General features: G+C 42.1%; 5 protein-coding genes across 13 annotated transcripts; 2 read left to right on the forward strand and 3 right to left on the reverse strand.

The window, feature by feature from the left end:
- The first annotated feature begins 8,331 nt into the window (after positions 1 to 8,331).
- atp8a1 (ATPase phospholipid transporting 8A1) lies at positions 8,332 to 177,260 on the forward strand. 3 transcript variants are annotated; one of them, XM_080415274.1, is made up of 37 exons: positions 8,332 to 8,653; positions 31,753 to 31,867; positions 46,115 to 46,214; positions 52,403 to 52,501; positions 56,872 to 56,917; positions 57,199 to 57,239; positions 59,699 to 59,772; positions 69,468 to 69,537; positions 72,321 to 72,448; positions 73,808 to 73,919; positions 74,056 to 74,221; positions 77,437 to 77,564; positions 80,534 to 80,611; positions 81,100 to 81,188; positions 86,269 to 86,313; positions 89,855 to 89,927; positions 96,563 to 96,668; positions 99,840 to 99,922; positions 100,772 to 100,821; positions 101,973 to 102,042; positions 102,554 to 102,638; positions 104,061 to 104,200; positions 107,944 to 108,082; positions 114,231 to 114,295; positions 126,652 to 126,824; positions 131,517 to 131,700; positions 135,886 to 135,996; positions 147,020 to 147,094; positions 151,077 to 151,199; positions 156,906 to 156,984; positions 159,096 to 159,157; positions 159,546 to 159,602; positions 160,853 to 160,960; positions 170,307 to 170,395; positions 171,177 to 171,269; positions 172,423 to 172,514; positions 174,411 to 177,260. In XM_080415274.1, exons 1-37 carry the CDS (start codon positions 8,605 to 8,607, stop codon positions 174,506 to 174,508), a joined length of 3,495 nt encoding a protein of 1,164 aa, XP_080271400.1. In that variant the 5' UTR covers positions 8,332 to 8,604; the 3' UTR covers positions 174,509 to 177,260. The 3 variants fall into 3 exon arrangements, with proteins under 3 accessions (XP_080271400.1, XP_080271399.1, XP_080271401.1); XM_080415273.1 differs by lacking the exon at positions 59,699 to 59,772 and adding an exon at positions 60,443 to 60,516; XM_080415275.1 differs by lacking the exons at positions 59,699 to 59,772; positions 86,269 to 86,313 and adding an exon at positions 60,443 to 60,516.
- Positions 90,913 to 92,090, forward strand: LOC308076329 (tRNA-splicing endonuclease subunit Sen2-like; the record flags this gene model as incomplete). Its single annotated transcript, XM_080416566.1, has 2 exons — positions 90,913 to 91,395; positions 91,500 to 92,090. 2 exons carry the CDS (start codon positions 90,913 to 90,915, stop codon positions 92,088 to 92,090), a joined length of 1,074 nt encoding a protein of 357 aa, XP_080272692.1.
- A 1,167-nt stretch (positions 177,261 to 178,427) lies between the features above and the next one.
- On the reverse strand, positions 178,428 to 184,561 carry shisa3 (shisa family member 3). Its single transcript, XM_080415740.1, has 2 exons — positions 183,654 to 184,561; positions 178,428 to 181,655 (listed from the first exon to the last, which is right to left on the reverse strand). Exons 1-2 carry the CDS (start codon positions 183,922 to 183,924, stop codon positions 181,051 to 181,053), a joined length of 876 nt encoding a protein of 291 aa, XP_080271866.1. The 5' UTR covers positions 183,925 to 184,561; the 3' UTR covers positions 178,428 to 181,050.
- Positions 184,562 to 193,839: 9,278 nt separating this feature from the next.
- Positions 193,840 to 224,197, reverse strand: tbc1d9b (TBC1 domain family member 9b). 3 transcript variants are annotated; one of them, XM_080415270.1, is made up of 23 exons: positions 223,907 to 224,197; positions 221,142 to 221,252; positions 218,510 to 218,628; positions 217,136 to 217,364; positions 216,293 to 216,551; positions 215,977 to 216,184; positions 215,683 to 215,880; positions 214,787 to 214,960; positions 213,874 to 214,024; positions 209,980 to 210,194; positions 209,005 to 209,122; positions 208,186 to 208,388; positions 206,577 to 206,659; positions 205,896 to 206,025; positions 205,658 to 205,756; positions 205,127 to 205,195; positions 204,422 to 204,662; positions 203,591 to 203,656; positions 202,292 to 202,360; positions 201,576 to 201,629; positions 200,657 to 200,704; positions 198,520 to 198,617; positions 193,840 to 197,097 (listed from the first exon to the last, which is right to left on the reverse strand). In XM_080415270.1, the coding sequence occupies exons 1-23, from the start codon at positions 224,022 to 224,024 to the stop codon at positions 196,459 to 196,461; spliced, it is 3,699 nt and encodes a 1,232-aa protein (XP_080271396.1). In that variant the 5' UTR covers positions 224,025 to 224,197; the 3' UTR covers positions 193,840 to 196,458. The 3 variants fall into 3 exon arrangements, with proteins under 3 accessions (XP_080271396.1, XP_080271398.1, XP_080271397.1); XM_080415272.1 differs by lacking the exon at positions 201,576 to 201,629 and having other exon boundaries at positions 200,672 to 200,704; XM_080415271.1 differs by lacking the exon at positions 201,576 to 201,629.
- Positions 224,198 to 228,624: 4,427 nt separating this feature from the next.
- Positions 228,625 to 283,730, reverse strand: rnf130 (ring finger protein 130). Of its 5 annotated transcripts, none has more exons than XM_080416906.1 (10): positions 283,590 to 283,730; positions 281,748 to 282,219; positions 265,142 to 265,342; positions 254,673 to 254,923; positions 252,327 to 252,398; positions 245,304 to 245,386; positions 235,379 to 235,475; positions 234,509 to 234,716; positions 233,072 to 233,165; positions 228,625 to 230,268 (listed from the first exon to the last, which is right to left on the reverse strand). In XM_080416906.1, exons 2-10 carry the CDS (start codon positions 282,001 to 282,003, stop codon positions 230,250 to 230,252), a joined length of 1,281 nt encoding a protein of 426 aa, XP_080273032.1. In that variant the 5' UTR covers positions 282,004 to 282,219; positions 283,590 to 283,730; the 3' UTR covers positions 228,625 to 230,249. The 5 variants fall into 5 exon arrangements, with proteins under 5 accessions (XP_080273032.1, XP_080273033.1, XP_080273031.1 ...); XM_080416905.1 differs by lacking the exon at positions 228,625 to 230,268 and adding an exon at positions 232,262 to 232,472; XM_080416907.1 differs by lacking the exon at positions 233,072 to 233,165.
- Positions 283,731 to 285,236: the final 1,506 nt, after the last annotated feature.

Genomic DNA, 285,236 nt, shown 5'->3' on the forward strand with positions numbered 1-285,236 from the left:
ATGGTAGTACATTTTATTATTTCAGGGATTTTTACGGCAGATACTATAAAATAAATACCATAGGTTTGTTTTTTGTTGTTTATGCGTGTGAGGTTACTGACACTTTGCAGCTGCTCCACATTCATGTCAACTTGACTGAATATCTGTCTTCTTGTATTCATCGCCCTGTTGAATTAACACTGTTTGTGTGTAGGCTACATAGTAGGCTATATACAAAAAAAGATCTGCAGTTGTACAGACAGAGATAAGTGGTAATGAAGACTTCTCTGTGTGCCTTCACAAGCCACACACATGAATGAATGAATGACATAAGCTACATCCGCCCCTTTTGTCTCCTCTGCTCTACACACTCCTCCCTCCACCCTTTGCACTTGGGGGAAGTGTCTCTGTCGTTGCACCCAACATGGAGGAGGGAGATAGGGCAGGTGTTCACTGGGCGTCAAAACGCAGTACAAGTGGATGATGGGACCATATAATGTGTCACTGCTAATGCAGTACAACAGCGTGTCCACAGAGCCAGTTTTTCGTGTCACAGGTGATGAAGTGGCTCCCCAGGAAATGTGACACGTCAGCCTATTGTGGTGACAACACCACTCTGTTTGAATGGCTTAGTCTGGCTTCCAGAGGTAAACACTGGCCCTTCCCTCCTCCACGCCCCATCCTTTCACCTGTCCCCAGTTGCTGATGGAGTGGGAAGAAGGCAGTGGAGCGGTGGGGGGTGTAGGCCAATGTCTCAACCGATTTACCAGCATCTCCCAAATACCAGATGACTTAAGCCTGATTTATTCTTTGTTGTACGATGGATTATTAATTAAACGTTACGTTACGTTTACATCTGACTTTCAAAGCATTTATCTGAAGCTGTCATTCAGTGACTCTGAAAGGCTGCAAAGGTCAAGGCCTCACAGGGCTCTTGCAATTATGTGTGAACCTAGTGGGATCCTAAAGAGACACTGTAATGATTTTCAACAGATCTCTATATATTTGAAGGGCCAATGTTCCAAGCAGCCGCAAAACTGAGAAGTCTTCTGTGTGTCTCTGAATTTGCAGAGTTCCAAAGTTGTGCTTGAAAATTGTCACTCGAGTAAAATCTGTGAACATGAAAATCATAACTCAATGTCCTGGTTTTTATTCACTACCCTCAGTGGCGGCTACATTAACCTTAGTTTGCTGTGTTTATGCCACTGTGGATGGTTGATGAATACAAAGTTTGTATTCATAAAACTCAGAAACAGTATTATTTTTATTTTTTTATTTTTTGTTTCACATGCCTGAAATAAGGTCTGTGGTTAACAATGGAGATCTCAAATTTTCTGCAATATAGGGCTAGATTTGAAGGCTGTGTAGTAGCCTGAAATGTGATTAATTCACAATGTAATTTTGTATGTTTGGGTCCCAGGGAGACACCAAATTTCTCTTTTGGGTCTCGAGCTGAAAAAGTTTGGGAACACCTGCCACAGGCGACATGGGTCCAGGCCAGTGCTTGTCAGTGAAAGGCATCATTGGAATTGTAGGAACACATAATGGCTGAAACAGAAAGCAAGGAGAATTTTTGTACATTTTGTGGTTTCTATAGATTATGATAATCATTTAACAGAAATAAACCCCAAAAGGATGATAGTGCCCCTTCTGCAAATGTAGAGTGACAAATACCCCAACAACAACAATTCTAGATCCTCTTTTCTTTGGAATTACATGGACCCTAAGCTGACCTATTTGACTCCCACTACGCAGTTAAATCCTGAGTGTTAATTTAACTCTAAGTGTAAAAATGAATATGGTTCCATTTGCACACTTAGTTAAATTAACACTTGGGATTTTAGGTAGGTAAGGTCATTTAAAGGCACACGCTATTGCTGAGTCATTGAAAAATTGTATCTCATTTAAGCACACCCAGACAAGAGGCTGCTCTGTTGGTGATAGTCTGTGACCTAAAGGCCCTGCCCCTCAACCTTGCTCATCAATAGTGCTAATGTGGCTTCACCAATCGCCTGCACTGCCATTAAAAAAGCCATTTCAAATAGATAATGGCTTGGTTAGTGCTCTTTCATTCCGCCGCCATTTCTCACGTTTGTCGCACTATTACTGACTACAAGAGCTCCAAGAAACAAGATTAGGAATGGTTTTAATTTTGGGTGATTCAAATGGACGGATCGGGTGGCCATCCACAATGACTCCCTGCATTGTGAGTAGTTGACTAATCAGACACTACCTCCTTCTCCCACCAATGTCCACCAGGGGGCAGACTGCAATTCCACAACAGCACTGTCCTGTCACTCCCTACAGTATAGAGCTTTAGACAAGGACTGATGGCTGCCTCTATACATGCCTGTCTGGTTCAGTCCTCAGAGCTGAAGCAGGGATCAATATCTCTCAATGACAAAATCACTCAAACCTAGTGAACTGGAACCAGAGAAGTAGAACTCAACAGCTGTTCAATAAAGAGCCCTGTCATGAAATATGTGTATAGTAGGCCTAGTAACTGGTTATGAGGCATCGATGAATGATGACTTGTAGAAATAAATAGCACATTTTATGACAGAATCCTTATTTTCCTCCTTTTACAGTGTAATTTGAACGCTTCGGTTTGTTTGTTAGGACTGGAAGTAATGCAATTCGAACACATATTCATTGTTGGTTGTCACTCTCTCATCATGGTACACTGGACCCAAATGAAGGAAAGGCCAACCAGGAACTGAGTAAAACCAAGTTTACTTTCTCAAACAGGCTGAATACAAGAACAGGAACAAAGACAGTGATAGACAGTGAAACAGAGAGAGAGGGAGAGAGATAGAAAGTGAGATAGAGAGACAGAGTGACAGGGAGATGGCTTGTGATGCTCCTGTACATCACACGACTGGTCTCAGTTCAGACTTGCAAACCTAAAGAGACATCTCCCTATTGGTTGGTTGGTATCTTTAATTTAGGTCATCTTGGCTTTAAGACCTGTCAGATCATTTTGTCTTTATGTCCGATTAGATTACTCTCTGGCAGTTACTGTGATTTCTGATGATGTCGAGGAAATGTTGAAATTAATGGCAGCTGAAAAGAGAACAAATGAAAATATTCAAATTAGTGTGTTTTTGTGGCACAAACGCACAATTATATGTATCGCCCATCTGTATTCAACAACGTTCTCCAGAGTCATTGAAAATACATGGTTAACCACTGAGGCACTTAATGATTTTGTAATGATTTCCTTTTGCTAGTGTGGTTAGATGAATGCTGCTATGTAGTTCTGGCCTGCAGGACTGTTGATTTGTCAGAGCACTCAACCTTTGACCATAGCTTGAGGCAGACAGAATTGACAGTGCTGGACATTTCAAACAGAGTGGATAGAGATACTAAAGTGATCAAGCCAAAGCCACAATGGTCTCTGCAGTAATCTGTAATTTTTTCTTGGCATAAAAAAAGAAAAACAGACAATCACATACCGTAATCACATTCCGGTATTCACACACACACATGCACGCACGGACACACGCATGGACGCACGCACTCACGCACGCACGCATGCACACACACACACACACCTGTGACCTGTGTAAAATCTCATCTACATCTCCCATTGGCTCTGATTTCTCTACATTTACATGATCATTCTAAGATCACAGGAACACTGTCACATTCCAATCGCTCTGGTCCTTTTACTCACTTACACTGGATTGCTTGGATTGTTGCACAATAAAATCCTCAGTTTACAAATGTAACCAAATGGACCCTTGTGTTCAAATTAACACTGACAATTTGTGTGGTGATCTTTCTGGTGATCCATTTTAACTGCTGCTGTGATAAGTTTAAAGATCTGGATAAAAGCAGTTGATCAATTATCATCTGCAGCATCAATATACATCTCTAATGAATTATCTGGTGGTGGCAGTGTCTTCAAGGCACATCAAGGTGTAAACAGTACAAACAGACATCTGCCTCTAGTAAAACTGCGAGGAGCTAAACTCTACCCCCCTCTCAGCAGCTTTTCATGGCTAATGAGCCAAAGAATAATCAATGGGGTAAATCCTCTCACCTCTTACCTTCTAAATACTGTCAAACAAAAATATATATGTGTGTGTGTGTGTGTGTGTGTGTGTGTGTGTGTGTGTGTGTGTGTGTGTGTGTGTGTGTGTGTGTGTGTGTGTGTGTGTGTGTGTGTGTGTGTGTGTGTGTGTGTGTGTGTGTGTGTGTGTGTGTGTGTGTGTGTGTGTGTGTGTGTGTGTGTGTGTGTGTGTGTGTGTGTGAAAACAAGTGAATCCAAAGCATTATCAACCCAGTGCTTTGAGTCATATTGCCATAAGGGTCATTCTTTTCTTTTCTTTTCTTTTCTTTTCTTTTCTTTTCTTTTCTTTTCTTTTCTTTTCTTTTCTTTTCTTTTCTTTTCTTTTCTTTTCTTTTTTTTTCTTTTATGAAACCCAGCTTGAATGTTTGTTTAGAATGAAAAAGCCTTTTAAAACCCTCTGTACTTAACAAACTTGACCTGATTTGGCCCTGTATACTTGGTCTGCTCTTTTTTCCCCTCTACACCAAATCTCAATCCTGAAAATAGCCGATTTACAAGCTCACAATGCGCCAAGTTATGACCCGTTGTGGGCTTGTAGATCTGCCTTCTTTTTTTTTTGGTCCCTAATAGGGATACTGCTAGGGTTTAAAAAAAACAACAACTAAGGAAAAGAGTATCAGTGCAAACATTGTTTGGCCACCCTGATAAATCCATAGACTATATGACAGGTTGTGACAGGGTATAGAGAGACAGGGGGATGTTGATGGGTGAGTGAATAAGTCATCATTTAGACTGCTGAAACACAAAACCAGTGCACACATAATCGAAGAGGCAGGCTTCTTGTCTCTGTTGCTTAGCAACCTCATGAGCTACAGAACCAAATCCCTGTGGTGGTGTGCTGATGCTGTTGAATAAGGCGGAGAGGAGGGAAAAAAAGGAAATGTTTGGAAATTATCCTTCTCTTATAGGCTTTAGAGTGGAGGTGTTCTCAAGTATAAACACTCAAGTGTTCATTTCTTATTTGTCGGTGACATTCCTGACTTCATGTACCTTGCCTCCTGCATTCATGAGGTCACGGCACAGAATTGTTTGTCTCAGCAGAATCTACCAGGTTTAGACTATTGGGAATATTACTATCATTTTCACTCACTGTTATTTATTTATCTATTTTTGGTTTCACAACAGGGATTCACAAAAAGACTCAAACACAGATTTTGTGTGGCCATGCTAAGTTTTGCTGCATTGCTTTCAAAGCCAAATGCATTCTTACATTGTAGGTTTTCACAGACCAGCATCCTGTGAAACATTCCCTACTAACATTTAGGTCTGTAAGACATCTAAATACTAACTCAATTAATCATAATGGATAGTTTTATGCTGAAAGAAGCAGAGAGGTGGCAATGTGTCTGCAAGCGATAACTACAGTGTCTCAGCAGATATGTGCAAAAAACACAGGATGCCACACACATAGCTTGATGAAAATGACAGTAAACAATACATTGTGGGCTACATTGGCATATCTGCTGTAACACTGCAGTTCTCTCAAGTAACTGCAGTGGTGCTGCTGCTGTACAAATGCTGCCTCCAGTGTGATTAATATTTCAACTGCAGTGAAAGTATTGTACAGGTTGACTTACCATAGCCAGTCAATTCACAGAAGAGATAGCATAATTTCTCCCCCTCCCCCCCCCTTTTTAGGGTGTCGTACACTAGCACATTTGTTGTGCATGGGTCTGTGTGCATGTGTCTGTTGTTCTAAGTAGGATTTTAATAAAAGCAATACCAAATGAACATCTCTCTCTCTCTCTCTCTCTCTCTCTCTCTCTCTCTCTCTCTCTCTCTCTCTCTCTCTCTCACCTTACAACACAGACGGATATGTTACAGATATTGACAAAGGATTTAAAGGAAGTTGTAAGCTCGGGTAAGTCACCCTGGATTAGACCTTCTGCTCTGAGCAGGTCTCTCTAGAGACAATAATCACATAATAACATGGTGACTGCTACAAGTGTTTTAATTCCCATACTGGCTGCAGGCTGCTCAATATGGGTGGTCTGTGTAGAGCTGAATAACATAATGCCTCATGAAATAATTGTTTATTTAGCATTTTTTAAAGAATATAAAATAATGTATAACCCAAATAGCCTAATGATTGTGCTAGAGGCCTAATATTTCTAGTTAACGTGTGCAGTCTTGATTAAAAAACAATGACTCATCATATAACATGAAAGCATAATGAGGTCATCAGAGACTATATGTATTGTTCAGTAGCTAATGTGCTGCAGTGCATATGTATATAAAGAAAACATTTTAACTTAATAGGAGATTGTGAAGCAATTGTATCACAGTTATCCTTTTTTTGGTATGGATTTGTGGAAGATATTATATTATATATATTATTATTATCAGGAATTCAGGATGCTCTCTGACCCAAAATGATCTGAAAATTATCACCAGAGAACATGGCCTCTGACTATGGATCTTCTCTGAAAGCACTTTTTCAATATAATGATCTCTATAACATAACAATAGATACATAGATTAGGCTACATTCAAAAGATGGCTCGTTTGATGATCACTTGCCGAAGTCATAGAATCATTCATTCATGTTTGTATATTTCATAACTAGCTGCACGCATTTGACCTGTCAATCATTTTACCTAGTCTATCATTATCCCTTCTCATCACTAAATGGGAGGTCCTGGATGCCATTATAGCCTTTTGAGATAGTGTGTGTACGTGTGCGTAAAATATATGCTAAAAATAAATTATGCCATAATAATCGTGTATTAGCAAATGTCAAATTGATAACATGAATCATGATGACAGATTGAGTAACAATCAACCTATATCTTGAGGGCAAATGCTTACTAATATTTAGCTTTCAACGCTTTATGATAATAATCCCAATTAACTGTACAACAAACGATGAGTAAGTTGTGATGACGTTTGGTCACAACATAAATAGCAAGTGAACTGTATTTCTCAACCCCACTACAACCAGTGTTGCCAAATTATGTGAGAGAAACAAGCACCAGGCCTAGGAAAACAAGCCCAGATGAAGCGACTATGGGCCACATGAGCACTTTAAACACATACGTTAAATAGCAGATCTACAAGCTCACAATGCGTTGCATTGCAACGCGTTGTGAGCTTGTAGATCTGCTATTTTCAAATCTGAAATTCTGAATATTTTGGCATATTTTAAAAACGCAAATCTTATATGGGGGACCCTGGCACAAAATATTTATAGATGGACAAATATATTAATTTGGGGGTCCTTGACATGAAAATATTTGAGAAACACTGTTTAAACGACATTAGGAAACACGCTGAAATAAGCAACTACACTTTAGAAACAATTAAGCCCAAAAAACCGCAACCACCAATATTTGCAAGCAACTTTACAGGAAAAACAAGCCCAAAGTCGCTTATAATAAGCGGACATGGCAACGCTGACTACGACTACTGCAGTGGGAATCTCCACAGGACTCACCAATGCAGCATATTTGGGGTAACTGCAGTATTTATTCTTATCATCATCTTTACAAAACAACGACGTCTTGTAAAAAAAAAACACCCTGGCATCTTCATTTTTCCCAGCCCAGAGTAACTGTATATATATATAATATTCTAATGTCGTCGCATAATGGTATATATATTAATTTCCATGAAATGCCCACCCAACCCTTGCCGTTTGTACAGATAGTACGGTCCATATTATGAAGCGGCAGCGTCCCCCTCATTTCAGTTTATGTGAAACCGTGTTGGCCAGTGTTGCCATGTCGGCTTATTATAAGCGACTTTGGGCTTGTTTTTCTGTAAAGTTGCTTGTAAATATTGGTAGTTGGCGGGTTGCGGTTTTTTGGCTTTGTTTCTAAAGTGTAGTTGCTTATTTGGGCTGGTTTCCTAATGTTGTTTAAACCAGTGGTTCTTGAATATTTTCATGTCAAGGACCCTCAAATTGTATTTGTCCACAGTCCACCACCCCTCCATCTGAAAATATTTTGTGCCAAGGACCCCCCCCCCCCCCCGCCCCCATACAAGATTTGTGGATTTAAATTGTTAAAAGACATTCCAATTGTTTTCATATTTCTTCTCAAGATTTGTTTTGAAAATAGCAGATCTACAAGCTCACAACGGAGACTCGCGAGTAAATATAGCTGATGTATGAAAAGTTTAAAGTGCTCATGTCGCCTAGGGCTAGGCAGCCTAGCCCTACAGTCGGCTCGTTCTCATGCCGACTTTCATGTCTCAAAATCGACTTAAACCTGGTTGCTTGTTTCTCTCACACAATCTGGCAACACTGGCTTCAGCTATTCCGGCCGCGTCTTTCTCTCTCTTTAACAACCCACTTGATACACACTAGGATGCAGGGAGACGCAGCCGTGGAGTCGTGAGGACGGAGGACATGGTCGCTCGACAAATAACGAATGTTCACAGTTAAAAGGAGCCTTTTACTGTCCGCATGAAAGAGGTTGTTATTACTTCGTTGAACGTCGGCTGAAATTCCTAGACGGGTGAGAAGAGGCAGCAGCTACTGGGGGAGCATAACGCATAAGAACCGTTAAGCGGCGTTTGACAGGTGCCGTCGCCCGGCTTTGCGTGGAGAGATGCCGCCAGTCCAGAGAACCGTGTCCGATCTTCGCTCCCGTGCTGAGGGTGAGTAGAACAGAGTGTGAGAAGGAGAACATGTCAAAAATAATTGTACATAGTCTCAGCTATTGCTGCAAGAAGGCCAGTTCTCTGTGACTACATTAACTTGCTTGCTATAGCTAGCTCCGAGTACCCAGCTATAAATGCAATTTGGTATTGATTGATTGAATACTTTATTAGCAGTTTGCAAAAAGGGTACAGATTAATACCAAAGGATGCTAAAAGGATAACCCAAGAAAGCCTATGGCTTGTTTCCATTGGGGTCCGGTCCTGTGTATTCAATTCATAGCCTGTGTTTTCAATTCATAGCACCCTTAAAGACAAAGGGCAACTTCATATCCCAATCCTATCCACCAATTAAACCAATGATATTTTTAGACAATATGCTCAGGTAGGCAGGTGGACAGGCCACTGCCCTCACGTTGAAGCTCTTGTCAGCAGTGACATTTATTGCCACAGGTCTCACACAGTATTGTTGGCCTTGGGATTTGGGAGCAGTCACTTCTTCACAGAGGCTCAGAGCACTAGTTTTCTATCTCACTATTTGTTTCTGACAGGGACTGGGACCACCATAAGAGAATACTTCTGTTGCTAGATTAGATCTGGTACAGGATTCTGCAACTGACAGTATAAAATATACTGTAGGAGGAGAGATAGTGAAAGCTATGATCTGAATAGTGAAATGATAGTGAAAATAAACTGGACACCCTGGAACCGCCTCAAGGACCCCTGGGGACCACATTTTGAGAACCACTGTGCTAGAGCAATAGGATGCGTCTACATAACATAGCCTAGGTATAGTGGATTGAATACACATAAACCTTGGTTTCCTAATGACTGTATTACTTGGTGAATTCAGTTGCTTGCATAAATAAACCGTGCATAAATAAAAGTGTATGGCTTATGGAAAGGTGAATTTGCACAGTGCTGAAACTTTAGACATTTATTCAGGTGGATGTATACTAATGATTTCAATGTCCATTTGCCTGCACACCAAATGACATCCAAAAAGAGTTAGTTAATTATTGTTTTTATTTATAATATGGGCGTAGCCAAACAAAGTATATTGATCAGAGCTGTGGCAGCTGTTTCACTGTACTGAATCAAGTTGCTAAATAATCTGCCAAGTGACTTGTTTGTAGGTAATGTAGGCCTGCTTCCATTTATTATTTCCTTATAATTATGCTAATCAGGAGGAAACTCGTACAGTAACTTGTGAGTATGGGAAAAGTAAATTTCATATTCACAACCCAGGAAATGTAATTTCAATCAAACTGTAAAATATGACAGTCATTGAAATATATTCTACTGTCATGCCAAAAAGTGGCAGTCTTTGTAAAAGAAGTAAGTTTAAGCAAGTTTCATTTCATGAAACATGAAGCATTGTGTAAGCAGTATTTGTCATCTGCAATAGGTTTTGTCTTTATCTTTTTTTTAGATTACTGTACTGCAGTAATTTTAAATTACTTAATCATCTTTGGACCACTGCTAAATGTGTATCGCATTATCGCTGTAATTATGACACTTTATTACCCTCAAGGGTCCATGTATTATGTCGAGCGTATTGTAAATAATTCAGTGCCAGCATAGATTCCATAGAGGACTCTAGGACTGTTGACCGTTGATGTTTCTGCAGTCATAAGACCGAATGCATGAATAATGCAGCAGCTAGTGCTGTCACCCATAGCCCCCTGAGGAACATACCACCTCTTTTCAGTTACAAAGGGCAAACATTTTACTTCTCTACTCTTCCTCAGAGCCAAGGCCATTCATTTCCATGTCTCGCCATCTGCCCCCGCCCTCACCAACACCCCCACCCTCCCATCTCTGATTAAAGAAAAAAGTGTGTTTTTCTGTGCGAGCAGAGCTTTCAATGTTAGAATCAACATTGATTTGATTCCAATGGTTTGCCACCAGACTATGGGCCTGTCTTGCTCCTGTACATCAAGCGTGCCAGCCTCAAAGCTTCTTTTCTCAATGTGTCTATAACCCTCCCCTTTCCCCCTGGCTGACTGTCTGGTACAGGTCGCTGCCCTTTTTATCAGCTTGCAGAGCTGATCAGTAAAGAGACGCTGCAACTTGTGGTCACTTTCTCATCACTTTTTCCTCATTCGCTGGCCTTGGTAAAAGGCCAGCCAATGAGGACTCGCCAATGGCTTCCTATGTTCCTCTCAAAATATGGCATCTAAACAACTACGTAGCATATGGGATCTAAGCATGCAATGTTTAGAGTAGTCACTACAGATGCGATACTGTGTCCGGCCACTGTATATATCTCTATGGTAGTATATCTCACTCGGCCAGCCAATCAAAGGGCGCTCAGTTTTGCAGAAGCAGCCATCTTGTTTAGCGTTTATGCAGACAGGATCACAGACTGGAAAATATGCTTTTATTAAAGGATAGAAGAACACAAAAGTACATTACTAAACACATGTATGACATAGTGTGTTTGGTCAGAATACTATGCTGGCCATGTTCGATGAAGAAAATGGGTATGGGACGTTTTTGCCGCTGAGCGCCATGACGGTGGAGTGTCCCTCGTTTGTGTTCCATGTATGTGTGAGTGGAAATGATCGGATCTAAACTCGGACTGAACGGTAAACGGAACCCAGACCAGCTTTTAATATTTTTTTGGTAATGTTTAGTAAGAGTCATGAGTTGACTTTTCAAGGGCTTTAGCTTGCTGCAAGCTGATCTATATGACTGTGTCATTTCTTGTTTTGCTGAGAATCCCTGCCATCTAGTTTTATTTTTTAATCACCACTGTGTGTCAGGCAGCCTTCCATCTAGAAAGGGCAGGCCTCTGCCAGGCTTACTACCTCTAATCCACTGGTGGCCTGTCCCTCAGCTCTGCGTGAATACACTCCTCATCCTGGCATCTATGTGCCACCCTACTCCTCTGCTCCACTCTGCTTTGGGAATAACCAGCCTACCCACCAGCCCACATGCCCAGTGTTGCCAAAATATCCCATCCAGGGCTCAATGGGACATACAGTAGGTGAAGTCACCTACACGTTGATTTTGAATAATGACCAAGTCTTACAGAATTTACTACCAGAGCTCTTCTTTATTATTATAATCTGAAAAAGAGAAAAGCCTTAAGTATTACACAAATTAAAACACTTACATTTAAGGCTCACATAGATCTTTAAAGTAAGTGCCTATAATCCCAGAGTTCCTATTAATAAATGCAATAAAAAAATTCTCTTAAAAAAACAAGAATGGCATTTTCGGTTGTCTCTTGTTTTCCATCAATGGTTTGTTACAAACAATAATGTTGCAACAAGTTCATGTCTGACTCTCAGCTTGTGTTATGTGGCACCACAGGTAATGCATTTCCTGCCGTATCGATACAGTAACATCGACAAGCTTGACAATGCGCCATATTGATATTGTACTGATCACCATGTTTTTTTCCCCCCAACACTTAAATGCAGTAATAAATAACCTGTAATACATTTATAATGCATTGGGATGCACTATAATGCATTATATTGCATTGAGATGCATTATAATAATATAATAACATGTTGAATACAGGGAAGTTCAGCTTGTAACTTGGAGTTAGCAACATTGTTGTTAGCTATACTGTACAGTGTGATTACCTATACTGTAGTACCTACTGTTTAAAAAAAAGCCATGCACCGGTCTTTATCGCCCACCCTCCCATTTTCAATATTCCTGTTATTCTAGTCAAACTGAACCTCTCCCCCTCCCCTGTGCAGATTTTCAGCAACACCAGCTAAGCCTCCGTCTGTCTGAATAGTGGTTACAGCTGGGAGGGAGACCACAGGGGGAATAGGCCGCTCCCTTTTGACGGATTCGAGAGCGGCTCGTGTGCCTGGCGGATCACTGGTTCATAATAATGTGGCACAAAAGCATGCCTCTAAATCCCCTGTCTGGGTGCTGGCGGCGTGTCATATCAAGTCCCCTCCACCCTTACAATGCTGGTCCCTCCCCTTGCCTCAGCATGGGACATCATCTCCTCTCTATTTTACACTTCACGTCCTGCCTTCCATCACTAAAGCTGCAGCTGGCCTAATATCAATTTCTTCACCTACTCTATTTTCCTCACCTCACTGATTCTCCCTCCGTCTACGAGGCAAAAGAAGATCTGGCAGTTCGACAATGTACATGCACATGAACTCGTGCATGCACAAATGTGCTCCTATTCACATTCGTAGGCATACACGTGTACATGCGCACGTATCCATGCATGCATGCTTGCACACACACACACACACACACACACACACACACACACACACACACACACACACACACACACACACACACACACACACACACACACACACACACACACACACACACACACACACACACACACACACACACACACACAGCAAAGTGTCAAATAGTTTTTCATGGATTATTTTAACGTTTGGTGATCTACATGGTTATTGATCAGACCTATTATTGATTGAGAGGACCTGTCAGCCCATCGCAAGATTATGTATATATTTTTAATCTCTTGCACTATTTGTGATGGTGTATAGTGTATACCTGATATCTTCTTCACCCTTTCATACTATAATTCAAACGGCGCTCCAGAATATGCCTTCTTTATTTTTTCAGGGACATGGAGATGACATTACATTCTCTCCAGATGTTTATTCCAGATAAGGCTGGCCAAGTCAATGAATCACATTTTATTTTCAATTATGATTTCGGCTTCCAATGATTATGAAAACTACATTGCTCAAACGATTTATTGTGCCACATTCCATTTCGCAATGATGCTCTCATTTTGCCTTGTTATAAATCCAGCTCTCCCCTTTCCTTTATGCTTACGCACCTCCCTAAAAGCCCAAACTCACTCTAAGTTAGACTGTGGCATGTTGAGTTCAGCTTGAGCCAAAATGATGGAAACAGTGCCTTTGGTCAACAAGAAGGATAATTTAGCTTTTTGGAAACACTTTGGTTTCAAGGAGTCTGATGAGGAAGAAGAAATATTGTTCAAGATGTATTAGATTTATTTGAATAAAGTGGTCTGTGAACAATAAAGGAGCAAAAAAGTCAAAAGTTCCAAGAAAAAAGTTCAATAAATGTATGACGTTTCCAAAGTCAAGGCGTGTTAAATAATCATCTCAATATGATTCTTGCCATAATTGAGCCGCCCTAGGTCCTGTTACAGAGTGGCATGCCCATTGTAACTATTAACCACTCTGTGACAGGCCTTTATGGTGGAGCCATGTCATCACTAGCAGACCACAGCGGTGGCATCTCAGGTATTGCCTTAAACTAAAGCCTATTATCCAGGATAATGGATTTGATCCTATGATCTGCGGGTCAGTTGGAGCTCCTCAGTAATGACCCCCTTTTGTTCAGATGGAATCTTATTTACGATCCTGTGGAAAGCAGCATCACAAACATAAGCTCATACAGTGATGAATCACCACATAACAGCTTTGCCACCAGCTCAAAAAAACACAACTCAGTTCTGATCTCCCGCTGCCGAACACCAAATCATTTGTGAAAGGAGTATTAAAGATTGAAGGAAGAGGCATAAAGAATAGGGGTGTATTTTTCTGGTTGGTGCTGCTCGCCCAGTTATGTATACATCTGAGACATTTAACTGACAGCCTTATTGCTTTCAGTGAGTGTAACCGTAAAATAAAAATAAATTCAACAATATAATCAGCCACTTGTCCAAGGGGTTCAGTGGTCAGTGTCACAGCACTCAGACAATTGCTGGATTGTATTGGTGTTGTCTATGAAGATGCAACACGCGTGTGCCAGACGGCGGGACGACACAGCCAGTGGCCACTTGCACGTGCCGGGAGACGGTCAGTGCGACCCTGACACGGCACGACTGCAAGGTCAGGCAGTGAGGCGTCGGTCGGCACTCAGTGGGAAGGCAACACCATCAATGGTTAGGAAGATGACACCAGCGTTGCCCTTGGCCAATGCAGTCTCGTGCATTTTTATGACCCTCTTCCTGTTCAGACTTGATGTACAACTATGTCACTGTGGCACGGCTGCTCTTTAGCAGGTGGTTATGTCTTAATACTATAGCATGCTTGCAACAGCCATACACCCTATATCCCTTGCTATTTGCCCTGCCTGTCTGTCTGATTGCTCTCTCTTTCTCTATGTAGCTACCATCAACTCAATAGTTCCCGCAGTAAAAGCAGATTAGCTACCTGGTTGTTTGTTAAAATAGTGCATACACCCTTTTAATCAAGGTGGGCGCACCCTTAATCAACACAGTGGCAGAGGTGTTAAAAGAAAGAGACTGTGTGTGTGTATATGGCATTGTGTATGTGTAATGTGATCTGATCTGTGTTTAAGCTAACCACTGACACATCACATCAGGTCATTCGGCAGCTATTTTCCACTAGCGTGCATACGGGTTGTTATACGGGTTCTGCTATCACTCAAGCTTTCAATGTTTTTTCATTCATTTTTAGATCAGGGATCATTAGATGTGAATTGAGTTGATGAATTCTTGATTGCTTGATTTTTCTGGTCTACAGCCAAGTGTGAGATATCGACATAGAGCTTTGGAAACTTACCTAGCAGCATAGATCACGCATGACTTAACAAAACAAAACATATAAGTCTAGTCTATGAATGAGGTTTGAATATTTGCACAAGCGTATCTGTATGTGCCTTGAGGGTTTAATTTGAACAATTGGAGTGCTTTGGAAGTGAAGTGCTGCCTGACTAATGTTAAGTGCTGATATGATGGTTATCAACACAAGCAGTACTGAGATACAGATTTAGGTTATGTGTATATAGGTCAAGATCCAGTACACATCTTGCTTAAGTTTTGAAAATGACGTAAAAGAAAGGCGTTTTTTTTTTTTTACAGTGCACCACTTTACAGAAGCCAGTAGCTGGTGCTGGGTAAAATGGACAACCTTTCTAAATACATTACATTGCCCGTACATGCCTTAATTGTTTTGTCTGTGTGGTACATGTGATGACATTGTTTTGGGGTTAGTGTATGAAAAGGCACAGGGCAATGGGCGAAAGGCTATGATAAAGGAGAGACGGTCCACTCCTGCAAACTTTAGATGTCAATCTTAGCCAATCAGGATGGAATATGAAAAATCAAACGGATCCGTCTTGATCACATGACTATAGAGATCATGTACCGATATGCGTGAAATTTGGATAAAATCGGAAGGGGTAATATAATTCTTTTTTTTACATAAGTCTGCCTCCTGGTGGCGCTATAAAAGGCAGATGTGAAAAATGCAGGGCAAAGGTTTTTCCTTGGCCTCTAGGGAGTGTGCATACAAAGTTTTACACAGATTGGTGCAGTTATAGGTAAAAACACAAATCTGCCTGTTATAGCGCCACCATGTGGCTGATTTGAAAAATTTTAAGTGGCATTTCTTCCTTGACCTAGTGAAGATGTGTGTGCAAAATTACATGGAAATTGCACGGTGTGTTCATGATTTGAGGCATTTTGTTCAAAACGAAGCACTCCTATCAGGATGGAATATGAAAAATCTGAAAGACCAGTTTCGTTTAACACATCCACCGCCAGAGGTTAATCTCATAATGTACTCACCAGTGCCAAGGTGTTTTTGTTGTTTTTTTGTTTTTTTCATGTCGCCATAGATCTTGTTAAAATCCTTAAGATTGAGCTCTACACGGTCTGTTTACATCCGCGAGATCTCCCTGTATCTCCCAGTGAAGATCGCGTGTCAAACGGGGCATCCATGTTTGAGTTAGAGCGGATTACGTTAAACAGTGAAATGCGAGGAGAAAAAACTACAGGAAGAGAATTGAGTTTCAGTTTCGTCTGTAGAATGGGAGCGGGCGTGATCGTCAAAACCGGATCCCAAATAATTCTATTTCCTGTCATCAAACCGGAAACGGAAGTGGATCAAAAAAATTCCGAAAGTGCACCCGGACCGCGCATGCGCGAAAAGACCGCAGCCCGTAGGGCTACGGTCTCGGCGCTTAACAGTTGGATTTAACGGACCGTAGGACTACGTTCTTGGCGGTTAATGTGTTGTTAATGACTAAAGAGATACTGTGTACTGATTTGTGTGGTGTTTGGACAAAAAAATCAGACAAAATCTGTTGGAGTACTGTAAAAAAAATGGTGCAAAAATCGGCCTCCTGGTGGCGCTATAACAGGCCCATGTAAAACATTGGGGCAGAAGTTCTGCTCTGGCATCCAGAGAGAGTGTGCACAGTTTTGCTGCGATGGGGCCAACGGCGCCGGAGATTAGCTGTTCACAGGCGGAAGGACGGACACTCGGACGAACGGACTGACGGACAGGGTGCAAAACATAGTCTTTGCCATGCTTTTCGGCCTGGCGGAGACAACTACAGCTGCCCCATCGTTGCTGTGACAAGAGCTAGTTACACCACTGCGATACGATAAGTAACTTATGGATGGTGCCGTGACTTAGCCTGAGCTTGTATCTAGTATGTTTCTCTCATGTCTCATCCCATTTTAGGGTTGTGTGATACTCATGGATAGATATTACCTGATGTGCTTGCTAAAATATCTATCTGGCTTGAATGAATCAATGCAGGGATATGTCATTGTTTACATCTTAGCTATTATACTAAATGACACAATGGGATTGGGTGTAGTGGAATAGGAATTTGTTGTATTGATTTGAAACTAAGGGTAGAAAGTCCTAGGACTTGACATTGATCTGTCTGTGGAACAAAAATGTTGCCCGGCCCCTAATGAGGGTCACAGCATCTCGTGCTCACAAATGACCAAGATCATGCATGGTGCTGCAGAACAAATTGCAATTGATGGAAAGATAGCATACTTCTTTAGCCTTGGGTGGTTCATGCGGTTAGCAGTCAGGACAATCTCTTCGTGGGGTGGGCTTGGGGTGTTGGTATAAACTGGAACAGCTTAACATTTCCTGTTGTAGAACCAAACCTTTAGACATGTTAGTCCATTTTCTCATGCGTCGGTCAATCTTTCAGGTAAAAGTATTTTCACAGTGACTCCGCTGCTCCTCCCATTCATTTGTTCATGTCAGATAATTGGCGTGGGCCCTTGCGGAGCTGTTTGCCCGTGCCCTGCGCCTATTGAATCAACAGCGTGGGAGCCTGGCTGTGGCCATGCCACGTGTAGCTTCCTCTACAGTTTTATTGACCGACCCATGAGTCTCTCGGCTTCATTAGAGCTCGCTCAATACCGCCACAGTTAGATTAGGGCGCTGCCTGCCTGGGCCTTTCACTGGGAGGCCAGAGAGCTCCTCTATCATTTTGATTAGCCTCAGGCTGACCATGAGCGTTTATAAGAAAGTAGCATACATTGGTATGCCTTAGTCATGCAGGCACCTGGAGTGAATGGTTGCAGTGTAATCATATTCATAGTAACAACTATTTACTTGAAACAATGGGACTGTAAAAATCTGTCGTGCTGTAGACATCCTCTATGATGGCTTAATTTGAACTCCAGCATCAATAACCAGAACGACCCCCGTATTAGAAACAGCCTAACTATGATATTGTTTGGTGCTGTCGCCCTGAGCTTTGAAACAATCACTATGCTGTTATAGTTATAATTGTGTGCTAATAGTCCTGCCCCATTTTACTGTGACCATTTGTTAAGGATCAAGAAACGTAGATGTAGTAATTCTGAGTCGGGTCAGTAGGCCTAGATAGCTGCCGTTTCTCCATAATGTTGTATGTTTGTTTCGTGAAATTTATATTACCAGTCCAATCACCATTACATAGCCATCCAATGGGCTTCATAATATGTAAGTGAAAAATAAAATCGAATCATTTTGATCTCAGGATCCACATGGGAACCGCGTTGCTCCAATGTGGATCTCAGACTTCATGTGGCTTCCTGTGACATCAGTCATCTACAAGTTGCCTGATTAGTGCCCCATTGACTTCCATTAAACAATTAAAACATAATGTGAAAGAACTAGGCCTGTCCCCGACTAAGGATTTGTTTAGTCGACTCTAATTGGCGACTAATTGCCAATAGTCGACTGGCAGTCGACTAATAAAATACATTTTATTTCAAAGGGCCAAGTCTACACAGTTTGTTTTGTCTCCAGCAGAGTTTCTAGTGTCTATCTCTCTCTGGAAGAGGTTGCACATGAACTCTGCAGCCGCACTGAGGCGCTCCAACACAAACAATACCAATACAAAGACGAGGAATAAGAAGAATAAAGTGGAAGTTACGTGAAAAAAAAGAAGAAAAAAAAAGAAACTTTTTTTTTTTTTTTTTTTTTTTTTCGACTAGAGTCGACTAAGAGACACGCAGTCGACTCGGACCCCCCGCGACTAACCAGTCGACTAGTCGACTTAGTCGAGGTCAGGCCTAGAAAGAACATTAGTGGAGGTACTTTGAGAGATGCCTACAGACACACAGACGCATACAGACCTCACCTCTGAGGAGCCACACGGTAAAAAAGTATAATATTGTGTCTGTAGTTCGGAATTAACCCAATTTACAATTTAGGCTTAGAGTTGCAAGATCAAGTAAACGATATGAACCCTAGTCAACAAACAGGGTAAATGGTCACGTACGTAAGTAGAGTGCAAAGTAAAACTAATTACTAAGTGCTACAAAGTAATTAGGATACTCCTGACTATCCAGGTCAAGAGACAGGCTGTTTAGGGAAACATGCCATGGGATTGGGTTACTATTGTTCCTGTCATGATGCCACCATGACCATTTAATCTGCCCTATGTTAACGGTTATGCAGGAACTGTTCTAGGCCACTGTCCACCACCCCTGCTTTATTTGAAAAAAATACAGTAGCACACTGCATTATCAAACTTTTTTTAAATCTCAGCACAGGAATGTAGCATGATGTATCAAAACTGTGTGGAAACCATAGCTCATCAGAAATTCACATGCTGATTCTGAACTGGCTATATGATTATGGCTTTCCTTGAATTTTGTCTGGGAATGCATTTAGATTTTTAGCTATAACCATCATTTTATACTTTGGCTATTCAAAAATAGCAGATATACAAGCTCATAGCCAAAGAAATCCCGGATTGAAAACTTCAATAGGACTTATTTATTTTTGCTATATTAAGGCTATAAAAGTAGTTATTAAAGCAAAATTATTTATATAAAAAGTTTTCCATTGTGATAAATATCGCAGCTTAGGAAATCATTTCTGTGATGCCTCTGAGGGTAACATTTTCTATGTCTTCTTGGTTCTAGAGTAAGACCATTTCCATTCCAAAAAGAAAGGAAGGGAGAGAGAGAGAGAGAGAGAGAGAGAGAGAGAGCGAGAGAGAGATACTGGGAAAGTGAGAGGAGTGCCAAGCCACGCTGGGCCCAGTTTTTCCCCCAGTGGGCAACCCCTTCCGAAATACGTGCCCCCTTGTGACCATTGTTCTTTCCGTCTGTCTGTTGGCTGACACAGGCAATAATCCTGGCATCTGGCCTGCGTCCAAACTCATTACGACACTTGGTGGCATTGATCCCTCCTCCGGAGGCTTCCCCTCCAGAGCTGTGTAGTGCTTCTGCTCTCTATGTCCGCTGAGCTGAAACAACCACCGCTTTATTCTAAGTTTAACCCATTCAATCCGGGAACTTACCTCTGTCATTTCATTGAAAATCTTTGCAAATCTTTGAATACATTTTTTTAAAGCTAACATTTGTAACTTTCAAATGTCTCAACAAATGTCTATCAACTATTGTTACTATATCAGTGGTGCTCAAATCTTTTCTTGTCAAGGACCCCCAAAATTATGTTTTTGGCTGCCGATCCTCACCAAAATATGTTGTTCCAGGGACCCCCAGAAGCAGAGATTTTAGTTGAAAATGTTTCAAAAAAATATATGTATTCAAAGATTTGCACAAATGTTCAAAAAGTAGCAGATCTACAAGCTTGTAGCACAGCACTCGTGCCGCCCTATGAGCTTGTAGATCTGCTATTTTTGAATAGCCAAAGTATAAAAATAAATGGTGATAGCTAAAATCTAAAATGAATGACACAGATGCCTTCCTGGATTGAATGGGTTAAGGACCTCTGTGTTAATAATGAACAAAGTCTTTATTATTATTGTATACCTTTCCCCCCCATCTTTTACATGCTTTGATTTTGTTTACATGCCACGAGGTTGGCATGGATGACCTGGTTAGTAAAAACCAAGAAGAAAAAGGTTTTGTAGAACCGATTGATGTCTGGGTAGTCGAGCCGTGACTTGCTTGCAGCTAATGAAATTAAGTGTGGAGCTGTGCAGTCACTGTCCACGTCCACCCGGGAATACTAAGAGAGCAGCGCCCACTGAGAAATGTATGCCAGTGGCTCTGTGTCCTTTATCCACGATGTATGTGTGTGGCAGAAGCTGAGCAAGTGAAATGTGTTCCAGGAGGTATGTGTGTCATCAGACAATTTCACAGAATTCCAATTAAAATTGTGTGTGTGTGTGTGTGTGTGTGTGTGTGTGTGTGTGTGTGTGTGTGTGTGTGTGTGTGTGTGTGTGTGTGTGTGTGTGTGTGTGTGTGTGTGTGTGTGTGTGTGTGTGTGTGTGTGTGTGTGTGTGTGTGTGTGTGTGGCTTGCTCATTGAATGCAAAAATATATTTATTAAGGCCTATAATATAGGCATATATATATATTTTGAATCGTTGCAGAGGTAAAAAATATTTAGAAAACAAGTGGTTTGATTTGAAGCTGGAATGCAGGCCACTGGAACGCTTCTGTCCGATATGGATCAGAGCTTTATTGATCACTGAGGGGAAATGTGTCCTTTAGATTTAACCAAATTAACTATTCTAGCTGCTGGCCTAGATTGGGAATGGACACAGATGTTATCCAGGCTGTCATCTTGGTTAAAATAATTATTTTTATTTTTATGGCATTCATATGATCAACAAGTTGGATTAGATTTGATAATATAACTGTGAGTCACAACCACAGGTTTAGGAGGTGTCTGTGGTCTGCCACTATGCTAAATTAAGATACGATATTGCAAACACAACACAATACTGATTGTCAAATTTGCCAAATTGTGGCCACCCTGGCAGAATGGCAAACATGCTGAGTGTGTAATTATGTTATGTTATGAATGCTTCAACAAAAAAATATGTAGTACAAATTAACCCCAGTCATTGGCTATGTTGAACAGGCCGCTATTTTACAAATGTTGGGCACTGAAACATTTTGTTAGGAGGCCTTATTCTTTATGAAAAATCAATTACACTGAACCTCACTTTCACTCACTTTTCAAATGCATTGGCATGTCCCAGAGCACACTTGAGTTTTGTGTGCAGTGCACTAATGAATACATTCAGCTAAGAACAAAAATGATGATACAGATGACACTCGTACAAGTGTTTTAGTATCAAATCTGATCGTTTCGTGAATGAGCACCTGAACACTTTTTTTTTTACTATTTTTTTTTACTCTATCCTGTATGTGTCATTGTAGTAACTAGCGTAGGTGGAATGTACCTCACCTGAACCTTTGAGAGCAAAAACCTTGGTTTCTCCTCACCACATGTCAACGCACTGCTAAAAAGAGGGAGCAAAAGGGCTAAGTTTAGCAGTAGCAGCACCAACCGTTAGTGGTGCAATGCACCACCTGGCCTCCTCCAGCATACCGGCTCCTCACTGTGGGGGCTCTTTCACAACATAGAGACACAACATCGATCACCGCTGCTAAGCCCACTCCTTTGGCCTGCAATTTCCACATGCCTTATGCTGCAGTCATCAGTTTTGCCCACACTGCTGATTTTAATTTGTCACTGTGGCTTGTTAGTCTTTAATTACTTATTTTGTTGACACTCATTGTTGCCCATGGCGCGAATGTCAAGACACCTGTCTTTGATGGCTGTCATGGACGGGTCGGTGATGAGCAGTGCTGGCTTGTTCCCGACTAACATCATCCATGTCTCTATAAGTGGCGAAGATTCTTCCCAGCAGGCAGGGATACTGTATTTGCATGTTTGATGGTAATTTTATCTTCACTGTATGTATTATGTATGTAAAATGAATTGATGAATTTAAAACATTTTCCATGTATAATCCGTTATTCTACTTTTCAAACTGTTATTTCCACACAGGCTACTATAGTCTATCTATAGCATATCTGCTAGTACTGAATCAATTGTAAGAGTGCTTCTTTTTGCGATTTCGTTATAAAATGTGGAAACGGTCCTTGTTCCACCAAAATTAAAATGGTTGGCTTTTGGCAAAAAAACACTGTAGGCTTTGCCAACATTCAGAGTCGTTCATCCAGCCCAAGGTCGGTGAAGAAGCAGATTCTAACTTGGCTTTGAGTCTGTGTCCTTCCCTTCACCTCTATCTATGCAACTCTGTCACTCCCTCCTAGCCAGCTGTCTCTTCAGGTGAGCTCTTGGCTGCCTGCACCACATTGAGACATTTTCCAGATGATTCAAGGGCAGAGGAGATATTTTTCTTCCTGGTTTTGTCTGAATCTAGGCCTCTTATAAGAAGTTCTAATCAGTGGTTGCCACAGTTTTTGTTTTGTTCCAGTCATGACGATCATATTCTAAGAGGTCATGTGTGCATGTGTGTGCATACTTGGAATTGTGATGCCTGTTCTGTGATATAGTTTGTTTAAGAATGTGTATTACTTTTTCTTCCCTTTCCTTGCCATTACTTGCGAATCATGTATCTCTGATATTAATGCATCCACACCTGCCACTGAGTCTGATCTATTTTGATTGGGTCAATTTGGGTGATTCAAATCAGATTGTGAAACTACAGCCTATTTCTAGGTTTGTTTTTCCTTGATTACGTCGAAGTCTGAGCAAACGATACCATCACTTACATATGGAAAAAACATCTGCTCTTGTCTTCCCAGATTAGTATCACATTGTATAGAGAGAGAGAGAGAGACACACACACACACACGCACTCACACTCACACACACTTAACCACTACAGACATGCTATGCACACACATCTCTTATTTAAGATATATTATGTAACTTCACCCGTTGTCTATCAAGCTGTGTGGACCTTCTATGACTGTACTGTCAAAGAAATCACTCACCTCCCACAATACATAGCTTAATTACAGGCGATTTAAAAAAGACGCTGCCACACTAGTGTCAGAGTTTGTCTAACTAACCACTCAAGCCATATATAGCTAAAATAGCGAATCTAAAATCAGTCACGATCAGACGTATTGTAAGCTTGTAGTTCTGTTATTTATGCTGTTTTTGAAAATTCTCTGACATTTTTAACCTATAATGATATGGCCAAAATAGGGACACTAGGGTGAAAGTTGTTAAGGGGTAGGCAGGCACCAAGATTCAGTTGTTGCCTGGAGCGGCACTCTTGACTTGATGCTAATCCAATAATCCACCTATGTTCTGTCATCTGGGTGGGTGGTTGCATAACAGGACTGGGATAGCCCATCCTACTGTATGTTGCCCTGAATGACCAGAAGGACTGTGGTGGGGTGGTTATTTTTATCCCCAGAGCACATGCTGGGAAGTGAGAGAATCACAGGCCAGTGGTGTGAATGAGAGATGTTTGGCAGCAGGCACATCCTTCTAATCCCCCATAAAAGACCCAGTGAAACACTAAGGGACAACATGTGGCGTTATACTATACGTACATTAAGAGGTTGCGTTAATGCTTCAGGATACTGAAGGGGGCAATCATATTGAAATGTTTTGCTCAATGTTGTGATTGCAATTTTAATTGAATTATACTATACAGTTTGGTATGTTTTGCAATCTGATTTTATTTTCAGCTTGTATAAAGTGTACAAATGTTGTAAAGATGTGTGTATGGGGGAAATTATATGTTAAAGCATACTTGGTAAGTCCAAAAGCAACGATTTTTAGCAACCTCTGCTGGTCACTACCGTCATTGCAGGTCTTTAGTGGATGCCTGCATTACCCAGAATTCCAGTTGTTTTCACCGGAAGGCGGAAGCGTTTCAAAAAGCGTTCTTTTAGTTGTTTTATACTATCTGCGGATCGTTTCTCTTAGCCAGTGGAGCTTTAGTTACCGTGAGCTGTGTCTTCTTTTGCTGTTTTTCCATCTTCAAATCCTATAATCCCATAAAAACTGCGCAAAATTCCTTTTTGTTACTAGCGCGGTAGTTCCGGGCCAAACGGGAAACCGGTGCATTTCCGTTCACGTTTTCTGGCCGGATGACGTCATTTTCGCAAAATATGCGTCGTATAACAGAAAATATGTTTCGAAAAGGCTTTCGGGGGTGAAATTCATGGAATGGGTGTTGTGAAACATTTGCCACTCACAAAAGACCTAAAATCTTTTTTTTTTTTTTTATTACTTTAAATTGTATTAAATGTATTATTTCATAATGGAGCCTCTTGCAATCTAGGAATTGCATTGACCCATATTGTGGTTTAAATTATTTGGATAGCCCCAGTTTGTAGGCGTGAGAACAGCGAAAGTCAGGTGAGACTGAAACGGTGACAGCATAAGGCTTATCCTGTCAAAGTGACCCTGAGAAAGAGACTGGACTGGACCTATCTGGTTGCATGTTGTAAGTTGCACTGGATCAGAGCATTAGGTGTAGTGTACTTGCAAAATCAGGAAGACTCTCTGGCATTGGAAAAAACGTTTGAGCCTTCCACTTGGTTTCCTCTGGCATTGAAACAGACGAGGCAGGGGTAGGGGGGGCACAAGGTTGGGGGGCACATTGCAACTGGGGCATATCCGGCATATCCGGGCTCCGGTTACAAGGCCTCATGACACTGCGGTTTGTTGTTGTTGATGATAGGCAGGCAACTGCCCTCCTGACGTCTCTTCTTCTACAGAATGGTACTTAATTCCTTTTAGTCCTTAATGAACCTGACTCTCAGCTGCAGCCTGTTCTTAGGTTCTGTTGCTCACCTCACACTAAAGCATTATTTCCAACTGCATAGTGGTAAACCTACTGCAACAATAATCATCAAGAGACATTTGACTCCATGTCTATAAATGTAATCAGATTTGGGTTAATGTTTGATTGAATTTGTAGTAAGCCAATATAATGCCATAAACTAAGAGGGCAAAGTTCAAACTCATGTTTTATGATCATTGCATTTATTCCTGGCATGGGATGCATGCCTTGGCCCTTGTATGGAATTGCCCACCCATGATGGACCTGACTATCCAGTACTTCGATGCCCCCCATTCTGCTGCCCACCCTCAGCATGTTTGGAAAGATGATCTGGGAACCGTTGGAAAATGCACACAGCAACTTGAGAGGCTCTGAATAACCGTTGACTACACACACACACACACACACACACACACACACACACACACACACACACACACACACACACACCCCCACACACACACACACACACCCCCCCACACACACACACACACACACACACACACACACAGAGCTTCACAAGAGAGGCCAGTTCTGCGTGGGATAATGTAGATATTAATTAAACTATCAGGATTACATCATGTAAATCTCGGGCTTAAATCGTTGCAATTTCCTTTCCTCCTCCTACAAGATTCAGCGTACAGGGTAGTCCCTTGCCATTAATATGCATTGTGGTTGTGGCCATGTGTCCTCCTTAGAGCGATGTTTTCTTTAGTCTTTTCCTAAGCGAGTGACTCGGCTAGATATAAACCCCTCTTCTTTAGCCAACAACTTTGGGTGTCAGAGCTTGTGCCTTCGTGGTGCCATCCCTGACTGTTCCTACTGTACCATGAGGGCAGTGCCACTATTATTCCTGCCTCTCTATTGTATGTTCTGCATTGTCATTGGGGAGCCGAGTTGTCTCCACCACTCTCTGTCCTTTCCAAACCATTGACTGCTGTCAGAATGGAGCAGTGGGAAGAGGTTGGAGGTGTTTGAGGGGAATACCCCCCTCTCTATTCAGTATCCTGGCCCTTGTCTCTAATCCTCAAAAGTATAAAGTCATTGACACTTCCCTTGGAGAGCCGCCTGAGCCCCAGACCCTCAACATATGTCATTATGAACCTTGTGAAATTGTACACCGACCACCATGGTTCAAATGGGGTGAACTTCTGATGAGGCCAAGCAGCTAAATGGATAACTTCCTGTTGGATGAAAGACGTAGATATAGATGTTTTGTTTCCAGGTGTTGTCTATCCTCTAAATATTGGGCTCTGCCCATATCCTGATCTATATATATACATCTATGTATACAGTACGTATGCCCAATGTAACAAAATTCTCATTTCTGTACCCGACAAAGACCACACGGGTTGAAATGTAAACTTCCAATTAAATCACATTTTGGGAGAATCAAAAACGGTGTGTGGATAATCCATTCTTCTTAATTTTTTTTCCACACAATTTTTTTTCCATACATCAATTGTATTATTTGGTTTAATTGCTTCATGGTACATGGGAACACAAGTTAAAGGGATATTTCACTTTCAAAAAAACTTTTGGTCATTTTATCGTCTATTCAGGCTTTTGTGAGCCCCCCAGACAGTTTATAAGTTGCTAGATTTAGTATTTAGATATTTGATATTCATTTTATCAGACACGCCCCCTTCCTATACAAACCCATTATAACTTCAAACTCCATTTTAACCCGTTAGATTCATCAAAAACACCCGTCCTTGGTTCTGATGACTCACCCTGCCCTCCTAATGCGTGAGGGGGCCGTGTTTTTTTGATTACTTTTTTCATTTATTTTATTAATTTTTTTTTATGTATTTAATTTTTTTCATTTTCCAAAAAAATAAATAAAAATAAATGAAAAAAGTTATCGAAAAAACACGGCCCCCTCGCATATTAGGAGGGCAGTGTGAGTCACCAGAGCCAAGGACGGGTGTTTTTGATGAATCGAATGGGTTAAAAATGGAGTTTGAAGTTACAATGGGTTTGTATAGGAAGGGGGCGTGTCTGATAAAATGAATATCAAATATCTAAATAATGAATCAAGCAACTTAAAAACTGTCTGGGGGGCTCACTAAAGCCTGAGTAGACGATAAAATGAGCAAAAGTTCTTTTGAAAGTGAAATATCCCTTTAATAGACAACTGTACTTACTGCAGCATCAGACATCCTGGTATGCCACACGGCTCAATGCGCATACTGTGGCTTGCATGTTGAATGTGTGCAAGTAGAATGTAAAGGCTCTCTGCTTAACGCTGTCCTTTTGTACTCTAGTATGTAAGTTTGAACTAAACGGAGGGCAATTCTGCCACCAATTGTTAGTTACACCTTGTTTGATTTTGGGGCGATGTAGTCAACAAAGCTGCATCCTATTTTGAACTTGGTTGGTTCGCTCTCTCTTGTTTAGATAGAGCATGTCGCCAAGCCACAGAGTTCCTTCATTACTGGATCCGGGTCAGTACCTCAGCCACTTTCGGTCACACGACTCCTGTTTGGGAAAAAATATAATTCCATTAACGTTTCTTCAAAGAATTTCCAGAAATGTTCACAAAACTAAATAGCAGATTTTCAAGCTCTCAAAATAAGGCTAAAGTTATTAAATCATACTTTTCTTTTAATACGTTTGGGTGCCAGGGGACACACCAAATGTCTCTTTTGGGTCTCAAGGTGAAAACGTTTGGGTACCCCTGGTCTAGAGGTTAGCACCATTAATTTATTTTAATTTTTTTCTGGCCCCACAGTGGTGGAATGAACTTCCCACTGATGTCAGGACAGCAGAGTCACTGCCCATTTTTCGCCGCAGGCTGAAAACCCACCTCTTCAGGAAACACTACCCTTCCTCTTTGCCTGGCCTACTTGTTGTTAACTAGTTGTACGAACGCTTGTTTTATTGTTGTATTGTTTTATTGGATCTTGTTTAGTCGATACACTTATTTGTTTTAGCTCTTGCTCATTTGATTTTGCTATTTTGTCTCATCTGTTTAAGAAAGTAGGTAGCTGATATATTGCACTTTTACCTTAGCGGTATACTCTTGGTTGCTTGTTTTTGCAGAAAATGCGCTTAAGACTTCTGGTGATTAGTAGTTTTCGTTCCCTACCTATGTTGAATGCACTTATTGTAAGTCGCTTTGGATAAAAGCGTCTGCTAAAAGATGTAATGTAATGTTATTGAGAAGCCATTCTCATTCTGTGAAGTGTGAACAGGTTGTACTTGTTTGCACTGAGGCATCATCGTCATCGTCAGCCACTACTTAAAACATAGACGAGTGTGGCATTTTGTCATAATTGTTTGCTCAAACACAGCAAACATCCAATCTGAACATCTACTTTTTTTTGTGTTCAAACACACAAGCTCCTCATGTTTATTCCTGGTTTCATCCCAGGAGCTGTGAATTGGATCTCGGTAGCTGAGATCAGAGCTTTTGCAAGACCATTTTGAGGTCCTGTTTAGTAGCTTGTCCTGTCTACTTTTCCCTTGTAGAGATAAAGACTGAGAGGCATTTCTATGAGATAAGATCAGCCAAGAACTGGGGGAAGATGCATGCTGTTTATGGAGATAGTCTTCTTGTTGAACATGTCAATACAGCTTTCCTGGGCTGGGCATTATAGGAAAAAGGCTAGCCTGTTTGGCAGACCAGCCAGCAAGCCTACATTCAGTTTAACATTCCTTTCTTTTATGCTTGATATTGTAATTAATAATATATGAACAGCAATACTTTAGGGACATGGCATTTTCAGCACAATTCAGTAATTTTAGCACTAGAATAAAACGAGTTGGATCAAAAATAAAACACTACTGTTTGGTTAAGGTTTAATGCAGTTTGAATAAATTAAACCTCTTATGCAATCTGTTACATGATTTGTAGGTCAGGGTTTATTTTAACCTTGTAACACCAAATGGGTGATGTTTATCACTTCAGATTGTCGGATACTGTAAGTGGTAAATTATGTCTACTTTCACATATTTTAGCTTTTACTGTGTTGTCCTATAAAGCAAACTCTACATTTCCCTAAGAAGTTGAAAGAACGCAAATAATAATTTACAAACACTATTTAGACCCAGGAGGACTGGCCCGTGGCAGCCATCTGACACCACAGTACGGGATCCGATCCGTACAGATAAGCCTGTCTCCTCCTGTCACCAGGAGGTCGGACCGTCTTCCGTCTTCACAGGAAATCCCCAGCTCCAATCACAGCTTGGGTTTCCTGCTGCAAAACGGCCACGCAAAGTTCTTACAGGAAACGGTTATCGAAATGTTCACATGTTTACATTTTCGAAACTTTTTTTCCTTTCATAACATTTTAAATGGTGAAACTGGACGATCTACAAGCTCACAATACAACGCGATGTGATTCGTTGTGACTGAGTTTGTAGAGCTGCTATTTTTGTGAAACACTGTTGTACAATAAGTATAGGAAGCAAAGTCTTATGCACACCTGATCGGCTCAGACGGTTGCGTAGGCAGGGATCAAACGTAGAGAAAAAAATGCAATGACCCGCACACCGTCTACACTTGCACAATAGGAACACTTTTATTTAAGCAACGTTCTGGTCACATAGACCTTCTTCAGGCATCTGTGCCTGAAGGTCTATGTGACCGAAACGCTATATGCATATAAAGCTATATGCATATAAAGCTATATGCATTTGTCTTTATGTAATGATGTTTTGGCCCCCTGGCATTCTTCAAGATCAGATATTGTTCTCTTTGTGTTGTTATTGTACTGTTTCTGTTTTAAATCAATTGCAATGTACAGTAAATATACAGTTAACCTAACACAATGTAGGCAATGATAGAATAAAAGGTGTGCTTCTGTGCAAACAAAACAGAATAAAAACCCCTCTTCTGTAGAAACTTCATGAGAAGAGGATTAAGGAACTAGTGGTGTTGGTGTAGTGCGGAGGGTATATACGTACATTTACATTGTTACATGATTGGCCATTGCGCTTACTCACTTCTAATGTTTGCACCAATCAGATATTTCCCCAATTTTTAAATAGGCTACATATTGATTCGGAATATTTGAAACGGTTTCAATAAGGATTTGTCGCAGCTACTGTATGCATTTTTCCTATGACTCTTCTCTCGTCTCCGTCTAGAGGAAAATTGTTTGCACTCGCTCAAATGCTCCCAGTTAAATTTAGAGGTCACACAGATTACATTTGAGGAGACATGCGACCAAAACTGTTGCAATTTCAAGCCCTGCACTCTAATGCACGAATACTCGCTGATACACACACACACACACATGCACACAGTGGTGTGTTCTAGTTTTTTTTGGAGGGAATACTATAATTATTCCCTCCCTCTAGTAGTTAATGTGTGAATTACTTCAAAACTCCATCGGCCAGCGGTCATTATCACCTCAATACAATATTCACACATAAGCCTTCACCTCAGACACTACATTATTACATAAAAAAGGGTACTTGAACTGAAGTTTATATTCTTGCTGCCCCCAGCCCCTCCTCCTGCGTATCCTCCTGCGGTTTTTGGATGGCTACGCTTGGCTACGAAAATGTTCTGCAGGTCACACTACGTATATAGCGTAACACGGTAGAACACACCACTGCATGCACATGCACGCATGCGCACACGCACACGCACATGCACATGCACATGCACATGCACATACCCACACTCGGTCCCACACACTGACCACCATGCCACCTGAGCCATTGCTGGGATGGACGACCCTATGGCAATGAGTGCTCTGCCCCTTGGTTTACCTTTCTAATGAGAGCATTGTTTGAGTTGAATTGAGTCCCGTCTAGAAGAAGCTGTCAAGCAGCAAAATGACTTCCTCATTGCAAGTGTTTGACTTTGAGAAATCTGAAAAATGTTATGGTTCTTTTTTCTGTGGCCTTTTCTTCTTCGTAAACACAGGAGAAGGAGAGGGGATGACATGCAGAAAATGTCATGAGCTGAAATGAACTTGATGACATATGCTTGATGGTGCACAAAAACGCCTTTAGACTGCTGCAAGAAAAAGCCACTCCATGGCATCCAGATGTGTTATTTAAAAGCAAATAGTAGTACAGCTACTGGGAATTTTAAAAGGTTACATACAGCTACTGAGGAAGTAAAAAGCTGAAACATTTGTCTGCTTTGTGGTATATCATGATGTAAAAAATGAATGAATAAATAAAAAGATGGGAGTATTACTTCCTGGCTGAAAATAACAAGTATTTAATAGCTTTTGGGGGGAATCTCATCATAGAGACTTACTCCCTACTAATTCGCATGGGACTAATGTGCATACAGTAAATTATACTAATTGCTGAGATTATCTGTAATGTTTGACATTGTCAAATTTGTAATCATATTTTGCACCTTTTCTACAGGGTATGAGAAGACAGAGGACACAACAGAAAATACTTCCTTATCTGACAGAGAAGATGCCAGACTCATATTCCTCAATCAGCAGCAGTACATCAAGTTCTGCTGCAACCGTGTCAGGTAAGATAAAGTCTCTATGGACTGGTTATTCATTTGAATCTTCCAAACTGATTTGGGGAGGTCAATACCATAATATTGTTTGTAGTGTCAAAGTTAGTTTAACACCTCAAACATGCATAGACGTTTTTTGTGTGTTTTTTACCCCTTTTTCTACCCAATTTAGTCGTTATGCCAATTGAGTCCTCCCCACACACATGTGTGTGTCACTACACAATGTTACTGCTGTTGTATATTGCTGACTCACCTGCTAGTGAGGAGCCCCCACCGAGGAGCCCCCACCGGGGGACGTAGAGCCTTCGTCTACTCCTCCCGTCCAACACTCCCCGCTGACAGGTAGCGCCCCCAGCCTGTAGGATTACATGCAGTGACAATTATCACCCTCCCCGCCTGGCTTCCCTCCCCCGAACACGGGCCAATTTTGTTCGTATAGACGCTCCACAAAGCCGGATGCACCACGGTGGATTCTAACCCACAACCTGGGTAGATTTGTTTTATTTATTGATTATCTGATTTTAACATGGACAATTTAGCATTATTGGGGTAAAATATTGTGTGACCCATGGACACATCGATAGTAAGTTTAATGTATCGTTTTGGAATAGATTATGCGCCAGAGACATGGGACACACTGCTAACAACATCACTGTTGCACAATAACGTATCGTAGAAGAAAATGTCTCATGGGAAATACAAAATAATTAAAATCCCAGCACTTCAAAGAGGAAATACGAGAGAAAAAAAGTTGAGCACCATATATCATTAAAAATAACAAAAACAAAACCAGAAAAAGTGCTCCTCGGAGCACAGGTCTCCGCCGGGGCAGGTAGGCTATTGTGGTCTCCTGGTTGCGCTACAATAGGCCAATGTGAAAACGGTGCCGTGCGTGCGTGCGTGCGTGCGTGCGTACGTGTCTGTGTGTGTGTGTGTGTGTGTGTGTGTTTGTCACAAGTGTGTGTGTGAGTGCGGGCGCAGGCATGCATGCAGAGTAACTTTTAGATGCATGTTATTATGTCAAGAACCACCGGCCTAATGCACTGTAAACTGGTTGGTCCTTGAAATGAAAAAAGCCCAAACCCCTCAAACGTCCTTCCACCCTTTTTAATTCCTCTCCTTGTCATACAGGAATATTTAGGTATTTATATTTAATTAATGTATCTGTATCTGTTTGACTCTTGTGTTTTCTTTGCTATTGTTCCATTAACATTCCGTACACACCTACGCATGGAATCATACCAATGTTTAGAGACCTTATAATCAACATAATTATTGATAGTAGAGCAGATAGTAGGAACAATCGTTCACTTTGTGATACAAGCGTGAAAATTGGCATGTACATTCCTTTAGGTCAACTCTTTGACTTTTTTAATCGAGCCACTCAAAAATCCAAGATGGCGGCCATTTTTCAAGATGGCCGATACCTTAGTGGGCAGTTAAGTGATATGATGGTTTATTTGGTGATACAAGCATGAAAATTGGCATGAGCAGTCTCTGTGGGTCACTTGACAATAGGCCACCCACAGCTACTTGAAATTTCAAGATGGCGGCCATTTTTCAAGATGGCCAACACTTTAGTGGAGCATTTAAGTTATATAATGGTTCATTTGGTGATACAAGCATGAAAATTGGCATGAGCAGTCTCTGTGGGTCACTTGACAATAAGCCACCCACAGCTACTTGAAATGTCAAGATGGCGGCCATTTTTCAAGATGGCCACCACCTTAGTGGACTAGTTAAGCTTAAGAAATCATTTAGTTGGTGATACAAGCATGAAAATTGCCATGAGCCGTCTCAAAAGGTCATTTGACAAGAAACCGCCCACAGCCACTTGAAATTTCAAGATGTCAATCTTTAAATGATACCTTTTCTCATAGAAATGTATTGGGTTCCTCAAAAAGCTCTGTCAAGAGAGGTTGTTTGACTGTGTTTTGTCTGACTCCTCGCCCACGACCTGTCCAGTTTGGTAAGACCTGTCAGGAGTTGCCTCCCACCGGCATAGCTCTCAGGGTTCACTGAGGTAGGCCTAAACAAGCTCCCTTACCACGACAAGGTAACAGTCACAAGGGAGGATATATATATATATATATATATATATATATAGTTTTTTTTAAACTAACAGCCATTACATGTGTCAAATAAATACTAAGGGGTGGGGATACAAAAAATAAGATGAATAAATTAGCACAGTTGTGGTGCTGATAAGCACAGTTGTGGTGCTGAACGGACAGTGCTCCAAAATTATGAGTAATGGCTAATACTGAATGGCAATAGCCACGGAACCATGACAAACGATACTAAGGAACTAAACTGAAAATGTGCTTCACTGTTAGATATGGCAGTGGAAGGCAGTGGAAGCAATGTTACAAAGTAACAACTGAAAATTACACAGTAATAGACTAGATAAAAAGTAAAACATGATGCGTCGATGTGACGAGGGGAAGCCGAGCCATAGGCCTCCACTTGAAAACACAGAGGACAACAGGGAATAACTCTGGCAAAATAAACATGCAAATAGGTTCTAGCAGGGGCAACTACATAGGCATGTGAAACTGAGTCCATATCTGAAGCAGTTACACCTTCCAGTACATGCCTTGGAGCACTCACATTTGGTCAACTCCCAACAACTCTCCGCAATAGGTGGAAGTGGAGTCCAGAAGACTTTCCACTTCTCGTCCTGTTCCACCCATCCCCAGTCAGATGGGCTCGGCATTTGTGGATGTCGCTTCAATGCCTGTCCCCACACGTATCCAGCCTCATAAGAAGCATGTTTGGCATGCTCTTTGAGTGCTGCTTGAGTTGATGGGATCAAGTCATATTGTCTTTGCTTTCTGGCAAAGAGATCAAGCCTGGCCTCGTTCACAGTTGTGACATCGCTGGACCGGTCATACATTAGATCTTCTTGGCCTCTTGACATGGATATCTTTGGTATCTTCAGTGTCTTCAGCAGATGTAGATGCTCTCTTTTGGGCCCTTTCCAGCTCTGTGTTGTTGAACCTAAGTTTACAGCTTGAATTATATTTTGCTCTGTTTCTTGTCGATGTGCTTTCTATGCCATCACCTTCATCTAGTCGGGTTGGACTAAGTAAGATAGGCAGAGCATTGATCTTATGAAATAATGGAACATTTCTTGCAATGGTATCATAACCAGTACGATCGTGCTCTCTGTTGAATAAACTCGGCTGAATGAGTTTTTCCTTGGTGACCTGCTGACAAATTAAACATCTGTCCCAGTTAGTTTTCACAACTGTTATGATGGCTTCTGCCATGTCTGCAGCATAGGCAGAGGCCGAGGGTTTATCCTTTTACCACCTTTTACCAAGCACTTTGATGTATGGGATACAACTAAGTTCGTGCCTTAACTCTACACTTAGTTCGATCGTTCATCCAATGCCATTTAAATCCTGAGCGATCTGTACACCATCCGGTTAACTAAAACCCCATTAACCTTGGCTCGGCTCTCCCGTGCTGGCACAACCTGTCAATTCAGGTGCGGCTATCTAACTGTTTTGGGGTAAATTAGACAGCATTTGGGATACCAACTTTCAATTAGCTGACATTGAACCCCACTCTGAGTTTAACAGCAGTGATATATCACCAGTGTGCCCTGGTAGTGCAGATATTCACTCTTATCTAATCTATCTATGATCAACAAATCAACACAACTATATTGTGATGTGTTAAAAGTTGTTCTTTAGAATAATAATAATAATCGTATAATCGTCCTTAATGAAAAAAAAACATACATTTCTATGAGAAAATGTATCTTTTGAGGATCCAGGGGGCGGCCATCTTGAAAATAGAAATGTAAAGTGGCTGGGAGTGTTTTCTTGTCAAGCAACCCTTAGAGACTGCTCATGCCAATGTTCATGCTTGTATCACCAAATAAACCATTATATAACTTAATTGCTCCACTAAAGTGTTGGCCATCTGGAAAAATGGCCGCCATCTTGAAATTTCAAGTAGCTGTGGGTGGCCTATTGTCAAGTGACCCACAGAGACTGCTCATGCCAATGTTCATGCTTGTATCACCAAATAAACCATTATATAACTTAATTGCTCCACTAAAGTGTTGGCCATCTTGAAAAATGGCCGCCATCTTTGATTTTCAAGTGGCTCGATTAAAAAAATCGATAAATGACCTCTAAAGATGATCTGTACCAAGTTTCACGCTTGTATCACCAAGTGAACGATTCTCCCAAAATATTGCTTTTAGCCGCTGCACTATGAAGCTTATTGCCAAACAGAAACCTACACAACTTGATCTCAGTCTTGTCCTCATGTAACCCTGTGTCCTCTGCAAAGCCAACAGTCTGTATACTAATAACCATAAAACATTATAATAACAACTCACCCACCATTGTAACTGTTATGCTAGGATGGACAATCCAACTACAGCAAGTACACAATCAAGAGAGCACGCACGCACGCACGCACGCACGCACGCACGCACGCACGCACGCACGCAAGCACGCACTGAAACAAGTCATTATGATTTCATAAAGCTGTGTTGAGCAGGCCCTCAGACATCATGCAGACATCATGAGGGACGGGACAACCCCCCCCACCCACGGGATGGAATATGAAAAATCAAATACATCCGTCTTGATCACATGACTATAGAGATCCTGTGTACCGATTTGCGTGAAATTTGGATAAAATGGTAAGGAGTAGTATAAAATAATGTGTTTTACATAAGTCGGCCTCCTGGTGGCGCTATAAAAGGCAGATGTGAAAAATGCAGGGCAAAGGTTTTTTCTTGACCTCTCGGTCTGTTATAGCGCCACCATGAGGCTGATTTGAAAATTTTCAAATGAAATTTCGTCCTCGGTCTAATGGGAATGTGCGTGCAAAATTTCACGGAAATTGCATGCTGTGTTCATGCTTTGAGGCATTTTGTTCAAAACGGAGCACTCCTGCAAACTTTGGAAGCCATTTTTAGCCAATCAGAATGGAATATGAAAAATATGAAAAACCCGTTTCGTTTAATGACTATAGAGATACTGTATACCGATTCGCGTGACGTTTGGACAAAATCTATAGGAGTACTGTCAAAATTTCTTTTTGCAAAAAGCGGCCTCCTGGTGGCGCTATAACAGGCCCATGTGAAAATTTGGGGCAGAGGTTCTGAATTGGCATCCAGGGAGTGTGTGTGCACAGTTTCACTGCGATCAAGCCAACGGAACCAGAGATTAGCTGGTCACGGACGGACAGACAGACAGACGGACGGATGGACAGGGTGCAAAACATACTCTCTTGCCATGCCTTACGGCCTGGCGGAGACAATAAAACCGCTGTAAGAATCCCGAGCAGCTTCTCAAAATCTTACTTTCACATGTACATAGACAGTTGGAACAGACAAGTTTTTTGTGTTCCTTCTGCTTTTTTGCACATTTTGACTGCTGCTAAAAGACATTTTACCTAAGAAGTTTATCATACTGCCTTTCTACCTGTACTTTATTTTCATATCATCCAGTATAATTACTTATTATTTGTATTATTATTATGTTATATATTGTTGTACACATTCTCCACCAACATTTCGTTTCTTTTACCTACTATATGAGTAAGTGACCAATAAATCCCTATTGATTCTTGGTGAATGAAGATGGAGAACATGGCGGTTTGAGAACTGTATGCACTGTATGGCTTGATAGACATGTAACATGCAGCTGGTGACTGCAAAGGCACCTGATCTCGAAAGCCACAAAAATAGGTTGCATACCAGACAGTCACACAAGGGGGACCCTAAAAATCGGCCTCCCAACAAGCTTAACTTCACTGTACAATATTGCCTGTTTAAGTGGCACTACTTACATGCTACAATCACTAAAAAGCGGCATTACAGATTTCAATGTTACATTATTCTCTGGAGGAGGTTGGCATTTGTAAAGTTTGCTGCTATTTTTGAACCTGGCAACGCTGTAGCCCATGGGCGAGGGGTGTTTTCCACATTGACCCGCTGCATTACTGGCCTTTTCCCCTTCAACCCTGCATAAGCCCCCGGAGACACAAACAAACCAGCTGAATTGAGTCATACTTAAGCTGTGGAGCCGCCACACAAATGTCAACCTATTTTGGCAGTGGCCTCCCCCACAACGAGGCAGGTTGGCCTGGAGGTACTGTAGAGAAGGGCTGACTAATAAATGGGTTCCTGCCTTAAACCTCTGAGCCCACAGGACGGTGCCATCAGTTGGTGACTGAAGCATGGCAGTCTGCCATGGCAATGGGTCCTAGTCCATCCAATTGTACCGGGCTGCCCTTGAGCAACAAACTGGAACCCCAAACTACTCCCGGAGGCAGTGCACTATATAGGCAACCCATTGCCTATATAGTGGGGGTTGCCTATATTTACTATACTTCAACTCCTCTATAGGAAGTTATATTACTACTAGTATGTTGACATACTTTCCCACAGCTGAGACGATGGCACCCTTGGCCATTTGAGGTTTTTGCAGTAGAGCAGGGGTTCCCAATCCCAAACATTCATATCAACGACCTTTAAATAGATAGGCTTTTGGCCAACACCATTCAATATGCTGTAACTGTGTTGCTTTGCCATCATCTAATTCTAAGGAATGACATATTAGTGAAAATGTTGTTGAAAACCTGTGGTCTCCACATGGTGCCCACTTTGGGCCCCACTGCAGTAGAGGACCCCAGCGTTGGCTGAGTACAGATATACCATGCCAGGCCAATATAGTTGTAGCATACAGTTTACTGTAGTTGTAGCACTAAAAAAAGGTCACGGCAAGGGTGGTGTGTCGAGGGATATATTTGCGTCGTTAGGTAAATGAAGCACGTGAACTCGGCCTTGTCATGGTTCTAAAGCTTAGAAAAGGGATTTTCATGTCCCATGCATGGGGCCTGCAGGCTGAGACGACCAGGATTGACGTCACTAGAATCAGATTCAGCTTTATTTGTCACATCACAGGTTTACAGTTGTAAAAATGGGTGAAATAAAATAAGAATTGCACGCGTTGTAGTATTCCGTGAAAAGAGAGGATAGAGGTAGGGTTCCGAGTGGTTCCAAGATTTTTTTCAAATTATGGTAGACCCGGTGAAATTGGTTCCGAGATCCGAGTGAACCCAACGTTGTTTTTTAAAAAGACTCCCTTACAGGTCCATGTGGCTCAATGTGTACGATCTCAGAGTTTAAATAAGGATTTGAGGATTTTACTGTGTAGATTGAGGACCCAGATATACTGTATATAAAAATAAACTCAATCAAATGGAGGGGGGGCCTAATGCATACCGAACTGGGGTCCTTGAAATTAAAAGGATTGTGAATCACTGCTCTAATACCTTTTATTAGACTTTGTTTTGGTCGTGTAGCAGCTGGATTTGTAGCTGCAGCTGATGTACTCACTGGGAAGCCCTCACTGTTTGACTGTGCTTTTTCTTTTGAGGTAGTTAAAAAGGTTCATTGAGTTGCCATCTGATGTGTGATGGCAACTCAATGAACCTTAACCTTACAATTAATAGTGATTATACACATGCAAGATGCACACCTCATCTAAATAGTTTCCTGTTTTCACATTTTTTGTGGTGGTTATTGTGGGGACCCCCCTCCCCCACCCACCCAATCTAACACCTACTGTGTAAGTAGGTCAAAGCAAATGAAGTAATTCTAAATATTGTTCACAAGGCATCTAGGCTACAGTAGTAACTTAAGATATCACACTTTCACTTCCTCTATCAAGCTAAGTAAACTAGGAACCCACAAGTGTTACTGCGGCTCTAGATCAGCATCGGTGTAGTGTTTCAAGTGTTTGTACAGTACTGTGGTCCATTGGTCCGACGGCCCATTATTCCGAAGTCCCAATAGCTTGAAAAATGTTTGGTTAGGGACGGGTTGGACCAATTGTGCTTCGGAAAAATGGCATGGCACCCCTTTTGGGTCAACCACTGCACTTGGAACAGTACTTTACTGTATATGGAATGGCTGCTTGAAAGAATGGGCTCACATTTTATTTGACGATTTCATGATGAGAGAACGGAGGAGGGCTGAAAACACATTGTCTGTCATGATGAAATATATTACTGTAAATGTATTGTGTAATAAAATAGCATAAAATCCCATTCTTTAAAACTGAAAAGTGCTACGTGTTTCAATTCTTCATCGCGTGCACTGAAGATGATTGCCTGAGTGGAATGTTAGTTTAAAAAAAATTAAAACCCTTATAATAAAACCCCTCATCCTTCATTTTTAATAGTGCGTGCATGGGCGTCCAACTACTTACTATGCCAGTATCAATTGCAACCCACTGTGCACACCCAAAAAGACTGAGCTTGGACATCGAATAAGGCGTGCTGAGTTTCACTCTTCTCAAATGCTCCACTCTCATTGTCACACTAGTCAACAGCCATTACGGGCAGCATTATAGTAAAGGCACTCGCAAAATACTATGGGCTGCAGTGACCTTGTTTCTCTCTTGTGTCTGAGGGATGCTGTTGATTCAGCTGTGCTGGTAGTCAGAGCACATCTGATCATAATGTAAATGTGGATGACAGCGAGATGCGCACAACTTGTCCCATGGCAAACAAGAGTCGCGGAGCAAGCCACAGTATTGTCTTTTGCGTGTCCTTCAAATGCTGATGTTGCATTTACCTATGTGGTAGACAAAGGATACACTGACACTGGCACTGGCAAGCACACACGCACGCACACACACACAGCAAAACCCTGGGTGTTAATTTAACTAACAGAGTTTACTAATTAAACCCTATATACATCATTGACCAATATGACCTAGGGATCTATACTTATTTTTCCCCCCTCTATGCTAAATCTCTTCCCTGAAAATAGCCGATCTACCAGACTAGGGACCCTACGGTTACAGTTGGTTCAATTAGGCTAACACTGGATATTACTGTGCACAAACGGAGACGCACCAGCCATGTTAATGACTGGTTTAGCGGGTTTCTCATCTTTAGGGAAGTTCCTTTTGTCATTGTGTGTGCATACAATAGGAGTTTGCTAATGGTGAAGTAAATATTTTATGATGTAATCATTCATGCCAGGTCAGCTAATGTTGGCCCTCTCATTGCAGTCCATAAAATCTCCAAATCAAATTTTGTAATTTTATCTCAAGACGATCGATCTATGGAGGAACATAAAACATTTCATGACACCAGGATACCAGGAACCAGCCTTGACCTTTCCAAACAAATTACTTAATCAAAGAAGGCCATGTTGGATTACTGAATAGTGGAGCACTATCTAGCGTTGCCTCTCTTAACCTATGATTCTGTGTTTTGAAGGTTATTCCTTTGTGTCTTTCACAAACTCTCAATACTTGGTGAATGGCTGCTCAATGCTTTTAAAAAAAAAAATAATATGCCTCATATCTATCAGGGGCCAGGGCTGCACATCCACTTGGTATATTTGTCAGCCAATCATGATGTTGGCAACCTTTCACTGTTGTTGTAATTTTTCTACTTGTTTGTGCTTCTGATCACATCCCGGTCCGTGCCTCGCCAGCTGAGTGAGCACTATAGGACTGAGCAGGCCCTGGTGATCAGAAACATTAGTGTTTGTGTTTGTAACTGGTGTGTTTGTAACTGGCCTCCTTCTAAACAAGGTATGCTGTTTTTTTGTGGAATTCCTGGCTTCAATATTAAACTTGCCCTGGGAGAAAACTTTTCATCTTATTAAATTCTCCACAGTATCACCTATGTTCCCCTAACATTAATTTAAAAAAGCATTTTAAGCACAGAAAAAATAATAATAATAATAATGATTCAACTCAAGTGATATTGCAGCCTCAATACCAAATGGTGGTTCTGTGAATGCTGTGCAGCTCTTGCGTGCATGGACACGAAGGGCAAAACAAAGAGAACATTCACTATGACGTGAGGTCATGTACTTATTCTGCCGCGGCGTTGCGGATAGGAGGAATTAAAAGCTTCCATTCCAACCGCTCCATGGCTGTAACCTGAGCGGGGCTGAAAGCCGAACAGAGGGAGGAAGTGCTCTCTTCGTGTCGTCTCAGTCCTCAGGCGACCGAGCAGGAACTGAAAGGCGATGAGGACTCATAATCAACCATTAAAAGGAGCATGAAAGCTTCTCTGTGTCTGCCTGGCCCCCGCGTAGATTGAGAAAGTACTACGGTTGAAGGATAACGGAAGATTAAGACATGACATGCTTTTCCAAGCTACCCCATGAGGTACAGAGGGGAGGATGGAGCGAGGGAGGAAGATAAAGCGATAAGGAGAGAGGCAAGGGATGATCTGGAAGATGAGTTGAGATGTTATTGGAGGGGGAAAAGGCATCAGGATAGAGATACATAGATTTAGGCTAGACCTCTTATCAGTGTTACATCCTTAGTGACAGTACTAGTCCTGTACAGTGCAAAAGGTAGCATATGACACTAAAGCCTGAGTTATGGTTTGCGATAAAAAACTATCGTATAAGAAAATGTTATTTCTATTGAGCGACACATTGTACGACACCTACAAATTATTATTACACAGCATTAAAATGCTTTCATTAATCATATTGCTATCTTATAGTGTCTCGCCACATGAAGATCAATGTGTAAACACATTATAGACACACTGAAATGTGGATTGAAATCATTTTGAAACCACCCCTGGATGTGGTTTCAGTAATCTGAATCAAATCTGTGTATTATGAGTCTTCGGTTTATTTAACACTTTTATCCCATTTAGACCTGAGTCCGATTCTAAAAACACCTATGTTTTCTGAAAAACTTCAAATTTGTATATAGCAACAACTACACACAGACGTGTTCCCCTTGAAAGGTATAACAACGTATGTATAAGTGTTCCAGGTCTAAATGGGTTTTAGAATCGGCTTCAGGTCTAAATGAACAAAGCACACATAACCAAAATGCGGGGCAGTTGCAGGACAGAAAATGTATCAGAAAATGATAAAGTCTGCTCTTCCTAAAACAACTGGTCTTGATTAGGTTTTGGCGTACATGCCTGTTCTAGTTCATTTGTCTTTATCTTGCATACAATATGTACAGCATCAATAATCGTCCAAACAGGCAACGGTTGCACTAAAGTAGTGGAGAGGAGAGACTGGCTTGCAGTCACTGAGGAGATGGTGCTGATGAGAGGATCACTGTGTATGGAAGGGTGGGCTAAAATACACTGGGAAAGGAGTTCTTAGAGACGCACTCCACACAAAACCATGTTTTTTGAGTTTTTAACATGTTTTGGAAGCTTATCCATGAAAACCATTAGCTGAGAGAGAGATGAAGCAGGGACTCCCACTGCCTATTGTATACTATTGTGTTGCAGATTAAACTTTTTCATAGATTTCATAGATTTGTGTAGCGTTGTGTTCATTCATGTCCATGTGTATTTTCAAACAGTTAACCTCTTGAACCCTCAATTATAAGAAAACTTGTACTTGGTCTGCTTTTTCCCCCCCTACACCAAACCTCTTTGCCGATCTACAAAACAGGCGGTGTGAGCTTGTACATCTGCTATTTTCAGCTAATGTGCCCCTCATAAGGGATGCTAGGGTTCAAGTGGTTAATGTAAAAAGAAAAAATTGTTCCTATCACACAAAGATGTGATGCCCCCCCTGTAGTAACTCTGAGGATCCTTTAGGGGTCACGGACCCCCTGTTGAAGACCCCTGCTCTAAAGCATTAATATGGATTTTTACCTCCAAACTGGCCTTAAGACTCTGTGAAAGCTGATGTGACAGTCACATACATTATGCAGAAAAATCAGGTGATGCGCAATGTCATCCATCGCAGATGACGTTGGAGTGTGACACGTCAATCAAATCCTCTTCGAATGCATGCATAAACACATGCTCTGCATAATGCATGGCTGTACTCAGCCTCTGATTGGACAACAGACCCACATGACAGGAAGTCAATAGAACAGACTGGTGCTGGAACAGACCTAAAATGTTAAATCTACAAAACGGCAACGCATCGCTGATGCGACACGTTGTGTTTGTAGATCGGCTTTTTATAAAGCGAGCTGAGTTTTCCTTGCATGTTGATTCCAGGGGTGTGGCCTATTAGCATATTCATGAGGGTTTATGGCATTATTGATTGATCTTGGAATTGTTAATGAGGGCAAAGACAGAGCCAAGTTCAAGGTACTATAAACCCCCAGAGCAAAGAGATTCTACTGTTGCGCTTCAGCCTTAAACGGCCAGTCCGGTGCGTCACAGGGGTAGGGACAATAGATGCAGAAGAGATGAACGCTGGAGCAACACGGACAATTTAAGCCTTTTATTGTTTCAGTGCAAGTAAAAGTTGACTAATGTTTCGGTCTTTCGACCTTCCTCAGAGTCATGATTTTATGCTTAGACGAGGCCCTTAATTCACACTTAACATTAACATGTGTCTTCAGCTATCAGATTGCAGATCTAATTGTGTTTAACCATATTGTAAATAATGCCTCCAGTTTAATTTCACTCAATGAAAAATGCACATCAAAACTACATTTTACATAATTATCAAGTCCTCAGTCCGTTGTAGTAGTAAGTAGTGACCTCCCTTTTCAATCATATCGATTTCATAGGAGAACCTATTCATGGCAAAAGAACAGTACCAGTTCCAGTCTTTGTATTTGAAAGAAAACCCACTCCTTAAATGGATTTGAATGAAAAACTCTGTTGACTCTGGCCCTCCAAGTGAAGATGGATAGATGACAGATGTATGTGACCACACACATAAGATGACAGATATGCGCAAAGCTACACAGACACACACACACACACACACACACACACACACACACACACACACACACACACACACACACACACACACACACACACACACACACACACACACACGGACGGACTACTGTGGTTGTGATTGTGCAATGATAATAATAATAATACAAATAATAACAATAAATAATAATTTCGGACCCTCTCCTTAGAGTATTTTTTGTGAATGTACATTTGCACATACATCCCATTTGTCCTCTGCATTTACCCATCCAAATATTAGGAGCTGCACATGTGCATTGTACAGCATGCCTGCTGTGTGCATGGGCAAGCCTAGCAATGTCAGTGGCATGGCATAGATCATGCCATATATCTGCTCCCAAAGTGGCTGTTTGGCTGGCCCTTCAACACTGCTGTAAATCAGATTGCTGGAGGTCCACACACACACACACACACACACACACACACACACACACACACACACACAGGTTCCTGGCACCCATAGCTCATTTCTGCCAGGGGCAATCTCCATCCGCCTTGCCAGCTCTGATGTGGCTCCTAATTATTCTTTATGGTCATTTAGTCTGCTGGCCCCACTGTTCGTCAATGGCAGAATACACACACGCGCGCACACACATACACACACACACACACACGTTGGTAATAATACGTTTCCAATGCATTCATTATATTAGTTCCCTAACCAGCTTATCTAATCTCATACTTACGTCATCTTCTCTTTGGAAGACTTTACTCTGCTTTCTCTTCCTCTATTGAAGTATACAGAAACTATACAAGTACAAGAACAAACACACAGCCTTCTCATCTCAAATTCCTTCCTCAGGGAAGGAAACAGCCTCTCAGAAGGGGAGGGCTGCTGACATTGATCAAAGTGTATTTGGACGGCTTTGGTAAACATACTACATACAGAGGATTACCATGGCCTAAATAAGGAGCTACTGTACGTAGTAGATGGATACACATGGGTCTTCTGCGTATTTGCAGGATGCTCTGGTAACTGAATTAGCCTCAATAGTACTCTCTTTAATTTAAGTAATCTCTCTTTTCTTTCTTTTGCAAGTTAAACATTGTTTTAAGAGATTAATTCAAATGATTCCGTTGTCTGGGGAAACGGTTCATCTTGTAGAAGAAGGCTTGCTAACATTATGATTGGCTGGGAAAACAGTTCATCTTGTAGAGGGCTTGCTAACATCATGATTGGCTGACAAAAATACAAAGTGGATGTGCAGATCAGTTTCACTGGCTGTTGAATATTTCATTTGTATGGGAAAGGACAAGAGGGAGAGTGTGCACCTTGTTTGAAATATTAATGATGTTGGAGAGGTTTTAGGCACTCCTAAAACATGGAAAGGCAGCCTTATTTGTATCGCAAATGTAATACACGGCCAAAGTGCTTCGCAGAATAATACAAATATGGTCAAATATTTACAATTAAATAGTCCAGACCAAAAAAAGAATTGTAAACATATTATTATCTCTCTATATCTTATGTCTCTCATTTAACACATTTGTTGTTTTCTCTTTCTCATCCCCCCATCACTGCCCTGCTGTGACCTCCAGCACTGCAAAGTACAACTTCCTCACCTTCCTTCCCCGGTTCCTCTACTCACAGTTCAGAAGGGCAGCTAACTCCTTCTTTCTTTTCATTGCACTCCTGCAGGTAAGAATCTCTGTGTGTGTGTGTGTGTGTGGCATTGTTTTGGGGTTGTGTGTGAATATGAAATGGCCCACGGCAATCGGGAATGGATCAAGGATGCTAATTGTTACTTCCTTGTGTGATTTATACTCTGTCGTATCACCATACGTATCACCATGTTCGGATTTCACTGGCCCTTACTCGCTTTGTAAGTCCTTTGTGAAGATGTAAGGACCTGGCACCACATCCTAAATTGATATGATTATATTTGTAATTAAATTGTATTTTGCTGTTGTTAGTCTGGCCTCGTCATCAAATTGTCGTCAACAAACATGTCGCGGAGCTCGAGCTGCGCTGCTCACGCAGTCTCTGTGGCTGCTCTAACCTGTTAACATGCGCCAATTAAATTGTATGAGTTGCAGCCTTAGACTATGAAGTCAAACATTTTATTATATAGAGAGGTTGTATAATTATGCATTATATGAGAATATAATACACTTTTAAGTAAATCAAACCTCTGATACACTTTGATTAAATACATTGGCACAGCATAATGTTATAATTATACACTGATGCAATTGTTGCTGTTGTTCATGCTAGTGGAAACAGCAGCTCTTGATTATAATGATTACATGTTACAACGATTCATTTACTTTATCTGTAGACCAGGCTTTTATTTGAGTAGGATCATGGAAGTTGCCTGCTTCCACACAGCGTAGTATGGGTATGTGGTGTGTTTTTCTCAAGTAGGCATGTCAAACAAGGTTTTTTCTGTGTTTTTGTGAAATTACAGATAATTATACACTGTTGCAATTGTTTCTTTTTTTTTGCCTGTGTACCATAGTTTTCTTTAAAATACAATAAGTTAAGCCTCTATCATTTAATATTTCCCATCTGGCAACACTGGGAGGGGTTAATGAGGAGAAAAACATATATGGTATCGTTGCGTTGGAGGCGCAGGTCTCGTCACAGTGAGTGACGTCACAAAAAGTGAAGAAAACAAAATTAAATATGGATTTTGCCACTCAAATCAAACGGTATTTAATATGAAAACCCTGTTGGACACTCATTGTCACATGACTCACAAGATAATTTGTGCCTAATTTGGCGAAGAAGAAATGTTTCTGCAAAAGTCGCTTTTGGCCCTGATTGTGTAGAGGACCTTCAATATGTGATTCAAAATAAATATACAATCGATCGGACGGACAGACGCTGCATTCATGTTTTTTTTTTGCATTATTTGTAAAATTGGCCTTTGTTTTGGAAACTACATGGAGTCATGACTCATGATACGTCTTTACACATGACTCCAGAGATGAGATGTGTATTAATTAGTACGGCACGCAAAAACATAATCTCCACCTTCCGGCCTGTCTCAGATAACACATCTAGCCTGGCATGTATTAGTTATAGAGATCCAGAGCAGGGACATACATATATATATTTTATTAAAGGGATACTTCACTTTCACATAAAATAAACATTAAAAATATATATTAAAAAAAAATGAAAGAAGTTATGGCAAAATAAAGGCCCCCTCACACATTAGTAGGACACTCTAATGCGTGAGGGGGCCATGAATTTTCCATTACTTTTTTCATTTATTTTTAATATATTTTTTAAATGTTTCCCCCCGCCGAAAGTGAAGTATCCCTTTAAGTGAATCTTCAGTATTGTGCTAAAGCCCAGTCTCTTCATCTGTGCTAAAAGTACCATCTCACTGAGCCATCTGTTCATGTTTGTGAGTGGGTGAAATGGCCTTTTATATTGTTTGTCATGGCTTTCCAAAGACAAACACAATTTCCAAAGGTCACATGTCTGGAATCTAATAACACCCTCACACCCAAACAGAGCTACATACATATGTGCTTGGGATGCATAATGCATGTCCCTTTCCAGAGGAAACTTGAAATGACTACAGCCTCATCACACATTATACCACACATAATAATAGGCCTTGAAAATGTATGAGCTGCTATTGAGAACTATATTCATGGACCATATTTCAACGTGCAAATCGGAAACACAACGAGCCGGGCAGCAAATTAGGAGGAACCATATATTTACAGTTAGAAACCATCATGTACAAATGTACATATATTGTAGAAGATCCACATTTTTGCTGATCCACACAGGCTGGCTATATCCCCATGAGGAATTGCTGTATTTGGATAAATCGAGTTTGCTTCCTTTTAGCCGTTGCATTTTATATTGGCTGTTGGGCTGTTTGTTAATTAGCTTAGCTTATTTTGATTGCAATTGCATAAAAGTTAAAACCCACAAATCACACATGTCTGTTAAAAACAATCGTAGATAAAACACACATCAAATCCATGACTTATTTCCATTGTGGCCCTCTCACAAACAAACTGTTTGTGTTTTCAATGTGTAGCAGTCATAGCTACTGTATAATAAATAAAACCAATTTACATGATAGAAAAAGAACACAATGACATTGTATAAAATGAAAACGGGACCATATCCAACAGCCATTTTTTTATTTAATTGCTGTATCCAAGATCTTACATTGACAAGCACCTACACAGTATATGGTACCCAGGGAGGCGACCAGCGTTTTACTAACCGTTCTCAGTAGCGGGGGGCGGGGCAGGAGGACAGTACTCCATGGTGGAAAATAATGCTCGCCGCTGGCATTGCCTGGGGGGCCGATAATTTACGATTCTGTGCCTATCGGTACATAACTCGGACGGGGCTGAGTAGGCTCAAGCGAACTTCGCAACGTTCTGCACGGCAACTCGCACGCTTTAACGCGCTCTGTGGTGCTTCTCGTGGCTCAAGTTCGCTTGAGACTGCGCCCCTCTGTCGCGGCCCAAAACTTTACTTTATCGGCGAAAAAAAGTAGTCCGCGGTTGTTGGAAAAAGTAATGTCTTAATGTCGGGAGTTGAACCCGGGAGGTGTGGGTTGGGAGTCTAGTGATTAACGGGGCAAGCCACTGAGGCTGGTGCTGAAATTGGGTATTCGGGCTATATTAAAATCTGACAACGCCGTTCCCAACTCTTCTAATGTAGAGCGAAAGAAGCCCTGCTCGCTCCAGGGAGTGTGTGTGCACAGTTTGACGTTGATCGGAGATGAGCTGTTCACAGACAGACGGACACACGGACGGACGGACAGGACAGGGTGCAAAACATAGTCTCGGCCACGCCTTCGGCCTGTCACTGATGATTTTACAGAGATTACTTAATTCATTAGAACCCTATAAATCTGAGCCAGGCAGTTCTGCACTTGGATTACTGTGTATGGCATTCAAAATATTCAAGGAAGTTGTAAGATACTGTAATAAACATTAGTCTTGCATTTGTTGAAGCTCTTCTTCATGGGTGAGTTGTGTGTGTAGTAAATCAGCTCATGTCCCCTAAAATCCAGTATTGCCTACTTTAAAGACGTGGTGAAATGTGTCTTAAGGAGACACAATTGGGCTGCTATGTTATTTATCCAACTCAAGATGACGGCCAGACGGTGCATTACTCGTTTTATACTCAAACGTAGTAACATAATGACACGCTTTACACTGCCCCTCTCTTAATCCCTCGGGCTGCATGAAATGCAGGGCATTGCAGGCTACAAACATAGCCTTCTCTGGCTAATGTCTTCCCATAGCCCAAGTGGATGGGACCTTCTAATTTGTTCATAAGCATACAGGCTACCGTTTCAGACTGAAACTTCAAAATCAAATCACAGAAACGGCCATTTCACCAGGACTTAAAACACTTACTTAAATGTACTTGCTGTACTATTGTGCTAAATTGCTGACAGAGTGACATGCATATATATACTGTACATAACACAGACAGATAGTTTTGTACTTACTAGTACCCACCTAGCAAGCACGATGCTGAACTCTCAGAGAATCATTTGATATGTTTAGGAGGATATTTTCTTCATAAATCAATAGAGAGTTGCTAAAATTATTCAACAAGGAGAGACGTACAGTATCACAAATATCAAAAACTTTAGCATCTGAGGGTATATTACACCTCAGATGCTAAGCCATTTCAAAAGACCCCTTAAAAATCACGTAGTGACTCTGGGGAGACACCAACCCCCAGATTGAGAACCAATGTGAGAGAACAATCAGTAAAATCTTGGACTGAGCTACTAAAAAAGTAAACATGCTTTTTGGCCTTGAGGGAACATTTCTCTGCGTTTTACATATATTGGCTACCTTTTTTAATCTGTTTAAGAACACCCACGAATCACGACTTCATGACCTACAGTAGAGGAGCCCAAAATGAGCTTGTACCCCAGGTGTTCACAGCTCCAGGGAGTGCAGGCTGCTCAGACTCTGTCTTCACCTAGATTTTGTGCTGACTGAATAATGAGAGCTGTGAGGACGGGCGGGGCCGGATTCAACGACCTTGGAGCTGTGTGTCTCTGAAGAGCAGCTGGTGTGAATCTTCATTACCTGCCCTGTCGATGTTGCAACCTTGAATAAAACGTCTTCCCTAATGAGGAAGAAGAGAGCTGTTTACGATAGTTTTCTTCGAGCAATGCTAAAGACATGGTTGTCTTGTCATTCCCTCGCTTGACTGTCCTTCTGGCCTACCTTTAGTCACATTCATATTCACAGTTAATTTCTACAATTATTTCCAATATACAAAGTATGATTGGCATGTGGATATGTTAATATACTGTAGTCTATATCCATATATTATAATATAGTATTATAATCATATTATAAATATTGAACCAATGAAAAGTACTGACAAGAGTTTGGTTAAATAATAAGTACATTGCATCCGTTGGAATGTTATTTTTTTCCCATTTCCTGAAAAGTAATGGCTTTGGACATACAAGGTTTCCACCCGACGCCGACGATAGGCAATTCTTCCTGTGGCTTTTCTATTCCTGTGGCTTTTCCCTGCGTGTCATCACGCTTTAACATCTATAACCTCCATCTCGCCATCATGAGTGGATGACATTCTGTGTACTTAGAGGATGACACCCTGCCCCACCCCGCCTGCTGCTGAAGACAGACTGTGATGGAGCGATGGACGTGCTTTATTTCACCTCCTCAGTCTGTAGCCATGTCAGCCTAATGGTTAATGGCCCCACTCATACTATAGCCAGCACCTGTGATCCCGCCCTGACAAATGTCCTCCTGACAAACTCAAGGAGAGCCCTGTGTCATCAAGGGTGACACCTGACGTGTGTGTGCGCGTGTGTGCGCCTGTGGCGTACTGTGTACAGTATAGTACACTGGTTTATGTACAGTAAGTGTCCTTGTATGTCCGAATGTGTCATTCCATGTTAGTGTGTGAAAGAGAGCGTGAGTACAGATACAATGTGTGTTCATACATTATGTTTGTTGTATAATGGATTAAGTGTGTTTGCCTGTTTCCCTGTGTGTGTGTGCATGGGACAGCAGGCATACATACTATACATGTTTGTACATTACTATGTTGCCGTTTAGACTCTACCTAAAATAATGGAGCAGTTGATTCAGAATGCTGCTGCTCGAGTCCTCACTGAGACCAAGAAAGTTGATAATATCACAAAAAATGTTGGATCACTGGCTTCCTTCAAAACAATCCTTAAAATCCACCTTTCAGGAGGCCAAAAGGGGAGGTAAACTCACTTCTTCCATAGAAAGGTGATGGCATTCACTGCCTACAGTTTTATTTGTATTTTTCCCCTTTTCTACTTTGTACATAATAGTGTTTTATATTTGTTGATGATATTGTATTTTTGTGTTATGTTGATGAATTGAATACATAGGACTACAATGGAAACGAGTCTCCAGGACATTTTTGTGTTATCCTTTTAGCTCAAATGTCTGACTGTACCTCGTGCTGTTACATTTCTGTCTAATAAAGTATTCAATCAATCAATCTACCTTCTATCCTCATCACTTTGTATCACTTGTTTTCATAGTGCTCGATTTACTTTACCACTGTATTTTACTCCGATCGTGCACTTTGTAGGTTGATCTGGATATGACAATTTCTCAATTGTAATTGCCTAAATTGTAAAACCCTATAACCTCCATGATTGTGTTATTCTGTCATCTGTTGTAACCCGTCTGTATTTACTGCACTTGACCAACAGACTTTTCCTGAACTGACAGTCAACCTTGAACTTCAGTTCATAACTTTTGTTGCTCTCTAAAGCACTTTGTGACAAACTTACAGTAAATGGCAATGCTATCAGTGACTTCTACTTGACCTGATGCTGTTCACTGTTTCCCCACCAGCAAATCCCTGACGTGTCACCCACCGGTCGATGGACCACCCTGGTACCTCTGCTCTTCATCCTGGTGGTGGCTGCAGTCAAGGAGTTCATCGAAGATCTGGTGAGAAACGTTGTTACTACTTAAATTCTACATGGGGCCAGACCATTATAAATACACCCAGGGACTGTTTCTTTTGAGCTTTTATAATGGGATTTTAGACCAGAACAAAAATGTCACGTTCTCTTTTCTGTCTATGATATACGCTACGATGTTCTCAGTGCAGCAGAAAATCCACAACGAAACAAAACAAAAAAATATAAAAAAAATGCCTTCTCTCCCACGAATGTTTCTATTACGCTTCGTAGGCCCACTGGCCTCAATTTAATTGACCTTCCTCAAACAAGTTCAATTGAGTTTCCCCTGTAGGGAGTGTACTGCAAAATCCTGAGTGTTGATTTCACCCTTGGGAGTGTGAAAATGGACCTTAAGGGTTTTACGGGACCTGTAAGAGTTAAATTAGCACTCAGGATTGGAGTATGAGGGTCTTTTGTTTTTTTTATTGCATCCAGGTTTCACAGTCTGTCCTCTGAGTGTTTCCAACTGTGTCCCTGTGGAGCAGAGAGAAGACAGTGATGCTTACCCAACCACAACAGGATATCCCCTGACACACACAGACACACAAACGCACACCACACGCACAAAAACTAGCATAGTGGACCTCAGACATACACAGGGAAACGCATGCACAGTGTGCACACACACCAAAGATAGACACGTACATGCACAAGCACACCTACAGAGACATGCACAGATGCACATAGAAATATAGACACAGACGGGCACATTTCAGACAGACGTAGAACATGTACTGCAGATACAGACACACACACACACACACACACACAGACACACACAGACACACACACACACACACACTCCAGAGGCCACAGCTGTATGCTCTGAACTCGGACTACTCATTGAGTCAGTTAACATTACATGATAAAACTGAATAATTTAGTTACGGCAATGCATCTCTCCTTTGCCTGCTAAAGTTTGTCAGTACCAAGTCAGAGAATGTTGCATTATGCTGTATTGCAGTGACCCTGCAATGCGATCCTTCTACCCTGGTCTCAGTGGACAGTTACTCTATACCATTTGCTCGTATCTAGTGCTGAGGTGGCCAGCGCAGCACTTTTCTTCCTGGCCTCTCGTGACAAACATGGGCATGGAGCAAATGATGACTCTGTCCTTATTGAAGGTCACCTGCACAACATGTATTTTCTACCGCTGCTCTGTCCCTCCCAGGTTGACATGCCAGGGCAGCATCGACCTCTTGAGCTTCATGAATGATGCATCGTAGGTTCAAACTGTAGATCGCACCTGCTGATAGCTTACCTTACACAGTGTGCTCTCTAGAAAGAGATGCCAGGAAATCTATTCCGAGCGGTCTTAATTTTTTTATTGTTGTTATTCAGTGTTATTCTTTAGAATTTCGTCTTAATGCAGGACAAATCTGATATGCCATGGAATCTGTTTTTGCAAGTTACAGCGCACTGATGTAATAGATATTGTCTAAAACTAAATGAAGGCAAAGCTTAACTGTGAAGATTCAAACTTAAACAGCGATCCCCTTTCTGTGGATTTAGACATTAAAAAAAAGCAATTCAGTTCAAATCAATTCAGTTCAAATTGTACGTCATCATCAGTTAAGGAGACCAGCGGCAGCCCCTGATTTGAAACATTGCAGACGGGTCACTCATCACTTCAATACATTTGCTTCTGCAGACATAAGACACTGCACTGTTTCATGTTGAAGCAATCTAATTACAGCGAGGATGAATCAGTCATGTGATGTTGCTGCTTTTACCACCGTCACTCTACGGCTTTCTATACCAGGTCTTTCAGTGGGTTAATCCAGGGAACACTGCAGATGAAGACCTTCTCGTCTTGCACTTTCTTTCTCTGGTTGAAGTCTACAGAGACCTGATACTGCAGTATCTACACATAACCTCAGCCCTGCCTCTCTGCCTCCACCGTACTGTGATTACCTACATAATTTACATAATACTCCCCTCCTTCATGAATTCACAGATAGAGAATATAGTGTGTGAGAGGGGCAGAGAGCTTGGAAGTAAATGTGTGTTGGGCAGGGGGCAGAGGAGAAAAAAAACGAGTTAGAGAGCGAGAGACGGCACACAAAGAACAATGTGAAATCTAAAAATAGAGAGGTAGAAAACGTGAGGGGTGGGTGGGGCGAGTGTAAGAAAGAATACAGCCAGGGAGAAAGATGGGGACAGCGTGAAATAGCCTGGAGAGGTGGAGTACACGAGTCGGCTAGCACGGATGAAGGAAATAAGCCGTCAGCCCATGCTTTTCAGTGGTGGGTGGGTTGGGGTGATGAGTGGGTTTTAGTAAAGGTCTCCGGCTACCTTTTACAGATGGTGAGGAGCTAGCACTGTGTGACGGGCCTATTCATTCATTAGCCACAATGCAGGGATGTTTGACCCATTCAATCCGTCCATTCAATCCATTCAAGCGCGGCACTCGGTGAGCTATGAGCTTGTAGATCTGCTATTGTTTTATAGCCAAAGAAATCTTAAAATGACAGGGATGCGTTCCCGGGTTGAATGGGTTATTCATGTTTAATTCTACTGGATTTGCACAAGCAAGGGGGGGGCAGTGTTAGGATAGGAGGATACAAAAAAAGATTATGACGAGAAAGGGAACAGGGAGACATTTGGAAGACATTATAAAGAAAAGTGATGAAGAACAGGGAATTTATATTGAGAAAACAAAAAGAAATGGGGGAAGGAGGGAGGCAGGGTCTGTTGAAAACAGAAGTAAGAAAGAAATGTTGCAGAGCCTCTCTTTGCCACCTGTTATGATTTCTACTCCTCAAAGGAGAATTCCTCAGATAGATTGCTGAGCAGCTGCCTTAGTTGAGCTTAGTTGAACCGATACTCTGCCTTATGTTTGCACTTTAGATATTGGTTGTTCAGTAAGTACCATATCCAGTATTGGACAGTCATTAGGGGCCATGTTCACAGAAAGCGTTTTCTGAGCGAAGGAGCGCACGGAGCGTCTATTGATTCCTGCATCGTTCAAACCTATCAACTGTAGCTGTGCTTGGACGTCCTGCCATCTACGTTATTAGCACAAATAGCCTAGCTTGAACAAGGGTAAACATGGACTTCTCGTGGTTTTAACCATTCGACGTCAGGTCGTAAATTACTGGATCGTCAGAGACAACCAGGAGGATCAAATGTGACACTGATGAGCACCGCTCCCCTCCAAAAGTTAAACTACTTTCTGCTTGAAGCTTTGCAGGGCGCTCTGCCAAGAAATGCTGGATGCAGAGAGCGCTGAAGCGTGATGCTTGCCGCTGGGGAGAGGAGCGCTGCAGCTTGCCTTTACCATAGAAATGCATGGCATAAAGGCACGGGCAGCTCAAAAGACCCTTTTGTGTGAACACGGCCCCTTACGCGAGTACTGTACTTAAGTACATTTTTGAGTATCTGTACTTTTCTTGAGTATTTGTTATTTGGGAATCTTATGACTTTCACTTCACTACATTTCAAAGACAAATGTTGTCCTTTTGACTCACTACATTTCTAAGAAGGTACCCAATCCAGATCCATGTGCGATGTTTATGGTTATGGCTATGTCTGTAAAGGTTAGACTAGGCTCATGTTTGGAAAGTTGCAGGTTTGAATCCGTATACCGGTATGGGAAAAGTCTGAGCGAAGTAACTGTCTCTACCGCTGGACAAGTCTTGAGTATGGTACAAACATGGTTTCACAATAATGTTTTATTGAACAACCGTAGATGTGGGTGTATGCTACTGTATGCACACATCCCAGGTGTGAGTGCAGAAGGCGTTGCTAAAAAAGAGCATGATTGCTCAGCATAGCTATTCCCTGGGTAAAAGCAGGTTTAAAATATGCAGGGTGTTGAGATGCCGCTATTCGCTGCTCACTGTTTCAAACTTCACTATCAGATATAATGGAGTTAAGGATGGTGCTGTATCAATCAACCTGTCAAAATATACCACGAAGTGTAAATTCAAGACATGCAGGGCAGCCATTTTATTTTCCCCTTATTGGAAACACAGATCTCTAAGCTAGTTATTGAAAGCTACCGATTATTTCCATGCTGTGCCTAGTTTGCTCTGGAGCCACGTATTGTTTACAAGCCAGTACAAATCATACATTTGGATCACGGCAGTTGACCAGCTGTCCCTCAGACCCCACAGTTAAGATCGATCAAAGGTGGCTGTTGAAATCCAGGACAGAGTTTGTTCTTGTCTAGTGAGCTTTTGTTCCTCCTCGTTCGTCCATCGATTCTTTAATCAGGCATGGTGTGTCTCCAGGGTTATGGATGAGGATGTTACTCTGCCTCATATTGGCTGGCCGCTTACTTAATTAGTATTAATGTGTTTCAGGATGGAATGTGTCTCTAATGAATATTGTCCCCTTTTTGTTTCATTACAGAAACGTCACAACGCCGACAATGTCGTCAACAAAAAGGAATGTCAAGGTAGAGGAAATTACCTGCAAAACACTGTATACTGTATAAATAATACACTGCTCAAAATAATTAAGGGAACACTTGGATCCCTTCATTCTTTTGAGCAGTTTTTGTTAGCGGTATGTACACAGTTCATGAAAACTCAAAATAATTAAGGGATCAAAGTGTTCCCTACATTTCTTTGAGCAGTATAGTTGGGATAGCATGTGTAGGCTAAACAAGGAAAGTGATCTACAATCTCTTTTTAACTCTCTCCCCTCTCATCACCTCTCTCTCTCTGTTCATCACAGTATTAAGAAATGGTGCCTGGGAGATTGTTCACTGGGAAAAGGTATGTTCCCACACTGTCATCATATGGAGCTGAAATGTAAACTGTGACATTACAGGGTCATTAACAGCTAGCGTTCTGTTAATCTAGAGTGCAGGACAGATTCAACCACTTTCACCATCCAATGTGTTCTCACATGCACACAAGCGCACGCACGGGCGGGCGGGCGGGCGGGCGGGCGGGCGCAAGCACTTCCCCATCAGCATCCAGCCACTAATTAGGGTAATCCAGTGTTTCCATGTGGACAGCCATGTCTGGCTGTGCCTGAAGACACGGGGCAATGTACATAGTAAAATCCTCAGCGTTCATTTAACACTGAGAGAGTATAATATTAATTTACACACGTGTGAGTTAAATGAACACTGAGGATTTTTCTGTGCACCTACAACAAGAAACACCCAGACAAGTGCATGCAGCCTTAGCCTATTTAAATCATTTAGGCATTTAGCTGATGGACTAATTTAGAACGACTGTAACAATAGTCTCGCGTAGCCAGACAACTATTCCACAATCTCTGAATGCTATATAGAGTCTCGAACTACACCTCCTGAAATCCGAGAGAGGAAACTGGCACTTCCGTTCACGAAAATATATTTTAAAATATCTTTACATTTTATTTCTTAATTTCCATTTCTGCTAAGCAGCAAGCTAAATATACTTAGATGATTTTGATTTATATTAGGATAAATTTGCGCGACTGTAAAGACGAAACGGAAGTGGGGAGGAGGCTTCACATCCGGTTTATATTCTAATCATGATCAGAGCTTCCGAGTCCCATACTGTATGACCGGAAACATTTGAAAATTGTGGGAGGCAAATTTTAAGAGCCAGTGTGAGGTATCAGACTACTACTAGATATTACTAGACGCACACAACCTTTTCTCTAAATAACCATTTTAAAGTTTCATGGTTGACATTACCTTCCCTTCAGGGAATTTGTGTTGGTCAGGTGCAGTAGAAAAGGGACATGAAGATACAGTAACGCAATATAATGTAATGGAGTAGATAATAAAAGACTAATGCGATCACTGATGCAGTACGTTTAAAAGTTATAAAGGGAGACACAAGACATAAAAAGGGATTTATTACATTAAAGAATGGTTTTGGTGGCTGCAGATGATGTTGCATTAGTGAAGTGTCTGTGTAAAAATACTATCGACATTTTAAATTGTGATACTGGTGATGGCATATAATTTTTTGCCATTATAGTGATGAGCAGTCTTCTTTGGCATAGCAAGGTCTGAATAATGAATATGTTTTACATCTGGAGTTCATACATATTGTAAAAGCTACTTCTCGCTCTGATTTGGGCTAGGTCTCCACTGACTACCTTTTTACTTAACTTTGTTTATGTTGATGTCAAAGGTTTCTTAACACTTAATACAAGGAAGAAAGTCTTTAATAATGATCCGCTGCAGCAGGCTGCGGATCCTTATTAAAGACTACTAAACTAATCACTAATCAGACTCCTAAACTAAGGCAAATTTAAACCAGTTCAACCTCAACTATACCTCAAGACTGTTCTTTTGAGGTATAGGACAGAAATACTATGGTAAGGTTTTGGGCAGGAAACATTTATTTTGAAGAAATAATGATATCATCATAGAAATAATCATAGTTTTTTCGTTATATATATATATTGTTGATGAAGATACTGTTTACTGGAAAAATATAGAGACATTACACATCCTGTACACAATAATTACAGCCATTAGGGGTTTGCTGTGGTATGAAATGTAAAATCACACCTCATTGCTTTGCTAGCATTTATGATTGAAAAGGGTGAGAAAAAGACAACCTGTACTTGTGCTGAGGTTTTTGACAGATCAAAGACACTCAAGCCTCTAGATTAAGGTAAATGTCTATCGGCAGAGCAATTGATGGGTTCACAAGTTAGACACAGCAGCAGAACCGGTACAGCCAGTGCTATGAGAACAAAAAAGGTGGTCCTAATAAAAATGGACACTGGCTTTTATTTAATTTCATTATCGGTCTAGACTTCTGTGGATCTCCAAATAAAGCAGAAGAGGACATAATATTTCCATGCTGGTTAGTTATGGCTATCATTATTCAAACTTGCATGTCGTCATCGGAACATTGCTGATATACCTCTTCAAGGAAGAAACCCCACATCAACAGTTTCAGTTCACAATACTTGGGAATTTGGGTGCTGATGGGAGACTTTCTGACTGTGTGGAACTCAGAGAAAACACAGTGTAGTGTATGTAGTGTAGTGCGTCAGTTCACCACCCTCAAACTAGACCCTTCTCGAAAGAAGGAATGGAGCAGCTTTTATTTATACTCGCTGTGGTCATGGCCTTGATGCATGTACGATTGTACGTAGATATACAAAAATGCCTCGATATGTTTTCTCATATCTCACATTTCTAGTCTCAGGTTTCTCCTCATGTTCTGTCTACAAGCAACGTGCAGTGCACCAATAATGCATCTATTTTTCACAGGTTGTGGTGGGCGATATTATTAGAGTAAATGGGAGTGATTTCGTCCCTGCGGATACTATCATTTTGTCGTCCAGGTATAAGGGGTCCCAAAAACCCCCCACCCCCCACCAGACCCTGGGAACCCCCCCCCCCCTCTCCTATTTCTCCTCCCAGTCCAGTCCCTCTTGCTCTTATGACACACAGCGCACCCTTTTTCAAAATTAACCTTTTCAAAAGCCATTCTGAACACTTCTTCCTGCTCTGCGTACGTATTCTCTCTGCCATGAGAGGGTTTTTTTCCTTAATTCTTCCCAGAAGCACTAACTATGCACTTTGAGACGTACTCCACAATCACGTTAATAAAAAAAAATATATATTTATTGCTGCTGAATTAATTTAATTATCGACATTACTTTCTAGTCCCATAAATTTTGTTTTCATATTGCCTACTTCTGGAGTCAGCATTTCTCATGATTACTCAGCCCGAATGGAGCTTTTGAAAAGCAGAACGACAAGGAGACGTCCGGCCTTGCCCTCATCATGCAGCGCTGCCCATTTGTGCTCCTCGCATACCTTACAATCGAAACAATTGTCTCTCTTCCCTGTCTGTCCGTCCATGTTGTCGTCCCCACCCCCCTCTTTCTCTTTCTTTTTTTCTTTCTCCTCTACACCCCTATTTTGCTTTCCCCACACACCCCTACATGCGACCGACTGTCTCCTACTCTCTCTCCCTCGCCCCCTGCTGGTGTGTGGTGGTAATATCAGCTGGGCGTTGGTGAGGTAGTCAGAGCGGCCAATGGGGATCACCTCCCGGCTGACCTCGTCATTCTGTCATCCAGGTCAGAAAACCAATCACACTGCAGAGAAATGATATATACGTGTGGGAGAGATTGGAGATGTGTGTGTATACACTAATACTTAGGCTTTATACTTTATAAACTTTTACTCACACACTTGGATACATTCACTCCTGGCCTGGGAGCTGCCTAGTAGAGCTCCACAGGAACAATTAAGCGTTTAACTTGCTTTGTCCTTAAAGGTCATTATGACTTTTAACTGTAGAGAGAACAAAGTGTGTTTGTCAATCGCATGCATTTTCCCCAGACGGTCCTGTTGGCTACCATTTGTCCTCCGTATACTTTTACACTGAGCAGGACTAGACGTTTAGCTCAGACAAGGCCAGGACCCTTTCTCTTTCTGCTGACACCAGTGATAAATATTTAATTTTCCACTCTTGGACGGAGGATGGGGCCTCTCATTACGCCTGCCAACTCCAGATATTGAGGTGCTGGGGTCAACACAGTGCCAGATTCCTCTCCCTTGTCTTTTCCTCGCCATTGTGGTGCTGTTGACCACTCTGGCACAGTTACTTTCACATTGTCTTATATTTTTTAATATAGATTTTAAAGCTCAACCTGGGTGAATAGAAACGGGGCATATTTAAGACAACATGCTCATATTTTTGAGACAGACTCTTTTAAGTTTGGGTGTGAGTGCATTTTCATCGTTCTTGCCTTTGCATGGCTGTTATTGTTCCCTGCATGTAGAATGTTCCTTTTTATGTGACAACCTGCTTGCAGCCAAATGCCAAGATCAGAGATACTATGTATCTGCCATGTGAATGGTCTTAACTGAAGTTCAGTAATACTCGGGCAGTAATGAAGTGCAATGCCATTCTATAAATGGGCACAGTGTTCTAACACTACACCTGTTTCTAGAATGTTTAATCCTAGCCTTCACAACAGAGCTCAGCTCCTGTCCATGAAAAAAAACAAGCTCTCATTGGGTTGCTACCAATACCAATATATTGAAAAGGCTCTTTGATTTTGGTTGGGCTCTAGTGCTCGGGGCCTTGTTTGAATAATTTTTTTTCTCTTCTGTGTATTTGCATAAATCACTCTATTAAAAGAGCAGCTAACCAGCTGACCCGGCTCACCTCTAACTCTCTGTCCCCTTGCCCGGTGTCTGTCCCCATACCCGTTGTCTGTCACAAGCCCATTTGTCTGCTCTAATCATTGTGCTCGGCATGCCTGCTGCCCCCGCAGCCCCCCCCCCCTTCTTTCTTCTCTCCTCTATCCTCCTCTTTGTCTTTCTATCTCTCTTTTTCCACTCCCTCCCTCTCTTTGTGGTATCTTGTAGCTCTCTCTGAAAGACAGCAGAACCAAGGGCAGCAGCAAACAAAGATGTTAACCTTGTCTGTTCCCTCAGTCTACACCATACTGTAAGAGTGTTAAAGGAAAACTATGGGTTACTTGCGTAACCCCGGTTTTGTAAATTGCGAACGAGTTGTTCACTATGGGAAACAGCGCCCTCCGGCGATGATACAGAAGCTTCACATTCACTCCCTCAGGGCCGAAACCCTTTTTGGCCCGATGGGCCTTTCGTCGCTTCCCAGCAGCCTCCTCGCCCGAGGGCATAAGAGGAGCAGGAACGCGGAAGTCATCCTCTTAACACACCAGCTTCCTTCTGCCAAGCAAAAAAGAAGGGTGTTTTAGTGAACAACTCGTTCGCAATTTACAAAACCGGGGTTACGCAAGTAACCCATAGTTTTGTTGCATTGCTTCTCTCGTTGTTCACTATGGGAGATATAAACCCCCGGAATGTACCTAAGAATCGAGGTACCACCACCTGCTGTCCCAGCCCTCCCCTGGGCGCCAGGGCCACGCCCCGAGGGGCGTGACCCTTGCCACCCAGGCGCCAACAGACCCACCGGGTCTAAGGCACGGAACAGGAGAAAAGTGGGGCCCTGACAGACCAAGGTCTGCCTTATAAACTAAAAAGCAGGCACAGCCTGTCTATTCTAGTGGGGGGAGGGCCCTGACAGACCGAAGTCCGCCTTATAAATCTAAGGCCCAGACATCGGCCTATCCTACACTAAGGCACAGAGGCATGAACAGAAACTACCGCGGTTCCATGCACCCACCCACCCTCAGGTGGAAGCCACACCCAGGACTGCGTGCGCCAATGAAGACGCCGCCACGTCCAGGCTGTAGAAAGCAGCGAAAGTCGACGGCGACGCCCAACTCGCTGCAGTACAAACGTCCTGAATAGACACCCCTCTGCAGAGGGCCCAGGACGCTGACACACCCCTAGTAGAGTGCGCCCTCAGGCCCTCAGGCACTGGGGCTCCCCTACTGGTGTATGCCAGGCGAATAGCCTCCACAATCCAACGGGAAAGCGTAGACTTAGTCACCGCCTTTCCCCCAGGCCCGGGGCCCAAGGAGACAAACAACTGGCTAGGCCGGCCCTGGGCCGCAGTCCTCTGGACATACAGCCGCAAGGCTCTCACTGGACAAAGACAGTGCAGCCTCCGATCCTCCTCTGAGGCAAACGGAGGCGGGTGAAAAGCCACCAACTCGGTTGGCGCAACCACCGTCAGGTGGTTCTTGGGGATGAACGCCGGGTTAGGTTTTAGAACAACCCTACTACCATCACCCGCAAACCTCATGCACTCCGGAACCACCGAGAGGGCATGTATATCGCTCACCCGTTTCGCTGTTGTCAGCGCAACCAAGAGTACTGTCTTGAGCGCGAGGAACTTCAGTTCCACCGTCTCAAAAGGAGGACGAGAGAGTGAGTCTAGCACCAGGACCAAGTCCCACGTGGGAAACAAAGACCTTGAGACAGGGCGTTCACGCAACGCGCCCTTCATGAACTGACCCACAAGTGGTTGTTTCCCCGCGGTTTTTCCATCGGGGAAACCAACATGGTTGGCCGAAATGGCCGCCAAGTACACTTTAACCGTGGAGAAAGCGTTCCCAAGATCCAACCTATCCTGTAGGAAGGTCATGATATCTGCGGCCGACGCCTGGAACGGGACCACAACCGGGGACTGTTCCATACACCACTCCTCGAACACGCCCCACTTAGCTCCATAGAGAGACCTAGTGGAGTGTGCCCTAGCGGCCTGAATAGTAGCTACCACCCTAGGTGGAAGTCCAGTCGCAGTCAAGTTCGCCCTCTCACGGGCCAGACCCACAGAGCTAGGTCTGCGGGTCTGGGATGATGAAGTTCGCCCCCCGCCTGCTGCAGCAGGTCCTCTCGCAACGGGAGGGGCCAAGGCCGCTCGTATAGGAGGGGAGCTATCTCCGACCTCCACGTGCCCCATGCTGGGGCCACCAGCAGCACCGTCAGGTCCCGGAGCCTGATCCGTTCCAGAGTGGGGTGGATCAGCTCCAGCGGAGGGAACGCATAAAGTAGCCCCCCCGGCCACTCGTGAGCCAGGGCGTCCAAACCCAGCGGAGCCTGTCCTTTCATTGAGAAAAACAGCGAGCACTTCGCGTTCTCCTCCGAGGCAAAGAGGTCCACCTGGGGCCGACCGAACCTGGTCCAAATCTGGACCGCGACCCCGGGGTGCAGAGACCAGTCCGAATAATGAGTCCTGCCTCTGGACAGAAGATCGGCTCCCCTGTTCAGAAGTCCAGGCACATGAGAGGCGCTGATTGATTTCAGGTGCAAGTTGCACCACAGTATCAGCCTCCGAGCCAGACCATCTAAGGTAGGAGACTTCAGACCTCCCTGCTTGTTGATGTAGGCCATGGTCGTGGTATTGTCTGTCCTGACCAGAACGTGACAACCACCGATGTGGGACCTGAAATGTTTTACTGCCAGAAAGACTGCCATCAGCTCCAAGTAGTTGATGTGTGCTTTCCTCATACTGCGGTCCCATAGACCCCTGGCCATCCGGCCCTCGAATGTTGCGCCCCAGCCTGTCAGGCTGGCATCTGTGGTGATCATCTTCCTCGAGATGATCCTCCCCATCGGGACGCCCTCCGACAGGAAAGAAGCTACTTTCCACTGTTGAAGGGATTGCATGCACGCCGCGGACACTGTCACGTGACGAAAACCCTGAGTGGCCGGGATCCTGAGGGAGCCCACCCATCTCTGAAACGGCCGCATGTGTAGTCTGCCCAGACGCACTAAGGAAATGGCCGAGGCCATGAGTCCCGCTGCCCTCATGCAGATTTTGTACTGGACCCTGCGTCCCAGTTGAAACAATGCCAGACACTTCAGGAAGGAATCTATCCTCTCCTGAGACAAACGCGCCCTGAGAGCGACCGAGTCCAGTGCTATACCTATAAAAGTAGCGCAACGGGACGGTGTGAGCACGCACTTCTCGAAGTTTAGCGTGAACCCCAGGGAGGTCAGGTGCGACACCACCAGACTGGTGTGATGACATGCTTCCTGACGCGAATCCGCCGTCAGAAGCCAATCGTCTATGTAACTCGCTATGCGAACGCCACTCTGCCTCAGAGGGGCTATCGCTGCCTGAGTGCATTTCACGAACACCCTGGGACTCAGGGACATCCCGAACGGGAGGACCAGGTACTCGTACACCCGACCCTCGAATTCGAACCGCAGGAATTTCCTGTGCGGTGGGTAAATAGGGATGTGGAAATATGCGTCCTTGAGATCTATTGAGCTCCACCAGTCGCCCTGGCGGACTGAGCGTAGTAACGCTGCTGCCGTCAACATTTTGAATTGAAAAGTTTTCAAATACCTGTTGAGAGCTCTGAGATCCATTATGGGACGTAATCCACCCCCTTTCTTCTTGACCAGGAAGTATCTCGAGTAGAAACCGAGACGGCTTTCTCCTGGTAGCACTTCCCTTACGGCATTCTTGCGTAGTAGAGAGGAGATCTCCTCTCGTAACGTCACCGCCGCTTGACCACTCGCTTGTGACAACAGTACTTTGTTGGACATGGGTGGTTTTGTGGAAAATTGCAGTCTGTAACCCTTTGCTATCGTACGAAGCACCCAGGGGTTGGGGTTGCATTTTTTCCATTGCTCGATGTGCAATGACAACGGATTTGGGGGGGTTGTTATTGTATTCGAGCGTACATGAGCCGCCATCTTGGCGCCACTCGTTGTCCTGACAACCGTGCTTGGTGTTACTTCCGGGCCCATGTACGCGGCCATTTTGGAAATACTGGCCACGCACGTGGGCGCCGCCATTGTTGCCGGCAACACGTGTCTGCGAGCAGCAGCGGCCATCTTTATTGGCAACACGTGTTGTGCAGTGGGGGCGGCCATTTTGGCTACACCCACCTTCCTTACAGCAATTTGGCTTATATTTACCTTGTGACTTTCTTTTATGGACCAAGGAAAATTTTGGCGTGACCCTTGTAGGAAATGACGGTTTTGGCCCGCCATAACGCCTTTTCTCTGTCCAACGACCACCATGGACCCCCGCGGGGGGGTCCGTAGTGGTCGTTGGCTCATTTTGGGTACCTTTGTTTGCAGAAGTTTTTGGTTGTTTATTACAGCATTTTTCGTCAAGTAAGAAACATTTGCAACAAAAGCACGGGACACATTCACATTTAACGGATACACATTTAAGTAATTCTCTAGGACAACATGTGTATTCAATTGTGCATGCACATTCACGTAATTTGCTACTGTGACATGTGTGTGTGTGTGTCTGAACTCGGGGCTCGTAGCGCAGTTCACTGTCGCCACTGACTCCGATGAAGGTCTCCTCCTCTTCCTCGTCGTCCTGGTACTGAGGCCCGCGGCCACTAGAACCCGATGCAGATCCCCCTTCTGAGGGGAGAGGGAACCGGGGGAGAGAGCCTCCCTGCACGTCTGGCAGGGAGTGATGGTGTCACCTAGTTGACCCCCCACGCTTGGACGTGCGACCTCTGTAACCGCCTCTCTGGTTAGGCTTGCTGGGTGGAGGGCGAGGACGGTCGTCCTCTCTCCGGTCCCGCTGTTCGCTTCTGGCGGCGGGCGGGGCGGAGAAGGAATGGGTCTGGCGAGACGGAGCGTCCTGTCGGGTCGGTGGTCTGCCTCTCTCCGGCCGCGGAGGACGGTTCTGGGGTTTGGGGGGAAAAGACCTGGTCGGAACCTGGATGCAGGACAAGGCAGCCTCGTCTTGAGCTTTACGCACTGCGGCGCTGTCCTGCAGGTAGCTCATGCCCCCCTTGAAAAGATTATCTGGAGTTACTTTTAGGTTCTGGAGATTCTTTTTGTCCTCAGGACCCTTGAAGTTGACGTGGTCGAGCCACCGCGCTCTCTCATGAGTAACACACAGTCCGATTCCCCTGCCAGTCCACTCTGTGGAGTATTTGTTAAGCAGGATAAGCTCCTGTGTGATGCGCCTCATCTCTGCTAGCTGCTGAGGTGTGGCGGTGTCTCCTGCCTCGCTCAGGAGTACTTTCAGGGACCCCTGCAGCAGCGCTGTGGCGTTGAGGGCTCTAGCTCCGGAGGTAAAAGCTTTGTGGAGAACTCTGGTGGCTGCAGAGCCAGACACGTCCTTCTCGTTGGTCAGAAGCGGAGGATCCTTAACCGTGGAGAAGGGGAGCTTCTGGTTCTTTGGTATGCTAAGGGCGAGTGAGAGGGCTAGGGTGCGATCCATGGGGGGAAGGGCCAGGAGACCGAGCTCGCTCGCACCCGCACAATCGATGTTAAAACGTAGCCTTTTAGGATCAGAGTCGGGGGTTAAAGGGGAATCCCACGACGATGAGAGAGCTGTGTTGAAACCCATAGCCAGGGGAAGCTTAGATTTCTTGGCAACCTTTTCTGCCACCGAGTCGAGACCCTGAAACTCCGACGGGTTGGCGGGGGGCTCCTCGGTGTCGTCAGCCGGCCATTTAAGACCGCATCTAATGGTAGCCGTTTTGTAGAGCTCCAGTAAAGTGGTCTCGCCTTTTTCGGCTGGTGGGAGAATGCTGCCAGGCTGAGCCGCAGCCGCCACCGCAGGCATCGTAACAGGGAGAAGGGTCCTCGCTTCAGGTGGACCGAGAACTGGGGGGCCACGGTCATCCGTGGCGTCAGCGTCGTGGAGGACGACCTCCCCGTCCCCCTGGACTTCATCGACGACTTCGAATTCTTCGATATCGTCATGGTAAGAGGTGATGGCCCCGTTATCGGCATCACCATCACCACTCACCGGCGGGGAATAGTAGCGGAGAGCCGCTCGATGCTCTGCGCTGCTGCAGCGGCCATCATGTGGGGAGAGAGGGGGATCCACGTGGGGCTCGCTGTCCTCGTAGGGTGCCCTGGATGTAGGAGAGCGTGAGCGGGGGTGCAGAGTAGACCTCGGAGCTTCCAGAGCTCGTGCAGAGCCGGCTGCTGCTGACGCTCGGGGCCGCCGACGTTCTTCCCATACGGAGGCTAGGCTAGCTGGCCCGCGGTCCGCCGATCGTCGAGAGGAATAGTAGCGGCGGTCTCCGTCGTACTCGTCCTCGCAGCTCTCGAACATGGCTCGTGGTGGTAGGAAGAGCCTCTGGGCCCTGTTGAACCTTTCCCTAAGCTCGGAGGTGTGCAAGCCTGCACACTCGTAGCATCTCGGGTCGCCGTAGACGGCGTCCTCAGCGTGTGCGAGCCCCAGGCAGCTAACGCAGTGGTCATGCTGGTCCCATTCCTCGAGAGGCTGGGAGCAAGAACGGGAGCCGCAGCGCCGCGGGGGAAGGTCCATGCTGGTCTCCAGCTGTCGGCGATCGGCGACGGCTGGACGGTCCCGTCGATCCATGAAGAGCTAACAAAGTTAGCGGAGTTTTCCACGCCGGGAAAATAGTAGTTAGAGGGAGAAAGGTTGGGGAACTCAGTGGACTGGGATCCAACCCGTCGCTATTGAGCTTGTAGAAACCCGCAACCTCGATACTTACAGTGTGGAGCTCCTTCACACGCTTGGCAGAAGGAACAAAGAGGATGACTTCCGCGTTCCTGCTCCTCTTATGCCCTCGGGCGAGGAGGCTGCTGGGAAGCGACGAAAGGCCCATCGGGCCAAAAAGGGTTTCGGCCCTGAGGGAGTGAATGTGAAGCTTCTGTATCATCGCCGGAGGGCGCTGTTTCCCATAGTGAACAACGAGAGAAGCAATGCAACAAAACTTCACAGATAGATTTTCAACCTTAAAGGACGATCTCACCCATTTTCAACTTATCTTCATATAATTGGTCCTCACTCTAATGCTCATTAAAAATTGTACCATTTTATCATGAGCATTAGTGAGGACCAATTATATGAAGATAGGTTGAAAATGGGCGAAGTCGTCCTTTAATTCCATTGTTCTTATGTCAGGAGATCAATAATAATAGTGTAGCAAAAATACCCTATGTCTTCTGTCTATTTCTCCACGAAATGTTGACGACTGCAGGGAAATGCACAGAAGACATGGGGTATTATTTTGCCACACTGTTATTGATCTCTTCACATCAGAACAATGGGATTTAGGTTGAAATTGGTGAAGTTTTCCTTTAATTTAACCCTGAGAGTGTACAAACAGAATCATATTGACATTTGGTTACCTTTGTTCACTCTCTGAGTTAAATCACCACTGAGGACTTTCCTGTGCACACTTTCTCTGTCACGGTGATTCAAAGCATAACTGTAAATGGTGATGTTCATCCAACACAACTAGTCTGTCATTTAGTTGTACTGCATCTTTGTTTTGCGCGGCTCTTGTTTGACGATGTTTTTCTGCCATACATCCCCCACCAATCAGCACCTTCCGCCTCAGTGGATGATTGAGAATGAATTTGACGCTTAACCACTTAAACCCTACTGTATATATTTTGTTTACCAGAGTCCCACAGGGGTCTATACTTGGTCCCCTCCTTTTTCCTTCAACACCAAATCTCTTTGTCGAAAACAGCCAAGCTTGTAGATCGGCTATTTTCGACAAATGTTCGCCTGTTATGACATACTAGGGTGGATTGCTAGGGTTTAAGTGGTTAATGCAATCTTGTCAGTTACTCAAATGTTACTTGCAGTAAACTGAATATTTTGTCTAGATAAAGCTATAGACTACGGTGCTCCAAGCCTCTATCTCCTTTCTCTCGTCACTAGTGAACCGCAGGGGATGTGCTACATTGAAACGTCAAACCTGGATGGAGAAACAAACCTCAAAATCAGACAGGTGACCAAGCCGCTTAACCTTTCTTACATCTACTGGCAATTTCTGTAAGTTGAGTAGGTAAGCTGCTGTGATGATGTTGAATAAGCCATTATGATGATGTAAGTTGATGCCAGGTGAATGTCTTGATACTTTCATAAAGGGGGTGTAAGTGATTTTTTCAGTTAAAATAAGAGTTAAATGGCTCTATATTCCCACAGTAATCTAATCGTTGCTATAGGGCAGGCTGTTTGTTCAGTAACAGGGATCTCCCTGTCTCTCCAGATCGTTAGTAAACAACACAAAATAAATGTTCAGGCTGGGATACCAATGTTATCCAATCAGGAGAGAAAACTCAAACAGGATACAGGATAACTAGTGAATTGGAAATTGAAAGAAAAAAAAAGGAATTGGAACAAATTGAAGCTTCTCTATTTGACCGACTACATCAAACGTGATGTGGACTTGGGCAAATACTGTGGCATGGTCATGCTGGACCTCCAAAAGGCATTGACACTGTAAATCACTCTATATGATTGATAAGTTGAAGGCAATCGGTTTTGACAGTGCATCTATGAACTGGATTAAATCTGGAGGGGAGAGAACAGGTGGTGGAAGTGAGCGGAACCCTGTCCTCCCCCCTCCCAGTGAGCTGCGGCGTTCCTCAAGGAAGCATATGTGGGCCTTTACTGTTCCTAATTTATGTTAACGACATGACATCAGCATGTGACTGCAATTTGTTCTTGTTCGCGGATGACTCGGCACTCCTGGTCTCGGACAAGGACAAATTGCAGGTTGAAAAAGCCCTTAGCTCTGAACTCTGAAAAATCTGCACATGGCTCGCTGACAACAAACTATGTCATTATATTACACCTGGGCAAAACTGAATCCATTCTTTTTGGGTCCATAATGAACCTCGGTAAGACCAAAGACTTTACGGTCAATGTGGGTGACCAATGTTATCACAAGGAAAGATGACATTTCCAGTGGAAAAAATAACAAAAATAATCAAGAAAGTCAACCAAAGAACAACATTTTTGGGCAGGATTTCCTCGTTGGTTAGTAGGAATGCACTGAGGACACTAACTGGAGCACCCATCCAATGTCATTTTGACTGCATGCACCTCATAGTACTCTAGCACCTCAAAGGCATTAAAAGCAAAACTTCAGACGTCTTAAAACAAACTGATCAGGTTACTACTAAACCCCACACCTAGGACTCCTCTAACCCCTGCTCATTGTGCTAGGGTGGCTCAGGGTAGAGGACAGAGTACAGCAACTTGCAATGGGCCTGGTCTTCAAGATACTCACTGTCAAACTACTGCAATAACGTGAGAGACAGGCACAACACCAGAGAGAGCTCCACTGATCTCGTTCAACCCAGATTCGGCACAAACAAGGGAATTACATTTGTTCTACTGTTATGCTACCAAAATGTGGAATGCCCTACCACCAGCCATCACAAATGTTTTCTGTACATACACTTTTATTGCTACTAGTGTTGATGATTTCTTGTATGTGTGTATGTCTTTAAATGACGTGATGAATTGAATACACAGGACCACAATGAAAACAAGCCCTCGGGGCTTTTTGTTTTCCTTGTGGCATCATTGTATAATCGTACCACTGTAATATTTGCAAACTGTTAATAAAGAATTCAATCAATCAATCAATAAATGGGTTCTCTCTACTGATTGGAGGAAAATGGTGACCCATCTGGAAAGATGGGGAGACCCCTGTAGTCCATGAGCCAGAGCCCCAAAATTGAGCAATGATTATCGAAAGAGTGGGCAAAACCAAACCTATATTAAATTGTTCATAGGGTCAATACGAGTAAATAAATATATGATAACCTCTCCACAGGAGCAGCTTTTTCGTGGTTATCACACATTTTGTTATTTTCCCCATACGTACATGACAGGTGAAAAAATGACAATTTAAAAAAGAGTTATCATAATGAAACTTCCTGAGTTGATTACTTACATGAAGACAATGATTTATCGTATTACAAGTTTTCTGAAATTGTATATTTAAATATGCAAATTAGGCATTAGGAAAATATGCCCACATTTGCATAACTTTCCAGAATCAACATTGGAACATTGGACAAAGCCAGAGTCAACATACTTATTTCATTTTGTTAAGATGTTGGAGTCAAAGGTTTTTAACGGGGGAATATTCAATATCTGGCTCAATTTTGGGGCTCTGGCTCATGGACTAAATGCGTAATTTGCATATTTAAATATACAATTTCAGAAAACTTGTAATACGATAAATCATTGTCTTCATGTAAGTAATCAACTCAGGAAGTTTCATTATGATAACTCTTTTTTTAAATTGTCATTTTTTCACCTGTCATGTACGTATGGGGAAAATAACAAAATGTGTGATAACCATGAAAAAGCTGCTCCTGTGGAGAGGTTATCGTATATTTATTTACTCTTATTGACCCTATGAACAATTTATTATAGGTATGGTTTTGCTGCCCACTCTTTCGATAATGAAATCTTGTCTGGCTCATGGACTACTGTTACTGACCACACACACTACAATTACTATCAGAATATAGAGCTTTAAACTTTTAGCAAAAAACTTTTTGTTTGAACCAAAATGCATTACTTAAAGCACCTTCAAATGTAGGTTGGGTCAGAAATCGAGGAATGCCTTAGAAAATAGAGTGAGTGTCAGAAGAGTGGTTGCCTATTCCGATGGACATAGTGTTAGAAAGGCTCGAGCTGCAGTGGCCGACCTGTGCAGCTCAATATTACGCTAACACTTTTGTGTGCATCCACTCTGTTTGACGGCAGGGCCTCGGGATCACTGCAGAGATCAAGGACATTGACAGCCTAACGCGTCTCTCTGGAAAAATGGAGTGTGAGAGCCCCAACCGCCATCTGTACGAGTTCGTAGGGAACATCCGACTGGATGGACACAGGTGGGTTTTAACAGAGTGCTGCATGTCTGGCACCCAGCCCTCCTTCCTACCCGGCAGACAGCTGCTGCCTGATTTATACTTAGTTGTGTGCTGCGCGATGCGACACGTAGTGAGCTTGTAGATCGGCTATTTTCGGCACACAACACTGATATGCCACAAAATTAAGCATTAGCCAGGACTCATGCCAGTGTCCCAACATTACATAATTTTAGGGATTATTTAGTCTCCCTAACAAACGACAAAAGCACCTGCTGCTTAGGTATTATTTCATTATGTATTTGTTAGGAGCTTTTGACCTCTATTCTAGGCTGCAAAGTGCATTACCGGTATATAAATGGGAGAGGAAGCTTAGTTTTACGATATTATGGCCTTATGATTGGAGTTGGAGAGAATAAACCCCTCCTGAGTAAGCACTGGCGCCAGAGCATACATCTGGATTTGAACTGTTGAGGTCCTACATGTGTTCGCATAGGATTGAATGGCTACATTTTTACACCATGGCTTTGAAAAAGGTAGCTGTCTATAAGAGTGTCTGTCTGTCCAGAGCTAGTCTCACAAACCGCTTGACAGATCTGAGCACACTATCACTAGGTTAAAGTAGAAACCCACAATGTTCACACTATTTGTTCACACTATGTTCTATACTTTTTGTAATATTTAACAAAGGGCTTTGTTTGCCCACATTTGGGCATACAGTATATGACATCATCGGCTAGACTCTTTCTGAGCCAAGCTGTCACCTCGCACCTTATATCCAACCTCATGTATATACTATACTTGCTGGTTTATGCTATGTGAATATTTGTTTTCTTGTCCTTGACATGTTTTCCTTATGGTTCGATTTTTACTCTTACTCACTTACTTTCCCTGCCCCTCGCTCTTCTTTCCTTTCTTCTTTTGAAAACAACAAATACAATGGAGCTTGCACCCCTGTAAACCTGTGATGTGACAATAAAGTTAATTCAGATTCTGTAAGGAAGTGAAAGGCGGTTGAATCTGGCTGAAAAATGTACCAAACATGGAGACATACGCCATAGATGCATAGATTAATTTGTAATTATATGGGGGATTTTCCTCCACAGGGAAACACTGCTTTGCAGTGTCTTTTTGTCTTTTATTTATTAAGTTAATGTTCAGATACAAAGATAAAAAAGTTGTTATTCAATATCCAGTCAAAAATGTTTGATACGATCTTCGATCTATAATAATGATATTTATTCATAGGCGAATGACTGAAGTTAGGTGCTAAACATCTTTTAGCACCTAACTCAGTCCATTATTTTTAGTTTCAGATGGTTGATATTTTGTGTTAGAATGAATCTGTCTACTGCACTGAGATAGTGGTGTGTGTCACTGCAGTACTGCGTCACTTGGACCGGATCAGATCCTACTGAGAGGAGCCCAGCTGAGGAACACCCAGTGGGTCCATGGTGTTGTGGTCTACACAGGGCACGACACCAAGCTCATGCAGGTAAGCAATGTTTGCTCGGTATTTACATATTTTTTACAATGTATTGATATACCCATAAAAAAAGAGGAATAATGGGGAAGAGAATAATGGGTCCTAACATCCTGCTACCCATATGGTTTTGTCATTCATTATCCAGAATTCTACCCGGCCTCCTCTGAAGCTGTCCAACGTTGAGCGCATCACCAACTTCCAGATCTTGGTACTATTTGGCTGCCTGCTGGGTATCTCTCTGGTTTGCTCCATTGGCCAAACCATCTGGAAGTACCAGTATGGCAACGCAGCCTGGTACATGGATCTCAACTGTAAGAGCCCCGATGCCACAAATGCTACACCTTAATTCCACATATTTGGTCTCACTTGTCTGTGTCTGCTTAATTCTTTGTCATTTTGAGTTACCTTTGTTAGTGTTGGTGTGTTGCTGTTTTTTTTTATGTTGCCTTGGTTAAAGTACGTGTATTGCAACACAAGTGAATGAAATATGTGGCAATGTGGGAATAACTGAATTCCCTGTAATCGTAAAACAGAAATCTGTGACATGCATAGCCATGTGATGTGATTGAGTGAAAAAGAAATGGTTGAATATCACTGCGCTGCTGTACTTTTTTAGTTCCTTTCTAACGTTCTGTTTGATTTTTGTTTTGTTTTTCTTTGTTGTCGTTTTTTAACAGCTCCAGGTAACAACCATTTTAAAGCCTTGGCCATCCGTGAATGACCCTCCCTTACTAACCCCTAACTGAAGCTCTGCCTTTGCTAAGCAAATGAAGTCCCCTCCCTCGCCCCCTATACGGTTGCCCTACTTTGTAGGGGCCCGTGCCATGGACAAGCACAAACCAGGGACCCAACCATAGGTGTTTCCCCTCCAGCTCTCTTATATTTTCATTGACTTTTGTTTTTTGGTGCCTGATCCAAACAGTGTCTCTCCTCTCCTCCATGTTTTTGTGGCATGTTAAACGCTTTGCAAATCCAAGCCTCAGACCTCTCCACCCCACCCCTCCCATCCAATTTTTCCTTTTCCTCATTCTTTCATTGGAAATTAATTAGAACATTTATTGTCTGCTCTGAGCCTGGGAGATGATGGTGTTCTCAGGAAGCTTTCTTATATCAGGAGGGTTTAGACTTGTTTATTGCTTGAACGTAACACACGGCACAGCCCAAGGGACAACCACTGACATTTTCTAAATGTCTCCACTGTCTCATTTTGTTGTGTTGGTGTTTATTTATTTATAAAAGAGAAGACCTGTACGGAAGAGATGGCTAAGAGATGCAGAAAAGCTAACTAATTTCTAACGTACGTTACAAAATGAAAATTGTATTTCACATGAATGTACATGTTTTACACAAACATAAAGGAAAGAAGGCAATAAGAACTGTACAGCTGCTGGTATGGCATTGCAAATTCGACTTCCTTGACCAGCGTGTCTGTTGTGGCGAAGCTCTGAAATCAGGTTTGCAAAGCGGTTATCGTACCACCTCTGCCATTCCTCTGTATCCTGGCAGGCCTGTGAAGGAGAGGTTGTGCCCTGGTCAGTTTTAAGTCTGTTTTACGACTCACACTGTTCCTCTTTAGAAGATGTTGTATTGGCTCAGATTGGAATCACGTGGGTTTCAGTGTTGCCTTCTGTAACACTAAAACCCACAGCTATAAAGATGCTGCACTGTACTAACGAGGGGAATGTGAGTCATAAAGCAGGCGTCCATCTTGGGACTGATTGTCTTTCCTTGAGGAGGGGTGGAGACTAAGTCCAGTGCACATTATCCAACCTGTGACAAAAGAGAGAGGTGGCAAGTTGTCATAGCTCTACCATCTCTCACACACACACACGCGAGCGCATCCACCCGAAATTGTGACTGTAATTGCACACAGTTTATCAAAGCACACACATTGGAGGCCTTGCGGACAATAAGTGCAGACAGCATCAGAAGAGTCAACAGCGGAGAGCAGTTAGCCCACCGCACATGAAACACCATGGCCCATATGTCACCAAGGGCTGTCATTATGCATGGTTCATAAATAATTCATTTGACTTACTCAGCATAGAACGCTGACACCAGCCTTAGCTGGCTGGCAATTCTCCGATGCCTACACGTCTTAACATCTTTACTTTATGCAGATCAAGTACAAAATAAACAGCGGCCATTTCACAGTAAAATCCTCAGTGTTATTTTAACTCTGAGCGTGTAAAAATGGAATGAAGCCTTACAGGTCAATTCATACAAGTTAAATTAACACAGAGGATTTTACTTGTTGTATTATGGATTCATGCCACCCGCTAACCATCGCTCTCAGTTAAATCCATGTCCGCTAAATAGTAGGTAGCCGTGTTTTTTTACTCCCTCTTCGTCATTAGTTTCAGCTGATGTTTCCCTTAGTACATTCTTTACATTCTGAAATGGTAGGAAAAAAAATTTAAACCGTCTTTATGCTATAACTTGCAACTTGTTTTCTTTGTCAGCTTGCCAGCTTAATTTAGTATTAATATTTTAAGTGCACTATAACAAGGACACATTTTGGCTAGCACATGGAGTGAAATTATGACCTGTGCATGTAGTGTGCAGTGGTGTGATTGGCTTTGAAAAAAATCTTAATTGCTCTCAATTTAAACCCTCCACCGCCCGTCTTCTGCTAGCAAAACTAAATTAAAAATAAATCTTATTAGTGCAATTCACAAGCTGGCTGCTTAATGAAAGTGAGCAAACTACAGTAGTTACTGTATAATTGACGCCATCAATGGTATCGTAATCCGCCCGCTCTTTTCCACATGTTGTTGGTTGGGAATGTGCTATGGACTGAATCCCCCTCCTTTGTCTTGAGAGCATCCAACATGTTTGTCTTCCCCTCAACCTCTTACACACCCTCCCTCTTATATGTGCTGTTGTACCAGTAGCAGTAGCCGCCACCCCCCTCCCCCACCCCCCACCCCCACCCTTTTGTGCCATTTTGGTGTTTTTATTTTTGCGATCATTCATGTCTTGCTGAAGGGCTGTCCCTCTCAACCCTCATTGGTAAGATGAAGCCTTGGGTTGAGGAAGGTAACTCTTGCAACCTCCTACACGCTGAGGAAAGGTAAATCACATCGCTCATGATTTCGTGTTTGGTGTCAGTGGGGGGTTACATGTGAATCACCATCGATTTGGGTGGGAGGGTGGAACAAGCATCATTTGCATAGTGCTTTGTGGAAACCATTGCCTGGATCATGCTGGATGCCAAGGCTGCTGCTATAATGACACATCTAAGATGTCTCAGTCCCTGTTGGCTACTTTAGAGTCTTTGGGACATCAAATTGGACTGCTAATCAGTTGAGTGGTGAGGGGACGAGGTTGGGTGGAAGAGATGGTTTAAACTCCAGCTAATGCACAAAGTTGGCACAAACGCATCCTTGAGCGCTGGGATAACGTTGGCCATTAGCTGGGAGTAGCTTTGGGCATTTTCATTTTCCCAACGAATCTTGGTGGAACCACTACTCATGAGATTCCTCTCTATTGCTCCCTTTGTCCAAACACTTGTTTTCTCTGACAGATGGTGGTGCGGCTAACTTTGGCCTCAACTTCCTCACGTTCATCATCCTTTTCAACAACCTCATTCCAATCAGTCTCCTCGTCACCCTGGAGGTTATCAAGTTCATCCAGGCCTTTTTCATCAATTGGGTGAGTTAAATTTAAAATCCCCAACAATTATTAAAGGGCCTATATAATGAAATTTTACGTTTTGGGTCATTTGGGGGTTCTGCGATGTCCCACTCCCTTCTAAGAAATAAATATTATTTGAACACAGAGTGGGTTTTTTGTGGTCTGGCTATTTCAAAAACTCTGTACAGTCACTGAGTGCCAGAATTATTTCTGGCTATTTCTGTCCAGTGCGATTTATTTTATTTTATTTTATTTTTTCAAAGTAAAAAAAAAGTGCTTAGGAAGCCAGATACAGCCTTTTTCAGTTATAAGTTAAACAAGGAGTGGATGGAGCTGCATATCTTCAGATAATGATATCTTGGGTTTTTTTCAAAAACGTGAAACACGTGATTGGCACGTTGCACCATAGCGGTAAATGGCACTCAATGAGTTAAGTGGGCTGTTTGATTTGATCTCTATTATGATGACATTATGGAGCTCCACCCACCAGGGAGAGTTTTCGCATACCACACAAAAAACTGGAAGTACTTTCTGCTATGAAGTTTACTTTTTATTTATCTGTGTATTTAAAAATATAGATATCTAAATAAATGTCTTGGTTACACCAGTGAAAGGTTTTAGAATACGTAAGGATGTTAACAGCTACTGCTTTTCACCAGGAGAGTGTAATGCTACCCTGGTTGAAACTCCTGGAGCGTAGCGGGCACTTATCCGCTACCTGCTGAACAGGTGCCCTGACCAACCAGTCACTGTCACTCACTAGCGCAGTGACAAGGACACAATCCCAAGCCAGTTTGCCACCCGTGAACACCGGCAATTGCGTTTGTTGGAATGCCCGGCCAAGCCGGAGGCACTGCTGCCCGGAATCGAACCCAAGAGGCGAGTGTTTCACCTGTACGCCACCCGGACACCCCAATTATTGCTTTTGTTTTAATGGAAATTTAATCCATTAGTATTCCCTTCACTGAGACAAACAGTGGTAAACGTGAGAGGAAGACGGCACATGGGGAGGCACAGTAGAATAAGGTGCCATTGATGGCAATCGGGCTACACACCAACCTTTGCTGTCCATACTACTACAGACTGTAAGTAGTTGTGAGATCTGTCGGGTGGAAGGTGTGAAAACGTAGGTAGCTGAATGCAGCTCCATCTACACACTGCGCAGACTGTCGGCTGGTATGGTGCTAATTAGAGCTCAACGTTTGCTTAACAGCAAACACATCATGAACATAACCGCATGATTAACCGCTTATAAACAACGCTGCGTGCCAGCGGCAGCGCAGTGCACGCACACAACCAGCACCATGATATTACCTCAACTAATCACTGTGTATATCAATAGCTAGAATGACTAGAAAATGGACAAAGCGGATTGTCAGTTCCGTTCAAGTTGGCTACTCACCAATTAGTCATGATGAGCCTTCCGCTCCTCGGTGTCATCCAGTGATCCAATTTTATCATCATCATCATCATCATAATCTTCATCTTCAATTGATATCCTGGTCAATCTATCCTGTATACCCATTATTACCCATGAGTTTGTTGGAGAATGGGCACTCTGGCTTAATTGCAACGGTGAAAACAAGTGAAACTCTATACAATCTAGATTAATGTCACCTGTTGCATCAGTTGGATTTTACTGGCTTTATACAAGGATATGCCTTAGACTCTTAGGCTTAGAGAAAAGCAGGAAAAAGCATATATGAATTGGTAAGTCAAATATACAGAATATAAAGCTTAATGTTCATTTATATTTGCTTTCAGAGAAAATCTGACAGCTGATAAAGTGTATCTACTGTATGTAGGGACTGTCTAATAAACAATGTTGTCTATCTGTTAGGCACATTACGCACCATGCATACTTTACAGTGAATGTCTCCTGGTGTTTGAGACCAATGCGCGCGCACACACACACACACACACACACACACACACACACACACACACACACACACACACACACACACTTTCCTATGTGTCTGCATTTTGAGCAAACATGTAGCACATGGCAGCGATACACCACGGTCTATGCGCTGTATGCAGACAAAATACATTTACCATGAGTATAGCCCCATTACGAATCTCTCCCTCCGCTATACAGCTCCAAGATGAGGTCCCACTGTATTGGCTACCGGCAGCGGTAGAACACTGGCAAAGGGTCCGTGGATTACCTTTTTTGCCACATCATATCCAAAAACTAAAGGTAGTCCCCGAAACCTACAGATGTTTGAGGATTTTCAGGCAAGTAAACTTTTTAGGACGGGATTGAAAAAAAACGTTTAAATCGCTTATTTAGTCTGAAGTCAGCCTGTGGCCGTTTAGTTTACTTGCCGGAAAATCCTCAAACATCTGTAGGTTTCGGGGACTGCCTTTAGTTTTTGGATACGATGTGGCAATGTGTGCTACCCCTCCTTGCAAGGCTAAACGGCTAACCAGAGAGCTTTACCCCCCTCTCTGTGCCCCTCTCCGCCACCCCGCTGCTACGCTGCTATTGACCTGCGACAATCGACTGAGGTGGCATGGTCGGCGAGTGACGCCTCACTACTACTAATTTTTGTCCACAGACGCTTTCCAACTGGTGTGTTATGCGGGTCGAGACTTTACTTCTCTAATTCATTAGTTCTCAAAATGGGGTCTGGGGACCCCCAGGGGTCCTTGGGGGTGTTCCAGGGGGTCCCCAGCAAAATGTGTTAATATAGCATCACACAAATTTTAACCACTTTTTATACTTTGGCTATTCAAAAATAGCAGATATACAAGCTCGATAAAATTGTGAAAATGTGTGCAAATCTTTGAATATAATAATTTAAAAAAAACATTTGTAACTCAAATCTTTGTTTCTTGCGGTCCATAGAACAAAATATTTTGACATGGGGGTCCACAGCCAAATACAAATAAGTCATTTTTTTACTTACCATTTAACCACTGCTCTAATTGCTGCCATAATGTTTCCTTTATTTCATGAAGTTCTTTTTGATTGGTTTCAGGACACAGATATGCTGTATGAGCCCACCAACACTCCTGCCGTGGCCCGAACCTCCAACTTGAACGAAGAGTTAGGCCAGGTGAAATGATGTGACACAAATTACACTCTCACTGGCATTCACTACATTTCGACACATCACATGCATCCCTGAGTTTAGGTTAGAGTTTATACCCAATTATAAAATACAAAACATAAAATAATATTTTATTTATTTATTTATATATATTAGACATTTGTGCATACAGTATTTACTATTAGATGGAAAAAAATAAAAGAAACAAGAGCTCACAACGCGTTGCATCGCGTAGCTTGTAGATTGGCTATTTTGGCTGTTTTTGCAAATGTTTGAAATCTTGTGTGCCTTGTGTCTATAATGACATGTCCAAATTAGGGACACCAGGATTAATGTGGCTAAATCTAAAGGGCGCTCTTCGTACACCGTAACACACACACAGTCACACACACACACACACACATACAGTATATACTGTTACTCTCTGTTACAGTGTGATATACTGTTACTCTCTGTTACATCACCCCCCTCCTCCTCCGTCCTCCCCCTTGCAGGTGAAATACATTTTCTCTGACAAGACGGGAACGCTGACTTGCAACGTGATGCAGTTCAAGAAGTGCACCATCGCTGGTGTGACCTACGGGTGAGTCGCCTCCTCACACAGTCCAGCTGCCTCCCCATCGTGCCCTCACTCCCCATGTCTGCCTCTTCCACTCTCTGCCTCTTTTATACACCCACCCATCAAACCCCCCCATCCGAACCCCCCCCCCCCCCCCCCCCCGTCGGCCTCATTAGACAACGAGTGTGAATCTGAGTACATCTGGTGTTCCTGTCTCTCACCCAGCCTCCTCATTAGCAGCTGCATCACTGCTTCACCCAACGAAGGCTATAAATAAAAAGCAGACAGACATTTGCAAGCAAAGGCACTGCCAACCCGTCCCCCTCCCACCCACCCCCAACACACGCACACGCACACACACACACACACTCGCGCACGCGCACGCACACACACGCACACACACACACACACACACACACACACACACACACACACACACACACACACACACACACACACACACACACACACACACACACACACACACACACACACACACACACACACACACACAGTTTGTCTCCACTGGATGTTTGTGTGAAATCTGGCTACACATTCAATTTTCTTTGTCTTTGTCAGACGTAGATTTCACCTAAGTCGTAATCTTGGCGCCCTGAAACATTAACAAATATAATTCGATGCTCAGCATTGCAGGAGCTGTTTGTTTATAACTAAACAAAAACAGGCATAGCATCCAACTTGGCGATGGTTCTGCTCTTGTGTCACATTAGTTTTTTCTGTTACAGGCTGACATTAGTTAAGTCAACCCTTAATGAATTTGCTCTATGAATAAACCATTAATTCACTTAAGCGCATAAATAATTAGCAGATTGAGAGGAAGGAAGTTTGGTGGGGAACAGGGTATCTCTGCAAAGCCGAGGGAAGTGCTGGTGTGACACTATATGATTAATCCCATTAGAATTCAATTAAAACACATGATCGGTGAAGAGCATGCTTAAGGACATGGGTGTTTTTATCTGGAGTTTCCTGCACCATAGTTTATTGTATGCCATGCCAGCACAGAACATTGATGATTCTGTAATGTCTTTCATTTCAGCAGAAAAAGTCCTTTGAGCTAGTTTTACTTAGAATGATCTTTTATCTACGGTAGTATATGGTTTTGGTAGAACACCGGCAAAGGGTCCGTGGATTACCTTTTTTGCCACATCATATCCAAAAACTATAGGTAGTCCCCGAAACCTACAGATGTTTGAGGATTTTCAGGCAAGTAAACTTTTTAGGACGGGATTGAAAAAAACGTTTAAATCGCTTATTTAGTCAGCGATTTAAGCCTTTTGAGATTGTTATGTTTTATACTCCAGAGATTCTGCCCTTGCTTGAAATCAGTAATGGCTTGGACAGGCAACAGGGACAGAAACTCTTTCCTCTAAACATGAAGCCTCACAGGAAGCTTAACTTCTTTCCAAAAAAGACTATCTACCTTTGGAAGTCTCAAATATATAAATATATGGATGAGTGTTCCATTTCAGGGGAGAAAGAGGAAGCCATTAATGATCCAAGCCACTTTTGATGGTCATATTCTTTAATCCTCTCCTCTCACGGAAAAACTACGACTGTAATGTTATTTTCATAACTACTCGTTACTCATTAGCTGCTTATTATCTTTCAGATACATTTGCTAGGGCATATTTAGGGTGATAAGACTATTGCAACTACTCAGTTAAAATTGTTGAGTTAGTTTGACCCAAGCTTTTTGGCAGTTGTTCCCTGTACAATATAGTGTATGCCCGGTTACTAAACACAGTTGCTGCCAGCCTCACCTCTTTGACGTCATATGCATAAATTAAGTGCTGCTGTGATTAACAAAACCATCCCCAAGGGTGTAGACACTAATTAATTCCTTTGGATAAGAGTCCATCTCAATACATTAGGTTAGACTGGCTCTTAGGCCCATCTCCTTGATTTAGCTGGACTGGAATGAAGACATATTAATGAAATTCCTATGAAATTATGTGTAACATGGCTAATAGATTATCAAGAATGCAGTTAGTTTTTTTGTGAAAGTAGTATCCACAGCAAAATCGTTAAGTCTGAGGGGGGGATTTCTTTCATTTTTTATCATTGGAGGAGTGAAAACAAAATTGTGTGTGTGTGTGTGTGTGTGTGTGTGTGTGTGTGTGTGTGTGTGTGTGTGTGTGTGTGTGTGTGTGTGTGTGTGTGTGTGTGTGTGTGTGTGTGTGTGTGTGTGTGTGTGTGTGTGTGTGTGTGTGTGTGTGTGTGTGTGTGTGTGTGTGTGTGTGTGTGTGTGTGTGTGTGTGTGTGTGTGTGTGTGTGTGTGTACACAAGTGTACTCAGCCATTTAATATTTCGTGTCACTCTTTTTATTTAAGTTATACTTAATTGTTTTATGTGAACACCACAGTGATGCAGTCATTACGACTACAAAGACAACACGAAACACAACATCAGAACAAAGCAGACAAAAGAAAATAAACATTATCACAAAATATGCATAAATAATAATTACCTAACATAGTACAACTATAGAAAAGAAAGAGAAAAATACAGAAGCATAAAAACGAACCCATGTTCAAGTTCATATTCATTGCAGCTCTTCTTCTCACTTTCTCATCTATCCCAGCACAAAACCAGTTCATCGCTAAAAAAGCATTACATTGTTACATGTGTAATGTGATGTAACTAATAGTGAGTTCATAAGCATAGTCCAACTAAAATAAGAGTATTCTTTGTCTAAAATGTGCAGCAGTCTGCAAGGACCTTAACAGATCATTAAAGAAAATCGATGAACGGTCAAGTACCTGATAATAAAATTATATAGTTTAAAAAAAAAGTGTTACCCCTATTTGGTTGTAGACTCTTCCTAGTATATATTTATCCAATCGTGGCCTATACTGTACTTTTAGTTGAGCTGAGGTGCTATATCATCATAACTTATATTATGCCCCCCCCCACACACACACACTTTCCATACTGTAGCTCTCCCATTTACACCACAGAGTACTACTCATGCTAATATTTCCTCTGTTTTTATATGTTAACTGCTCCATTGCTTTTAGTTGTCCCATTAGTTTTAGGGCCGTTAATCTTAATATTTTAATTTCAGTGCCATTGACGAGACATGCTATTTTCAATAGCTTATAACAAGCGAACGGGAGGTCGCAATGACTTTCTTTTCTCTTTCACGGAAGCACAGTGAAACCCTCAGTGATTAGCAACCATCAGGGGATCGATCATACTGGAGATAAATATTCTGTGACTACTTGAAAAAGTAAGAAAATCAAAAGATCGCTGGCACTATGGGCAATTATTTTTTTATTTACTTGGCACTGAATGAGTTAACAAGGTACTTGTTTTCGGTTTTCTTGTCACACTAACAAAATATCAGACCTACTACAACCCTATCATCTATAACTACTGGAAGCGGTTGTCCGACCTTTGTTAGGTCCGCAGGGGAAATTCTGTTTCAGCTTCACCCTGCTGATGGCTGCTCTGATGGATAATGGTGATCGCTGGTGGCGGGCAGCAGTTAGGCGTTAAGTATCTTGCTCAGGGACACTTTGACACATAGCCGAGGCCAGAATGCCTGTTCGGCTATGACAGCCATACAATTGGCTTATTGTTATTGCAGATATCTAATAAATACAACATTCCTTAGGTTTGTTGAATTCACTAAGCCCTTAAGGCAGATTTATTTATTTTTGCACAGAAAATAGCCTGCCCACAAGCTCACCTTGCGTTGCACCGCAGCGTCTTGCGAGCTTGTAGATCGGAGCGTTTTCGGTGTGTGACACTGGCGCGCAAGGAAGTGTAAATCACGCCTTCGGCTTGCGATGAAATTGAAGCAGCCGTAATGAAGTTGTGAGCCAGTGTGTTCAGTGAAGCATAGTGCCCGGTCACTTCCACTCCCTCTCATATTACAATTAACAAAAGCCCGGACTGCACTGAATCTGCCACAGCAGAGATTTGAAAATCATTTGGTGCCTTGGAACAGCAGTGCATTCTGACCATTTCAGGGGGTATTGGACATGACAGCCAAGAAAACGCACGCACGCACGCACGCACGCACGCACGCACGCACGCACGCACGCACGCACGCACGCACACACACACACACACACACACACGTGCACACACGTGCACACACGTGCACACACACGCACACACGTGCACACACACACACGTGCACACACACACACACACACACACACACACACACACACACACACACACACACACACACACACACACACACACACACACACACACACACAGACACAGACACAGACGTGGCTAATTGCCAAGACTGATTCCTCCTCCTTCCTGATGAGGAAGTAGAGTGGAAGACCTCCCTTGAATTATCTTCATTGCTTCCCAGATATTCACATTTCCGCCCAAGTTTGGCCCTGCCTCTCTTTATCATTTTAACATTTCAAAGCACATTTTTTCTTTGTAGCTGGAAGCCTCCGAAACAGAATATTGCCAATATTCTTAGTGCAAAATATATTCAAATTAGCAGTCACTATAAGAAACATGTATAGTGTTTTTATAAGTGGTGATCATCTAACATCATATTATGTTGTATATACAGTACATTGTACATGTATTTACAGCTCCCTTCTTGACCTGTTATGTCTGTGCCAGTTTTTTAGCTATAGGAGCTTACCCCACTTCCAACATTTAAACTGTACAGTATATACTTCATTGACTTGCGTTCCCCAGGGGTCTATACATGCCATGGTCCCCTTGTTTTTAGCTTCTACTACAAATCTATTTGCCGAAAACAGCCAATATACAACTACTTGTAGATCTGCTATTTTCTGTGAATGTTTGCCTGTTTTCGTGGAATGTTCGCCTATTATGACATTATGGACGTTAGGGTTCATGTGGTTAATGACGTCCAATTACAACAGATCCTATGTATTGGTAAATTACTCTCATAGAGAGTTCTCCCGCTATTTGTACCTATAGTTCTGCGTTGCTCTAGTAGTCCTTCCCTGTGCCTATAACCCCCCAAAATCTTAACTCATCCTAACCTCGCAAAGTCTTTAATTAGACCCTGCGTGTTAACACAGCATGCAGCCAACCAACGTGCTTTTTACTTTCTCCACCTTCGCTTCAACAGTCACGTTCCTGAGGCTGAGGAGGGTAGTTTTGCTGAGGATGACGGGTAAGCGGTCCAACTGGGTGGTGTGCTCCTTCTCTTTGCTTCTGTGCTGTATTGCATTGTGGGATTTGTGATTTGAACACAATATTTTGGTGTATTATTCCCTGTGTGTGTGTGTGTGTGTGTGTGTGTGTGTGTGTGTGTGTGTGTGTGTGTGTATGTATGTTTTTTTGTTTGTGTGCACTATGTGTATTCAGTGGTCTTGGGACTTGTTGTACATGACTGCAGTCCGTGTCCGATATGATTCATATCTGCTGATGTCATAGAAAAGCCCGAAATACGGAGTGTGCAAGGAAATGCGTAATTACTGTATAGGCAGGTACTGTAAATTGATCTGTAGTGTTGTGGCAGGGTTGGCTTGCAAATACATCAGAGTCAAAAATGTTTTCCTCTCCAAAACTGTGTGTGTTGATGTTGAGGCTGTCAAAAAGATGTCATCACACACTCATTTCCACTTATTAGCATGAACTTATTTATCTCTTGTGATCTATTTGCTGCTGTGTTGTGATGTATACAGAGCATGGACGTGTCTTATCCTGTCTGCATGGGGGGGGGGCTGTTTGTCAATGCCTATTATGTCAAAGTGTGGCGAAATGATGCTGATCTTAGGATCTGTCGTGAAACGGCCTGTCTCCAATGCGGATCTCTGACTTGACTCCAATGTGGATCTCGGACTTCATGTGACCAGCCTGACCATCTATTAAATCAGTCATCCATGCTGTATCTATGACGTCTGACTCCATATCCGGGCAAGGTGCCAGCGCGATCACAGCCCCCTTGTCTTCCATTATGAAATTAAGTTAAATATTTCACAAAGTTTAAAACATGTGAAAACGTCTGCGGCCTACTGGCAGCATGCATGCAAAAGTTTGGAGCTGATGCCCACACCGGGAGGAAGTAGAGCCTTCATCTGTTGGAGTCGCTAGCACAGCGACAAAGATCACCTTCCCAACCCGGCTTCCTTCCCCCAAACATGGCCATTGTTGTTTGTAGAAAGGCTCTGGTAAGCATTTGAACCCTCAGACTCAGTTATGAACTTGACCTGAGGCAGCAGAGCAACCTAATCTGTTACTGTATTCAAATCTTGTATTCCACCGGCCTTCCACCTGTACTAGGAGGAAATAATGACGAGGACCTTCTTAAAACCACAATTGGAACTGTACGAACTCGTATAGTGTAGACTTCATGGCGAGCCCACTATTCCTCCTTTTAGTGTGTTTTTGTTTACCATAGAAATTAAGTTGGTTGTACCGAAGACATTAGGTTGATACAGGCCTGTAACATGTTCCTTGTAATCATTGGTAATCAATCTCCAAACTGTCTGTGACAGGCCTCTGTTTAGAACAAAGCTTAACGCAGTTCCAACATTGAAACTGTGAGGAAGTGTTTTTTAACAGGTGGCTTTCCATAAATCACTGGAACAGGACATCATGGTCTCTTACAAAATGTGGTGTGGTCAGTCCGTGGCGACTGTGAACAACCAGCACCCTTGTTTCCATAGTGACGGGACCTCTGCTTGCTGGCAGATAATCAATAACTGACCGTCGCCCAGGCGAGCCTCGAGTTCCAGAAATCTCATCAAGACGATGGGTGTGGAGAGCTGCACCATTGCTGAAGAAGACAACAGCTTAGCATTTATAAAACCTTATTTTCTGTACTCGGGCAAAAGAATGGTAATTAATCCAAATTAAGTCCAAGTCATTTGTCCAACTGTGTGCCCCACACGTATGCAGTTAACCTTTTCAGCTCAAGAGCTAGTTACAGAGAGGAAAACTAGATAAATGTGTAACCAAATGATGAACGACCCAAAAACAGTCACATGAACCTAACCTAATCAGAGCAAGATATCAGTAATAACATATTCAATATCGTACAATCACCGAAAGCCATTTAGTGGAAGCGGCCCCACTCACTGAGTGAGTGTTGGTGTCCCTGTGCAGGGGGGCGTGGAGGAATGGAGAAATTGCCATGACATATTTTAATATAGACCTGAGAGTATGATGGATTTCCTTCATGCCTAGTGCATCTAGATGTAACACTGTCAACTCCAGTTCTACCATTGTAATTGCATTGCCGTCTCTCCCCTGCTGTTCCTTCAGCCACAAAGCTGCATCTATTTGCTGCGGACTAGACGGCGTGCAGTGCTGGGTGGCTCTTACAGTCTTAGCAGCACATCCTCTGGGGATTAGGAAGACTTACGGTTGCTAATGGCAGCGGTGGTAATGTTTCTATTAAGACTTGGTTCCACGGAGAGGTCCGCTTATCTTCCTGATCTATCGGCCTCTATTTATCACCGAATCAGCAATCGATCTCGGCCAGGGATTAGTGGCTGCTGGCCATAGGAAGTTATTCTGCTTTGGCTGAGATTCAGAGTTGCCTGACTTATGCGTCTCAAGAGAAATCATGAGATTTGTAATCAGACGTGGGCTATGTACTGTTGACGCTTACCTTTTATTTGTAGTCTATCAAAGAACATTCAACACCACAATTCGACACCAGTTTTTATTAATTGATAAAGGCATGTTTCCTTATCTAATTTACAAGATCCTTTTATGTTTCAATGGATAATTCTGATTGGGGTAATGGTTGCTGACATCATTCCTTTTTAGGTTGACATGATTTTTTCCCCCCTAACTTGGCATGATTTTCTGCTCACACCTTAATGAATGAGTGCACATGATTTCCTTGTTTGTTTTGCCTAAACTGTTGAACAACATTCCTGCTCTTGATTGTCTGGAAAGAAATTACAAAAAACAATCTTCCAACATTGTTTGTCAAATTTAGGAACTGGGTTTTAGGTTTCAATTATTGTGTTGGCTGCAAAATATTCATTTTATAAGCTGTATTAGCAAATTAGTCTCTGGTATACCCATTCCTTTTGTGAAAAACACAACAGCCACCAAGGAATAACACAAATGACAACCTCACTTAGGGTAATGAGCTGTTGTGAATGAACCTTGCATCTGTTTAAATAACATGCTATCTAAATGACATTCTTAACATTGTGGTCAAGAAAATACGCCTAAGTAACAAACATGAGAACGAATGACCAAGATGTCTGCATGGTAGTCATATCTTGGTCAGTTGCTAGCATCAATCGAGCAGAAGGTGTCAGGAAGGGGTAAGGGTCATTTGAAGAGCTAAGGGCTGAGGTGGAGTCTGAAGAGGTGAGTCTTCAGATTGAAAATTGGGAGTGAGTGCAGTTCTGCTGACTGCAATGGGGAGTTTGTCCCACAGTCTGGGAGCCAGGAGGGAGACGTGTCTGGGACGTGTAACGGACGTGAAAACTGCTGGATAATGTCAAAAGGTTGCAATATGTACTGTATCTCCATTTTGCTATTGCAGTCTTCAATCAATCATAAATATGTCTGTAGGACCTTTATATAGCACATTTCATACACAAAGGCAAATCAAAGTGGTGCCTGGTTACTGGCCCAGACTACACCTACTACACTGACTTGTGTTCTAGTCTTGTACACTGTGTCATTGCATTATAAAGCATTTCAGTGGACTTTTGTGGTTTTCTCTCTTCTCTCATCCCCAGGCACAGCACACAGTCATCAGAGGAGGCAGGATTTACTGACCCAAGCTTAGTGGAAAACCTCCAAAACAATCACGTAAGTAAAAGCCAGGCCTCCCCTTGCATGACACCAACTAGCATAGATTGCTGCTATTCAGTATCACTCTACGTGTGTGTTAAGAAACTTGCCATTGAGTTGAGAAACCGGCATGCAATAATAAATAATAATAGCTGGAGAGATGGGGAGACCCCTGTTACTGAACAAACGCACTATAGCAATGCATACTATCATAATATACAGCTATTTAACACTTAACACATACTGTACTGGAGGTTCGGCCCGGTACGTGGCCCTCACACCTACGTCGCACCGCCGATCAGACCAATATGTCTGAGTCATATTGTCGGGGGCTTTGTCAGAGTACCCGTTGTACCCGTCTGTATGTGTCCCTTTTCTGCCCATATATGGAGATGTCTATTTCTATCTGTCTGGAGAAGCAAGGACTATTTCGTCTATCGCTCCCGAGTTATGCCCCGAGACATTTCTCGCGGGACAGAGAATTGGCGGCTCATAGTATAATGATGATGATGACGGATGATGATAAGTTACACACCCGAGTCAACATGCGTCTATGGTGTCAAACGATTTGACTAAATGTAACATTTAATTTATTTAACGCTCTTCTACAGTCTGACCGACAACAACGACAACAAATGAACGTTATTGTATACGTCATATGGTTTGTTTGGTAGATCGCCATGGTTACTTAATAAGTTTGGGTTGCCATGGTTGCCATCACTGCTGTCTAAACGTCATGAGCAACTCCATATTTGGGCATGGTTGGTTGCTGCTGCATATATGGAGCTGATGGAGACATCTAGTCTGACATCATGCTGACGTGAAACTCCATATATGGATATGGCAGACTAACGATATGGCAGAGTAACATCAGTGAGATGACACGAGCATCCAGCCACTAGTTGCCTTGAACCACCTTCTGAACCACACAGGTTAGATATCCAGGTTAGGTTCTCATCGGACACCATATATTTCATAATTATTATTAAATGTTCATGACAACATGATGTTTATAGCTCAGAGGAGGAACAGAGTCTCTGAGGAGTATGAAGCTCCGTTCCCACTGCCGGGGAATCAGGGGATCAGCCTGCACAGGGGCACTGTTTACCAGGGTGAACTGATCAACAGCACTGTACTGATCCGACACCCAGCACACATAATGGACATATATGGGAAGGGTTATTTTGGTAAAGGCATTCTATCCAGAGCCAGACCAGATCACAGCATCTCCAATCAATGGGAAGTCTCTCGTGGCCGTAGTATACCTGTCGTCTCACAATCCAAGTACGAGCAGCAGGTGGGTCTGGCTCAAGGATTGGACGAGGAGGCTGTCAATGAAACTCTCCTCAAGCTGTCTCAACCAGTGGAAATGGAGGATGAACAGGAAGAGGCGGGACCAGGAGAAAAGCGTTGCGAGGAGGGGAGTGACGTTAAGAGCTGTGTTTGGAGTTCTGAGGAGGGGGGGAGCTGGACAGCGTGTGGTCAGGTTCAGAGACAGATTCACACCCTGTGGAGATCCAGGTTAAAATACCTAGCAGGTTAGGGTGCACTGAAGAGACCCTTTCAGCTCTGAACTCTGACCCTGAACAGTGGGGAGACTGCCAGTTCCTGTTGGCTGTTGATGACAGAGTGCAGGTAGAACAGGAGGGAAACAGACCGGTGAAGATCACAGAGTATCTACAACTCACTCTAGAGGAGGCGTTCTTCTTGGTGTATGCCCTGGGCTGCCTCTCCGTGTACTTTGACCAGGAACCTCAGTCTGTTGTCCAGCTCTGGAGACGCTTCTGGTCCATTCAGAGCAACTTCCTGTGGTCATACACCGCCTATCATTTCTACAGATCTAAAGGCTGGGTTCCAAAACCTGGACTCAAATATGGATGTGACCTAATGCTGTACAGGAAAGGCCCTCCATTCCATCATGCCAGTTATTCTGTGGTGCTGCAGAGTGTCGGCTGCGGTGCGTTCACAACGCTGCGCTCGTTCAGCTGGCGTTCTCTAGCGGCTCTCAACCGCATCACTGCCAACGTCTCCAAGGAATTGTTGTTGTGTTACATCATCCACCCGGATGACCTGTCAGAATCTGGCCTGGATTCTCCTCTCTGTCTGAACAGACTGACTGTCCAGGAAGTTATTATGAGCAGGTGGATTTCTTCTCGAGAGCGAGAACAAGACAACGTTTAATTGGCAGACCAATGACGAGAAGACTGCTCTGATTGGATGCTGAGAGAGTGAGACAATACTTGGTGTTTGAATGTCCTGTCAGCTGACAGGTCCTGGGACCTTGGTCAGTGCGAAGTGCACTGACGAAGGTCCCAGGACCGAAACGTTTGCTTTTTAATTCACTTTGAGCACAGAGCACTTAATGAGCATGTAAAATAAAGAAAATATTTTTAGTCTTTTAGTCTCACTAAGGAGTTTTCCTTAAATGTTTGTTGCAGTGAGCGAGTCTCGTTTTGCCAGTTTTCCTCTCTATTGATTTTAATAAACATACAAAATATAAACATAAAAACAAACAAACTAAGACCAGTTACCAAGGGTACCAAGATATTGGTATGACAAAAGGCTGGCATACAGACAGGCTAAGGTTGGTGTGGAAATCCCCTAAGCACAGTAGCGGACAATGTAGGTCCAATATAGTCCAAATATGGATCCCAGATCTTGTAGAAAGTGTCCAACTTGGAATGCAACATGCATATAATGTATTCAGTATGGAAATATATTTAAAACAAATATGTAATTCCATGAGTGTTCCTGCAGTGCTACTCTAGCTGACGCCTTACACTAGCATAAAGGCCTACCTGAATATTTGGTCATCTTGCTATGTGTGTCATGTAGTGAAAGCTAATATAATTTGGCACTGCTTGATAATCAGTTCTGTATCATTCACCTCAATTTGGGAACCCATCGCCAAATAAAAAGGAAAAACAGCGCCCCCGTTTTTTACTCTTTCTCTTGGCTCTGGGACAAGCTCGACGTAGCACCCGTGCGCAAGGAAACCGGGGTTTTTGGTCTGCCCTCAGCGCTCCACTTCCGCTTATGTTTTAATTCCCACTAACAATATTTCTACACGGAACACTAACACCACTTCTCCCAGAGAACATGGATCGTTTTGGTTATAAGCCCACTTGTTTCTATGATGAAAGAGCAAGTTAAAATGTGAATATATTTCCGTGGTTTTGTCTGCTCCAAGTTTTGTGGGAAGTTTGTTTTCAGTGGGAAGGGAGCACACAGACAGTAAATCCCGCCCACTACATTTGATTGGGTAAAGCGCGGCCTGCTTCCTGATCTGATCTGAAGGCACGCCCACTTGTAAGCTAACACGCACACGTTCTGAACGGGGCTCTCGACAGATTCAGCAGCGTAGCTCTGAATCTGTTCTTGAGAGATTACATTCACCTTAAGAGGTTGACCCATAAACCAATCTGTATCAGAATGTGTAGTCTGTCACACGCATTTGGGACCTGTAACAGAGTTTGTAGAGCAGGGTCCCAAGAGCCACCTGTAACATTCGAGATGGGTGTAAGGCAGCTGTGATTGATTGGCTGGTTGAGTCACTGGGTTGCCAGACATTGTGGGGGAGGCAAGATGTCATGTCTAATTACGTACAGCGGTGTTGCCTAGGGAAGGGAACTAATCCCACTGTGATGTTTGCCATGTTGTGACAGCAGAAACTCTCCACACATTAATGAGTTTGTCTAGGATCTGCTTTAGTTAGCCTACATACTGAGAAACCAGCAGTGCACACATTGCTAATTGGGGGGAAAAAACAAGCAAATGGTCCTTGTAGCTGTGTAAGCGTTTTGCCTAATTGGTGGTGCATGTCTCTGTTTCTTGCACTCTTATCTCTTGCATTTAGTCACTTTTTTCCTTTGTTTTCAGTAGGAATATGTCACCGTTTGTGATATGAGTAGATAAAATCTGTGGAATGGAACTTTGGAAATAGCTTGCAACAAATCCAAATCCTTGGATCAACACATTCATGTTAAAACATTTTCTACGTTCAGCTATCTACGTTTACATCCTCGGAGGTCATACTGTACCTCCTTAACCACTTTCAACCTGGCGTCCCTATTTTAGGCAGGAAGTATATAGGGGCTTATGTGGTTAATCATCCCACTCATTAACAGTTTAACATCACTCCGACCTGTATGGATGAGCTGAGTGGAGAGCCATATCTTGGGCAGTGATGAAAATAAACATCCCCAGGGTGCCCCGGTAGTCCATCCCACATAAATAAGGCAATAGTCCGTCCCACAGCCGGCCCGGGATCGAATCTGACCCGAAGATTTGCATGTTTCCTGCCTTCCCTGTCTCTCTGTTCACTGTCTTTATCATGAATAAAGCAGAAATGCTGTAAAACATAATCTTAAACAATAAATGAATACACACATACCCTTGAGTGCTTCGTATCGACTCTATTCCTGTCTGTCTGCTTGCTTCACTCTTGTTTCCTACTGTGTCGCCTCTTCACCTTCTTTCCACGCTGGACGTGTCTGAAGCGATGAGTGTCCGTCACTGTTGCCGTGACAGAGATTACCCAGGAGTCTGCGGGGGCGAGAGCTGGTGGCACCATTTTAGCTGTCACATCTTATCGTACTGTCAGTCAGAGCCCTCTGTGGGCGTAGTGACGCGCTCTAAGCTCTCCGCTTAGGTGACCATCACCCTGGCCTGTCTGGCGCCCATAGTACACATGCAGATGCACACACACACACACACGCACACACACACGTGCATATTTATACTCTTCACTCTTGCCATCTGTGTCACACGCATACGTGCATGTAGGCATGCACGGTCATACTCATACCTGTCAACCTGGAGCAGATTGGCATTCTGCGGGAGGCAGGGAGGGCCCTAACAGCCACCTGGGCTGTAATAGGCCCTGTGGACTTTCATTTGGAAAAAGCAGCCTCTGATTCATCCTGCCTTCTTCTTTCATGGCTCCTTTGTTCTCTGACACAGTTCTCTCTTCAAAGAGCTCTCATTACAAACCAGGGTACAGTGCAGCGTGCAAGGATAAAAGCGGATTTAATTATATGCATGCACAGCGCTTCATTGAGTTATTGCTGTATGTTGGTTCAGAAACGCGGAGGAACGAGTCTCATGCAGGGCTGCAGTTAGCTTTCTTAGCGATTATTCTATCAATAACTTTTGAAGAATACAATGAATAATTTCATTTTTTTGTGGGGGCATAGATTGTTTATTAATAATTTTCGTATACGAATTGACATGAAATCGATTTTTAAAACTAAATTGATACAAAAAAGAACAAAATTGAGATGTGTTGTGTATTTTTGAATATTGTCCAAAACAGGGGTGCCAGGTTGAAAGTGTTTAACTGTTGCAACCTTATTGGACTTCACGGTCCATTTATACTACTCAAATAATGTTTTATTTTATTATAATAGATGATCTTTTATAATTGATTAATTCAATTAACTGTTCCTACCCTAGTCTCATGAAAGAATTCCATTTACAGAGGCTGTTGTTTTCCATAGATTACCTCTGCCCTCATGGTGGTTTTTCTTTGAATACTGTAGCTGAAAGAAACATACAGTACATGTATTTGGTATGATGCATGCAAGTGACTCAAAATCATTCTAATGAGTTGGCCGAGGAATTCTCTACCATACTGACCAATTTAGGTCACAGGTTGGCAATAGATGAATTGAAACTTATTCTGCAGTTCAACTCTTCTATTTTATTGACTATATTAATATCCATCCATTCGTCTCAGCTCCAGCTCGTTATTTCTCAACCAAGGGCCAAGGAACCAAAAGTAGGCCACACGATATAGACATAATTATAAATAAAAAACGAATTGAGGCATACTGTGTTATTTTTATATTTTATGGGGTTTTGACTTCACAGTCGGTGTACAGTGTGAATCCAACCATCAAAATGAACTGGTTTTAGTGGGAGATAGTCAGTTGTTTGCCCTAATGAGAGTGCTGATTGGGGCCTGCTGTTTCTACAGCCCCAGCCTCTGATGAGGGTGGCGGTAGTCTAGACTTGAGGCTAGACAAAGTGAGCTAGTTAACTGGAAGTTTGCTGGTTTGAAACCCCTACACTGGCTGATAAAATTAAGTTGGCGAGTTTGAATGATAATCTCTCTCCCTCAACAGCCAATGTGCCCTTGAGCATGGTACTTATTTACCAATTAGTCATGTGGAGCTGCTCAGTTGACCAAGAATGACTCAGAGTGGTTGTACAGGGCTATTCCTGGGTATGAATGTTTGTGACTCGTGTGTTTGGGGGAGAATGAAGTTATGAGTCCATCTCGGAAAGAAGCTGTTGTTTTCCAGTCTCTTTGTCCATGTTGTGTATTTCTCATATAATCATCTCTAGTCATTAACCTCAGATGCTCTCACTATGTACTGTGGAGTAGACTGGGCCTGTTACTTTACATCATTAATAGATACATGTTTGTATTATGCAGGTACATAATTATTCAACACATGCTATCATTCAGTTAATGTGTAATGTGTTTGAGGAATTGAAGCCTGTCACTGAGTATTTTCCATGTGTATACATACAGTATATATTGCTCTGTCTCTTGTTCTTTCCCTCCCTCCCACTCTCACTTAATGACTCTCCCTCCCTCTTTCTCAATCCTTCCACCCTCATCCCCCCTTCCCATTACTCTCTTGCAGCCTACAGCGCCTGTCATTCTAGACTTCATGACCATGATGGCCATATGTCACACCTGTGTCCCTGAGCACACTGGGGACAGACTCACCTACCAAGCTGCATCTCCAGGTAGGCCACAACACCTCATGACCTTCCTGACCAGGCCTGGGAATTGGTGCTTGTTGGTACCAATTCTCAGTCACTTGTGGAGGTGCCATTCAGCTTCAACAAGTGGGTTTGTGAAATACCAGTGGGTGAGATTCACCACCTAATGTGACCTGAACTGTAGGCAAAACAGTTAATTGGAATGGCCTTGTGCTCCACAAATTTGTGATTGATTAATTTATGAATTAATTAATTAGCCACTTAAACCCTATACTTTATTGATCTGGGCCCCCCAAGGGTTTGTACTCGGCCACCTCCTTTTCCCCCCTCTACTCCAAATCAAGTCACAACATCGTTGTGTTATGATGCTTTGTGGGCTTATAGATACGTTTTTTTTTTCTGAATGTTCACCTGTTATGACATGCCTAGAATTAGGATGCTAGGGTTCATTTTAATTAAGTTTTGGGGGGGTAACACAGCATGCAACACAGATCTCTGGTTGGAATCAAACCAGGGATGTTGCATGTACGTTGATAGTGCACTATCAAGTCACCTACCAGCACAATATGTCAGACTACTGTAGTTATTTCTAATGAGGAAGTGGGCAGTTCATCTTTGGTAAAAAAGGTGAGTCAGAGTTGGAGAGCGTATACAGTAGTGGAGTCACAGTTGAGGAGGCTCTGGTGGAATTTGATCCTGTGCTAACATTATTGCATGTCGGTCCAAGGACGGGAGCAAATTCACCATCCATTTTTATAAGAAGCCTAAAAGGAGACCCTTTTATATCATCCTCAATTTGTCAAAGAGACAATTGTAACTGTGAACCTTCTAGTTGTTTTTTGTCTTTGAAGAGATATTTTAATTTACAGCTTAATGTCCTGTGTTCATGTGTGAATCGGACACGTTGCCACTGCACTTTGACCTCAATCTGTAGCATGTATTCTACATCCGTTATGAGAACAGAAGAGGAAGAGATGCCACTACCCAATGTTCCCAAAATCAATATCCCTTAACAAAAATATTGCCTGTTTTCCCCCACTTTGATCCTCTTGTTAACTCTTTGACTGCCAGAGTATTTTCATAAAGTACTCCCCCAGTGCCAGCGATATTCGTGTTTTTTTTGTTTTTGTTATTTTGTTATTTAATTTTCGTATAGTAAGTCTAGCTGCGGTTTTGAACACATACGATCGTTCCACCAGCAGAGAGCAGCAAATAGACACTTTCATCAGCTCGCTGACTCGCTGCCCCCCCCCCCCCCCCCAACAGAGCCAAACAGTGAAATACGTCAAACCGGATGTGACGTGTCCTCAGATTCTCCGATCGCAAAAATGTACGATGTGATACACGACGGCGATGACTGTTCGTCACCCAGACTAGAGATTATAGAAGTGGACCTCTCCGTTCGTTTTTTATACCGTGTGAAAAACCGTGTGTTTCCCTACTCTGGCCGAAAATGACCGTGGAAAAAAAAGAAAACCGGAAACGGAATCTGCGTCATAAAACCGGATGCAGATGTGGGTGAAGTAAGTGGAACCCGAAACCTAGAATGAAAAATGATCAGAATAGCGCGACCAGAGATTAAACAATGAACGCGCGTCCAACGCGTCGACGGCCAACTGGACAAACTAGCAATTGACACGTTATCGAGTCAACCGCAGTCAAAGAGTTAAAAAGAAGCTTAATTGGACCTGTAGTACTTTGATCAAGGAAGATAAGGTTGAGTCTGTCTTAATACAGTATGTTTCAGGCATTTTGTGTGTGTGTGTGTGTGTGTGTGTGTGTGTGTGTGTGTGTGTGTGTGTGTGTGTGTGTGTGTGTGTGTGTGTGTGTGTGTGTGTGTGTGTGTGTGTGTGTGTGTGTGTGTGTGTGTGTGTGTGTGTGTGTGTGTGTGTGTGTGTGTGTGTGTGTGTAAAACATCACATGGATGCACCTGGGACGTATCATCAGGGTTGTAGTCTGGGGTCATAGGGTGTTTCGGGTCTCGCAACAACATTCCCCCAGGTGACCCAGCCGGGGTTGATCAAGCCCTGACTTACGTCCTAGTAGCTACCCACGGTCAGTCCTCTTAGGGAAAGACAGGGCCACTCAGTCCGCTTCTCCGGAACTACTCTGCCGGGACTGGGGGAGGCTCTGGCATGTGGAGGGACTAGGCTCTGTGGGTGGCCTCCTGGCCGGGCTCCTCCTTCGTCTTACCAGGACCTGTGCGTTGCACCAGACTCCCCCCGATCCAAACATTTCCTTCTGGCGTGATGGTTTCTTGGGCCGTGGTGGTACTGCAGGCTCCACTTGCGGCTTGCTTGAATGGCCCTCCTAAAGGCCTCACCGTGTTTTTTTTGGGCTTCTTCCTCACGGAAGACACAGGCTGGGGCGCCAACCCATACTGCTCCCTGATGCCGTTTACATTCCGGCTGTCAACCGTCTCTTCAGTGGTCACCAAACTATTCCTGGTTGACAGGAATATATATATATATATATATATATATAATCAAATGAATAAACTGTAGTTGTAAGGTATCGATAGACACATTGCTGTCCCAAGGGATTGAATCGTGGCCTTCCAGTTACAGGAGGACAGTCAGATCACAACATCAGATGGCTATCTACCATTGGTTCTTGAGACCATTATTCCCATTGAAGGTTACTGCAGTGACTATGGGATATTACAGGATATTTCTTGCTGTGATTATTCTCAGCTGCAGCAGCCTCGATGAGCTCATAGAATATCATTATGCTGTTCTCTATTTTTACTTTGCATTAATTATCAAGCACCTTCCTGACTGGATCAAAAATACTTTATTCCATCATGCTGATGCTTCTTCATTTCACATTTTGTTGCTTTGGTATAAAGATGAGCTGAGTGCTAGAGAAGAGATACTTTGCTATGTGAAGTGGAAAAAAGTTTCTTCTCACCCTTCAGCCTTCTGACACAAAATGTGATATATATTACAAGTCCAAGACTTTTAGTGCCCTAATGGCGAACTTTGGTTTGCAATAAGACGAGACAAAGCACATATTTACGATCATCAGCCTATACATATATGTATATATATTTTGATTTGCTTTCCTTGTGGTAAAAACATGCCCTGGCTGATAATGAGCTTTTCTGTACAAAATATAAATGTAGGTCTGATCATAGATATATGTATGGCCCATGTTGTTACTTGAGAAAGCTGTGTGTGTATGTTTGTTTGATAGATGAAGGAGCACTAGTGAGAGCAGCGCAGAGCCTGGGCTTCGTGTTCTCTGGCAGAACCCCAGACACCGTCATCATGGAATCGGTAAGATCGACCAGAGCAACATCATCATGAGCACCATGCAGGCTCTTTCTATTATTAAGAGTATATACTATATTAAATACAAATGGGTTGTATGGTGAACCTAGGGCGACATGTGTTTGCACTTTTTCATAAATAATATAAAAAGTATATAGAAAGAAAAGAATATAGAAGTCTCCTTGTGTGCAATGAACCCTTTTATGTACTTCATTAGCAGCACCCTGGAAGGAATACTGCTGTGCACAGAGCAATCCTTCATGATGACAACAATTTGTATATAATATTATAGATAGTATTACATACTGGTTCTTTACTATAATTTAGATTTTCAACAGTAAGTACAACTAACAGATGATGAACTATATTTCGTTTTTCCCATTTGAATTGAATAACTATTCATGTTCAAATTAGGCAATGCGTTGTGTGTGTGTTCTCCAGATGTAAGGTCACCTCAGTATGTCGTTCCTTTAATGAGCTAACCTGATGACTACAGGCAGAGACGCTGAGGCCAAAATTGTTCTCTGATTTTACTCCCTTGAGAGCATCATGTCTTGTCCAAGTTCTTTAACCTTTATTAGCCTTCTAAGGCCCTCAACATCTACTCAATCTGCCCAACTTGTACCTGGCGCTTTCCACAATTAGGAGAGTTAAATTGAATCTCTTACCTTATCATTTTGCCACCGTTGGGTCAGCGCTTGTTACTGATAAATACTGTTAAAGTGCAATTAGGCCTGATTGGATGGGGAGTGTGGTTTGTGCCGTTAGAGGCAAGATGATATCATGGAGAAAGAGTGAATCTGACTTCAGTTTCCTGTTGCAGTAACACTGAGTCTCATGTTCTTCTGTTCTTAGCTTGGCTCAGAGCAGAAGTACGAGCTGCTTCATGTCCTGGAGTTCACAAGGTATTATCTCTCTCTCATTCAGTTTCTCTAGCTCAGAATACACTGTCAATTCCTTAAACAATAACGTTGCTTTTCAACCTAAATCCCAGGAAATCAATAATATAGTGGTGAGGCATCATTTCATGTCATCAGGTGTACATCTCATACGCTCGACATGACATGAAACAACGCGTTTGACATCATAGTTTCAGTGATGTCAACATTTTGGAGAGAAATGCACAGAAGACAATAGTAATTTTTTTGTCACTATTATTGACATCAGAGGGATTCAGGTTGAAAATCTCCAGAGTTTTCCTTCAACTCTCTGAGTTACAAAAGGATAAATTAACACTTCTACGACATTTTTCTGTGTACACAATTTTTAAATAGTGCTTTTTGGTATAACATGAGTAACTTTGCTACAAAATAACTTGGATCACCAACTTGACAGTTTAGTCATTTTGTTCACGTAGTTCTGTTGTGCAGATATTTAGGTATCTTGTACAAATAACGTGATCATTGTTTTTCCTGCGGACTTGTAAAACCTGTGGTTTCGAATCCACCGTGGTGCATCCGGCTTTATCAGGCCTCTATGCGAACACAATTGGCCCGTGTTCGTTCGGGGGAGGGAAGCCGGGCAGGGAGGGTGATATTTGTCACTGCATGTATTCCTACGGGCTGGGGCGGCACCTGTCAGCAGGGAGTGTTGGGCGGGAGGAGTAGGACGAAGGCCCTACGTCCTCCCGGTGAGGGCTCCTCACTGGCAGGTGAGTCGGTAGAATACAACAGCAGTGACAACACAGAAATGTCTGTGGGGAGGAATTAACTAGAGGAACGACTAAATTGGGAGACAAGGCGGGTAAAAAAAATACTTGTAAAACCTACCTATTTGACAGTGAGAGCATGCTGTCTTTTGCTCTCACAAAGTCTGTGCAAATTAATTGTGAGACCTATGATGTCATGTATTTTCATACACGTCTGTTCAAATAGTACAGTGTGTGATCATTTGTTCAGGTGGCTGTAACAGCTTGGGATGTTCTCTTGCTCTCTCTCTTCCTCCCTCTGTCTCTCTTCCCCCCTCTGTTTGTTTCTATCGATTTCTCTTTGTCCCCCTCTCTTTCGCTCTCTCCCTCACTCTTTGATCTGCTTCTCTCTCTCTCTCTCTCTCTCAGTTCTAGGAAGAGGATGTCGGTCATCATGCGCACTCCATCTGGGAAGATCCGCCTCTACTGCAAAGGAGCCGTGAGTGTCTGTCTCTCGCCATGGCAACGCACAACGAGCCATCACCATCATTACCACAGGAGTGTCGAAAGCTTCTCTCTTCTCCTCCTCCGCTCCCCTCACTGCCTCCCCTCTTTTAGACACAATATTGTTTCTGTTTAATAGTAGAAATGATTGCAAGATTAGCATTATTTGTACACACTGGCTTGGTAAAATATTTCCATGTGTGGGGTGAAATACTGTAAGCCACTCACTGTGGGTACAGTAGAAGGGCAGTGTAGGTGTAACACAGGGGCGTAGAGACGTTTGTTTAGCATTCTCAATAGTATAAATAACTTGTTGAAAGGAGCTAATTTGGTAATGCTAACTATGCCAATCTAGTGCCTCCATCCCCTTTTCCTTTAACATCCAAGCCATGTCTCTGCTTAGGTGCTGACATAATGAATATGTTTCTGTCCAAGACGTTTTTTCTTTGCTCTGGATATGAGTAGCAAATCACTAAGACTCTTTATTTGTTTTGTTGTTGTTGCAGGACACAGTTGTTTATGACCGCCTAGCTGATAGCTCCAGGTACAAAGAGATCACACTGAAGCACCTGGAAACGTTTGCCACCGAGGGTGAGTGGACAAACAGTGCCCCCTGTTGGCCAGAAGTAAAAACATCCTCAGGGTTGTTTTCCAATTACTATGCTCCATTTTCTTTTTTTCACATTTTCTCTACTGGTAAATGTAATCACTCACTGATCGAGCAACAGTTGGGTTGGAAGCTTCTTTTGTTTCCCTCACTTAGAGATACACATACACTTGAATCATTTTCACATGTTAGAATGAGAGTAATCAAGGTAGTAGTAGTAGTATGCAGTGGTGTTTTGGTCGCTTCACGGGACACCACGGCGTGTGGCCAGTAATTTTTCACATGCACGTGCATTTACGGCACGGTACATGCGCGCGTGCACGCTAGAACTTGTCCCCCTAGATTCACGAGCCAAGTACCCAAATGCCTACTTTGCATAACAGGTTTACCAGTGAGCATCCTCATACATTATAGCTTACACCTTTTCAGCTCCTATATTTCAAGGCATTCCTTGAGAAGATTTACCAAGACTAAAACTAAGCTAAAAACTAGTAATTTCCTATACAAACACCTTTCCTACTATTTATACACCTGTAACCCTAAGTAAAAATGTATATTAATCACACATTAAGAAGATATTTTCTTAGCTGGTCTCGTCACTCTGGTCTCGTCACTCTCATACAATATCAGCTGTTCTGTGCGCATGCATGCACGCGTGGCCGTGTGCACTTGACGTCATTAAAGTACTGTTCCGCAGAAAAAAAATCACCATTACATCACTGGTAGTATGTGAGACAATGAGCAGAGAATAACTGCATTGTAGGTTGTGTGTACCTTTCATCTGCTCTGTGTCCTCTGCTTTGTGTCTACACTGCCCCCTAGTGAAACAACAGTAGAAGTAGAATGATCAAGTATTTTATTTCTGTAGATGAGTTAGCGGCACTGTGACTGTACAGTATGCTATGTCAGATCACACTGTTTTCCAAAGATCCAATAAAATTACAACTTCTTTTAAGTTTGGATCAAGGAAAACACGATTGAATTGCTGCTTATTTTTGGAATTTGGCATTCGCTGTAAGCATATTATTGCGTGGAATTTGTACCGAACCAGCCAATGTTTTAATCAAGCTTGGTTCTCTAAGACAGATGCACTTTGATTTTAACTACAAACAGAATCAGCAGCATCTAACACGGACCTGTTGTTCATTTGCATGTTTTTGACATGCCAGATGGGTGGGGCTTACTAGATCACAGCAGGTTAGACAGATTGCGTCAGTACTATTGTCCATTGCAAGATGGCACACCACAATTATTCTCATCCAGGTATTCAGAGCTCAGAACTCACTTGGATGTCAAATATTATGGCAGGGACATAGTATGGTTACAATTGACATACTGTAGGACAATTAAACAACACAATCAACATGGATGTAATCATACAGGAATCTACTGTTTTGTCCATCCAGGGCTGCGTACTCTGTGCTTTGCCGTGGCAGACATCAGTGAGTCATCCTACCAGCAGTGGTTGGAGCTCCATCACAGGGCCGGCACCTCCCTGCAGAACAGAGCCCTCAAACTGGAGGAGAGCTACGAACTCATAGAGAAGGTTTGTTATTTGACCTATGAATTGGTGGACTGTGAATGGATGGATAGATGGATACTCATGGATTAAAGTTCTCAGTCGCCACGACTGATTTAGATTCCATAGAATCCAGCATGTCTTCTATGGAAGCATGTTGCGCAGCAAAACTAGCCGATCTACAAGCTCTCAGTGAGAGCTTGTAGATAGGCTATGTTCGGTTATTATTTTAAGGATTAGAGCATTTGAAGTCAAACTAGTAACATGTTCAGAAGCATCTTCCATAAAATCTTAATAGTCTTGGATATTTCACATAAAAACTAAGATTAAAGCCTCAATCTGTGATTTCTTCAACTGGTTGGGAGGTGTCATAATTTTACATATTGTGTTGCGCTAGTGTGGGGGGTTCCTTTCATAATGTTTCACAAATTGACACATCAGGACTTGGCCATACATCATTTTCAGTCGTGAGATTTAATTCTGCTTTAATCCATGGATACTGAAAATGGATGGATACTGTTGATAGATAGATGGATAAAAAGATTACTTGATTGATTGATTACCGCTACCACCATCACTTATGGCCCATCCTGGATCTAATCCAGCCTTGTATTGCCAAGAGACGTTCCAACTTGGAATGCTGTCAGCTTGGCAAGCAACATCACAATCTGTGTATTTACCTGCCTTCCCTGCTGCTTTCACCTAATGTAGGCCCCGATTATATAAGGCGTCCATTTGAAAGCCTTCAGTCCATCTGCAGCAGGATCCGAACGGCTTCCCTGATTCAAGCTGAAGCCAAATAACCTCCTGTGTGATTAATGTGGGCCTGCCCCATACACACACGTGTTAATCTAAATAACTTTGCTGTGTGCATGTGTGCCTGCATGTGTGTCTGTGGCTCAAAGTTAGTACCGGGAAGTGTAATCAGTTTCCTGTGAGGAACATCTATGTGGAAGCACTAGTCAAACACTAGCGGCCGCACTCGTAAATCAACCGACTGGCCTGTTCATCCCAGCCCTTCAACGCTGACTGGACCCAAATGGATCCAATCAATCATGAAGTAAACATGAAAGCTTTCACACAGAGGAGAATGTAGTGTTCGCCCTGCCAAGCTCAATGAGTGGAGCATGCAATAACACTGCCAGGGTTAAGGGTTCCATTCCCTGGGTTGCTCAACGAGTGGAGTAATGGTACTAATGCCATCAGGATTGTGGGGTCTATTCTCACTGAGGCCACTCAAAGGTAAACAAAATTAAAATGATGCATGCGCTTATAGCGTGGCTATGTGCTTGGGTGAAGAGTGATTAATATGGTCTCAAGCTTATCGGTGTTCTTTAAGTTGGTGGTAGTACCACAGGGTGACACAATGGAATGAGTCAAAGAGATTTTCTAAGACTTAAATCAACAGTAAGACATGTACAAAGTGCCCCATCGCATTTTATCGAAATTGTGTTGTCACCCTAATATACAGTATATTATTATTAATCATTCATTAATACTGTATGTCCTTAAGATTGAAGTGATAACATATTATTTTGTAGTGATATTTGCCTCAGCATAATACAAGGATAATACACTAGAAAAAGGCCATTGTAAAATCCGACCTTGTGTAGAGTAGCTATAGTACTCTTTGTGAACTGTAGGTGGGGTGAAAGATCCTCTGTGTTACAGCAGGTCTGTGACAACTGCAACAATCCAGTCTAATCTAGTGCACCCAAGAACAAAATAATCTAAGCTCCATGACACCACCCTGGTGAGGATATCAAAAACTCTCACTCATGTTATGATGGGTGAAAAGATTGGCAAACTCAGGAGATATTGTCCTTTCTAACAGAGAGACATGAAGTGGGAAGTTTCCTACAAATGTCTGTATCATTATACAAATTACACACAGATCCCCAATAGGTTTTCCTTGTGTTCCTTATTTGCTTTTTTGATTTGTTCATTGCTCTGAAATGGCAAGTTTACTTCAAAGCTGAGTATGTCATGAAATGTAAAGTCATAGATTCAATAATATCTACAATATATGTACAGTATGTAGGGAAAACAATGTTCTGCCAACCGGTACTAAGCTAAGTTTAAGTTCCTGGGATGTGTACATACATTTCAGCTCAGAACAAGTATCCATAACTAAAGGGCCGTCCACACCAAGAATGATAACTATAAAGATAACTATGGCGATAATGATTTGAGCATCCACATCAGGCAGCCAGCAATAAAGAATGGCCCAACAGAGATTGATCGTCCTGCGACCTGCAAGATCTCCCTGACACGCCATTCCAAACCCCGATTAGCCAAGCACTAGTCTAGATAATCTGCATTAATATTATATTCCTAGAGTTGTACAATTACTTCTATGGTTGCACGTGAGGGGCAGAGCTGGAAACTGGAGCTTTATTTACTATCATATAGAATGTGTACAGATATACCGTTTTACAAATTTACTGTAAAATGTGTACAGATGCAATTTATTACCTTTTTTTTAATTTATTGGTATTTAGCCTTTTTCTTTTTAACCCCACTGTTGAACACTGGTCAAGAGATTCAGAATGTTTACTAGTCGCTATTAGACCTACTGTATCTCTTAATGCCAATTCCTTTTTATGCATAGAATGGAACCCACAAAATATGTTTATTTACCTAGCCACATACGAAATCTAGCAGCATTTGGCTGGTGGCCGGCGTTAATGTCTACTTATTGTACAGCCATGATGTCATTAGAATGTTATGATAGGATTAAGCAGTGCATAGATTTACCCTTTGTCTGGTTCTCTCTCAGTACACAGCAAAACTCCTGAGTATTACTGTAATTTAACTCTGAGAAAAAATTACCCTTATCCGATCTACAAGCCCATTCTACAAGCTCATAAAGACTCATGTTGTAGATCAGCTATTTTCAGCGTAGAGATGAGGGGAAAAAGGAGGGGGGACATTGTAGAGCCCTGGGGAACCCCGGTCAACAAAGTATATAGGGTTTAAGTGGCTAATACTCAGGATTTAGCTGTGTAGGGCTGCAGACATACATGCACCAGAGCTCAGGTCAATGCTCCTCAGGGAGGTCTTACCATGGCTTCTCTGGTCTCTGCTCGCCAGCTGCCTCTTTTCTCTCTCTCTCTCTGGGCCTCCGCAGGGCCCTACGATCCTACGAGCCATTCCAAAGACCCACTGGGCTTCCTGAGAAAACAGTGTGTGTGTGTGTGTGTGTGTGTGAGACTGTCCGTCTGTCTGTTCCTGTACCACACCCCTAACAACCACACACACAATCACACTGGCAGCTTCCGGAGAAAAATGCAGTATACATGTCTGTTTGTCTTTTCACATACCCTAATCCCACTCCCCAACCAACACGCACGCACGTACGCACGCAGGCAGACAGACAGACAGACATACAGTCCCCCCCCCAAAAAAAACCCCTCTGTGGCTTTGCAGGGTGAAAAACAAGAACAGCTGACAAGGCTAAAACACGACTGCAAATGAGTGACACAGTCCTGGTCTCCATATTTCTCTGACACATGACATTGTAAAGCCACTCTCTCATTAAGATCTCCACTTACTTGCTTTTTTCTCGACTCCCTCCTCCTGTGATATTTTGGAAAACATTTAGCATGTTCAGGAGGTATATATTTGTTCACATAGTGTTTGTTTATGCAGTTGGCGGCAACATCAGTTTGGCACGGCTGCTTATTTAAAGTTTGAATTGAGACCACAGGTGAGTGTGTGAGGTAGATCTCTCCACTTACCTTGCCTGTTTTTATTTCTTGTTTCTGTAGAACCTGCAGCTTCTGGGCGCCACAGCGATAGAGGACAAGCTCCAAGATAAAGTACCGGAGACCATCGAGACCCTGATGAAGGCTGACATCAAAATCTGGATCCTGACAGGAGACAAGCAGGAGACGGCCATCAACATTGGTAAGAGATACTGGTCGATGGGACTTGTTTACTTGCTGACCCTTTGGTCCATTTTGTGTAAATATGAATGTAATTTATTCAGGGCAGTTCTGTTCAATTCAAAATTAACTGAAAAAGGTTTAGGCTACTACTAAAACATTCAGACAAAGATCAATTGATAACACCACAGGAGTCGGTAAGTATGTTCACGGTACACACAAAAAATCCTCATAACTTGGAGCAGGTCAAACCAGTAATTTGGTTAGAGGTGTTGTGTTATTGAAGGTGTTGTTTTATTGTGTTAGAAGTTTTGAGTTATTGAATTTACATTAATAGTTTACATTATATGGTCACTAGTTTGTTTCTTCACTGTACATTCTTAAAATGACAACAAAAGGGCAGTGGTGACAGCAGCCAAGTATACTAATCAGATAATATAAATAATATAAAAATAATCAAAAAACCTAACGTACAAGGGCAAATGATCATATTTATACACATAGCACATTTTGTAAATGCAAATGCCCCCCCCCCCCCCCCCATGTGTATAAAACACACCTAGATTGTAGACAGAGGGTGAATACGGATGGTCTAATTTGTGTAAAAGTTTGTAAATGTCCTACACTGAGGAACACTAATAATTGGGCACTGACACTGCTTTTGGGGCCATAGTGCCAGGGCGATATGGACGAAATTAAATATCTAAAATATGAAATGGAGAAAATTGCAGAAGCTCACAACGCATTGCAATGCAACACGAAGAAAATATAAAAGTATAAATATATGATATCGATATACTGAATTGACCAGCCCTAGAGGACATAAATACAGTTACTATAAATGAAAAGAATCCCCTTACATAAAATGGCTATGGAAATCAACATTATAAACATTCATGCCAAGTGATGAGATAAGTTTTAAGGCCCACATATTCTCATCCTTGGTGTGGATTGAATCCTTCCTGACACTTCCCTCGACTATCATCATTACTTTCTCTTGCTACCCTAATATCCATCTCAAAGAAAAATGCTTACAATAGTTGAGTGACTGCTCTCCACTTGGATACCAAAAGGAAAACATTCGGATCAACAGCCAGTTGTTGGCAGAGTGGGCTGTGCAAAATTCCTGCACCATGACCTGGGTCTGCCAGAGCGGTTGGTGTTAAGACCAAATGGTGAGCTGCAGGTGAAGTTGGTCTGCGGTGTGGACGAGTCCATGCCAGCCCCCTGACAACCACTCCAGTCTGCACCACAGTCATTCCTCACCCTGTGAGACAAACTACTGACAGACCGCTTCTGTCGCACTTATCGGGCAGAAACATCTGGCTCAGAATGCAACATGATGTACGAGCACACTGCACCGACATGAAATAAAATAACATACCCAACGTACACAAACAGGCCCCTCTTACATATTTGGTGCCCTCTGGGGACTTATGCCCTGCAGGGGTTATCTTGGAGCAGGAGGCCTGGCATTAGGTGATCACCCCCCCCCCCCCACACACACACACACACACACACACTCACACACAAACACACACCTTGCCCTTCGTTGAAGGACCTAGCCATTAGTAGCCTCTTATGTGGCTAGATTAGCTCAAATCTCCCAAAAAACTAATCCGACCTCGAAAACAGGCAGGCTATTAAATGAGCATCTAGAAAAATAGGTATTAAGAAGGACCTCCATTTGTGGCTGCCTACCACTGCGGGCTGGCTGAATCAGCCCTTTGTGCCCGCCATACCCAGATGTGAGAGGGGCTGCTAAGAAGCACACGCTCACAGGAAGTATTTTTACAGGTCTGACGCTTGACTGAGTCGCTCTGTAAAAAGCCCCCGCTCAATATTGACTTAGTTTTTTACCATTTTCCTCGCTGAAAGACGATCCCAATTGCCAGAGTTCGTGGCGCACTTTTCGGCACTGGCTGGCGAATGGTGCCCATCACGTTGTTCTGCAGCTTGTGATGACCCGAACTAACTGAAAACGGTCCGTTCTGGCATGTGATCTTGAGAAGTAAAAGTTGTAAGAATGCAAACGATCGTCAACGTTTTAACTCCTAATATATTGTTAAAGGAAAGAAATGAGCACAATTGAATAAACTGAACTAAACTAAAACCAATTATGCTAAACTGAGCTTAACTTTAGATGGTCTTGATCCACTGTCCTCGTGATCACATAATCACACAACGCCTCATGTCTCGCTGTCTGCCGACACACTCTAACCTGGTAGTGCCATGCAGTCTGTGGTTTGAAGGGTGCTGCGGATGATCATGGCAGCTCCATGACACCACCCTGGTGAGCATATCAAAAACATTCACTCATGTTATGATGGGTGAAAAGATTGGCAAACTCAGGAGGTATTGTCCCTTCTAACAGAGAGACATGAAGTGGGAAATAAAAGTTGGATCCTTCAGGGCCTTCCAGGGGGCCCCAGCAGTATTATTCTTCAGCTACAGTATGTGAAAATAGCTGATCTATAATCGGGATGCAATGTGTTGCCAAGAAGAAGCCCAAGTAGATCTCTTGGCTCGTTGACAACATGCTATCAGTGCACCTAGGCAAAACAGAAGCTATTCTTTTTTGTACCAAAATCAAACTTAGTAGAATCATTGAATTTAAGATCATGTTAAATGTTAAATAGGGAATTGGTCGCTGTGAAGAGTACAATACAATACTTGGGTTGTGTCTTGGTTGGTCTGGATGGCAGAATGATGGCCAACAAAGTACTGGAAAGGGTATTGGGACTGACAATGTCTTTATTTAAAAACTTGGATGTTCTGGCTAAAAACCATAAGTTGATTTTAGTAAATTCTCTAATGCTATGCACTTTGTCTTTGCCTGCACCTCTTGGTTTGAGAGCTTGATCAAGCCTCTCAAGGTCAAATTGCAATCAACTTAGAATAGACTAATTAGGGTAATTTTAGGATTGGGTCAAAGAGCTAATGTTGAGAACAACCAGTTTGGTGAGCTAAACTGGCTTCCAGTGGAATCCCAGGTCACCTTGGCCAGACTGACCATGATCCATGAAATCTTACACAGCTTACACTAGCTAAAAAAAAAGAAAATAAATTTCACACGGGTTGGGAACACACATAACCTTTGCACCAGAGCTAGTATTGCTAATGTGTGCCTCTTCAAATTTTAATGTTTAGTGGGAAGGGGCTCTTTCACATAAATTGGAGCTTCCCAATGGAATAACCTGAACATTTCAGTCAATTTACATTGAATTTGAAGACATTTATGCGTTTAACAAGGACCTGGTTTACTGGTTACTGGAAAAGGTTCCAGTATAGTATAGGTAGTTTATTATATATTGTAGTTAGTGGGTATTTTTTGTTTTTTTTTTGTGCGTGATTACGTTTATTGTTTATGTCTTGAAAATGTGTTTATTTATTTTACATGAGTCGATCATATGTTTGGACATGTATTGTTGTGTGTATGAGGCCCACATTGGAAATAAGTCCTGGACTTTATTGCGTTATCCTCGTTAAGTTTTAACTGTACTGTATGTTAATACTTTTCAAACAAACTAAAGTAAATGGGGGTCCCCGGCACAACATTTTTAAATGGGGTCTGCGGGCAAATAAATACATATCACTTTGTGGGTTCTTGACATGAAAATGTTCGAGAACCACTGCAGTACACCTCCTGATCTGCCAAGCCAAACATGACTACACCTGACCTGGCTACGCCTGCCTGCCATTCATCATGTCCAGTCTCTGGTCTGTCTACACCCTTCTCCCAACTTCCATTCCAGTCCCCATTCTGAAAGCCATAATGCCCACAATATTGTATGAAAACGATGAGACAGCATAGAGGAAGCATAAAGCCTAATTTATTTGCTGTAGGTCCACGTCGCTCACCAAATATAACTCAGACGCATTGCGTGGCCTTTCTTACTTGAAAATCATTATTATTTTCAGCGAGTGATATATAGTATAAGTTTGGCTTAAACCAGAATACTTTGGCTGATTTCATTCAGTTCCTGCGAGGGTCCACTACCAGGGTCTTAACCACTACACACCATCACTGAACCCTGCAATTTGCTCCTTTTAATTGTTGGTCCCTAAGAACCTCAGTGGTTCCTGTGTGACACTAGTATGTCGCTGTTAAAACATTCCCCAACTCCTCCGGGACCGCAGTTTAGTTCCGCCTGAGCCCGAAAAAGGCCAGGAATTCCAGCTTTCCCTGAAGAAACAAAACACAGAACGGCACTGGTCACTGTTAAATGAACTTAAGGTAAACATGTTAAATTGTTGGGCAGTGGCAAGAATTGACAAAGAGAGGAAGGTTGTGTGCGTGTGGGCGGGGCAGAGACAATGTTGAGCTGGAAGAGACATTTTCCACACGTGCGGCAAATCTGTGGAAGTTAGTACCTAAGAAAACATTCTGGCTGAGCCAGACCTTGACCTGGTCTGGTGTTGAGTTGAGCTCCGGAGGTGAAACCTGCTCATTTCCTTATACAAGATCCCCCCCCGTGTGTGTGTGTGCGTGTGCGTGAATGCATGCACACAAGTGCGTAATCCCATATCTCAGTTTCACTTGCGTATAAATTGCCACCCATGCTTTCATAGATGTGTGTTTTTCTGGTAAACCCACTTAAAGAAACTAAAATCTCTTCAAAAACAGAACAGGAATCGATGAAACCCACAAATATTCATGTGGCCATCCACAGATGGGAGTCTTCTCACACTGCTGAGGGATTAGGCTGTGGATTTTGGTCCCGAGTTATTGAGACGTTTCTCTTTGCCCCCTATGGGAGCATCTACCACCCTGTGAGTGACCCCAAATAGACCGCCAAGATGGACACTCCCCTGGGAGCCGTGGCAAACAGAGGTGTAACTGACCAGTAAAAACAGGAAGCTGACGAACCACAGTAAACCAGAGTCATTAGTCATGTCTGCAAGACATCAGCTCTTTGCTGTAGCCTCAAATTAGTAGCCACAAGAACATGCTGTCACTTCAGGATTTAAAAAAAAATCTAGAATACTTATTATTATTATTTTACATTATGTTCCATTTGTGTTAGTATTGTGTTGTCTCTATATCTATCTGTGTGCCTAGTGCCTAATATTCTAGTCTCTTTCTTTTCGTGATTTTGGTCACTGGGACAAAAGTGTTTATTCGCCTGTTCACCTGCTGTGCGTATTTGCACATGCTGTCAATCACTGTACACAATACATCCTATGAAAACCTTACCGAACAGTTAAACAGTTAAAATAAGAAAGATTGAGCTGAGCAACCACATGTTCTATTTCATGACTAAAATAGAACTCGATTGTTTAGTAAAGTGGTGACAGCTTGACTAAAACACCCATAAACGCACACCGAGTGTGTGTGATTTTCTCCTCCCTGGCTGGCTCCTCGTCTGCCTGGGACGACCGAGGAGGAGCTCCCGCTAGGAAAGACGAGACGTCGGGATCGGGACTAAATAGAACACAGTTTGTTGACTCAAAGACCAACTCGGGGGGCTTGTTTTGTTTGCAGGGGCGGCCATAGCTGAGTGGTTAGTGAGCCCGCCTAGGGAACCAGCTGGCCCTGGTTGCCCCAGGTTCGATTCCAGGCTATCCCAGCATATGTGCCGATGATATGAAATTTGTCCCTGAGCAAGACTCTTAACCCCAATTGCTCACAGGTTCTCATTGGAAACAAGACCGCAAGGACTTTCATGAACGACCTGTTAAAAGGAATTATCCTTATCCTTATCCTTATGCAGGCACATAAAACGGATATAAAATGTGCACAAGGACATCTCCAGCTTAAATTTACAAATCAGAGTTACAAATGGATCCTCAGGCAGGGTCCTGTTGGTTGTTCCAAAGTATAGACTGAAGACAAAAGGCGATTGGGCCTTTGCCACCAGGGCTCCTGGACTTTGGAATGACCTGCCTGAGGAGATCGGGCTGAGAAGTTCTCTTTTTAAATCACTGCTTAAAACAGACTTGTAATAGACTTTCTTTTACTACATGACTACAGTCTGTTTTTGTGCTCTTATATTTCCTTACACACTTTGTTATCCTTTTGTGCTCTTTTATGACGTTTCTTGCACACATTTTAATTATTTAAAAAAATGTTCACTATTTTTGAAAGTGTGTGCGTGTGTGTGTGTATAAAATACACACAGGATTTTGCAGTGTATTGATTACATGTTTTTTCCATCTCCGTTTTGTAGGACATTCCTGCAAACTGCTGACCAAGAACATGGGCATGCTTGTAATCAATGAAGACACACTTGATGTAAGTAGCAACACTAGCAGCTTACAATTCTACATACTCTCTGACTCACCTCACATACCACTTGCATCCCTATTTTGGGCAATAATGGGCACATCATTAAAGGCGAAAATGTTAAAGAGTTGGTGCCATGGTTTTGCACTTTTTCTGTTTTTCATGTGTCTATGAGGTTGATAGAACTTCATTAAGCCACCTGGTGGTGTTTTTATGGTGTTTTATGTCTTCTCTGACTATTTTGAGTTTCTACCTGGAGGCTGAAACCTTGAGGGTCAAACGTGCCAATAGAAAAACAGCCCTTTAGTGACATAGTAAAAATATACCCTCCCCCTCATTATCATAACACAACAGGTGTGGGCATGAGGAGGAGGAGGGACTAGGACAGGTGGGTGGTGCAAAGGTGGTGGAGGAGGTGCTAAGGTGAGAACCAGGTATACTTAATGAACTGGAAGCGTGTCCACATAAAACATAATTTTAACAATTTCTGTACACTTTTTTGAAAAAAATCTTCCTCCTAGTATAACCATAATACCTGATGATTATGTTTTAGGGGGGGGGGGGGAATCACTGAAAATCACGGCACCCCGTCTTTAATGTAAAATTTCTATTTGTTGTGAGCTTGTAGATCGGCAATTTATGCTAAAGAGATTTGAAGTAGCGAGGGGGAAAAAGCGGTTCAAGCACAAAGCCAACTCGGGTACAATTTACTCTAGAGGGTTAAAGATATTTCCTTTTTACACACTGTGTGTGTGTGTGTGTGTGTGTGTGTGTGTGTGTGTGTGTGTGTGTGTGTGTGTGTGTGTGTGTGTGTGTGTGTGTGTGTGTGTGTGTGTGTGTGTGTGTGTGTGTATTGGTAGGTTGGAGGAGGATTTCACAAACATGCTATTTTCTCTTGGTTTATCATTTTTCTGAATGTACATTAATTAAGTTTTTCTGCCTGGGTGATTGATCAGAACCTCATCTATTGGTGTGTTAGCCGGTTAGCTGCATGACACAAGTGTGCAGACGATACAACCTGAATATTTTACGTTTCCCAATCTTTATTTTGAAACTTTTCTCTATTTTTCTACCTGGCTCTAAACCCTGTGTTTCTCGTTTGACAGCCCGTCCTGTTGTTCCGTTTGCTTTTTTTCTGTATGAATTGAGGAAGTGCCTGTGTCAGAAAAACTTTCGAAACAGTACGTCACAGGACTTTCAAATTGGAGGATTCCATAATCTCCATCTTGTCCTATGGCTGATTTGCAGGATGAAGTGGACTGGGCGTATCAGCCAGATCATGGTCAATTAATATTCACAAATAATCATCAGTGTTCTCCAGGAGAAGAATGTCACTTACCAAGGCACTTTGGCTTACAGGGAGAAAAAAAAATCCATTGTGCTTGCAGAATGTAGGTAGTTATACCTTTTAATGAAGAGATATATTATATATAAATATTTGAAAACTACTGGATAGTCTGGTAGTAGAGAAGGTAAAAGACTCTGGAAGGCTCTAGGCACGGAGCCAGGACACAACATGCCTCTTTTCTATGAAGATGAACAAAACCTGTGTGAAAGGGAAAGGAACTGGCCGCAGGGACCCTTGCACACATGCACACACAACCACACATCCCAAATCTGCCTTCATAACATCTTTTAAAACATCTACCAGGGCTGTCTGTTTGATCCCTAGCGGGAGAGAGCTTTGCCTGTTGACACTTCGATCGAAAGGGGAAACTCTCTGTTCCTCCCAATGACGAGGAGTCGAGGGACGGAAGCCGCACAAGAAGACGGAGCCACAAGTTGGAACGGAGAGTGTTGGACCAGGAGAAAGGCAGGGCACGTTCGGAGTGAAGTAGATGGAGAGAGGGGGCAGAGGTGCGTGGGGGGCGGGGGGTGATGGTCAGGGGGTGATGATGGACGTCCTTCACTCTGTCAGCCAGTCGTTTAACCCATTCAAACCGGGAACGCATCTGTGTAACCACTTTATCCATATTTTATACTTTGGATATTCAAAAATAGCAGATGTACAAGCTCATAGCGCGGTACCGAGTGCCGCGCTATGAGCTTGTAGATCTGCATTTTTTTTATCAGTAACATTCGTGCAAATAATTGAGTGTGTGTGTGTGTGTGTGTGTGTGTGTGTGTGTGTGTATATATATATATATATATATATTAAAGGGAACATTTTTTACTCAAATCTTTGCTTCTGGGGGGGTCCCTGGAACAAAATATTTTGAGATGGGGGTCGGTGGCCAAATACATATCATTTTGGGGGTCCTTGACATGAAAAGGTTTGAGCACCACTGATATAGCAACAATAGTTTTTTTTCAGAAAACTGTTAGGATTTAGATTAGAAGACATTTGTAGAATCGGCCTCAGGTCTACATGGGTTAACGTGATAAATGGAGTGGAGTTAAAATGTTTGGGTCAACGCATTCATGAAAGCATGCGCGGACTAGGTCTTTGAAATGTCAGCTCCCATTCTCCTGTGGTTACGCAGATGCTTACATAAGGCTGCTGGTTAAAATGCGAAGAGAGAAACTCTCCTCCGACGGGGATCGAAAGGAGGGGGATGGAAGTGGGTGGGTGGGGAGGGGGGGGCGTTGAACAGAGGGCCAGGCAGCGGTGCTTGGAGTCTGGAGGGCTCTCATGTTGCGAAAGAGAGTAATTGGAGCATGTCTTCCCCTCTTGCTGCTGTGTTTTGAAACGGTTATCAAAGACTGGACAAAGTTTTAGATGGCTTGAAAACGCTCGAAAACACAGTCTGTACTAAATCTTTGCCAACTGCTAGAGACGCAAAGTGAAAGTGGTTCCGCAAATCAGGATTAGGTTCTTTGCTGAAGTTTTGTTGTCCACTCAGCAAATTTAGTCATGTGGGCAGGCAATGATGCTAAAAGAAGATTAAGTTCATTATTAGTAGATTATGTACTTCTCACATAATAGTGGGTGGGTGGGCAGGTCCTTTTATACTCGAAATAACCAAAACTGAATTTTAAAACCGCCTGCAAGTGGCTGCAAATGATGAATATTATAGCCAATTTTGTGGCCCCTTGTTGCTTATTTATTAAAGATCTCAGTCGCCACTATAATTATTTTTTAAGATTAAATCGTATCAGAATGGGTCAAGCTAGCAAATTAATTCATGTTCAAAAGCATCGTCTGTAAAACCCTAATGGTCTCGAATATAAGCCTCAATCTGCAATTTCTTCAACTGGTTGGCTGTATGTAGAACAGCAAGAAAATAGGTTTATATTTTGATTTGAGTTGACCTCAACATAATTCTACATTTTGTGCTAATTGTTTAGCCAACACAGTGCTATTGTGGGGGGGAGGCCTCCTTTCACACTGTTAAACAAATCACAGATTGGGACTGGCACTAACGGAACATTTTCAGTTGTGAGATTTGATATTGCTTTAATACCTACTTTCTACTTATCCCAAGCATCTTTTTCTGCATAACCTAAAAGAAAAGTGTCCATGCTGGCGCATATCAGACAACATACACGTATGTCCGATACTAATACATCTTTTACTGATATATCGGCAGATACGTCCGTAGGGCTCTAGTGTAGACTATGGCTCCTCTGATACACATGGAGTCGCCCTTTCTTTTCACATAGGAATCGAACAGAGTGAGTGTAATGACTGCAGAGGTTCACACCATCTCCGCCAGTTCCCCTGCCTCAGTTCCCCTGCCTGCTGAACAAACTCCGGACCAAACAGCAGGAGTTAGTAGTCGAGGACATGATTCCTCGCCGGCTTCCCACCCGTAAACACTGCGAATATGGCTCTATGCACAGCAGTCATATTGTAAAGAAATTGGGCCTCTGTCTTACTTCCTTCACAGGTGTTACATAATGAAGGCTCTGTTCCATTCTGGTCAAACAGAGTCAGGGTGCTGATATTGTGCATGTTGGCTCACTGGAAACAGTGAGCCAACACTCTACACCATTGGGTCTCAAAGTGTGGTCCAGGGACCCTCATGGTTCCTTGAGGGGGTTCCAAATGGACCCTTACGAGTGTAACTCTGAGAGGGTACAAATGGAACCAAATGGTTCCATTTGTACACTCTGAGATATGGGGGGGTTCTTGAAATCAAAAAGTTCGAGAACCACTATGCTACACTAAATGGAACACAAAAAATAACTACATTGAAATACCTTGTTTCTCAGGCCTAAAGGAACACCACTCTTCCTCTGATACAAAATATTGCGGTTTTTTTATAATGTGTTTTTTGGAAACTGCAGTAGTCTATGTTGCGCTTTTGCATCGTGATTAATTGTGCAGCAATCTTGTCTGCCCCCATGACATTAGCTTAGAGGTGAGTAGACCTAGACATTATGTTGGGATCACTATCTCTTTTATTTATTTTCGTTTGACTCTCCATGTCTGATCCGCTACAACAGGTGATGAAATGCATCTAGACAGGAGGAGTAATTTGTGTGTGTACGCGCGTATAATTTTGTCTATGCCATATTTCCATCTGATTTGGTGGATAGGAAGAAATCATTTAAAATGCTTCTTTGTGTTTGTACATGCACACAACATAGGAAATCCTTTGTATTCGAAGAATGCTGCAAAATGTTGAGTTAGTTCATGCGTGCATGCATGCATGTTCGTTCACCTCTAGCCAGGTTGAAATGCCTCTTTGTGTGCCTCTAAGCCTGCACAAGACAGATGATGACATTATACCCCTTCTTACATCCAACGTCCCCATCACGAGTGTCCCGTCCTGTTGGCCATATCACTCAAGATCTAAATCAACAATGGAGCTCAATAGACTTCATGGGAAGCTCTTATAGAGGCCTGAAAGTACGCGACATACCCTCTCCCAAACCAAACACTTGTGAGTCACATAGGCTAAACTGGCCATTATAGCCATAACAAAGAGGCTTTAGAAGGAGACATGTAGCATTAGAGATAAAATTCCTCAGTGGAAATTATGGGGGAAATGAGCTCCCTACTTGAGGAAATGGATGTTATAGCACACTATGCTTATCACAATAAGTGATTGATAGATTGCACTCTAAACACACTGAAAACCTTAACATACTTTCCAAGTATGGACTAGAACCACACCAATGGCAGATGTTTAGGTCTGATGCCGGTCCCGATGTTGGAGAGTCCTATACCACCGATTTCCGATGTTTTGACTGATATTTTGTAAAACAAAAAAGTAATTTTATTTAACCACTTAACCCTATTCAAATAATTGATCAAATCTGTATCTGATCTGTAAGCTCACAACGTGTCGTATCACCACACGTTGTAAGCTTGTACTGTAGATCTGAAGATAAAAAACTTTTCACCTAGAACTAATGACAGTAATGACATACCCAAAAAATTGGTTAAAAAGTAGGACATGTCGGCTGCATAATTGCTGATTCCGATGTATCAGCCAACCCTCTCCGGACTCTAGTTTGGACATAGAGACACGCGCATGCACTTGACACACAGATGAAATATTTCAAATATCGATTATGCAACGGATAGTAATGGTCAAGCATTTTGTTTGGTCAAACAGGCTTGACAGCTTTGCTCAATTAAAAATGGTCTCATCACTGTAAATATCACACTCATACTTGGCTTTTATTTTTTAGCTGAACTAAACAATAAAAGCCTGGAGATCGAGGCTACACTCATACAGAGAAAACAGAGATACATCAACACATTTCCATGGTAACGTTATGTTGCTTTGCTAGATTTTTGGAATCTTAGGTGTGTAGGGAAAGTACTTTACAAACGTGCTCATTTTCATGGCAATAATAAAAGTAAAGAACACTCGTGTAATATTGATTACTGTAAATGTACTCGGCTTTAAAACAATTAATGTTTTTCAACACACACACACAACTTTTTTCCGACCCCCATCAGGGTTGGCTGTAGTCATGTGGAGAAGTCCTCACAGCTGCACTTCTCTATTGCTCATATGCCTCTCACTGTGTCTCTGTCTCTCTCTCCACTCTTCTGCCCCTCTCTTTGTCTAGTTCTTTGTACTCGCCATTTCTCTCACTTTTTCTGTCTCGCTTCGTGATATGTGAAGCCCGCCTTTCCAAATATTTCCTTTAAGCTTTGGTTTCAGAGCTTTGTTTTGCTAAGCGAGGATTGCCTGGTCCTGTTGGTACAATCAAACTGCTCTGAGGTATCTGACCTCCACACAGGGCAAGACCCGCCCGTTCCTCCTTCCTTCCCCCCTCGGCCTCCTGTTCACGGCCGTCAAGTCATGTTTGATGTCTTGTTTTGAGCATCTGCTTTTGCATGTTAGGTCGGTGTGTAACTTCAGGTGCCGATACCACTGAGGTCTAACACAATATAGAAGTTTAGTTGATTGTATTGTACATGGATGCCCTCAAAAACATTTAATCTACACACACTCACACTCAGGCTCACTCGCTCACTCACTCACATGGCTGATACTGTACACACTCAAACTTGTCTTGGATTGTGGTTTTCGTTCTCACCATCTACCACCGAGGTGACCTTGGATAAAGGCCTTAACCTCCCCTCTTGCTGCTCCAGCGGAGCTGTTGAGCGGCCCATGGACCATATTCTCACGGTGGCCATTTTGCCCTTACATCATCAGACAGGCATTGCCATCTGGAGGACATGTTGTTCTCACCCTTCCGGTTATCCCAGGCTGTCCTGATGCGAGGAAGGATGCTGGTTTGGGGCTTAATCCTGTTCTCATACTCATATTTATAGCTTCTCATCATCACTTGTCATCACAGCTGTATTTAAATACATAAATATGATCTAACTGCTGAATGAGGGCCATTCATATGATGAACTTCAACTCATTTATCCGAGGGAAAAACATGGACAGCTGCTATTCTGTAGCAAAGACCAGGCTTATCTCTTTAACAACCCCTGTTGATTTTAAAGACTAATAAATGACTGGATCTCTGAGAATGGATTGATCTATACAGTAATGGACTGTATCATCTGTCTATAATTTTGTGCCACACATTGTGATACTAAACATTGTTGTTTAGTATCTGTACTTCTGGTTTCTCAATCAATCCAATTGTTCTGATCTTAGGAGTTCAGTCATTTATTGTGGCAAAAATACCCTGTCTTCTTTGTATTTCTCAGTAGAATGTTGAAATTATGACGTCAAACGTGACGTTGTTTCTTTGCTGGCTCCGCCTCCTACCTCTGTGGGGAATGCGGCAGACCCCAATGGACCCTTCGCTAAGCCCCACCCACTCCACTCTGTGACTGGTGGTGCGAAGTTAGTCACACCCAGGCCTGGCAGCGCCTGGCAATCTCTGCTTCTCACCCATTGACTTTTCCCCTTAGAAATAATCGATCATTTCAGCAGCAATAGCTTCAAAATCTCTTCTAAATCTAGTCAACAAGGCCTGCAGTAGGCTATGCACTGGACAAATGTGCATGACATTATTTCAATAAACTAAAAACACGGGAAATGTTAGAGGGCGTAATAGCCATGGATACACGACGGTCGTCTGTCTCGACCGTCATGGATGAATTTCAACCTGGTGTTTGCACTTTCTCCATTTATAGCCCGTACATCTACAGAAACGTTCATATTTCAAATATAAAGTGCTTATCCCATGGCCACGGATGTTACATTTAGGTACGGGCTCTCAAAAGTACCCGTATCATCCGTATTGTTCAATAAAAAGCATTTTAATCTGATCGGTGGCCATTTTCTCCATATGCTTTCAACTAAGCGACCCTATCGGTTGGTAGGTGTATTGCACTCTGATACATTATAAATCTATGAGAAAATGGCCACCGATTGGATTAAAATGCTTTTTATTAAACAATACAGAATATACGGGTACTTTTGAGAGTCCCGTGCATCATTTTAACATCCGTGGCCATAGGGTAAGCAATTTATATTTGAAATCTGAACGTTTATATAGATGTACGGATCGTAAATGGAGAAAGTGCAAACACCAGGTTGAAGTTGATCCATGATTGTAACAGGAGTTTTCATGTAACGCAGGGTAAGACTACAGTAGCAGTTAATAAATAGACGAACAAATGAATGAATATACTTTAACGTGCGGAATCCGAAACAGGCAGCGCTGTGATTCTGAATTTTGTTACGATTACGGTGATTAGTGACACCACCTGGGCGAGTGAGTCGTGTAACTTTCCCGACGTTAAACTGTGTATGTGTTCAACAACTCAGCCATGCAGCCTTGCAGTTTAAACGCAGATTTCAGCTTGGGAAAATAACCCTCCAACGGTTTTGGGTATGTGGAATCTGTTGCTGGTTCATAGTCACCATTGCGTTATCGTGGTATTATTCCTGTTCTTGCTATTATGTTGCAAATTATTGTGTGTGTGTGTGTGTGTGCGGGCGAAATAACATTGACAGCTATGGCAGGTGACGAAAGCTTGCCAGACCTGTGCCAGGCTAACAACGGTTGCTAAGCTGGCATTGGACAATTGCTTTTGGGGTGGGGTTTAGCGAAGGGTCCATTGAAACAAGCCAGTGGCTTTCTTGGGCTTTTTTTTTTATCCTATTTAGTTGACCTTGTATTTGAACTGTACTTTCATGTGCTTTTTGTCTGCAAACTTCTAAATAAAGTATTCAATCAATATTCAATCAATGCTCCTCTCCGTAGACGATGCATTAAACCGTACCACATTCTCAGAACGAGGAAGTAACAACGAAGTCTTATGCACACCTGATCAGCTCAGAGACGGGTGCGTAGGCAGGGATCAGACGTATAGAATACAAGAAAATGACCCGCACACCGTCTACACTTGCACACTAAGGACAACTTCATTTAGGCAACGTTTCGGTCAATGGACCTTCTTCAGGCATCAGAACGAGGAAGTAAAATATCGCTGCTGGTGTGAATTCAGCATGGGAAGACCAAAGACCAATGTCAGTACTGATATACCAATTTCCATGGGCGGGTGGAGTGATAAGGTACTGGTCAAATACTGATCATATAGTTGACTTTTTGGGCGGTGTAGCCGCCCCTATAAGTGGGGTTGGGACACCTCATTAGTACACCCTTTCCTGCACTGTAATTGGCCCATAATAGTACACCCCTCTACATTAGTACACCCCTAGCTGTACTGTGATTGGTGGACTCTATTGGCTGACTTTATTCAGCACTGTGATTGGCTAGTGAGACACATGATGACATTAATAACCTATAAATAGGACTATGCACTTCAAAAAAACATTTTTTTTTAAGTGAGCTTCCATCACGGTGATGACCACTGTGATGACCACACCGCCCACTTCACACTGGGTGTGATTTTTTTAAATTGGCATTACGGTTACTAATGCCGTGTTCACACTTTGGTGACAAACCGACATGAAGCAACATGAAGATACAAGCTGTCGCCAACAGTTGTCGCAGCATGACGGGCGTGACACGCTACTAAAAAAAAGTTGAGCTGGTTTAAAATGTTTCCAGCGCTCCAATGACACAGTGAAGAATCAGAAACAATCAATCATTCTGTTCCACCTTCTCTCTCCTCACAATTCCTGCTGAAATCAGCTAGCCAGTACCAGTTTACCCCCTACTTCCAGTGCCCTCACTCAGACCTCACCCTGATCTTTGTACTCAGCCATTCATTGTGATCTCAACTTACATACCTGTAATGTTTGGTGACTGCATGGCTGTGACGCGAATGACAATTTGTCCACAGTATAAACACCACAGAGATTCACGAGGTGAAAACGAGCCATGCTGTCACAGCTGTTAACAAAAAATGTCCAGTTGAGGAACCATATTTTTCACATCAGGGGTGATTAAAAGCATCCGGGTTTAATTAACCCATGGGAATATTCCTGGGCTCCACTTTAAAAAAAAATCAGCTGGCATACAGGACTCTTTTGCATTTCTAAAAAGTAGCTTGAGAATCCTTCTGGGAAGCTGAGAATTAAATAATGGTGCAGCAAAAGTATAATTGCCGTGCTATTGATGCATCATAAATTATGCAGTTAATCCTTTAATGAACCATCAAAACGGTCCAAATGGAGCATGGCTCCTACGTATGTATGTTATGTTTCTGTATTTTCTTACATTCCATCATTGTGTGATGTTTTGTCATCTCTACCGAATCTGAATTGACTTGCAAAACATTTCCATATGTTAAAGGTTCTATGACATTCATTTTCACTTTTTTTTAATTTTTTATGTTTTTTTGGGGGGTTTTATGACCTCAATTACAGCCAAAAAATCTGAACTTTGAACATTCAGTGGATTTTCTGTGGTCTGGGGTTTTCTGAATAATTAGGCTGAAAAGTAATCTGAGCTTGGCCCTTCGGCAGTGAGGTCACAGCCGATTAATCCCGCCCACTCTCCTCCTCGCCCCTCCCCTCCCCTATCCTTTCCTTTGGGGGGGGCGGAGCAGAGGCGATGATTGACAGGCAAAATCCCTCACCAGCGACACCCGCAGGCGAAGATTTCTTTTTTCATTGCAGTTGAAAAGGCTTTAGAAATGTGAGAGAAAAACACCTGCCATGGATCAGTGTTGGGCAGTAACGAATTAAAAATAATATATTACTGTAATATTATTACTTTTCCCAGTAACGAGTAAGGTATTATTCTGCCAAAACAGTAATATAATACCATATTACTCGGTCAAAAAAGGCCTCGTTACTCGTTACTGATGATGACGAGCGTCATTTTTTTTTCGCTCATTCATTCATTTATTATGTACTCTCTCTCCGTCTCTCGTAGAGGCAAGTTGTCGCATCATGCGAAAATAGAGCAGATCTACAAGCTATCAACCTACGTCAACAGAGATGCTTCTTAGCTTGCAGATCAGTTCTTTTTAGCACGCAGCCCACGCACAGTTATGACGTAGCGCATGACCCGTATGCGAGACTCGTGTATTTCTCCGCCGTTTTTTAACTTCAAAAAGCTCTCAAACTTCTATTTTGAGGCATGGAATTTACTTATAAGAAATCGTTTGGATAGAATTTAGTTGTTTAACTTCATATATGTGGTCAATTAATCATGACAGAGCCTATTTAAAAAAAAAAAATCAGAGAACCGGCAGGGGCGGACAGTGACACGCATTGTATCCGAATAAAGCAACCTTTTTTCGGCATGGCCCTTTCAGAAGTCCCCCTGCGTCACTTGTCTGGTGGTCGGGCCGGGAACGAACTGCTTATGAGGAGAGGAAACAGTGTTCCTCTCCTCTCCTCTTCTCCTCTATATCATTGGTTCTCAAAGTGGGGCCCGGGGACCCCCAGGGGTCCTTGAGGGAGTTCCAGGGGGTCCCCAGCTAAATGATAGATTAGGCACCAAATGGACCCCTATGGATCTGTAACTCAGAGAGTGTACAAATAACGGGTCCATTTGGTTCCATTTGTACACTCTCAGACCTGTTAGGGTCCATTTGGTTCCATTTGTACACTCTCAGACCCGTTAGGGTCCATTTGGTTCCATTTGTACACTCTGAGTTAAATTGACATAGATTTTACAATATAAATTGCGGTCCAAGTGATAGAAATGCCATTAAATGGGGGTCTGTAGCCCTACGCATGTCAAACTGGGGGTCCTTGAAATTAAAATGGTTGAGAATCACTGCTAGAGCAGTAAAAAATCTTCTCTTATGGGGGTCCCTGGCATATCTTTTGAAATGGGGGTCCGTGGGCTAATAAGTGTCAATTTAGGGGTCCTTGACATGAAAAAGTTTGAGAACCACTGCTCTATATCTCCTCTCCTCTCTCCTCCCCCCCTTGCACTTTGGATAATTAATATTGACTGGTGTAAGATATGTTGAAAAGGTTAAGAAATGTTCAAAAAGTTTACTTTATTGTTTCAGTTTTTGAGAGGCTGCAGCCAGTGTGTGCAGTTCAGATTGATGTTGTTCCTGTAGGGATAATTATTGTTCCAATTCCAAATATGGAATTTGTAGCAGCAAAATACTTAAAAAGATAAAGACTGTTGACTGTTTTCTATTGTTCCATTAAATTAGATTCAGTTCTAAAAGGCTAAAAACTGTACACGTCTTTTCTTTTGCGGGGGGCGCGGGGAAAGTAATATAAAGTAATATGTAATATATTACTCTTGATTCCAAGTAATAAGTAATATAATATTATTACTTTTCAAAAGAGTAATAAGTAACATATTACTCTCCTAAGTAATATAGCCCAACACTGCCATGGATCAATGGAGTGGAATTTTTTGTTAAAACTTTCTATGCACGTTTGAAGGACCATGACAAAGACTTTTAATGTGTGGTAAAACTGAACTTCATGAAACCTTTAAGAAGAACACCGTAGTATTACTGCACTAAGGCATTTAATATAGAAGAGGACTGAAAGCTAGAAAATGTCAAAGACGCTTATGGCTTAATTTCGTTATAACATAACATATAGTTCATAAATACACACTCAATAATTCCCTAAACTTCTTGTCTATCGATACAGGGAACCAGGGAGACCCTCAGTTACCACTGTGGCATGCTGGGAGATGCCCTCTACAAGGAAAATGACTTTGCCCTCATCATCGATGGCACGACCCTCAAATACGCCCTCACGTTTGGAGCACGACAGTACTTCCTGGACCTCGCACTGTCCTGTAAAGCAGTCATATGCTGCAGGTAAGGGTTGGTCAGAGGAATCTGTGAAACTATTAAACATTTTTGCTTAAAAATCATTTCATAGAATCAAAGCCTGTTGTTGCCAAACGTTACAAGAGACAATTACAAGAGACAATCCGCCATGTCATGTCTTCTCTCCAACAAATACATAGAGGGGAGGGGGGGTGGGGGGCAATATACAAATGCAATATAGATGTACAGGACTAGGCCTCAAAATCTGGATCATCTGTTTTTGAATATTTGTAGAAAAGGGGTCTTTAATATTTTTTGCATTAAAAAGTGGGCCAGAAAAGGGGCACGGTGGTGCAGTCGGTAGCGCTGTTGCCTCACAGCTAGAAGGACCTGTGTTCGATTCCCGCCGGGGACGCTGTGGGCGCTGGGGGGCGTGTCTTCTCCTACAGCGCCCATACCCTAGGTGGGGTTGGTTAAAGGGCCTACTCTGTGTGGAGTTTGCATGTTCTCCCCGTGTCTCCTAGGGTAGGCAATAGCCTCACAAAAACATGTAGTAATCCTGGTCGCTATACCGCCTCCCCCATGACAGCCGGGGCGACTGATGGAGGGGAAAGGAACTGGTTGGAATAACGTGTTCCTTCCACGCGTTACGTCCTACCGGGGAAACTCCCCCTGTCAGGTGATAAGGTGGTCAGTTGGCTCTCATGCATTGAAGGAGGCATGAGCTCGGCTCTGGGTTCCCTAGGCTGGCGGGGGGAGTGTAGCGCCCAGGATCACTTAGATAATTGGCACCGGGTGAAAAAGGGTTACAAAAATGTGGGATACATTTTTTTTTTTAAAGTGGGCCAGAAACAGAGGGGCTTAAAATGTAGTTTTGTAATAAACTTGTCATTAAAGATGGAAATTTGAATAAAAATCATGTACAAGTACGGTACATGTATCTACGTACACTAGAAGGCACTAGCTAACTGTAGCCTAATGATTGACAAATTACTTGCTCCAAGCCTATGAATGGACTGCCGTATTACATTTTGGCTCAGAAACTCTAAGGTTGGAACCATTCATATTTTTGTGAAAAGGGGGACATTCATTTTCTGGGCAGTAAAGAGGGGGCATTAAAAAATCTGGGCGTTAGAAAAAATAATTCCTTTTTTTCCAGCATGAAAAACTACTTGAAAAGAGGAAAGGATCAGAGACGAAGAGTCGCCTTTTGTAGTAGTTCATTTATCATTTTGGTAGTGTTGACCCACAATAATAATAACTATTAATTCTTGTGTCAGTGCATCGCAGAAGCAAACTAGGTCACAGATTTTAAAAGCTATTAAAAAACTTTATAAGTTGAAATTAAGACATTTTGTACTGCCCATTAAGGGGTTTATGGCAGCAATATAAAATACGATCAAATAAAATAACATGCATTATTAAAATTATGAAGGTGCGCCGTGTTGACCACCCCCAAGCTACATACAGTAAAGACTTTTTTGCTCAAGTGACCATGACGAGGTCTGGGCCCCAGAAGTCTGTGCCATGTTCTTCAAACAATAACAAACTTAAAGGTGCCACCGCCATGACATAAGTGTTATGCTGTACCTGCCTTCCTTGGTCCCGTCACTCACTCTTTGTTCACTGGCAGACCTGAGCCAATGAATGAGGTCTGTTTAACCATGAGAACATGACCATAAACAGTTGCGTTGAAATCATCCAACTCGAGAAAGGTTGACATCCAGTCTGTGCACCAACCACCATTTCTTGAGGAGAGGCCGTTCTGTACGTAACCTCCATTATGTCTAGTCTGCGGATAGGAAGCTGTGTTGCAGGAGGCCCTGAGGCTTGCTGTCACTGAGGTAGAGAAAGAAAATACATTGTGAAGTACTGTGATGGCCTAGTGGTAAAAGACCCACATCATCTGCCTGTTTCCTGGCCTATAGTACTGAATCCTGCTTCTCTCCTGTGGCTCCCCTGTGCTGTTTCCTTCTCAGCTTTCATACTGTAATCTAGCTAATGAAAAAGAAAATGGGAAAAAAACTTGGAGGAGTGAACTGCTCACTTTCTCTCTTTTCTTTTTCCTCCAAAATGTTCAAATGCATAAAATGGAGGAGTAGGAGGACGTTTCCAAATCCATCACACATTGACTGGATCAACTTCATGGGCCCAGTCAGGGAGGTTAAGTTGGTCAGACAGGGGTCTACAGGGAGGGAGAGAGTACCAGACAAGGGGAAGGGGGGAAACGTATGTCATCTGCAATTACCCTCCAGAAAATGAGATAAATAGCTTTGGGTAATGCCTGGAGAAAATATTTCACAGAAGGCACCCCTCGTGTTCAGTGTTGAGTGTCATCCACCTACCCGGAGGCAGTTGTATGTGCACACACTGTTGGCACGCCTGACTGTCTGCCGGCCTGCCTCAACCCCTGCACTCTGGTGTATGAGGCAGAGGAAGAGCTTTGGGGTTTGCAATAACGCTGATCTCATGACTTGCTCCGAATAACTGTTTTTCTATGTGCACCTCAATTTGCTCAATAGGGGGAAAGTCTGAAATAGATTTTCCTGTAAGAAATTTGATTTAAATGCATCCACGTGCTCCATGATATGTGTAGGCTGTATTGTCTTCTGTCCATAATTATGTCTGTGGCAGGTTGTACTTGTACGTGTGGTGTTGCCGTTTGTGCACCAAGTCGATATACAATTTGCAAAGTTATGTCTCTGCATTAACATCACCAAGACAAAATCCAAAAAGTTAGTGATTCAGAATCCAGTCATAGTGACGTGGCCCTAGTCCTGTCTATACATGGGCGTATCAGGTTTGTTTATGGTAATGTCTGAGTAACAGTGATACTGCCGTGTTACTGCCTATATATGGGCGTATTGGGTTTGTTTATGGTTATATCTGAGTCATGGTGACATGGCCGTGGCCCACCAGCCAATTCTAATATAGGATGAACCCTAGCGTCTCAATTCTGGAATGTCATAAATAGGCAAACATTCAGTTAAAATAAACAAACATTTGTTGAAAATGGGAGATCTACAGACTCACAACATGTCACATTGGGAAACCTTGTGAAAAAAGGAGGTTACCTTGTGAAAAAAGGATGGGACCAAGTACAGACCCCTATTGATCCCGCGGGGGAAATTTGTCTCCAGAGGCAGCACACCAGTTAAGATACAGTTGCAGGGCAAGAGAAGTACTGTAGATACAGCAAGGTAAAAACATCACACAGAAAAGAAACACCATCAACTAGAAAAAGTGCTCCTCGGAGCACAGGTCTCCGCCAGGTCAGGTAGGTTATTGTGGGGCAGCAATGTTCGGAATTACCCAATCAGGATGGAATATGAAAAATTCATCTTGATCACTTGACTATATGTGTACCGATTTGCATGATGTTTGAATTTGTAGGAGTAATATAAAAAAGAAAAGTGTTGCAAAATTGGCCTCCTGGTGGCGCTATAATAGGGCAATGTTAAAAGGGTGGCATTTGTTCTTCAATGTAGTGCGAATGTGCGTGCAAAGTGTCACCACAATCGGACGCTGCATTCATGATTTGTGGCATTTTGTTCAAAACAGGCCACTCCTGCAAACTTTAGATGTCAATGTTAGCCAATCAGGATGGAATATGAAAATTTTAAAAGATCCATCATGATCACATGACTATACAGATCAAGTGTACCGATGTGCGTGAAATTTGGATAAATTCTGAAGGCTTAATATCAAAAAAAATGTTTTACATAAGTCGGCCTCCTGGTGGCGCTATGAAAGGCAAATGTGAAAAATGCAGGTCAGTTGTTTTTCCTTGGCCTCTAGGGAGTGTGCGTGCAAAGTTTCATGCAGATCGGTGCAGTTATAGTTAAAAACACAAATCGTCCATTTATAGCGCCACCATGAGGCTGATTTGAACATTTTCAAGTGGCATTTCTTCCTCGGCCTAGTGGGAATGTGCGTGTGAAATCTCACGGAAATCGCAAGCTGCGTTCATGATTTGAGGCATTTTGTTGAAAACGGAGCAATCCTGCAAACTTTGGAAGCCAACCTTAGCCAATCAGGATGAAATATGGAAAATTGGACAGATCCGTGTTGATCACATGACTATAGAGATACTGTGTACTGATTTGCGTGATGTTTGGATAAAATCTGTAGGAGTACTGTCAAGAAATGTGTTTTGCAAAAAGCGGCCTCCTGGTGGCGCTATAAAAGGCTAATTTGCAAAATTTGGGGCAGAGGTTCTGCTCTGGCATCCAGGGAGTGTGTGTGCACAGTTTCGCTGCGATCAAGCCAACAGTGCCGGAGATTAGCTGTACACAAAATGACAGAATGACGGACACACACACGGACGGACGGACACACACACGGACGGACGGACAGGGGGCAAAACATACTCTCTCGCCATGCCTTTCGACAATAATGAACAATAGTATACCACAGTATTTACACCCTAAACAAAGTATGTAGGGTTTAAGTGGCTGACACATCAGAGTAGGTACCTTCTAAAATAAAGAAATATAAAATGCACTGTAAAAGAGTGAGTTGTGGTGTTCGTTTAAGTTGACTCTTTTGATTCCCTTCCCTTTTCCCTCCCTCCCTCCTACACCGGTACGGATATTGATGCTGAAGAATAAATCCATGCCTTTCCAACTCATTGATGTGCAAGCTAATACGCTGGAACAAGACCACAGTAAAGTGCAATGTAACCAGATATCCTTCACATAACGTCTCAGTGTTTCCATGTGTGTCTGCTCTCACTTGCAGGGTCTCTCCTCTTCAAAAGTCAGAGGTGGTGGAGATGGTGAAGAAGCAGGTAAAGGTGATTACGCTGGCCATTGGTGACGGTGCCAACGATGTCGGCATGATCCAGACAGCTCATGTTGGTGTGGGGATCTCTGGCAATGAGGGTCTGCAGGCAGCCAACTCCTCTGACTATTCCATTGCACAGGTGAGGAGGATGGCAGGATTATATCTATATATAGTGTGTGTGTGCGTGTTTGTGTGTTAAATGGTACTAGTAACTGCTTTAATATCATGGGTCATTGAAATAAATGCATTTATACAGTATATATATATGTATATAAAGTGTATTTCACTGATTGCTGTAAACAGAAATGTTTTTAAAAGATCACACGTAGCAACTAAGCTTAGGAGTTGTTCTCCGAATGGATGAATACCAGAATTTACGGTATCGTTCACAGTCAAATGTTTTGCTCTTCTCACAGAGCTGAGCTCTTGTTACTTTATTGGTACTGACAGTAGGAAAGGTCTTTGCTGAGGTAAAGACTGCTCTGGGGGATTTGATCTTCATCCAGTAGGAGTATGTGTGGTTCCTGATCAGTGTACAAACAGTCAATCCAACTGGTGTATCTGGAGATGAATCTTGGCAATAACAGGTTACTAGGGTGGGCGTTTGCGTGGAGCATGCTGGTGTGTGTTGAGGGAGGGTCAAAGTGTCAACTCGACATCTCCATAAACATTAGGATTTCATGTGCTTCAGTCAATCGATCATAGAAAACAAACAAATTATTATTATTTACACATTAGTTCAGCGCGTGTTCACTGCATAATCCACATAAAGTAGACTGACACTGTTATAATCCGCAAGAAGGTCCATGAGGTTGAGCAAAGAAAAAGTCCAAGTCAATAGTGTGCGTAACAGGAGATCAGTGTTGCTGCTGCAGCTTTATACAGGTGAGCTCCAGCACCTGCGGTGATATCCAAGTCCCCACTCTGCCCCTGACAAAATCCCATGTAAACACATTCTTGTGTCCCTGCAACTAGTATCTCTGAAACTCAGAATTGATACGCGATACTACATAAGCAAGCACAACTGTGCCAGTAACAAAAGCCATGGTTCTCTCTTATATCATGTTCTTTTTCTTGCAGCGTGCCGGCCTGTGCTTCATGTGTGTGCCTATATTATAGCCACAGGGCTTGAGAATAGAAGTCGGTGGTAGACTAAAACACAGTACATTCCATGTACTCTGGCATCCAGTTACCCTTACAGTGACTTGGGTTTGTCTTAAGTGGCCCCTTCCATCCGCATGACATTTAGAAAGTGTATGTCTCTCAAAGACGGGCAGACTCATATAATCCATTTAACTTGTGTTCCAGCGTTTGGATTCAATTACTCTGCAGACTTGTGGTGTTTTCCCCCTTATTGGTGTAATGGAGTATTACCTGTGCAAGTTGCCGCACTGCGTAATAAAATCAGGGGGAGTTGTGCGGCTTATTTTTCTGTTTCTAAACCGATTCCCTCTGGTTTCTATCATTGTGCTGAAGCATTAAATGTCGCACTGCAGTAGTTCACTGCTAAACCTGTTGCTAACCTGTTTTTCTAACAGGGAGAGCTGGGCACTGTTCCCGGTCTGTTTATTTTTTACTCTACTATTTGCAATCACATGCTGCAACATTAGATGAATGTCACACTAGTGTTGCTTTATACATTTATTTTTTTAATTAAAGGTAGGGTAAGTGATATCTTTTGGTTAAAACAAGCACTATATTCTGATAGTAATCATTGCTATAGAGTGTTTTTTCAGTAACAGATGTCTCCCTGTCTCTCCAGCTCTTTAATAAACAGAAAATACATTTTTCGGTAGGTGTCAAAATCTCAGCCAATCAGGAGAAAGTACCCATTTTTAAGCTTAATTTGTATAGTGTTCCAGTTCCAATTTTGCATGCTCATTTCTTAGTGTCATCACTTCCAATTTCACTTGTTTAATCTGTATCCTGATTGAGTTCTCTGTCCTGGTTGGATAAAATTGGAAATGAAACTGAAACGAAAATGCATTTTCTGTTTAATAAAGAGGTGGAGAGACAAGGAGACTCCTAATACTGAACAAACACTCTATAGCAATGAGTACTATCAGAATATAGAGCTATTTAACAATTATTTTAACCAACGCAAATCACTTACCCTACCTTTAACATTGAGCCCTCTCTTTAAATAACATACAGGGTGGAGAAGGTACAGACTTTCAATTTAAATGATTATTTTTTACTCGTCCCCGGTTTTGTATAACACGTTGCAACATTAGGTGTAATTCACTCCACTGGACTTTTATCGCTCCCAGATTCCGAGTTAGACACAGTTGTCTTAGAGCTCTCTGGTATCTGTTTAGCTGAAGTGGAGGCTGGAGAGAGGGGTCCAGTCCCCGGCGCCTCTGCTGTCTGTCTGTCATCAGCCTGCATCTGTGGTAACTGGACTGTTTGATCCCACCACACCAAGGGTCAGACAAACAGGAGGCCACCGCTCTGCTTTCATTCTGCCTATAGGAACACTGCAGCCTCCCCCTGCTGTTCCACTGAAAGACACGCTGGCCTTCAAATAAGCAAGACTTTTACCTAGACGTTTGCTTTTAAAACTTAATAGAGACCTACTGTATTCCTCCAGTTTCATTTTAGAAAGTACGGGAGGATGTAGCTTAAACCATTGGTTAGCAAAGTGAGGTCCGGGGGTACCAGGGGGTCCCCAGCAAAATTAGTTAATATAGCGTCGCAATCATTTTAACCACTTTAACCATATTTTACGCTTTGGCTACAAGCTCATAGCATGGCACCGAGTGCTGCGCTATGAGCTTGTAGATCTGCTATTTTTTTTAATCCATGGCACAAAATATTTTTGAGGTGGGGGGGGGGGGGGGTCCGCAGCCAAATACATATCATTTTTGGGGTCCTTGACATGAAAACGTTTGAGAGCCACTGGCTTAAACGCTTCTGCGCCCGCAGTCACACTGTGCTTTTTTTGGTTTTTTTGATAGTCTGCTGGAAGTTACGATGAAAATGTTTGACTCAGTGAGTCCTCATGCTGCATTCTAATCACAGCTATCAGTGAGAGATTGCACTGAAATATGATGTACGCCACAGGCCCCAAATGGAGGGATTATCGTAAAGCCATTTTGCTATCCCTCTAAGCCCTGGGAGACCAATACCCCCACCACTCGCTCCCCTTTTCAGCATCTTAAGACCAGGCTGGGTCTGGCAGAGTCAAACTGTGACTAAAAATGCCTGGAATGCATCAGTGAAGACCTTGCCCTCGACTCCCCTGCAACCTCTTTGCTTCCTGCTGTCAGTGGCGATAAGAGTGTTGTTTTCTCTAATCCAAAAGTTCCTGCTAACACTACATTGTTCCAGGAGGGATTGCCTGCATCTCAGATTGTATGGAGCCATGTATTTTATGTACATATCAACCTAGTGAAATTATGATTAACTCTTTGACTGCCAGAAATAAAACATAATTTGCCATGCCACTGCCAGCGATTTTTATTCATCTCCAGTATGATCGATCCCCTGATCGCTTTAAAAGACGTATCCGAGTCTCATAGAATCGGGGGGGGAGCGAGCCGCTGCGATAATCCGTTCCATAGTTGTGGGCAGTTGAATGTAGGCTGTTTTCGCCAAAAAGCAGCAGAAACTAAGAAAAGGCCATTTTCCCAAATCGAATAACAAGGAAATGTATGGGCTGTTTTTTTTTTGCAATCATGTGACCCTCTGCTTCACAGCGAGCCTAACGGTGACCCATAGGCGAGCGAACAGCGCCATCTAGTGGAAAACCACTGAAAACACAAAATCTCGTCATTCTCGTCATTGGCAGACTGCACCTTAGCAAAAGGTCACAGTCAAAGAGTTAACACTTAAAAGTGTGTAAAAACTTGAGTAACTTACACAGTCACGTTAGTCGTCTTTTGATGTTTACATTCTTTGTTACACCTTTGGAAGTATATGATGTCCTACGATGGTTGCATGGATTAAAATTGATAGTCGCCACGACTGATTTCAGTCATTTGTTATCAGGTTAAAGAGTATTAGAATGGGTCAAATTAGCAATAGAATACATGTTCAGAAGCATCTTCCATACAACTCTAATGGTCTCGGACATTTCATAAAAGCAAAGGTTAAAGCCTCAATCTGCAATTTCTTCAACTGGTTGGCTGTATGTTGAACAGCAAGAACATACAGTATGTTTAGAATGATAATACCTAAACATCAATTCTACATATTGTGCTAATTGTAGCACAAATCACAGATTGGTACAGCAACAATAATTTCCATCCGTGAGATTAGTTTTTTCTTTAATCCCTGTGGTTGATTGAGTACTAGCTCACAATGTTCTTCCTATACCACTCAGTTCAAATACTTGAAGAATCTTCTGCTGGTCCATGGTGCTTGGAACTACAACCGTGTGGCCAAGTGTATCCTGTACTGCTTCTACAAGAACATTGTCCTCTACATCATCGAGGTGAGTCTCAGACAGTCCCTACAGATGCCAAAATTCATGCTAAACACTGAATGGCAAGCATTGGGAATTGGGATTTCCGTGTTGGAGTTTCCATGTTTGTGTTTCTGGTGACTGGCCTTGCACACATTACCTGCCAATTTGTGTGGCTCCTTGCGTGAATGGCTTGTGTGAGCTCACTCTTTTGACATACATAGACAGGAGTACGCACGCACCCCCCCCCCCCCCCCCACACACACACACACACACTCTCTAGTAACAGTCCAGCTTAACTGGAAGTTGGCCATTTAGGAAATCCCTGCCAGTTATTAGAACACTGAAGTATAGATGTACACAGGGAAATGAGGTACTCGCAGGGTGTGGCTAACTTGCACGCAATCTTACAAGTCTCTTTTCATGCGTGTTGGTATTGTACTTAATTAATTCTTAGCCTGTTACAAGTATGTAGACAGCAGAGGCAGCCAATGCAGGATACAATTCAGGCCAATGAAAATTAAGAAGGATTTGGTTAAAACCAAATGTCATTAAAAAGTCATTCGCTATTCGAACATAATTGGAATGTTCGGATGCTTCATTTTTTATATTTTAATCATTGCACACAGCCATGTCACTTGTGCACGCAGAGCTGACAAGGAGTGTATCTGCTTTCAATATGCTCACAATGTTGATATGCTGCTGGCTGTTTTGGGGTGTTTTGGCTAGTGTTGTGTGGGACTGTTCTCTCCCCTTTGGCAAAATGGTCAAAGCAATCTTTTTTCACCTCTTTGAACAAAACTACTTTTTAAAAACTAAGGTGTTAATAAGAAATGTGCTAGAAAATATGTTTTACCTGCATGGATTATGCAACTTCCACAAGTTGGCATTTCCTGCTTTTACACAGAAGATATAGCAGCGTGTTTGGTCTATTTGAGTGGCTCTCAAGCAGCAAAGTACCATATTCACCCTACAGTATGTGGAGATGGCAATCTCAACGCCAAGCGCCTGAATTTGATGTATTGGCTTTTTGATTTAGAGCCAGTATTCAGATATTTGCTTGGGAAATGCACAGAATATCCTAAGCTTAAAAAACGGGATTCGAGACGGCGCTATTTGTGATATGATGTGGTCTTGCTGCCTTCATCAGACCGTGACCGCCTGCACACACTGGGGCAGTTTGCAGCCAAGTGTGAAGCAGTCAGGATGAGCTATCAGCACCTCAAAGTCTAGGCTATGTTGCTGCCCCAAGCGAAGGAGTTCAAATACCTCGGGATCTTGTTCACAAGTAAGGGTAGAATGGAGTGTGAGATGGACAGCTGGATTGACGCAGCGTCCACACTAATGTGGCCGTTGTACCAGACCATTGTGGTGAAGATGGAGCGGAGCCGGAAGGCAAAGCGTTTGATTTACCAGTCGACAGCGGACATTCCAACCCCAGCCTATGGTCATGAGCTCTAGGTAGAACGAGAAATATCGAAATCGCAGGTACAAGTAGCGTAAATGAGTTTCCTCCATAGAGTGGCTGGGCTTAGCCTTTGAGATAAGGTGAAGACCTCAGTGTAGAGCCAATGCTCCTTTGTATTGTAAGCAACCAGTTGAGTTGTTTTGAGCATCTGATCACGTCTACATCCAACTGGTAAGAGTTAGAGTAGATCCAGGACTCGCTGGAGGAATTCTATATCTCATCTCGCTTGGGAACACTTCAGGATCGCCAGGAGGAGCTGAAAAACATGCTGGGGAGAGAAATGTCTGCCATACCTTGTTTACTCTGCTGGTGGATGGAGATGTAGTTAACTGACAGTACAGGTTTTGTGCCCAGAGATACAGTAATGTAGCAGTGATTCATTCCTCCATCTTTAGAGCTAAAGGTTCCTCTTTTTGGCCAAGGCTTGATTCTCTCTCCCTCTCAACTTTCAAACTGTCTGTCTGGATGAAGAAAGGACTCAAATTGTTTTATTTGGATTTGAAACTAACTTTGGCATAACTAAGTACCAGGAAGCTTTTTTTGCTGAGCTCTCTCTCTCTGTCTCTCTGTCTCTCTTGTCTATCTGTCTCTCTGTTTCTCTGTCTGTGTATGGTTTATATATATATATATATATATATACATATATATATATACATACATACATATACATATACACATATATATATATATATATATATATATATATATATATATATATATATATATATATATATATATATATATGTATATGTATGTGTGTGTATGGGAATTTAGCTTCCAACAGTGGTGTGATCGCGTTTGACAGAAGCCAGGCCCAGTGCTGATAGCAGGTTCAGAGGTACGACCTGACAAGTTAAGGACTTGCTATCAGCACCAACTGTATCATAGGCCTCGCTTGGAGGGTTTGATCTACAGGCCATGCTCTTGTCTAAAGGAAATGGCACCTCTGGAGCAGCTTAGCATCTCCTTAAGGTCCCTAAAGTAGTCACCAAGAGTCACCAAGGGGGAGGGGGGGGGCAGTGCACTCTTTGCAGTATATAACTTAATACAGTTAGACAACAGGTTGAGAGGATGAAATGGGGATATAATTTGCCTGCAACTTCTCTGGTACTATTATGTATAGAGACATATTCTTGAGTTTTTAAAGCTGCAATTTGGAAGTTATACATCTACATTGGTTCTAGGTAGTCTCCTTCTCCATTGAGAAATTTAGACCCTGGTGTCGGGTAGGACACCTACTGGCTGACAACTAGTACTGCCTGAAGCTCATAGTGCAATATCGCCCCAGACCAAATGGGGATACCTAGAAATGTGTTCTCATGTAGGAGATCCGGGTTTGAATTCCGGGTGGTACATGAAGCAACTAAAGGTGCTGATGAGAATAATGTTTGCTCTTATTGTGTGAGCTTGGAAAAGGCCATGGCGAAAGAAGGAATGTACATTATATTCAGCTTCAGTACGTGTACTACCATGGCGAGAACACAAGGTAAATTAAAGGGAAGGCTATTTTCACCAGATGTTCAGCTATTTTCGCCCAATGTTCGCCTATTATGACATGCCCAGAATTGGGATGCTGCAATTGATGCGGTTAAAACTGTTCCATTTGCCGTCATTCCTCCAACATGCCACTGTGTCATGTCCCCTATGTATATACTAGTAACCAAGCATTATGGGATTGGCCTTTTGTTATAAATCACTGAATTAAAATGCTACTAGTGATTAATGTGCTGAAGCTTTTATATTCTTCGCATTGCTATTATTAATAGGCGGATAGGAGAGATATGGCTACTATTTACTGTATTTACTGCACTTGTCACAAATAACACAAGCCTCATGAATCATGCCCTTGGAATCAATCCAAGTTCTTATTCGGTCCAGTACATGGATATTTTTCAGAACTGTTCCTAACGCACACACAGACACACGCACAAAATCTCGCGCACACACACACACACACACACACACACATTCCTATGGCTTGAGCGTTCAGCCTGAGGGGGTCCACCATGGAAGGACAGTCAATTACACGCCTCCTCTCCCTTCCCTTTCTCTGCTCTGGAGTGAGACATCACTAAACAGTGGTTCACTATAGAGCACACACTCCCATGTCGGCTATTCATTGGGACAGACGATGAGCCATATGTCATGAGAATGCCACCATCTGAAGAAGAAAAAAATGCCCCTAGCGTGTTTGTGAAACTCACAGGTCATACTGTGCTGTTGCCGCACAACTTGCAGTGGAAATATGAGCCCTTTAAAATCCCCCTTTGTCATCCTCTTTCTTCGCCACTTGACCCTCCGAACTCCCACTCCAGTGTTGTCATTGTTGATGTCCCGTGGTGAATCCCTGTTGAACCCTTCAGATTTCATACGTGCACATACTGTAGGTCTTTGGATTCAGATTTCATCATGTATGCACATACTGTTGGTCTTTTGACCTGCTCCTGCAGTCGGCAGCATCTGGTTTTGGACCATGGCTTGAAACTGTTTCTTCCTGTGAATTGAAGCACTGTGGAAAACTGCTTCCGAACCTTATGAGTGACTTTGGTGATGTGGTCCTATTAACCACCTATTCTGTGGTGAACATTTTGGCCAGAATAGCAGATCTACATGATCAGTGAAGAGATTTGGTATTGAGGGAAAAATGTAGGGGGCTTAGTATAGATTCCTGTGGGACACCGGTCAACAAAATGTATATAGGGTTTAAATTGATAAGTCGTTAAATCATGTAAAGTGGCATCACTGGTGTTGAGTGAGGTGAAGGTGGTACGGGTTATGACATCATCAACATCCATGCTTTAGTAGATCCCTCACAGGTTTCCTTTGTCTAGTAACATTAAACAACACAGTATGGTGACTATATACCTTCTCAAACATTAAATGAAAATCTACCTGACACATACTGTAACATACAGTGTTTAAGAGCATTGTAAATGTACACTAGATGTTAAGCACCACGTCACGGATGTCATATAACTTCCAAATTGCAGCTTTAACAATATTAGATGTTCTTTTCTCTAGGCTAATTCACAGGGTATTAACAGTGGGATAAGCCAGGCCTTTGAAAACTAAAGTGGCACCCAATGTCCACACAAAGAACAGCTTAAATTTCATTCAGTTTGCCTCATAATGCATAGTAAGGCAATTGTAGATGTGAGGCCAACATAACGTTCAAATTACAGACATTACTGTCATACTGTCAATAGACATTACTTCTAGAGGCAAACATGAGGTGATATGAGACAAGTCCATTTATTTCAACGCTGAAATCCTTTAATTGCTGCCCTAGCTTTTTTTTTCCTAGAGGTTATTTGGTCACCGTTTCACATAACGGTACACTTTAAAATCTGCAGTGTTAATTCAACTTTGAGAGTGTAAATATCGACCCAGTCCGAGTTCAATTGTGTTGCATTAACACTGAAGATTTTACAGTGTCCTGGGAAATGAGACTTTCCCATTCATGAGCCCTGGCAATTATAATTCCTCTTAACAATTCACTCACAACTATCACTCTATCACTCTATGCTCTTTCTCTCTCTCTCTCTCTCTCTCTCTCTCTCTCTCTCTCTCTCTCTCTCTCTCTCTCTCTCTCTCTCTCTCTCTCTCTCTCTCTCTCTCTACCCCACTCCCCCTATGTCTCCCTGTCTCTGCTGCTCTCTGTTGCTCTTGTGCCTCCCTCTCTCCCCCTGCTCTCATTTTCTCTCACATTCTCTCTTCGCGTGAATTCTTAATAGACCTGACTGCTGCTGGGGCCTAAACGCTCATTAAAACTTTGTGAAAATCCTTCTGAACTTCGTTTAGCCTCTCTTTGTGTGATCGACTAGGAGTTCTCTTTGAGACACAGCAGGTCTCCTTTTCAAAGGAGCTCCTTTCCTACAGTCTGTGCATACTGTCTATCTGCGAGGCCAGTCTCCTCCCCACCTCACCTTTTGTTATTTTCTGAAAACATAACTCCCCCCTCCCACCCCCCACTCCCGTTGCTGCACTCCTTCAGGGGATTCAAGCACATAATAGGGGATTTCTGCCCTGTTTGTCTGTGTCGATATATCAAACGTCCCTGTTTTGTAAGGCCCTGACATCCAACACACCAGCAACCCCAGGGTAGAGCTAAAAGCTACATTTGTTGCACTAATAGGTTTACTTTTGTGCTTGCATGTTTTTTCTCGTCGACTCCCAGGCTACGTTTCAAGGAGAGAATTGAGGATGTTGAGGGGAATTTTAACTTTTTTTTTTGTCTACGGTAACATTGTCTGTTACAGTATGCATTACAATCTGAATGCTATGATCCAGAGACTATCCTTAAGCCTATTTTAGAGGAGCGTAGCCTAGCGAGTCTTCGGCCATTCTTGAGGCTCCTTTATGAGGGAAGGGGTGAAGGGTTCCGTGGCCATTGTGGTGAATGTGAATGTAGGTGCTGCTACTCTTGTCTGAGGGTCAGCAAGCAGCTGCGTTATAATTAGTGTTTTGCTGGGACGTTGCTGGGTTGAGGGTTAATTGTGAATCAGGAAGTAAGGCTGTCACTCGACAGTGTGATTGACTGACAGGTGGAATGACTATTCATACTGGTTTTCTTGTGTGTTTCCTGATGTTGTCAGCCAGTTGTTTTTCTAAGACTAAACTCATGCTGTTCAGTTGGAGCCCTGGCCTCATCAAATTGGAACAGTCGTTGAAACTTCATTAACTACCCAATGGATCGCAAGAGATGATCACAATGCTCCACAACAATTTGGTACACAAAGTGATTTAAAGCTAAATACGTTTGTTAAAGCTGTGTTAATTACATTTTGATTTAAAACAAGAAGAAAAACTGCTGGATTTTTCAACACATTACATTTTTCAACATTCAAATTAAGAGGGAGCTTTCTAAAGATGGTTGCCATAGCAACTTAATTCAAATGACCGGTCCAGCTGGCGACTCTCATGTTTGATTTATTTTATTCATTTTTATTTATACGTTTATTTGGACGGGACAGTGCATATTAATGAACGCCACACTTAAAATGCTGTGTAAATACACCGGATATAGCAAGAATGCTAATTTCCATCTGTAGTCCCCATACAGAAAGCAAGCAACATCACAAAAAGAGCACATATAAACATTACTAAAAATGCAAGACACTCAAGAAAACTAGAAAAACTACATTGTAGCCTATTTAAAAAATTTCACATGGTTGATTGTCCATGATCCATCCTAGTTGGACCTTTTAAAAGATATAAAGGATGGACACTCTCTTATGTTAGTGGGTAGATTGTTCCAAATTGCGCTTACTTGAACTGAAAAGGAATTTGATTGACACATCGCCAGGCTGCCACTGAGCGGTTGATGGACAAGTGGCATTTATGAGGTAATTACATGAAAACTCATTCAGCCGGGCCCAGGGGAGTTAAAGGCGGCCGCAGAGCAAAGCCTGCCGACTGGTGCCATGCTGTGAATACAACCACCAGGGCCCCGGCCAACATTGTAACACCGGTTGCCCGTCTTTACCAGCACACATTTCCAGCATATTTAGCAGCTCTTTCTTCACTCCCTCTTCCTCAAGCTACTTTTTATTCCTTGCCTTTCTTTTGAGTGTGAATCTCGTCAGCAATTCTCAGATACTAGGGCTTAAGAATGGCAGGGCTCACTTTGTGGGGGACAAATGTCACGCCCCATCACCCCACCCATTCCTCCACAAGCCTCTGTCTGTATCATTGATTTTTGATTTGCAGATGAATATGCAAAGGAGCCTCCTTATCGGCTGCCCCCCCCCGCCCCCTCTTCTCACCCAGGCCCCTCTTTAAGTCCCCTCTCCCCCGCCATCCATCCCCTCTGTTTTTCAGAATGTGCAGTGGGGGAGAGATGGCGGCTACACCCCTCTGCTGAGTGGCGCTCACTATGAAGGGGAAGAAAAGAGGACAAAAAATTGTGCCCGGTCCTTCCCCTAATGAGCAAATCAATGCATCTGTCCCTCAAGAGAGGGAGAGGCAGAAAGAGAAGAGGGGTGCTGGTTAGGATCCTTAGGACGGGGCCAAAACACTCATGCAGAAGCATTTACTACGTGCTGTGAATAGGAGCCTTTTTTAAACTAACCACAACAATATATCAGCCCAGAGCTCCTCATTGAGGGAGCCTGTAATTAATTCAACAATTTGACCTGCCCACTAGCCTCTTGTTGCTATTGCTTGAAACACTGGGTTAACCTGCCCTCCCTGCGGCTTGTGCTCATAAGCAACCCCCTAGCAACAGCCTCTGAGAGTATCCCTCAGTTAAAGGTTTAATGACATTCACTTTTACACCACATTCAAAGTCTTTGTCCTGGTCCTTCAAAAGTGTACAAAAAGTTTTAAGTGAAAATTCCACTCCAGTGATCCATGGCAGGTGTTTTTCTCTCACATTTCTAAAGCCTTTTCAACTGCAATGAAAAAAGAAATCTTTGCCTGCGGGTGTCGCTGGTGAGGGATTTTGCCTGTCAATCATCGCCTCTGCTCCGCCCCCCCCAAAGGAAAGGATAGGGGAGGGGAGGGGCGAGGAGGAGAGTGGGCGGGATTAATAGACTGTGACCTCACTGTCGAAGGGCCAAGCTCAGATTACTTTTCAGCCTAATTATTCAGAAAACCCCAGACCACAGAAAATCCACTGAATGTTCTAAGTTCAGGTTTTTTGGGTGTAATTGAGGTCATAAAACCCCAAATAAAACATTGAAAATAAAAAAAGTGAAAATGAATGTCATGATACCTTTAAGGTAGGCTTTAACATACCACTCATGTAAGGTGCCATGTTGGAGAAATTCAGATTTTGCAACTTATTTTAACGAATAACATTTTAAAGCATAACTTGCACATCTACAGTGGTTGGATGTTAGTCTCCCTACTCTTCCATTGAGACATTTTGACCCTGGTGTTCCGTAGGACACATACGGGTGAACAGTGTCAAAGTTATATGAAGCAGACAGATTGGGCACTAGAATGTGCCACCATCTTCATTGTAGTTTTGGATATCACTGCAATTATATCTATCTATCAGGAGAGTGAGACGACGGTATGCAACGTAGCTTTAAAGATTCTGATAAAATTGCTGCTCTCTCACTGAGGAAAGGAAATATCTAATTGCTGTGTGGCTAGAAAGACGTTCAAAAGATTATAGTTGGGGAAATATCATTTTATTGATTATTTAGCAATTAGACATCCATCTATCCATCCCTCCCTCTGCTTTTTGGGAGTTGGGTCGCAGAGGCAACACTTCCAGCAGAGAATGCAGACCTAACTTTCCCATGGCGTTCCCAGGCCAGCAGGGAGAATGTTCCTTGGTCTGCCCCCGCGGCTTCTTCCCAGCTTGGCACGTCCGGAAAACCTCCCTGGGAGGCCACCAGGAGGCATCCTTACTAGGTGCCATGCAGAAACGCCTCAACTGGCTCCTTTCCACACAAAGGAGCAGTGGCTCTTCGCCGTGGCTCTCACGGATGAGCTTCTCACCTTATCCCTAAGGGAGATGCCAGCCACCCTCCTGAGAAAACACATTTCCGCCGCTTCGTCATGACTCTTCTAATGTTGTGGTGTCATTCTTAACCTTTATTCTCATATAGTAGTACTGTTGTCCAGATTGGGGTAAACGTAGAAATGTACCTGATGCAGGATGGGTGTGGCTGATGGTCGGGGGGGCGACTAGAAGGGCTTAGGGGTGCACATACAATACTGTATGCCTCATCTACTGGATATGCAGCCTGCCTCTCTCCCTTCCCGCTCAGGGGAATGACATGGAGGGGCTGGGTGAGAGACATTTGTTTTCACACAATTGAATGGACGAGGCAGCGGTGGATGTTGGTCGTGCAGTTAAGAGTGGCAATAACGGGCAGGGCCCTCCAATAGGCTCTGTGGCAATTCATGCGTTCATAATGAGGTTAAATGAAGCGAGGAGATGTTCAGCTGCACCATGGCCACAACATCACACCCCTGATGTCCCTTACACAGCCATGACGGGGAAGAGAGTCTGTTGTGACATGCTGTAACACGACGAAGGATAGAGTCTGGTTCATAATCGCTCATGCATGTACCCTGAGTCAAGTGAAATCAAGTCAAATGCTTTATCTACTTGTCCTGATACACAGACACAAACACAATATATTAAAGGAGCACTTATTATATGAAGATAAGGTTGAAAATGGTTTTAGTGCTCCTTCGTATACGAGATACGACATACTTCATATCTCCAGGAAAAGGAACCACGGCTTGTTCAAGGGCACTTTAAGGTTCCGTAGTGATTCGAACCAATGACAGAAAAGTCTGTAGTCAAAATAATAAGTAGTGTCTTTTTGCTTATTCAGAGTACCTGGTTTTGGTTTCGTTCTGACAGACGTTGCTGTCACCGATAAGTACAGCTAATCAAGATATGAGGTGATAAGCCTTATCTCCACCCAGGTCCCAGCATATGGTTTCTATTATCGTTTGCTCTCTTTCGCGGTGCAATATATTTCAATGTCTGCTTTAATCCACTCAGCCCCCAAGCTCTTGACTTTGGCCCCATAACTAACCTGGCATGTCACCTCCTTGTCGTCAGGTGGATCAGGTTGGGAAACGGTGGGTTTGATATATGCTCGTACGTAATCCTTCAATGAAGACGGGCAGGATTTACAGTGTGGTGATGGTATTTGGAGGTCTTGCCTTTCTCACTCTTACTCACCCATGCTAATTCAGTCCATCCAACCCACCACTACCTCCGCCCCGCCCCCACCCTTCCCAAATTTGATACCCATTGAGCTCTCAGCTCCAAGAGACTAATGATGTGTTGAGCACAGGTCATAACTTCAAACAAACCGAGTTAGGTTAATCATTTAGTTTAATTTTCTCATGGAAACATTTATCATCCTCCCTTTTACCTCTGAAAAGATGCATTGCAGCTTGATGCACCATCCTGCTAATGATTTTCTCTCTGTGAGAAAACAGTTCTCCCTTTGATCTTTTTTTTGTTTTGTTTAGCAATCTATCGCACTGTCTGGTGGTGTTTCTATAAGACATGAGACGAAAGATGTCTGAGACACTCTCCTGATCAAAGTATTCTAGAGCTGGCCTAAAATCCTGGTTGTGTGTGCTAAGGTTGACAATTGCAATTTCCGTGCCCTGCAAACAAAACCTCTCTATGAGACTGTGAAGAATTCTAGACGAGGGGCTTGATAAAATGTCTCCAGGCAGTTTCTCTGTAGACACAGACTTGGTCTCTGATGTAAATGTTTTAATGGGTGGCTACTCACTATCAGTATCCATGATGGAAAGCATGCACTTAAAAGTCAAGCAGAGAGACCTGAGTGATTCAACAGTGTTTTCTTCAACCCACTGATGTGGAAGGGAAGGGAGACGTATAGTATCAAGTGTATGAAAAAGCGTTTTAATAATGAAGGGGACCTGAACGGAAAGAAGAAAGGTTAGACTTTGGGACATGATACTGCCTTCAAAATGTCTCATAGAAAGTGCACATACATTACAAGAACATCTCAAATTGAATTTGGTGAATGTTTTTATGCTGAGTGCATTTTAGTGTTTAATGTATGTATTGTACATCACCTCTTCACTGTTTTGCTGTTCTCATCATTCCTGCGCAACTTTCTCTTTCAGATCTGGTTCGCGTTTGTCAATGGTTTCTCTGGCCAGATCCTGTTTGAGCGCTGGTGCATCGGCCTGTACAATGTGGTGAGTGTTAATGTGATTTACTCTCCTCTCTCCATTAGAGTGAAAGAGCCCGCTTCATTCCGTCTCCCACCCTGTGTCACTCTCTGGCACAGAATTCATATGCTGTGGCACCCCTTAACGGGATCGCTTTATTGCAAGACCATGTCATCAACCTCCTGAAAAATCTCTCATTTATTTATGACCCCTTGTCAAGTCCATATTCCCTCTGTGCCCTAAACTATGTACTGAATGTGAAAAAACAACAGACGTATGCCCCAAAGAGTACAGTTGGCCCGGGCAGCCATTTGTGAATGATAAAGCGAACAGGTTGAATGGAGCAGCAACTGAGGCGGCTGTTGGCGTAGGGAGTCCCTCAGGGCTCTGTAATGGGACCGCTCTTAATGAACTCATGTTTCATGTCTGTCATATCAATTCAGCTGAGGAAAAAAGTGTACATCTGCAACTGTCTAATTTTTTAATACTGCACCGTTTAGCTCACAAGGAGTTGACGTGTAACTTTAAACTGTTTATTAAAAAATCTCCCCAATTCAATAAACAAAAAATGAATGAGAGAAGTGTGAAGAGAGACATGCCCACACAACATTGATAGCCCACAAATGGAAATGATTTATGGCAGGGGCCGACTGTCAAGAAAGTAGAACATTTTCATGGCACTGGCATGCAATATTAACAATGTCTAAGGGGAAGCAGGAGTCATTCTTTCACTATCTGAAGAGTGGAGAAATACCTCCAGTTCAGTGGGAGTTTGTCGGGAGGCAGTGGGCTGAATCCGCCCCTCAATAGAGATCTTCCTGGCTCTGGCTCTGAATGAGAAAGGAGTCCAGTGGAGCGTGTCCAGTGGCCCTGCCAGTCTGCACACTGAGGCCTGCATACTCCCACTCCAGATGGGTCTGCAGGGAGCTCACACTAACTGACCCGCCAATTTAGCCGCCACCCCCTCCCTTGCGGCCATACAATACTGTCGCTACTCTCTCGGCAGCTGCTATGCAGAACAACATTACCACACCACTCAGAAATGACACTCTAGTCGTGCCTAAATACCTGCCTCCCAGTCAAGAATGGCACAGATGTTCATCAGAGATGGCTTTTGCACATGAACGGAACGGACTCTGAGCATGTCAAATCAAAATAAGAAACCCTGAAGTGTTATAAGGTCAAAGGTCCACAATAAAAGCAAAGCTAAGTGTAACACAGCGTGCAGTAAATTATATATATAACAGCAACATATGGAGATGGCAGTGAAGACATTCTTCTACTGTTGGACAAAACATATTACAGTGTATGTATTATTATATTATTCACATATTTTGGACAAATAAGCATGCCATTATCTTAGTATTGATTATTTGTATTATCTCTGGCAGGCAGGTGGAGATATCGCGTTCGCCTGTCTGTCAGTCCATCTGTCTGTCCACAGCTAATATCGCAAACTACTTGGCGGATCAGCGTCATATTTCTTGTGCATGCTGCCAGCAGGCCGTTGACCTCAAATATTTTTCAAAACTGTCAATGACAACCATGTAATTTAGCAAATTAAAAGTTGCAGAGCAGTCATCACTTCAGGCTATGGGATATGCATCCCACAAGGCTATGGACTAGTGTTGTGTCGGTCGCCAACTTTTTTGTTTTGCACATACTAGTCTATTTGGGTGAACAAAATTAACTCTAGATTTGTTCAGTCAGTTCAGTTGAAAATGCTTTAAATGTTAATTGGCGGAAGAGAGGCAGTTCCACCATTCCTCTTTCCTCATTGGACTAAACACTATGAGAAGGGCGGGCTCTTCCCCATCAGACTGACAGGCAGCTTTCCTTGTGGGACTCGCGGTGCACTCAACTCCCTCGGGTCGGTGGCGACAAGCACGCAGAGTTTGAAGTCTGTCGGTCGAACTGTTCTCGAGATACGTGAATAACAGATTTACAGACAGAGATTCTGTGCATTTATTGCAAGATAATAATTGAACAATCTAATTGTCTCCACCAGGCCGACGGTGTGGCCGTATCTGTCACATTTTTCATATTCCAATCCGATTGACTATGATTGGCTTCCAAAGTTTGTGGGAGTGGCACGTTTTGCACAAAATGCCACACATCATGAATGCATCGCTGATTGCTGGGAAACATTCCATGCACATTCCCACTAAGCCAAGAAGAACCTCCATCCCAATTTTTTCTAATGTCCTCATAGTAGCCTATAACTCTTGAACTGTAGGTCGTGCAATCATCATCTTTTATTCCTGGATTCCTTGGATCATGACGCAACTTATATTTTCTGCCATAGTGCGTTTTCTTCAAAACACACTTTTCGCTACTACTCCTACAGATTTTGTCTAAACCTCACACAAATCGGTACACATTATCTCTGGGCTGGGATCCAGATGTATTAGTCAGATTTTTCAGATCCCATTCCATTTGGGTATGACCAAAGTTTGTGGGCCCGGGGTAGGCAACCCGGACTGGTGGAGACCTTTATAGTTTCATAATTTAACTATTGTATCAGATTGCTGACCCCGTTGTCAGATCAATGGGGGTTCCTCTCTGTGTAGTTTGAGCCATTCATCAATCAATTAAATATGTTTACATTATTGAACTACAGGGCATATTCCCTCTATATGCAACGCGAGTGCCTGCAGGAGTTTAGATCCCATACCGTGAGTGGACGTTTGGGTGAACGTGTTGCCCTGACTGATCCAGTCAGGGAACTAACTGCCTGTGTTGTTTCCAACACAGGCGGAAATCCAAAAAAGCACTGAGCAAACTGGTGAACGAATCATTTGGACGAAACATTTGTACTGTACTGAATGATTCAGCACTTTGAAAAGAACGATAATTCCCACCACTACTATCAACCAGAACTAGCCAATCGGGCGCAATCTGTCCATCAGGCTTATGGGATCTACACTACTAGCCAATTACAACAGTCCTTGCTCATGGGATGGGCTGGTACTGGTCAATCACAGGAAGCCTACTTTACACTGCCCACTGCCGTACATTGACAAAGTATTTAGTTACTGACAGTCCATAAGTACAGGGCACATGCATGCACTGTTCACACTGGCATGGCAATGTGAAACAGTTTCATCCCCGAGCCTTGCCGTACATGAACAACAGTTGAGCTTTATGCGGATATGCCCATGTGGATGTAAGCCCCGTTCATGCTTCTTGCGTTCTGTGCAGTCTTGATGGCGCAAACGGCACTCATGCGAATGTCATGCTGTTTCATAGTAATTGAAGTCGGAGTGCTCAGATTGATTGAATACTTTGTTAACAGTTTGCAAAGAGCAGAGTGCAATTATACAATGATGCTAAAAGGATAACTACAAAAATCCATGAAGGCTTGTTTCCATTGTGGTCCTATGTATTCAATTCATCAAGGCATTTAAAGACATACAATAACATACAACACATCATCAAGACTAGAAGCAATAAAAGTATATGTACAGAAAACATTGGGGGAGGGTCATTTCTGGTGTCAAACTTAGAAGACTAGTCTAGGACCAGTTGCAAAATGCAAACAGGTGCTCTTTTATGGTGGTTTTGAAGGAGGGTAAGGAGTCACACTTTTTGATGAGCAACTCCTGATCACCATAGCAATGAACTTGCAAGTTTTTTCTGTAAAATTGTCTTTGCTCTATTTTTGTAGTCTACTAATTGGTAAATTGTGCTTTTAGCGCCTTTCTCCAAATTCTTTACAATGTGCATTATATTCACATTCACAATATATTCACACACATTCTCACACACTGACACCGGAGGAAACAATGCAAGGCACCAAATGTACCTCACAGTTAAGGGTTCAGTGTCTTGCTCATTAATTGCATGACAGAATCTACATGATAACAGTTGGAGAAACGACAAACGAAAATGCTGGTTAGTTGTGTTGGAATACATGTGGTATTTGTAGGAAAATTTAGTTCTGAACTTTGCATGTTTCCATGTTTTCATATAGAACTGACACATTTCTGCTTGTGTTTGTGTTTACCAGATCTTCACAGCTCTGCCTCCTCTTACTCTGGGCATATTTGAGCGCTCCTGCAGGAAAGAGAACATGCTGAAATACCCAGAACTCTACAAAACGTCCCAGAATGCAATGGGTTTCAATACTAAGGTAACGTCAGACTTGTGATATGTCATTACTCTACACACACACACACACACACACACACACACACACACACTTATATACACACACACACACACACACACACACACACACACACACACATTCACATACATACATACATACATACATACATACATACATACATACATACATACATACATACATACATACATACATACATACATATATACACACAGTATATATATATAACTGGAATGAAGTTATGAATGATAAATGGACTGCATTTATATATATCGCTTTTCTAGTCTACCGACCACTAACCTTAACCACTTTACAATATTTGCCTCACATTCATCAATCACACACATTCACACAGTCGACAACAGCGGCAGTCATGCAAATTGTCAACCAGCCTGTTGGGAGCAGTTAGTGGATCAGTGTCTTGCTCACATTTCTAGCTTGTATATCAAATACACTGCATAGTAACATATTGCATGACATGTAGGATTTGTCCCTAAAGTGAGGTGAACTTTTTTTTTATGAAATTGGAGCTACAGTGAAACTGAAAGGGGCTGAAGATTTAACTATATTCCTTGAAGTTGAAGATGCTTGAAGTTGACTTGCACCAACTCTTGGACATGACATACATCTGTCGTCAGTCGCTAACCCAGACATATCCGTCATTATAATCTGCCAGCTGCAGTCAGGCCTTCTCCTGTGTGTGTGTGTGTGTGTGTGTGTGTGTGTGTGTGTGTGTGTGTGTGTGTGTGTGTGTGTGTGTGTGTGTGTGTGTGTGTGTGTGTGTGTGTGTGTGTGTGTGTGTGTGTGTGTGTGTGTGTGTGTGTGTGTGTGTGTGTGTGTGTGTGTGTGTGTGTGTGTGTGTGTGTGTGTGTGTGTGTGTGTGTTCCCCTGCTGCTAATAAAGATGTCTCCCCCTTTCTCCATGCCGAGCAACAGACTGCTGGACCCTCCTCACAGGCGTGGTGACCTGGTTAGCCCCACACAGGATTAAAGACGGAATGACCGTGGAGGTCAGGGGCAACTGGGGCAGTGGTGGTGGGGTCCAGCGAGGATAGTGTGGGGAGTCTGGGGTAAAAGTGTTGGGGCAGGGAGCAAAGAGAGGGGGGGGAGTGTGCTGTCATGGTGTGACGGCATTCGTTGCGGAAAATCAAGCAATTTGTTAAAGCGAGTGCTTGTTTGTTCTGGAAGCAAGGCTGTCGTGTCTAGTTTAGCCTGGCTGGGCCTGGCCTCCGAAAGCAGTAAATATGACAGTATAACTGTAGTGTATCTCCAGAGAGCTTTATGGAGCCAAGGCCTGGTAAATCAACTCCTGTCAAAGTGACACTTAGGCCATGCCGTGTCCACTTTACCGGTTGTTACTTTGATTTGGCTGAGAAAGGGCTTGTATAAACTCGCCAGTGATTGTGGGAACGGCTTTGTTCAAGTCAGGCGTTGGTCGAGAAAAACTAAGCACACTGTAAAATACTGTTTGCAATTAGTACAGAGGTACAATTTACAATGTTAACTCATTCAGTGCCAAACTTATTTCTGGCTTTATCACCCCTGTGCCAAGGCCGAAAATACATTGTAAAAAATAAAGTGATCATTATTTCACATTATTGGTAGATTTTATACTTGTGTGCAAAACCAATGTCCATGCAGGACATTGGTTTTGTCGCTAGGAAGGGTTTTGATCTCGCCACTTGATAACGCACGAAAGATAGCACTGCGCATTGTGCAGGGCGCAAACTTGTTCTTAACTCATTCAGTGCCAGACTTATTTCTGGCTGTGTTTGCCCAGTGCCAGAGATTTTTCTATTTTTCTTACCTTTTCAAGTAGTCAAAGAATATTTATCTCCAGTATGATCGATCCCCTGATGGTTGCTAATCACTGAGGGTTGCACTGTGTGGTTTCACAAATGTCAATGAGGTCATCGCGACCTCGTTGACATTATTTGTCTGCCTTTGAAAATAACATGTCTGGGACAAAAATACATGGTAAAAAAAAAAGTACACAGGAGCCGAGATACAGCATTTTTAAGTAATAAGTTAAAGGTAATATCACTCTGATTGGATTGATTAATGTAATGCCCATGACACACCCAGGACTAATTCAGGGCCGTTTAGCGCATTGCACTTGGCACAACGGGCACTTAAGTATTCTCAAAATAGCAAAACAGCGCTGGGACACACCCCCTCAGTGCAAGTTAAGATCCTTAATTAGTTGCGTCCTCAAAATAGGGCCCTTATTCTTTTCACATTGTCAATTGAGTCTAAATCAGTCTGCACCCGGGGTCAGCTTTGGTGATGTTGAGGTTTATTTTTAATATTTCAAACAAAACGAAAAATAAAAAATAAAGCTGAATGAAATAATTATTAATTATTTAATTCCAACCGCATCATGCTGTACTTGTGGGTGGGCAAAAGAACAACATGCCTATGTTTCCAGAAATGTAGTCCCTCATCCTGTCACTGGAGCAGCAGTTCAAACTAAGTGTTGACAGCATCACATATCTCATCTTCTTCTCCAAGTCCAAGCACAGGGAGTGAAATATTTGTGTTCACAAACACCGACAGAGTAATCCAACGTTGTAGGAAATGCATAGGGATCTTGTTTTGGGGTGGATTTCCCTGTTAAGAGACTTTATTAAGTTGAACATGTCAAGGAAGGGTCACAAATGTATGTGTTTGATGGTTACGAGCAATGAACCTGGTTTTTTGTTTGCTCCTCGTTTTCCAAGGCCCATAAATGATGACTCAGCCAGGTCGCCAGGTTGTTTTTGCTGGCTCGTCCGCCCTTTTTCCGTGATATTTTCCTTGCAGCTGGCCCGAGGCGAGAAAATCCAGCAGGAATTTGGCCCCTCGAAGCCTGTCTTTCTGCACGCCTGGCTCTTTTGTAGACAACAGATACTGTCTTTGTGAATTAAGGCTGTTTGGGTTGAGGTGAGAGAAGGGAGGGGCAAAGGGTGTTAAATATTTAAGGCGCGGCCTCAACATTGTGACCCCCCCCACCCCCCCTTAACTTTTAATCACATAATATTCCTAACACTGAAGTCACTGTAGCACATAAACCCCACTTCCTTCATGTGGCCCTCACAATTATATTACCTCCCCTCTGAACCAGTGTTTCCCAAACACTGGGTTGAGACCCATGTTTGGGTCGTGGGACCCATTTTTATGGGTCACGAGTAAATACTCCTTTTTGTTTTACTTTTTTTTTTTTATATTTCAAAAAGATTTTCAAACATTTTCAAACATTTTAAGAAGTTAAAAAGAAATGTCAAATATTATTTCAACATAAAAAACAAAATTTATTTTTATTTTCAGTAGTTTGGGTCCCGGGTATACCTCAAATTTCTCTTTTGGGTCTTGAGCTAAAAAGTTCAGTACCGCTGCTCTAAACAAATCACCAGGATCTATCACCTCTTCTTCTTCGCTTTCACCTTCTCTCTCTCTCTCTCTCACACACACACACACACACACACACACACACACACACACACACACACACACACACACACACACACACACACACACACACACACACACACACACACACACACACACACACTGAAGAGGAAAGAGTTAGGGGTAAGGGTGGTGAAGGGAGGCTTAGAAATATTTGGCCCGATATAAAGTACAGGCTTTCATGCCTTTTTTTTTTCTTTTTAGGCAATTAGGAGTCACACAAAGGGCCGAATCTTTACAGGACAGACCAGCATTCATTCTGGTGGGATTCTTAGCAACCTGCTGGGAGACAAGGGAGGCAAGGGAGAGGGAATGAAGAGGGTGCAAGGGGTGGCCGGAGGGGTGAGTGGGAGGACCTCACTGTGACAAATGATTATGAACATTTATTGATTTCATTAGCATTCATTATTGTGCTCCGACTCTGGAGAGAAGGACGGTGGTTTTGTGTGTTCTGTCAAGGCTGGGGGGGAACGGATGAGAATGGAGGGGGGGGGGGGGGCAGGCCCTATGAGGAGAACCGGGCCTGACAGTGGGGGGCTAATTGGTTTAAATGTGTAATCGTAACATTAGAGATAATGTATCACACATTTTGACCACGGAGATGGCGGGTGGGGGTGGAGCTTCCTGGTGTATGAGGCCTGTGTGCTTGGGGGTGGGAGTTGGGGGAGCTCCTATGGGGCTCAGGGTTTTGTTTTGTTAAGTCTAATACACAAGGTGAGAAGGTCAGGCCACATAGACTCTCACAAACCGCCTAGAACAAATCTTGTTTCCTCTTCTGTCCTCTCCTCTCCTGGCCAAGTTGTCTGGCACAACTCTTGGGGCTATAAACAGTTATTCTAAAATGTCTCAAACCTGTGAAAATCCCATTAACTTAAAGAGCTTTCACTGTATATAATTTATCTTGGACACGTAATGTTTGTATGTACAGATGGATTTCATGAACCTGTTGAAAATAGAGTTTTAAGAGTGTTTTAACTTGTAATCTGCCAAAAAAAGGATTGTTTAAAATATTTTAAAGACATGCAAAGATTTTCTTTTCCGCCAGCCATTATTTGTACATTTTTTCTTTCATTTTTGTCTTTATTTTTTTCTTTCATTTTTTGGTATTTTTTTTTGGTTTGATTAGTTTTGAACATTTAGAAATAACACCAACATCTGGGTCAGACAGGGGGGTAAATGGGGCACAAATGCAGAGGGTTCGTTTTTGGCAGACTAGATTTCACGGCTGTTTCATGCTACATCGCCCATTAGTGTTTTGTTTGGCTGTGGCCTCGCATAATGTAAATCTGAAACAAGGTGGTTTTGAAAAGAGAGAGTATTGATTTAACGACTCATCCAAAGTCCACATGCCTGCGCGCAGACACGGGCACACACACAAGCAGCATTTTCCAGCTCCTTATTAATTACCATAAAAACAGCTTAATCTCTGTCAGCCTGTCGGCCTGCCTGCGTACGTTTTAGGATTGATGTCTACCTGTTTAATTCTCCTCTTATTTATTTCTCCGTGCACTGCATTAAATTCTCCCTTTGAAAGGATTGAAATCGAATGAAATCTAATGAGGGGAAACTCCCACGCTGGCACGACATGTTAATGTTGCATAATGTCTTTTCTGTCTAGCGGACAACCTATAATAAGTCTCATTGGGTTTCAGTATCACTTTCACTCTCATCTGGGCTTTCTTATATATTTTGTGTACATGTTAGCCGCAATTAGGATTTAATTTTCTAAAATAATTGTCGTACACGCACGCGCGCGCACACACACACACACACACACACACACACACACACACACACACACACACACACACACACACACACACACACACACACACACACACACACACACACACACACACACTCACACTCACACACACACTCTCATACACCCCCAAACATTGCACACACTCAGCACCCTCTCACTCTCGTAACACACACACAGATGATACAAAGTGTTTGTCAGCGGGGTGGCCATTCAGTACTGAGGCCCCTACAAAACCTCCACTTAGCCTAGCGCTGGGCCAGGACAAAGAGCCCAGGTCAAAGGTCTCTAGGCTGGCTAGGGCGACCTACATCCTTTTCTCATCCTTTCTTCTCTCTCTCTCTCTCTCTCTCTGTCTCACTCATACTGTCTCTCCACCCCCCACCCCCACATTGTTGGAACCCCCTACTCCATTTATATTACCCACGACCCCCCCAATCCCTCCCTCCCCCATTTTCCTTCTCCTTCCCTCCATCTTACCGACCTCTTCTCCCCTGGCAGGTCTTCTGGGCCCATTGTCTGAACGGTCTCTTCCACTCGGTCATTCTCTTCTGGATCCCCCTCAAAGCCTTCCAGCACGGTAAGTAGCTCCCTAACGCCGAGAAGGCTCAATTGCACTCTGTAGCGTAGGCCCGCGGCGGAGAGGAGGACAGTTAAACACACATACTTTGTCTTAATTAGTTCTTTCTTCAACCGTTCCAGTCATGAATTACAAACATGTGTGCGCCTTCAGCAAGAGAGAGAGATGGGACTCTAACAAGCATGTTCATAATGCACACTCTGGTTTCTATGCATGCGTGCAATGACACACTGAAATTGCATTTGCACGCAATCATTTGCGGTTATCTGCATAAAGTATGTGTGTGCATAGTTTGCGTGCGTGCGCACATACACATAGACGCATGCTTTTCAGGTCTACATTCAGCCCAGACTCCACTATATAGCCAAGAAGGGAGCTCCGCTCATTTCAACTCTCTCTGTGTGTGTGTGTGTGTGTGTGTGTGTGTGTGTGTGTGTGCATGCGTGCGCGCACATGTTCATGCTCTAAGAGAATAGGGATCTTTGAGTCGGTGAGCCTTGGCTGGCGAGAGTAGGGGACCACACAGGCTTAGGCCTGCTCTCTAAACAAAGGCGCCAAGCCCCTTCAGTCTGACTGACAGGCTGTCAGCAAAGCTTCAGCGCACACATAGACATGTGACCAGCCGGAAGTAAAGGAAGAGGGAGCCCCTCTTTATTTCTGCCTTTCTTCACTGACGGTCGCATGCTGCCGATATTTTAGCCTCAACCCACAGCCCCAACCCACGTGGAGGTTTGGAGAACCGAACTTATTTCATATGCGCTTAATTTACATCAATTCAGCCATGTAAAAACAGTAACTACTGTTTTTTGCAATGGCTGTACTGTATTGTAAATGTGTATTAACCTGTGTATAAGTGTAGGTTAATATAATTACTGTAGTTAGTTCTGCATGAGTAAAGACTTGCCTACGAATCAAAATGTTATCATATTTCACCAAGCAATTAGACAGCCTCATTGCGCACTTAAAATATTTCCCCCCCTTAGAATTTGCCTGTTTTAGAGTTGCCAAATTTGGATTTTCTTTTTCATGAACTTCAGGCTTTTCTGTAAAGCTGAATAAATAGCCATTTTGTCAGCAAAACAATATCTTGTTCCCGTTAATTTTGTTGGTTTAACACAACTCAGCCAACGTGTCCAATTTGCAGCTATGATTAATGTGATATGATTTCGTTTTTCAGTGCGATAGCTTGTAATAACAGCCCAAAATGTTTCCTAATTCTTACATCAGACAGAATTGCAGGCCCTACCCATCTCAATGAGTCGTAATAGAAATAATTGACTGTGGGTTTCCCTCTTTGTGTCATTATACTCATGTGTCCAATGTTACATCTCACAGAGTCTTTAATGGAGCATTTTACATCAAACCACAACCCTCACAGTACCTGTAGTAGAGCCTGTTTGCTTAATAGCTGTTTGTTCTAGCCGTAATAGTCTGTTTTTACACTCTCAGAATTCAATTGACACATTTTGCTCTGTAATTAAGTAGTTAATTGTAAGTCATCGTTAATAATTGTAGAACATTGGCTTATCAGCAATATTGAAAACACTGTTTGTTGATTTAGTGCCCATTTATACTGTACGTTAAATACATGTAATGATACTTTTTTCTGCACGTTTTCTGAAAGCTTACAGATAGAAAATTATGTATCCACAAGGTGCAATAGTGCAAAGTATGAGAGCAATTCCATTTGCATTATGAAAACATTCAATTACCTGTGGTAATTTAATCTATGTTCAGAATGGAAATATAAAGGGGTCTTTAGTGGGCCTGCCATTGTTGAACATTGTCAGGCTGTGTATATTGTAGAATGTGGGTTTATTGCCAATGCTGATGCATTTCATTTTATTTGGAACACCCATTGATAACTGTTAACACGGAGATAGTTGGGTGAGAAAAGGCCAATAAATCATTTTGTTCTCCGTTACATGAAGGTTAATAATGCTGTTTATTAATGTTAATCACATTATCCAACAATTATTATCATTTTAGGTGTAATTGTGCAATCCTGAGGTAACTCGATAGTTATCGGTACCCTAATAGAGTTCAGCCTAAGACTCCAGCCACTCTAACTCATATGTCTGAAATGACTCTGCTGTTCATTCCCTTCGCAGATACGGTCTTTGGCAATGGAAAGACCCCAGACTATCTCCTCCTGGGTAACATGGTTTATACAGTAAGTGTTTTTGGTCTGACAAGCATTGTTTTGTTATGCTGAAAGGAAAGCAGTGAGGTGTGTTTTCTGTTAAGGAACTATTATTATTTGTCTCTTGCTTTGTAGTGTATGTCTTTGTGCATTTTGTTATAATCTGCACTTACTGTGGTTTTGATTCAAGATATCTAGATATCAAGGTTTCATTTTTTGTTTGCTAAATGTCATTTTGTGAGATTATCTTTACGGTCTGAAACCAAAATATGTTCAGGGGTCAACTGAATGCAGCATATCCAAACATACAGGTCTCTTTGAGTAGATTTCTCATGTTGAACTTCCTGTGACTTTTAGGTGAACTTAGATAGGGAGTGGGACAGTGTGTGTTAATGTCTATGATTTAATGTCTCCGCAGTTTGTGGTTATCACGGTTTGCCTGAAAGCTGGCCTGGAGACCTCATCTTGGACCATGGTAAGGTTGATGGCTCTCTCTCTTCCTACTAAGATTCTCTTATCTCCGTCCAGCACCTTTCTCTTTATAGGCCCATTGACACTTGTAACATACCTTCTCCATCTTCCTCTCATCTCTTAATCTCTTCAGCCAGACATGCGTTGCTCTTCATTTGGCCTGTAACCATTATACCATGTATGCAGTATTTGGAACATATCTCAATACCTTTTCTCTTTTCCATTTCTTTTTAAATAAAGAGCATAGTGTCCACTAAAACATAATTTACAAAAATTACTCTTTATGGACTAAGATTGAATCCCAACACAGTGGTCTGTCCTGTGTCTCCACAGTGATCCCGTTGAGGTTTCTTACTGTCTGTCCCAATAAAGAACAAAATACTAGGTGGAATAGACTGACTACTTCCTATTCTATTATTTAAACCAAAAAAGACCACATGTGTATGATAAGTTCAGATGTTTACCATCTGTGAATATATTTGAGAATGGCTTTACAGTTTATGATAAAATTGGTCATTCTCATTATTGTGTGATAACAATTATTATTACAACACAGTCGAATTGGAGTGCCACTAATGCATTAAACGTCTCTGTTGTATAATCATGATAGCTCACTGCTACATGCAAAGGTTTGGTTAGCAACCATAACAAGTTTGACTCAAATTGTTGGTGAATATTGTTGCTAATCACTGGCAACTGTGTTAATACGGCTATAATACAATTGAGGCCATGATATATCATTAGTATACTATAACTACTGGTGTTTAAGGCGCTCTAATCGTCTTGCCAACTATTCCCGGAGCCGTGGTATAATCATGGTATACCACAGAGCCTCATGTATTATAGCTTAACGCCATGTAGCTTTAGTAGAACATGGAGTTGTGTAGATACCTGGCCATGACAGAACATAGAAAATACTGTATTGGCAATAATCTTTATGAAGATTATTTATCTATAATACCTTTATTTATTCACATGTATTATGTATTCACTTCGTATATTTGCACTTATATCATGCCAAGGTAGCTATACAACCGAAGGTTCTACCAAAGTTCAACTTAGCTTTAAATAGTAATTCAACATCTCTGTGATAAAATGTTGCATTAGATTGTTATATTACAGAATAGAATGAGGAAACACTGTGTGCTTGTTCAGATACATTTTCACAAGCTGTGTGAATCTAATGACTTCTGTTCCACTGAGTGAGGAAGCTCATGTTGATTCAGTGCTTCTGTCTGCTTGCTCGCTGACCAGTTCAGTCACATTGCCATCTGGGGAAGCATCGGCCTGTGGGTGGTGTTCTTTGGCATTTACTCCTCACTGTGGCCCTGGATCTCACTGGCCCCGGACATGTCAGGACAGGTAAGCAGTCCACACACACACATACACACTGAAACACACTCTCATCATTACCTATGAGCAGACATACATACACACGCTCACTCATATGCGTGCAAACATATGCTCAGACACACATGCCGAGATACACACAAATCCATTACACTGATGCACAGACTCATGGTCATTGGTCACCTATGGACAGATATTTGGGGCGGCCATAGCCGAATGGTTAGTGAGCCCGCCTAGGACTCCGGAGGTCCCAGTTACGATTCCAGCTCTCAGCAATGTGTCGAAGTGTCCCTGAGGAAGACACCTAACCCCTAACTGCTCCCCCCTTCACGCTCCTCTGTGGGCAGCACTCAGCTGGGTGAAGCTGAAAACTGAAGTTCCCCCGTGGGATGTGATCGGTATCCAAAAAAATTATAATAATACACACCTGCGCATATACTCACACATACAGTATGTACGTGTGCAAAGACGTGCATGCATACTCATTCACAGTATAGACACAGATGTGCACAGGAACTGCACCCTCCAGCAGTGAGAATACCACTGATATGATTCCGATCCCTCATACACCTCATAATTCACTCTCCACCGCAGAGTGACACTGGTGGGAAATTTCACAGCGTAACTTGACACTCGGCTCTGGGTAAATGGGAGAGGGCCATAGGGCTTCAAAGTGACGGACCTTCTGGCTTGTGTTGCGTAATGACTTAATTGGGCCAATTAGCCCCGTGTTTGTATTACGTCGCCTTCGCTCGGCGCTGAGTATCTGCAGGTGATGTTGAAGCATCATAGCAGTCCGGGGGAGAGCCTGGATGATTTTGTCCTGAAGCGCAGAGAAAAAAACGGCCAAAACTCCGGTCTGCACAGTGAGCGAGAACACTGGAGCTTGGATGGATCAAGACTTTATATGTCGCAGCAGTGGGATTTGTAGAAAGAAGTATTTAGAAGGTGTTTTCAGATGTCACATGAGCCTAGTTCTCCATTTTATACACTCACACACACAGGCATGCGTGAATACGGTAGTTCACCTTGATTGTAGCCTGTGTGCATGAAACAGGGTACTTTCATCCAGGCCCCCGTAGCACAGGAGCAAGGCAATAATGTTCTTGTGTCAGCATAATGGCCCCGATTCACCAAGCGATTTACGACCATATTTTGTACGTACCGGCATTTAAGACAAATCCTACACCTGCAGTCAGATTCATTAATGTTTTTTGGTCTGTGTTTTGTGCGCCAGGTGCGCACGTTCTCAGGTCAGCCCCGAGGCTGTCTTACCAGAGCTGAAATGTGCGTATGTCTTTAGAATGCTTTATTCTTCATGCCAAAATCAATTACAACAGTGGCAAACCTCAAATAAAATATATATGTGCCCAACATTTGTCAACACATATATATAAAAATATCAGCAGAATTATTAGGTTCCTCAGTGTGTTTGCCAGCGGGCCATCTGAGCCAAAGTGTCGCGTAATAATGAAAATAGGCTATCATGCCTTAATGAAACTGCGGAGGGACTGATCGACGCACCTCCAGTGTCCGTGCCGTGGTATTAATTTGTAATAGCCTACTGTAGGCTACTCTACTGTATATTGATCACATGAACGCCACACACAACAGCCTAATAAATGTTACCATCTGATGAGGAAACTATAATTGCATGAAAGCTGTGTCCAGAAGACCATTCCCCATTCCGACGTAGGACAGTGATATATTAATCAAAAATTAACTAATTTAATCAATAAGTAATCAATAAGCTCTGGTCCATAATCGGATAGCAGCGTTCCACTTGTATGCCCTAGCTGGATTTATTTTCACCATCTTTTTACCTCGGTAAACGTGAGCAATGTTCAGTAGAAAAGGCTTATAAAATATCCTTTCCATGTTATTAGTCTATAATTTGCTGGCGGGGTTAAACCTTGTAAACATTACACATTACGTTCAGCTGATGAATCCATCGTGCAATAGTGGGACTCGCTTCCAGACAGATCAGAATGATGTTCAAGTTCTCTGTCAGTGTCAAGGCACTGCGGCCGACATCTGTAAGAGAAGTTAAACTCCCAGCTCCGGTGTTGCCAGATTTTGTGAGAGAAATAAGCAACCAGGTCTATGAAAATAAGCCCAAAAGAAGCTAGCCATATGAGAACTGTAAACCTATATTATATATATACTGTATACATTGAAATGATATACTGTAGTGTATACATTGGAGATAGCCAATCTACAAGCCAATCTATAAGCTCAAAGCGCTTTGTGATGCGTTGTGAGCTTGTAGATCTGCTATTTTCAAAAGAAATCTTGCAATAAAATGTGGAATACTTGGAAGATTTTTTAAACATTCTAACAACACAAATCTGGTAAGGGGCTCCAGCTGGCACAACACATTTTCAGATGAGGCTTATAGGGATAAATTAGCCTACATATTAACTTGGGGGTCCATGACATAAAAATATTTGAGAACCACCGGTTAAAATAATTGAACAATTGTGAAGCAAGCCCAAATAATGAACTACACTTTAGAAACGAGCCCAAAAAACCGCACCCCACAGCTACCAATATTTACAAGCAACTTTACAGAAAAATAAACCCAAATTCGCTTATAATAAGCGGACATGGCAACACTGTTCAGTAAAGTGACAGATTTGATCAGAGACAAACTGCTGAGTCACGGTTCACGCCTTTTATGGTGCAAATTGGGGCGTGGAGCAATGCAAATGAACCTCCCGGGACATTCACGCCCAGCTGGCTGTCATTATAATATAGACCTGGTCATACGCACGTCTCTGTGATATACGAACCCCTTTGAGAATTGCACGTCAGTTTGTGAGTACCAAAAATACGACCTCCTTTACAAACTTTATTTACCCCATATTTACGACCAGCATAATGAATCGGGGCCAATGTCCTTTGGGCAGCTGGTAACCCTATGCCTCAGACCTGACATGGGGACACCCGTACATCATCGCACTGGGATGCATCCCCGCCCCACCCCTGACACCCGAGAAGACATCAAGAGACATCACCTCAGCCTTGGAGACCTGGCAGGCCTCTGTGGAGGAGGGTTAAACTCATCCTGATTACAACTCTATCTCTTTCCCTCCACTCCACATGTTTCACCCAGTCCTCTGCTGTGTGTGCTTCTGTTTTTAATATTAGTATTATTATTTTCTTGTTCTCTCCGTGCCTTCCTTCTCTCCTTTTTGCTCAATTGTTCTATCTCAGCCGTGTCCTCTCTTTTTTGTTGTTGCCTTTTTCACTCGCTTGTCTTCCCATGTGTCTGTCATTCCTGAACTACCTGAGGGGTCAATGGTGCAAAAGACACCAGAAGCTCTCCTCTTCTCCTCCAGTTTCTGGCCTGAATGACTCCCCAATGTCACCCCTTTTAACAGGACACATTAAGCAACCATCCATTTCAACGTGAAAGCATTCATCAGTGTCAGGGCGAGATTTTCTTTGGACGATTGACAAGACAGGTGCAGGATCCAATCCGTGGAACATCTTGGAACGGCCCGCCAAGCCTTTCATTGGTACTCCATTTTGGCTGGAGCCCAAACCACAGATCAAATCCATTTTCACCTCACTGGGGGGGGGGTCTTAAACAGACAGCAAAAGAAGATTTCAGATGATTTTGAACAGGAGATGTAATCCAACTCACTAAGCAGCTTAGTTGCACCTCGGGAGATGTCTCAGGTACACCCAGTCACATTTAGCTATCAACACAGCTGCCTCCAGCCATAGTCCTCCCCTCCTCTCTTTTCTCCAACACCTGCTGGGTTTTCCAGCCTGGACTGTTCTACACTGTCATTCCTAAACTGACTCACACTTGCTCTCACACGTGCTCTCATAAACATGCATTTGTGGCACCTCCTATGGGCAGAAGTGAAAGTGCATTTGAATGTGCGCTCAACAGAGGCCCCTCAGCATGTGATTCCAATTTGGAATCATTCATGATATATGCTGTTTTCTAAGAAACAGGCCTTGTGGAGATAACAATTCATGAAACTATCTGTGTGTAGTGTACTTTGACTATGACTCAAGATTTTATACTATTTTAATCAAACCTTTAGGTTTCATAAACCCACTTTTTCTATGACAGATTTTTTCTCCGTTAAGAAGACTAGGACATTTGATAGTTGCTTTGGAACTCAACGATAATGTAACCAGAAATGTCGCTGTGTTGGATTACCTCAAGCTAATTTTGAGAGTATGCAAGTTGATTTTCATACTGAAATTAATCGAGTCCAATGGCTTCCTTGAACATTTAAATAATATGCTTTGGAAAATGATTGGCAGTAATGTCAAGTATACAGTACTGTGAGTTCTCAATGTGATAAACCTGCCAGACCACTGGTATGGTCCTTTAACCATATTCATTCAATTCTGTTGAATTGTGTTGTTAATAAATCTTACACAATGTACAATAAACTGGAAAGCAATGTTCAAATGATGGAACTATATTAGCTATATTATTTATTTTGACCCACAGTCGGGAATTAAGATTATGCAGAATGAACATCTGAAAGCTAATGATAAAGCAGCAGATCATTAGAATTAGAACCGAATTAAGGACAATTAACAGTGTAGACTGCTAAAATGGTCCCCTACAAGAGAGCATTGTGGCATTTTGTAAATAGACTAGCCCTTGCTTTTACTAGGGACAATTTGTAGTACAGTTCATTATCCCAGGAGGAACCCTCAATGTTCCTCACTGTTAAATCTGTGAGTGGTCCAGTGATTGAAATGGAGACCACCACCACAACCACCATGGCTGTTGACTTTGTCCCCCCTTCTCTGTTTTTGGAATACTTAGGGTCTTTATTAAAGAGCCACATGTGTGTCGTGTGAGACATGTAGTTAAACACACCCAGATCCACTGGACCCCACAGGGATAATGATTTATATGACACCGCTGCACATGGAAACCAACCCATTGTCCATGGCGTGAAGCATTAATTCTGATTTTTTTACTTGTGCGCCGGTCTCACACACCAAAAACAGCAGATCTACAAACTCGGCTAATTCTGCATGTAACCAAGTATAATTCAGGCTTTAGGTGGGGGGAGTTATGTGCTGTGTATGTGTGCATGCATGCGTGTGCATTGATGTTTATTTGACATGATAGATCCATCCATACAAATGTGCGATATGAGCTCATTTGTGTAAAATGACACAAAGTCTGCTCTATAATTTATGTCTTTGGCCATTTTAATGTCTAGACAAATGGTAAATCACAGATGGACAGTTGTGGCTGTGTGACTTCTGTGGAGTTCGAAGTGTTTTTTTCCCTCTTTTCTTCCCTCTCCTCGGTTCTCCTAATGGATGTCCATGTGCCTTCTCTGAGGCAACATGCAGAGTGCATGGAGAGGAGGATGGACCCAGCTAAGAAAGCCAGTGTTTGTTTTCTATGTTGGAAGCTTGGGGGGGTTAAGGGATTGTGAATTCCTCATTTGCCTCTGCATCGCAATGACGACATTTGGGAATTTGTGGATTTGTAGGCCTCGTCCACGCAAGGCCTCTCACTTTTTGCTTTTCTCTTTGTCTCTCAGGGCATTAAGTGAGCAAGCCTCTCCTCATTCTCTGTCCCCGTCCTCTGGGACCAGATCCTCCACTCTGTACTGTGCTTGCTACCTATTCAGCCTCACCAGGCCTACGGTGCACAGAGTTTTCTATTCAGTACAGGGTTGGCTGATCAAAAGGGGGTATACGTTTTGGATTCTCGTTAATCTCTCCCTTACTTGCAGTCATTTGCTGTCTGTCATTCCTCAATTACTAATTCCATCGAGCGGTCTTCCTCTCTCTCCCTCTGTCCCAGACAGAATGCATGGTCTAGCCCGGCCAGCCGAGCTTAGCCAGTGGAAAAAGCAACATGGCCAGAGGCAGGCCAAAGTACTGCCCAGGACTGGATTTGACTGAGCCTAAACCCTCCTCCTTTCAGTGTACCTAATAAAAAAAAAGTGTTGCACAAAGAAGCTCTGTGCACTCAGGCAGTGAGTGTCTGAATATTAGCATCTCTGGGCTTTGGTGAAGCCAATAGAAGAAGAAAAAAAAAAGGCCGGTGGACTTCAAATCTGACAGCCTTTCATATATGATAGAACGCGCTCAGGTTTGTGTGTGTGTGTGTGTGTGAGAGAGAGTGACCGAGCATGCGTTAGCTTTTCTCAATCAATGCTTTCTAAAGCCAAAGGCTCAGGCACAGGGTTAATAGTGAAGTAGTGGATTGTCCTCGTCTCTCATTTAGCATCACAATGGTGTGCATTAACATTCTCAGAGCTACTATCACTGTGGGCCAAACAGGCTCTGATGGATTCTCCTGATCAAGGTCTCTAGGGAATATTACTAAAAAATACTGCAGGTGGCTGTGGATCACGTCATCACAATTTTAGGATTTATGTCTTGGTATAACCTTATTTCTTGGATATGCACTGTAAAATCTGGCGTGATCATTTATATAAATGTTGCTCTGATAGTACAAAAGTGGACCCTTGTGTGAGACACAAACATTTTTAGACTCTCTGAGGTAATTGAATACCCCAGATTTGACTGTGTACAACATTTGAAAAGGAATTGAAAGTCTGTGAAACATAATTTTTTTATGAAAGCTCATGTATGCATTTTGTATGAAAGTGCATGAGTAATGGTGTGTGTCAGGGTATGCGTATTAGCAGTCTATGTGGATTTATCTTTGTGTGTGTGTGTGTTAGTGTTAGAGAGCGAGAGAGATTGTGTGCCTGCATAGAGCATTATTCCTGTGCCCATGAGGGGGTCGATGGCCTGTCAAAACACCCCAAGCCATGGTAGTGGACACCACTGTCTGCCCAGCCAGACAAGTTTATTAGTTTGTCCTAAAAATACACCCCCACACCCTGGACCCCTCTCACCCCCATCCTGTTCCCGAGGGGCCCCATGGTATGAGCCATTGCTAGCATCCACCAAACACGCTGGCTCAGCGAGGGGCAGTGGAGAGAGTCTCCACACAGACAAACATTTGGTGATATTAAACTGTCAGTGATATTTGCAGTGATCATAAATTCAAATATTGACATAAAATGTGAGGAGCCTTGTTGTTTGTTCACACTTTTTTATTAGTCACTCACAAATCTGTAATCCTTTTTCACCTCCTAATCTACATTACGCATTATAGCCTATAATTGTTTGACACTTTTGTGTATAAAAGAATAAGTGTAACCCAGGTTTTGAGTACAAGGATTAGCGAGAGACTTGACTCTTGACTGTAGCTTGCCGCCACTTTATATTCTGATAAACCTAAGAGATTTGCAAAGTATCTGCACTGTGTATACTTGTGGCTGAGGACTATTTGTGGAGCTATAGTATGTAAATATTGTTCATAGATTGAAGTTGTAAAAGATGGAGCTGGTTTATTTTGAGGGCTCGTAGACTTTGATTTAATATGCTGAGCATACATCCAGTGTTTATTTTCAAAAGGCTCTCAAGACAGCTTAAACACCCCCCATTAAAATGTGTGATACACTGTATGAAAATGAAAATAATTAAACTGACCTTTTGTGATAAAAAAAAAGTCAATGTTTCCACCAGTGCTGGGCAATTTCTAAAATTGACGTTTAAATGTCTTGTGCGTCCATGTAATTTCCCGTCATCTTATGTATTTTCAGTCGCTGAGCAACACAGAAAAGCCCCATTCATCCCCATCCTTCATCCCCAACTGTAGGAAAAACCCATTTTGATTTCCAGTCATTTGGGATTTCCTCTTTCCCTGATGTTTTGTCAGACATCAAAGTCCATTGGCTGGTAATGACGAACAGATTAGCTAATTTGGGAGCACCTGATCACTTTGATACTTTGACAGTGATGTGTGTGTGTGTGTGTGTGTGTGTGTGTGTGTGTAATATGTTCTGAGTGTGCATGCCTGTATGATGTTGTTTATTTCACGCACGTGTGTGTGTAGGTATGTATCTCCTAAGGTGCCGTTTCATAGCCCTGCCTGTTTCACGTTACAGGAAAGACATTGTCTGCAGGCCCCGGCAGTTTAAACAACTGGCACAAGCATGTAAGGCCTAAATTGCGATGCAAGGGGCGTGCGTTTTGCTCTTTGACACGTAATGACAGATAGTTTCAATACAACCGTGCCAAAGTAAATACAGCCCCCACCCAGGAGGCTGAAAGGTTCGGCCCATGCCAAGATGATCCCCGTCCCCCTCTAGTCTTACAAGCCTAATAGTACCTCCCACTATGGCGTGGTACTTCTACAGTCCTTCATTTATACCATTGCATCGGATTGTCTTCGGTCTGATAAATGCGTGTTTTCTGCAGATGATCGAGGACAGAGAGGAAGCTGTCTCCACAGATGACAGACTTATGATATCTTTTGGGCCTCAGAGTTGAAGTTGAAAAGGTTCACATCTATACCTCGCCTGACAATTCAGCCTCAGTGAAGACCACAGCTATCTCGCTTGAGGATTTATCTTGGCGCATGAACATGATGTGCACATTTGTAAGACGCCGAACACAACAGTGTTTATTATTCAAACCTAATATGGACGAGGGCAAAAAAGAGTAAAAATCTTCCGTCTGTGAAACTTTAATCAACTTGGCTGCTCACATTTTAATGTATATTACAGATAATCAAATTCAGACTAAAATCACACTGAAGTAGGATTTATGTTTTTGTACCACTTGGTGTTTGTGTAGCTAAGGTTGGGAGTGGAGCATACTCTGACATCATCTGTTTAAATAATTAAATACTTTTGTGATTTCCAAACAGCAAGAGGTTGCAATATTTCATCAGTGGGAACAACGTTCCCAACAGCTTCCTACAGTAGATCAACGTGCTATATCAGATGTGCAGAATTGTTGGCTCAAAAAACGATGTCGGAGACCGGAGAAATTCTGCTATGCCCAAATGCATCAAAACACATAAGAGCTAACCACTGCTCTTAGCATCAAAAGGGGATTTTCAGCACAGCTCAAAGTGGAGTTGTTTTCCAGTGTAAGGGATACTACTGTCCTAATAGTTCACAGGTACTTCCTCTGCCCTGGGGGCGTATGGGCCCTTAACTCTAGTGGAAATCCAAACACTGGGCCTTTTTTAGTTACGGAAGATCTTCCTGTTTGACTGAGGTGATCGAACCCATCCTGTCTCTGTTTACACAACACGGCTGTTTGTTTTGTGCCAGTTTTGTGTTGCATTGTTTCTGTTGGAGTGGTGTGTAAAGGGCAGCAATGGCCATGCCTTCAGGGATGGCTCTCTTCAATTGATGAGCTGTTATCATCTTACTCTTCGTTGTCTGCAATGACCTGAAGAGTCAATCCACACAGTAGAAACTCAGGATTTTGTGTGGGTGTCTGTGTGTTTGTGTTTGTGTGTGTGTGCGTGTGTGTGCATCAGGCGGACATGATGTTCAGTTCGGGCCTCTTCTGGACGGGCCTGGTCTTCATCCCAATCACCTCGCTGGTCTTTGACGTGGCCTACAAAGTGTGAGTCTCATCTCCCCATCTGCTCATCATCACCCCCCACCCACCAACACACACACACACACAACTCTCCACAGGGAGTAACCTGACAAACTATCTCACTGCAGGACTCCCCCTCAGAGTCACTGAACTTCCCATGAACGCTAATATTAACCATTTGTTAATGCAACCAGAGGTGATTGTCTACGTTGCTATTTAAAGCACTTAGCTTAGTGGAGCCCGGTTAGAACCTGGTGTTCAGGTCCTTGTACCCATTGGCTGGACCTCGGTTATTGCATGGGTGAAGTAGGCTCTCTAAGGAAGAAGATAGAAGGTAGATGCTCCACTTTGTTTACATTGTTTCACATGTTTCAAAGTACACTCAAAGTTTCAATCAAAAGATCTTCATCAGGGAAAATATGGCTACATTTCCTGATGACGTTCGGCACAATAAACAAAGAGGAGCATCTAACCAGTGTGTGGACCTTTTTTTAAATGTATTTTTTCATGTTATAATACCCCCCCCCCCTGCTATTTTCCCTATTTTTAAAAATAAAAGGTATATTTTTGTCATAATACAATACCTTCGGCACAATATCGATGTAGAGGTATTTTGTCAAACATCTTGTGATGTTTGATGTCATTCAAATCACCCAGCCCTACTTGTCACAGAATGTCACAACGACTGGTACCCATTCCATAGACATTCTGTGACAGGAATCTTGGGTTTGTGTTTATTAGACTGAATAATGGCAAAAAAATAGTTTGATATATCCGATCTATTTGGATGTTCTTGTATCTACAGGATCAAGAAGGTGTGTTTCAAGACCTTAGTGGATGAGGTTCAAGAGCTGGAAGCCTTATCCAAAGATCCTGGCGCGGTTGTGCACGGCAAGAGGTACGGCCACACACTACACTGTAAAATCCTAAGGGTTCATTTGAGACAGTCAACTTAATACTGAGAATTTAGCTTAGTGCTCCTCTCTTTTTCTCCACTCCTACTCTTATGAATCACATCTCTATTTCTCTTTCTCTCTCTCCCAAATGTTCTCTAATTGCACTTATATGCCAGGGTAAAATTTGCTCTTATCTCTGCTTTGACTACTCCTGGCCATTTAGGTCACAGAGTAGCTAAACTTAACAGTATTTCAGTGAGACTAAGTGTGTGTGTATACACTATCTGTATACACACACACACACACACACACACACACACACACACACACACACACACACACACACACACACACACACACACACACAGTATATTGCTGATGCCGGGCAGAAACAAGTTTCAGACGTGCAGGTTTTATCATAAATGAATGCCTTACTTCGTCACACAAGAGTGTCGCACAAAAGTAGTGAAAATAGCAGATCTTCAAGCACACAACGCCTCGCGATGTGAGGCGTGGTGAGCTTGTAGATTGTCTATTTCCACTCATTTCAAATGTTTTAAATATAATTAAAACATTTTAATGGTTTTGGACATACAAGGTTTCCACCCGACAGTAGCGATATATGATGTATTGTATCTTGGACACCAGGTCTGAAACCACTCCCTGGCTCTCCTGTGGGCCAGTGCAGTGCTTTAGAATGGAGCCAATCAGTGTGAAATCTCCTGCCAACTGAAAGCTGATCTCTTTGCCTGGACGCTGTCCCAGACCCAGCAGAGCAGGACCTCTAGCCCTGGCACGCACGCACACACACACACACACACACATATATACTGATATATACTATATGTGTGTGTATACGCGCACACACACGCACAGGGTTATTTCCCCCTCCCTGGTGCGTCTTCAGAGTTGTCTCACCCAGCAGGTGAAGCAGTTGTCAGGTCCATCTGCTCGGGTGGAGCAGTAGCTTGACGTACGGGTCATTAAGTCTGCCCGCAGCGCTCAGCACGATACTAACACACTGTGTGTGTGTGTGTGTGTGTGTGTGTGTGTGTGTGTGTGTGTGTGTGTGTGTGTGTGTGTGTGTGTGTGTGTGTGTGTGTGTGTGTGTGTGTGTGTGTGTGTGTGTGTGTGTGTGTGTGTGCGCGCGCGCAGTTTGACGGAGAGGGCCCAACTTCTGAAGAATGTCTTTAAGAAGAGCACGGTCAGCCTGTACCGGTCCGACTCCATGCAACAGAACCTGCTCCGTGAGTCTTACTGTCTTCTAACATACTGTTTGGACATCTGTCTATACTGTATGGACATCTGTCTAGATGTGTGTCTATCCTCTGGGTGCATTCCTTCTTTCTCTCTGCCTTTTCTCTCAAAACGTTCTGCCTTTCATTCTCCTCTTCTTGCCGTCTCTATCTTTTTGTCTACTTATAAATGAATCTCTCGGCCTATCCTGTTCTCTTCTCTCTTCCTCTCACACACACACACACGCTTAGAACAATGCTACGCTGTCGGGGTCGTACTACCGTCCCCAAAGGCACCTCACAGTCACACAGTTTAGATGCTATCCCAGAGAAGAGGAAAGGGAACAATTCCAGTTTATTTGTCTGTCTTTCAAATCAAATAGGGGGGCTGGTCAGGGGGTGCAGACATCATGTGTGTCATTATCCCTGTTCCGCAGCCCCTAGAGGAGACCGTCCTCGGTCCTAGAGCAGCGGTAAACCTGGAGTCTGTTCCACATTAGCCAGAGGCAGGAAATCCACATCCATAATGCTGTCTTAAAGCTCATTAAGTAACACTAAAACAGACCCACGGCTCCCTGCTTGTGTCCTAACAGCTGCTAACGGCCCCTGGCTCTGCCCGCTGAGCCGTCTGCTTGTCCTAACCACTTTATTGTAGATGAATTAGTGTCCGTGTCCACTGGGCAACAATTTTTCTATTTTTATTTATTAATTTATTATTATTATTTTTTTATAGCAGCATTAAAAATACATGCATGGGTCAAGGCTCTTGTTCCTGCCAAATCATCGCTGGAAAGTGAAAGAGTTTATTTTTAACCTCTAGTACAGCAGCAATACACAACTTTGGGGCCTTTATTTTGACAATAATGGAGGAAAACGTAGCCAGCGCTATGAAATTATGTTCCTTTCACTGCAGCCAGGCCAGAATGGTGAACATGGATAGGTTTTATGTGTGTGTGTGAGTGTGTGTGTGTGTTTATTTTGCTTGTCTTTTATTTCTGTTCATTTTGCTCCTTTGTCTGATCGTTTTGCTTTGCTTTTTGTTTGTCTCATAGGTGGAGATGAGATCATTGTTGTCTGACTTCTTTTTCTTTCCGTCGTCCTTTCACCCTTAGAGACTATAGTACTGTAGTGTTAGCCACCGAAAGAAATCTCTTCTCCTGTAGATCTTTGTGTTTTAGCTACTGAATTCCTTGTCCTTCCCTCGTGTGCCGTGAGTAGAGTGTCGTTTCTTTAGAGCCCGATAACGATTGATTCAATGTTGCTCTGCGATGTTATTCCCATACAATGCACTCGATCCAGCGGGGCCCTTTGAACCATGTCATTTGACACCTGAAGGTGAGTCAGGGGGTCGAAGGTTAGGACGCTATAGGGTTGTGGCTTTAGAATAGCAGAAAACATGACATGATAGGCCACAGGGCTCACCCAGTACAGATCATAAGGGAGCTTAAATGTACATTTCTTTTGTTTGTATATGTTTTTTATCATTCTGTCATTTATATTTACTTTCATATTTTTATAATCATTTATGTGTATTGTGTTGATGTAGTATATTATATACCCTGTATGGTTTGAAGTTTGTTTTGTCGATTGTCCATTAACCCTTTAAGACCTGAGGCGATTCTTAAAAATGTTTTCTAAATCCTAACAGATTTTTGAAAAAAATCAGAAAAATATTTGTTCACGATTTTTCAAAAATAGCAGATCTACAAGCTCGTAGCGCGGCACTCGGTGCCGCGCTATGAGCTTGTATATCTGCTATTTTTGAATAGCCAAAGACATCTAAAGTGACACAGATGCGTTCCAGGTATCAATGGGTTAAGTGGTTTTGGTTTACATTCTCTGACCCCAGATCAGCCGTTAACTTTCCTATGCTGAGTAGCTTCTGACTGGCATTCTTCCTTCTCACAGATGGCTACGCCTTCTCTCAAGATGAGAACGGCGTGGTGTCGCAGTCGGAGGTCATCAGAGCCTATGACACCACCAAGCCGAGGACCAATGAATGGTGAGGCCCCGCCCCTCTTTGGCCAGGCCGGCCTGCCAGGAGCCACAATAGCCATTGCCAAAGGCGATTTGAAGCGAATCTGGGGGGAAACCCCAGTGCGAGCCCATGCCCCCCCTTCACCTTCCCACCAGTGTGAGGGGATTTTTGGACATGATAATGAAATGGACAGCAGAGAGGGAGATATTGTAGAGTATTGTACTTCTTCAAAAAGGGAAAAAACAAGGAAAAAAGTGTTGAACAAGTATTTCACTATGCTGTAGTTGTGTGTCCAGCAGACGTGATGAGCACTGTGCTTGCATTTTTACGCATAAATCTGTGGTCTGAAGTTCCTCACTGTTCTCGTTCAGTGTGTCGGGAGTCGGTTGTGTTGTGTTTAAAGAAATTATTTATCAAATTCTGAGCCAAAAGAGTTTTTCAATCACTTTATCAAATCAAGCCCTTAACTGTAACCTGTACTGTAAATGTACTATACTAAAAAAAAAATGAAGACCAGACGATTAGTTCTTAAATGCTTATTATTATTTGTATTAGAACTTAGAGTTGATTGCCAAAGAGCAGTCGTATATACAATCTCTTCCAAAACACTGTTGAAATCTAAAAGGAAAATCTATTTAAAATATTTAATGTACTCGCACTCCTGCATTTATTCCAGAAACTGAATGGACCACTTCAGACCAGACATGTTGATGTTTTGTTCTTCGTTTTTGTTTTGCACTCAAGGAAAAGTCTACTGCATAATAAGGCCTTACATTTATTTATGCCTTCAGCCATACTTTTCATTTTCATTTACATGTCCTTTTTATTTATTTTAAAAGAAAACAAACAAACAACGTATGTAGATATCGTGCCTGATTTCGCTTCATGGTTTTCAACTCTTGCCTCGTAAAAAAGGAAACGTAGTCCAGCTTCCCTCCATTTTCTACAGCGGTTCAATTGCTCTCCACAAATAATTGCATTCCACACATTGCTTGACAGCGACTATCACAATGGTGCCTATGTAGACCTTTTCCCTATTAGAAAACAGATAGCCAAGAGTAGTTTAGCCAGCTAGCATAGAACAGTGCTCCTCACACCTATTGAGAAGACAAAACCATTGTCGTTCCCTGACCACCACCACCACCGCCACCACCACATTATTGTACAATGTGAAACATAGACACGGTGTCTTATGGCACAGGTAAAAACAAGGTCTCTTGGTTTTAGTGGGGGAGGAGCAGAGTGTTGACCACCTTGTTTGAACGTCTGTATGCTTAAGAGTGGTGGCTTTTATTTCACAATACTTTTTTCCCCTTAAAATGGAGATTTTAACTTTCTAACATAAGTGCCATTAGCTTAAGGGAGAGAGAAATATTAGCCAGGACGCTCCACAACTCTATCGAATCTACTTTGTCTCTATAGTTATTTTGTGAATTTGTATTTTTATATTGGAGATGTATGAATTTTGCATTGACCGGCTTTGTAATGAACTGTCGTCTGTAAGTTCTCTTTCTGTTTTCTTTTCTCTGATACACTGACAGAATGCTCAAAAGATAGAATGAGGAAACCGAGCTTTGTTAAATGTCCTGTTATTAGTATTAATATTGTTATGGCTTTGTTTATTTATAATTGATTGACTACTTGTGTCTGTGTGATTGCTTTTTTTCTCCCTATGGGAGATCTGTTTTCTGATTCTGTGTGTGTCTGTGTGCAAGAGCGAGTGCGTGCGGGATTTGTTGTCTGCATGTGCATGTGTGTGTGTGTGTGCGCGCGTATGTGTAACCTGTGGATAACTTATATGTATGCATTGCATGTGTGTCCTTTGTCCTATATGTGAGACTGAGAGCTCTCAGCCCCTTAGTTCTCTTGTCGCTTTCTTTTAGTGTGTGTGTGTGTGTGTGTGTGCGTGTGTGTGTGTGTGTGTGTACAGTATGTATGGTAATACTTGCTCTAATTGTCTGTTTGCACGACTCCAGGTATAGCAAGCAACGGTGTACTACTGTGAGCTGATGCATGGCCCACTTCAGGGTGTTTGCGTATAATGTGTGAGTGTGGTTGTGTGTGTATGGGTCTATTTGTATGGGTGCATGTGTAGCATACACATGTTTGTATGTACTGGCGTGCGTGTGTGTGTGTGTGTGCGCGTGCGCGCTCTGGAGGTTCTTGGCTCCTCCCATGCTCAGCTAGCTTTGACAGGTGCTGTTGCACTCAGTGTATCTGCTATAGTCTAGTTATTGGTTTTGGAATATCATTTTTCTGGGTGTATATGTTTTCAACTTGTTCTTCATGCAGTGTACCTCTACTTGACATAAAATTTGTTTCTCTTTTGTGTTTATCTTCTTGGTTCAGTGAGGGTATATTGATGAATTGATTTATGCTATTTCTGTTTGTTTTTTTATTATTATTAATGTAATTGATTGGTTGTCATCTGCTGTCAAAACTTTCCAAAAATGCTGAATGTGGATCTTGTCATTGTGGAAGGCTTGGACTGTTGCTTTTCTGGAACATACAACACATTGTCGTCTGTGAAAGTTGTGGGCTGCATGAATGGATAACTAAAACTGTTCTTTGGTTAAGTGTTATAGTCGTACTACTTTGATTCTCCTTCAAGTGTTGGTCACTTTACAGAAGAAAAATGCACTTTTAATCTTTGATTTTTGAGTATTTGTTACTTTTCACGTCATTTTGTTCAAACGATTGTTCTGCATGTTGGGACTGCAAATTTTAAGTGTCGTCTTCTACTGCCATGAAGGACTACTGAAATAAACTTTACAAGATGCTATGTTGTCATCATTATACAAACCCCACTACCTCAACAAGAGCATCCAAACGATCTTGTGCAAAAGGAACCCCCTCACCGCACGTCCCGGCCCTCATGTACAGTACAAATCATGTGCATGAACTATTTTTTTTTGTCACCAGTTACTGTATAATTTGATGCAGGTGAAATCTTAAAACTGCTCCTTATACGGGTAGAAGAAAGCATTTACCCATGTAAACACTTAAAACCTCTATATTTAGTCAACTTGACCTGGGTTGGCTCTGTACTTATTTATTTTTTCCCTCTACACCAAATTCTTTGCTGAAAATAGCCGACCTACAAGCTCACAAACCGTCATGAGCTTGTAGATCTACTATTTTTGCCAGACAGTCGCCGGTAGAATGGGTATGCTAGTGTTCAAGTGGTTAAAAACAATCTTTAATAAATCTTTGCCGTCTCCCATGAAATGGTGGGACTGTGTGTGGCACTAAACAGGACATCCTCCACACAGAAACTAAACAGGAAAAGGCAGAAAAACATCAGTCCGCATGAAGGACAAACAAATGATGTCAACACAATCACCATTTCGTGGCTGTCGGGCAAATATGAAGACCTTGTATCTCCATATTACAACTTGTTATGTTTTTCATAAATTAATGCCATGCTTTGTCAGACATTAATTACAACAGTGTCACACAAAAGAAGTGAAAATAGCCGATCTACAAGCTCACAGGATGTGACCTTGTAGATCTGTTATTTCGAAAGATTTTTAAAGTAAAAGTGGTTAAGTCTGTGTCAATGAAATGAAAAGTTAATACTTAGTTAATACTAGTTAACACTTTTAAGAGTTGACTAGATAATAACTACATTGGATCCACTGGAACACAGGCTCTTTTTTTCCGTTTCCAGACAATTGTTTTAGACATACAAGGTTTCCACCCGACAGCATTTGGTAGACCCTCCACTTGCATGTTTACCATCCATATTACAATAATTATAATAAAGTATCCCTGTGATTGAAGTTAATTACTTATTCATAAGTTGTAAATGAGACCCATATCAGAGTTTTTGCTCTATGACCATGGAGATACAATTACTTCATGACTCGGAGATTAATTTGTCTTTAGTTTTTTCTTTTTCTTTTTATTAAGGATGTTTGTAACTTACAGCTACCATCATACATTTCATAATATGGCAGAACTTGTATCCCTGGTGACACATTGCTTATAACTACTGCATCTTTACCGCCATAATGGCAGAATAAAAAGAGCTAGATGTCGATACATATAGATTATCACCCAGGCATTCTGTCGTTGCACAAAATCATCCAGATGACAATGGTGAATCCTGGGTGAAAATGTGTTTATCATATACAGTACTCATAGGCTTAATTGTTCAGGAACTACAAAACAGCATTTGATCAAGTTAAGTTAATAAATTAACATTACAGTCAACAAGGAACTGCCCCAGCAAATGAAATGATATGATCCACTTTTCCAGTAGTGAGGGAACGGTGTTGGTTCAGAACACAAAAGGTGTTGCTGGTGCACCTCACCTACCATCCTCTGCACCCGTGTTGTTGCAGAGTTTCATCCATGTTGGTCCATGGTGAGTCCTTAAGCAGTGAGGTCCTTTGCATTAAGGGCTGGGTGATATGGACAAAATCAAATATCTCAATATTGATATTATGGTATTTTATCAAAACCTTTTTCAATATTTTTACAAAATGGCAAAAACAGCAGATCTACAAGCTCATAAAACATCACGGTGACCTATGATGAGCTTGTTGATGAGGTTGATATTCATGTTATTACAATATCCAAAATCTCAGCCAATATCATATCGTCCTCCTTTTTTTGCACCTAACCAAATCAATGCAAGCAAGTTGTGTATGCAATATTTGTATTTCTGACATTCAAGTACAGTATATTATGCATGGGCTCTTTGAAGTATCTAAAAGACAATCATGACCTTTGTGAATAGAGATATTAGACACACTAAATGTATATCTTTCAGTTTATTCCTGTGGGGATTTATTTTTTTCTTATTCCAATTATGGGTAGTTGGGGCATAATGACCAGGCTTCCAATGACAATGTAAATAAAAATAGCCCAACAGTTATGGGAAATGAGTCAAGTCATAGAAATGTATTCCATATTTTTCTATAAGTTCAATCTTTTCTTCCCAACCTAAAACTTAGTTGATGATATGAGAACTAGTTAACTCTGGAGAAATAATAAAACCAAGTGACATTTCCATGAGTCCTAACTTGTTGTGGTCGCTGGAAGATATACTAGTCACTCATAATCAAAGAAAAGGTGGCATTTGATAGACACTCAACAATATTGTAAATTGCACTCTATGACATGGTACAGCCATTGAGTATCGGTAGCAAAACTCTCTATGCAACCTGAATGTGGCAGCGAGAGAGAAAGACAAAACTAGATGGGACATTCATGAGACAGTTACTGCCAAGTCTATTTCACACTCAGATAACTGGGAAACAGAGGGACCCTTTGTGAGGTTTTTGCTATACCTGTTGGTGCAACCCAAACCTCTATTTCTGGGGCGAGTTGTTTTTAACACTGTGACCATGCCATGCTCATTGAACACTGACAATGACAGATCTCAGCTCTGCATTCCTGCTGTGAAGTGTGGCGAGGAGAATGAGCGACAGGTAGGGAACTGTTGTGCTATACACTCCGGTTTCCTGTTCTGAGATAACGATGGAGGCTTCCCTTCTTTTAAATGTAAATTCTTTATTAAAACGATAACCACAATTGTATACTTCATTGTATGATAGTGTCACAGAAATAGCCAAAATAGCAGATCTACTGTACATGTCATGGTGCGACACGGGAGCGTGTACCTGCAGCAGGTCTGCTATTTTTGCTATTTTTGAACATTTTCATAACATTTTTTAAAGTTTTCGCATGCCCAAAATACCGACGCCAGGTTGAAAGTGGTTAAAATGTCATTAAGCTGCATTTACTGAACATCATGGCAGACATTTACTCATTCACAGTGTTGGGATGCTTTCTATCGTTTGTGCTGTTGTGGGTGAGCGCTTCTGTAGGAACTTGGCTCAGAGGATACATTTTTGTAGCTTGGGAAAGAATAACATAATTATAACAGCCACAATCTGGCCTTGGTTGACCTGTTAACGTCCTGTATGGATATTCCTGTAGATCCACAAAGTAAGCTTAATTTATTCTACCAGTTACTCCCTTCTTTTAGAGGGCTTTGCGATTGTCAAAATACACATTTTAATCCCCTGGTGTCCAATGGCCATCAAAATTATGTTATCGCTCTGCACTGCTTCCAAAAAAGATGGCCCAGTCCACCTCAACTGTTGTGAGAATAATCCAACATACAGTAAAAAATCTTGGCACAAGGGTAGCTTATAATGCAAGCTGCCACTTGCAAAGGCATGTAAAAGCAATATAGCAGAGGACAGAGAACTTTGTCTACGATATGCATGAATATAAAAAGTGCATAAGACTCAAATCCATCATGTCCCCTAATAGTTAAGGGTCATTTTTATTATTTCATTATTAAACGATGACCTGTGCTAACAACTCAGTGGGACAGTAGAGCCAAGCATGGCGACCAATTAGGACAGCAATTTCACACTTCACTTCCAAGTCACGTCTGCGTCTCTGTCTCCATTCGGAAGGCCTTTGATTTGGTCACAGCACTCTGCCCTTACTCCACAGACAGTCTTCTAACATGTGAGTGTCTACATGACCACACCAGCTTCCCATTCCACGGGGAGGATTCCCCTTTTGCTCCCGAATGAGTCCACCCTATCAGCTCTGGCCAAAGTCTGCAAAGCTCTTGGTGGTTGTGAAGGCCTCTGGTTGCAGGGGGAAGAAGTACTGCTGAGGCAGGAGGAAAGCTGCACCCTGGGAAGGATGGGAGTGCATGGAAGGAGGCAGCTGTGTGTGTGTGTGGGTATGACTGGAGGTGCTCGGGTGCGGATGCGGGAAGCCTCCCTGCATTCCAGAGGCCACTGGGGAAGTGTACGGAGGAGGTGGTGGGGGGGGGAGGGGCTGTGGGGCGGAGGCCGCTGAGGAGATGGTGGCCGACACCAGGCAGCCATGCTGCTGGTGCTGCTGCCCCTGGCCCGGACCGCCGAGGGAGAAGCGACGCACGGAGCCGCCGCCCCCTGCCGAGCTTGAGCTTGTGGTCGCTGTGCTGGACTGTCGCGACGGCGTGCGCAGGCTGGGGGGTGCCGTGGTGAGGATCATGGGGATGGTCTCACCCTGGCAGCTACGCAGCGAGAAGCGGATGGGCTGCTGGGTGGGCTGCTTGGGTCGAAGGCAGGTGCAACAGTACACAGCCACCAGGGAACCCACCACCACAAACGCTACGAAGATGCTACCCACCATCAGGAAGGGCACATAGATGGGCTCTGGGGGAAAGAGTTTAAATGGACACATTGAGTAAGTGATTAGTTAATTGTATAGTTCATGGAAAATATTGCCCCAGTTTATAGTGAATTTGTCCTGTAGTGCCTACATGCACGTAAACATTTAGTTTTTCCATTGTTCTTCAGGCACTACAATTATGAAGTCAAGACAAGAAGTTGAGAAGCAGAGGACATCAAAATGAATCAATGCAATCTGCAATCTCTATCCATGATGTGTAACAATCTTGTAAGACAAAACATTTTAGAGACAAATGTATACCTCATGAGATTTCTAGATGTATCCTGTAACACTAAGGTAATTCATATTAAACCCCTTTACACCATATAGGCTAACAAACTAACACAGAAGCTTGACTGCCTGAAGAAAATGTCCCTGATTTAGATAAAGAGCTCTGATTACCTGTTAGAAAGGCCGTTTTCATTGCAGAGGGAAATTAATTTAAGTTTATTTATTTTCATAGGGGAAACTGTTTGACACTGCCAAGTCAATTTTAACGCTTATCCATTCAGGAAATGGAAAGAAAAACAATAAAAGCTACAGGATAAAATACGATTAACTATCTAAATATTAATATTATTGTAATTCATTTAAATTATTGACAACTAATAAAAAAGCATGGCACTAATGGGAATGATTTTAATCTTTTATAGCCTATCAAAAAATATTAGCCTAGGTAGGTAGGCCTACTATAACTCTAAAATTACTAAACTGGTTGTGCAGGGAATTTAGCAGAAGCTAGCAAGCCTACACAAAACCCAGAGAGACAGAGAGAGAAAGAAGGAAAGTTAACTTTACTTGCTTTCTTTCTTTCTTTCTGTCTTTCTTGTTATTGTTATTGTTATAGCCTAGTAGGCTACATCTTTTCCAAGGGATAGGGGAAAAAAAGTGAAACCACAAATGCGTTTCTTGGGTGTGCGAACATATCCAATTGTTTTCAAATTTGTATCCCAGGGCTATTTCATTGTAAAGTTGTGCAGTACACTTGTGTAAGTACACAAATGTACAATGTCAGTGGAGGACATTCTCCAGGTGTCGTCTGTCGACTACCATTGGATCCACTTGGTTTCCTTTTTGTAGGCTGATAACAATCCATCTAACCTGGGGTCAAATACACACAATAGCAACGCAAAAGCAAGTGCTATGCACACCTGGAATTAGATCGTGTTCTCATTATTCCACCACACACACACACACACACACACACACACACACACACACACACACACACACACATATATATATATATATATATATATATATATATATATATATATATATATATATATATATATATATATATATATATATATCCTATAGGCTATTCTTTAGGCCTATTAGTCAATTTTTTAAGGGGTTGAGATCATCCTCCATGGATTCTATTCAGATATGTTAAATCAATGCAATAAATAAAAGATTATAATGCATAACACCATTTTTGACATGTGAGCATCAGCACAGGCCTATATTCTAGCATAATCATAATGTATTTATAATTTGTTTGACAAATAGTACTCCTGCATTAACTTTGTTCGTTTTTGCAAAACTTTTCACCTTCCTCAGATAGATGACTGAATGAACTCAAGTGGAACGCCTTTTAGCCAATACCTGGAACGCATCTGTGTCACTTTAGATGTCTTTGGCTATTCAAAAATAGCAGATATACAAGCTCATAGCGCGGCACCGAGTGCCGCGCTATGAACTTGCAGATCTGCTATTTTTGAAAAATTGTGAAAAAAAAATGTTTCGATTTTTTTCCAAAAACTGTTAGGATTTAGATTTTTTTAAAGAATCGCCTCAGGTCTTAAAGGGTTAAACCCACTATTCTTCTGCTGTTGCTGTTTCCTAAATAGCAGATCTGACAAGCTCACAACTCATCACAATGCCACGTTGTGTGTGAGCTGACAAATCTGCTATTTTGGGCCGGACGTTTCCCCCAGAAATAGGGACACTGGGCCGGGGGGTTCCATATGATAACTTACGGGCTGTGAACTCCGTGTTGTCCATCTCTCGGTCATTGGTGCAGGTTCCCTGGTCCAGTCGCGCGTCCGCCGCCGCGCAGCAGTAGCGCAGCGCGCAGGACCCGCAGCACACGGTGGCGTCCATGGTGTCGAAGTCCTCCGGACACTGGAAGCCGTCGTGGTAATTCCCGTGGCCGTCCAGCCACCCATGGCAGTACTCGCCTTGTGCGTCCGATATCCGTAGATTCCAGGTCAGATAGCCGAACAACAGGCAGTTCAACAGGCGCACCATGCCGGCGTGCAGCTAGAAGCCCCCCCACTATTCACTGTGCCCCCCCTACTACAGAGGCTTACCAGAAACACTCCTCATCGTTATTTCGATGAATTGAGTACACAGGACCCCAATGGAAACAAGCCATAGTGCTTTCTTGGGTTGAATCCTTTTAGCATCCTTTTGTATAGAATCTCTACTTTCTGTGCTTTTTTTTTTTCAAACTGTTAATAAAGTATTCAATCAATCAATCAATTCATTTAGTTTTAAAGAACCCCTGCACAGCTTGATCCCATGGTTATTTGTCATGACTCTTTTAATTGCAGGCTATATTATGCGATTGCGACCATTATTTATTCATCCCCATCCATTTAAACGACTTGTTGGTGTTTATATGTCGTTACCAAAAAGATGCGGAGGATCCTCACTGTCGTCCAAATGAACGAGGGGGTCAGAGTCACACTCTCCTCAAAATAAGGCTCCGAGATTGTTCAAATAACTCAGGCAGCAGCAGCATCATCACCACCAACGAAATCAATCCTGGCGAAATGAAAGTGCAGACCTCAGCTCCTAATAATCCACTGATGTGTAGATGATCTCCGTGGAGAAGCTGTATGTATATACGGACAGCCAGTCAGCCACGGTCCTCTCTGCTCTGGTGTCCGCACCTCATTGGAAATCTGTTGCTTTTGTGAGTTGTGACTGACTCCCGTAGGCGCGCACGCAGCCCCATTGACCAGACGTGCGCATTCACGATACCATGCTGTTATTGTGTTATTAAAGCAGACAGACATTTCAACTTGTCACTAACCTAATCAGAAAGCCAATTTCAGACGTGCACTGTATTATGGAAGTTTGCATAATACAGTGCATGAATTATGATCTCTTTTAGAGATATTTTCTCAGAAAGACCACTATACCCCCCCCCCCCCCCCTCCCCCCCAATGAGCACATTGGCAAACTAGAAAAGTGTGCTACAATAGAATTAGAAACAGTTTGCAAACTTTACAGTGGTACGATTATACAATGACTAAAGGATAACAAAAGAGCCCTAAGGGCTTGTTTCCATTGTGATCCTGTGTATTCAATTCATCAAGTCATTTATAGACATAGAATAATAATACAATAATAAGACATCATCAACCCTATGTAGGCCTACAGTAACAGTGGGAGGGGCAGGGGGTCAGCTTAGACTTTTCTAGGACCATTTACAAATTGCAGACAGGTGCTCTTTTAACGGTGGTTTTGAAGGAGGGTCTGTTGGTAGGGCATTCCACATTTTGGTGGCATAGCAGTAGAACGAGCACAGGTCTCTGCCAGGCCTCGTTGCCTACCCATACTACTCCATGTGGGAGGTGGCATAGTCAGGCATATTATAGTACCAGTTACTATGTACTGTTTTTGTATTAACCACTTGAACCCCAGCATCCATATTCTGGGGGGAACATAAGCCAAAATAGCAGATCTCCAAGCTCACAATGCGTTGTTGCAATCTTGTAGATCAGCTGTTTTTGACAAAGTGGTACTATAGACAGAAAAACTCATCTTTAGTTTCCAAATAAGGGACGATTCCTTATTTCAAGGGCTGGTTGGCAACCCTATAAGGGAGAATGGAATGGTTCCGACTGGGCGACCCAGCTGAAGAGTAGTGTAGTATTTTAGGTCAGTGGTTCTCAACATTTTCAGGCCATGACCCCACAAAATAATAATATTTGAACTAGGGACCCCCCCACCCTGACAAGCACTTGGAATTGTAGGAGTTGAGGTATTCAATTTAGTTTTACTCTGTTCCACAGAAAAATAGTGTGAAAATAGCAGATCTACAAGCTTGTAGATTGGCTATTTTCACAATGTTTGCCTCTTAAGTTATTTGACAATTTGGCCAATGTTTGACCAGTTTTTATAGTATAGTTTGTTGATTTGAGGTATTAAAAAGGTCTTAACCACATAAACCCCATATGGGTAACCGGAGTCCCTCAGGGCTCAATACTAGAGTATTTTCTGTTTTGTGTTAATGTGGGGAAAGCTTTTGCTGAAAATAGCCGATCTACTGTACGTGCTCACAAGGCGTTGCAGCGCGACATGTTGAGCAACACAAATCGTATACACTGGGTCCCTGGCACAACATTGGCATATGGGGGTCTGTGGCCAAGTTCATATTAATTTGGGGGAACTTGACTTCAAAAAAGTTTGACAACCATTGTATTAAGATATTGCAATTCTGTATTTTTATTTTAAAAAAATGTAAAATTTTTCCATTACATTTTCCATTTTTCCCAAAATCCATTTCATGTATGCCTTAGACATAAGGAAAAGACGTATGTTTGGTTCTACCTCTGGTAGAGGAATCTCCAAAACTAAAGCTCCTTTTGGCTTTTTATCACTGTCCAATCAGGGCTTCCCCAGCAAAATGACCAATAATGAAATCATAATAAAAGACTGTTTTGCTAATAAAGTGTGAATAAATTATGCATTTCATTCTCTAAATAAAATATTCATCCTCTACACATTGTCAAGCAACAAAGTATTATGTTTCATACATTAATGACCTTTGTTGAACAAAAGTGTTGCACAAGAGCAAAAATTGCTGATCTACAGGCACATGAAAGTGCTTAAGGTTGTCTGTGGGTTTTATAATGAACAAAGAAAAGTATTAAGAGCACTAACAATAGTGACGCGTTGTGAGCTTGTAGATCTGCTACCTTCGACATGCGACACTATTGTAAGACCAAGTATAAATCAGGCTTCATTGGTGGACAGTAACAAAGCACATTCATTTCAAATATAGTGAAAATAGCAGATCTATAAGACCACAAGATGTTGCAATGTGCTATTTTCACTATTATTGATATTTATTTTATTGAAAATGTCAGGTTTAGGATAATGTCTACATTTCAATACAGCAATGCATTGATATTAAGACTTTTTAATTGAACTTGAATAGGGCTTAAGTGGTTAATTCATAATATAATTGTGGTGGAGTCATAGGTACAATATTTGTCTTTAAAATCAAATGTTTTTCAATACTTTTATTAGTCAGAAATGTAAACAGTGCGTGGTACAGCAAGACGAGGCTAAAAGCGTATAACAAAAAAGTCCTGGGGACTTTTTTCCATTGTGTTGATTGATTTTCACTAGAAGAAAAGGTGGAATTCTAAACTGAACCTTTTATTTATAAAACCCTGAATAATACCTCGAGCCACACTACATGGAAAACTCACGTAAGAATGCAATACTTAACCAACCTCTTCGATTTTAGATTGAGAGTGAAAAATGATATTAGAAGTTTCAAACTCTAAACCTTCAGCTTATAAATCCCTGGTATATCTCCTGAGCCACACTGATATGGAAGATGCAAGTCTATTTAATGACTGTAAGATATGACAATAACATTTGTATTTTGATGACATTAAACATCCTTCTGTTTGCTCTCAATGAAAGAGTAAATCTGGGTGCAGAGAAAAATGTTCCAACAGATGTTTTTTAACAATAACTGTTGTGTTTTCTTGTTGGGTTCCTTGTTTCTTATTTATACTTGATGTTTTACAATACAGTTGTGTTTCTTTACATATTTTAGAAATATATCTTCTTAGTTCTAGTTTTAATTTACACTTGTGCACCTTTTGTTTTGTAGTGATGTCTGAGTGTTTCCTGTTTGCTGCTCTCACCCTGTCATTTGCAAATGTTGTTCACCTGTGTCTTGTTTAGCCCTAGCCAAGCGTGTGTTGATTGTCCATATATATAAACACCTGTGTCTCCAATATGTTTTTGTTTGCCCTTCACTGCCAGTCTGTTTGTTGTGTGTAGTTGTCTGTGAGTATCTTAGCGTTTGAGCTAATCTCCTTGATTCGGTGTATGTAGGCTTTCTTCTTGTGCTTTTACAAGTGAAACTTGCAAGTGCCCTCCTAGTCCTTCTCGTGCTCCTTGTGTTCCCTGGTTTTTGTCATAATAAAAAAAAGAAAACTCCTTGTATCTGAAATAGTCTGCCTTGGTCTTTCTGTCCTGCACTCTCTCCTGACTCGCATAGTGACAGCAGTCTTCATTACTTTTGGAGTCTCTCATTCTCCCCTCTCACATTTTGTCTTGTTTGTCTTTTGGTTTGCATCCATCATCCAACTCCTTACTTCTAAGACATTTTAATTTCAATGACCCCCATATCTCTGAGAGTGTACAAATGGACCATTAGGGGTCCATTTGGTTCCATTTTGTACACACTCCGGAGGTACAGAAATGTAAGGGGACATTCAGAACCCCCCTCAAGAAACCATGAGGGTCCCCTGACCCCACTTTGAAAACCACTGCTTTACAGACATCCACTACAGATTCTGCAGACTAACTCACTCATAAACAATGAGTTAATTAGCCTTTGTCTTTATATTCATAATCAATTCTGTGTTTAAGTGTATTGCTCTTATTTTGTTTGAACTCTGAGCCAGGTTCACACTCTTGATTAAAACTGCTTGTTTTGGTCTTCTGAAATTGATAAATGACTAAGATATGACAATAACGAATATTTGTTTTGATAACATTAAACATCCCTTTGTTTGCTTTCCAACCATCTGTTGCCTTTTTTTTCCCAACAGATTGGTTTTTAACAATAACCTAAAACTCAAAAAGGTTGTGTCATAATGAACCCTGATCATCAGTGAATCTAGTAGATTCAGTCATTCTGTCAGGGGGAGAGGTGTTTGCTGTAGACTTTCAACTTTTGACCTGCCACCTCTCCCTTAAACTTCAAATATTACCTCGAGTTTCTGATTAGTGTGAAAAGCCTGGTGGCGCAAGAGAAAGGGAGAGGCCGCACAGGTGGAAGGTTGGGGGTTTGAATCTTGGTCCTGGTAAATCTCTATCTTTGCTCTTTTTAAGGCGAAGAGCGTGGAATCAGCCCGCCTTCCTCCTCACTCCCTCTTTTAGCTACGGTAAAGCCCACCTCCAGTGGGAGGAGCTTAATAAATTTACATACTAAGCAAAGTAAATTGGTTGAATGTCATTGACGGTATTAGTATTATAGCTGCCTTATTTGTAATTTTTTTGACCACTGTTTTAGGTTTTTTTATTGAGGCACTTTGAAGTTTTGTATTGATTGTTGTTTTGGTTGTTTGAAATATTTATGTATTAGTTGTTGGAGTTGTCTTTTGTATTAGTTGAGCTTTGAACCCTAAACCTTTGGTTTATAAACCCCTGATTCATCTATTGAGCCACGCTGGCATAGAAGATATAATTGGGAATGTAATACTTGACTCACCTTTTACAATTTAGATGGAAAGTGAAAAATGATCTTTGGGAGCTTTGAACCCAGAACCTTTGGATTATTAACCCCCGGTTCATCTATTGAGCCACACTGACATGGGAGATACAATCGGGAATGTAAGAGTTAACTCACCTTTTACAATTTAGATGGAAAGTGAAAAATGCTCTTTGGGAGTTTTGAACCCAGAACCTTTGGATTTTAAACCCCTGATTTATCATTTAAGCCATGCCAGCATAGAAAAATCAATCGGGAATGTAATACTTAACTCTCCTTTCACAATTCAGATGGAAAGTGAAAAATGTTCTTTGGGAGTTTTGAATACAGTATATTCAGATTATGAATCCCTGATTTATCATTTGAGCCATGGTTTGTACTCCTGACTCATGTGCCATGCTAGCATCCAACATGCAACTGAGAATGTAATGATTAACTGAGAATGTAATACTTCACCCACCTTTGAGAATTTAGACGGAGAGTGAACTTTTTCCTTCTGGAGTTTTGGCCCTTAAACTTTCTGTTTATAAACCACTGATTTAGCGTTTGAGCCACACTGGCATCGAAGATGCAACCGAGAATGTAATATTTAACCCACCTTTTAGAATGTAGATAGAGTGATGATAATGTTCTTCATGAGGTTTGATCCTTGAACCTTTTATTTATAAAACCCTGAATAATACCTCGAGCCACACTTCATGGAAAACTCACGTAAGAATGCAATACTTAACCAACCTCTTCGATTTTAGATTGAGAGTGAAAAATGATATTAAAGGTATCATGACATTCATTTTCACTTTTTTTATTTTCAATGTTTTATTTGGGGTTTTATGACCTCAATTACACCCAAAAAACCTGAACTTAGAACATTCAGTGGATTTTCTGTGGTCTGGGGTTTTCTGAATAATTAGGCTGAAAAGTAATCTGAGCTTGGCCCTTCGACAGTGAGGTCACAGTCGAATAATCCCGCCCACTCTCCTCCTCAGCCCCTCCCCTCCCCTATCCTTTCCTTTGGGGGGGGCGGAGCAGAGGCGATGATTGACAGGCAAAATCCCTCACCAGCGACACCCGCAGGCAAAGATTTCTTTTTTCATTGCAGTTGAAAAGGCTTTAGAAATGTGAGAGAAAAACACCTGCCATGGATCACTGGAATGGAATTTTCACTTAAAACTTTTTGTACACTTTTGAAGGACCAGGACAAAGACTTTGAATGTGGTGTAAAAGTGAATGTCATTAAACCTTTAAGGAGTTTCAAACTCTAAACCTTCAGCTTATAAATCCCTGGTATATCTCCTGAGCCACACTGATATGGAAGATGCAAGTCTATTTAATGACTGTAAGATATGACAATAACAGATTTGTATTTTGATGACAATAAACATCCCTCTGTTTGCTCTCAATGAAAGAGTAAATCTGGGTGCAGAGAAAAATGTTCCAACAGATGTTTTTTAACAATAACTGTTGTGTTTTCTTGTTGTGTTCCTTGTTTCTTAGTTATACTTGGTGTTTTACAATACAGTTGTGTTTCTTTATATATTTTAGAAATATATCTTCTTAGTTCTAGTTTTAATTTACACTTGTGCACCTTTTGTTTTGTAGTGATATCTGAGTGTTTCCTGTTTGCTGCTACCTGTCTTGTCTCACCCTGTCATTTGCAAATGTTGTTCACCTGTGTCTTGTTTAGCCCTAGCCAATCGTGTGTTGATTGTCCATATATAACCACAGTGTCTCCAACGTGTTTCTGTTTGCCCTTCATTGCCAGTCTGTTTGTTGTGTGTAGTTGTCTGTGAGTATCTTAGTGTTTGAGCTAATCTCCTTGATTCGGTGTATGTAGGCTTTCTTCTTGTGCTTTTACAAGTGAAACTTGCAAGTGCCCTCCTAGTCCTTCTCGTGCTCCTTGTGTTCCCTGATTTTTGTCGTAATAAAAAAAGAAAACTCCTTGTATCTGAACTAGTCTGCCTTGGTCTTTCTGTCCTGCACTCCCTCCTGACTCGCATAGTGACAGCAGTCTTCATTACTTTTGGAGTCTCTCATTCTCCCCTCTCACATTTTGTCTTGTTTGTCTTTTGGTTTGCATCCATCATCCAACTCCTTACTTCTAAGACATTTGAATTCCATTTGGTTCCATTTTGTACACTCTCCGGAGTTACAGAAATGTAAGGGGACATTCAGAATCCCCCTCAAGAAACCATGAGGGTCCCCTGCACCACACTTTGAAAACCACTGCTTTACACTCATCCACTACAGATTCTGCAGACTAACTCACTCATAAACAATGAGTTAATTAGCCTTTGTCTTTATATTCATAATCAATTCTGTGTTTAAGTGTATTGCTCTTATTTTGTTTTAACTCTGAGCCAGGTTCACACTCTTGATTAAAACTGCTTGTTTTGGTCTTCTGAAATTGATAAATGACTTTAAGATATGACAATAACGTAATGTGTTTCGATAACATTAAACATCTCTCTGTTTGCTCTCCAACCATCTGTTGCCTTTTTTTTCCCAACAGATTGGTTTTTAACAATAACCTAAAACTCAAAAAGGTTGTGTCATAATGAACCCTGATCATCAGTGAATCTAGTAGATTCAGTCATTCTGTCAGGGGGAGAGGTATTTGCTGTAGACTTTCAACTTTTGACCTGCCACCTCTCCCTTAAACTTCAAATATTACCTCGAGTTTCTATATAGTGTGAAAAGCCTGGTGGCGTAAGAGAAAGGGAGAGGCCTCACAGGTGGAAGGTTGTGGGTTTGAATCTTGGTCCTGGTAAATCTCTATCTTTGCTCTTTTTAAGGCGAGGAGCGTGGAATTAGCCTGCCTCCCTCCTCACGCCCTCTTTTAGCTCCGGTAGGAGGGGGAGGAGCATGGGTAAAGCCCACCTCCAGTGGGAGGAGCTTAATAAATTTACATACTAAGCAAAGCAAATTGGTTGAATGTCATTGACGGTATTAGAATCATAGCTGCTTTATTTGTTATTTTTTTGACCACTGTTTTAGGTTTTTTTATTGAGGCACTTTGAAGTTTTGTATTGAATGTTGTTTTGGTTGTTTGAGGTATTTTGTATTAGTTGTTGGAGTAGTCTTTTGTATTAGTCGAGCTTTGAACCCTGAACCTTTAGTTTATAAACCTTTGATTCATCTATTGAGCCACGCTGGCATAGAAGATGCAATTGGGAATGTAATACTTGAATCACCTTTTACAATTTAGATGGAAAGTGAAAAATGATCTTTGGGAGCTTTGAACCCAGAACCTTTGGATTATAAACCCACGATTCATCTATTGAGCCACACTGACATAGGAGTTAAATTTGGGAATGTAATACTTAACTCACCTTTTACAATTTATAAAAAGGGTACAAACTTTGGCAGGTAAAAGTTGGAAGAATGTCCCAGTTGGATATGAACCAGGAAACTTCTGGTTACAAGTCCTGTATCTAATCCACTGCACCACAGTGATTCTTACTTGCTCTGTTCACTATTGTGGTCTGCAGTCGAAGATTAGATAAAGGTAAAAGCGCAGAGAAAAAGTTGGAAAAACATTCTGTCTGGTTTTGAACTGGGAAGCTTCTGATTGCAAGCTCTGCATCTAAACCACTGCACCACAATGGTTCATACTTATACCGTTCACTTGCATGTTGTTGTGTGAAAGATTAGATAAAGGTAAAAGCCCCAGGTAAAAGTTGGAAAGATGTCTTTGCTGGTTTTAAACTCAGGACCTTCTGTGTGCAAGGCCTGTATCTCAACCACTGCTCCACCATGGTTCATACTTTTGTGGGTCTCTTGCACATTTTTCAGTGAAAGAGTAGATAAAGGTGCAAGAGTCTGGCTGGATTTGAACCTGGTTGCAAGCCCTTTATTTAAACCACCACAGTGATTCTTCCATAGACTGTTCACTTGTGTGTTATTCACAAGGACTGGTAGCCTGCCTAAGTGTGTACTTTTTCCCCAGTTTATATGTCCATTGCCATTGACAATGCATTGGGCGCTTAAAGTTAAATATTTCAAAAACTACAAATCATTTCAAAGTAAAACATCTCAAGGATGCATGTCCACAGTAAGGTGGCATTTCTGAACTGTGAATGGAGTTTCTAGGTGAAAGTGTTTTAGTGACTACAAAAAAAAACGCAATATTTATTATGATATATTAAAGATTAGAGACAAACTTGGAAAACATTGGATTTGAGCTAAGAATCTTCTGTTAACAAAGCACTGACTTCTCTCCCATGCTATAGGTACTGTACATCGATGATTCTTGTGACAACTAATTACTTACTCTAATAGGATTTAGGTGCAAAGTGAAGATAATCCAAAAGGTGTGCTTGAACCAGGGACCTGGTGTTTCTAGGACACCACAGTGACACAACGGTGTAAAATGTTTGTGACAACTACTAGGATTTAGATGTGAACATGTTCAAAATAGTGGATTCAAACCAGGGAGCTAATACCATATATAATATTTGATAAACACTCACATCTCTCTCATGCTATAAAAGCACAGGAGATATTTTAATACTTAGCCTGATAGTTATAGTTGTCATAGCTGAATGGGAGACTGCCTGTGAAGCAGAAGGTCACAGGTTGGATTCCCAGCCCTGGCGTTTGTGTGCAGTTGGGTGGATTTTAGGGCATTATGGTATAGCATGACCTTTACTTTACTTTACTACCGTTTCACAAATTTAAAACAGATGCACATGTAACTTTCTTTCAGTATTTATTACACAATATAGTACAGTCCTGATCAATAACAATTTAAAAAGCTGATTTGTGAATAAATAAATCTGTTACATGGATACAGTGTGGACAATATAGTTAGAAATGGAACATACTGTGTAAGTGGCATTGGCTAATGGAAGGAACAAAAAAAAAAGAGACAGCTTACATATTTCTTTTCACATTTAGTAAGCAGTCTGGAAGTAAACAAGTAATTTTCATGAGCATCAATGTTACATGACAGAAACTGACAGGTGCAAAGCAAAGAGCATACAATGAGTGAGAAGGCTTCAATCCCATTACATTACAATCTACTACTGTATATAGAACTTAACGAGTTAGGGCACTGGTGCTTTACCAAACAATACTGTGAAAATCTAACTTTGGTATAAACTAAATTAGGCTCATTCTTAACAGTAAGACATACTTGTTATAGCTTTGAACAATTGAATTCAAAGGGTTTATGTACCTATACTTGACTGTACATCACTACAAAGCCAAAGAGCAGTAATTCTAGCAGTGAAACAAACAAAAAAAGATTCAGTAGGGTAAATGTCCTGTTCTGCAAAAAGGAGTATTGGTATACTATTGGATGGTAAGTAACTTGGTTCTGCTAAAAATGTGAATGAAATGTTATCCTAGAACTTTGAATTGCACAAAAACAAGTTGGTGCCATTTGCCTTTGTAGGGCAGTGTAAACCTTTGGTCACACTACTGTTGCTACTGGCCTGATTTATACTTCGTTGTGCAAAACACAATGTGCAATAAATCAGGCAAAGTACCAGTAGACCTGCAAGGAATGAACTACTAAGGTCAGAAATGAGATCAACAGACGACAGCGCCAGCACTTCATCTACTGATCCTCAGTCCCGTCTCATAGCTCCCAGTCGTTTCAGTCACACGGTAGTCAAACAGACATCGAAATTAGTTAAACTGTAAATTGTCAGTTAAATGTACACATTGAGATGTGGGCATAAGCTCGAGGTTTCTGGCTATAATAATTAAACAGTCATACTGGAAGTGTTGGGTAACTCAGAGGAGGCGGTTGTGCAAAACACTGTATTTACGAATGTATCTAAAAGGAAAAAACAAATGGCCATGTGTGTAAAACCTGACTCTGTATCACACTTCTGTACAGTTTTCAAATGCCATCAGTTAAGTCTAGGCTATATAATCCACACTGCCCAAACAGTTAAAGCTTAAAACAGAATAAAAGAAAGTACAAAAGTATGATATGCCGTAATAACAATAAGCAGGGGTTCACACAAAACAAGGCAAAACTGAAAAAAGTATTGAATCAATGTCTCCAAATAGTTATGAAATGGCAATGGAACGAGCCCGTGTAAAAATCAGCCTTGTAGGAAATGCCTTTCTATTCACTACCAGGCAAGAAATAACTACATGAAAAATGTAGGACACTTGTTGACACGGATTAAGGGCCATTCACACTGAGCACTATAACTATAACATTCACCATAGAAGTTGTGGTGTGAACTCTGTCATACACGTAAACTATATATTTTTTATAGGTATAGTGCTCAGTGTGAATGGCCCTAAACGGTGGTGTTCAGTTCAGTATCTGGGAGGAAATGGGATTGTTTCCTCAGCCAAGGTATGGCATCATTAGACCAGTTGGAGTGGCTTAGTGCAAGAATGCGTTACAATATCATTATATATCATTTAGAGCATAATTTATGCTTCTGTGAAAGTGTCATGTCTTCTAGCATAAATTTAGGTGTAACCAGATGAAATTAGGCTTAACCCAAATATACATGTCATCTTTCATATTTAGTTCATCAAGCATTACCAAGACAGCCTTATATTAGAAAAAGAAAGACAAAAATGAGACAGATGAATCACAACTCATGCTTATCCATTGGCTGTAGAATTTGTGACCTCTCAGCATGGTGAGGGCAACACTCACTATGAAGAGTTGTCTGCAGATTTCTTTTTTAACAGGAGGCAGTTACATGTTATACTGGCTAATGAGAGAGGTAGTGCCTGTAACAGAAGTGGAATTTTTAAGGACTGGCCACAATTAAGACTACCTCCCTCCAAAGCAAGCCAAAATTGATTCCCTCCCAAAACAAACACTGAGTTAGTCTACTTCTATACTCTAGTATAAGGGCTGCGTGTTTTGTTCTTCTGAGAATTGTGTTTATTATAATTATACACATAACCAGACTCATATCAAGGCTTTTTCCTCCCATTGTCATGAATTCTGGTCCGCAGAGTGCTGGAGACGCAAGAGAACGAGCACGCTGAGATAAAGATACATCAAAACATAAAACTGTCATCACATAGTGACAAGATGAGCGACTTCGTATCCATTTTATGGAGGTTTAAAAGGATATGTCCCAAAATGGCTGAAAGGTCAGTGTAGCTTTCTGCACGTGTATAATATAGATCTATATTGTCCTATAGGAACATTGTGTCGGATAAAGCCAAGAGAACGAAGGGGCAGATTCACAGCTCCCCATGAAATAGAGGGTGAAGCAAAGTTTGAAGGATTGATGCATGTGATGACAAGGGAAATGATGACAAGGTGCGGCTTTGCCCCCCCATCACACACACACACCGCTGAAAAGGTTACTGGGCATCTCTCAGACAGAATGTTGGGCGAGCTCATGGTCACTGGAGGAGCTAGTCTGCCTCTCCACCCCTCGCTGGGCCTTACAGGCGGCTATCTTAACTTGAATATCCCCCTTCTTCTCAAAGTATTCCACCAAGTCCGACTCGGTCAGCAGCGAGGCCAGCACCTGCTCAAAGGTTATCGACCAGTCGGCGTCCATCACACTTCCCCGCCTTTGCTCGCCACAGCCAATCAACACCGTGTCGTCAGTAAGGTCTTCGCACTGCAGTGAGCCAGCGCTTACCATGGAGTAGGAGGAGACGGACGTGTCGTCCTTGGCCTCCTCGTCGGACGTCTGCTGGGGCGAGGTCTCCAGCTGAGCTTCTGCCAGGGCCTCACAGACCTGAGACTGTCCCGATGCTCCTTCCCCGGTCCAGCCCTCTTTTTCAGGCTCGGTGTCAGATGGGAGCAGGGCCGGAGCCGGGGCTTGGGTGGGAGCCTGAGTGTTGGTGTCCGTTTTCTTGGAACCGTTGTTGGTAAACTTCTTGCCGACCTCTCCGATGCGTAGTAGCAGGCTGGCCACGGTGGCAATGGCGTGGTACAACTCCTGCTCAAGGGGGTCTTGACTGAACATGTTGTACAGAGTTTTACACAACTCGATGAACTGCTCCTGGAAAGAGAGACCAATCAAATAGTTTATTTTATTGTATTTATTAATTGGACAAAAAAGTGCAAATCCACTCCCCTGAATATTTATTTTCTGTATTCATACAGACAGTAAAGCCTCATTTATTTTTGGTCGTAAGACTGTGTTGCTTGCCATAAATAACAGATTTTCACTAGAAAGTAATTTTCCTAGCCGTTTAAATTAGGCTTAACCGTAGGTTTCCGATTATGGGCAGGTCACGATAGGTGAACATTGAGCAAAAAAGGGGTTTGGTGAAAATAGCATATCTACACAAGCTCACACGTGAGCAAGTAGATCGGCTTTTGCTATTTGACGTACAAAAAAAAAGTTAAGAGGGTTGTTTAAGTGATTAACACATTGCCTGCCAAAGACGTTTTAAAACGCCATTTCAAATCCAACACTTCCATGCCAAAGACCATAATTATAAAAAAAGAATATTTTCACACAGAACCAGGAGATAACAAGATTTACTGCTCCATTCACTTCCTGGTTAAAGTATTTGGGAAATATTCTGTATCTCGGCTCCTGTGTTTTACTATGTATTTTTGGCGAGACATGCTATTTTCACAGAAAATAGTAATCCTTAATCATAATAATAAAAAAACAAATAATAATTCCATCATATTCAAGGGCTTTTGGAGAGAAATGAGACAGACTCCAGTCACGTTCAGTTTAGAGCACTGCAGAGGGGAGGTCTGCGTGTGTCTGTGTCCGGCCTGATGCTCATTGACGCAAGTTAATGTTATATACGCAATTATGTTTCTGCACTGTCAAATAGGTCCATCTATTCGAAGATATCATCAAAGCCAAAGATTTTTTTACAAGCAGCCCTCTCTGGCTTATAGATATGTATTTCAAGTGTTTCAATAACTAGGCTACACTTGGTTGGTAAAGTCCTACAAGAATATGACTATGAGATTAGTGGAATTTATATTTATGCAGTATTTATATTATATTTGTTATTAGTGTCTATATGTCCTCTGAAACAATGTGGTTTATAGTGAGATCTTACTTCACTTGTTCCTTAAGCTTGTATAATTGTATTTCATTGTGTGTAAAACACGTTATGCCACCAAGTGTCACCAACTGCTTACTGTACAACATAATATTGTCATTTTAATCACTTTAGTTCAATATACAAATACCATTGTAAGGCAAAGTAACCTAGCATTTGATAAGCAAATGCAAAGAAAAAATAATTCACATCCTAATAGATTAACCACTTACTGTAAGCCCTATAGACTTCATCAAATAAGAGTAGGAAAAATAGCTGATCTACAAGCTCACGATCTGCTATTAAACTTTCTTTTTTTTTAGATTCTTATATTTTGTGCCTATAATGACATGACCGTAATACACCTGTTTGACACCAGGTTGACAGTGGTTGATTGTCTTTCTTTGTACCTGGTTCATCCTGGGAAGGTCTTTTATGGTTTCCTTCTTGGGTTCGTTCTCCTTGGCCCACATCCTCAGATAGTACTTGTAGTCTTTCACCTTTTCCTCTGAAAACGACACACACATAGTATGGTTGGAAGGAGGTGGTTTGCACTTCTCTGCATGACAACCATACATGAGACCTCAGGGGCAATGTTAAATTCATCCACCAGAGTGCGCAATTTGCCAATAAATCCTTTGCCAATAAATGCCAGCAGAAGCTATAGACCCCTTATCAGACAACATCACACTGATAAGAACCAGTATGCGAGCGCAGGCCGGCACCAAATGAACCCCACCGCTCATAAGATGCAATGTTAAAGTGGTCACTGCACTCACATGTAAAAATGCTTCCCATCAAACTTTCAGATGCTGTTTTTCTCCCAGTATGGAGGATAAATGCTTAGGATTTTTACTGTGATCTCTCGCTCTTGAAATATATAATCCTTGGTTTCTGTTGTGTGTAAACAATAATAGCAATTCAAAGCAGTTGTGCGAAGGTGTCGCGCGCAGAGAACGCGCCGAGAATAGCAGACCTCCAAGCTCACAACGGTCACATCCGCGACGCGGTTGTGAGCTTGTATGTCAGCTATTCTCAGGGCGCAATACCGTTGCGCTATGATATATGTATATATGTCTTGCTATGGCGCGCCTCACTAGCCAACACACAAGAGGAGGTTGAATGAACTGAAACCAGTGCTCCCCAAAACAACAGGTTTGGGGATCTGTTGGGAATTGATTACATGAAACAGGCACCTGTGCGTCCAGTCTCAATGTTGGTAAACAAATAATTGGTCTATACTATAGGATAGGGCATTGGTAGTGGTAGCCATTTTGTGGTGCCATGAATCATGACCATAAAACATTTGATTCTGTGTAAAGTAAGTAATTGAATATTTAATTATATTATATACTATATTCAATACCCTTTTCTTTTTTTTTACGGTTTTCAAATATTTCTTTTTTTGGTTTTAAGGTCATGATTCACCAGGAGCCTGTATAGCTTGGTTCCAAGCTTAACTCATTCACTGCCACAATTATTGCTGGCCGCCTTTGCCCACTGCCAGAGATTTTTCAGCGGTGTTGTACAGCAAATGTACAGATTGTCAAGTAAATTGTAGGGAAAAAAAATTAGCTACATTTAATTGAGTAATTCCAGTTCTATTAAAAGGACAACTTAGTTTTTTTTACAACCATGGTTTATATTTTAGCTTGTCTTCCCCTTTATCTTACCCTGCCAGAGTTTTTTCAGAACAGTCTGTAGCCTCTGCCAGGGTTTTGACCGATTTTGGTACCTTTTCGCATAGCCACAAAATATTTTTCTCAAGTATGATTGATCCCCAGAAAATTTCTAATCACAGATGAGATTCAGGTGTGGTTTCACAAATGTCAACGAGGTCAATTTGACCTTGTTTTCATGTGTTGTTTGATGTTTGAAAATAGCTCAAAACCAGTAGTTTCAAACCAAAAAACATTGTGAATTGTTTGTCCGTTTCAATTTTAACATTGAAGTGGATGGAGCAGCAAATCTTTGGAAATTGTTATCTCCTTATTCGTTTGGAATATCGAAAAGGTGTCAATACTAAATAATTAGAGAATGTTTTTAAGACGTTTTTAAACGTCTTTGGCAGGCAACAGCTAATTTCTCAAAGACGTTTATAAACGTCTTTGGCAGTTATAGAGTTAAAGTAAATAAAATATGTTATTTTTTTTCCATTTACTGTTTTCTATAGTTTTAGCAATTTTCAAAATCTTTTTTACAGGGCATTCTGTCCGGTGGCTAAATATGTATTTTTTACGTACAAAGGTACGCTGGTCTTAGATGGCCAGATGTGAGTTATTGGGGGCTAGAAAAGCTACTGTAAATAATAATAAAGAAATGGTAAACGGGTTAGTGTAAAAAAAATACATATTTAGCCACCGGACAGAACTGTAAAAAAGATCGCGACAATTGCTAAAACTATTGAAAGCAGTACATATAAATATTTTAACACTCATCTTTTATTTACTTTAATTACAATCTAAAACATAAACCTTGGTTGTAAAAAAACAAAGTTGTCCTTTAAGAATATACAATATGGAAGCATGCTGAGAAACCTTGTTTTACCTTTCTTTTCCTCACCATCGTCATCACCAGCATCTTTGTCCTCCTCTCCTGCAGATGAAAGAGGACATCACCATCATCACCGTCATCCTCAAAAACATCACTGCCACCACAGCAGATTACTGTACATGGTGAGAAAATGGCTCACATCTCCCAAGTCAGAGAGGAATAATAAACACATTATGAAGTATCAATGACTTGTGTATTAAATAGAATTGTGGCTACAAATTTAGTGTATGAAGTATGACTAAAACAGTGGTTTATAAACAATCCAATGGACTGTGAAGTGAAGTGGAGGAAAAGAGGTAGTGTATGTAACAGTCCAACTATTGTATAGCAGCTGGATTTAATAATCTGTTCCCTTAAGAGTGTCTGTTGCTAAACTTCATGGAGTACTTCAAAAGTCTGCAGGATAAATATGAAAGCCTCAGAGTTTCTGAATCGAGAGACATGAAACAGAGACACAGAAGCAGATCACAGCAGAAAATAAGGTATGAAACAAGAGGAGTGTTCACTGCAACGCAACCACAGTGTCATACCACAATGCATCAGAGAGGAAATGAGAGGGTGACTTCAAAGAATAATTTGATCAAGCTCTTTCAGTGCTCTTTGTGTAAGATATTAGCAAAGGAAGTCTCAGCAGGAAGATAAACAATAATAAATTGCCCTGGTTAACCAACTCAGTTGTAGCCCTTTCAGCGTCTGAGGGTTACTGCCAATGCCCTATTCAAATGTTGATCAAGACAAGACAAGAAAAATAACTATATGCCTCAAGTGTAAAATTAAAATGTCATGTCAATGTTCGTAATGGACTTTTAATAATCATCGTTCAAACACAGAGTTGCTAACCTAACCCCACCCATCCTTCACACAGAGAGCACTGTGCTGACCAAAAGCATCTCTGTGTCACAAAGACACAAACCTGAGGTCACTTCCTGCTGCGCCAGGAAGTCCAAATCAGACAGGAAGGGAGATTCTGGAGTTGCAGGAGAAATGGAACGGAAAGAAAGTATGGACAGAGAGAGAGAGAGAGAACATTTACGCAGTGTGAGTGTGAAGGGAAGGAGATTACAGGATGGGCAGATGAAGACATGGTTCTGTTATTAAGAAGGATGACTCCAGGAGATTTGTCATGCACAGCAACATGCCAAGAAATAGGAAACTGGGACACCCCATCAGGTGGAAAGCAATCAGGTCAGGCAAGTGACATCCATAGTGGGATATAACTGGCCTCTCAGAAATGTAAGATTAAGAAAAGTAGCTGGACCTTTGTTGTCAAGGCATCTAGGATTTGGAGTGATCCACCAGGAGAATTTAGGATGGAAAAATCAGTCATCTCTTCTCAAAACTACGTATAGAGTTTATTCCCATTACACTTGTCTTTGACTGTTACTGATACATGTCTGGCATTTATTCATTCATTGTATAAACCTTTATATAGGTCTTATTATCTTCAAAGCAATTTGTAACTTCTTTGCTTGTGTTAAAGGATCCAGTGACTAAACATAGCAATATGACTAAATACATACTTGTCCCACCCTCCTGGGTGAGGCTTAGGGTCAAAACTGTGTCAAATGGTTGCTTCAAATTAGGGCTCCATGAATAGGAGTACAACAGTGCATGTGTATGTGTGTATACCCTGTGGAGTGTCATCAGTAAAGAACTGTGCTGCCTCCAGGGCAGATTCCGCTTCTTCAGGACATAATGCTGAAAGATAAAGGCAAGCTCTGTTAATCCATACATTCATAGACAAACACAAGGCCAGCAGTTAAAGCAGTCTGGAGTCACACAATATCCAGTTTCTATGATCAACAAACATGGCCTCTATGTCCAATCTGTATCGATCGATAGCAAGTTAGTTTGTGAATGTGAACAGAGCTGCACACATCACATGTAGTGTTCAGTGGTGAGGCCACACTGTACAGGCAGGGTCAAATGGAGATAGTGATCTTTAAAAACACTCCACCCGTATGTACAAATGTGCTTCGAACTTAAATTTGTTATTTCTTTTGCTTCACCAGGCTTTTGCTGGTGCATATTGTTTGTACCGTTTTCTTTCATGGTTGGAGGTCTATTTCATATCATACACATAGCGGTATGAGCTGTGATTGGTCTACTTTTGAGGGGACATGCATACAGACTGTAGATACAGACTGACTTACAGAAACCCGGTTATGTTGCTATTTATGATCAAATTTATTTTCTTAACAAATGCTTTCAGAGACACGCTTTAGTGTCTACATTATTTAGACAGATGCTTGGTTTATAGCACTACATTGGATTCTTGGCACTATTTACTTGACCGCTTACCCTGTTGCTGGAAAACTAGCGTTCATGCTGCTTTTGTCGCTCTTGATGAAAGTGTCTGCTAAATGGCTAAATTGTAATTGTACTATCCAAGCAGTGGTCACATTCTGCACAGAATGTTGATTTTTTTTTCTTCTTCAGTCTTCAGTTTTACATGCTCTCTCTCTTTACACACACTTTACATGCACACACTAACACATTGTAGTAGTGTCTGTTGGCAAACTGCTAACTCATTTCCTTTGCGTTTGCTGATATTTCCTGTGCTGTTGCAGTGTTCATTCTAACAACCCGGCCAGAGGAAAGGCAACTGACCGAGATAAAATGTATGTGGACAGACCAGAGTAAATGTAAAATAGTGTACGGAAGGTGTGGTCAGGACACTAACTTTAACCAAATGTAAACTATCTTATATTTAATCTTTACTGTTTTACCTCTAAAATGGTCAACAATTTGGCTGATGCCTGGAGACTGTCAGAGAAATCTGACAACAGAAGTGCAATTAAATCTAATTAAATACATTAATAAATAATACATTTTATTTGTATTATTATATATTTTTTCAAAATTAGATCTTGACCATATGAAGTAAGTGACAGTTCAAAGGACACACACACATTTCTCAGAGCCTACCTGGTGGTAAGTGAAGCTTGTACAACAGTTTTAGTTTCTCTGTCATGTCCCCATGGTACATCCCACCTGCAGGGAGGACAATAGAGGACTGAAATTCATCATAACACTTGAAGACAGCAACATTTGATCATCCACAAAGCCTATCCAACTCCCCAATGTGCAACACTTAGACAAACTATTAGGTATTTACAGCCACGGGAGAAAGTATCAACTCACAATGTTCTCAAAATGCAGAGTTGTTGACTTTTGTGATGAGTATTGTAGTATTTTTTCCCTTTATTTTGAACTTTGACAAAGGCCCCTAACTCTGCACCACATTAATGGCGCCGATTATTGGCCAATAGTGGAAGAAGAGCAGTTATATCAGGCGGCTTCCAGTTCAAAATGCATGTAAGTCAAACTGATAACCAAATAACCCCAAGCTAAAGCTGCAAATAACAATGTGTTCTTTTAGCCTGGTAAAACCTATGAAATCCTGTCCAGTGCCTATCAGGGGGAATGTCACAATCATTCAGTAAACACAGCTGGGCTGTTTATCAATCATTCCCCCAACAGTTCTTCCTGAACTCGTTATTTATTTTGTTTCACAGTTTAGCCATCTCCAGAGCTCTCAGCTCAACGATCATAATAGGTAACAAAAAGTAATTAAGGATTTACAAAATGTAATACTTATTAGATTACTGGTTTACAGATCCATGGTGAACAAATGAGATTCAGTTGGCCTAATTTATACGTGGTCACTCATTCTAATTAATTTCAGCAAGTGACAAGGTCGTATGACAAAGTATAACTCGTGCTTAATCCGATCAAACAGCATCACTCTTAACTCACTCAGCCCAGTGACAAACTCCTTGAAGTTGATGAGCCCATCTTTGTTCTTGTCCAACAGGCGGAAGAGACGCGCGGCCAGGGTGACAGAGTGAACGCCACACTCCCAGAGGCCCAGGGCCCCAAAGAGCTGGGAGAACTGGCCCAGGTCAATGCGGTATTGCTCCAGGTAAGGCAGGCTAGGGTCGTGGCGCTCTGCGGCCGTGGAACTCGCCCCCCAGTAGCAGCTTCTGATGTGTTTGGCCTGCAAGAACGGGAGAAAAGCCACATTCATGACATTCTCATGAATCTTAAGTCAAAATATTCACACATTTACAGTCCATTAACTGATAATGCATGTCGTCATTAGAGTGTCCAGTTTACTACCCTTTGCATTTCTCCTTAATTACCAGAGATGAAACATAGCCCCTCTAACAAAGGTGTCAGTGTATATGTGCTGGTCTGCCTCCAAAACAAGAATAAAGAGGACATTTATTACAACAGATATTACAACCATACTGGAACAAAACGGTCTCTTTCTATTAAGTGTTCAAACAGAATTTTCTCATTTATTCTAAAACGGATGTGTCCGGGTAGCGTTGTGAATGTTTATTAATGTCAGTGATCATATTTATAGTCATATTAATGCAGCGGAAACAAGCTTCCCTTACAAACCAACAGCATCCACAAGTTCAAACTAAATGTTCTTTGAACATGTTTTTCCCCCACCTTAAAGAGACAGTAGAGATCCTCCAGTTCCTCGATACTGAAGGCAGACTCAGTCATGATGGCTCTAACCTGTGGAGACACACAGTTATAAATACCTGAAACATCTTAGTAGGGGTGCACAACTGATCATGTATTATTCATTTATCATAGTTTTTCACAATTAATTATCATAGAAATTCAAAGTACTATAAAGCTTTTGTTTAATTTTCTTTTTGCCCTCTCAACCCCTCCTTTCCTAAGAAAAGATTAAATGACTGAGGCAAAACCACAATAAGATCATTTATTAATACTTATTAATCATCATTAATAATTGTGACAAACTTGCTTCATGACAATTTCAATTTCTATAATAGTAATTAGAATTTCCAACATCATTCCGATGATCTCAGGTCAATAAACTGAGATGCATTCCTAGATATTTGTATCAGGGCAGTAACTCCACCATTTTCATGAACAGCTGCCAAAGCACAGCAGCAAATGATCGTCATCTGAATCTTGTGCCAAGAGCAAATTGCTGACGTAGGAACCCACCACACTCCTCTTAGCTGTGTCCTCCAATGACTGGATCACTTTTAACCTCTGCTTGAACCTCATCTGTTCAATGACGTCAGACCGCAGGCTGCCAAACTTCTGTTCCGGGAAAGACAGAGATAGAGGACAACACTAACCCATTAAAACCTGAGGCCGATTCTACAAAGATTATAACGTGGTATTAAACCCAAATATGAGGTTATATAACGTGGCATTAAACCCAAATATGAAGTCTGACCTCATAGGAGGACTTGATGAGCTCAAAGATGTCTATCTCAGGAGGCGGCTCGTCGCCGCTGGTCAGCAAGGCGTGCAGGTGGGGGATGGGCGGGGAAACCGTTTGCTTATTCACAACATTATCCAGATAGCTGAGAGGCACAGACAGCGACACTCAATTAGCAAATTATTTAAACAGACACTTGGTGAGTGTAAGCCCCATATTTCTGTAATGTCTGTCCTTTCCAAAGAATGGCAGATGAGACTTTACAGTTTAACAGGCAGCATTACAAAAGGGAGTATTTTCTGTTCCCCAGGGAAGGTGAATTTACTTTTACTGCTTCACCTAGCAGATGGCTGCTGAGATGGTTCAGATGAGTGCACAGGCAGGGAGCAGTAAGGGGTTACATTTCTCGCTCCGGTACATTTTGATACTACGACTGGATGAGCCGAGGGTCGAACCAGTGACCTTTCTGATTCCCAGACAGCCTCTCTACCCACTCATCTACAGATTTGACTTGGTCAAATCCAGTACTTAACTCTGAGTGTACAAGTGGAACCAAATGGATCCGTAAGGATGGGTCCCCACAACAGAGTTAAATTAACACTGAAGATCTTACTGTATACATGTCTCTAATGATGATGGGACCCTATGTGAGGTGTTACCAATATCTAGTCGTCAACAAAGTTCCTCCACACATACCGTCCTAGGATGGTCATGGCCTCGCCCTCATCATTGCATCCTAGAAGGGTCTCCATGTTGTCATGAAGCACGGCTAACGCCACCTAGAGATAGAGGTAGGACATTTGATTGATCGGAACTATTCTACAAAATCATTTCCTTACCATCTCTGGATAGGGCATGTAAAGAGTTATACACACATTCCACAAACTGGAGCCAGCACTCCAAAGACAGTATGTTAACTGTGTCTTTATTCACGGTCACGAGAAATGTCTGCTGCTCTATAGTTGGCCGGTAAATATTTATGGCTCTATAGGAATGTTTACTGTGAAAGCTGAATCAACAGATGTATTTTTAGCAGGCTTCAGGCAATTTCCTCCCGTCTATTCCAATTAGTTGAAACTTTGAAACCCAATTTATGTCTGCACTTGGAGGGCTACAATCATGATTCATGTGTATATAGCAGAAATTATATACGGTTGGTACTGAGAGAAGTAGAAGCTTTTGGAGTAAACTCAGTCTGCTGGACCCTCTCCTGGTAGTGGATTGCAATATTCATCTTTTGTCATTTTGATTATGTAGATGGACATAAATGGGAGACAGACGGACCCGCAGAGTTCCATTGTACATGCTACCACTTATATTGGTGCAACGGCACAAAATGTGTAAAGCTCGGCCAATCTTAAGGTCTTATCTTATCCATGAAGCCAATGGGTCGGGTTGGCCAATCAGGGAAGCTGGTGCCTACACCTCCCCACAGACACAGAGAATTGGTGCATCCTCCACGGACTCGTGGACAGACAGATACAGATATTCTAGTTTGTTTTTGTTCTAGAAACCAGTCCGAATTCCACACGCCAAGTTTGAAGTCAAACGGTTATGCCCGGGACAGACATACACAGTCACACGCACACACAAGGCCTGATGACATGCAGCAAAGAGCCTCGAGTCAGATTCGAACACGGGCTGGCAGTGGCTGCAGACTTATTTGTTGCACTATAATTCTCTGTGCCCATAATAAACTTTGGCACTTGGGTTAAAAAAGTGTGTGCGGCCGCTTTGATGTCTGTTGGATTCTTTGCTGTGGGCTGGCACCACTACAAAGGACTGGTGTGCGTAGCATTCCGGTGCACTATAAATACAGTACATAAACACTGAACTAGTACACACTTTTAAAAGGTGATACAAAATAATGCAAAACTGTTGCGGTATCAAAAATACAGCAATATTTTATATGTTCAGCCCAAGACTACAGCAGAAAACACTGTAGTCAGCAACACACATGACCTACAGTAGTAGCATCCTTTAAGCCAGTGGTCTCAAAGTGAGGTTCGGGACCCTCAAAAAGGTCCTTGACCAGGTTCCAGGGAGTTCCAGAGGGTCCCCAGCTAAATGATTAGCAACTCTGAGAGTGTACAAATGGAACCACCCATTTGTACTCTAAGCGTTTTGGGGGTCTGTGGCCTAATGCATAGTAAACTGGGGATCACTGAAATGAAAAGGTTTGATAATCGCTGCATTAACACCACAGTGACCTTGAGCTTCACTGTTGTTCACGGAGAGTATGTCTGCCTCGTACCATTCGGCATTCCCATCATTACAGTATAACCAGCGATAACCAACCACTGACCTGGAAGATGACCTTAATGCCCTCGTAGAAGAAGCAGTCGACCAGCAGCACAGCGCTGTCGAACGGCATGACGGACAGAAACAGGGTGAGGAACCAGGACAGGGAGATGGTGGAGATGACGCCCAGGTCCTGCATGTGCTCGTACAGCAAGGGGAGACACTCTCTGGTCAGCTCCTCGAACACACCCTGGTCCACCAGTGCACCTGCACACACAGACAAGAGAGAAAACATTCACACTGAATGATATCGCTGTCGGGGGAAAAAAATTGTTCCAATGGACCCACTATACTGTAGTTATTATTTAGTCAAATTTTCTAAAATAGTGCTCATCTACAAGCTCACAATGTGGTGCATCGCGCCGTGTTGTTTAGTTAGGCTTGTAGATCAGCTATTTTCGCTACCTTTTCACAACACTGTCATACATTTATTAATTCATGAAAAAATGTATAAAAAAAACATGAAAAAAATTAAATATGGTGGAGATACAAGGTTCTTGCCCGACAGTGACATGCACAACACATGCCTAAAACCATGCCACAAAACCCCAACAATAAGCCAGTGAGCTGGAAGATGGACAGAATTGATACAATAATCAATAAAGGATATAACTTTTACCTGGATTCATCAATACATATTAAACTGCAAGAGCATAATAAACTTAACTTCCTGGATCAAACAGTGACCAACAGTAAATAACAGAAGACTCCAAATCCCAGAACCTGGACAGTAGACGTTACAAACCTAAAAGTAGTTGCTACATCCTTATTTATGCCAGGCTTTGGGGTTCACAGGTACATTCATGCACAGCCACAAACTGACCTACAACCCTGGTGTTGTAGTAGTCTGGCAGCATCCTTTCACAAAGAGCCACCAGCAGCCAGAAGGCCTCCTCTTCAGTACAGTACAACAGCAGCACAGACGTCACAATGTTCATCGCCTTACGGAAAGTAACGAGAGACCCAGAGAGAAAGAGAGAGGGGGACACATATCAATTATAATATCTGTGTTTTCTTTGCAAATTTTACAATGCAATGCTACTGGGACACAAATGTAGGTTTTGTTCCACAGCCGTTTTTCCTAAGAGGTTTCTTCGTAATAAAAACAACTGAATTGTTGTAGTTCTTTTTTGTTTCAGATGGAGACTTAAGCCCCTTACACACCGGGGGCGATTTTTTCATGCGAATAATACGTATTTTTTTTTTTAAACCTTAGAAAGTCAATGCAAGCTTCCATGGAGCGAAAAAGTGAAGCGAAAAAGTGTCTTTTAATTATTCGGAACAAGTCCGAATTTTGCATATATTCGCATATTCGCCGGTGTGTAATGACCTTTAGTCTTGCATAGCCAGACGATTGGAGATCTCCACCTACCGCTGCATCTGGTCACATCCTGCACTTCATTATACTTAGTTGTCACCATATTATTGTCGAAGATCTCCGATTGTCTGGCTACGCGAGACAAGGGGAGACTACGCTAAATTATTATTTCAATTAGCCACCTGTGAGCAGAGCTAGTGCACAGTAAAATCCTGGGTCTACTAAATTACATGGGAAATCATAAATCCGCTTCAGAAAATCCACCCAAACCTTTTGTTTACACTTCAAGACAAACAAGAGAAAGGACCATAGAGGACCACATTAAAAACCCCGGCACAGATGGCAACTATCTGCTGCTACCAAATCCTAAACAGATTGCTTCATGGCTGGGAATGTCTATCTATGATACAAGAGCAAAAGGGCTGCAGTGTGAATTTGGTAGGTTATTGCTGTGGTGAGACAGTGCGGGGCGGTGTGTACCTGGCAGTAGCCGATGCCGGGGTTGCGGTGGGCATAGGCGGTGAGCACACGGCGCAGGGCGGCGATGCCCATCTCGTTTTGGAAGGCACGGTGCTCGGGCATGGAGCGATGCAGGTCCCTCTCGATCTCCTCTGTAGCCAGGGAGCAGCGACCCATGGCCTGCTCCACCAGGTCGCCATAGTAACCTGGGTGGGTAGCCATCTCATTCTGAGCTCCTGTAGGGACGAAGCATCAGGGAAAAACGTTTCTGACTGTTGCCTTTGATCATCTATCACTTCTTAAAAAAACATTCTTACAAACAGGCTTTTCGTATAATCTATTTTCATTATTTTGTTTTCATTATGTAACTGTTTTTTTGTTTCTCAGATCTCTGCATTTTGCCTGTGTTACATTATAATTTATTTCATTATCATTATTATTATACCACTTTTTAGTCCTGCACAAATATAGCTGACTTATTACAAAAGCCTGTCATAAATCCTTTAGACATACTTATGTGTTGTTTTCAAAAGGTCACACAATGAATTCATTCCAAGGACAGATTAGCTCCATATTTCTTCAGAGAAGTCCAAGGCATTCAAACAAAATCGAAAAGATTGCACATGGTGCAGAACACATTTCTGGCACCATGCTTTTTTGTTTTTACTGCCCTGATAAAGGCCACGGGGCGACGCGTTTTGAGCTTGTAGATCTGCTACTTTTTAAATTTTTCAGAAAACTTAGGTAGGATTTAGAAGGCGTTTTTAGAATCGGCCTCAGGTCTAAATGGGTTAATGTAGTAAGCCAAAGGCTTTTAAACCACTTTTTGATTTTTTAATATATATATTTTTTGAGTGCCTTGGAATTTTCTGGGGGGAAAAAAGAAGAAGCTAGAAGCACCCTTCATCCAAAGAGCATATATTTCTTGGCTACTAGAAGCTCTAGCTCGGATGAATTCCAGCCCATCTGTTTTCCTACTAATTAGTTCTGTGCCATTATAAAGTATTTACACTAATCAATGAGACCTTTCAAAAGGTACTTAAGTTGACTTTATATGTCTCTCCATTAACTACACTTCTACAGGCCTTGTTGCTGTGACACCATGCTGAGTTCATTGTTTTGTTTTCCTCAGGTTCAGCCACATGACTTAGTCAGGGGTTGTCAGCTGACAGGCCAGGAGTCAGGCAGAGAGAAGTAAACAAAAGAAATATGACAACTAAAGAGGCGAGGAGGAGCGCTGCAGTGTTTAATGACACATATTAGCTGTTTTAAAGCCGCTTTTAAAGTCGCTCCATAGATAGCAAGCCAAGAACCAACAAAACAGAATAATAAGGTGAAAAGTCTTTACATTGTGTTGTGGCCTACCCAGACACTGTCAATCAGAAACAGACTTAAAGGCTCCAGCTTTAAAATCCTTTTTTAGAATGACATGAAGGTGAGGGTTCACACGTGATACACCATGAGATGAAACACTGCTCAGTTGCCACAGCAACCAGGAAATTATGTTTGGGTCATTAGTTATGCATTTTTGCTTAACAGGGTGTTTTTGTGGACTGAACTATCCCATGGACTATTGGACATTGAAACAGGCACGGGGACAACAGGACAGACGGCCAGAGGACAAACACAAATCAACACCAGCAACAATTATCGCTCTCATATATTGATTCCCATTGTGTTTTCAACACTCAGAGAGCCTTTCTTCAGCTCTTCACAGAATAGACACTGACGCACACATCCAGTGACTAACACTCCAATTCACACACAGTGACTCAAAAAACAAAGAGGGCTTCACTTGTCTCCTTTAAAACATTCAAGCCTTTGTCTTATCTCCACTTAAGTTCCAGGATTGATTTCAGTTCAGCTTTCAGCCCATCACTGTGGTCCAACAAAAAACAAACATCCGCAAAAGGAAAGGGAAGTTTATTTGTACACTACATTTCACACACAAAGGCAATTCAAAGTGCTTTACTGTACAAGTACATAAGGCGTAAAAGAGATCTAAAGATAAACCCACACCACCAGGGAAACTCAATGAAACTGCTTGTACAACAAATGGGACTCTAACCCACAACATTTTAATATTGTGCGGGTTCAAATACCAGAACATATTATGGTCACTTGAACCCACACAATATTCAAATCTATTCTAATGACAACTCTTGAGGAATTACTGTACTAGACTTGAACCAACACCACCAGTGGACTCTACCCGACTAATCTAGGATTATGGTACTCAACCACAGAAATTGATTATAATATTCTCCCGAAGAATTATTGGATTCACTTTTACATCACTATGTAATTGTAATCCCACAAAACAAAAGGATTACGGGAGAAAACCCACATGCCAGGGGGACTTTAGCTTCCTGATAAACCACAAAAGTGTTGATCAGGAATGACTACCGTCTACACAATGTAGACTCATGTCACAGTTCTTCAGTTCCTACACCTGGTGACGACCTTTGACACCAGGAAGTAAGAAGATACTGGATATACAGATCTACTTGACACCCTTCTCTGGTAAAGGTCAATTTTTAAACTCTCAGCTACTTTAAATGAACTCTGCAAATTTCACTGTTACAAAGAAAAGTTAGGAATGATGAAAGGCAGGCAAAACAGGCGATGAGCCAGACATGAACCTATGATGTAATGATTGGGCCTTTATCCACGTGTTGCACACACCCAACTGACCAAGAGAGCAGAGCACAGGGATGCACAATACACAGTGCAATCTGGAGTGTTCATTTAATTCAGAGAATGCACTTTCTGCCCTCACTGTTGTCGATGGGCGACAGCGACTTAGCTTGTTCAGTCAGGTGAGCGACGCCTCACCACCATCGACGGCGTCTACACAACACACACACACTACACTACAACAGATTTTGAGCCACAGATGCTTATCGACACTCATTAACGCCAACGTTGGGCCGGTGTGAGGGCCATTAGTGACATTCACATCAGTGTGTTGGCTGTGTGTAGCTGCTTGCCACATATGGCCAGGTCAGTGGCGTTAAAACAGTCCTGGAGTGCAGGGGTGGCACACTCAGGCCATACACAAAATCATTTCGGTTTTATTTTGTAGATTGCCATGGCTATTTTTGGCAAAGACATTTGATGTAGAGGGAAAAAAGGAGGGGACCAACTCCAAGTGTATAGAACCTTGGGGGACCCCAGTCAACTATATAGGCCCAGGGTTTAAGACAAAAAACACCCTGTTCATTGACATTTTTTTCTTTCTGAATTATGAAGTTACAGAAAGTAAGCAAAAACTTTAAAATAGTGCAGTCGTGGACAAGGAAGGTCAGTCAAGAAGAGCATGCAATACTGATGCCTTCTTTCAACCGATATATAGAGAGCAATTCTGTAAGGACACTTTTTTTCCTTTTCAGGAAATGCATATTTTTTTGTTACCACAATATAAACACTGTGGTAGCAAGAACATCTTGCAAGTGTGTGGTCCCTTGAAAACCAGCTAAAATGGATGCTCTCAGGCTGTGTGGCTGATGGGAGACGCCTCACATTCTGACTCAACAACACAAGAGCAAAAGAGAAGACCACAACACAAAACGTGTAGTCTGTCTTTATAGGTTTATACAACTGTAACCTCGCATCAACAGGTTTTCCACTGTATTTGTGGAAATCCTGGTTTCCATTTTTAACCAGTGGCATACAGCCTACTCCAAAACTGTAATACAACAGAGAAATACATTGATGTTTTGTTTTGAATTAAGCTTGTTCCAATTGGCAATATGTTTTTCCTACGGCAATATTAATACAATATGTAATTCCTCTAACTTAGTAAGGTAAATCTTTACCGTATAAGACACCCCCCCCCCTATAATATTGCCAATGGGCCAATCTTGTAAGGTGATCATTAGTTGTGGAGTCTTGTGTACAGTGATTGGCTGGTACCTGAGAAGAGCAGCCAGAGCTCGCCCCTGAGGCTCTCTGGGATGCCGTTTAGAACCAGCTCCCTGGTCTTGGATGTACGGTACATACACACACCACGGCCAAACTCAAAGAAATGGATTTTCCATGATTCCTCTTTCATCTTCTCCTTTGTCTGTGGACGGGACGGGACAGGAAGGAGAACAAAGGTAAGAGGGAAGGGTGACAATGATGGAGGGAAGGAGTGACAAGAAGAAGGTGAGAAGAAGGGCAATGGAAATATACCAATACAGTATGTCTGCATGACTTTTCCATCTGCGGCAATTGTGAAATAGAAATTTCACAATTGTCAGATGGTATTAATGCACTTTAAACCAGGAGAAACACATCACTGCTGCAGGCATTTTAACGACTCATTTTTAGTGATCAGAAACCCAGTCTGTAAAAACAATAAAGTCTGTACACTGGATCATGCTTCAAAGTTCAGCATTTATAGGTTCCTTTTACACCATTGGAAGTGACGTTTACAGCCTCACCGGCTCTTCATACGTCTGATGAAGAGCCGTTGAGGCTCGAAGCGTCACGTCCAATGGTGTAAAGGAACAGATACATTTTAAACTTTGGAGCATGATCCCGTGTGCAGACTTTTGTTTTTGGATTCTGACCTCTGCCCGGCACCTGGTTTTTAGTGAGTGGATGTGCATGCTTTATCATTTGTTTCAGAACCCCAGTCTGGTCAGCCTGTGTCGTAAAAGCTTATATCTCAGGCTAGCCAATAATCAAAATTGTACAACTGCGTCAGCCGAAGAGAAGGTATGCAAGGATAACACACAGATACAGTGTGTTAAAAGAATGGCAATAAAACCACATGAAGATGAGAAATGAATTGTTAATGTGTGCAGGTAAGATAGGTGAGTGGAGCCTTGGAGAGACTCACCGCTTTGGGCCCCAGGTCCTCAGGGGCATCTTTCTGATAGATTTTGAGGAGGCCCTGTGTGGCAGTTGGAAGGCCGGGGTGGTAGTGTCGCCCCCCCTGGCAGGAGTCACTTGCTGTCGGGGGGGAAGACGAGGTGAGGTGGGACGGGATAGAGGAGCTGAGGCCAGGGCAGCCCTGGGACACATTGAAAACAAAAAGCAAAAGATTATAATTAACTTAATTAATTGAATAGTGTAACACTTGACAAATTACATTATTAAATTGACACTAAGATAATATGAATGCAATTATAAAAATAGATGTAGTATACGTAACAATATTATCCAGTATGGTCGCAAGCACGCACGCAAGTACACACACACACACACACACACACACACGTGCGCAATTGAAAAGGCTTTCAGACAGTTTGCTAAATTAATAATCAGTTATGAGGCTAACTGGCTTGAATTCCCCTACATAGCCTAGACTACATCTTAAAATGGCAATTGAAAGCTTTTCTTCAGTCTTACTGTAGGGGGAGAATTGCTTTCCTCCTGGGCTACAATGAAATATATTGAACAATGCCAACACATCACCAATGATGAGCTACTGTCCCCAGGACTTTTTTGTGTTATCCTTTTAGCCTAAATGTCTGACTGTACCTCGTGCTGTTTACATTTCTGATGTTTTTGAGCTGTGATTCGTATAGCAGCATCAGCTTGAGTGATGACACTGCTGAGCTGTGATTTGCGCAACAGCGTCAGCTGAGCTGTGTGGTTCGCCGAATGCATATGGCAGCACGAGCTGATGGTATGATTTGTGGACATAAAGATGGTCTACGTTTGTGGGGACATAGACGGCTGGCCGCTTCTGCGCCACATTGTAAAAATAATCTGGTCATTGAGGAGACTCACCGAGGGGCTAATCAGAGGCAAGTGATTGCTGTCACTCCACAGCCTGTCTGGGGTGCGCTGCAGGAAGTCAGAGATTCTCTGAACCAGGAAGTCTCTGTCTTTGAGGTTGGCGAAGAGGAAATTCATCTTGTTCTTAGTACTGATGGAGACAGGGCAGGGCAGGACGCTGCTGCTGTCTGCCTTCTCTACTATGGACACCTAGAGGAGGGGATGGACAGAGCCAGTACGTTACAGAAGCAGAGACTACAAGGTCTCTGGGTCGAAAACGTATGAAAATATGTACTTCCTTTGTACCTCTCGGAGGGGTATGATGAGCTGACAAAGATCTTCCTCGCGGCTGGCGAAGCAGATGTAGTTGTTGGACACAAAGAGCTGGCCTACGATGTGCATCTTGGCGAAGGGCGTCCACAGTGTGCAGTCTGTGTGTCCGTCCAGACGCTCGTCCTGCGTCAGGCGGAACAGAGCCCGGTAGCGCTCATTCTTAGCACGAGCATCCAAATCCCTGGAGTCAATATTATTATCCAGTTTGTATTAGTGTGATAAAAAGATAAATGCACAGAAAGCTAAGAAGCAACCATTTAACCTCATTTTAAAATGTATTTAATCATACCTCTTGAGTGTTGATACGTTTTTCAGTGTCTTGCAGGGCTTAGGCAGAGAACGGTCGACTGCAAAGCCCTCATTGTCCAGTAGTTGCCTCATGGCCATGTTAGCTAGCTGTTCCATTAGCTTGAAGGTATCATTGATGTTGAGGAACATGGAGAAGTAGTGTTCCGTGTTGCGAGTGCTGACCCGCACGCTCTCTGGAAAGAGCAGCGTTGCGTTTTTCTCCAGTTGGGTTACATCTGTCCACTGAATCACCAGGGTGACTGTTGGAGAGAGGTCAAAGGGGCAGGTTGGATTAAAAAAAGGGAAGCATATGAAGTTAAAGTTAGGCCAGATATACCAGAAAGGGAGGTTATCTAAGTTTGATACAGTTGGAAATTAGACTAATTAGACTTTGAATAGTGGATACATATGGACACTTTCAAAGGTCATTCAGGCCAGGGGAGTTGGACCAAGTGAGGTAGACATGTGGAAATGTAGTAGATAGCCAACTGCTAGTTGGAAGGCTACAGGGGCTTTTCACAAAACCGTGAAGTAATGAGTAAATTTAAGGAAAGGCAGTAAATATTGCAATACATTCACTCTACAAGTGCATCATTGTTCATAAGGCTAATTAGGACGGAGCCAGACAGAATTAAATTAGCAGAGGAATTTCACAAGGCGATATGCCGGATATGCCAGAGTCAATCACACATTCTACAACACAATGGCCATCTCAATACCGACACACACACACACAGTTTTAAATCATCACATGAGATCACCCTGCACTGAATCTCACTCATGCATAAACACCTATTAAAGCATGCACACAAACATAATTATGTGCGAACAAACACACTCTTACCCTCTTTTCCAAGCAGGAAGGAATAGAAGCAGAGGTGGTTGATGCTGAGGTAGACCCATCCCTGGCGTGGCACACGGCCTTTCCAGTAGCTGCAGGAGTAGTAGTTGACCAGTTTCTCTTCATCAGGCATACCAAACAGCTTACGCATCTTCAGCTCCGCCTCACGGAACTTACTGGAGTCTTCGTCGTCCGTGGATTGTTTGCTTTTATTCTCCTCAGCAATAATGCCCTGTGTACAGTTAAGAGGAGCGAGAGGGAGAAAAGTGACCTTGTTATATGTTATCTAGTGCAACCTTACATCCCAGACCGCAGCTTGCTCCCACTGATGCTCCTGTGGTTACCCTTTCCACTGTCAACCATTATTTTATGGCAGCTTCTCTGTTGACTTCATTGACACCCATCATTGTTTTAGTTTTTTTTACAATTTGAATCTATTACTACCAATATAATTTTTACCAGTATGGATAATTACTGTAATAGTTTTGCACTTGTATATTTCCCACTCGACACCTATTGCACGGCTGTCTGCCCTGGAGGAGGGTCCACTCTTTTATGATCATTACTCATGTTTCTTCCTCGTCTTTTTCCTTGCCTGATTGAGGCTCTTAAGACAAAGGGTGTCGTCTGTTTGTTTGATTAGTTAAATGTAGGCCTGTGTAAGCCCTTTGATACTGTAACAGTGATTAAGAGCTTTACAAATATACCTGTACTTTACTTGATCGGTGTGTAAGAACAAATGAAGATCGGTGAAAATGTAAATGATGGAAGCTTCTTGTCATACAGAGACTCCAGTAGTAAAGAGGCAAGGACAGTCTGATAGATGGAAATGAACTGCAGTTTACAGAACAACACAAACATCTCTACTCGTCTGACTGTGACACACCGCTGCCATGCTCTCAGAAATTGAGGTTAATTTGACATCATGGTAGTTTATTGCAGAACAATGTCGTGTTTTCTGCAGCAGCGAAGATGATGCAACATATGACAAATGATCATATGGTGGCTAAAATCCCCTGGACCTTATGAGCACCCCTGCCGAATCATGCCATATCTTCTGCAACACCTCACTGTTATCTATCACTCATCTCAACTGTTGTTTGTCATGAGTACATCCACACATAATGCAAATGTTACGCCCTGTGTACAGTTAAGAGGCAAAAAAGAAACACACTTTTTATTCAGAACAAGGTGGATTTTTCACCGTGAATAAAGGCATCAACAGCACTGAACTGAATTCATTATATTCACATTTATTATGCTAAATAATTGCCAGCAATTTTTGTATTGTTTATTTGTCACATTTAATAAGGAAGAAAACTTGCAACTCGCTATGGCCTTCAAGAGAAATGTGCATCACAGTTAATGTCTACATACCGAGATTTTTCCCTTGACAAAGGTGGTGATGTCATCATCGTTGTCAAATATGGAAAGGGTCTGGAGCAGGTTGGCTTCCAACCACTCCCAGTGCTCTGTGATCTCCTTCCTGGAGGAGCCTGGGGACAGTCAACAAGGACAGTTTGGGTCATGCTATACACACTACATAGCACCTAAACCTCATATCATGTATCACATCAAGTACAATCAACTAACTTCTTATTTTATTTTATTTGTATACACACTGTTGAGGAAAGCTTGGCATACAAGAATAACATTGCCAGCCTCTCTCTGCCTATAGGGCAACCTAATATAGAATGATCATTGATCAGGTAAAAGCTGTAACCCTAAGGCTTAGTATTGCAAAGGAGTTCTCCACTGTCAGATTTGGAGATGTTTAGTCAAGTTAACTGTATCAAACAAACAAACAGCTGAGAAATATTTGTTGTCGACATGTGTTGGTGGCTGTAGTCTGCTGTGGCGACCCCTAATGGGAATTAGCTGAAAGAAAAAGAAGAGGTAAATGTTTTTCAGATACCTTTCAGTGTGTAGAAGTAAATGTTTCTATATTCGCTGCAAATGCTATAATAATACTAAACTGTATTATACTAGAGGTTTGGGCCGCTACGCGGACATCACTTATAGTAGCCTGGCCCGCATATCGGAGACAGAGACAGTAGCGATTGCTTGTTTATAATTTTTGGAGTTTATTTGGAATCAGACTTAACGTTTTATTGTGAAAGAGTTAATCGGAAGTGGTATTCAGTCTCACTCAGTCTGAGGTCACAACCTAAAAGATCGGCGGCATACATAGATATAGAAACCTAGATACCTCATTGGCCTCTGCAATTCGTTGGAGCGACCTGTATCGCGGCCGCCATTTCAGAGAAGGCAAGCTGCCACTCAAAGTGACTACTGGCCAATCACAGCGCGTTGACTACTGGCCAATCACAGCGGGTCTAACTGACTAACCCCTTAAAGGCTTAAGGGCTGGGTTAAGAAAAGACCCGCCCCCACCTGCCTCTGATTGGCCTACCGAACGGCCCCTTCTGTGGCGCACGCGGAAACTTCCCGTTTGCCCTGCGGAAGCTGGTGCGCGCCCTAGATACAGACGCCTCAGAGCCGGAGGAGGCGTCTACCTTTATATGTCTATGGCGGCATAGACATATAAAGGTAGACGCCTCCTCCGACTCTGGGGCGTCTGTATCGCGGCCGCCATATTAGAGGGGGCGTGCTTCCTGACTACTGGCAATCACAGCGCGTCTTTTCCGAGACTTGGCAGAATCTAGTTATATAAAAATACAATATTTGTATACAACTAGATTCTGACAAGTCCCGGGAAAGACGGCGCTGTGATTGGCCAAGGGTCAGGAAGTGTGCCCCCTCTAATATGGCGGCCGCGATACAGGTCGTTCCAATGAACTGCAGCGGCCAACGAGGTATCTAGGTTTCTATATCTATGATCGGCAGTACATGTTGCTTTTGTTCTTGTGTAACAGAGAACGTTTTATTGTGAAAGAGTTAAGCGGAAGTGGTATTCATCTCACTCCGTCTGGAGGTCACAACCTAAAAGTTTTAGCCAATCACAGTCGCCACGTGATCAGGCCTAGCCAATCACAGTATGCCTGCGGATACACAGGATGTGGAATTAAGTCAATTGTATAGATACAGTAGTATTGTGCAGCCTAGAACCAACTTAAAGTTATACAGTGCATAGTCTCGCGTAGCCAGACAACTATTCCACAATCTCTGAATGCTATATAGAGTCTGGAACTACAACTCCCGAAATCCGATTGAGGAAACTGGCACTTCCGTTCACGAAAATGTATTTTAAAATATCTTTACATTTTACTTTTTAATTTCCATTTCTGCTAAGCAGCAAGCTAAATATACTTAAATGATTTGTATTTATATTATAAATTTGCGCGACTGTAAAGACGAAACGGAAGTGGGGAGGAAGCTTCACATCCGGTTTATATTCTAATCATGATCAGAGCTTCCGAGTCCCAGACTGTATGACCGGAAACATTTGAAAATTGTGGGAGGCAAAAGTCTGGTAACGCGAGACTATACAGTGCAGGTCCACAAATAACGATTTTTAGCAGCCTCTGCTGGTCATTACCGTCACTGCAGGCCGTTTGTTTATTCCTCTGTTACCCAGAATTCCATTTGTTTTCACCGGAAGACGGAAGCGTTTCAAAAAGTGTTCTTTTAATTGTTTTATACGATCTGTGGATCGTTTCTCTTAGCCAGTGGAGCTTTAGTTACCGTGAGCTGTGTTTTCTTTTTCTGTTGTTTTTCGACCTTCAAATCATACAATCTCTTAAAATCAGCGTGAGTTTCCCTTTTGTTATTAGCGCGGTAGCTCCTGGCCAAACAGGAAACCAGTGCGGTAGTTCCTGGCCAAACAGGAAACCGGTGCATTTCCTTTTCCGTTTTCCGGCCGGATGACGTCATTTTCGCGGGAAAGGCTCACGAGCCACCTTTTCAATATAAATTATAATAGAAAAGGCTTTTGGGAGTGGGTGTTGTGAAACTTTTGCCACTCACAAAAGATATACAATTTAACTTCAGTTTTGTTGAAAAAGTTACCTAGTATAACTTTAAGTGTGTGTATAGCAGCACAACGCACCACAGGCAATGCTCCAAAAGATCTGAGAGTCTCCAGTCTGGTGCAGGATCCTATAAGGAGCGACTCTGGCACTGGAGTCCAGGACCACATCTAGGGTGCCCACCAACAAGCCTGAAGGAAAAATGTGAGACCTTCATAATTTTCTCGTTTCATAATTTTTGCTTGGTTCATCATTCCTTTGCCCCATAAACCCATATCCTCTTACAAGCCATAAAGTTGAATGAATGGGTCATAAGACCTTAATATAATCATAAACTTTACAATCTTAGAGAACCCATGTTTCTCAACCAGGGGCTCTTGATCCAAAAGTAGTCTACGTTGGGAGACATTGTGTCAGGATCATGTCCTTGGGACAACTTAAATATGCGAGCACCGTGTTATTTAGTCCACTGGGTCATGGGCAATGCCCTCATAGATAAAAGTCAAATGGGCATCCTATAAACCAATTTAAAGTTAAAATTAAGACAAAAAATATCTGATCTGCTCCGTGTTCACCTTTACAAGTCCAACTGATTATCCCAATTTGGGTAGACAATGGTAACATGTTAAAACAGTTTAATGTGCTTTTACAGCCATGAGTCAACTGGTTTTGAAAACAACAACAACAAGGCAGAGAGAATACTTAATTACTTGATAACAAATCACAACAATGGAGTGGTTTTAACTTAGGTTAGTATAAAGATTTGTCATGAAACCAACTTCTAAGAGTAATTTGCAGAAATGTCCCATTAAGCACTTTTATTTTGTCCGGATTTGGTCTGATGATGCCACGTTAATGTGTAGTGTAAAGCTTAACATCAGAGCAAAATGCAATGAAAGAAAAAGCTAAATGCAGTTGCACACAGTACTACTTGTCTTATAGTAAGCAAATTTAATTTGGCTGAATGAGAGGCCTGCCTTTTATGTCAATAAAAGACATTAGTAGCAGGATGAATGGCCCTCAACTCACTGATGCAGGCAAGTTCCTCTACGCTTTCAGAAATAGCTTTGGGTGTAATTCAAGAAAATCGAATCAAGAGCTACACAGTAAAATCCTCAGGGTTAATCTATCCATTTGTAACTCAGCCAGAGAGTGTACAACTCTGGAACCAAATGTCATGTACACTCTCAGAGTTATAATAACACTCAGGATTTCACTGCGTACTAGACAGTCAACTGGGCTAACTTTCACAGTTGTCTTTTTAACTATTTTTTGTGTGTAATTAGGTCAGCTTAGGTTGGGCCCATATCCCAGAACTCCCAGTATCACCACTGTTGTTTTGATGCCACCACCAGACAAACTGGCCTTTAAACCTTCAGTTCCTACCTTAAACTATGTTATCATTATGAGCACCCAGAGAAAAACACTTTAGATAGCAGATGGATAAGTCTTTCCTCTGAACAACAATGTGTTGTTTGTTGACAAAACACTTCAGAAAACCGTAGACAATGATTAGCCTTCATGCTAACTACTCTAACGTTCGGGTTACACAGAGCTTGAAGAAATAACACGTCCCACATTGCTTTCGATTAGATGGTGCAGTGCATATAGGAACAGAAATCTCAACACTTTTCACCAGTAATGTTGTTATCAAACGTAAACAACACAGCATTGATTAGACAGCATTGGCCCGAATGCGAGGCGCCCGTCCGCCTCTAGCTCCACAAGATATGCTTTGATTTCGATTGTTTACATCAGTGGTTTTCAACCCTTTTCATACCAAGGTCCGTTATTTATTCGGCATTCGAGCCACGGACAACCATTTGATGAGATTTAGACTCTCGACTCAGACCCAACATTTTGTTATCGTTGGATACGATTTTGTCCACAATTCCATGCTGTATTGATGTGGTACCATAGGAGAGATAACAGGCAAACGTTGATCAAATTAACAATTATTTAATTAAGTTATTATTATTGTTTAACAATAGTTTGTAAAATTAAACCAAATTTGGTTTCATTTTACACTCAAGAGTTAAAGATCTATAAAAGGGTCCATTTGGTTACCAACTCTCCATCATTTAGCTGGGGATCCCAGGACCTCACCTTGAGCACTACTGGTTTACATAACACCTTTATCATGCAACACTTCCAGAACCGATGCAATGACTGATCCAAGAAGACGTGCTGATTAAAAAGCTCCTTGATGATGTACATGAGATGCCTCCTCCCTTGGGTTAGGGTTAGTATGTACCTGTGATGCCTCCTCCTTGGGTTAGGGTTAGTATGTACCTGTGATGCCTCCTCCCTTGTACCTATGGTATCTATAATACATGTGATGCCTCCTCCCTTGGGTTAGGGTTAGTATGTACCTGTGATGCCTCCTCCCTTGGGTTAGGGTTAGTATGTACCTGTGATGCCTCCTCCCTTGTACCTATGGTATCTATAGTACATGTGATGCCTCCTCTCTTGGGTTAAGGGTTAGTATGTACCTGTGATGCCTCCTCCCTTGGGTTAGGGTTAGTATGTACCTGTGATGCCTCCTCCCTTGGGTTAGGGTTAGTATGTACCTGTGATGCCTCCTCCCTTGGGTTAGGGTTAGTATGTACCTGTGATGCCTCCTCCCTTGGGTTAGGGTTAGTATGTACCTGTGATGCCTCCTCCCTTGGGTTAGGGTTAGTATGTACCTGTGATGCCTCCTCCCTTGGGTTAGGGGGTTAGTATGTACCTGTGATGCCTCCTCCCTTGGGTTAGGGTTAGTATGTACCTGTGATGCCTCCTCCCTTGGGTTAGGGTTAGTATGTACCTGTGATGCCTCCTCCCTTGGGTTAGGGTTAGTATGTACCTGTGATGCCTCCTCCCTTGCCGTGGCCCTTCCTCCGCTGCAGGATGAAGAACGGGTTGGCCCTCTCGCTCACCCACAGTGCGTTGGCGAGCAGCACCTCCTCCGGAGTTATCCACATTATTATGGACACTTTGGACAACCTTATACACTGTGTGACAAACGACGGAATGCGTTTATGTTAGAATAAAGTTATAAAAAGCGTTCTGAAAGCGCGCTGTCCGCTGTTGTTTGTGGGTTCATGTCTCACTCTCTACGGGTCAATCGGTCGGTCCGTCAGCCCTGCAGCAGCATCGCTCTACTGTTGTTTCTCCTGCTCACAGTGGTGCCAGATTTTGTGAGAGAAATAAGCATCCAGGGCTAGAAAAACAAGCCTAAAAGAAGCCAATAAATCCCCATGTCATGAGCACTTTATTGGCTATTTGGTCTACAAGCTCACAACGCTTGCTCACAACGCGTCGCATTCACGAAGCGTTGTGAGCTTGTAGATCTGCTATTTTCAAATAGATCTTGAAAAGCTTAAAAGAAATATTTGGAATATATTTTAAAGTTGTTTTTTTGTTTTTCTTCAGATGGGACCATGGGGTCTGCAAATAAATATATTAATTTGGGCGTCCTTGACATGCAAATGTTTGAGAACTGGTTTACTTTAAACAATGATATAATTTTTTTTTAGAAGCAAGCCCAAATAATTACTCTTTAAAAACCAGCCCCAAAACCGCAAACCGGCCGCAACTACCAATTTTTACAAGCAACTTTACAGAAAAACAAACCCAAAATTCGCTTATAATAAGCCGACATGGCAACACTGGTTGTGTCTGCTGCTGCGATTCTGTCTGTCATTTCCGCGTTTGGCTCTGAAACTCCGCCCCTTGTAGTCTACGAGCTGCGTAACGTCGTTGCGTCACGCTCCGACATTTACGCTCTATACAAGGCTCTGGCTCAGACTAGTCTAGAACAACGGTTCTCAAACCTTTACATTTCAAGGTCTCCCCTTAACTGACAGCGTACAAATGTAAATATATATGGACCCGTTACAGGGTCCATTTAGACCCCCCTAAAGGAACCCAAAGAGTCCATGGATTCTTGGAATCCACTTTTAAAACCACTGCTCTGCTCTAGAATATGTTTTTTATTCTAGGGGTCAGGTAGATAGGATATTTGGTTGGTTTGTTGATTTGTATAGTAAACAGAAGAAAACTTAATACTAATATACATTTGAAGATAGTTCTCAACTGTCCAATGCAAAAATGAATATTAAAATAATACACATTTACTTAATACAAATTAGTATGTATGCTGCATTATTATGGGCTGAAGTAATAGCGTAAAACAAAAGTGTACAGCATGGAAAAATGACATATGGCATTTTTAAGTATTTTGATCCTGTGTATTTGTTTTAAATAAGGTAGAACTCCTAACGATATGGACCAGAGCTAATAAGGGTAGGCTACATGGTGAGAAAATGAATACTTTGGTCCTGTGTTGAATTAAACAAGTGTAAAGGAAAGGACAACATGAATTACTGAGTGAAGCTAGATGTTAAAATTATGTGGGAGATGGTCAGCAAATTATGAACTGATACACCAGGTGTTCAAGTCAAGTGAAATTTGTATCCCTTTTTATCCCCCAATTTAGTCGTTATACCAAATGCTTCCTCCGAGTCCTCCCCACCACATTTCTGTGTTGTCATTGCTGTTGTATCCTACCGAGTACCGACTCACCTATAGTGAGGAGCCCCACCGGGAGGACGTAGACTAGCCTTCGTTCTACTCCTCCCGCCCAACACTCCCTGCTGACAGGTGCCACCCCAGCCCGTAGGATTATGTGAGTGCAGTGACAATTATCAACCTCCCCACCCGGCTTCCCTTCCCCAAACACGGGCCAATTGTGTTTGTGTAGACGCTCGACAAAGCCGGATGCACCACGGTGCAAGGGTTTGACCAAACGGACCTGAGGCTGTTTACGGTCCATTTGATCCCATTTGTATACTGTCAAGCGTTACAGACTTGTAAGGGTCCATTTAGACCCGCCTAAAAAAAGGAACCCAGAGAGTCCCTGGAATCCATTTCCATTTGTGCACTGTCAGAGTTACAGACTTGTAAGGGTCCATTTAGACCCCCCTAAGGGAACCCAGAGAGTCCATGGAATCCACTTTTAGAACCACTGCTCTAGAATATGTTTTTCATTCTAGGGGTCAGGAAGACAGGATATAGGTGATTGGTTTGTTGATATTAGTATAGTAAACGGAAGCAAACGTAATACTAATATACATTTGAAGATAGTTCTCAACTGTCCAAAGCAAAAATGTATACATATTTACTTAATACAAAGAAGTATGTATGCTGCATTATATGGGCTGAAGTAATAGCGTAAAACAAAAGTGTACAGCATGGAAAAATGACATATGGAATGGCATTTTAAAGTATTTTGATCCTGTGTATTCGTTTTAAATAAGGTAGAACTCCTAACGATATGGACCAGAGCGTATAAGGGTAGGCTACATGGTAAGAAAATGAATACTTTGGTGCTAAACTCAGGTGACTGAATCCTGTGTTGAATTAAACAAGTGTAAAGGAAAGGACAACATTAATTACTGAGTGAAGCCAGGTGTTAAAATTATGTGTGGAGAGATGGTCAGCAAATTATGAAACTGAAACACCAGGTGTTCAAGTCAAGTGAAATTTGTATCCCTTTTTATCCCCCAATTTAGTCGTTATACCAATTGCTTCCTCCCCACCACATTTCTGTGTTGTCTGTATCCTACTGACTCACCTACCATTGAGGAGCCCCCACCGGGAGGACGTAGAGCCTTCGTTCTACTCCTCCTCCCACACAACACTCCCTGCTGACAGGTGCCACCCCAGCCTGTAGGATTATGTGCAGTGACAATTATCACCCTCCCTGCCTGGCTTCCCTCCCCCAAACACGGGCCAATTGTGTTTGTGTAGACGCTCAACAAAGCCGGATGCACCTTGGTGCAAGTGTTTAAATCTTGTGTATATTTAAATAAGCACAAAGTATAGGTAAAGTATATATTGAAAAATACTGAATCCAGGTTTTTGAATCCTGTGTGCAGAGATACATATGAGATAACACGTTTTTAGACAACTGTTAAATCCTGCATAAATGTAAACAAAGGTAAAACATCAGAAAATGAAATGCTTTGTACTGAAGTCAGGTGTTTGAATCCTGTAAGGAATTAAAGAAGAGTCCACATTACAACATGAAATATCAACTGCTGAACCAAAAGTGTTAAAATTCCCTTGTTGAGTGAACAATTCAACAATTCACAATTTAATTGAATTACAAAAAGGATCATGTGAATATAAGGCAATGGTCATCAGTTCGAATCCTCAGAAATAGTGCTGTATTAATTGCACCCACTGCTCCTGATAATTTAGTTAGAATGGGTTAAATGCAATGAATTTCCCTTTACAATAAGAAATGTAATTTGCAATAGATTTCTATTCAGGATCTCCTCAGTGGTCAGTAGGAACACACTGAGGACACTAGCTGGAGCACTCATCCAATGTTATTTAGACTATGCATGCACCTCATGGTACTTTGGCACCACAAAGGCATTAAAAACAAAGCTTCAGACCTCTCAAAACAAACTGGTCAGGTTACAACTTGGCCTCACACCCAGAACTCACATAACCCCTGCTCATTATGCTAGGGTGGGATGGCTCAGGGTAGAGGACAGAGTAAAGCAACTTGCAATGGGCCTGGTCTTCAAGATATGCAAGGAAAACAGGGATACTCATGTACCTGTCAGACTACTTCAATAGCGTAAAAGACACACACAGGCACAACACCAGAGGGAGCTCCACTGATCTCACACAACCCAGATTAGGCACAAACATGGTGTCAAATTTGTTCTACTGCTATGCTACCAAAATGTGGAATGCCCTACCAAAAAACATCAAAAAGTGACTCCTTACCCTCCTTCAAAACCACCATAAAGAGCACCTGTCTGTAATTTGTAAATGGTCCTAGAAAAGCCCCCTTACCTCTAAGCTTAGCACCAGAAATACCCCCCTCCCCATGTTTACTGTACAAATACGTTCATTGCTACTAGTGTCGATTATGCCTGGTTTATTATTGTATATAATTAATGTCTTAAAATGTCTTATAATTGAATACACAGGACCTCAAAAAAGCCCCCTTGGGCCTTTTGCGCTATCCTTTTAACAATCAATGTAAACCGTACCTCTGTACAATTTGCAAACTGTTAAAAGTATTCAATCAATAAAAAAAACTTAATATCCCAACAACTACATATAATGGCCTGTATTCAAAAGTATGTGTAAATAAATTACACCACTGTAATATGTACATATATTTGAAATATAAGCAAAATATTTTATGCATTACTAAAGTAATCTGAGAATGAACCAAAACTAAAATTACACCCTTATTACATTGACAGCAAATCTCATTTTCTTTTCACTTTGAAGAAATGAGAATAACAAAGATATCCTGAGTCCTCTTTGTTCCGAGACCAAGTCAAGACCGAGTAATAAAACTGCAGGCAAGACCGAGACGAGACCAAGACCATCAACATGTGGTCTTGAGTGAGGCCGGACTCGAGACCATAATCTCAGTGGCTGGGTGTGAAGCATGGTGCACAGCACAGGAAAAAAACTAATATGCAATCACTCAATTTGCCATAGGTTAAATAATATACTGTACAGTATAAAGGAATAACATCCACAGGATAGGCAATAATGACACTTTTAATGCTGAGGCAGTACTGTATGTAACACAGTGACCCAAAACCATGACGAATGTCCATCTCCGTTCACATCATCATTATTATCTTCACCACCATACCATATATCAGATACAAAGACTAAAACACAAAGGGACAGCAAGAACAAAAGACAAATCCCTCCACCCAAATTGCTTGTACAATATCGAGAAAAAAAATTAAAATAAAAGAAAACTGAGAACAGTGCTTTAATAGGCCACTTTGAGATATATCATCTTGTATATAGATTGTATATACTGTATATACTGTACTAGGTCCTCTTCAGAGGGGTCTGATTAGTACACGCTGTGGGTATTTCATAAGCTTTTGGAATACACATTAAAATGTCTTTTTTCACTACAGAGAAACATTAGGGTTTTTATTTTTCTATTTTCTTTTCTGCTACAGGCGAGTAACACTGTTTGCAACGGAGTTCCTCAAGTTACAATTCACATATTCCATGGGGTTTCTCCAGTTTGTTTCTTTGCTCCATTCTGCTTGTCTTTAACAGGTGTGTGTAGGCCAAATTAGGGCTTTGGGTAGTTTGCCACTTGCCAGTCAAAAAAAAGAAAAGAAAAAACAATGCTCAGTGTCCTCTCCAAGGGCAGCATCAATAGAAGAGACAGCTGGTCCACACAGTACCACAGCACAGCAGTCTGTGTTGCTTTGACCTGCAGCCTGTGAGACCGTCCCGAGCACAAAGTCTTTCTGACTGCACCAGATGAGAGCCGAAGGAAGTGAAGCCAGCTGCCAGTTAAGTCCGGTTTATACTTTGCCGTATGACAATGTTGAGTGCCGAAAATAGCAGATCTACAAGCTTTGAGTTTGTACATTGTCTATTTTTGACATGCGACACTGTCATACGACTGTGTATAAATTAGGCATTAGCTAGTCATATATACATATTTGGGATGCTGAAAAGTAGGCTACAGTAGGAACACAGAATGGAGACTTCTTACGGACATTTGTGATTCGTTGCTAGCTTCTGTTGAGAATGAAAGACACACTGGAATACTGCAAAGGAAGCCTTACAGTAGGTCTAACTTACACTCCGGCACACAATGGTGTTGCTCACTGAAAAGTAACCAACAAGCAAAAAACGTGACTTTTGGGAAAGCGACACCGTCGTGCGACAAAACGTAAGTTAGGCTTAAGACGATTAACCCCCCCCAACCACCAAAACCACCGGATCCACAGTTTTGAAGAGATCTCTGTTGAGAGCAAATGATGGCAAAATGAAAAGGGGACCAGGGACTGTAGATCTATCAGATAAACTAAGAGAAATGTCCCACTCCATCAGGTAATATGACATTCTGCGGTAGAAGGCAGTCTTGTAGATGGAAGTGTGGATGTTCCAAAGGTTTCTCCAGGTTGTCCCCCTCCAACTCACCAACCCTCCTTCACACTACACACACACCTCACAAACACTCCAAGGTCCACCAGTGTGCATAAAGGCCACCTGTACATCAACAGGAAGGGCGGGGTAACCATGACAATGGACCTCATGACTTGTTTTCATCGTAAAGGTCGAGTGAGGCTTGAATATCAGGTAGCTCCATCTCACACACCACACTACGGGGAGACATCGAGTTCCTATTGAAGAAATTGCCACCTGTGGAGGAGAAAAAGAGGATCCGATTAACTTTAGTTATCATGAAGACCACCAAATACTACATTAACATAAATAAAATAAGGTATAAAAACAAGTTACTGCATTCAACATCAAAAAGCAATAAAGAGATACATATATGTACATATATATATCGATAGAACGAAAAAGGGGGACTCCTGCACATCCAAAAAACCCCGTTGGAGGTGCAAGTCTAGTCAGCAGGCATATAAATTGTAAAAAAGGTAAAAGACCTTCAAGGAAGGGACTGCACGCTCCAGGGAACAGATGGACAACTTACTACTGCATTATAGTATTTTATTAGCACGACGCGTTTCGCCGTGAGCTTCGTCAGGTGCTATACAAAAGTGTGAGTGTTTGATACAGTGACACATATATAGTGCCATTCATTAAACAGTTCCACCCCTCCAGGCGTGGTATAAATCATTCAATTATTTAAATACATTTCAGTACAGGAGAGGGTAGACAAAAGATGCTGTATGCAAAAACACCAATAAACAAACAGATCAAATAAGAACACATTTAAGGAGAAAACAAAAAAAGATAATATAAATGCACATATATATACATACATACATACACACATCAGAAGGAATATCTCTAGTACTGACAGGAAATCCCATACAGATGTACGGCAACCCGTTTATACATAAAGTCTTTGAGTTAAAAACTTTTAAATTGAAACAAATATCATGGTATAGGCACAATCAAAACGGTCAGGATGTGGGTTAAGCATGGATCAGGCCAGGTCAGTTAGTCAGTGAAAACTTTTTGGACTGTTAATTTAAATATAAGGGGCGGTGCAAACATATTTGTAAATATATGTATTTAAATAATTGAATGATTTATACCACGCCTGGAGGGGTGGAACTGTTTAATGAATGGCACTATATATGTGTCACTGTATCAAACACTCACACTTTTGTATAGCACCTGACGAAGCTCACGGCGAAACGCGTCGTGCTAATAAAATACTATAATGCAGTAGTAAGTTGTCCATCTGTTCCCTGGAGCGTGCAGTCCCTTCCTTGAAGGTCTTTTACCTTTTTTACAATATATATATCGATATCTATCTATCGGTACACTTCACATGAATAACATTTTTTTTTATAGTGCTTCATACTAGGATCATGTTGAATCAGTTGTCATCAGCCAGTTTACTCAGGGCCAAAATATTACCTTCTCGATGAAGTCACGACCCAGTGAACTAGATAGCATAGTGTACAGTAAGCTGTTCTTGGTCTGTGATGCTGTGAAAATGTACTACTGCTAATTAAGAGACACTACTATTATATGGAGAGTAGGGCTACAGTAGAGAACTTGAACTACAGGCTTTAAAATGTGTTCTGGCAGCAGTTCAAAGAGTTACACAGTCAAATCCCCAAAAATTACACTCAGAGTCAAATGAATTATGAATATTTTAGTATGTATGGAGATATGCTGCTGTGAATGTGTCCATGTGTTTAAGTTTGTGTGGACCACTGGACCCTGGGAGGAACATTTCCTCACAAATAAACAATGATCATGAAACCCAGAGCCCTCTTACAAAGTCTCCATTCTCTCTTGCACAAATTATCATTACAAAACAGCATTCATAATGGATGATCCAGATTCACTAGTTTTCAGTGTGTGGTGGTAGGGTTCAGAAGTACACAGCTGTGCTGGTGTTGATAAATTGTGCCATCTAGTGGGAAAACGAACCCACTGCAACCAAATATAGTTATGCAAGGTTATGAAGGGTACCCTTACAAAGCTCAAAGCTTGTAGGGATTTAACTTAAAACATAAAAGAAATGTACATGACATCGCCCTCATTCTCACTGAGTGTACATGCTGCTAGACCTTTATGGATCTATATTGATCAAATTGGCAAACCCCATGTAAAACAACATATATTAGAAATTACAGAGTTACCATGAGCACCTGTATTTGTAATTGCATTAGGATCAAGAAGGAAATAAAGAGTCAAAAACAGGTAGATTTAAAGTGATTTAATGGCTCAAAAAGTGTTTCATCCTAGTCTCCTATCTAAAAAGGCAATACTGTACACATAAGCAGGTTATAAAAGGCTTTACAAATGCAAAACAGAAACGTATGGCACGAGAGGGAGGTATGGCTGTGGGCCTCCAGCAGAACAGACGTCCACAGAGTAAGAAAGACCAATGCCTTCACTCCAACCATTGAAGTCTGGAAGAGAGAAGGCCAGAAGGACAGATTGTTCTGTGTTACTTGCGTGTCTGGTAAAGCTTGCATACAGAGATATCAAGAGATGTTTTTTCTTATTGTTAATGTATATCATTGTCTTGAACCCCAGGAAGACAAGCTGTCGCTTGGGCGGCAGCTAATGGGGATCCGTTTTAATAAACAAATAAACCTGCGTTGCTGGCGCCAGCGCAACAGACAAACTCAAGGCTGGTCTTAAGTTAGAGCGCTAAGTCTCTGGGGAAGATCGCTTTGCGCTCTGATAGCGCTACACCGCGCATCATTTTAAGATCAACACACCTCCAAGCGCAAACTCTGTGGACGACACAGCGTTGTGGTATCTAGATAATCTAGAGTGCAAAGCAGTTGCGCATTAGAAAGGTATGATAACGCCGGGACAAGACGCTAAAATTAGTTCTAGCGCATATCGCTGGTCACGGAAAATAGGGCCCTGAGACATGCAAAGACATGCAATCAAGAAATTCTCAAAAAAACGTTTTAAATGTGTTTCAAAACCATGTCAAAAATGAAGTTTACAGATACATGCTTGGTATACAGCTGAATGTTTCAAAGGCAGTACTCACTCGGGACTAGTGAAGCTGGCAGTGGCTTTGATGATCATGTAGCACAGTGTTAGAGCACTGAGGAGTCCAAAGCTGGCGATAATAAACCACTCCTCTGTCAAACAAAGGAGAGGAAGCAGGGTGTCACTGCAGCCACCGAGGAAGCCAATAACAACCAGAGGAAGCCCACGAGCCAAAAAAGAGGAGAGCAAAAGTCCTGCTTCTGATTGGAAGCCAATAGGCAGTGCAAAGAGGTGAGAAGGCGAAAGAGGGACCAAGAGGAGACAGGATTTCACAGAATCCGTGAAAAAAGATCCAAAGTAGATGAGTCAAGTAACAAGATGAGAAGCGAAATAGAAGCAATGTGGTGCGTTTGAAATTCACAGTGTGGGGGCTGAAGAGAAAGGGCCTGTGAGAACAAAAAGAATACGCAACACGCTAAAACATTTAACACACACACACACACACACACACACACACTCAGTGCACGCAGAAAGACACATGCACGCACGCACACACAAGTTCATAAACCCCAACATGGCAGAAGTCAGTCAAAAGTCCAATGCAGATTGAAAAAGTCTACAAGCTATTAGTGAACATACTTAAGGGTTGAAAGCATAGAGATATTTTAGTGCAGTGTTAAATTTCTGATCCCAAATACCCCTCTGTTTGATTGACAGTAATGCCTTAACCCAGGACATCTCTGCTAAGTCTGAATCTGGGCTCAGCTGTGCTTTTTTACTTTGTCAGGGACATCATTTAGAATTGGAATGGCGTATGCTGAAGTGAGAACAGTGCTGTAAGCACAAACCAAAGCCCGGTGTTATTATAGGATTATGACATTGCAGAGATACAGAGCGACAAGGGCAGACAGGGTTAGTGTGTATGTGCGTCAACAGTACTTTTGTGAGTTTTTGCATGAACAGACGAAGAGGGAGAGGAGTAAAGAGTGTGACAGAAAGTCAAGATTGCAGAGGAACCACTGGAGATGGGTGCATATGTAGAGTTCAGAGAGATAGTGTGTTTGCGTGAAGGAGAAGCACATGAGAGAAAGTGTCAATGTTATCAATTTGGTTGTTTAAACAATAGATTTGTTTTAAACTTTAGTATTATTGCTTTTTTGTTCATTTTGCTGACCATAACATAATAATCTCACTTTGCAGGATGAGGAAGGTAGGAATTATTTTATGACATCAGTTACCCTACCAGTGGAAGGAGATTCATGAATTGACAGTAATTGACAGTTATTGGTTAAATTGAAGTATTAAATGGATTCGAGTTATGAAACACAAGTTTTTCCTGTTGATTCCTGCTGGCTTGTTATCGGACACCTTAAGAATGCTGGGACAAACCAACAGATTCAACTGATTCATTAAATAATCATCAAGAAAGGACAAACAAACAAACAAACAACAAATCAAACCACATAAAAAGCAATGATTGTGTGTCGGGGCTTACTGGTGACAGCAATGTTGATTTCCCCAGTGCGAGGGGTCATCTCTCCATCAGAAGGGATTTGGGGAGCCCCAGAGTGTCGCAGAGGCTCCAGGCTGATGGCAGCTTCGCCGGACAGGTCCACCAGGGCTGTCCTCTGGCTGCTGGACGTCTGACTACGTCCTATCCTGTCCATGTCGAACCCCCCATTGTCCACGCACGGCAGGTTGGGCTGCACAGAACAGACAGAGGAATTCTAATTCAGCACTGGCCAAGTAACTAGTAACTGTCTGCTTTTTGTGGATGTGTGTATAGTAGTGGAGCTAACGACTCTGGTATTTGCTGCAACACTCAATTTGAACTATCCAAGTGTCCTTGATCAAGACATTGGATCCAGACCTGCTCCCCCATGGCGAGTCACTCTGGATGGAAGTGTCAGCAAAATGACTTTAATATGAATTGTAATGCTGGTCCACATGGCCAGCAGGTGGCAGGTTCTGCCATAGAATGGCTGGCACAACACATAGGGTGAAATAGTTATGCAATCATACAGACAGAAAAACAAGATGTATGTCAGAAAGAAGAACAGCACCATGAAAAGAACACATGGAAAATGATGCTTTGGTCTTGTACAGGAAGTCTAGTGTACTTTGTTCAGAGTGACCTAGTTAAAGTTTAGATACCAGCTCAATGTTATGTGTTTTTTTATTTCCACGGCAAACCTCAACCAAAACCTAGCTTATCTGTGTGTGTGTGTGTGTGTGTGTGTGTGGCATAATTACGGCAAGATACGATGTTAATGTGGATAAAGCTATTCTTAACGTGTTATAGATAACGTGCATTCTCTTCGATCTGATGATACTGTACTGTCTGTATCAGTGAAGAGTGACTCACCATGATGCCCAGTGCTTTGAGGATGTTGAGTTTACACATGGGACAGGTGCAGTGCTCATTCAGCCAGGGGTCCACACACATCTTATGGAAGACATGTCTGTGTGTGGAGAGAGAGAGAGAGGAGAGAGAGAGAGAGAGAGAGAGAAATAAACAAAGCGCATAGTTAAAGTCCATAAAGTATTCAATGTTAGAATGCTCCAAATGTCTGAACAAACATCAAAGGGAGCTCAGCTCCTCCTTGCCCCCTTTAAATCCTGAAAGTACACAACGATGTCTCTGTATGATGCTGTAAGGCCCTTGTGTGTCTCTAACAGCTACAAAAAACTAGTGAATAAGGAAACAAGTTGATCTTTTGAAGACAAGGTAGCCAACGTGGGCCAGTGCACAACACAAGGCCTCCATTATGAATATGTCAATGTGAAGGGGAGAGACGATATAAGGGTTCATATACTGTTTCAAATCAGGGTGAACAATTATTGAGGGCTCTGAACATGTCAAAAATGCCACAGAAAACCTGACACAATGAGAACACTCCATCTCTAACTTAACTCCAACACCTGAAACCACAGAAGGCACAAAACCATTAAGGCATGAAAGATGAACTGACTGAACACCCATGTCATATCTTATAGACAAATGCCATGATTATATTTAGTCAGTAGGTACTATAAAGAATAATTATTTGAATTAATTAGTTTAATGTCATACTGTGTAACATTCCTTTTAGTAGACTTTTTGGTGACACCTCTCGTAGCTCCATTGTCATTACAGCGTTTGTCAAAATGGAAGTAAGCGCTGAAAAAGGTAATGCTGCACAGTCCTAGCGCTCAAGGATATTTTGGAACACAACAAAAACTCTATTTTATTAACGTTAAATTACGTAACTAAATATATTTATGGTATATTTCCAGTTCCTACATCATTTTGGCACAAGTGCTGGGGCCCAACACTCGCAAATAGCAATACATCCACACGGCATAGTGTCATCAGTGGGTTGTACCTAGGGGGGCGGAGTTGCACTCGGGGGAAAACACAGATTTCCCCCAGCTGGTATAGACGGAGGGATGTGGGGTTTTCAAACTCATATGCTGTAAAAGTATACTGATCTAAAAGCAGGCGTCATGGCTTGCCAGATCACAGGCACAGAACCTTGTTGCCACTCGACAAGGAATGCTACATTAGCAAAATAGACAAGAGTCCGATTGGAATGTTGTCCTGACTGAACAGAGGATCCAACACAACACAATGGCCCGAGGTTATCGGATTTAATCACCTGGTAAGAGACACTATTACATTTTCTATAGATATGCTCAATTAAACTTATCATAATATCAAAAAGCAAAAGCCATTCATTCATCAATGATGTTTATAGAACACGTTTTAGTGAATTCCAAGTACAGGAGACATCGACGCCATTACAGTTTGGAAACGCAACATGCAGCGATTTACACACAAAACAAGCCAAACCCTAGACTATCCTCGTTTAAAAACCTACAGAAAACACAATTGTTAATCTGGCAATGAACACGGAGCTAAAGCAGTGTGTAAATCCTGCATGATATTAAATGACGCACTTCGCCAAATGGTAATGGAGTCGGTACGTGCCGTTCACAAAACAGTCTCTAAACTGTACTTCAAATTCACTATAAACGTTATTGATGACTTAATGGCTGTTGGGTTTTGATATTATGGTAAGTTTAAGTTTTTCTCACCGACCAGCGGTTCTTGTATTCTTGTATTTGTTTTACGGTTTGAAATAAGTTCAGGGTTAGGCATAGTTTTACTGAGGTTCAGTTTAGGAATAAGGTTATGTTTAGCAGTTTAGGCATAGTTTTACTGAGTTTAGGAATACCAGGTGAATACCGGCGGGTTTGCCCCGGGGCGACTGTGTTTTGGGGCGAGTGTTTTGATATTCAGACGGAGCTGGAAAGAGGGAAACAGATCTCCGGTCTCAGTGGTGCTTGTGCTGAAACTTGACTAATGCAATAAGATCTGATAAACCACATGAACCCCAGTTTACGTATTCTGGGGGGAACATAAACCAAACATTGCCAATCTAGCTCACAGTTACAACGCGTCGCGTTCCGACGCGCTGTGAGCTCATAGATTGTCAATGTTTGGTCTTTTTAGTCACATATATCTTAATAATAAGTCAACTTTTCCGAGGGCGAGTGGACGATTGTGTTCCAGCTGTCCGTGTCCTTCTGATGGATTTTTCTTGGCTGACAATGTCTCTATCGTCCATAAAATAGCTCTGAAAGTGATCCAAACGATCGTGTATGATGTAACCCTATGAGGCAGATCGTTCTGTTTTCCCCCGGGACAAAATCGAATGGGCGTTCCTGGGCGTTCCCGTCTATCTCCGTGTGTATCTATAGTGTGTATAATAGTGTTCAGAGAATTTGTCAAACTATAGGCTACGCAGCCCTCACACTGCCAATCCGACCAATATGTCCGAGTCATAGTGGCGGGGGATTTTGTCAGAGTACCCGTTGTACCTGTCTGTCTGTGTCTCTTCTGTGCCCATATAAGGAGATGTCTGTTTCTGGCTGGTGGTTTGTTTATGGCTGAGTCAGAATGACGTCAGAGGTTCGCCCACCGGCCCTCCCAATAGCCAATTTTTATATAGGAAACACATTCCCTGCCATTGACGCAGATCTACATCATTTCAAATCCAACGCTTGCCTGCCATTGACGCAGATCTACGTCTTTAAAAAAAAAGAAGTTCTCTTGTGATTACGCTAGAGGGCGCCCTTCGCCCGCCTATGAAAGACCCCTTGACTGAGAGAGAACGATAGAACCAGAAATGACGTCATCCCAAAAAAAGTCACTCCATCTACTCCTATGTTATGAGATTTAGAAAAACACATCTAGCTCGGATTTCTTCTTTTTTTGGTGAAAACAAGCCATATTCAACTGCCGATAACAACAGAACGGACGATGGCGGTAGAACATTTTTTGTTCCGGTGGATAGACGAGACCCTCCCTCTTCCCCCAGACAGCTTTCGTTTACATCCGTGTCCACATCGTGGCTTCCGTGGGTCTCCGTGGATCGTCAAAATAAGGTAAGAAATGCTGGGAGTGGCGGATTAATTAATTAAATACCTGGCAGTGAATGTGTTAAGCAACGCCCCCTTTCTATCTGCGTATCTCAGCGCAACAAGTGGAGTGGACACTGGACACACATCGTTATGTTTCTCAAATTTGCTCAGTGCTGCTACTACTGCCCAATATCTGATCTCCAAGTAAACGGTCACTGCGTGAGGCGCTGTATGCTTGTAGATCAGATATGTTTGCGCAGCATAAGTGAAAGTGCAAGCAAAACAGTAACACTGCGCATGGAGAGAGGGGGGAAGTATTTCAGATCGGATGGATTGAAACAGGGTGAGTAGGGCTTTCTGTCCATGTTGTGTGCGTAACGTGCGCTGTCATCGGCCGACGTTTGCTTTTCGCTTGATATCGTTTGATAGAGGGATAATGAAAACATGATTCATACACCGAATTAATAAAGACACTTCACAGATTATAGAGAACTTTGAACGATAACAATCACTTGAGAATTGACCGAGTACGGCTTAGTTAAATGCCGAGTGCTCTTGGCTGCCTATCAGCCTCCATGCACTCTGTGTGCGCGTCGCCAGCCGACATTTGCTTCTCACTTGATATCGTTTGATAGAAGAATAATGAAAACATGATTGATACACCGAATGAATGTAGACACTTCACAGATTATAGATAACTTTGAATCATAACAATCGCTTGAGAATTGACTGCTTAACTAAACTGCCGGTGTCCTTACAACCAAACATTTCTTTTGCGCTTATGACCGATCCTGACCATGTCTTAGTGCTATACGGTGAGTCTTTTTAAGTCAAAGTACAAAATAGCAGATACCACATAGTGCCCTTAATTAACATATGAACACTCCCCCATGCGTTAAATATTCTGGCGAGCCTTAAGTGTTTGCGTTAAGCGCGACTTGCAAAATAGGGATTGCGCATAAGATGGTGGCGTTATGACTTAATTACCGCATAAGATGTGGAAATAAGACGTGCATAATAGGGCCCTATGACTTGTTATGACTGGATTTAAGGTATAAACAAGACACAAATACACTGCAATACAATGCAATACAATGCACAGGACAGAATGAGATCTGAAATGTTGCAAGTACAGTATATACACAGTACTTCATAAATCATTACCTAATGTAGCTGAACATAATAGCTTCCCTGGTAAGTGAGTGACACAATAATAACCCAATAACCCAATCTCTCTAAAGCATAATACACTTAACAAGGGTAAGTGTACAATGCAAGCACAATGTACTTGCATTTTTACACTTTTGTGAGCACATTTTATGTTATAGCGGTTTCTTAAGTAGTAGACAGTATTTTTCTGTACATAAAATGTCTTTTCATATTATAAATGTACTGAAATAAGTGATTATGAGAACACCATGCAGTATAGGATCATCAAAATATCGTCGGAGCACAGACAAATGAGCATCCATGAAAAATGTGCTCGCACAAAAACACAAAATAAATCTCCTTTAAGTGCAACTGCAGCAAAGTATGACATGCATATTTAGCTGGCAATATTGTTAAGTGCCTGGATAACGTGGTATTTCCTGGGCAGTAAGCCTCACTGACGATAAAGTGCAATTCAGACCTGGGCCCTGTGTCTCAGAGTTTATTGCTTTCAAGGCGTGCTTTGAAATAACGGCTACATGAATTAATAATAAGCCTGTTTACAATACAATGTCTGGGAGAGCAGGATAAGCAGAAATAGAAAGAGAGAGAGAGAGAGAATTGGGGGAATCATGGTTAAACAGTTGGGAGTCTGTGTGTTAACAGACAGACCTGTTTATGAATGTGTGATATTTCAGAGTGAGACATTCATTATTACCTCTAGGCAAGTCATTTTCAGTATGTAAAACTCACATTTGAAATGTTTTACGTGCATATTTATTTGATTTTTTTTTAATAACTCATAACTTATAACCACTCAACATCCATATACAACTGGTGCGTTCTCTCAATTATTTCATCAAAATCTGAACGGGCAACACTTTTCAGAGAGAAAACAGAAATGTATTCGATCCAGTAAATCATCCTATTAACGATGTCAGCAGTGGGGTGACTGTATTTTAACAGCGGGCACCAGACAGCAGCTATAGATCAGTTACAGCCTTTAAACGGGCAAAGAAAAGGAACGCACAGATATCACGCTCTGTGTGCTAAACAGGATATGCTATGACCTTGACTTCCTGTTGCCAGAGCTTCAGGGACACCTTCATTCTGCCAAGGGTTAGATTGGTTGTGTGAAGAGACAGAGTGAATGAGAAATAATAGGTGGCAATGTGCCAAGGCCCAGTACCACTCAGTTCTGGCACATGTTCAGATTTCTCTAATATCTGATCTGTGCCGAACTGGATTGAACTGCATTGCGCTGGTCCGGACTAAGCTATGATAGGCCTGGGGCCAAATAAAGACTCAGACGAATTAAAAATAAATCTCCTGGCCAAGAAGGCCACCGAAAAATTTGAAGTGGATCTCAATGTCAAGTTTTTGTCTCACAGGTATACTGTAGGCACAGGGACAACCTGCATAGGCTGAATCTGCATAGACCGAAGGCTCACTTGGCCTATCTTATTCTTTGTTTTTATAGCATGGCGCCGAAAAAGCCAGGCAGCCGTATAGAACAGGGTTTGTCTGCATCACTGTCTGACCCAATCTCTGTATCTCTGTCCCAAAAAGTAGACCAAACACAGCTCAGCTCACGCTGCTAGGCCAATCACAGCTCAGCTTACACTGCTACATCCATACAGCAAACCTCACAGCCCACCATAGACTGTGTCTTGTTCGGTGTTGCGACTAACACGTAACAAAGTAATACATTACTGTAATGCAACTACTTTTTTTGTTACGCCAATGCCTACTTGATCAATGATTATTTATGACTACTTTACTCGTCTGTAAAGCACTTTGTAATTTCTAAAAGTGCTATAATGATAGCATATTGCTGCTTTAGATTCTGTTTGTTTGACATACTGTAGCATGTTTTGTGCAGATGTAGTTAACCTCTATCCAACAGGTGGGCAGAACACCTTGGAGATGACTGATGTGATGACCTCAGCAGTGGGCCGGCCTTAGCCCTCCTGTTTTAAAACGCAAGGCTAGAGAGAACGCGACAGATGGTGCTCGGCTCTGTCGGACAAGGGCAGAGAAGTTAAAGTGTGTCTGTGTGTGTGTGTGTGCAGGCGTGTGTAACATAAAGTTCTAGTTGCGCCTGAAGGTCAGTGGCAGCTCTGCGTCTAAAATGAGCCTGTTACTTTGCGAGGTCGTGCCCCCCCTCCTGTGAGAGGAACTGGCCCTCACAAGTCTGGGTCTACAGAACCCATCTGTGTTGAGGGAGAGGGAAGGTCTGCTTGGGGGTTCGTTATGATACAGTATACCTCTGTCTCCACTTCTCTCTGTAAGTACTGACTGCTACAGGTATCACTACCACTTGTAATTCTTCGAAGCTTCAAACTCAATGTAAAAATGTTGTTCAACAGTCACACACTGAGAGCTTTTGAAAGTGAAAATAATAAAGCCTCCATAATTTACGCAGTGTAAATATTTAAGACCACCAGCTTTCGAATATTAAGTGGAAAAGTTCAGAAGAAAATCATGGCAAATCTTTCTTAGTTTATAAACTCTTCTTTAATCCAGTCTACTCCCCTTACCCCTTCTCTCAAGTTGAAACAGAAAAATGCATTAATAAAGTTGCTCAAGGTCTGTAATAGTATCACAGATAATAACAGAAAAGTCTGTCTGAGCTATATAACAAACAGTTGTAAGTGAAAAGTTTAATCCATCCTGTCTGACAGCACACACTCCCTGCACCCAAAGGTTCAGATTTGCCTTTGGGTTCCCCTTTCATATAGCCAAAATCAACAGATATAAATACTCCTTCATAGCCTTTTGACTAGTACTGAACTCTATGAGGAAAAGGCCATATGAGCTTGACCACCCGACCATGTCGTCTGGTAGGGATGTCTTTAACCTTGAGTTACAATAACCTTTAAAAATTTAACTTTTTATATTTTAAATATTTTATTAAATATTTTATTTTAATAGTAGAAAGAAAATCATATACATTACATTATAATTGTCTTGGATGTTTTGCATGATTTTTTTTACTGTGACACTGCTTTACAACCAATTGCCCTTCTAGGGACAATTCTTGTGATATACTGATGAACGTTGATCGCAACAGTATGTGGGAGAAAATAACAATGTGTGGACTTTTACTTTTATCTTTAGACAAATAAAATTCCACCTTACCTTAATGTACTGCAGTTGTCTCCCCTTCATAACTAAAGTGGATTTAATAGGCTAGCTAGATTTACATGAAAAAAGCTTATAGGCCATAATGTTTTGGTTACTTATATTGTATACCTCTACTCTCGACAATCTTTTTCCCCATCCTTTCTGCAGCCAAGAGATGTAATGTATGTTTTTCTTGTACATGTATTTATGCTAATCATCTAACTAGGGTTGACTGCTCAACCCCCTTCACTGACGTTTGCTTATAATAGGTTAAAACTGGTGAAAAATACTGAAATACATTTAAATATAATCTGTGGCGCATCTGTGGCACATCCTTTGACATTTTAACTCAAGGATATTGTTCTGGTATTAAATCATATTACCATTTCCAGGTTGGGGTAGGTCTAGTTTGATAGGCTGGCAACTAATCTGGCCCTGTGGAGAGAGCCATTTTCACTATAGAGACCATTACTGTTGAGGAAGAAATGCATTAAAGGATGCATATGGTCATTTAGAGTCCGTCTCAGCCATTAACAGTGCAGAGTCAGACAATGCTAGGGAATGGACGTTACAAGATTCCAGGAATCCTACACCGGGGACAGACTTTCTGTTATGCATCAATTATCTACAACACAGCCAAATTTACGTGTATTATTAGAATCATTGCATATCAAGTGTTTTTCCACTGTGACTCAGTGACACCACAATGAAGAGCAGCAGGAGAGGAGACAACCTGATCTCCTGCATGCTGGCTCACAGCGAGGAGGACAGGAGGAGAACAGGGAGGGTGCACGGCGGTGACAGATGAGAGTGGACATGTCTTCAGACAGAACACGTCAAGTAGGGATACGTCAGAACAGTAGAGAGAGGCCATTCATGACAGAGAAGGAGAGAGAAGGACGGAAGCATGGGCAAAGCAGAGGGAGGGAATCAGGGGATGGAGAGAAGAAGCTGGGGGAGGGAGAGAAGGTCGGAGCGAGAGTGGTATGTGTTGATCCTAGATGGAAGGAGGGAGAGGTTACTAGTCTGTGAGTGAAAAATAAAAATAAAATATTGAGCTTTTGGAAATGGGCACTATTTGTGTCATGACTAAAGGGATTCAACTAAATGAAAATGAAGTAGAGTATTTCTGAAAAGACAGGCAGTAGCTGAATGATTAAGTCAGGCTATCCGTTTATTTGTGAAACAGGTTCTTTCTGTGTTATTCAATGTGTAACTCATCTGTAATGTACTGTGTGATACACTCAGACACAAGCACGCACGCACGACACACACACACGCACACGACTGGAGTCACCCACGTGTCTTGAGAGGTTGTTCTTTGAAATGATTACACAGAGGATTATAGAATCAAAACAGTAAAACAACCAAATTTACGCACATACGACCAAATTTACGCACATACGCAGTATGTACACTTAACAGGTGCTTTTTTCAATTTCCTGAAAAGTAACAGTTTTGGACATACCCAACGATATTTGCTAGCTATATCCACTGTGTTGACCTTTACAATAGCCATCTCTGGTGTCAACTAATGGCCAGACTGCACCAATGCAACTAGTCGCAACTCCCTGCAACAAAACAGTTTTAAGGCCAGTCCACACCATTGCAACTCCTTCCAACTGCCATTGGAAATAATGGTTGCAAGGAGTTGCAAGGAGTTGCATTGGTGTGGACTGGCCTTTAGAATGGAAAGAACTTGCTAATGCTAACAGCCGTACAGAGAAACTGATAGATAGCATTGCTATAGGCCAGGGGTTTTCAACTGATTTGGAACCAGGGACCACCACCCTGATTAAGAATCAACCTGGGGACCACTGTTTTGTTGGGTGAGATTAGAGCTAAGATTAGTGCTTTGCTAACACTTGCTACTGTATGCATGCACTGTTTCTCAACCAGTGGTCCATGGACTACACAGACACATGCAATTAAATGTCCACATTTCCTAATAATGATGACTCCATCAGGCAATCCGGTACACTTCCCCTTCTTGAGATTCTAACTCCCTTTTCTGTGGAATTTCTTGACCTCCGACTTCCCAGGAACTGACAACATTGACATGTCATCATAGGTCACCAGGTCGATAATATGCAGTGTTCCATGGAACAAGAAGAAAAAAACATATTGCAACATGGTCAGGGACCACATGCAATACCTTCAGGGACCACAAGTGGTCCACGGACCACCTGTTGAAAACCCCTGCTATAGGCAATCAGACTTTCAGAAGGTGGCATACTCGTTACCAGTTAATTTATCTATAGCTCCGCTTGGTTGGCTTGGCAGCAGGTGTGAACTGGAAACACATATGACACCTTCACATAATGTATGTGTTTCCAGTTCAAATCTGCTGCCAAGTCAAGCAAACAAAGCTATGGGATCAATGAACTGGAACACCAAACGAGTGCGCCACCTTCTGATAAACGTGGGACTACAGTTGTGCACACAGCCGATTGCGAATAAGTTGAGCCAAGTCCCTTGAAGGCCTATGTGGTTTAAGATCTACAGTATCTTGAATATCCTAAGCTATTAATTTGACCCGCCAACAACAATTCATTTAAATGACGAAAGTGAGTTTGAATATGCAATTAATACATATATTGTAGCCTTACTTGCAGGGCAGGATGCGGACCACATCATTAAGCTGGTAGCCCTCAATACAGACCGCACAGTGGTTGAAGTCAGGGTCGGTCTCCTAAAACAAACACACACACACACACACACGAGAGAGAGGAAGAAACCATGAGTTGCCACGTCACAGTGTCAGGAGGAATGGGTGAGTGAGGGCTATTTCTATTTACATCTTGTTTTAATATTTTATAGCATTGTTTTGAATTAATGTATTATAATTCTTTTAGCTTTTATTGTTCTTTTGGTGAAACACAAATTAAGCTTATGTTAAATACTGAGCTCTGACAAGGTGATCATCCAAATACATCTGTTAAGTACATGAAGAGCAGGGTCTAAGCTTGTGGTTTGGATAACAGATGGAGATGAGAAATAGCTTTCTGAGACACCTGTGTCTCCTTCAGATAACAAGCAGCAAACTGACAAGCCGCAAAGCCTGTGTCTAACTGTTCAAACTGAAAGAACAACCCTTTCTCTCTTCCACTTTATTAATAACAATATTAATAATAAATAAGATTTATATAGCGCTTTTCTAGATACTCAAAGTCGCTATACAGAAGCAAAATAAAAACAACTTTATTAGAAAGAATTAGCTAAAAGGTTAAACTAAAAGAAAGGTAAACAAAAGGGAGGGGTGGGGGTTGGGATTTTATGTAGGGAATGAGAGTCTGAAAAGGTGGGTTTTGAGTGTGGTTTAATGAAACATATACGTGTTCAAACCATTCAGTCTGTGTGTCAGGAGCTAATTTCACAAACCGATCAGTATCACATTTCTTGTTCACACTGCCAGTAGGCCACAGAAGTACCTCCACTAATTCTTGCATACTGTATGTTTTATACTTTTTTGAAACATGTGACTTTAATTTCAGAATGGAAGTCAATGGGGCTCTGATCGGGCTGAAACCATGCCCTTATTTTACAAAGTCATACGTACATCATGAATAAGTAAGTAAGTACATTTTATTTGTATAGCACTTTTCACTTTTCACAAACTGGATAATGTCCTAAACAACTGACACTGTCATAGCTGACTTTTCTCGACATTGGAGAAACGCCATTCCCATGTGGATCCCAATATCCACAAAATCCATTTTATTTTATGTTTGGAACACAGTTCACATATAGATATAGATATAGATATAGATATATAGATATATATAAAATGCATGTGGAAAACAAATTCATGTGGATCTTGGGGTCCACATGGGAACGGCGTGGCTCCAATGTGGTTCTCAGACTCCATGCGACTCATTAGTCATCTATAACGTCACTCGTCTCTATGAAATATCTATCACGTATGACGCATGACTATGCATGATCACAGCCCTGTTGACTTACATAAAAAAATTGAAGTTAAATATTTCAAAAAGAATAAAACATATTGAGTGGATAAACCTCTGTGGCCTACTGGCAGTGTACATAAGGAATTTGGAGCTGATCAGTCCAGATTAGCGATAGACAAACTCGCCTCTGAGGAGCCACGCTGTACAAAAAAGTCAATGGGATTTTTGAATGGGAATATTTCTTCAGGGGGTGTGGTTTTGACGTCAGGACTTCAGTACTGTATAACCTCTCCTTCCCTTCCTCGATATTTCCCGTCCTATCTATATGACCTGTGCATTAATTCAATTACAGAATGAAGTGCATTGATGAGACATTTTGTCTCAAGATATTTTGGATGCCTGTTGGTGTTCGGTGCCGAGATTGGGAACTTCTGGGCGTCAGCAGCCTTCACTGTGGCATGCGTCACAGCAGGAGGTGGCGTGCGGCCAAGACTAGGCTGTACATCATGTCAGCAACAAGACAAGCACACTGCGGGGGGGCGCCGGGAGGGAAGGATTGATGGAGGTAAGGCAGAGGACGAGAGAGAGGACAACAGAGACAGAGAGAAAATAATAGGGAGACAGAGTGGTGGAGAGACAGAGAGAAAGTCAGGGAGATGAGAGTAATGGTGAGATAATAGTTGGCAAGAGAGACACATAGAAAGAGAGAATGACTAAGACGTGGTTGAGGGCGCTGTAGGTGGCCGGATGGAGAGATGTGAGGAAGCAGGAAAACCGAGAGGGAGGACTCAGAGAAAGGGTAATGTAGTGTGAGTGATGGAGATAAAGAAAATAGGAGAGGAAGAGGCTAATAGGGAGCGCATGAGAGAGATGAAAGGGACAGAGGAAGAGAGCAATACAAATGTGGATAAAGCAACACCATGCAGGGAGTGAAAGCGGTAAGTGAGCAAGTCATTTTGGACAGAAAGCAAGCAAGAAAGCAAGAAAGCAAGAAAGCAAGAAAGACAGAAAGACAGAAAGAAAGAAAGAAAGAAACCGGGAAAGAGGAGTGAAGGGAGAGAAGGATGCAGTGAATCAATGTTGAGTTATTTATGGATGCTGGCTATCCGTCTCTCCTGACAGAGGAGAAGCTACCTCAGAGGCAAGGACATACCAGCACCCGCTGCACTCCCACCCCCCGCCAGGGGACTGAATTAGCTGGCTCCCCATGGCGGGGGCACGATCAATACCTCAGGACCACCCCCTGCTACAGGACACACAACCAATCTCCTCCGCATTTCCTGTCCCCCCCCTCCCATTCATTACACCAAGTGACATATTACACCTTGGATGACTCCCTTTAGGACCCTGAGTGAGATCAGGGCCTTGGGTCGGGCTGGGCGGTGGCTGTGACTCAGTTTCCTGTCCCCGCTGGGTTACTGCAAATGGCTGCCTTATTAAATATGAATGTTGTTCCCTACGATACAGAGTGAGGACAGGGATTACAGCAAGCAGAATGAGTCTAGAGTGAATCCAGGGATGAAATAAAAGCGAATGTGTGTCGCGCACATCAGAACAAGGAGAGTGTTAACCCTGCTCTCTACAGACTGAGCAGCGAGCCGAGGAGAGAACCTGAAGCACCATGCTAGGTGGTAAAGGAGATTTGAAAGCATCCAGCCATGTTATACATGTCAAGACCCAAATCTCCCCCAGACCTAATATATATTATGTAATGTAATATTATTGCATTATTACAAAACGTAATGTACTTTGGCTACTGGTTTGACCAACTATATGGTCACTCATTTGACAGGTGTATATGTAGCATCTGATAGGGAGAAGTTTAATTAGGAGCTGAACATCGACCATGTTGATCAAGATGATGTTGATAGTAAAAGGCTAATGTCCTGTATGCTGGGAGGATATAGGAGACCTTGGTAGTTGGTAGGAGTTGAAGCAAGTTCAACAACATATAAAGACAAGAGCTCATGCAGCCAACACAGACAGAACAGCGTTCAGACTGCTTAATCAGTTGAAGGCACAGTAAGTGTAGGCCTACAATACAGGCCTTCTAACTGAAAAGGTTTACTGAAACAAAGAAAGGGTACTGTAAGCATATTGGCCATGGAGTTTCATACCATATCTGGATAGCATCTGATATAATACAATTAACTATCCATGTCACTTTCCTGCACAATAAACCAGGTTTGTTCTCATTACATCAATTTGTGACAGTGTAGCCCTCAATCTTTGAACAATGTTAGATTTTGTCACATGGCTCCTGACCTCATCCATGAAGTTACAGATAAATTGAGACTAACATTTAGCAAAATATGGTCATAATTATTAGTCTTGATCATTTGGGAACTTTAATGCATTGCAATTTTTTCAATGTCTTCAGTAACGAGTAATTTATAGACCCCAATGGAAACAAGGCCCCCTGGGCTTTTTGTGTTATCTTTTTAGCATAACCTTTGACCGTACTACCTATACTGTTAACAATTCTGCAAATAAGGTATTCAATCAAACAATGACATCATGGACTATGGGGATGTACACTGGTATCATAATTAGAGGGCTTCTAAGGCTAACTGCTGTAGATATTTTACCATCAATAGCTTGTATATATTCCTGTATATTTATATCACTGTATTCACTGTGAGATTGACTGTACACATTTATTCATACTCCCACTGTGTAGCTGGCTGACAATATATCAGCCTCCTGATATACACATGCATTATGCCCACATTCTTGGTGATAGATTATCCATTGATACTCATGCCTTTGATACATTTATATCTATTAATAGTTCATACATTATGTTAATCCTGGTCGGTCCAAGTGCAGATGGCCAAGCCAGACTTCTATTTGGTATTTGTAATCTTATTTTCTTTATTTTTAATGTTATTACATTTTCTCTTAATGACTATTATCTACTATTAGTATATATACTCTATCTGTCCTGCCTTTCATGCCTACGGCTGAATTCTCCCCACAGGATCAATAAAGTTCCATCTATCTATCTGTATGCCAATACAATGTACTATGATGATTGGTAAATGTAGAATCATACTATATGATCCCTCCTCTGATCTTCTCTCTGACACTCTCATTCTTTCTCTCTCTCCTCCTTCCTGAGATCGAACCCCACAGCTCTGTGTGGTCAATCACTCCCAGCAGACCTCCTCCTAGATGGAAGGATTCAATTTCTGTGGCGCTCTCCGAGGCCCATGTTTTATTCATGGCTGGAGATGCTGTGACCTTGGCCAGGCTCCGCTTGAGGGATGGACTGGCGATCAGAGCAGGACCCTCCTTTTCTGTCTGCACTCCAACCAACAAATGAACTGATACACTAATACTCACTGGTAGCTATAGCTGTAGTTTTATTATGCAGAGCCCTACTGAGTATCTGGAATAATTTACCCAGCAGGTATTAAGAGATAATATTAATGATCAATGTTGGATGTTGTCCACAGCCTCTGGCTATTACATGACACATATCCCCATGGTATATCTAAATAATTCTATGTGCATCGGTGTGCTTGATCAATATGGCCATTCGTGTCATTACAAACAGTTCCCTTTAGACACACTCGGGGTCATCTCCCATGACCTCTCAAGCACTCCAATCAATCCTCTGGTACAGTAAATGGACAGCGTTTAGGGTGCCATCTGTGGAAATAGTTCGCAAGCTCCCTCGTCTATCACAGTGATGGCCTCATCTGGAGCCCTAAGCCTGCTGTTGCCCGAAGGTGACAACCATAAATAACAAATAAAGCGTTCTGCAGTAAATCGAATGAAAAAATTACATCATCCACATGTTGTTTCCGTCATGGTCACACGCTGCTGTGGGAGAGCTGGACCAGTGAGAGATTTGTGACTGCTACTGTCCGATTCAACCCTCAATCATTTGATGGCAGCATCGGAAGGGTTAAATGTAGAGTATGGAAGCAGGTTGATGACCAGAAAGTCTAAGGTTTGAATCCCCACACTGACTCGGATAATATGGGTGGTAGAAAAGAATAAGTAACAATTAACAGGTACCATTAAAGTGACCTTGCGTGAGACACTTTACTCCCAACCAGAGGTGGAATTAGCTAATAGGTATGTTTCAACCATTATAGAATAAAATGGGCCAAGAGCCTTTTACTGCAACTGTAGCTACAGTATGCGTGGCATACAAACCAGAGTGTCATGTACAAAGTGCTTTGTCGCAGGGAGCCCTGTTTACGGTAGCAGCAGTAGTACAAAGTTGCAAACTTGCAATATACACTACATAAAACATAAACAGTAAACACACATTCACATAACAGAATTATAAGGCAAGAGAAATAATAGCACACTAGAAATGTACTTAAAAAAACATTTAGGTAGGAAAGCAGGTGCACAGTCTGGTAGAGTGTGCCATCAGATCAGACAGTAAACCTTTAAAAGAACTAAGCTTGATCAAGTCCTTAAGCTTCAGATCAGTCTGCAAGTGATTCTAAGTTGCAGGGTCAGTGCACATGAAGGCTTGTTTGCCAAGTTCAGTCGAGCTACTGTATAGGGACAGTAAATAACAGGGAGTCGCTTGAACGTACACTGTAGTTACTGGGTTTGTGTGTAATATACCCACAGAGGGTATGCTACACACAAACCAAGCAAACCAAGGAAACCACGGTTGGATTTGTAGATAAATAAGTACCAGTGAGTGAGCCTGCGTGAGGTCAATGAAGACCATCCGACTCTGGCATACAAGGTACAATGGTGAGTGAGCAACCTGCAACGTATCTATCTAGCCAATGCAAGCATTAGGAAGTGGTATGCATGTAAATCAGATCACCATAGTCCAATAATGGAACGAAAGTAGCCTCCACCAGTTTTTTGGTGGAAGGAAAAGCATGAAATATTCCTAAAATAAAATCCTAGCTTGAGTTTGAGCTTCTTTACCAAGTTTTCAATTTGACATTTGAATGTTAAATGGTCATAAATTAAAATACTTAAGTACTTGCACTGTGAGACCACTTAGTTTGAAACAGGCCTAAAAATCCCTAAATCTGCTCCTTCTTCAAACTGATCTAGATAAGAACCTGATTTATAGTTGGTTGCGCACTGTGTCTCGCACTGAAGATAGGTGTCGCACTGAGACGCGCTGTGAGCTTGTAGATCGGCTATTTTCAATGTGCGACACCGGCCCGCAACCAAGTATAAATCACCCTTTAGCGGCTTAGGGGCAGCTTGCATGTGTGAATGAATATCATTCTCCCACCGTCCTTTAGCAGACCTCACAATATTACAATGTCACTATAATATTAAGACGTTGAACTGGAAGTAAATATGGCATAATCCGATAATACTGTTGAAGTGGTCATGTGTTAATGTCCGTGTTTACATTTTATAAGTGCAAAGGTTGACTAAAGCTTTACAGATATCACGTTTCTGAAAAAGTTGTTGTGTGAAAATCCAAAAGGCAACAGACAGAAAGAGTACTTCCAGCATCCTGCGAATGTCATCTAATTTCTCCTGAGTTTGAGAGCTCTTATCAGCACCTTATATTTACTACTGGTGATCATGAAGTATAAAGGCCAACGTGGATGATGGTTAAGCTTTTTATATTAAACACGCAACAAAAAACACATTCTGAACTACATGATAAAAGCCTGAATGTCAATGAGTGTGAAAATCAAACCTTGTTTTTGCTGTATTGTTAGAAAGGTACAATTCTGAGAGTTATAGTGTGTGTCCATAATGTATATTTTTTACCTTATCCCCTTTCTTCACTGTCCTCGTTGTTAACTTTCCAATGGCTTTCTTAGCTGCGTCACCAAGCCGGCGCTAAAATAGGGAGAGAAACGGGAGAGAAAGAGACAATGAGAGAAAGTGAGAGATAATGGAGAGAGAGAGGTAAGGACAGAGAAAAGAGGAGAGAGACACTGTAGTACAGTAGGTGAGTGTGAAGAACAAGCCACTAAGGCCTGAATTAGCAAGAGAAACACTGAAATCTCACTTGGCATAAAGAAACTTTCCCCCTAAAACTCAATCTATCCCTGACCACCCCTCACTCTGTCTATCACTTCTTGTTGCCTATTTTTGCCTATGACCGGCTTGATGCCGGGCACCGCACTCCCTCGGGTCCTCGGCGATGCGCGCCGAGTTTGAAGTCGATCGGTCGGACGGTTCTTGAGATACAGTACGTGAACTAAAGGCACGCACATACTTACGCGTGAGTCGTGTGTGAGTCCTGCGTGTCCTTGTGTCCTGACGACTGCACTCCACGACTGACACAGCCCTGGGTGGGCAACCCGGCCTGGCGGGGATCTACACTCCAAGAAGAGCTCTTTTCTAGTTCTTCTTTGCACTCTATTTGCTTCAACATTCACCCTGGCGTTTGTTGACTAGGGTTCATACCATTTACTCTGATCTTGAATTTTGCAAGTCGCTCTAGGTAAAAGTGTCTGCTAAATGCCTAATTGTAAATCCATTATAAAATGGGGAAGACAAGGAGGACAAAAAGGATGCTCTGTCTATGACTGTAAAGCAGTCTCTGAATAACAGGAAACTTTTGAACCATTCAAAACATGGCACTGCATTCATTTTACAATAATCCTGCATAATTAATTACTAAGATTTGTCAAATTAATTAAATTCATAATAACCCACGCTGTTAGTTGCCGTTAATTTTGCAGGTGCCATTATTTGACAAACCGGACTGATAACTGGACCTTGAATGTACATGCACGTAGTGTCTGTATTTGTGCTGTGTGATTTATGACACATGTCATTTCCTGTACTTGCCATTCACTAACTAATATTTCACTTCGCTGCCGCTAGTGTAGCTATTAGCTATTCTTAAAATAACACGCACACACACACACACACACACACACACACACACACACGTACGTAACTTTGTACGCACACACAAGCACACACAAACACTTTGTAGTTGTACAACAGAAGTACAGGTACTAAAGACATCATAGTCAGCTTGTTGCAGTGTTGCTGTAGACTGCTACATAATAGCCTTCCATTTGCAGGGAAACCTCTCTCATCAAACTCCCTTCACTTGACTAACCAGTGATGTTGTACCACAAATAGACAGTAGGATGGCCAATATGTATTGCGCTGAGCAATTGTAACTGTATTACAGTCATTGCAACTCTGTGCAGAACACACAAGGTCCAGCAACACCTTATAAAGTCAGACAGGCATAATGAATCAATCCACGAGTCCCACCACTTGTACCATTACATCAGCATTGAGCACAAATCCCACTGAATTAAATCTGCCAATTCTTGACCACAAGTCAAGGACAGTAGGTTATTGATGTTGCAACCATATACTGTGTGTGCAGTTATTCCACATGCTCTTGAGGTTTTAAATTAGGTGTATATTAGCTGGCTGTGTTAACTAGTTATGAGATTGTGATAGATTGTTAGGTGGTTATATTAACTTGTCTAGTTGTGTTAGCTAGTGTGGTATCCATTGGCTGTATACAAATGTTATAATATCATTGACTTCCATTGTCTGGTTTTGAAGCAAAAATATGCATTGCCTGCATAGTAGAATCTGTTTAGAAAACGGTGCTTGCATAGTAGAATGGCTAAGCAGAGACTGGTGAGCAGGAAAGACCACCTATATTGTCTTACATGGATATGAAGCATGCCCACGTCTCACAGACCTAAGAACACCAGCTGTAAACAATAAGGCACAATGCTATAAAATATTGTATCAGGCATATTCCATAGTCTGTTTGTCTCATTAATGCCTCTATTCACTCAATGTCAACATGCATATGGCTAGGTTAGCATGCTGGCATTATCTATCTATCTGTAAATTCACAAAACCTGTGTCTGTTTGTCCCGGGCTTAACTCTGGCACGATCCAACCGATCGACTTCATACTTGTCGTGTGTCGCAGATGACCCGGGCGTCAATTTACATCGCTCCCAACTTGCGTGGTCGCCGAGTAGGCCTAGTCCTTCTAGTACTAGATAATAAAAAAAAGACATTGCCTTACAACCTTGCAATTAACCAATGAACCAAACACCCTGCTGTTACCTGGCTACATAAACAATCTTTTCCCCGGTTGTATTTGTTTGCATGGTACCTGGCTGCGGTCACGTGCACTGGTGTAGCGGATCTTTTGGATGAAGTAGAAGATGAGCCAGGCTGACGAAATGATCATCAGGACGATGAAGGAGATGGACACGAAGACCAGAGAGCCACGGTTGTTGTTCTTGGTCGGCCCACGTTGACCCACCACCACACTGACCAGCACTGTAAGGTTATGGTCCAGGTGGGCCAAGATTTCCTTCCCGTATGTTTCTGTTATCATCACAGCAACTGTGTTGCCAGTACCTGGAAGGAGAAAGAGAACAAGCACAGGATTTAGTTGTGACAATGACTAAAACTTTGGGGAAGGGCACAGTACATACAGTGATTTTGTTGTGACAATGACTAAACCTTTGGCGAAAGACTCAGTAAATACAGTTGAGTACAGTGATTTTGTTGTAACATTTACTACACCTTTGGAGAAAGGCACAGTACTGTATATAGGCCTACAGTGATTCAGATGTACATTTCAACAGGTAGATGCTACAATACATACAAAAGGCAGAACATAGAAATGGAGAATATCTCCAAAGCTGGATTCATGCCACATTTTCATTCTGAACTGGACAGGGACCAGTTGATGATTAAAATACAGACAGCAGTGAGATGTAATTTCCATGATGTCTATGACCTCTGAAATTATTTCTCAGCTAGAGGGAAATGAGTGGCATTTGTAACTTGGCATTTATTTTAAGGGGGGGGAGACAGAGGGAGACCTTTGTTAATCCTGCAGGCGAAATTCAGTTTTGGCTTCACCCAGCTGATGGCTTCCCAGGTGGTTATGATGGCTCAGGGACACTTTAACACATAGACATGGGTGGGCTGGGAGGCGAACCGGTGACCTTCTGATTACCAGACGGCCTCTCTACCCACTCAGCTACGGCTGCTAAATATTAAAGGGTTGAATTGGAGCAGAGTGACAATTCTCGTCAGATGCTGCTGATAACTCTATGGCCAACACCAACAGAGTCAAAAATATCAGATCCGTAGCACATATGAATGACTACTAGCACATTGAACAATTTATCTTCCACGAAAGTGTCAGGGACCAGTGGCCTGAGTTACTGTACACATCAACACGTTCCTCTTCTAATTTAGATCATGGGCCATGGGAGCTGAGAGGAGCTGTTCCATACGCTTACTGTACCTCCGCACATTGACATGTGAGGAGTCTCATGTCTCATCTGGAATGTCCTTGATCAAAGGATGGTTGGATAGATGGATGTAGCTATCTGGCTATCTACTGTATCTATCTAAATACAGCTACCTTTATGGAAAGAAAACTACAATAGTAATTTAAGGTATGGTGCAGTAGGTGGCTTTAGTCTCTGGTTAACAAATGACAACACTGACACACAAGATTCTATTTATTTTGTGATAATGAATTCTGAACTCAAGATAATGTTTCTGTTCAGTCAACATGAACACTGTTCTCCACCTGGGGCTATATTCTAATGGCTGAGCCATGCTGAGAATGTCTGACATCTATCAGCATGCTCCAAGCTGCCTGTCTCAACAGGAAATGTACCAACGCCGCTGTACAATAATTCCAAGTTTCTCTGTTGTGACCCAGAGAACATGCAAAGGAGAAGCATCATGTGATCCAATGTCAAGACATACAGTGGCTTACACCAAAATACTTCATATTTCTAGATCCATAACTGTAATACTTTCGCATGGGTGTAAACACAATATACATGTACATGTACAATGCGTACAGACATCATGTATTAATGTGATTTTAGTGAACAGATTAATGAAAGCATGGCTTAACCAGAGAAGTCCCTGTCAGGCCGGGTTTGAAATATTTGGGGTGGCAGATCTTCCTTGGCCTACTGGGAGTTTCACAGTAGGCCCTTACTTGAGGTGGTGGAGGGAGAAAGGTCAACTGGCTGGTTTCTGCTTCCTGTGTCTCATATTACTGCAGTAACATATCACTGACCCTCGAACCACTTTAGCATGGGCTGCTTTTCTCCCTCTGTATGTTAGGGTGGTATGTCTGTAATGTAGATATCTATGATGTACTACTCATAAGTATACAACAGTATTTGTGTCTCTGGGTCTCGGCGTAGCATAAGCATCTGTGTCAGTAGTAGTGATTATTACCAACAGAATAGCCCCTGGGCTACTTGTCCCTGCTATTAATGGTGCTGATGGTTAGCTGACAAAATGAAGGCTCCTTTGCCCATCCTTTCTGTCATTTGTTTCAGTCACTCCCAAAGCAGCTGCACAACATGCTGAATAGTTCAGGTGTGCCACGCTGTGTACTGTGTACAGACACTGACAACCCGCCAGATTGTACTTGATAAGAGCATTCGTATAACAATAGCATTCCTGGTGCGCACTGGTGGAACATACTCTGTCCTTACAGCATTTTAAATTTGACTTTAATGGGGTTTTATGGACTCATTTTTTGATTGATGACACAGTGTTAAAAAAAATCACCAAATTCCCATGATTTCTGGCAAAGGAGAAAGCCTAGAACAAGATCCATGATTCCCATGTCAAAAGAAAGGGAGCATCAGGCGAACTAAGATTGCTCGAGATGGTCGAGATTTGTGTTGAGTTCTACACATGTGGGCTGTTGATTCATTGAATATTGACTCTGATGTGGAGATAGATAAGATATCCCAATCAAACAACAAAAAAATTCAATAAAGCAAGAGAGAAGAATGCAATCTGTAAAAAAAAAAATCACTGATCAGATCAACAGCGGCAGTGATACCGCTCTTTCCCCTTTTCTTAAAGCCTTTCGATTTACAATTTAGGCATTTAGCACATGCTCTTGTCAGAGTAAGTGCAAGGAAGATGTGTCAAAAAGGGTCTAGGAATTGGAGTGCTATAAGAGAAGGACATGCTACAATGTAAGTAATGTAACAAGTAAGCAACAGACCTAGCATCTGGCTTGATGAAGATGATGCATTACCCTTATTCTGTTGAAAATGCATCATCTTGGTCGAGTGTAAATTAAGCGTTAGGATTATTGCTCTGCATCCCTCGGGAAGCCCAACGCGAGTTGCCCTTCAGTCCTTCAGCCCCCAGGACAGGCTGACTCAGCAGGTTTGCCAGCTGGGGCCACATGAATGAGAGTGGATGGGTACAGAGGGAGGACAACAACAAGGGCATGGTGCAGATCTGGTTATTGGCTATTCCATTGCATACATTATCATGCTGGACCTGTACTCTCAAACCCAATCCAAGAGTGCTGTCATCTGGAGAGCAATGGTGTTTTGCTGTTCATTTTTGGTGGAAGCACCAAGCGCTACCGTGGTTTTAGAGCAGTATCAGTACCGAGCTGTACCTGCCTTGGATCAAGACTATCATAGATGTATTTTATCGAGTCTGATATTGCTTACAATGTATCTTTCTTGGTCTCTATCTCCCTATAGTCACTGGAAATCTCCGTACATGTACAAATGCAATATATACAGTAAACTGCTGACCCTGTAGCCAAGGATGTTAACTCGCCATTCGGAACCTGTGTGCACTGTATTAGTCCGTATTTTTCAATAGATATGTGTTTTAATCCTGTCTGTGCCTGAACTCAGTTTTATTTCCTCTTTTACATCCTGATTACATCGAGTAAAATACCGGCTTTCACCTGATGCGCCCCACCACTACCACCCATTGAGGAATACATGGAACTTCCACAGACAGGATTCAAACACATATTTATAGAAAAATAGGGACTAATACAGTGCACACAGGCTCTGAATGGTGAGTTAACAATCGTGGATACAGGGTCAGCACTTTATATGTTTTTTTTTGTATATGTACGGTGAAGTACAGGCTTCGCGCGCAGATTTCCAGTGACAATAGGGAGATAGAGAAGACTATCATAGAAATGCTAAATCCTTTCATACAGTACTGTATTTACAAGAAATGTAATGGTATTGTACGTAGTTTGGTATGGTACAGGCCAGGGAGTGGGATGGTAAAATTGTTCCTGTGATTGTGGATTTGGTGGATTTAAGACATACGTAGCAGGCTTAAGTTCAAAGTTCAACGCAAAGTTTTCAATGCAATTGAATTGCAATTAATTTGCCAAAAAAACTGTGTTCGAAATACAGAACGCGAATATTATGCGCAATATGCGGCAATAAAGTGACAAATAATAAATAAAAAACGCAACACTGCACAACAAATCAAGTGCATGATAACGTGGTGTTGACGGACCCTTCTTGAGAATTCAAATGGACAGTGGTTACCAGCCACATCTCCACTCAAATGTTTCTCAAACATTCACAAAATGCAGCAAACATTCACCCAACTAACCACAGCCTGCAGAGCTAGTCGTCAGCCTCAGCCAAATACTTAAAGTACAGTAGTACTTACAGTAATGGATTTCTTATCTATACTTACAGTAGTGGTTTTCTGTACTTACAAGTAGTGGTTTTCTAGTGTAGACCAAAGGCGTGAACAAAACCAACATATATCTGAATGCTTTGATAGCACCACAAAGTACACAAACACCCGCTTTGGAATGGAAGCCAATTTAGCCAAGTTTAGAATTGAGGCCAAAATTCAGTAGATGTCATCCTTTTCCCTGAATTTACCCTGCATATTGAGCAGCATGTCCATTCTGTTCTTGAAAAGGCTGCAGCATATTCCATGTGGATACAAAGTTTGTCGAGAAAAGAAGAGCAAAATGCCAAAGTTTGTTTCAGCAGTTCTGCACCTCCAAGATGTTCTAATAAGCTGAACATCACAGCAGAGGCATCGATGCGAACATTGTGTGTGGTTGGTCTGACATTCAATCTGCTTGTTGTGATTTATAATGCTTTTCATTGCTGCAAAGTACCATGGACAGTTTTAAATAAAGGTTGTCCGAGGAGTTTAGAAGGTACAAACCTCTATAATCCCTGAGGGACTACAAACACAACCAGATGGCAATTAATTAATGGAGAGAGATAGTACACACTTTGTCCACTGTGTCTGTCACCAGAAATGGTGAAATCTCTGAGCCAAATTATGTCAGAGCCGGAGGTTGACGTAAACTAACAGCAGAGTTCCAGGTGTCAACATTACCGTTCCAGCACTGTATACAGTGGCCAGGGTCTTACATTCGGCACTCAAAGCAGAGCTGCATTGAGTATAAAACAATTTCGTGCTCTGAGAACATCGTTTCGGCAAGTCGACAAGGGTCCGACTTTGTTTTAAGTCTGCTGCCAGCTTAAGTAGCAGAACCAGATTTGTAAGGTATAGACCTGACCTCGATTAGTCGAATAGTAAACTAATCGACGAGGGAGTCTGATTCGACTGCCAACCCCTCAGTCGAATCATGTCAAATTCCTACAACAATACCTTCATACAGTACACACACATACATACCCTCAGCAATACCTTCATACAGTACACACACATAATGCCCACAGCAATACCTGCATACGCATACATACTGAGGCCGACAGACAAACAAAAGCAAGCGCACGCACACACACACACAGCTATAACACAAGCAGTTGTTTTTATGAGTCACTCTATTGCCCCAAGATCAATGTCAGATCAGTCAGTCAAAGCAATGGGCCAAGGCTGCAGACAACTAGCATTAATCATTAGCTTTATGGGGGCCAGCGACGGACACTGGCTGCCAACAGGAGACAGGAGACACATGTGAACCGTTGGCTCAGGAGGCAAGCAGGTGTGACGCAGGCTGACTTATTAACTCTGCCATGGAGCGTGGAAGACATATGGGAGTTTGTGTGTGTGTGTGTGTGTGTGTGTGTGTGTGTGTGTGTGTGTGTGTGTGTGTGTGTGTGTGTGTGTGTGTGTGTGTGTGTGTGAGAGGTGACATCACCTACATAAGCAACAGAGAGTGATAATACTGAGACCAAAGGCTTGCTCTGGATGATGGCGAGTAAAAGACGGGATGATATTTTAATATACTTTATTAATATTGTTGTTATTATTAATAATAATAATAATAATGTTAGCTTTTTAGTTGAAAATGCCAGTTCATGGCATATAACATACTGTAGTATAACAGTATAATATAGTAATAGTCTTGGAGATTCTTTGGTGAATTGTGTTTTATTTCACCAAAACACTCTGCATGAAGGGCTGTGACAGATAACAGGACATAAACATGTCTTGTGTGTGTGTGTGTGTATCCATGTATGTGTTTCCTATCAGAGACAGTAAAGAGTTGTCATAAACAAGGATCATACTTGCACACCTTCCTACCAGACTGCATATGTCTCTGTCCGATTGTTTGCACATTGTGTCGCGCACCGAAAATAGCTGATCTACAAGCTCACAACGTGTCGCAGCACGTCATGTTGAGAGCTTGTAGATGTGCTATTTTTGGTGCGTGATACCGGCGTGCAGCTAAGTTTAACTCGGGCTTTACCTAGACTTCCTGTCTAGTTGCCTTTCTGTTAGGATCTCTGTCTTTCTGTCTCCGCGGAGGGGTGACCTTCACCTGTGTGTGACACCACATGGCCCGGCCCTCTCGTCACCACGGAGACACGGAAGCAGCGCTGCATGGATGGCCGCGTGACTGCAGGGATTGCTGACTCACTGGCAACAGATGCACGATGATCAACCCTGATATCAAGCATGCACTGTATACGTGTGTGCAGACAATACACTCTGTGGCTTGGTGAATATCATTTTATGCCCCTAGCAGACCTAATAATTATAATAAACTTTATTTGTAAAGCACCTTTCATGACATCAAATGCTTATGCAGCCCAATGTGCTTTACATTAAAAAAGAGAGATCAACAAAAAAAAATAACACAATATTAACTCATTCACTGCCTAGAACGACTAAAACGACTTTTGTCCTTTAAGCCTCCACTGCCAAGAACGACTAAAACGACTTTTTTTTTCTTTCTTATTTATTTATTTAATTTTTAACCTAAAGACGAAGGAGATATGATTTGTTGAAGATCTAGACTCCCATTCACTTCCTTGTTAACTTAAAACTTAAACATTTTGTATCTTGGCTCCTGAGTACTTTTTTTTTTCTATGAAAAATCTCTGGCAGTTTGTCAAACGCAAAAATAAAAAAGTTCTGGCAGTGAATGAGTTAAACAAGGACTAGGACTACATGCTGCAATCCAAAAGTTTTTTTTACATAGTTCAACTCCTTGAACACCTTGTTAGTAGAATCCCCTGATCCCCGTCCCTTCTTTCTACTGAGCTTTGATCCAATGTGTTTTGTAGTATATTTTGTATTGTACTGTATTATATGTATTACTGATGAATTGAGTACAAACTAGGGACCGCAATGGAAACAAGCCCCTGGGGCTTTTTGTGTTACCCTTTAAGCATAACCTTTGACTGTACTACCTATACTGTTAATTAGCATGGTAATAAAGTATTCATTCAATCAATCAATCAATAAAGCTTTATTTTAGCCGAGCCAGGGGTCCTTGGGGAGAGTACCAGGGGTCCCTCAGCAAAAGTAGCTAATGTAGCGTTACACCACTTTATCCATATTTTATATTTTGGCTATTCAAAAATAGCAGATACACAAGCTCATAGTGTGGCACGAAGTGACACCCTATGAGCTTGTAGATCTGCTATCTTTGAAAAATCATGAAAATGTGTGCAAATCTTTGAATAATATATATATATATATATTTTTTTTAAAGCAAACTTCGCTTCTGCTGGGGGTCCTTGGAACAAAATATTTTGAGATGGGGGGGTCGGCGGCCAAATGCATATATTTCTGGGGGTCCTTGACATGAAAACGTTTGAGAACCACTGATATTATAGCAACATCAGTTTTTCAGAAAACTGTTAAGACTTAGAAGACATTTGAAGAATCGGCCTCAGGTCTAAATGTGTTGATTCAACTTAACTAGCACATCAAGGTGGTCTCCCTACTCTTCAATTGGGAAATGTCAACACTGGTGCCCGTAGGACACCTACTGGGTGACTGACAATTAGCCCTGGCTGAAGCTCATGAGCACAATATCTCCCCAGGTCAAGCGGGCATTTATTCTGGAGGTAGATGTTTGGTCTCCCATGCAGGAGAAGCTGGGTTCAAATCCTGGGTGTTACATTTGCAAATACCTCTCTCCGTCAGCAGAAAACATAACACGTACGGATTGCAGCTTTAAGAAATTATTTTTTTAAAGTCTAAACTTTCAAGTAAAAAAAAAACTGCACTGGAGGTTAAGTGAAATTATCCCACGGCGTGGGCAGATGTTTTCATTTAATTAGAAGTGATTTATACTATACAGTATGGTAGATTAAATGACTTTGTAAGATGACCCTGTTGTTCCTGTGATGATGCTGTTCACAGAGGAGGGTGGGTGGGGGGTGAGGAGGAGTCCTTGAAGACAGCTGCCTTTGATGACAGCACAGTTTTTAAGTAGATGATACTGAGTGTTTCATCTCAGCGGTCTTGAAACTGGAGTGTAGGAAAAGAAACGGCTCAAAACACTGTAAGATTTTCACACACACACACACACACACACACACAAAATTCTTGCGTTTCTGCCAGCACCTGCATGCTCTCTGGATTTTCCTCACAGATGCATGCAGACACATGCACACAAGCTATACTGTGCCTCAAACGTTCAAAAATATATATTAATGTCTCGCAATGGATGATATTTCCTTTTCAGGCAGATCAATACAGTATGGGCCCAGGCTCCAGGGAACCATCTTCTGCTCATAAAGGAAAATGACCTTATTAATTAGTCATGGATATTCTATATTTATAAAAGTTGATCGATCTCACCCAGATAGCGACTGCCACACGTTATGACTCATAATTCCTCAGTCCACCCCACCCCCCCTTCATCCTTTCTGCCTACCTTCCCTTTTCACACTCCTCCTTTCCAGTCCTCTCATTGGTTGGGTGTGTCTGACTCCTGCTTTGGCCAATGCTGTGCAGCTAGCCCCCCTCTCTGTGGATCTCATTAACGTTTACTGCTTCACTCTGTCCTTTTTGTGTCTTTTCTCTCTCTGTCTCTCTCTCTCTCATCCCAAAACTACACAGACTTCTAGACTAAAAATCACCAAGCACATGAGTATAAATATCATGCATACAATCAGTTTTCATTTAACACTGTAGCCTGAGGTGGCTTTCTTCACACCAGAGGATGTTTTGTCCTCTTGTAAGCCAGCCAGCCACAGCTGGCCTTCCAGCCAATCATTCAGTCACACAGCGAGTGAGTCATGCACTTGGTGTTAGTTGATGAATGACGGAACAAACAAACACAAAAGTTAATGGTTCTTAAATAACGTGTTGCTTAAGAACAACAAAACGGAGAAGGTGATAACATTGTGTGAGTGTGTTTGGGTTTGCAGGTGAGGGCTGCACAATGTTTTACCATCACCAGCCACAAGTCCTATTGAAGAGTCCTTGATCATGACACTAAAACAACTCTGATAATGGTGTCCACTAAATGCCTGAAAATGTAAATCTGTGTATGTCTGACTTGTCTCTCTCTCTCTGTGTGTGTGTGTGTGTGTGTGTGTGTGTGTGTGTGTGTGTGTGTGTGTGTGTGTGTGTGTGTGTGTGTGTGTGTGTGTGTGTGTGTGTGTGTGTGTGTGTCTCTCACATATCCCATGTGTATTGCAGGGTTATGTCAGGCTACCCTTTGCCGTATTGCTGTGCTAGTGTTTGGTGGCTGAGGGCCAGGTATGCATAAAATGATGTCCTTCACACAGAAATAACTCCTCTACACTACAAAGTCACACAGCTCTCACCTTTACGACACACTGGCTTCTGTCATCATCTGCATCTCCTACAAATACCTCCATGTACTGTATCACAATACATGTCCACCATCTTATAAGCACTGCACAACCATCTACTAGCCTTATGAATGGTTAGTTACGATCTGCTTGCAAAATAACCACATAGCATAACTAACTTTTGGTGTTTTGCAATTCACTTCATAAAGCTGATGAAAGCTTTTTAATGATGAGTGAATTTCATGACCCTTGCATTAAACTACGGAAGTTCAGAAACGTTTAACCATTAACAGACAATAATTTGTTTTACCGATTAATGCTAGTTAAACAGTTAAATAACAGTGTGTGTGTGTGTGTGTGTGTGTGTGTGTGTGTGTGTGTGTGTGTGTGTGTGTGTGTTTTCACTGGGATTTTTCTTTTTCTTAAGGTGATGCCTATAGGCAGCCAACCGCCACATTACAAAGCTGCAAAGTACATGATTGCTACCATACACTGTACATGTAACTCAAGGAAAAAGGAATCTTGAGCATTTCAAGAAGTTCACAAGCCGTGACTGCTATGGGGTTTTCGTTTCAGAACAATGGATCTCAAGAATGAAACTTTTCTGCAACATTTAGTGTTTTTCAATTCCTCAGAAAAGACCAACTTCGGATTCATGAAAATTCACGCAATACATTTCTTGTTTTCTAAAATGAAAAACGCTTTTTTTGCAGAAGCAATTGTCTGCCACTAGTGGCAGGATAGAGGAAGTACAAGCCACAAACTCGTCTTCGCAGTACAATATCTACACACATCTCCCACTAACCGTCATGGCCCATTCGGACTGTTGGTGGAGTATCCGTGGTTGAGTTGTTGTAGATGAGGACAGCGGAGGCATTGTAGGCCGCTGCCTTTAGTATCTTCTCCTTAAAGGTGCAGTTTCCCCGCTGGAGCAGCGCCACCCAGTGGACAGTCCGCGGTGGCACGACAAAGCGAGTGTGTGGGTCACAGCCCTGTCGGTCAACCACTGGAGAAGAGAGAAAAGGATTTGTTATGTTTCAGTTTACACACATACAGGGTCATTTATGCTGTATGTATCCCATTGCGAAGCCCTCTTAAATATACATTCATCATATTTAGCTGCTATGCGGAAGGAGCCTGCTGGTTGGTTGGTCAGGGACAAATCAGAAGGCTGCCAATGGGTGGAATTGTGGTCTTATGGCCACTCTGCCAAGCTAGAGATGCAACCCGGAGGATTTGGTCCCCTAGGGCTCTATTAAGGACTTCTAAGGTCTTATTACTTAATTTAAGACGTGGAGGCGTGACCAATGCCATTTTGCTATTATGGATGCGTTAATCTGTGCACTGCACCAAGGTGCTATGCGGTAAAACGACCCTGGATTAGGGTCAGCTCAAGACACGGTGCTATTTTCTGTGCGTTAAGCGATGAGAACAAAATGAAAATAAACACTTCAGATTATAGAGAACTTTAAATTATAACGTTTGGTTCAGAATTGAATGAGAACGGATTAGTTAAACTGACAGTGTCTTTATTATCTTTATATCAAACATTTCTTTTTGCAATTAAGACGTGGTCTGACCACGTCTTAGTGGTATGCGGTAAGTCTTTTTAAGTCAAGGTGCATAACAGCAGATACCACATTGCGCCCTTAATTAACATATGGACACTCCCCCATGCGTAAAATATGCTGGCAAGTCTTATTCCTTAAGTGTTTGCGCTCAGCGCACCTTGCATAACAGGGATTGCGCATAAGAAGGTGGCGATATCACCTCATTATCACCTAAGACGTGTATTTAAGACGTGCTTAATAGGGCCCCCAGTGTCCACTCTGGTGAACAGGAACTTCTCCATTTCCAAGCTAAACCTGCTTGCATGTGGAGGTTAGATGTGGCAGGAATGTTTAACCACTGTGTCTGAACTGCGCCTACGCCACTGTTGCCAGAACAAATGAGAACGTGCACAGTGAGGTTTGTAGATAGTCATCTAAAGAATGAGGCTGGACACAAAGGCATGGGGATGTAGAGTGGTTTGTTATTGCTTGGTGTTTACAAATCCAGTGGTGGAAGTCAGTGTGGAACTAGTTTGACTGTCTGTCTGTCTGTCTGCATGTATTAAGAAAGACCTACTGTAACTGGTTCAGATGCTGACCCAGTGATACCAACTCTTGATTCATACTTAGTTGCGTACGGGCATCGTCCACCAAAAATAACCGATCTACAAGCTCATAAGGCGTGTGGTGAGGTGAGACGTGTGGTGAGCTTAGATTGGCTATTTTTGGTGTTAGACATGGGCGCGGAACTAACTATAAATCAGGCATAACTACATGCACCCATTGATACACACCTTCACACCCCTTTGCAAGAGGACGTCCAGTAACTGTACCAAAGCAGACGCTGATAACACAAGTCCTGACAGTAATGCGATATTCTGAGCTCTTCAGTTCTGTGCACATCTGTAGTCCAGTATGGTTTCATATCATTTCAAAAGCACTATAAAACAACTCCTTGTGTTCTCAGCTTAGCTATCACTGGTAGATATCAACAGGCCCTCTACCGTTTGTAGGCTAATTCTATTTCCCCTAAAAGTCATTTTATGCAGCTTGCAATAAATCTTGTTACACCGTTTTCCACCATGACTTATTCTCTTCTCAGCTATTTATGTTGCTTCTGTAATCCAGTTCAGTTGGGCCTTTGCCCAATTGAGCTGACCAAATACATGCCAAATATGTTTTCTTTTCATTTGTTTATTTTGAGTTAAGTCAGGTGAGACAGAATTCAAAACAGATTCATTAATTAAGATTTATTTCACACCTTTCATTACCGTATTTTGCTTTTGTGTTATCAACGAGCAAACAAGCCAAACAGGCCTCAGAATCTGACAACGCAACACTGGAATAAACATCACAAGTGAATGGACCTTGCAGATAACGGCACAGACAAGCTGGCCAAACAAAACAGATGGAACAACCTGGTTTTTACCCCAAGTGTATGCTGGGAACGCGAGGTAGAGAAGAGAAAAAGAGATGGAGACTGAAGTGGTGCAGACAGGACAAGGTCACAGTCATTGATTTGGTGTTGGCGGGATGGGTTGGGTTTCTGTCTATTTCAGCATCCTTCATACTTTCCGTAAACACATCATAATTCTACACTATGCTACTCAGTGGTTCTATTTAGAATTACTTGGTGTTTCAGCTTGCATCAACTGCCCATTGTTGGTAAACTGCACATAGACTGAGTGTGTGTGTGTGTGGGTGGGGATGCATGTTTGTGTATGATTTGTGCATAAATGGGTGTGTTAGCAGAAAGGGGAAATCATTCAGCAAATGACAGACACTAACAGGGTCAGAGATACTGGACTTCCTGGCTGCTATATCATGATCAAATGTGACTCAGGCCGAGATAAAAGCTCAGCAGATGTGGATAATCATTTACGTCCTGCTGAGAATCATAAATAATTAAAAAAACAATACACAGAGTCTCATAACGCTGTGACTTCACTGCGCAATCCGTAGCTATGGATAGCATGTTACTAGGCCTGCAGTTTGTGAATGAAGCTCCAATGTTGTGGTAAATGTGCTAACATAAGCTTAGCAGTGTGAGGTGAGCTGTTTCTACTGTTGTAGGAACCGTGAATGGTGTAGCAGCCTCCGCTGAGCTGTGCAGTTCACTGTGATTGCTCTACTGTTGTGAGTATTGGTGATAATGTTTCCGGCGGAATGGTATTTTAATGACGTCACGCGCACGTGCGGGCACGGCACACACATATCGCACACATTTTATTTTACCTTAACTCTCTCAGTGCCAATGAAATAAAAAAATATGTTCATACTGTGCCAGCAATTTTTATTTTCAAAGTAAAAAAAAAGTGCTTAGGAAGCGAGATACAGCCTTTTTCAGTTATAAGTTAAACAAGGAGTGGATGGAGCTGCAAGTCTTCAGATAATGATATCTTGGGTTCTGAACATTTAAAAAAAAAGGGCATTAAGAAAAAACTCGGGATAACTCGTGGCTTGGCACTGAGAGAGTTAAAAGTAGGAAACATGTTTGTATAGGAAATGGTTTTTAGCTTAGTTTTAGTCTTTTTAAACTAATCAAAATTTAAGGAATGCCTTGAATTAGGCTATAGGAGCTGAAACTAAAAGTTTGTTTTGAACTAGTATCTTTCTCTTCTTCGACAGTGGCTGAGACATTGTTGCGTGCAGATAGGATACATACTGGCGGCTACTGAAGCCAAAATGTTGCATTTGCACACTCACTTGTAAACCTGTTATGCAAAGTAGCCATTTGGGGACTTGGCTGTGGCTCATGAATCGATGGGGCATGTGGATGCGTGTGCACATCCGTACCGTACCTGTGCGTGCACGTGAAAATAATAACCAGTGGTGTACCAATACACCACTGGTTGTGAGGACATGCATATACAAAGTATACAGACCAACCCCGGCTGGCTCCTTCTGCACCATTTGATCCCATATACCATTATCTAAATGTATAATGAGACATTTAATGCATTTTCCTAGGAATTGCACTGCACAAGGCACAAATGTCTGTGTCTGCAATCAAGTTTCCCATTTTATTACACCCTATCCTATACTTTCACCTCTTCAACGGTCTGATTCCTACTGATTGCCGTTTCTCTGTGACCCAATTCAGTTCAGATTTTTTTGTTGGTCTTGATTACTTTGTATTATTATTAGTTATTAGGGGCGGGGGGGGACTGGGCCTCTTGGAGCATCATTTGGATTCCGTTTTTATTTCTCAATTTGTTTTAAGACTTTGCTTTTGTTTTATGGTTGTGCAGATAAACTAAACTATGTTTCAACCACACTGCAAACCAGCAGTGACTTGAGTCTCCAGGACTAAGAAGGCTGCTCGCTGTCAGCTGCCTCCATCACTGGCCAATAAAAGCCGAGACCACCTATTATGTGTAGACAGACAAATGGACCGATAAGATAGATAAACAGAGAAAAAGAGAGAGAGATATCTTGTAACAGCTTGTAGCAGATAATTGCAGTCCAACCAAACTTTCCACACCCATTCTCCAAGCTTTTAAGACATGAAAGCAGAGCTCGAGGATCGACTAGTACTGCCCCAAAATAAGATCACATTCCTGTACAGCCCCCAGGTAATAAGTACAAACAAGTTTCACAAACACCATATGTAGGGCGGAAACCTTGTATGTCCAAAACCGTTACTTTTCAGGAAATGGAAAAAAATATCCTGTGATGGATCCAATTCATTCCATTCGATCCAAGTCACAAGCTCTTCTTATTTAATACTTTTCATTGGTTAAATATTTATAAAAACCCACACTTAATCACAATGTTTTTCTAAAATGTTCAAACTTAAGTAAAAAATAGCAGAAAGAACGAAAGAACAATCAGAAATACAAGAGGTGCAAGCCAGCTATGCCCGGCATACAATGTGTAAGTGTAATCATCAGTTCATAGAGTAGGCGAAGTCCTGCAGGTAATGACTGTCATACAAATGTAAACCAAGCGCATGGTGTGACAGAAAGAGCGGGAGAATGGGAGAAAGAGTAGGTTTACTACCAAGTCTTAAAAAAGGACTTTAAACTTTAAATTCTTACGGCAATCGATAACTGAATACAATTTGGCCGCACCAAGCTTCACATTCACACATTTGCACGGCTGAGCAGCCCAGTACAAAAAGGCACACATTTTCTGTAGGCTAACACAATAGCCTATACACAATGACGTAACTCAAACTGACTGCTGTCTGGAAGATGTCAACAGAACATCAGCAAGTCGTTAACCTGACGTCCCTACTTTGGTCATGTCATTATATGCGGAAATGTTTAACAATGCTTTGTTGTGAGCTTGTATCCAAAACCAATAGTGAAGAGAACATGGGTCAGAAGATTTAGCCTCCATCACAGAGGCATTTGCAGCATCCCAAATCTGCAGATCTGAGGTCAAAGCCCTCCTTGGATAAGGAACTTTGCTCTGAGCCGAGCAGTTTCACTGGTGATTAAATTAATTGAAAGGCAGAACCGGGCCTGGTCATTGGTCTGTTTGATGATAATGACAGCCAGAGGATGTAGTCAGAGGAGGAACTGGAAATGGCAGTACACGCGTGTGCACAGGCAGACGCAGACGCAGGCGCGCACACACACACACACACACACACACACAGACACACAAAATGGGCTACAGTTTTTCTTCATCATGTTTTATGTTCATTTCAGCACAGAGTCTAGAGTGCATGCTCAGAGAAAGAGATAGACAGAGAGACACATCAAAGCCATTGGGGACTAGATCAAATTGAATCATAAGCTTGCAATATGACCCAGAAGAGCACAAATACATCTCTGTAATAGTCACGCAAGCAAGCACAAACACACGCTTGCCCACACCCACTCCAGCCTGAAAAACAAGCCATTAGAACTATAATGCATGTGTCTGAGTGTGTGTCTGTGGCGGGCGTGCACACACATTTTCAACCTTATAGAGGAAGCTGCTTCTGATTGGCTGAAAGTCCCGTGGTTAGGCAGCATCCGGGAACACAATGCTGTTATCACGCAGAGTAGCAGTCCCAAATACAGGCCCACTGGGATTCTGAAGATAGTTTTATTTGGCTTTATTAGAAACAATTGATTTCAAGTATTTGGCCTTGTGTGTACACAGGTGCCTTATCCCGTTTAATTACTACTACAACTAGAGCCTGACTGATCCTGTATAACAGTTTGGGTGATAAGGGCCATTATTAGCCTTTTGTCCACCATGTGTACCCTATTTTGAGCATGTTATTATAGGCGTTTTCTAAATGCCTATAATAACATTTTCTAACGTTTTCCAAAATGTTCACAAAATTTGGATAGGGCTTAAATAAAATAAGTGGTTAAATAAAATGAGGATCAGTTCATCGGTTTTGTACTTGTTTGCTTGTTAATTGCATTATATTAAAGTTAAGTTACATTTAATTTTCATATTGAAGTCTAATACTGTAAATGTACTTTACGTTCTTTGTCAAAAGGTTATTTGTTGGTTTAAACGTTCTCAATTCGAAAAATTGAGAACATTTTAAAATCTTAAAATGTAAGTCTTCCAAATTGATTTCAATATTGTATTGTATTATTATTATTTTTTTACAATAGATCGTTCAAAAGAACATCGGTACTCGCTGGACTAGCACTCAAGAATCCAAAATCTGGATCACCATCAGACCCAAAAATATGGCATTGGTTGTGCTCTAACTATAACAACACTACACTAGGATGGGTGATCCGCAAACTATCACCCGTCTGATATCACAGGCAGGTTGAAACAAACACTTGGCACGGCTTGTGCTTGAGTTCATCTACAAGACTGAACATGACAGGAGGCTCCTTCCTGCAATCAAGCTAACATCTGATGCCATCTTTTACATGGCCGCAAGCGTCAACACAATTTTTGGTTAAACCCTCTTTGCTTATCACACAGCCTCAGATTTCCCAAACTTTGAGGGGGCAGTAAAACAAATTATGTTGGTGTTGAAACAGCAGTACAAGTACCTGTCCCTCACTGATCTTGTCACTGCAGTTTCACTTCTATGCCCTGCAGGATGCCTGGCATGATCCTCAGTGTTAATTCATCCATTTGTAAAGAGTGTGCAAATGCAACTAAATCATGGACCCGTAAAAACGTCCATTTGGTTCCATTTGTACACTCTGAGAGTTAAATTAACTCTAGCATCCCTATTACGGGAATCTCATTATTGGCGAACATTTGGCGAAAAAAGACTAACATAAGGCATAAATAGCAGATCTACAAGCTCACAATGTCTCGCAATGTCACACGTTGTGAAATTGTACAGTACATCTACTATTTTCAGAGATTTTGTATAGAGGGAAAAAAGGACGGGGCCAAGTACAGTTCTCTGGGGGCCCCAGCCCATGAAGTACATAGGGTTTAAGTGGTTAACCCTCAGAATTTACAGTATAAAAACAACAGGTGTACAGAACATTTTGACCATTAGTTAACATGCCACAAAGGATTAAAGCATTACTGTATGTCCCCTTCCTGGATGACTTTAAAACCTCGAGACCACTGAGGCTTCAATAATAAATCAGCTGTCTTAAAGGCCCTCTGGCAGACATCTTCTTCCCCGTATGAGATTTCACCCTAATGCTTTTGAAGCACAGCTAGTGTCAGGTATCAAAAAAAAAATATATTGAACATCGCTAAGGTCAATGAAACAGCAGAATCCTTCAGCTGCTGGCTCCCGATTGACTCATATCCCATGAGGCTGCGTTGCCCTTGTTTCAGTGTACTGTGTGCGCGTGTGTGTGTGTGTGTGTAAGGAGAGAGAGACAGACAGACAGACAGACAGACAAACAAACAGAGACAGAAGACAGTGAGAGAGAGTGTGTGCATGTGTGTGGAACAGTGTCCAATATATAACCTTGTAGGTAGAGGGGTATGCCTATGGGGCCAATGAGGTAACAGTATTCTGAGACACGAATACTGATGACATCACTGCAGCAATCGCCTAAGAACAAAGTCAAAGGGGAGTTTGCTCAAATTTAGATGTGTAAACATGTTGTGCTGTGTGAACTGCAGTGCAGTTCCAGTGTGAGAGAGGACTTTGTTAATGACATTCTATTCCGTAGAGCTAAGGCCCACTCACAGCATAGCAGTGGCCCATTATGCCTGATTTATTCGTACAGTATTTGGTTGTGCGCTACAAAAATAGCAATCCACAAGCTCACAATGCATCGCACGCGACGCTTGTGAGCTTGTAGATCTGCTATTTCCGATGTGCGAGACTGGCGTGCCACTAAGTATAAATCAGGCCTTAGTGATAGCTACATATTGTAGCTGACATCCTTTGGTTTTTGAAACGCATACAGACACAGAATGTTATGAGAGAGGGCATTGTTTCTGTCCCACGGCCAAGAGAATCGCAAGAGCCCACACAAGTGATGGTGATGCTTACATTCATGAAGAAATATATCAAAGTAGGAAGCTCATTCTATGCTACAAAATATGTATTAGTGCAGTGTTCAAAAAGCTTAAAAAGTCAGTAACACAGTGAGCTGTAGACATACTGTACTAGCAGCAAAAGCAGTACGTCTCTACAGCCTGTGTTCCTGCCTTCTTATGCCTTTTGAACTACTTTAATGGAACTAATAAATATTTTGTTGCACTCAAGGAGCTTTCGACTTTGATATATTTTTCATTATTTCGGGCCAGTTTGGAAGCCTGTGCCCCACTGTTTCTGTGGGTGCTTACAGTACATTCATGACATACTTTGGGTCTACTAAATTACTATGGAAATCATAAATCCGCTTCAGAACATCCACCCAAACCTTTTGTTTACACTTCAAGACAACCAAGAGAAAGGACAATAGAGGACCACAGTAAAAACCCCGGCACAGATGGCAACTATCTGCTGCTACCAAATCCTAAACAGATTGCTTTATGGCTGGGAATGGGAGATGATGGCTCTTAGAGCTCTCATATATTTTTCCCCCTCAGTGCAGCAATCATTTAACAGACCATTTCTTTGTTAATGTCACAGAGGAACCATGGTCCAATCCCCTCCTGTACCTCTCCCCAATCCCCCCACCCTACACCCACCTACACCATCTGTGCTCAGTTGCTACTCTCTCACAATCACTGAAGCATTCACCGTTTGCAGATAAGAGCAGACAACAATGGAAATAACAGTCTGCAGCAAAGTACTAACTTCGTTGAGACAGACCACCCATTATTTTCAGCTTTTATAGATTTAGGCTGGAATAAAGGTCCTAACCTGTCCCGCTGGAATACTGTTCGATGCCACAGTGATGTATGATGCAATTCAGGAATGGTTACGTGCATGGCTGCATCAATAGTGTGCATTTACAGTTAAAAAATATATATATATTGTTTGCCCCCCCCCCCCAACCAGCGTTATGGTAGAGTAGGTGTAGTGTTACTGAGACAGATTCCAGGAATCATAAAATAAATGTCACTGAACAGATTCTCCAATTATGGTACCGTGTCTGTGCATGATGCAGCTTCCAGATGTTCTTATAGTATACACTCCCATGCATGTCACAGACTACACAAGCATACACCTACAGTGTACACGTGCACTTGCACACAGGCCCCAGCGCTTACTCCACTTCTTGTATTCAGTGATGTCATTAGTGTACTTCTTTTGTGGGTCCTTTGGTATTTGCATCCTTTGTGCCACACCTCTATGAGCCGTTTCTCTCCACAAGTTCCATGCGACTGATGGCCAGCCATGGCTTGTGAGGAGGCTCATTAACTAATATCCCCCACCAGGCCCAACAGAGCCAGGGTCATTTAACGCCATGTGGGCCCAGTCATCCACCACAAATCGGCCGGCTCAAGAATCAGCCAACGACCAAATAAGGTCTCTGATGACATCAGTTCCTTCCTGTTGGCCAGAATTTAGGGTTACTTGGCTTGTTAACCCATCTCTAGCACTTTCACAGATGCGCTCTCATCAGGCTTGTGTTTGGCAGGACAGAAATGAAACATGTTAATGTACGGTATATGTATAATATACACCCATACGCTACATTACCATGTTTCATGCATTTTTATGTATGCCTATGAAGATTTGAGGGTAAGTCAGACACACTACGTGAGAAAAATGTGCCCTTCACTTAGATTCCCATTCATAACTATTTCATGAGCAAATGTTGGTTTTGTACTTTTACCTTACAAACTGCCAGCTGCCAGGGTTTAAATATTTGTCTGTCCTTACTGTCAGCAGACTATACGAATAAGATCGTTTTGGATTGGAGTAAAGAGAGCTAGGGCAAAAGCTGTACTTTCTTGGTGCCCAGGAGACCTATATAAAGCTGATGGAGACTGCCTACTGTAGCTCCTGTTGGCTCCTGCTTTAGCTGGCGGTGAGGGCACCTGCCAGTGAAGAGATACACGTCAAGGTAAATAGACAGAGGAGCAGGAGGAAATGTATCCATCCTCGGGACTTGCTCATCTTTACTGCTCACCCAAAAACACAGAGCAGCTGGAGGCTCGAATCTGTGATCGTTTGATCTCCCCACCATATGTCCACAGTCCTGAGAGACAGCTTGGTTCCTACGCTTGGACAGACAGACACAAGCAAAGATACAGGAAGCACAATGCCCTCTGGAGTAATACAATATGTAAAACAGGATGTGGTAAATCTACTGGTTTGTGACTGTGTGTTTCAACAGACTTTGGGGTCGAAGAATTGAATATGTAGCGTGGGTGCAGGCAGCTGACAACAGTCCCCATAGACTGGAATTGCTAATGTGATCATGTGAAATAGCACATACTACACACACACACACACACACACACACAAGGCCTTCACAGTACATCAAACACACCAACGTAAACGTTTGTGTTTTTGAGGGGATGTTATGTAATGGCTAGCCCAAGTTTTGTCAACAAAAAAAAGCAGAGCAGTCATGGACTTTGCATACGTAGAACACTGTTTGATTACAAAAGTCAAGAGTAAAAGATCAAAGTTCTAAATCAGCTTACAGAGAAACCTATACACATAGAGGCCAATATATAGATCTGGGACATAAAGGGTTAATTGTAGACATAAAAGGTCTATAATTAACTTAACATAATCCAGTAACAACAAGTTATGCACAGAGCCCAGCGGGGCAGCAGCAGCCCTGGAAAGACACAACAGGTGAGACAGACACTCCCCAATCTGCCAATGCTTGGTAGAATGACAGCTGCACAAGCATCCATCCATCCATCCATCACATCAAATCTGCATGGAGACTACTGAAACAAATACAGCAACAAGGAGAACATTGGTGGGGAAAGGGATGGGAATGGCATTTAGCAAACATTGCCAAGTTTGTTCTCTCCTTATCTTTGATCGCTGAACCTTCAAGTATCCAGTGTACTGAGTGAGTTGTGTGCAGCCAAAGACAAGGGCCAAGATGAAGGCCTGCATTGTCCTTGGAATGAACTGTAACACAGTGAGCAGTGCCACCGAGGTATCAGACCTGAAAGAATACTATAATAGATTATCTAACCATGTTCTATCTGTATTGTTTGTCCTATTGGTTTTAACTGCTTGTTTGTCTTATTGTTGTCTCCAGTCTCCACTGTGTTTTCCTTTAGTCTTGTATCAGTATGTGCACTGGTGAAGGTCTGACAGAACAAAAGCTCAAAATAAAACAAAACACTGCATAGATAGATCTTATTGCGCGGAAATATCTTCTATCCATCTTTTTGTGTCAGTAAGTGGGCCTCTGTGCTGTGGATTCTTTGACCTTGACCGTTGCCTTCAACCAACAAAGGGGTGACCTGCTACAGCCCAAAAAGCAAGCCGGTAAACTCGCTCTGCTTCAGTCCCCTCGATCCTGCAGCTAAACTAAAGTGCCTCAAAGTGACTGTAATGGCACTGTCTGGCTTTCCAACCAAAGCTCCAACAGGCTAGGGAGGTTGATGCAATATTTACACATCAAACTATGGGGCTTTTCCCATGTAAGTGACACATAGGTCATCGTTAAAACCATCCATCACACATTCTGATCTGATGAACTACTACTTAGATTATTTTCACTAAGAGGACTAAGCTATACCCCCTGAGGTAAAGAGGTTTAAGAGACAATTATTTGAAAATTATGAACATGGTCACTTGGTCAGTTCCTATTGGCCACTTTCCTAGAGATGAGTTATGTGACATATACCATATATATCTATGCTTCAAACCATAACTCTAACATGCTTCTGGCATAACCTAGCCTGATTATCAGACTAAAGCTTCGTGAAGCTTGAAGCAGAGAAGCAGTTCACTCAGTGGAGTGGGCGGGGTCTATGGTTTGGAACCATGACAGTACAATAATGTATCACTTAAAAAGGCTTTAATGCATGCCTTATAATTTTGACACGATGCAAATAGTCCTACAGGATATCTCATTAAACAATATCTGTATGAACATACTAGCACCACATATTGTTTCTGTCACTTTTTGGGTGTCATTTTAGCTCATTGTGAGTATGCTGAACATGTGCCTACTGTAAACATATTGGTACCTGCCCATATTCAAAGTGTGCTGTCAGGGATCAAATTTTACCCAAACACAAACTGGACCAAACTGGCTCAGTATTTCATCAGAAAACCAAATACCGCACCATACTCATGGTACACACACACAGTGCACCCTGTATTGGCACAGCACAGTATATGATACATTACAGTCTAGCTGCTCGACTCTAGCAGTAACGGTACAGCACAGCGCTTGTGCAATGGAAGTACACATTCTAGGTCAGTTTCTTGAACCCGTTACTGGTGCTGTTCTTGTTGGAGGCATTTAAGGGCACTGCTGATTTTCCGCTTTGCTTGGCAAGGTTAGCTATGCTGTCAAGCTCTCCATGACGAGGTCGCAAAACTGGTCACACTTCCACCTCAGGCAGAATGCAGTCGAAATCAGTAGACCGTGGAAATTAGGCCAATGGCAGTCAACTCAAAACAAACTGTACTCTTACTGGGAGTGACACATGACTAGACTGTAAAATCACACGATAAATTGTCATCAGCTTCGGAGCTGTGCCGGTTGATGGCATAGAAGTTGTGACTGTGTGACTCCATAAACATACTGCTTCTAATCTTGCTTGTGTATCCTGAAGATAGGCCAGGGATGCTATTGTATTATTTACTGTTAAACAACAGCTTAGCTACAATTCTAAATCACCCTCAAGGTTCTTATGCAATTTTGCCATTTATATACACAGACATATAAGAGCTGTATTGTCAAGAGCTGTAGTTCCTCCACACAACTTCATGATGGTGTTTGAGAATGCTCATCATGTTGGGTTGTAGATCTGTTATTTCCGGCAAAAGACTATGTAATACATATACATTAAGCTTTAGTAGCCGTTCCAGACATGTTTTACTGTGCTGCTACAAATCTATCATTACCCCCATAGACACGCAAAAAAGCCATGGATTCTCAAACTTTAGACAATGAAAGGAAGGCTAATGATGAAACAACTAAAATGTGCGCTCATGCTAAACTGGCATAATAAATAGGAAGAAACACTAACGGCCCCATAAAAATTGCTTCTAGCACCCCCAAGATTCTCTGAACGCTCCCGTTAAGAAACAGTAGAGTAGACCATCCAAATTCCTTTGAAAAACGATGCTTTGAAAGGCAAAACTTAAGGCATTGGGTTCACTACACCAAGAGTGGAGTGAGCTTTGACCAGTATACTATGAGTCTTTTGCGCGAAATGACCCAAATGCCAAATCATTTTCAGTCATACATGTCCTTCAGAGCTGTCCTTGGAAAGCGAAAGTGAAAGTGAAAAAATTAAAACGTCAGAAAATAAAATAATGTATTCAGCTTTTCCTATAGCTAATAGCTAATGGAATGATGGCATATTGGCACCATTGGGACATTTAATTTAGAACACCAGTTATAGTCAAATGGCGTTGATATATAAGAATATAATATTTTTTTAAATCTAGATAATGGATTATGACTTTAGATATAATATGATATGAACCTGCAGTTTTCAGAGATGTGGTTGAAAACATTTAGCATTTCCTCTCCACATTCTCAGTTTCTTTCTGTCTCCTGATACCAGATCAAGATTGGAGCATTTAAACTTACAGTAACCACAACTCACTCCCCGATACAAGGAAGATGATATGGTTTCTATCCGACACATTATCGACATAATGCCAAATTATCGACATAATGCAGCTCCCCATGTCTATCAGAGCAATTCTTTGATTAAAAAGCACACAGAGGTTTAAGCTAGATCAGTGATTTTGAATTGTGATCCTGAGGACCAGACTAGTGCTACATTCTACCAGGGACTTAAATGCCTTCAGCTGCTGTATTAGGTTCAAGTTAGTCCCTGGACTGCTATAACAAAAAACAGCACTTGAGTACTAGATGACTCTAGTCTAGATGATCCAATACCATACAGTTTCATCATACCATTGCTATGTAGGAAACTGTACAGTGGTTTCCTTGATATTCAATATTACATGGAAGCAAAAGCAAGAATCAAAGCCAAAGCACCCCACAAAATAAATTAGATGCACCAAATATTCCTGTGTCCCCACCTGGAATGATCCAGAACAAAGTTATACAGTGTAATTACTCTTTCCCCAAAACACTGACCAGTTTAGTCAGCCTGTTCTTTCACTCAATCTTCCCTTCCCTTCCCTTCCCTTCCTTTCCCTTCGAGTGCCAGCTAAAGAAATAGGAGCCAAGCGGAAAAAGTATGAAAGTCAATGAATGTTTTGTATGGCTTACTTTACAGAACCCATGAGTGATTTTGTGACTGCGACAATGACAAAGAAATGAAAAGACCGAGGTGGAATGACGTTATTCACAACTCTGCAGCATGAAATTATGCTCAGACAGAAACTGTAGCCTAACGCATGCCAACTGCTTGGCCCTGCATGATGCAAGCATATAGAGAGTACTACACGTATTGATCTAGAAAAAAACGCACAGTACAGAATGAGGTTACAGACAGACATACAGTACAGAGCATGTCAAATCAATCCCCCTCCCCTTCCCTCAGGGGACCCCATTCCTCTCACAGTGCGTTTCTTTTCTTTTACTCTTGTTCAAACCCTCCTCTCTCTCTCCCAGTCATGGCGTTCCTACAGTAGCATGCTTACATAAACGACCCCTACCCCCCACCGACGGGGGTTGTTCAGGGCGTCTGGTAAGGCACGCCTCTGTCCAGTGTTTACTGAATCTGAGAGGGCTAATGTATGTCATATTAGCCAAACAATGAACGCACACAAATGCTCTGTGCCCCGTATCTTAAAACATGTGATGTTTGTTTTCCCCCTGTATTAGTTTCTCTGTTCACTGTAGAACATTGCGTACACTGTGAAAGCATTTGCAAAACAAATTTGACTTGACTTGTTCTTAATGCAGCCTCCAGCCCAGTCTGTTTACTGGAGGTGATTATGGAAGCGTCTGGGACAGGGGGCTTAGGGAAAGGGAGGGTTCATGTGAATGTAGCCAACAAACCAGACCTAAAGTCCTATTAGTTTAGAAGAAAATGTCACAAAGAGAAAATGCATGCAAGTAAAGCTGTGACTGTTTGCTTGGGTGTCACACTTCCTAATTGAATGTGCAGATCATGGAATAGGCCGAAACAGTAATGTTTTAGTCTGCATTCACTGCCTGTAGAAAAGAGGATCTACAGCGACAATTCACTCGCCAGCTCCGTCAACCATAACACATAAACTGAGACAAACACAGGAAATACAAGTCTTAGCGAAGTTGCAAAAGCAAAAGCTGCTTTGACAAATGCAGTAATCTCGGTAATCTTAGCCAAATTTAGTGGGCTTTCCACAGTATTGAGGACAGACTGGTCTAATTGATAGCTTGAGGAACTAGGACTCCCATCTTAACTGTCAAACGTTAAAACATTGAATCTCTATTTATGAATATGATTTCTGTACCATGTACTGTAGGTGTCTCATTCATCATAGCTGGAAATGTCCAACAGTATATAGCAAATAAACATGGCACCATTAGACACTTGTATAGAGAGATAATAATGATGTCACTAGCTAGAGTAAGTTAGTTATAATAAACAGACAGTGCAGTCTGGCAGTCACAGTGCTGAGCTCTGTCGAATGCCATTGAGACCTGTTGCTACCTATACGTTGTTATACCTTTCAATCCGGATGCCACCTCTGTGTCTCATTAGCTGTTGCTATAATATAGTAACATCATTTTTTATTTTTTATTTTTAGTAAGAATTTGAACGTTTTCAGAAAACTATGGTTAGGTTTTAGAAGGCGTTTTTAGAATCGGCCTCAGGTCTAAATGGGTTAAGAACATACTTGGATATCTCACACACACACACACACACACACACACACACACACACACACACACACACACACACACACACACACACACACACACACACACACACACACACACACACACACACACACACACACACACACACACACACACACACACACACACACACACACACACACACACACACACACACACACACACACACACACATTATTGTGGGAACAGTACAATTATATGTAGACCTACAACATATTGTAGGCTGGTAAAGAGGGGGAGAGTAGGGGTTATTATCGATTTACTTGTTTGTTGTCAGTCAAGTATGATGGGCAACTTAAGTAGGCTACAAAGCAATTTCTCCGCCACTCAAGTGGATATTCAAGGACAAGGGCGGGTTTAAACAATATACTAAGTGCACTCATGCCATTCATTTTTATTATGGCTTAATAATAGCCTACAGCTAGATAGATTTGAATGAGCAGCAAACCACACATGCAGGGGGCAGAGGTGGGCACCACACATGCAGGGGGCAGAGGTGGGCACTACACATGCAGGGGGCAGAGGTGGGCACCACACATGCAGGGGGCAGAGGTGGGCACTACAAAAGTGGCAACCTTCGACTTACCTCCATGATAAGGCGCAGGTGCCACCACGATTCCTTTAGTATCTGCTTTGGGTGAATCCTGTCCGTAGGTGCCTTCGTCGTTGGTCATCATCTGAACAGGGTTGCCCTTAGAGTCCAGCACGGTGGCATTGACCGTGGCACTAACGTGCTCGTCTCTGCTGATGGACTTGTCGGCACGGATGGACAGCACACACCTGGGCAAGGCCAGTACCAACAGAACGCTGCATGTTGATGCTGCGGTCCACCTCCTGGGCATCTTTGGAATGTCTTAGTGCACGTCCCCCCCTTTACATCCAAGCTGTCAGTAGAGAAACGGCACCACACAGCGATTCACCCTCCAGAATCATAGAGGGCCTTTATAACAGTGGGTTTATTATAGCAAGCCTTCCGTGTTGCGTCCCGTCGTAGAAAACATGCCTTTGTCTTTCTTCACATTGTCTTTATTTCCCCCAACATGTGTCTCCTAGACGGCCTTGGAACCAACACAAGCACATTCATGTTATGAGAAAACTGGATATGTATGATAGTAATAATAACATAATTAAGGAGAGATCTGAGAAGCTGTCACAGCTTCTCAGATTATTATTATTATTATTATATTTAATATGACAGCTTAGCTGCCATATTAAATATAATAAAAATAATAACAATAATAATTTGAGAAGCTGTGACAGCTTCTCAGATCATTATTATTATTATTATTATTATTATTGTATTTAATATGACAGCTTAGCTGTCATATTAAATACAATAATAATAATAATAATAATAATAATAATAATAATAACAGCCTAATGATGATAATACTTTGTTGCGAAAATACTAAAAAATAATAAACATGAGCCGAATTTTAGGCTATAATGGCGAAATATAAACCAGTATTAATACAAGCTGTAGCCTATCTATGGTTTGATTTCTGCTTTTGCGCATTCATTTTGCTGCAACACACACTAATAATAACGTACAGTTGCATTATGTTTGCCTGCATATATAGCTATAGAGGCCAAATATCTGGTTGAAAATGTCAATAATAATGTTCTCATGTGAAACAAATGTCAAATGTAGACAGTCCTAATGTTGACAGATGTTAACAGCTGTCTGTCATACCGTAGCTCTGGTCCATAGCATTAGAAGGCGTTCTCCTTAACGCTATGTTACTTTGGAGCCGTTTCCTGAACACCCCCGGTAGCGCAGCCTCTCGTCTCTAGTAAAAATTCAAAATACACTTTCGCTACTCACAAAAACAAAGACGGTTTTAAGATGTTGAAAGCCTACTTTCCACAGTGGGAATACTCGGAGCCCCCCACCTCACGTCTAAAATACACTTTTTGTCCAGAAAAGAAAATATTCCACTGGATGAGGAAAAACATTTGTTACTCCACGGCGCTCCCTACAGATTTGATCAATGGAGTTTTTCTATTGACAAGACCTGTAGGGGGCGCAGTGGAGTGACGAATGTTTTTTTTCCATCCGGTGGATTTTTTTCTTTTCTGGCCAAAAAGTGTATTTTAGACGTGAGGTGGGGGACTCCGAGTGTTCCCACTAAAGAAAGTAGGCTTTCAACATCTTAACACCGTCTTTGTTTTGGTGAGTAGCAAAAGTATATGTTTTATTTTTACCAGAGACGAGAGGCTGCGGCCACTGCGCTACCCGGGATGTGCAGGCAACGGATTGAAAGTAACACAGGGTTAAGGGAGAACTCCTTCTAACGCTACATGGACCCGGAGCTTGAGTTGCTTTCTTTATCACCCAATATCATTCCGAATCCTAAAGCAACCTGTATATCTTCCACGTTTGACATTGATTGTCATTCCTCTAAACACATAATAACACTGATCCTACCTTAATCATTTCGTCGACTCCCAGATGTAGGTCCTATATTGTCGATATAAATCACTTGATTCCGTCCTTATGTTTAGGTTTTCACTGGCCTTTCCTTTCAGCTCAATGCTGTGTAACAAGCTCTGGTCTGGACCTAATGCTCGCGTTCAGTGTTGCCAGGTTTTGTGAAAGAAATAAGCAACCAGGTCTATGAAAACAAGCCCAAAAGAAGCGACCCCTTCGCCCTTTAAACGTATTACGTTGGCTATTTTCAAAAAGCTTAACAACACAAACATTGTATGGGGGTCCCTGGCATAATAACATTATTTTCAGATGGGGGTCCGCAGACAAATACATATTAATTTGGGGGGTCCTTGACGTGAAAATGTTTGAGAACCACTGGTTTAACAAAGTTTAGGAAACAAGCCCAAATAAGCAACTACACTTTAGAAACAAGCCCGCAACTACCAATAATATTTAAAAGCAACTACACAGAAAAACAAGCCAAAAGTTGCCTATAATAAGCAAACATGGCAACGCTGCTCGCTTTCCCTTCCGATTGCACAGCGCAAGCGCAGCCACGTTAGTATATAAGTCCCATAGCCCGGGAGGACAGTCTGTCGTGCTATAATTGGCTGGTTGGTTGTCAGGCAACCGCTGCGTTAAACTGTATTCTAAAGAAGGCTGTGAGTGAATGAAGTGAAAACACTCATTAAACTTAACTCGATACATACGTTGGTGTTAGTTAAATACTAACAACAAGCAAGCAACCTCTTCTAAAAAGTCTCAAATAACGTTTTATTTTGTCTAAACTTGCTCTGTCATTACAGCCTGGCTACATTTTGGGGAAATAATTGTCCCTTCCAGTCGTCCGTCGAGGCTATGGGATGACTATGCTGCACTCAGGACACAGGAGAGAGAGAGACAATAGAGCAGTGGTTCTCAACCAGTGGTCCGGGGACCACCAGTGGTCCTTGAGGGGGTTCCAGGTGGTCTCCAGCTAAATGATGGAGAGTTTGTAACCAAATGGACCCCTTATAGATCTTTAACTCTTGAGAGTGTAAAATGAAACAAACGTTGGTTTCATTTTATGCTCTCAAGCTTAAATTATTGTTAAACATATATGCATTCCTTAATTTACAAGAAGTCTACATAATTAGAGAATGTAGAAGAGAGTTTTAGGTCTGAGTGGCTAAATCTCATCAAATGGTGGTCCATGGCTCATATGTCGAATAAACAATGGACCTTGATATGAAATACTAATAGGTTGGAAACCACTGCAATAGAGGGTGAGATCGACATGCGCATGGGGTCCCTAAGATGGGGTCTCGGCGGTGTACTGTATTTCTCCAAGTTTAAGGTTATTTGTTTCCGATTAAAATACAAAGTCGGTAGAACATCATTTATTTGGGAGTCAGAAAGCCGCATTCCTCCAATTTCCTCAGAGGTTAAAGCAATGATTTAGCACAAATATTGTGGCCTTCAAATAGGCTACACAAGAATTATGACCTCAGCTGCCCACATGTGATGCTATAGCCTATCTAAACTGTGATACCACATTTGGTAGTATGGTACACTAGATGTTTTAGTTTTAAAAAGAAAAAAAGAATCATTTTCACATCTACATTTTCCACTAGCACACACGTATCTATGAACAAAGCTCTCTTC

This window comes from Gymnoscopelus braueri, assembly GCF_963280865.1.
Source record: "Gymnoscopelus braueri genome assembly, chromosome: 20".
NCBI classification, from domain to species: domain Eukaryota; kingdom Metazoa; phylum Chordata; class Actinopteri; order Myctophiformes; family Myctophidae; genus Gymnoscopelus; species Gymnoscopelus braueri.

Coding starts and splice junctions, on each gene's coding strand:
- atp8a1 (XM_080415274.1), top strand. CDS start 8,605: ATGCCGCCAGTCCAGAGAACCGTGTCCGATCTTCGCTCCCGTGCTGAG. Junction 73,920..74,055: donor ACGACACCAAGCTCATGCAG/GTAAGCAATGTT, acceptor TTCATTATCCAG/AATTCTACCCGGCCTCCTCT. Junction 104,201..107,943: donor GCTACGAACTCATAGAGAAG/GTTTGTTATTTG, acceptor TTGTTTCTGTAG/AACCTGCAGCTTCTGGGCGC.
- shisa3 (XM_080415740.1), bottom strand. CDS start 183,924: ATGGTGCGCCTGTTGAACTGCCTGTTGTTCGGCTATCTGACCTGGAAT. Junction 181,656..183,653: donor CAACACGGAGTTCACAGCCC/GTAAGTTATCAT, acceptor TCTTTCCCCCAG/AGCCCATCTATGTGCCCTTC.
- rnf130 (XM_080416906.1), bottom strand. CDS start 282,003: ATGCCCAGGAGGTGGACCGCAGCATCAACATGCAGCGTTCTGTTGGTA. Junction 254,924..265,141: donor AGTCCGAATGGGCCATGACG/GTTAGTGGGAGA, acceptor TTCTCCTTCCAG/GTACTGGCAACACAGTTGCT. Junction 234,717..235,378: donor TCAAAGCACTGGGCATCATG/GTGAGTCACTCT, acceptor TGTTCTGTGCAG/CCCAACCTGCCGTGCGTGGA.
- tbc1d9b (XM_080415270.1), bottom strand. CDS start 224,024: ATGTGGATAACTCCGGAGGAGGTGCTGCTCGCCAACGCACTGTGGGTG. Junction 216,552..217,135: donor CTTCCTGCTTGGAAAAGAGG/GTAAGAGTGTGT, acceptor TCTCTCCAACAG/TCACCCTGGTGATTCAGTGG. Junction 214,961..215,682: donor TGCCTCTGATTAGCCCCTCG/GTGAGTCTCCTC, acceptor AATGTGTCCCAG/GGCTGCCCTGGCCTCAGCTC.